Here is a 288,358-nt window from a genome sequence, read left to right on the forward strand (position 1 = left end):
GCCTGGATGGCTCAGTGGGTTAAGCCTCTGCCTTTGGCTCAGGTCATGGTCTCAGGGTCCTGGGATCGAGCCCCGCATCGGGCTCTCTGCTCAGCAGGGAGCCTGTTTCCCTTCCTCTCTCTCTCTCTGCCTGCTTCTCTGTGATCTCTATCTGTCAAATAAATAAATAAAATCTTTAAAAAAAATGCAATGTAAAAGGGCAAGACCTGAGCTACACTAAAGAACCATCCATCTGGGATGGAGAGAGGGGAGTATCAGTGTGACAGTGACTTTGGAGACTGTATCTCAAAATACTTTGTCGATCAGATCTTTGGCCAAGCAGAACTTTGGAATTTTAGCACACAGCATTTCAGGCAATAGCTATGTAACCAAACCCAAATTCATCTGTCTGATGTGCAGTAAAGCCAATCACTGAGACACAGAAGAGGATGCAAGGTAAAGGGTTCATGGTAGAGGCAGCCAAATGAGAAAACAGGAGACTAGCTTAAATCCAGCTCCCCAGCTGAGGTTAGAACCAGGTCTTAATAACCACAAGGGTTGGGATTACACACGTACTGATGAAAGGGCAGGGAAAGTTATGATCATTCATGAGGAAAGATGGAACATATGCATTGAACAAACACGTAGGTAACATATTGTGTGTTCAATGTGGGGTGGAGATTTAACACTAAAATTAGGCAGATTTGGCCACTGACATCAGAAGGTCTTCAGGACAAGGAGAGGAGTTGTGTGTGAGCTCAGAGAGCTGATATAAACCGGATCGGGTCTTGGGCTCCTTATCTCTGGTAAGGTGTGCAGGGCCTTGCATGTTCACAGGCTGGAATCATATCAGTGACCTTCAGTAGTGTCAGCTCAGACCTCTGTGGAGACAGTTAGTGCATTTGTTGGTGGGCCATTTTTATACATCCTCCTTCAGGAACCATGGCATGGGGTGTTAAAAGATAAACTTAGCCATATTAAATTTTTTTTAAGTTTATTGGAGCAAAACTTCGAGTTGGCCAGCATCCAGTCTTGCAGAGAGAAAGAAACTCTGAGGAGCCATACAAAATGAAAGACTTTTAATAGGTTGAAATGAGGGGGTTTAAGAAAATTATACTAGCATAAGAGTGGGTTGCTTTATGCAAAGTTACTTTCCTTTAGAGGATGGCAGGGGTGTATTATGCAGCTTAACTCACTAGTGCTGATCAGGTAATTGACTGGTTTAAGATTCCACTTCTGGGGGCACCTGGCTGGCTCAGTGGGTTAAAGCCTCTGCCTTTGGCTCAGGTCATGATCTCAGGGTACTAGGATGAGCTCCTTATCTGGCTCTCTGCTCCTCGGGGAGCCTGCTTCCCCCTCTCTCTCTGCCTGCCTCTCTGTCTACTTGTGATCTCTATCTGCCAAATAAATAAAATAAAAAAAAAAAAAGATTCCATTTCTGGGAGAGCTGAAAGTATAATTCTCAGTTTAGTGACATGAGGCTTCACTTACATGACTCCATTTTGGGCCTGTTGTCTTGTTTGATATCTTTTATTTTCAAAGAATAAGCAATTTTGCATTTTTCTTTCATTCCCTTGTCGATTTGGGGTTATTTCCAAGAGGATAAGGGGAAACTACAGCCTTTGCTCTACCATTTAAACAATGGAAATTCTCTTTATTCATTCATCCAATATTTGCAATTGTTCTTTTCTTTTGGCATTTAGATTGACTTACACATTCAGCAGATTCTTGGGAAAGACAATGAGAAACCTCTTTCTAAACAATTTCATTCACAAAAATGAGCATCTTTTTAGTGTTACCAGACAGGAGCACTTGGATATCCAAATTCACTGTTTACTGCCCTAAGTTTTATTTTGAGTGAATTCTTCATTTAAGGAGCTCAGATTCTAGAAGGGGAAAGGATAAAAGGCAGATTTCGAACATGTTTTCTGCCTTCAAAGGCTTACAATTTAATAGGGAAATTATAAGACATTCAGCTACAATGTTAGTTCATGATTCATCCACGTTAGAGGGAGAAAGCCTTTCAGACCGGAAGGATTTGAAAAGAACGGATTCAAGAGGGGGACACAGAATTCATAGACATAAGTCTCTGAATATGCAGAATGTCTGAAGTGAATGGGCAAAGTGGATCCCAGCTGGAACAGGGGTGGGAAGACAGTGGGAGGACAGCTGCAATGTGCATTTGAGGAGGCGGCTTCTTTTTCAGCTTATGGTGGTCTGGGGAGAGGATGGGTAGGAAAGTCCAATAAAATTGGAAAGGTATATTGAGCTTGAATTTAGAGGGTCATACACACCAGGTAAAGAAGTTTGAATTTTACTTGATCAGCAAAATACACAAGATATTTTTAATCAGGAGAAATGCTGAGGGTAATGCCTTTAAAGGAGAGTTTGAAGAATGGCTATGAATGGGGGTGGGTAAGGTGTGAACTAGACTAACCCAATCAGGAGGTGATGGTCATAGTTAAATGTGTAGTAATTGAGTTTCAATATGACTGCAAGTGAGAAAGGGCAGATGTGAGGGACAAGGGGGCTGGTGTTGAAAATGTCCCCCTTTCGGAGTTCATATGCTGAGAGGTCCTACACAGAACTAAGGGACTCACTAGATGTTATATTTTCTCTTTCATGGATTCTCTCTTCTTTAAGGACATTTGGTGAAATTATAGCATTATTAAATGGACATTTGTCACAAACACTCTCAATTTTGTTTTCTGAGAAAGTTCCCAAATGGGGTCTATACCTGACAAGGATGCAATGCTTACTGCGGAACACCAGAAAGCTTTGAGCTATTGTCTGGCATTTTCCAGTTAATAGAAACAAAAAAATAAAATGCTGGTCAATAAACTTTTATTGAAGAACATCTTCTGTGTGACTAGAGCCATACTAAGTGCTGGGGGGCACACATGAAAGACTAGAAGACAAACCTTACCCTTTGCAGGCTCATTGTTCTAGGAGGATGGGCAGACACACCTGGAGTGTAACTATAATAACTATCTTAACATCCTTTTCTGCTAGTTCCTTCACTTGTGAATATGTTTCTACTGATTAATTTTTCTCCTAGTTATGCACCACACTTTTCCTGGTAATTTTTAAAAAGATTTATTTATTTATTTGAGAGAGAGAGAGAGAGAGCATGAGCAGAGAGAGGGATAGAGAGAATCCTCAAGCCCACTCCCCACTGAGCACAGAGCCTGTTGCAGGGCTCTATCCCAGGCCCCTGAGATCATGAGCTGAGCTGAAATCAAGAGTTGGCCACTCAGCTGACTGAATCAGCCAGGTGCCCCTAGCTGGTAATTTTTGATTATATGCTGGGCATTGAAAATTTTATGTTGTTTGATGGATTTGCTGTAATTCTTTATGTATTTCAGAATGGGATGTCACTATGTCACTTGGAATTAATTTGATCATTTGAAGGATTATTTATAAGCTTTGTTAGAAAGAGAATACATTCCAAATCATTATTAGGACTCTACTGGGTTCTCCACACATTAAGATATCATCTTCCCACTCTGGGTGGTGAGATGTGAACAATTCCCAACCCTGTGCAACCCCCTGGCCTTGGTAGTTTTCTCACATGCATGCCCAGTTCAGAACTCAGACAAAGATTCATGGGAACCTCTCTGCAGAACTCCAGAGCTCCCTGTGCAGATTTCTTTTGGGCACTTTGTTCTACAAAGTAGCTATCTTGATACAATTTAGCTATCTTGGTCCCCCTGCATTTGGATCTCTTATTTGGATTCCTTTACTGTGCTATACCCTGGAAGCTGCATGCAAGCACTAAGCTCATGCAATCATAGGGCTTATCTTGTTGGCATCCCTTATCTCAAGAATCACAGTCCTGTGCTGCCTTCTGTCCATGTCTGGAAAACATTGTTTTAAATATTTCTGTATGGTCTGGTTTTCTAGCTGTTTAAGGCAAGAGGGTAAATCTGTTCTGTGTTTTAAATGTTACATATTACACCTTGGTTGGATCAAGTTCTCTCTCTAGATTTTAGGATTATGGAAACTGCTCTAATTTTCATCTTATTTAAATGCCTAAATTTAATGAATGGTAAATATGAGAAGCAGAGTAATATACGTACACTTTGTTATAGTAGGGATAATTAATAATGAGTGTTGGATTAATTTATAAGAAAGTTTCAGAAATTGGAAAAAATATATAAATATGAAAACCAGGTAAGAACCCTGAACTTTTTTAGCAAATTAAGTAATAACTTATAAGTTATATGATCAACAAAATCAATAAAACTTATCTATTGTACTATAATATAATTTCTTAGCTATGATTTTGATATTTCACATAGCAATGTATTTTTACCCAAAAAAAAAGATTCTTTATTATATTTAATTTTTTTCCTTGAAGGTATTAGAAGCAAGTGAGAGAACTATGTCCTAGATCAATATATTTATTGTGTTCTAATATCTTTCCACTAATACAAAAGCATTTGGCACATTTTCTATTACAGATTATTTTAATCTGTATTTCTTAAGATCATTATAGCATTTTCTTCCTTCCATCTAACTTTTCCTCCTGAATACAATCCAAATAAGCTAAAAATCTCCTTTGTTTTTACAACCAAATACATGAATTTCAATTTTGAGGTATTGCAGATGATAGGACCTGTTCTAACAGTTATGGCTTTAAATATTTTTATTATCCTTGTTTATATCTTAGTGTAAGTACTTTTTAATTTCTATGTGTAGGACAGTTCTTCTAAGCTGAAAGTGTGATAGATTGTGTACACATTTCTTTTAGGCTTAAGTTTCAGTACTAATACTTCAAAAAAATACCAGGTTGTCATTTAGAATATGGACTCCCTTTCCCCAGGCAGTGACGCCAAGGCAGGCAGAATAAGTAGAGCTCCCAGCAATAGCAGGGGCCACTCTGGGGAGTCTCTCTGTCTTTGCAATCCTGAGACACTCCTCTGGTGTCTAAAGACACCAGGGTAGTCAGGGACATAATCACAGCGGGGGATAGAGGGAAAGATCCAAGAACTTGAGAATTATAGAATTCCCAATCTGAACAACAGAGAGCAAATAGGCCAGATCATCACCATCATCATCACCATCAGAAATTCAGGACCTTGTGGGAAAGTAACAAATCATAAAACACATCTAACATTTATATTATTGGAGTCTGATAAGAAGAGGAAAAAGAAAGTTGGGATGAAATAATTTTTGAAGCAATAATGGTTACTCACTGCAAGGAAGATACCCCACAGGTCAAGGGCTCAATCTCACATGACTGTCTCCTACTAACCCCATTTGATGCCAGTTGCAGGATGTCACTTGTATTTCTGATTGGCTACAAATCAATTTTTCATAACTCCCTCTGCATGTTTGATATTTGCTAGAACTGCTCACAGAACTTTGGGAACACTTAGGTTTACCAATTGATTATAATATTATAAAGGATGCAATTCAAAGGAGCCAGGTGGAAGAGATGCATAGAGCCAGATATGAGGAAGGAGCATGGAGCTTCCGTATCTTCTCTGGACTTACCACCCTCCCAGCACCTCATCATATGTCCATCAACGTGGAAGCTCTCTGAACCTCTTCAGTTAGGGTTTTCATGGAAGCTTCATTATATGGGTACAATTGATTAAATCACTGGCCATTGGTAATTAACTTGACCTTTGGCCCCTCTCCTGTCCCCAGAGGTCAGAGTTGGGGAGGGAGGAGCAGATGCTGAAAGTTTCAACTCTCTAATCACATGGTTCAGTCCCCTGGAAACCAGTTCCTCCTCATCCTGAGGGGCTTTCCAAAAGTTACCTCATTAATATAAATTCAGACAAGCTTGAAAAAGGCTTGTTATGAATAACAAAAAATGCTCTTCTGCTCTCTTTCACTCTGGACATTCACAATATTTTAGGAGCTGTGTAGCAGGAACTGGGAATGAAGACCAAATATATATATTTCTCATTATATCACATAATATTACATACCTGCAAATTCTGTATCTGGAAAAAATATGTTTCAGGAAGAAAATTAGGATAGTAATGCTGTAAAAAATGAAGACAGGATCCAAGTACTCGACAAAATTCAACACCATTCATAATAAAAACTCTCAGCAAATTAGGAATAGAGAAAACTACTTCAACTTGATAAACAAGATATACGTAGCCCCACACATAACATCATACTTAATGGTGAAAGACTGAACTTTTTTTTTTTTATCTAAGTCTAGGAACAAAGTAAGGATTGAGCTCTTACCACTCTTACTCAACATAGTACCAGAAATTCTAGCTGCCACAATTAGATAACAGAAAGAAATAAAACTGTATTTGTAGATGACATGATTGCCTCTGTAGAAGATCCCAAGGAATTGGATTTTTAATTCCTAAAACAACTGCCTAGAATTAATCAGTGAGTTTACTATGGTCACAGAATCCAACATCAATACAAGAAACCTAATGGCATTTCCAGATGCTAAGACTGAACATACTGAAACCAAACTTAAAAATATAATAACATTCAAAATCACACAAAGGAAATTGCAACACTGAGGTATAAATATGCGTAGGATCTGTGTGAAAAAAAAATCACAAAATTCTGATTTAAAAAAGTGGAAGAAGACCAAAAGAAATAAAAACACATAGCATGTTCATGGATTTGAAGAGTCAACATTGTAAAGATGTCAAGTCTCCACAATTGGATCTGTAGGTCGATTGCAATTCCTATCCAAATTTTAGCATGGCTTTCTGTAGAAAGAGACAAGCTTATCCTACATTTTATATGGAAAGGCACCAGCCCTAGAATAGTTTTTAAAATCTTGGCAAAGAAGAATAAAGGTTTGTAGCTGTTAAAACCAAATTTATAAAACGGTATATTCAAAGAAGAAAAATATGCTTCTGTGTAACATGTATAAAGACCCAAAAGTCCATTGCTTCCAACCTAAGAATGAGAAAAGAGATGGATAATCTACTATATATATATATATATATACCTGTAATGAATGAGACAAGAGAAGAAAACTCATCATATTTTCTGAAAACTATAGTCCTAATTTCAACCTGATGCCACAGGCTTTCTTCACTCAAATGGGAGAGAAAAAGCAAGGAGACTTCTCTTCATTACAGGGACTTCAAACCCAGCACATTCCAAGATGGGTTCAGCAATGTTCTGTCTATTCAAACCTCTGTCACTTTCTGTGTTTCTCATCTCAATAAATGTCACCACCATCTACCCCAGTCACTTAGGCTGAAACAGTGTCATCCCAGACTCCTCTCTCTGTATCGCCTGCCTCATCCAATCACTTATCAAAAGCTACCAGTTTTACCTCCCCAAGTTTTCTTAAATCAACTCTGTCCTCTTGCTTAATATTAAACACCATGAGAACAATTCCAGCCCTTATCCTGGGATCACCAGGTCTATTGGGATGACTTGTCTGTCTCCCATTTAGCCTACACCTTACAGGCTCCTCATCTCCAGAAAATTATTAACTTAGTTTCTGCTTGAAATCTCTGGAAAGAGGCTGAACTAAAGCAGTTCATTGCCTTCACACCCCTCCCTGGCCTGCCTTTTCCTGATCTGATCTCTCCAGCCCCATCTCTTGCTAGTTTGTAACCAAAGAATTCCAAACTGTACTTCTTGTGTATCCTATGTGAATACTTTCAAACTGTTTCACTGATAGGAACAGCACTCCATTCTTTGCTCTGGTAATTCTCTTAATTTGCAGACTCGGTTTGGTTAAACTATACTCCTCCAGGGTAGCCTGTGTCCCTCATCTGCACCTCTGTTACGCCCTGTGAAACCTTTATTTTGGCATTTACCCATTTACCCATTCAAAACACTCCGTCCATTGGTTTGAACGCGCTGTCTGCAGCCAGAGGGGCACTCAGCACAGTTGCCGACCTGCGGAACACGCTTAGGCCAAGTTGCCTTTTTTCACTCCCACTTATCGCAGCTTTTCCCTCCCAGCTGGCTAGTGACACAACAGTATAGGAACACCAAGGTCATGACCAATAGCTCAAGACCCTCCCATATTACTCGCCCCAGTTGAAAGTCATCTGCGCACCCAGGCAGTTCCGACACGCTGGGTCCGGTGCGGTGCTCTGCCTTTCCTGCCCCCGCAGAGCCCGAGACCTCCTTGGCACTCACTATTTGGCAGGTTCCCCCACTCCGGTGTTCAGCGTCTGGGTCTGCGGAGAGGCGGCGGGAGCAGCGCGGGCGGCGCGTGATGGGCCCCCCTCCGCGCTTCAGGTGACCTTGCCCCCACAGCGCAGCCGGCAGCGAGCCTGCTGTTCAGGCTCCCCGCGACCCTCGCGCCTAGCGCGGCTGCTGGGTAACCTCCCGGCAGAGGGCCTGCTAGACCTCTCTCCCTGTTCTCTTAGCCACCCGGTCATCTACAGAAGTTTATTGGTTGGGCCCCGGGGCCATTACGTGGAGCAAGGGCCCCTTTGGACTGGGACTGCCCCTAGGTCCTCCTATCTGCGGGAGCCGCTCCTTATCTACTCGCCTTTCGAGCTTTCGCTCCTCCAGCTCTTCTGCCCACACCTTAGATGCACCCGAGCTCTGCGGAGAGTCTGTCCATTATCCCCAAGAGAAGAAGATCAGCGTGTAGACGCTGACAAAATGCTTCAGGGATCGGACACTGCAGCCTTTCTGAACCTGGAGGATGGAGTGCTCCCCCTCTCATTGAACCCCTTATCCCTTCCTCCACCTTGCCCCAGGACCCCCTTTCCCCAGCTCCCACGCCTGTCCTGTTCCGTTCCTGGCTGGGGGCTTCTAGGGCTGAGTCTATCCTCAGTTTTCTGTCGGGACTGAGGTGGGCTGTGCGGCTGCCACAGGGGACTGTGGTACAGGGGACCTCCGTGGATCCAGGTAAAGCCACAGGCTCTCAGCGCGTTAGGCTAGCCTGGAGGACCTACCTAGATGTCAGCCTCTTATAATGCTGAAGTCGCATTTTAATCCTTACAGCTTGACGAGTCTAGTGCCTTCCCCCCACTGCTCATTGCTTTTTCTTTCTCCTTTCAGCCGGTGTCTCTCCTGGAAAAGAATCCTGTGCATCTTTTTCCTGCCACTTATCTTAGCAAGTTTTGCTCCCCGAGTGAAAGATAAATATGCAAATGCACAGCTACACCCAGCCGGGTAGGTGTTTGCCTGAGTGGGGGAAGGGGAGGGTTCTCCTTTCTTGGAGAAGATAATAGCAGCGGGATGCTTAGAGCTTGTCCTGCCGCCAGAACTTCTTTTCCACTAAGTCTATGGCGGCCTGTCCTCTCTCTCTCTCTCAGCACGTTTAATTGGTCTCACCTGACCCCCCTCACGCTGAAGGACCGATCTGTGGGACTTGAGACTGTGAGCAGAGTCGGAAGGAAGCCATACTTCACCCTGGGCGGTCACAAGTTCCTGATTTTTGGGGGCTCCATCCACTATTTCCGGGTACCCAGGGAGTATTGGAGGGACCGCTTGCTGAAGCTGAAGGCCTGTGGCTTCAACACCCTTACCACGTGAGTGCTGGCTCTCTACTCCTCTGTGAACTTGCTACCTACAGGGACTCCTAACCCCTGCACCGAGGTGCAGGACCTCTGGATTTGGGATCCCTAATCTTTTCTAGCATGTGCCTGATAAACTTAAGGGTCACACCTCACACTTAGTTGGCTGTGGTCACAGCCTTGGAGAGGGGTTACAGAAGCCCTAAGGGATTGCTGTAGTAATCTCTCTAATGAGCGGGTCATTGGGTCCCTTAGGAGCTCTCAGTTTAAATACATAAGGCGAGTGTGTGCATGCGCCCGCACCCATGTGTTTTAAAGATTTTATTAATTTGACAGAGAGACACAGCAAGAGAGGGAACAGAAGCAGGGGGAGTGGGAGAGGGAGAAGCAGGCTTCCTGCCCAGCAGGGAGCGGGATGTGGGGCTAGATCCCAGGACACTGGGATCATGACCTGAGCCAAAGGGAGATGCTTAATGACGGAGCCCCCAGGCACCCCCATAAGGTGTGTGTGTGTGTGTGTGTGTGTGTGTGTGTGTGTTTAAGATTTTATTTATTTGACAGAGAGATCACAAGTAGGCAGAGAGGCAGGCAGAGAGAGAAGGGGAAGCAGGCTCCCTGCTGAGCAGAGAGCCTGAGGCGGGGCTTGATCCGGGACCCTGAGATCCTGACCTGAGTTGAAGGCAGAGACTTTAACCCACTGAGCCACCCAGGTGCCCATATAGGTGTGTTTTTTAAACGATTTTATTTATTTAAGAGAGAGAGAGAGAGAGAGAGCGCCAGCGCGCACAAGTGGGGGGGGGAGAGGGAGAAGCAGACTCCCTGCTGAGCAGGGAGCCTAACATGGGGCTCCATCTAATCCCAGGACACTGAATCATGACCTGAGCCAAAGGCAGACACTTAACTATGACACCCAGGCGCCCCAGTACATGGTGTTTTAAAAACAATTATTTGTGTATATGGAGGTGAGCTTGAAAAGGAATAGTAGTGTCAAAAAAATGAACACATCAAAGGAAATACCAGTATCACTGAAGTTAAATTTAATGGCATTAAGGGAATGAATACTGTAGCTTAATGATTAAGAACATAGGGTTGCAGACTCATACAGACCTGTCTTGGGTCCCAGCTCTGCCTCCAAACATCACATCCCAGGGCCCTGGTGTCCTCATCTATAAATGTGGCAAAATAAAAATTGCTTCATAAGTTTGTATTGATTAAATGAGATAAAACCTTTGCCTTGTTATGTGAAAAATGCCTATCCCAATGCATGGACGTATATGCACTCAATTATGATGGCAAAAAAAGAAATGCAAACCTATTATAGTAAATCGTAAGAACTTAAATATAAATGTAACATGATTAAATATGCATTTAACATGATAAATTTAGCATGATCTTTAACATGATTAGGTGTATCCTGACAAAGGTAATGTGTATTTAGGGTCTACTGATGGCTGGGCATCACAGAATCACTTAATCTTTACAACTAGCTGTCCTGTGAGATGGCTAGTGTAATTCTCACTATGCAGGGGGAAAGTAACAGAAGCATAGAGGGCTTCCCTCAAAATGTTGAAAATAGAACTGCCCTATGACCCAGCAATTGCACTACTGGGTATTTACCCTAAAGATACAAACGTAGTCATCCAAAGGGGCACGTGCACCCGAATGTTTATAGCAGCAATGTCCACAACAGCCAAACTATGGAAAGAACCTAGATGTCCGTCAACAGATGAATGGATAAAGAAGATGTGGTATATATACACAATGGAATACTATGCAGCCATCAAAAGAAATGAAATCTTGCCATTTGCGACAACATGGAAGGAACTAGAGCATATCATGCTTAGCGAAATAAGTCAAGCAGAGAAAGACAACTATCCTATGATCTCCCTGATATGAGGAAGTGGTGATGCAACATGGGGGCTTAAGTGGGTAGGAGAAGAATCAATGAAACAAGATGGGATTGGGAGGGAGACAAACCTTAAGTGACTCTTAATCTCACAAAACAAACTGAGGGTTGCTGTGGGGAGGGGGGTTGGGAGAAGGGGGGTGGAGTTATGGACATTGGGGAGGGTATGTGCTTTCGTGAGTGCTATGAAGTGTGTAAACCTGGCGATTCACAGACCTGTACCCCTGGGGATAAAAATATATGTTTATAAAAAAAAAAAAAGAAGCATAGAGGGCTTAACTAGCTTGCTCATTTCATCCACCATCTTCTCAGTGTATGACCATGAAGTTGTGAGTGAGGGTGCTGCCAAGGTCACGTACGTGCACAGATGACCAGCTGGAAGCAAAAATCACGTTTGAATTAGGAACAGTGGAGATTCCTTTGTAACAAATCAATTTCTAAAAAAGTCCTGAAACTAAAAAAAAATTGGGAGTCAATAAAAATGGGTTATAGGGTAAGCCTAAAGAAACTATTCCATGGAAGGCAGCACTGTAACAGGTGCACATGAAATGATGTGAGGTTAATTTCATGGGAATGTGTTTTTGGAGCTGGAGAAAAGGCAGGGGAGCCCACCCTTAGTATAACAATGCTGCCATTGACAGGACACGGAGATCCCAGTCTACATACATCTACACTGTAAGGTAAGACAACCAGTTTTAGTTATTCAGTTAACATGTCTCTAGTACTTACACTTAGCCAGGCATGTTCTAAACCTTGGAAAATATTAATTCACATTGTCACTATATCAATAGTATGTGGAGAGTAGTGTGATCACTGTCTTTTGTAGGTGAGAAAACTCAGGTGGGTCTATGTAGTATTAGCAGAGCTGTGCTTTAAATTCAGTCAGGCACCTGGTTTGAGCTGCTAAGCAGCTCAACTGCCTTTCATAATTGTGGACTTCACTTAGAGATTGAAGATGACATTCAGAGCATTTTGCAACCCCGTTTTTGAAGTCTTGTAAACTTAAGTCCTCTCTGCAGGGCATTTTATCATTTTATGAAGCAGAACTAATTTTTCTGTTTCTTGATGAGATGTTTGTCACCAGCAGTCAGAAGGGTATGTTGTCTTCATGGTCAAGCTGTGGGATTTTATTAATAACATCAGGAAAAAGTAAAGACAGCTCTGAGCAGCTTAAACTTACAATATAGAAGGGGAAGGAGCAGAAAAATGTTAGCAAAACTCTATGGGGCATTTAATGTAATGTTTAACATCTGTAACTATATTAATTATGTTAATTCAAAAAATAGTTGAGTTCCCTTGCCTTTCTGGGGTAATACTACATTGGTTGTTACGGATTATACTTACAATGCTTTCATTATTTAAAAAAACAAAGAACCACCAGATGTCCTCACCCACTTATACCACAGACCAGACCTAGCAGGACCCCAGAAATGCAAAACCTGCATTGGAATCCGAAGTGAAGCCCCTTTCCTCCTGCATGTCTCTCCACTACTCTCTTGTGGCAAGGCTAAGCACGGTACTCACTACAAAGGACAAAATGCTTCTAGGGCTGTCCCCATCCACTCCTGCAGAGCTGATATAAAGGATACATTTGAAGCTGGGAAGCCGTAAATTGATAATTGGCTCATTTAATATATAAAGAACTTAATAATAAATAACTGTTGAGTTTTACTGAGAGGCTTTTATACATCTATTGAAAAATTATATAGTTTTTCTTCACTCTATTAAAGTAGTAAATTATATGAACAATTTTTCTGATATTCAACCAATCCACAGCTCTGGATAAATTCTGTTTGATTATGAGACATGCACATGTGAATGCGCGCGCGCGTGCGCACACACACACATACACACACACACACACATTGCTAGACTTCATTTATTAGTGTTTTATTTCAGATATATATGTTTATGATTATAATTGAAATTGATTTAAAATTGTATTTCTCTTAGTATCTTGTTCAGTTTTGATATGAGTCGTAATAAACTCTTCAAGTGACTATATGTTTTTTCTCTTCTCTCAAACTATCTTGAAAAAGAATTCTCTTCATCCTGAATGTTTCTTAAATTTCACCTGTAAAACCTCTGTGACTAATATCTTTTGTGGTTGTGAGGGAAGATTCAACTTTACTGAAAGGCTACTGCTTTTTCTGCTAGAGTATACACTATTTTTATCCTGTAGATCTTTTTTCCTTTTCTTTCTTCTTTTGGATTCACTAGGACTTTTAAAAATTCTCCTTTCTTGGTAGTTGTACATCATATTGTGTATTTGGGACTTTTTTTTTTTTCTTGTCTATTCTTTTCAAAGAACTAGCTTGGCTTTATTAATATGCTCTGTATCTTTTTGTTGTCTAGTTTATAATTTCTGAGTTATGTATAATTTCCTTTCTTCTACCTTATTTGATTTAGTACTTTCCTCTTCTCTTCCCCTACTTTCTGCTCTACCTCCCCTTTGCCACTTCCCACTCCACTTGCTTCTTTACTCTTTGTCTTCTGAGTTGAATATTTAGCTCATTTTCTTTCCAGGATTTTGCATTTTCTAATATATTTATTCAGGGATATGGGTGTACCTCTAATTGTTACTTTGGTTACATATCCCATAAATTTTGCTGTGTAATACTTTGAATGTCATTTGGTTTCAAACATTTCAGCTATTTGGGAATATGCTTTCTGTTTTATTTATTTATTTTACTTTTTATGCTTTTAAAGCATAGTTTTCTAATGTAGTTGCCTTTGTCTTGGGATCATGGACTACGTGATGTAAGTTTTTGAGATTTGTTGAGATTTATCTTGTATTTTATGACTGCTGCATGTGTTTTTAAGAATGTATGTGCTCCACCTTTGGGTACTGAGTTCTCGGTGTAGTTCTTAGATCCCCAGCCTTTCATTTGTGTTCTAGTTTTTGCTGTTATTTTCCTTGTTTCTCGAGGAAGTATTTTAAATCTTTCCACTATGACTGTGGATTTATCCCTTTCTTCTCTGGTTTAGTAAATTCCTCCTTTACTTGAAACTATGGTTATAGAGAGCATGTGGTAATGATTACCATATTTTCTTGATGGATCATTTCCTTTCTTATAATTTGATGCCTTTCAACATCTATTTGTGAGGGATTTTTTTTTTGCCTTAAAATTCAGTTTGCTTGTTATTTAAGATTGTTAGAATAATTCTGCCTCATCTATATAATTTTCCATCTTTTTGTTTTCAACTTTTTCCAGCAGTATCCTTTAAAAAGTAAGTTATTTATAAGCATCATTTAGCAAATTTTTCCCCTTTTGTTCTCTTAGTGAACAGCTATCAACTTTATCATGCATATTTAAGTCTCTAGCAAACCAACTCTTCATTCCTCCTCACAAGGAAAGATATTAAATACAGTCAGTTTTACCACAATGCAACATATGGATTTTAAAAGTTTACATTGTACAAAATTGTGTAAGAAGAACTACAGAGCTGATGAGAAATATGAAGTTAGAGGCACAACGCTCAAGAACTTTGTTGGTGACACACACAAAAAAGACAGTCACCTATTAAAAATAGCACCTAATAAAAATTTTACACATATTCTTTTCCCTACAGTTTCAGCCCTAAGGGGGGAGGTACCTGGCAGCTTCCTTCTTGCTAAATCTAAAGCTGGCAATTTTCTTTACTACATCTCCTTTATCCTCATAGGAATTCCTCCTCCATTCCTATTTTGATTAATTCTTAGCAAACATTTCTTGGGCATTTGAGGGTTTTATCCTTTTCATTATATGTTTAATGGGTATTACATAGAATGGGGTGGTGAGTGGGATAATTTATATATAAATTCAAGGAATGTAGAATCATAGGATTATTGGTAGCTTGGGCCAAGTCTGGGTAATAAAGAAAGGAACTATTGACAATTATCATTGTTCATATAATACAGATTTAATTGCCATTGAAACTCTTACTTATTCCAAAATAGAACTATCCCAGGTGTTGGCATGGATTTGGGGATGACCTACAAATTTAGAGGAAAGAAATCAGAAGATGTTTATTGTACTTCCCCCTTCCCTATTACAGCTATGTACCATGGAACCTCCATGAGCCAGAAAGAGGCAAATTTGACTTCTCTGGAAACCTGGACCTGGAGTAAGTGCTGTTGCTGCTTCTATGGCATGGCCTGGGGTGAGGAGGCAGAGAGATGGCTCCTTGGGGTTGATTAGGAACCATGAGGCCATCTTAGTTGGGCACTATGTTCTCAGGACCCACATGCTGTCCATGAACCTGTTACTCCAAGGGGTCTGGGTCTGCTTCCTCTGAGCCCAGACCTCTTCACTGCAGCCCAGAGGTACCAAATCCCCAGTGTCTGCCCTGCTTTTCAGTGTGGTCCAGCCACCTGGACTGGGACAGGGTTTGCCCCTCTATGGTAGCAAGGCCATTGGTTCACTCTTAGGACTCCCCTATACCCTGTCTAATGCCTTTGATCCTCATGTCCCCAGTGGGGTTATGCAGAAGGTCCTGGGCTGGGAGCAGGTAAGAACCCAGCTCCCAGGGCCTCTGCAGGGTGGGAGAGGGGGGGACTGGATAGCTCCACCACCTTGGGATGCTGGTGGTGGAGCTATCCACCACACCCTCCTCTCTGTGTCTTGAGAGTTGCTGACACTGACCTCCCTAGGGCCTTTGTGATGATGGCTGCGGAGACTGGATTATGGGTGATTCTGCGTCCAGGACCCTATATCTGCAGTGAGATTGACCTTGGGGGTTTGCCCAGGTGAGCAGGGATATGAGTCCAGAGTTGGGGTTGTAGTAAAGTTGTTGGCTTTACTAAACATAAAACTTCAGTCTAATAATGAATGAGCACATCCTCTGTGTCTTGCACTGTTACTGTTGCTTTATATACATCGTCTCAGGTAATGGTTGCAGTAATATGGTGAGGTGTATGTGCCTTTGTCATCCCCATTTTATAGATGACACTTCGTCCTGGTGCCCTGGGTGTGTGACTAAGTGTGCAGAGGGAAAAGCATCAGGATGATCATAGCCTTCTTTCCCCACTGGAGGGAGCTATGCCCAGCTCTGTCCTGTGATGGGAAGAAGGGGAAGGGAAGCTTTAGACAGAGAAGAATGGGCTAGTTCTGACAATGACTGATTTTTCTCTTATTTTATCAATGGAAGACCAAATTCTCTGTACTAAGAGCCCTCGGATCCCCTGCCTTCCCTCTCATTTTTCTTTGCCTGTTCTCTCATCTGCGATGATTGCCGTCAATGCAAACAACTAAGGTTCAGGGTGAGAATTCAAGAATGCTCTTCTGTTACTGTCACAAGCTGACAGGACTGGCCGTTTAGTCCATGGCTCTGCTCCAGGTGAGCTTTTACTTCCCTTTGTCAGGTAAAAGCATTGTTTTCCTCCAAGATGAGCACCTTCTCCCATCCCAGCTCAGGAGCAGAAAATGCATGACCTTGAAGGAAGAGGGTACTTCAGAGAAGTAGCAATTCGTGGTTAGCTGGAACCCTGTCCAGTACTTTACAGATGATCTGGAGGTGTGCTTCCTGGTTTATGTGCTCCTGCTCTGTGCTGGATGTCTTAGCTCTTAGAGGAAATGCAACCCTCTGCCTAAGGTGTATACACTGTGCTCAAGAAAAATGTTTTTAATGAATGGAAGAAGAATAGAGGAGAGTATTCAATGAAAGGTTAAACTACCTCTTGTTAAGATGTGGGAGTACAAGTTTTGATAGTGGCTTGTAAAACTGCCAAAGCCCCACTCCACTTACCCTCACCTCTACCTTCCCACCTCAGACACTGAGCTTGTCTCCTTTTGCCCCCAGCTGGCTGCTGCAAGATCCCAATATGATATTGAGAACAACCTACAAGGGCTTTGTTGGAGCAGTTGATAAGTATTTTGACCACCTGATTTCCAGAGTTGTTCCTCTCCAGGTAAAGCAAATTTTCTGTTCCTTTCCTATCTTTGCTTTAGGAAAATTGTTTTTCTGGCATGTTCACAGAATAGACCATGTCCAGTCTCTATGAGAACTGAAGCCGACATTCTTGCAATTATCAATTCTAGACCCTCGTCTTAAGTACACCCTTTACTCCAAGGTTTCTAGAAAGTCACACATCATACAAGGGACTGACAAAGGGTGTTCATTTGTGGTTGTCATTGTTCTGAATGTAATTGATATTCATTAAGCTCACTGATCTTCATACTGCTTATTTTTACTCTTAAATTATCTTTGTTGTTTTAAATAGTTAATACAGGCCCTTGGCGATAAAACTCAAGAGTATAAAAGAGTTTTTGGTGAAATAATTCTTCCCTCTTACCTTGAGCCAAAGCCATTCAATTGTCTTTTCAGAAGATAATCAATTTTGCCAGATTTTTTTGTGTCTTTCCAGAGATTCTGTACACGTATAGAAGCAAATTATTTATACATACCCTTATACTTATATATGTGCATTTATGCATACTTTTGCATAAAAAAATACACAATTCCCACTGGACTTTTTTAATTAAAAATATATTTTTGAAACCCTTTCTTTTTAATATCTGCATAGTACCCCACAATTTGAATATATCATAATTTATTTAACTAGTACCTTATCATGGAAATTTGATTTTTCAAGTTTATGCTGTAATGCATAACTTGGTTCATATGTCCTTTTGTACCTGTATGAGTATTTTACTCTTGCTTACATTTCAGTTTGTTTTCGTTTCATAAATACACAGAGCACAGACACCATGCATTTTCCTTTCTTCATGGAGTCTCCAGATCTATGCAAGGTAACCATAGCATGCAGACCAGTCTGGGATTTAAAAAAAAAATTATATCCTGCAGTCTACAAGGCAACAATTATTGATTTTTAAAATACAACTCTCTTCCAAACAAGAGAAGACAATGGTTGTTATTTAAATAAAAATAAATTTTGTTTTGAGAGCATATATCTTGATAAAACTTGAGCAAGGATAAAAACCAGTTATTAGGTAGTAGACCAATAGCTTATTATCTTAGACTCTTTTTTGTTGGGGGGAAATATGATGCAGATCTAACTCTTTGTAACTAATTCTCAATTGTGAATTATGAATTACTCTTAGAATAATTTTAGAGAAAAGAAACTGCAGATTAGGAATGAAAATAAAGGGAAAGACAGATTAGGAAAAATGTCTCTGCCATACAGCTTTAGGAGAGATGAGCAGTGCTGTGGGGAAGAAGACATCATCATTAGGATTAAACTCTGAGTCTCTTAGGCGGAGTTGAAGTAAGTTTTTCACTAGAAGGGCTGAAAACCCTATGTTTCTGGCTGCATTTCTGCCATATAGGTGGTATAAGATGCAGGGGCAAAAATCTCTAAGCCTTAAAACTAGAAAGATTTTGAATGTTTGCCTGGAAGTTTAGGCACAAGTACAAATGCCACATACCATCAGTACAGATGCAGCAAGCAAAGCGAATTTACAGATTCCCCGCTGGAATCATGAGGTAGGAGATCCTAGGAAATTTTTAAGAAGCAAGAAATTTCAAGTGCAAATGAAATTTATAGGACTTATTATTACTAAATTGTTAGTATCTTAAGGTTTTCTATCTGGTTGTCTTCATTGTTTTAAGTATTATATTTAAATAATTTTTAGAGTATCTTTCCTATTTCACTCGGGACTTTTATTCTTCTAACACTGTTTTATAAGGTCATCTGTGAATTTATGATGCAGTTTTTAGGACTCTCACCCTTCAGGTTGGGGAGAAGGTATGGTTCAATAATACAAACAATTTTTCTTAATTCATCAGTGTGGAATACTTTTGTTCACTCAGCAAGGAATTATAAGCAGCTGCGATGTGCCAGGTGCTGTGTAGGAACTAAGCTTCCAGTGATGAGAAGGACAGACATGGTTCCTGCCCCATGGAAGCAAATGGTCACTTCCAATATGAGGAGAAATTGCTGCAGTAGGAGAAGTGCAGGGCACCCCTCATAGGGTAGAAACAGGAGAGGAAGGGAGGTTCAGGGATGACTTTCCAGAAAAAGTAACTTAAACAGTGACCTGAGGCATGGGCAGGCATTAGCAATGGTCAGGGGTCTCCAGCATGGGTAAAGACCAGAGAGCAAGGAATGGAATGAGGAGTTTGAAGACCTGGAAGAAGTTCAGCTGGTGTGGGGCATAGAAAGTGAGGTAGGAAAGTGGGAAAAGGTGAGGCTGTAGAGGAAATCCCACCACACACCCTCATTCTCTCCTGTCCCATTGCCCAAAAGGGAATACCTCACTCTGCAATTGGCGGTTACCCTGTAGGCAATAGGGCGGATGAGGGGTTGGGGATGAAGTGGTCAGGCTGTCAAGAGCTCCCCCTGCCTTCAGTATGGAGACACTTCTTTCTGCAGTTGAGTGTGGAAGGACGTTGAAAGATTAAGTTAAACATTAAAAACTTACAATTTCAGTATAATTTCAGCTAGGTTACTGTTGATGACAGGGGGCACAATAGCATGGGAAGAATTAACATGGTGGTTTGGGGGGCGGAGTCAAAGGGAGAAAGCAAAGCAACAAACCAAACCAAACAGAACAAAGCATGAATGCAGAGAAAAGTGAGTGTAGACTACTGGTAACTCTTTGAAGACACAGGGCTCTTAAGAAGGAGAGAGCAAGACTCTCTCTGCCTGCCTCTCTGCCTACTTGTGATCTCTGTCAAAGATATTAAAAAAAACGGAAAGAGCAAGAGAACTGTGGGTGGAGAAACGGTCCTGGGGTGCATGAGCTCTCCCTCTCTGCTATGAGGGTTCCAAATAAGTTTCCATGATACTGGAGGTCAGTTGGTTTGAAAGGAAAGGTTGAAGGTGGAAGGTAGAGGGAACAGGGCAGAGAGCAGGCAGTAGGAGGCAGGGGGACTCCGCTCACAAGTGGTGGCATTATCCTAAGGCAGGGGGACGAAGGGTGTTCCTTCTTTGATTTGTTGGGGAAAGTGAAAGGGTAGGCATGCGAGCAGAGGAGTTTGTAGGTTTGAGATTCATATTTAAGCAGATAATTAGTAGGAGAAATAGAGGGAAAACTGTGGGAGTTGCTTATCTCCAAAGACTAGGGAAGTCAGGCCTCTGTGCATAGATGAGTGCCTGGAGGTGACTGACTCCAGGACCCGGGGGTGGAGAGGGAGCACCAAAGGAACACGAGGTAACTACTGGGATCAAAGCTCACCCACGAGGTGTGTGATCTTAGCAGGAAACTCGGAGACTGCAGGCTTTTTCCACCAGTCACTTCACATTCCCCCTTGATCTCCTTGTCTCTCAGTACCATAAGGGAGGTCCCATCATTGCAGTGCAGGTGGAGAATGAATATGGTTCATTTGCCAAGGATAAAGATTACATGCTTTATGTTCGAAAGGTAAGAGACACTTGGTTTGTTCTCATATTTGCATCCTTCCTTCCTCACTCTGTCCCCTTTATAGGCATGCATTTTTGAGGCCCTGCTGCATAGGTGACCCTGTGGTAGGTGCTATGGATGATGAGAATATGTGAAATCAAGTTCAGAGTCTCCGTGAGTTGGCAATGTTGTCAGGATGTACTCAGATAACTTTCTTAGGAGATAAAACATGATGTGGAGAGATTATTCCTTTCTGTTCTTATCTCTGTGACCCATAATTCTCCTTAAATCTGGGGGCTGGTAAATTTACATCCATAACAAATAATGCTTCATGAATTTAATGACGACAGCTCTCATCCTGCAGCTTTCGGACCTGTAGGGTTAACATTCTTTCTTCTATTGTCTTTGTTCCTCCATGGGGGGAATGTCTCAGGCCGGGAAATGACTGGAGTCTTGCCTGGTTGCCTTTCTGATGGGTCAGACCCCTTCCTGTCCCTGATTTCCCACAGTGAAGAAGCTGATGAGTTTCGATTGTAACCTGGACCTCCTCCTTAGGTTGCTGAGCAGAATGTGGGGTTGCATGTTAGTTGTGTCCGCACAGAGACCCTTGGGTGGGCTGACCTGGAAAGCAGTGGGGAAGAGTGGGGAGGCGCTGCCAGCTGGGCAAGGAAGAGTGAGTAGGTGACAAAAGGGGAAGGAGGGCAGGGCCGGGCTCCCTGGACATCCTGGCTCCTGCCATACAGCTATGGCCTCTAGGGCTGGACAAGTTAGAAGGATTCCCCCTTCTAACTTTTCTCAGGGGCATCATGTTAGACCCCCATCAAATCAATCTCATTCTGTTAGCATTGTGTTTTCTTGATTTCCAGATTTACTACTTGACTTCCTTGTCAGGCCTAGACATGGCTCAGTGAACATGTAAAATGCACAGATAGGGTCCTTCTGCCCTCTGGCCATCTGTCTGCTCCTCAGCCCTTAGTAAATACAATTTGCAAATTAGATTCCCCCTATTCCCTGAAGCCATGACAGACTTCCTTGCTTCCTTTGAGTATCCAGTTAGGATGCAAGTTTTATAAAGTTTATCTGTGGTCCCCACAGCCTTGGCCTCTTCCCTTCATGCACAAAATGCTTCATTTCTCTCTCTCTCTTGGATTTAGAGCCTCCCTCAAGTGCTTCCTCATAAACGTTAACCTTGTGTTTGTTCTCTTGAGGCTATGTCCATGGCTGGCAGAGCCCGTAACTCAGCTACCTTTGTGGTCATCCTTGGGAACAACATAGGCTGGGACAGAGACCAAGGTTCCCATAATTTACTGAATTGCAGATGGTCAGACTCAAAATTCAAACCTTTCTCTCTAGCTCACACATTGCCCAAATGAGCCCAAGCTATATTTTTTTCCCTAACTTCCTTATGTTTCCTTCTTCTTATGGGAGTAAGGGAAGTAGGTTCATTTTGTCCAGTTTTCTCCACAGGCCCTGCTGAAAAGAGGGATTGTGGAACTGCTCATGACCTCGGATGAAGCAGAAAATCTGCTAAAAGGCCGCATAAAAGGAGGTACAAATTTAGACTTATTTTAAGGAAGAACTGAAGCTCTTCACCAGCCAGCTTGAATCTTGAACCAGGTATATCTTGGATGTCTCTTTTTCCCATGTACATTGAAGAGAACTCCAGAAACTTGATACCGAAGAGGACTCAAGGTCCAAGTGAAGAGCTCACAAAAACCGTATCTCTTTCCCTCATTCATGTTGTCTTTAAACAGAGCTGTAATCAAGATCTTATGGCCTCAGTACCCTTTTCATAATCTTTCCATGGGCCAAGAATCTGGATTGGTGCTGGGCATGGCTTAGAATCTAGGTCTTCTAAGAGAAAACTCTTCCAATGGAGAGCTACATGGAGAATCAGAAGATAACACATGTGTCAGGAAGCTGGCATAGGCCAAGTTCTAGTCCTGGGATCTTATAGCTGGAGGTCACTGTGGACTCTGAGTGGAGTTCATCCTAGAGAGTGAGGTAATAGAACAGTTCAGACCAGAATCATAAGGTAACAATAGTGAGGAAAACGACCAAGGTATTATCAGCAGTCATTTGAATCCAGGGGCATATCTGTTAGGCAGTCCTTATTTCAGACCTGTTACTTCCATATTTGGCTGTTTTCCCTTTCTCTTTGGTGGCTCTTCCCCCTCATTATGATGGTATGGTGAGAAGTATGCTGAATTTGGATCAGGAAACTTGTATTCTGTTCCTAGGTCTAATCAGGTTGTATGATCTTGGCCTATTCTACTTCTCTACACAAAATGTGATTAATTTTAACTGCCCTTCTTATCTTGCATTGTCCTTACAAGTGTCCAGTGATGTGAGGACATAGATGGCAGCAGTTTGTACTTTGCAAAATGGACTATGAGTAGAGTCCCATTATCCTTCCAACTTAGCACATCTTCCTTCTGTGTGCAGGGTGTGGGCCTGCAACCTTCCCCTGCTGGCACTGGCACCGTACCTCATGCAGCACCTGTCTCTTCTCTCTATAGTTCTGGCCACCATCAATATGGACAAATTTGAGAAGAGTGCTTTTGAGCAGCTTTCCCACCTGCAGGTAAGGATGTCTTAGAGATGAAGAGTCTTTCCTCCTTTGCCTGCCCAAACCTCCTTAGCCTGTGCAGCTGGTATTCAATAAGAACAGGCCTGGAAAGGAAACCCCTACTTCCCTGCAACCCCCAGAGCCTCAGCTGGGTTCAAAGCAATTTGGGGAATTCATGCCTTTTGTCACGGGGAATGAAGAGCAAGTTCTGCTTCTATCACCATTGTTAGTGAAGCAACTCATGGAGATGACTAGAGCGAAGGTGAGGGAATTATGTGGGGTAAATCAAAGGGAGATGATGTTCTTTTTCCCCTGCAAGGACAGAGTTCAGAAATGGGCTATATACATTGCTGAGAGAGGACTCATACCTAGTTTTCTTGGAGTCAGCCTATTTTAGCCAGACTGAAAACTATGGGAGTGAATAACGGATGTACGTGAATTCACTAACAGCCATGGATTGAGTAGCTCCTATTTCCTCTCAGTGGGTTGTCCCTTGTGATAGTTTCAAAGATGGAAAAATCATAGACTATGCCTTTGGGGATTATATCTTTTCTTCACAGAACAGCTGGATCAAGCTCTTAAAGACTAAATTGATTATGGTTTCCTCTGCTTAACACACTTTCCTGGGTCTCCTTTGTGCCCAGGTTAATATCCAAACCTGTTGCCAGGCTCAGCCCGCACTGTTCTTCTCCCTTAGGCAGGAAGGCCTTCTTCAGTACTGCAAAGTATGGGGCGAACTGCTCACTTGGCCAGAACATCCCAAGGTGCTTCCTCAAGTACCTTACACCCTTCTACACAAGTTGTAATTAAGGAAGAATTAATCTTATTTCCTCTTCTCACTGATTTCTACACATCTGACCTAATAAATGGAAGGGACTCTGCCAGGGCTGGATCCATGGCTATCTAGTTCTTAATGGCTGTAATAAGTCTCTTTTTTGTTGTTGTTGGTTCTTTTTCTCTTGTCACTATTGAAAAATTTTTACATTATTATTATCATTACTATTTTATGTAAATTCAGTTGGCCAACATACAGTACATCATTAGTTTTTGATGTAGTGTTCAATGATTCATTAGTTGCATGTAACACACAGTGCTCATCACGTGCCCTCCTTAATGCCCATCTCCTGGTTACCCCGTTCCCCCACCCACGTGACCTTTTGCAACCTGAGGAAGTTTGTTTTCTTGAGTCCAGAGTCTCTCATGGTTTGCTCCCTCTCTGTTTTCTTCCCATTCAGTTTTCCCTCCCTTCCCTCATGATTCTCTGCACTGTTTCTTACATTCCACATTTGAGTGAAACCATATGATAATTGTCTTTCTCTGATTGTCACTTTTTTTAAAGCAACTTTGTTGAAATATAATTTATACACCATTATATCTACCTATTGTAAGTATACAATCCAAGATGTAGAGTTTTACAACCACTACCACAATCTAAAGAGTTTCCTCACATTCATTTGTGCTAAATCCCCTGCTCCCATCTCCAGCCTAAGGCAAACGCTTATCTGCTTTCCATCTCTATAAATTTGTTTTTTTTTCTGGACATTTTATATAAATGGAATCCTACATGATCTAGTATTTTGTATCTGGTTTCTTTCATGCAGCTTGATGTTTTTGAAGTTCCTCTGTACTATAGCATAAATCAGTACTTCATTCCTTTTGATGGCCAAGAGGATCACGTTCTTGTATCCTGTGTCTAAGGTCATAAACAAAGTCCTTCTTCTTTCGTACACTAATACGGCTAAACATGGGTCTTGAAAATTGATCCAGTCTTGTATTCCTGGGACTAAACCTCCTCAATTGTGATGTATTATATTCCAATGAATTCAATTTGTGCATGTCTTACTGAGAAGTTTTGCTTCCACCTCCATAGGGGCATTGGTCTTTGGTTTTCTTTCCTTGTGATGTCTTTATTTTAGAATCAGGGCAATGCTGGCCTCATAAAGTGAGTTTGGAAATATTCCCTCCTTTTATATTTTCTGTAAGAGGTTGTATAGAATCCATAGCATTTCTTATTTAATATTTGGTAAAATTCACCAGTGAAACCATCTGAACCTGAAGTTTTCTTTTTAAAAAGACTTTTAACTAGAAATTTAATTTCTCTAATAGATGTAGCATAATTTAGATTATTTCTTCTTGAGCAAATTTGGTAATTTGTGTCTTTTAAGGATTTATTCTGTTCTGTTTCATCTAAGTTTATGACTTCATGGGCACAGAGTTGTTTGTAATATTTTGTTGATATCCTTCTAATCTTAGTTGTCAGTGGTGGTGGCTCTTCTTTCATTCCTGATATTGGTATGTTTGTGTCTCCTTTCCTTTTATCTTTTCTTTTTAAAGATTTTATTTATTTGACAGAGAGAGATCACAAGTAGGCAGAGAGGCAGGCAGAGAGAGAGTGAGAGGGAAGCAGGCTCCCTGAGGAGCAGAGAGCTCAATGCGGGGCTCTATCCCAGGATCCTGAGATCATGACCTGAGCCAAAGGCAGAGGCTCAACCCGCTGAGCCACCCAGGCATCCTGTCTCCTCTCTTTCTATCTCAGTCATTGTGACTAAAAGTTTATCAGTTTTATTGATCTTTTCAGAGAACTAGCTTTTGGCCTTATTTATTTATTTATTTATTTGCTTTATTTTCTTCCTGTTTTCTATTTCAGTGATTTCTTCTCTGCTCTTTGACCTTTTTCTATTTTGCTTCCTTTGGACTGAATCAGATCTACTTTTTCTAGATTGTTTTTTTGTTTGTTTGGTGGAAGCTGAGATTACTTACTTGAGAATTTTTTCTTTTCTAATATGAGCATTTATGGCTACAAATTTCCCTGAATGCACTGTTTGATATGTTGTATTTTCATTTTCAAAAATGCTCAAACATTTTAAAATTTCCCTTGAGACTTCATCCTTATTTATGTGTCAGTAGTATGTTGCTTAATTTTTGAATCCTTGGAGATTTTCCAGGTATTATATTCTGTTATTGATTTCTAGTTTAATACTGTTAAAATCCAAGAATATACTTTGTATGATTTCTATGCTTTTACATTTGTTAAGGTTTGTTTTATGACTCATAATATCGTCAGTTTAGTAAATGTTCCATGTACACTTGCAAAGTTGTGTATTTTGCATTTGTTTATATATTTCCATTAGCTTAAGTTGATTTATGGTACTGTTTAGGTAATCTCTATTCTTACTGGTTTTCTGTTTACTTACTGTATCAATTATTAAGAGAAGAGTTTTGATATCTTTATATATAACTGTGGATTTATTCATTTGTCCTTTCAGATCTATCCATTTTTGTCTTGTGTATTTTGAAGCTCTGTTTTTAGCTATATTTACATTTAGAATTGTTATATTTTCTTGGAAAATTCACCCCTTTCTCATTATGTAATGACCATCTTCCTTGTTTTGAAGTCTACTATAAATATACCTATTCCAGCTTTCTTTTGGTTAGTGGTTTGCATGATGTATTTTTCTTTATCCTTCTACTTTTTATCTTTTTTTGAAAGACTTCATTTATTTATTTGAGAGACAGAGCACAAGTGGGCCAAAGGGGCAGAGGAAGAGGGAGAAGCTGGCTTCTCACTGAGCAGGGAGCCTGACTTGGGGCTTAATCCCAGGACCCTGGGATCCTGACCTGAGCTGTTAACTGACTGAGCCACCAAGGTGCACTACTTTTTTACCTTTCTTTAAGTATTTGTATATAAAGTGGATTTTTATGTAGAGTGGATATATATGTAGACAACATATAATTATGTATTACTTTTAAAAATATTTAATTTGATAGTTTTTGCCTCTTAACTGATATAGTTACATAATTCACATCTAAAGTTATTATTGATTTAGTTGGATTAAAATCTAGCATCTTGCTAATTCTTTTTCTGTTTTGAAAAGCACTTGTTATGTTTCTTTTTTCCCCTTTCTTGAGTTAATTGAGCATTTTTTATGATTACATTTTGTCTCCTCTATGGACTAATTACTTTTCTCAGGTTTTAAAGTTTTAGCTGTTGCCCAAGGATTTAAAATACATGTTAAATTAATCTGAAAGTACTTTCAAATACTGAACTGCTTCATATGTATTATTAATATCTTATAATAATATATTCCTAAATCCTCATTTTAAAGTGCCGTTCTATTTTGTTGATTTTCATTTTGCTTTGTCTTGTTTTGGCTTTCATGGTTTCTGATAAGAAGTCTGTAGTAATTTTTATCTATGGCTTTTGTAGGTGATTTTTTTTTTGACTGCCATTAGAATTTTCTCATTCTCTTTGGTTTTCAGAAGCTTGAGTATAATATACTTAGGTGTGGTTTGTTTCTTAGAGTTTATCCTGCTTGATGTTCTCACAGATTGGATCTGTAGTTCGCTGTCTGTAATTAACTTTAGAAAATTCTCAGCTGGGACGCCTGAATGGCTTAGTGGGTTAAGCCTCTGCTTTTGGCTCAGGTCATGATTTCAGGGTCCTGGGATCGAGCCCCAAATCAGGCTCTCTGCTCAGCAGGGAGCCTGCTTCCCCCTCTCTCTCTCTACCTGCCTCTCTGCCTACTTGTGCTCTCTCTCTGTCAAATAAATTAAAACAAATCTTAAAATGACAAAAGAACATTTCAGCCATTACTTATTCACCTATTTCCTTTCTTCTCTCTCTCTTCTTCTGCAGGCCCAGTTACATGTACATAATATCATCTGATATTGTCTCACACTGCTTGGATGCTGGTTTTTTTTTTTCCTATTCTTTTTTCTCTTTATTTTTTAGTTCAGTTTTGGTTAACTTCTATTCTATTCATATCTTCTTTATCCATTCATCCATCAATGGACACTTGGTTTGTCTTTATACATTGGCTATTGTATAATGCTGTAATGAACATGGGAGTGTATAAATCTTTCTGGGTTAATGCTTTAATTTTTTTCAGATAAATACCCAGGTTTGGAGTTGCTGGATCATACTGTATTTCTGTTATTAATGTTTTGAGGAAACTGTGTACTGTTCTCCATAGTGATTCCACAAATTTACATTTACAGAATTTTATGAATTTTACACAAATTTACACAATTTACAACAGTGGGTTCCTTTTTCTTTAGATCCTCACTAACACTTGTTATTTCTTTTTTTTTTTCTGAGAAGTAATTTATTTTGTTAGAAAAGTATGAAATGAAACTATAGAAATGTAAAGAATCAAGGGGGAAAAGGACTAGAAATACTTGCTGGTTCATATACTGTAAAATAGAAAATAATGCTCCCAAAAAATTAAATGAATGTTTACTTTTTTTTTTCCAAATGAAGTTAAAATAAATATGAATTCATGATTTGGAGTTATTGCATATCTTAAGCATTATTGTTAAATGAGTTATATAAAATGTCAACTAGTAGAACACATTTTTCCCCTTGATTCTTTTTTTTTAATTTATTTTTTATTTTCAGCATCACAGTATTCATTATTTTTGCACCACACCCAGTGCTCCATGCAATCTGTGCCCTCTATAATACCCACCACCTGGTACCCCGACCTCCCACTCCCCGCCTCTTCAAAACCCTCAGATTGTTTTTCAGAGTCCATAGTCTCTCATGGTTCACCTCCCCTTCCAAATTCCCCGAACTCCCTTCTCCTCTCTAACTCCCCATGTCCTCCATGCTATTTGTTATGCTCCACAAATAAGGGAAACCATATGATAATTGACTCTCTCTGCTTGACTTATTTCACTCAGCATAATCTCTTCCAGTCCCGTCCATGTTGCTACAAAAGTTGGGTATTCGTCCTTTCTGATGGAGGCATAATACTCCATAGTGTATATGGACCACATCTTCCTTATCCATTCGTCTGTTGAAGGGCATCTTTGTTCTTTCCACAGTTTGGCGACCGTGGCCATTGCTGCTATAAACATTGGGGTACAGATGGCCCTTCTTTTCACTACATCTGTATCTTTGTGGTAAATACCCAGTAGTGCAATGGCAGGGTCATAGGGAAGTTCTATTTTTAATTTCTTGAGGAATCTCCACACTGTTCTCCAAAGAGGCTGCACCATCTTGCATTCCCACCAACAGTGTAAGAGGGTTCCCCTTTCTCCACATCCTCTCCAACACATGTTGTTTCCTGTCTTGCTAATTTTGGCCATTCTGAATGGTGTAAGGTGATATCTCAGTGTAGTTTTAATTTGAATCTCCCTGATGGCTAGTGATGATGAACATTTTTTCATGTGTCTGATAGCCATTTGTATGTCTTCATTGGAGAAGTGTCTGTCCATATCTTCTGCCCATTTTTTTGATATGATTGTCTGTTTTGTGTGTGTTGAGTTTGAGGAGTTCATTATAGATCCTGGATATCAACCTTTTGTCTGTACTGTCATTTGCAAATATCTTCTCCCATTCTGTGGTTTGCCTCTTTGTTTTCTTGACTGTTTCCTTTGCTGTGCAGAAGCTTTTGATTTTGATGAAGTCCCAAAAGTTCATCTTCACTTTTGTTTCCTTTGCCTTTGGAGACATATCTTGAAAGAAGTTGCTGTGGCTAATATCGAAGAGATTACTGCCTATGTTCTCCTCTAGGATTCTGATGGATCCCTGTCTCACATTGAGTTCCTTTATCCATTTTGAGTTTATCTTTGTGTACGGTGTAAGAGAATGGTCGAGTTTCATTCTTCTACATATAGCTGCCCAGTTTTCCCAGCACCGTTTATTGAAGAGACTGTCTTTTTTCCACTGTATATTTTTTCCTGTTTTGTCAAAGATTATTTGACCGTAGAGTTGAGGATCCATATCTGGGCTCTCTACTCTGTTCCACTGGTCTATGTGTCTGTTTTTATGCCAGTACCATGCTGTCTTGGTGATCACAGCTTTGTAGTAAAGCTTGAAATCAGGTAACGTGATGCCCCCAGTTTTATATTTGTTTTTCAACATTTCCTTAGCGATTCGGGGTCTCTTCTGATTCCATGCAATTTTTAGGATTATTTGCTCCAGCTCTTTGAAGAATACCAGTGGAATTTTGATCAGAATAGCATTAAAAGTATAGATTGCTCTAGGCAGTATAGACATTTTAACAATGCTTATTCTTCCCATCCAAGAGCATGGAATGGTCTTCCATCTTTTTGTGTCTTCTTCAATTTCTTTCATGAGTGTTCTGTAGTTCCTCGAGTACAGATCCTTTATCTCTTTGGTTAGGTTTATTCCCAGGTATCTTATGGTTCTTGGTGCTATAGTAAATAGAATCGATTCTCTAATTTCCTTTTCTGTATTTTCATTATTAGTGTATAAGAAAGCCACTGATTTCTGTACATTGACTTTGTATCCTGCCACGTTGCTGAATTGTTGAATGAATTCTAATAGTTTGGGGGTGGAGTCTTTTGGGTTTTCCATATAAAGAATCATGTCATCTGCCAAGAGAGAGAGTTTGACTTCTTCATTACCAATTTGGATACCTTTTATTTCTCTTTGTTGTCTGATTGCTGTTGATAGGACTTCTAATCCTATGTTGAACAAGAGTGGTGAGAGTGGGCATCCTTGTCGTGCTCCTGATCTCAACGGGAAGGATGCAAGCTTTTTCCCATTGAGGATGATATTTGCTGTGGGTCTTTCATAGATAGCTTTGATGAAGTTCAGGAATGTTCCCTCTATCCCTATACTTTGAAGCGTTTTAATCAGGAACAGATGCTGGATTTTGTCAAATGCTTTTTCTGCATCAATTGAGAGGACCATGTGGTTCTTCTCTTGTTCTATCACATTGATTGATTTGCGAATGTTGAACCATCCTTGTAGCCCAGGGATGAATCCCACCTGGTCATGGTGGATAATCTTTTTAATGTGCTGTTGGATCCTGTTTGCTAGGATCTTGTTGAGAATCTTAGCATCCATATTCATCAGTGATATTGGTCTGAAATTCTCCTTTTGGTAGGGTCTTTGCCTGGTTTGGGGATCAGGGTAATGCTGGCTTCATAGAAAGAGTCAGGAAGTTTTCCTTCTGCTTCAGTTTTTGAAATAGTTTCAGGAGAATAGGTGTTATGTCTTCTTGAAAGTTGGTAGAATTCCCCAGGGAATCCATCAGGTCCTAGGCTCTTGTTTTTTGGGAGGTTTTTGATCACCACTTCAATCTCATTACTAGATATTGGTCTAGTCAGGTAGTCAATTTCTTCCTGGTTCAATTTTGGGAGTTTATAGTTTTCCAGGAATGCATCCATTTCATCTAGGTTGCTTAGCTTATTGGCATATAACTGTTGATAATAACTTCTGATGATTGTTTCTACTTCCATGGTGTTCATTGTGATCTCTCCCTTTTCATTCATAATTTTATGTATTTGAGCTTTCTCTCTTTTCTTTTGGATTAGTGTCACCAATGGTTTATCGATCTTATTGATTCTTTCAAAAAACCAGCTTCTAGTTTCATTGATACGTTCTACTGTATCTCTGGTTTCTACCTCATCGATCTCAGCTCTAATCTTGATTATTTCCCTTCTTATGTGAGGAGTTGGTTTGATTTGTTGTTGATTCTCCAGTTCTTTAAGGTGTAGAGACAGCTGCTGTGTTCTGGATTTTTCAATTTTTTTGAGGGAGGCTTGGATAGCTATGTATTTCCCCCTTAGGACCGCCTTTGCTGTATCCCATAAGTTTTGGATCGAAGTGTCTTCATTCTCATTGGTTTCCATGAATTGTTTCAGTTCTTCTTTGATCTCCTGGTTGATCCAAGCATTCTTAAGCAAGGTGGTCTTTAGCTTCCAGGTGTTTGAGTTTCTTCTGAACTTTTCCTTGTGATTGAGCTCCAGTTTCAAAGCATTGTGATCTGAGAATATGTAGGGAATAATCTCAGTCTTTTGGTATCAGTTGATTCCTGATTTGTGACCCAGTATGTGGTCTATTCTTGAGAAGGTTCCATGTGCACTTGAGAAGAATGAGTATTCTGTTGTTTTAGGGTGGAATGTTCTGTATATATCTATGAGGTCCATCTGATCCGATATGTCATTCAATGCTCTTGTTTCTTTATTGATTTTCGGCTTCGATGATCTATTTCTGAGAGAGGTGTGTTAAGATCTCCAACGATTAGTGTATTCATATCAATATGACTCTTTATCTTGATTAACAGTTTTCTTATGTAATTGGCTGCTCCCATATTGGGGGCATAGATATTTACAATTGTTAGATCATCTTGGTGGATAGTCCCTTTAAGAATGATGTAGTGTCCTTCTGTATCTCTGATTACAGTCTTTAGTTTAAAATCTAATTTGTCTGATATGAGAATTGCTACTCCAGCCTTTTTTTGAGGCCCATTGGCATGAAAGATGCTTCTCCATCCCTTCACTTTCAGTCTGGGTGTATCTTTAGGTTCAAAATGGGTCTCTTGTAGACAACATATGGATGGGTCCTGTCGTTTTATCCAGTCTGCAACCCTGTGCCATTTTATGGGCGCATTTAAGCCATTCACATTGAGGGTGATTATTGATAGATACGTTTTTATTGACATCGTGTTACCCATGAAGTCTTTCTTTCTGTAGATTGTCTCTATATTTCTGTTTAATGCTAGTCTTGGGCTTTTTCCTCCTTTAAAGAAGCCCCCTTAATATTTCCTGCAGTATCGGCTTGGTGATTGCATAGTCTTTTAAGCCTTGCTGGTCTTGGAAACTCTTTATCTCTCCATCCATTTTGAATGTCAGTCTTGCTGGATAAAATATTCTTGGCTGCATGTTCTTTTCATTCAGTGCCCTGAATGTATCTTGCCAGCCCTTTCTAGCTTGCCAGGTCTCTGTGGACAGGTCTGACGTTATTCTGATGGGCTTTCCTCTGTACATAAGGATCTTCTTTGTCCTCGCTGCTTTCACGAGGTTCTGCCTACAATTATAATTCTTCATTCTTACTATTAGGTGTCTCGAGGACTTTCGAGAATCTGTAATCTTCGGGGGAAACCTTTCGGCCTCTAGTACATGAATGCTAGTTCCATTCACGAGATTTGGAAAATTTTCATGGAATACTTGTTCCACTATATCTTCTAGACTTCTTTCTTTCTCCTCCCTTTCCGGGATTCCAATAATTCTGATGTTGGAACGTTTCATGGCATCATTTATTTCCCTGATTCTGTTTTCGTGGCTTCTAAGCTGTTTGTTCCAGGCTTCCTCCTGATCCTTTCTCTCTATCTGTTTGTCCTCCAGATCACTAATTCTATCTTCTGTCTCAGTTACTCTAGCATTGAGAGAATTTAGATTAGATTGGAACTCATTGAGAGCATTGTGAAGCTCATCCCTGGTAGCTTTCAGCTCTTCCCTAATATTGAAAACATGATCTCTGGTCATTTTCAGTTCAGCCCTAATCAATTCCGTTTGGTCACCCATGCCTTTCTCCAACCTAGCTATTGCTTGGATAATTGTTAGCCTGAATTCTCTTTCCGACATATTGTCTATGTTGATAGCATTTAGCTCTGTTGCAGATGGTCCATCCTCTGTATTTTTCTTCTGTTGGGCATTCCTCCTCCTAGTCATTTTGGGGAGAGATGGCTGAATGGGTGTAGCTGGGTGTATCGACTGTGGTGCAGTCAAGGTGCACCCTGGAATGCTTCTGAGCAATCAGGGTTCCCCACCCAAATGAGAGGAAAAAGAAAAGGAAAAGAAAAAAAGAGAGAGGGAGAGAGACAGGAACGAAAGGTGAGATAAAAGAGAAGGTTTAGCCCAAATGGGCCCCAAGGTAAGATTTATGAAGTATACAAACAGACACAGACAAAAAGACTGATAAAAGTATATGACAAGAGAAAAATATATATATATATGTTATTTGCATATATATATATGCAAATAAAGGAAGAACCTTGTCAGAAAGAACCCTGAGTGTAAGATTTATATACTATCAGGACAAACACAAAAACACAGAAATACTGGTGGAAGAAAAAGATGGGAGAGTGGTTGTAAATTCTCAGTGTGGGTGAGGAAGGTTGTTTTGATTCTTCCTGGATGTGTCTTGTTATCTTTGTTAAAGGATTCAACTTTCCTAAGATTATGGGGCATTAGGAATTGGTTTACCTATAGGGGTGGCATTGATTGGGGAAAGGGGATTACCTTGAAGTTTAACTCTATATGAATATTAGAAAATAAAAATTAAAAAAAAGGAATAAACTAGACTAAACTAAACTAAAATTTAAAAAAATAGAAATTTAAAAAATAGAAATGCAAAAGGAAAACACTGGTGAATGTATCAAAAAGTTTAGGTTAGAAGGTTATTATGGAATTTGATGTACTGGACATCTCACTGTGACAGTAAATAGGTTAAAAATTTTCTATATAATAGTAAAAAATTAACTATATAAAAAAAGTGAGCCAGAATAGTGGGATAGGATTAATAATAAAAATTGTCCTATGAAGTAGTGGTGGTTGTTCTCTTGTCGTCTTTTTTTTTTTTTTTTTTTTTTTTTCCCTTTCCTGGTTGGTTTTCTGGGGGAGGGGCCTGCTACGTGGCTTTTCAGTCTATGATGTTCTCTCAGTGAAGTCTTCCCGCCCCCCTCAAGGGGGTGGGCTCTGAGGAAACTGGTTTTTTCAGGCTTTTGTTCTCTGGAGATTTTTATATTTTTTCACTTTTGTTTTTCTCTCTCTCCTTGACCGCTTTTGATGGTTTTTGTAGGTTTAGAGGAACGCAAACTGCACCCTGACCTCCCTCTCAGAGAGAAGCCTCAGTCTGGCTTCAGAGCCCAAATAAATCCCCCCTTGGCCGCTGGCGGAGCAGGTTCCCAGTCGCAGTCTCTGGATTTTTTGCTTGTACCCCAAACCAGGGCAGCGGCAGCTGTCTGGCAGCTCTAGACTGCCAGAGAAGTTCCAAGCAGCCATTGCACACTAAGATTTTCCCACTGGCCCAGGCTGGGAGTGCCTGGTCTTTCCAGTCCGAGAGCACCCAGTTGGCGTTTGTGTGCACCTCTCTCAGGAGAGGGTGCGGGGCATGACTCGGACTCTGATGGCATGTCAGGGCACTCTAGTGGGGACTGCAAAAAGGCTATGCTTCTGTTGGCTGGCGAGGCTCCCAGCCCCTCACGGGAGCCGGGCGCCACGCACTCTCAGGCGTGCTGGTGGTTCAGGGACCGAGACCTGGTTTCTCTGCCGCACTCTCTCTGGCTCTGCACCAGGGGTGGCTGTCCTGGGTCTGGGGACTTAAGCCCCGACCCTAAACACCCCGATTCCCGCAATTAACCCCCGGTGATCCTTTGTTCTTTTTGAGTGCTTTCTACCAGACTCCGGAGTTAATGCTGCTCCCCAGGCTCAGGGCACTCTCGTATTGGGGTATTACTTTCCAATGGGTCGCCTCTGGTGGCTCCCTACCCCTTTTGTTTATCTTCTAATATCAGTCAGACTTTCCCACTCTGCTTTACCTGCCCACTGGCGTCTTCTGCTCTGGTAGAGATCCAGACGTGTATAATTCTGATCTCAGGCTGATTTCGTGGGTGATCAGAGTTCTTTGGAAGGTAATCAGCTCACTTTAGGGTACAGGTTGAAAGGGCGCCTCCTCCTACTTCCCCACCATCTTGTCTCCAACACTTGTTATTTCTTTTCTTCTTTTTTTTTTTTTAAGCTGGAGAACTTTACTTTTTATTCTTGCAGTTTTATACTAGGAAGTCAACATTTAATTTAATAATCCATTGTTCACAACTGATTTATAAAAAAATTTAATCCTTAAATTGTACATCAATATCCTTTGACTCCAAATTTTATCACTCTCCTTAAATCTGAAGAAAATGATTAAGTTCCACAGACAGCACAGTCCCACTGACATGACATTGAGTCCAAAGTCCTACACTCATGAGAATTAAGAATAGCCAGTATCAAACTGGCCTGAAACCTGATTGTGTTCCTGGCTCAGGATACCTGTAGTAAATTTGTAAATCCACACTAAGACACAAAAATAAACTAGAGAAAAGAGATGGCGACTATTCTTAGTAAGATGCCGAAACCAAAACCTCCTCCAAACAGTGAAGGAGAGCAGGGTCCAAATGGAAGTCAGAACTCTAGCTATAGCCAATCTTAAAACATTCCAAAGAATTCCGAAGTGGACCAGTTGGAAATAAACCATTGGACAGATTTCAGTTCTGTCTTCAATGGAACACAAATGAAAATGAATAACTTGTTTCTGTCAAGCATATTGGGAAGTGATTTTATTTTTTCAAATAAGTTTTTCCTTAACTAATTTGATTCTAGCACATAATTGATTAAAATCTCTTGATTATAAAAGCATGAAAGGTTCTAAGGGGACCTACAGACAGACTTACGTAGACATTTCAAAATTAATAGCTTTTGATTAGTATAATTTTTCTTAATTTGGATAATAGAAATTGTAGCTTTTTATTAAGCCATGAAACATGAAGCATAATCTGTTTCAAATTCTCTTTGGCCATTGAAGGACCAAAAAAGGACATTAAAAAGTGAAATATTTGAGGGTTTTTTTCCCTCCTTAGGTTAAACTTTAAAACTGTATTTAAGGAATCAAATCTTACAAAATCCTGGAAGATTTTGGTAATGATGTTGATAATTTCAGGGAAATTAATCAAGTACCTATTGATTTAAAAGTGTATTTTATTCAATAGTTTTAGTATCTTGCCATGGAAGATACTAGCCCAGCCTAGCAGAAAAGTGCAATATGTATAGCATACTTCGACATTTTAAAAGTTATATTAATTCCGTAACCATTTTGAAATGCTGGGCAAACTTTTAAAAAAAGAATCCTACATGATGTTATTCGTATTTGATTCACAGTTAATCAGGCATTTTGAGAGCTAATTAGATAAGACATGATAATATGGTTGAAATTTGGTAACATTTTAATGTTAATTTTTACTCTACTGTGAAAAGTTTTTATATGGCATACACACCCAACACTTGTTATTTCTTATCTTTTTGACAAGAGTCATTGTTACAGGTGTGAGATGATATATCATTGTGTTTTTGATTCACATTTCTCTGAATTATTAGTGATGTTGAGCATCTTTTCATGTCCTTGTTGGGTATCTATATTTCTTCTTTGATAAATATCTATTCATATCTTCTGCTCATTTTTAAATCAGGTTATTTGGTTTTTTGCTATTGAGTTGTATGGGTTCTTTATGTATTTTGGATATTAACTGGTTATCAGATACATGGTTTGGAAATATTTTCTCACATTCAGTAGGTTGCCGTTTCATTTTGTTGATGGTTTCCCTTGCTGAACAAAAGCTTTTTAGTTTGATGTAGTCTCCATTGTATTTTTGCATTTGTTGCCTTTGCTTTTGATGTCAGATCCAAAAATCATTTCCAAGACTAACATCAAGGAGCTTACTGCCTATGTTTTCTTTTAGGGATTCTATGGTTTCAGGTCTTACATTCAAGTATTTAATTTATTTTGAGTTAATCCTTATGTAAGGTATAAGATAGGAGTTCAATTTCATTGTTTCATGTGGCTATTCCTATTTTCCTAACACCATTTATTGAAGAGACTAAACTTTCCCCATTTTGTATTCTTGGCTTCTTTGTCGTAAATTAATTGACCATATATGTGTGGGTTTATTTCTGGGCTCTCAGTTCTGTTCTTCATTGTTTGATTTGTGGATGTTAAACCATTCTTGCATTGCAGAGATAAATCCCACTTATTCATGGTGAATGATTTTTTTAATGTATTGTTGAACTTAGTTTGCTAATATTTTATTGAAGATTTTTGCATATATGTTCGTCAAGTATATTGGCTTGATATTTCTATTCTTTTCAGCATGCTGGTCTGGTTTTGGTATCAGGGTAATGCTGGCTTTGGAAAATGAGATTAGAAATACTTCCTCCTTCTATTTTTTGGAAGAGTTTGGGAAGGATTGGCATTAGTTCTACTTTAAATGTTTGACAGAATTGACCAGTTAATCCATCTGGTTTGGGACCTTTGTTTATTAGGATGTTTTTGATTCTCTGTAGTTTCATGATTAAGTATTGGTAGGTTGTATGTTTCTAGAAATTTATGTATTTCATCTTGGTTGTCCAATATTTTAGCATATTCATTGCATGTTCATTGCAGTCTCTTACCTTCCTTATATTCATTTGGTATCAATTATAACATGTCCTCTTTTATTTCTGATTTTATTTATGTGAATCCTCTGTCTTTTTCTTGGTAAGTTTAGCCAATAGTTTGTTTATTTTGTTATCTTTAAAAAAAAAAACAGCCCTTAGTTTTATTGACTTTTTTTTTTTTTTTTTAGATTTTATTATTTATTGACAGACAGAGATCACAAGCAGGCAGAGAGGCAGGCAGAGAGAGAGGGGGAAGCAGGTTCCCTGCTGAGCAGAGAACCCGATGTGGGGCTCAATCCCAGGACCCTGGGGTCATGACCTGAGCCGAAGGCAGAGGCTTAACTTACTGAGCCACCCAGGCGCCCCTTATTGATCTTTTCTATTGTGCTTTTATTCTCTCATTTATTTCTATTGTGTTCTTTATTATTTCTTTTCTTCTATTAGCTTTGGGCTTCATTTATTCTTTTTTTAGTTCCTTGAGGTGTCAAGTTAGGTTGTTTATTTGAGATCTTGCTTTTTAATGTAGGCATTTTTCATACAAATTTATCTTTTAGACAGCTTTTGCTGCATCCCTTAAGTTTTGATATGTAGTTCTGTTTTCATTTGTCTCAAGATTTCTTGATTTCTTTTTTGACCCATTGATTGTTCAGTAGCATGTTTAATCTTTATATACTTTTGAATTTTCCAGTTTTCTTCTTGTAATTTATTTCTAGTTTTATACTATTATTTTTGGAAAAGAGCTTGATAGGATCATCTTATATTTATTAACCTTATTAAGTAAATATTTACAAATGTTACATTCTCTTATTGGATTGACCTCTTTATATTGCTCCCCTATATAATGACTTTCTTTATCACTTATTACAGTGTTTGTCTTAAAGTTTATTTTGTGTGATATGAGTATAGCTATCCCAGTTTTCTTTTGGTTTCCATTTGTAGGGAATATCTTTTCCATCTCTTGCTTTCAAAATATGTATGTCCTTAAATGTTCAGTAAGTCTTCTGTAGGCAACATATAGATGGGTCTTATTTTTTTTTTTTTACCCATTCCACTATTCTATGTCTTTTGATTAGAAAATTTAGTCCATTTACTTTTATTTATTTTATTTATTTTTAATTTTTAAAGATTTTATTTATTTATTTTTCAGAGAGAGAGATAGGGAGAGAGAGAGAGAGAAAGAACAGCGCTGGGAGCAGCAGGCAGAGGGAGAGGCAGGCTCCCTGCTGAACAAGGAACCTGATGCAGGACTTGATTCCAGAACCCTGTGATCATGACCTGAGCCAAAGGCAGATGCTTAACTGACTGAGCCACCCAGGCATCCCTATTTTATTTTATTTTTTTTTAAAGATTTTATTTATTTATTTGAGAGAGAGAGAGAACAAGAACAGGGGAGAGGGACAGAAGGAGAGGGAGAAGCAGACTCCCCGATGAGCAGAGAGCCCAACACTGGACTTGGTCCCAGGACCCTGGGATCATGGCCTGAGCTAAAGGCAGATGCTTAACCAACCAAGCCACCCAGGTGCTACTCCATTTACATTTAAAGTAACTATTGACAGTTAATGTACTTATTGCCATTTTGTTCATTGTTTGATGGCTGTTTTGTAATTCCTTTGTTTCTTCTTTTCTTGCTCCCTTCTTTTGTGATTTGATGATTTTCTCTAAAGGTATGCTCAGATTCCTTTCTCTTTATCCTTCACATATCTACCACACATTTTGCTTTTTGATTACCATGAGGCTTGCATAGAACAACTTAAATTTATATCAGTCTATTTTAAGTTGGTAACAACTTAGTTCAAACACATTCTAAAATTACATTTTTATTACCCTCCCCCATGTTTTGTGTTCTTAATGTCAGAATTTATCCCTGATTATGCAATAATTATTTTCTTTCAAGCTTCTGATACCTTGTATTATGCAAAATGTACTCCTTTTACCAGCTTGTGAACCATCCCCAGGTAGTATAGATATTTTAACAATGTTTGTTCTTCCATTCCATGAGCATGGAATGTTTTTCCATTTCTTTGTTTTCTTTTCAATTTCTTTCATATGTGTTCTGTAGTTTTCAGAGTACAGAACTGTTACCTCTTTGGTTAGGTTTATTCCTAGGTATCTTATTGTTTTTGGTACAATTATAAATGGGATTGATTCTTTAATATTTATTTCTGCTGTTTCATGATTGGCAAATAAAAATGCCACAGATTTCTGTATGTTGATTTTATACCCTGTGACTTTGCTGAATTCATGTATTCTAACAAATTTTTGGTGGAGTCTTTTGGATTTCCTCCATAGAGTATTGTGTCATCTAAAAATAGTGAACCTTTGACTTCTTACTTGTTGATTTGGATGCCTTTTATTTCTTTTTGTTGTCTGATTGCTGAGGCTAAGAGTTCCAGTACTATATTAAATAGTATGATGAGAGTAAATATCCCTGTCTTATTCCTGACCATGGAGGAAAATCTCTCAGTTTTTCCCCATTGAGGATAATATTAGCTGTGGGCCTTTGGTATATGTGAGCCTCAGTATTTGTGTCAGGAATTGCAGTCAGGTCCTTGTTTATCCAAAGTCAATTTTTTTAAAACCAGCCTCACATATGACAAGGTTGGAATCATAGATGGTGCTATCCAGGTACAGCAGCAAGGCATATAAAGTTTAAGGAGTATGGAGAATGTTTAGGAGAGGTGGAGAAACCAAAGCTATGGATGATGGGAAAGGGGTGATGGGAAAGGAGGGAGAATGAAGTGCTGAACTTTGAAAAAGTGAAGAGCACGAGTTCCTTAAATTTTTGTCTGTTGTGCTTAGCTTTTCTGATTTTCTTTTTACATTTTCTCAGACTTGGTATTTGATTTGGTTTGTTTCTAGAGCAATAAGCCCATTATGATCATGGAATTCTGGGTTGGCTGGTTTGACACATGGGGAAGTGAACATTCAGTTGCTAATGCTGAGGGTAAGTGTTTTGCAGTGTTTGACCCCAAGTAGAGGTGGTTCTGAGTCATGGATCATTCATACATTTCTTTGCTAATGAATTAGCTCATTCAGCCCAAACTATTCATTTAACACTTATATGTACAAGATCTTGGCTATGCTTGAGGGTGAACTGATGAATAAAATGACCTGGTCCCTTCCCCCAGGGAGCATGTTATTTAGTAGCGTTGCCAGATAAAGAAGTAAATCAGGGGTTCCACATCTGACAAGAGCTTTGAAGCAAACAGGTGTAGTGATAGAAAAGAGAGGGACAAGCCTGCAGAGGTAAGGCAAGATGGTCATGGAAGGGGTCTTGGAAAGGCAACATCTCTGAAGAAGGGGATGCATTTGCTAAAAGTCTTAATAATCTCTGGTAAACCGCAGGCCATTGCTATGTTGATGTCAACTAAGTGGTAGTCATTGTCAGGAAATAACATGCAATGATGGTTGAAAGCATGGGTCCTGCAGCCAAAGAGATCAAGATTTCAGCCTCAGCACTGCTAGTCTGCGTGACTAGCTGCATGATCCAAGGCAGCTTTCCTTGTCTGCTAAACCTCAGTGTCCTCACTGAAAATGGGAATTATCATGTACCCTACCTCATAGGGTTGTTGTGGGGGTTAAGTGCAGTAAACAACTCGGAACAGTGCCTGGCTGATGTTGACTTAGAAAAAATATTTTGCTGCTAAAGATACTTTGCTGTCGATGTTATGAAAATAAGCTCATTTATACCAGAAGTAACGTAAACCAATGAAAAATGCCAGGTAACTGAGGAAAGCCTGCTTGGCCTGAAACAAAAGAAAACCCACCCCAACAAACAAGTTTTCTGAGTGCTTTCATGTCTGGCACTATGATGTGTTTCTTACCTGATTCTTTCATCAGTAGTATGAGATAGTAGAAATTAGGACTTTCATTTACCAGATAAAGAAACAGAGGCTCTGAGAGAAATATAAGTTGTCCAAGTTAATACAAGTAGTAAAGAGCACAGCCAGAATTGAATCCCATATCTGACTAACTTTTAACCAATTCCCTATGATGGCCAGTGGAAGGTTGATCATATCTCTTAAAGTCATGATGAAAAAATAAGAGTTTCTGTGGCTAAAGATTGGGAACAGCTACTTGTGGACTACTGCAGTGGTTTTATATTACTCTAGAAGGGAGTAATGAGATTATACTACTTATTTGTATAATTTCAGAAAATTTAATGAACATTAGATATTTAAGTGACATTAAGTTTTTTGGCTATTATTTAATAGATATAAGATTGAGCTAAATTATATCTATACTCTGAGGAAAACAATTTTTGAAAAGGCTCTTGGTATTGATAAGACTTGGTTTCCTGGAATAGTTTTGGCCAGTTCCACCTATTTTCTCCTTAGAATCTTAGTGGAGATTGAAACACAAAACAACTAAGTTGATTCTGGGGTGGGGTTAAGAATAAGTTTCACCAAAGACTTCTGTCTTAATTTTTAATTTTCCCTGTGTTCTTGTTTTCCTCCTCTACAGATGTTAAGGAAACTGTGTCCAAATTTATCACATCTGAGATCTCCTTCAATGTATATATGTTCCATGGTGGAACCAACTTTGGTTTCATGAATGGGGCCACATATGTTGGGATACACAAAGCTGTTGTCACTAGCTATGGCAAGTGCTTGCTGGTATGGTCACCTCCCAGCACAAGTGGTACTGGAGTTTTACAGAGAAGGTTCCAAAAGCATCTTCTGAGCATCATTGAATTCTTGACTTATAATCTATGTTGAGCATTCAGGATATTCCTGTTTATTTTCTTTTCTTCTGTGATGTTCATAATGCCCCCTGCAGGTTGTCATTGCAGTAGATGGGGTGCCTCAGACCTAGAGCCCTGCTTCACTCATCATATATATCATCCCTTGACTTGAACCTTCTAAGACACACAGAATACAAATGGTGATTGCTGGTACTGACAGACACACCTGGGCAATCCAGATTGAGGGAAGAAGAGGGTATCCATTAGAAAACAGAAGGATGAGTCCAATGTCTTTGCAGTCTCAGATCCCCAGGAAGGGTTGTGGGGAGTATTCCCAGAGTGACATAACACACCCTTGCCCCTGTACACACACACACATCCCAGCCTGGGATAGACTGGTCCGGGCCATGGGGAAGATGTATCTTCTCTCTCCCTTTGGTAGCCCTGGCCCATCTCATGCCAGCAGTGCTGAAAGAGGGTCTGTTGTGGAAGATTGCCTGGCCAGTGACTCTGGTGTCTTGCAGACTATGATGCTGTCCTGACAGAGGCCGGGGATTACACAGAAAAATATTTCAAGCTTCAAGGACTCCTTAGCTCTGTCTTAGGTACTCAGCAATCACTTTTAATTTGAGGGATGGCTTTCCTCATGAAGTGGAAGGGTGAGGGAAGGGAAAGTTCCCCCCATGGGCAAAAGTTTGGAGCCTTAAGGGCAAGGGCAACCTTAAGTTCAAATCCTGATTTTCACACTTAAAAGATGAGGGGCTTTTCATGAGTGTTTCAAGACCCTGATGCCTGTTTCCTCACTAAAATATGAAAAAGTGATATCCATCTCCTATAATGACTGTGAAGATTAAATAATTTACTATTTGTAGATCTCTTGGTATGATGGCATGGTACCCTTACATACGATAGCAAAAATAAATACAGTTAATAATCTGCTATGTCCTAGAAAGTGAGCACTGGCATTGCCAGAAGGTGCAAGGTAGATTTCTTGCTCCCTGAGAGCCCTCAGTCCCTATGACCAACATTACCTTATAGAGGTCTATAGCTATCAGTTACCATGCACATAAAACTCATTCCAATTTAGTTATTTCCAGTTTCTCATCACTCTTGGAGAAGTATACACACACATATGCTAGGATAGGACCCATTTCTCCTGTTGGCTCTGGGATATGAGAGTTCATGGGTAGGGATGGGGAAATTGGAGAATGCAGTAGTTATTTCAGGCCCTTCTTGCCCCATGGCTTATTTTCATTTCAGCAATGCCTCTGCCACCTTTGCCCAAGCTCACTCCCAAGGCTGAGTATCCTTCTGTGAAACCATCCCTTTACTTGCCACTGTGGGATGTTCTACAGTACTTACATGAGGTGAGTACTACCTGGCCGTGGAATGGGGGGTTGGCTACTGGGGACCTGTGGGAGAGAGCTTTAGACCACAGAGTAGAGATTCTTTCAAGGACTTTTTATGGGAAGGGTGAAAATATATCTTTTAGATTTTGTCCAAACTTAGAACTATGGGGTAAGAACCACAAAATTTTTCTCTGGGTAGACTGTAAAGGGGTTTGAACTTGAAGAATGAGTGGGGGGCAGGGGAAAGCAGGATATTAGAGGATCCTGTTTCCCAGCTCAGAGGAACCATCTGCTAGATATTCTTAGGTGGGACTGCATGATCCATATAGGAAACATTGAGAGCCAGGAAGCCGTAAAACTGAGTTTCTGACTCTTCTTCACCATCCAGTAGGCCAAATCACTGAACTTTTATGTGTCCATTCTCTCCCTTTAAAATTAGACTACCTGTCTTATTTTGAAGAAAAGGTGAAAATTGCTTGAAAAATATTAACTCTTGAATTCATATTAGTTTCACTTCTGCTATCGCTGTTTTAGATCTTATTGGCACATAATGTAGATGCTAACTAAATGTTTGCTTTAGTGCATAATTCTTATTCAACTTCAGTTATGTTAGACAGTTTATTCACTTCATTAATTCTCATGATTACAGCAATTGTTCCCTCTATGATGCTCCTACTATCCCCTGAGTTTCCTGGTCAGTGGAGATGATGAAAATCATCAAATAGCATGGGTTTAATATTTCTTACCCAAAGAACTGTTGGGGACCATTAGGATGTACAACAAAAAATGACAAGGGCCTAAGGAAGAAGGATCCCAACTTCTCATCACCCTGGCCCCTGTTTCTGCTATGTCTCTCTCTTAGCCAGTTATATCTCATACAACAGTCAACATGGAGAACCTCCCTATAAACAGTGGGAATGGCCAGTCCTATGGATTCGTGCTTTATGAAACTTCCATTTGCTCTGGAGGTTCTCTCCATGCTAATGTTCATGATACAGCACAGGTAGGTATCAACAGACTGTAAATGGAGGTAAGCAGAACCGGACTCTGTTATTGGGGTGGGTAGTCACTGGTCAGCTTTACTATTAGATGGTATTTTCAAGCATCTATTATTCATGAGGCATTGGGAATATAAAGTCAAGCCAAAGAGATTTGTTTTTGGCTTTGTCACAACTTAAGCCTGTGAAGTCCTCCTGTTCAGCTTCTAGCCATCTGTGATCACCAAGGCTAGTCTTTTCCTTCAAAATGACCTGCTTCCTAAACCAGAGCCTCTCTTCTTTCTTCAGGTGGGCCAGTAAGTCTGATGCTGGCTTTTCTTTTGCAGGTGTTTTTGAATGAGATAAGTATAGGACTTCTGGATGATCATACTAAGACGTTGATTATTCCTAAAATCAGGGTATGTGATTCAAGAGTCTTGGTGTTGCCCTACACATCTGACTCAAAAGCAAGCATAGCCTTGTCCTGAGATAGAATACCGCCTTTCTCTGCCACTGCTCTTTGGTATTGCTTCTCACTTAGGGTTCCATCAACAAGTGCTTAGGGCTATAAGCATAACTGCATCTCCCAGGTCCAGGTGTATCAGTGTTGTAACATACATGCAAGGGCTTAAATGGAACTTCCCCGTTAGGCCCTGAGTCAGTCATTAGCTGCTGGTTGGGTCTCTGATCAAAAGCACACAGCTGAGCCGCTCTGCCTTTCTAAAGACAGATCAACAGATGAAAGGGGAGATTGGGTTTGGAACAGGAACACAAAGGGTCCTCATGAGAGAGAAGGACTGCTGTGCTCTGGAGACCCCTTTTCTCCCATTTGCTTGTCTTTCTATTTGGGACTCAGAGAAAAGAATGCGTTGGAGAGTAAAAACTCTGCGAGGACATGTAGTCTCTGTAAAATGGTCTATCCCAAGCAGGAATGCCAACTTCCTTCTTATTTTTTCTTTTTCTTTTTAGGAATGTCAACTTCTAAGGATCCTGGTAGAAAATCGAGGACGAGTCAATTTTTCATGGAAAATTCAGGATCAGCGGAAAGGTGGGAAACAGGCTGTAATCTCTCTTTGTAGTTACTTGGATTCTCAGATTGGGACGATGTTGCTGTTGGGAGGAGAAAATGAGTCCCTTGATCAGTGGGATGACTAGGTCCCTGGACCAAAGGCTCCCTCTCCATTGTCCTGCCTTCTCCAGTTCTCCTGGGTGGAAAAGCAGAACGGTTGGATAGGGCCCTGGCCTATTATAGAGCCCAGACCCAGTCTGCCAGTGGGAAACTTTCTTTGTAATATGGAACCATGTAACAGGAAACTTTTGGTAATAGCAGGTTAGACAAGTCTTTGCCCTCCTGGCTGATTCTTTGTCATAGGCATATACAGTCTGAATTTCTTTATCCCAGACACTGGAGAAATGTCCAATCCCTATATTTTTTCTTACTCTCACCTGCAGGACTAACTGAATCAGTTACCATTGATAAATTTCCCCTGAATGGTTTTGCTATCTATTCTCTGGAAATGACAATGAGCTTCTTTGAAAGGTATGTTCCTCCTTATGCCTAAACCTTTGGAGGGATCAAGGGGCTTATAGATGTCAAACTCTTTGCAGATGAAGAGCTAAAATCCAGACAACTGATTTACCCAGGATTATAGAGTGCTTTAGGGTCAGGACTAGAACCCTAGAACAAGTCTCCCAACTCTTGATTTTAATGCTTCTAGTCTAATACATCTCCTCGTCCCTGGGTGGGGAAATCTAGGGTCAGTGTTTGCACTAGAGTGCGGAAGGGTCTTTTCTTCAAGGCTCTGCTCTTCCTCCAGACTCCGCTCTGCCACCTGGAGGCCTGTCCCAAGGAACTATTTGGGCCCTGCCTTCTACCTTGGTACCTTGAAGGTTGACTCTTCACCCAAGGACACCTTCCTGAGTCTACTGGTAGGTGAGCTGCCCTCATCTGTTCTGGTGTCCCAACCACCTCTTCTTGTCAAAAGAGTTTTAAAACAAAGCTGTAGTGTTCCTGGCGGGAATGCCTCCCCGTTTTCCTTGTTTTTCTGTTCTTCACTTCTAACAAGACTTCCAACATTTCTCAAACTTCCTGATTATCATTATTTAAAAAATAATAAATAAAAACACAACAGAAAACCTGAAATAATAAGATGGAGAGAGCAAAGGATGGAATTTCTCCTTTCAACCCACCTTCCATTCCAATTACTTTCTACTTTTCAGAACTAAACACTACCTGTGTCACTGGACCAAAGTGGGCTGCTCCTCAGTGAGTTATAGACAGACTACATCAAATGGAGTTGTATTACAAGTCATTTATTTATGCAAATAAGGAGATTGTGGGGAATAATTTCCAAAGTCCTGTCTCCCTGAAGATGGGAAAGCAGACTCTTATTAGGGCTTGGGATGAATATTCAGAAGGGGATTTTAATACCATGAGGCTGAGGTCACTTCTGGCACTTTCTGGTTCATCTGCACATGTGTGGCCCTCAAATGTTTCTTTTTCCATTCTAGCAGTCTGTTAGTTTCTTTCTAAAAGGTGAAATTGACAGCTCAGCAGAAGCCTCTAGGAATTAGTTCCTAAAAGATAACATTGACAGGCAGAAGCTTCTACTAGAAATTTCCTGAATTCAGGGGTTAGGCTGACAGTTTGTGGTTAGGCTAAAAGTTTGTAGGATTTCATATATAACTTTGCCTAAACATATACACAATTACTTTTTTTTTTTTTTAAAGATTTTATTTATTTATTTGAGAGAGAGACAGTGAGAGAGAGCATGAACGAGGACAAGGTCAGAGAGAGAAGCAGACTCCCCATGGAGCTGGGAGTCCGATGCGGGACTCGATCCCGGGACTCCAGGATCATGACCTGAGCCGAAGGCAGTCGTCCAACCAACTGAGCCACCCAGGCGTCCCTACACAATTACTTTTTACATTAATGGGTTCACTCCCTAAGTTATAGTCTGCAACTTGATTTTTAAAAATACTATACCTCCTATAGCCTTTTATGTATAAATGCACATAATAAATGCACAGTTAAATAAATTATCACAAAGTGAACACCATGTACTTCTTTTGAGATAAAAAAGTAAAATATTGTCAGCACCCTTCCCAATCACTATCTCTCCTTGTCCCTTAAAGTGAACCATTATCTAGGGGTGTCTGGGTGTCTCAGTTGTTAAGCGGCTGCCTTCATCTCAGATCATGATCCTAGTGTCCTGGGATTGAGCCCCGTGTTGGGCTTCCTGCTTGGAGGGGAGTTTACTTCTCCCTGTCCAGCTGCCCCCTATTTCTCCCTCTCCAGCCTCCCCACCCCTGCTTGTGTTTCCTTTCTCACTGTCTTTCTCTGTCAAATAAATAAATAAAATCTTTAAAAAAACACACTAGGGTCACTTGGGTGGCTCAGTGGGTTAAAGCCTCTGCCTTCAGCTTAGGTCATGATCCCAGGTTCCTGGGATTGAGTCCCACATCAGGCTCTCTGCTCTGTGGGGAGCCTGTTTCCCCGGCCTCTCTCTCTGCCTGCCTCTCTGCCTACTTGTGATCTCTCTGTCAAATAAGTAAATAAAATCTTAAAAAAAAAAACAGATTAAAAAAAGGTGAACCATTATCTTGATTTCTAACACTCCAATTCAGTGCTTTCCCTTGTACTTTGTGTAAATTGAATTGCAATTTATTTGTGTGCCTGGTTTTTTGCTAAAATTCAGCATTAAGTGATGTTGTGGTGATTTATTCATTTTCAGTATTGTATGGGGTTCCATTTCATAAAATACCATACTTCATTTAGCCATCCTACTGTTGATAGACATTTGTATTATTTCTAGTGTTTGGCTATTATAAATATTAAGACTTCTTTTGTGTTAATGTTTGCTATTGAGACATCTTTGTCATGTCTTGGTACCAAGTTTTAAGACCCCCATAAATGATTTGGGAAGTAGAGTCTCTGTAAGCCTGGTATTACTTCTTACATGTTTGGTAGATTTTACTAGTGGAACCAATTAGGGCCAACATTTTTTTTGCGGGGAAGTTTGTAAGCGTGGATTAAATTCCGTCAAGATTGAAGTACTAGTCAGATTTTGCTTCTTTAAAAGTGAGTTTTCATAAATTTTATTTTTCTGGGAATTTTTCCATTTCCTCTGAATTTTCAATGTATTATGTTTAAATTGTTCATTTTTAATATCTCGACCATCTGTAGTAATGTCTCTTTTTGTCTTGGTAAATTTCATCATAATATTACCAAATTATTAATCTTTCAAAGAATCAATGGTTGGCTGTGACTTGTACCATATTGTATAGTTCTTTTCTGTTTCATTTCTGCCATTTTCTTTATTATTATTATTATTTTGTTCTTTTGTGAAATCCTGCATTATCTTTGCAAATTTTTTATAGATCTGAAATTATTTTAAAATAAAAAATATATTAAACATTTTAGTATGTTTCTAATATGTATTATTTTAATTGTTCGACTTTTTAAAAAAAGATTTTATTTATTTATTTGAGAGAGAGATAAAGCACGAGTGGGGTGGAGGGGCAGAGGAGAAAAAGAAGCAGACTCTACTGATCTGGGAGCCCGACACAGGGCTCAAACCCAGGACCCCGAGATCATGACCTGAACCAAAGGCAGATGCTAACTGAATGAGCCACCCAGATGCCCCACAACTTTCAAATACCAATTATTTCCCTTATCACCTAGTTCTGTTATTTTGCATTTTAAAGTTTTTAATTCAAGTATAATTAATATCCAGTGTTACATTAGTTTCTGGTGTACAATATAGTGATTCAGCAGTTGTATTCATTTCTTGTTGCTGATCAAGATAAGACTACTCATAATCTCCTTTATCTATTTCATCCTTTCCTCCACCCATCTCCCCTCTGGCAGTCACTGGTTTGTTCTCTGTATGTAAGAGTCTGTTTATTCACTTGTCTCTTTTTTCATTTGTTTCTTAAATTCCATGTATGAGTGAAATCATATGGTATTTGTCTTTCTCTGTCTGACTTTTTTCACATAGCATTATACCCTCCAGGTCCATCCATATTGTTGCAAATGGCAAGATTTTGTTCTTTTTATTTGTGGCTGAGTAATATTCTATTGTCTACACACACACACACACACACACACACACACACACATATTTATCCATTCATCTTTCTATGGACACTTGGATTGCTTCCATATTTGCTAATGTAAATAATGCCATAATAAACATAGAGGTACATATATCTTTTTGAATTAATGTTTTTGTTTTCTTTAGTTAAATACTCCATACAGAATTATTGGATCATATGGTGATCCTATTTTAAATTTTTTGAGGAACCTCCATACTGTTTTCCACAGGGCTATGCCAGTTTGTGTTCCCACCAACAAGGCATAAGGGTTCCATTTTCTCCGCATTCTTGCTAACACTTGCTATATCTTATTTATTCATTTACTTATTTGATACTAGCCATTCTGAAGGTGTAAAGTGTTTTGTTCATTCTACTTTTTATCTTAGGAGTTATCTTCTTTCTTTTTATAATTTCTTGAAATGGGTGCTTAGATAACTGACTTTTAGTCTTTATTCTTCTAGGCAATTTTTCATTTAAGTATGAATTCAGTTGTATCCCATAAGCATAAAACATTTATTGAGGTGAAGTTTACATTAACATAAAATTAATCATTTTAAAGTGAACAATCCAGAGGCATTTGGTACATTTACAATGAATGCAACTCTTCTTCTATCTAGTTCCAAACAGTTTTATAACTCTAACAGGAAAGCTTGTACTCATTAAGCACTTTCTTCCCCTCCCCTTAACCCCTGACAAACAATAATTTTCTCCCTGTGTCTATGGAATTGCCTATTCTGGATATATACTCCATAAGTTTTTATATGTTTTATTTTCATCACCACTCAATTCAAATATATTTTAACTTTCCTCATGATTTTTGCTTTGGCCTCTGTGTTATTTAGAAGTGTACATGTTTCTTGGGCACCTGGGTGGCTCAGTGGGTTAAGGCTCTGTCGTCGGCTCAGGTCAGATCTCAGGGTCCTGGGATCAAGCCCTGATTCGGACTCTCTGCTCGGCAAGGAGCCTACTTCCCCCTCTTTCTCTGCCTGCCTCTCTGCCTACTTGTGATATCTCTCTTCATCAAATAAATAAATAAAATCTTTTAAAAAAGATGTGTACATGTTTCTTAATTTCCAAATATTTGGATACTTTATAGTAGATTTTTTTTATTATCAATTTCTTGTTTAACTGTACTGTGGTCTGAGAATTTTAAAATACAATACTTGTTTAGTCCAATATAGGGTCAAAGTTATAAAGATTATTGTGTATACTTGAAAGAATAGGTATATTCTGCATGTATTAGATCAATGCTCTATATATATCATTTAGTTCAACTTTGTTAATTACCTTATTTTAAATGTTTTATGTCTTTATTGATTCTTGTTTGCTTTATCTATTAACTATTGAAACATTGTTTGAAAATTTTCCATTATGGTTATGAATTTTATTTCACCTGTTATTTCATCAGTTTTGCTTAGATATTCTGAATCTATACTTTTAGCTTTTATATGTATCATTATCATTTAGATTAAAAATTTTATTATTGAGAGATGTTCCTTTATATCTCTAGTTGTGCTTCTTGCCTAAATGTCAAATTTTTCTGATACTAGGGGTGCCTGGGTGGTTCAGTCATTAAGCAGCTGTCTTCAGCTCAGGTCATGATCCCAGTGTCCTGGGATAGAGCCCTTCAGCAGGCTCCTTGCTCAGCAGGAGGCCTGCTTCTCCCTCTTCTACTCCCCTTGCTTGTGTTCCCTTTCTCGCTGTCTCGCTGTCAAATAAAAAAAATCTTTAAAATTTTTTTTCTGATATTAATGAAGCTATAGTAACTTCTTTTGCTTAAGGTTTATCTATTTTATCTTTTTCTGTTATTCATTTATTTTTATAATTCCTTTATATTTTAGATGGTTTTCTTATGAATATCATATAACTGTTTTATTTAATGTCTAGCAATCTTTGTTTTTACCTGGAGCATTTCAGAGCCCCCAATTTTATAGGTTAGAACCATTTTGTTATATCTCCTTTTGTCTCTTCCTGTCTTGTATGTTTCTTACTCTTCTTTCCTCTAAGCTTAATTTTGGAAACTTTCTTTCCTATTATTCAGTTTACTGAGTCTATATTTAGCTATATTCTCTATTTAGCTGTATCGAATCTGCTATTCGAAATATCTGTTAAATTCTTATTTCTAATTATTATATTTTTTAATTTTAGAATTTTCATTCTATAACTTTAGACTTTTTAAAATAGTTTCTACTTCTCTGTCAAAATTCTAGCTTTTATCTTTAATCCCTATGAGCAAACTAATTTAATAAGCATAATTCTTTTATTTATTTTTTTAAAAAAGATTTTATGTATTTATTTGACAGATAGAGATCACAAGTAGGCAGACAGGTAGGCAGAGAGAGAGGAGGAAGCAGGCTCCCTGCTGAGCAGAGAGCCCGATGTGGGGCTCGATCCCAGAACCCTAAGATCATGACCTGAGCCAAAGGCAGAAGCTTAACCCACTGAGCCACCCAGGTGCCTCAGCATAATTCTTTGAAAGCCTGGTACTTATAAATCCATTATCTGCATCACCTGTGCATTTGTTTTTATTGCCTATTGTTCCGTGTAGTATTTTTTATTATATTGTCTTTTCCAACCTCATCTGCTTGATATTTTTGAGTTCCAGAAATTACATATGAAAACTGCTAGAAATAACTTAAAGCCTAAGATGCTATCAGGAATTTACATCCACCTCTAGAGTTGATTAAGTGCATTAGTAATCACCTTAGTACAATTATGAGGACAGAAATGATTTGAATCAAGGCTTTCATACAATGGCCAGTCTATTTCTAGTTCACTCTTCTCCTTGGGTTTAGGCAGGTGCTCAGGATCACAACCCAGAGTGTAAATTATTTAATAAGGTTCCTTGGTATCCAGTTTTTGTTCCCTAAACTTGTGAGGCTAAAGAAGTTTCTGCTAAGCTTCTCAGCTACCTCTTCCTGAATAAGCAGATGCTGCTATTGGAAAAACTGTCTCAATGTCTTCTTATCTCTCAGTTTTCTTTGCCGAGATCTTGGTCCTGTCACTCATCATGGTATTGTGAGCAGGTTTTTAAAAATGTATAACTTTTATAACTTCTTAGCTTTAGTATTCATCTTTATTATCTAATACTTATCTCTGGAAGCAGAACAACTCCTTTTTAAAAAAAAAAAAAAAAACCATACCATTATATATCATGGGTCAGGAACAACAGTAGCATTAGCATTAAAGGTTTGATTCATGTTTTTCTCTGTCACCCCTAAATCAGCTACATCTTAGTAGAGTTTCTCGAACATACCATTCTAAACTCACTGCCACTTCCATCGCCTCAAAGCATTGAGTCTTGTTCTCACTCCCAAAGGTGCCTTAGGTTTTACCTTGCCAGTGTGAATCTGTTCCTATGTCTCAAAACTCCATTCCTTCCAGACCTGGAATTCTGGATTTGCATTCATCAATGGACGTAACCTTGGGCGATATTCAATTATTGGACCTCAGAAAACACTTTACCTTCCCGGTGTTTGGCTTCATCCAGAAGACAATGAGGTGAGTCACCCCTACCCCTGCTTTTATGTTTCATGAATGTTGAGATCTGCCTTCATCCCCAGAATACAGTTCATTGTCTTTCTCATTCTGTACTGAATAGGCTTACCCTTTCTTACTGTTAGCCTTTCTTTTCTCCCTAGATCATCCTGTTTGAGAAAAGGAGGAGTGGGTCATACATCCAAACTACAAATGAACCCATCCTGTAAGACTGTATTATAATACATTTCTAGGATTGTTAGAATTCACAGTAGGAAGATTTATGTCGAGAATATCAGTATTGCCTACAATAGCAAAAATGTAAAAATAAGCTAAAAAATAAAAAAGGAAATTGTTATGAATATTATAGTATATCCATGTGATGCCTATTTTTAGGCTTCAAAAAGTCTTCAAAATCTTTAATGACTGATTTACCTAGTTAAATGCCTAATCCTTGGCATATTCTTATTCTCTAATCAAATGTGCCTTTAGGAAGATATGTATAAAATAATACCAGATTTTATTTCTGACTCATTTGGAAGGAAGAAAAGAGTCTCTGGCTTAAGAGAGAGTAAGGATTAGTGTTCTCTCTATGCCAAAGAAAGTACTGTATATGCTGAATGGTAAATTCCTGATGTGTGTGTGTGAGAGAGAGAGTGTATATGTGTGTGTGTATGTGTGTTGTAGGAGGGGGGGAATACAAGATGCCATGAAAAACGTCTTCAGGCATTTTCCTACAGCCTGTGTGTCTCCAAGGTGACCTTGTGGGTCATATCCAGTCAGAGAAGGTATAGCAATTTGATTCTGACAGGTATGACAGCAAAGCCTGCCATGGAGCATTCTGTGTTGTCTTATTTCTCATCTATCTGGATATAGGCAAGTTTCTTACTGATAGTGGACAAATATTAGTCAAATGGATTTCCTCAAATGACACCTTTGGAAATGAATCACATTTTTATAATCAAATTATAGCACTTGACCTAAATTTGAACCATTGCACTACAACAAAATCTTATTACCTAGGCACCTAGATATGGTGCCTAGGAGCTTCAACAAATTTAGCAAATAATCTGGTGTCAAAAGGGAAGAAGGAACCTTCCCGGTTGGGATGAGAACTAAGGAGTCAGATGATCTTTTCTCCCACTAGTCTGAATGTCTGGCTCACTGAAAGAGAATTTTATCATGCACCCACAAAATTTCTACATAAAACTTTATTCTCCGAGGCTATAGACTCAAACCCATAAAATCTAAGGATAATCTATAGACCAAGGGAATAAACAAATAATAATCCTGAAAATCATATGTATGTATTATATTTCAGATAATATATATGTTATTTTTAATCTTAGCAACCATGCAGCTTTTCCACTTTGTAGATGGAGAAACCAAGGTTTAAGAGATGTTTGAATACAGGTATCTCTGATTTATACCTCTTCTTCTATTATTATACCTCAACTCCATACCTATGTCATTTTTTATGAATGCGGATATGAATGCAACAATACTATCCAGAAGATATAATGTTTTAGAGGAAAAGGGCTCACAGCTTAAAACTCTTTACCTAGCAACACGGTCCTTCAAGAAAAACAAAGCAAAAGAAAACAAAATACAGACCCTACAGACAAACAAGGGCCAAAAGATTTTATATCATCAAAAGATCCATGTTTTAAAAGGAACTCTGAGGCAGCCTTTCTTAACTGGGGTTCCATAAGATAACACCTTACAGGAAATATTTTCAGTGATTAGTTCCTTACTGTAATTTATAGAAGCATACCAGGAAAGCTAATTCATTACAGACCATGGATGCTTAGGGCATTGTACCTTAAGTCTCTCAGTAAACCTCAGTGGAGAAAAGATATCCTAAAGAACATATGTCAGCAGAAAGAAAATGACCCCAGTGGTAAGGTCTGAGATTCAAGAAAAAATGTGAAACAAAGGAAGGATGTTGACAAATATGCAAATACAGTCAAGAAACATTAATTCAATAAAAAATATATTAATGTCTAATTTGAGGGCAAAATCTGTATAAAATTCTAAGACTAGGAGAAAATATCTATGGTGGAAGAGCTGTGATAGCAAAAACAAGGGAGATCTAAGCTTTTCGTAATGCTAATATATTAACTTTGAATTTGTTGAATATGTATGTTAAATTTAGCTTAACTGTTTAATGTACTGAATACTTATAACTTTCAAAAAAAAACCAAAAAACCTGAAGGGGGCAAATAGAATGAGGAAAAAAAAGGCAACTAAAAAACTTAACCAATAAAAGGTAAAAAGGAGTAGACAATAATGTAAAAAATAAGTACAAGTAGAAAACACATATTAAGATAGTAGAAATAAATACAAATATATTAGCAACCATAGTAAATTTTGTAAATGTAGTAAACCCTCCAAAGGTAAAAGTTGTCAGACACACAAAAAAGAAATATATAAGTTTTACAAGAAATACACCTTTAACATAGTATACAACATGATAGAAAGTTAATATAAAAAATCATACCACACAAGATGCCAGGATGGCACAGTCGGTTAAGCATCTGCCTTTGGCTCAGGTCATGATCCCAGGATCTTGGGATCGAGTGTCCCATCAGGTTCTCTGCTCAGCAGGGAGTCTGCTTCTCCCTTTACCTGCCAGACCCTCTGCTTCTGCATGCTCTATCTTAACTTGCTCTTGCTCGCTCTCTGGCAAGTAAATAATAAAATCATTTTAAAAAATACCATGCATGAATTAGCAGAAAGAAAAATTAAAATTATCCCATTAACAACTCATCAAAAAGAATAAAATACCAAGAATAAATTTAACTAAGGAAGTTAAATACCTATACTTTGAAAATTCTGAGATATTGATGAAAGAAATGGAAGACAACACAAATAAATGGACAAATATACCATGCTCATGAATTGGAAGAACTCATATTATCAAATGTCCATACTATCCAAAGCAATATACAAATTCAATGTAATCCCTATCAAATACCAATAGCATTTTTCACAGAACTAGAACAAAGAATCCTAAAATTTGTATGGAACCACAAAAGACCCCAACTAGCTGAAAGCAGAACAAAGAGGTATTACAATTCAAGATTTCAAAGCTGTAGTAATCCAGTATGGAACTGTCACAAAAATATACACATAGATCAATAGAACAAAATAGCCCAGAAATAAACTCACACCTCTATGGTCAATTAGTTTACAACTAAGGTAACAAGAATAAAACAGTCTCTTTAATAAATGGTGTTGGAAAAATTGGACAACTACATGCAAAATATTGAAACTGGACCACTTTCTTATACGACATACCAAAGCAAACTTGAAATGGATTAACTACCTAAATATCAGACCTGAAATCATGAAACACCAAAAAGAAAACATAGATTGTAAACTCTTGAAAATCAGCCTTAGCATTATTTTTCTAGATGTCTCCCCAGGTAAGGGAAATCAAAGAAAACATAAACAACTGGGACTATACCAAATTAAAAACTTTTGCACAACAGAGGAAACCACCAAAAAATGAAAAGGCAACCTACTGAATGGGAAAAGGTATTTGCAAATGATACAGCCGATAAGGAGTTAATTTCCAAAATATAAAAAGGACTCATACAACTTAACACCAACAAACCAAATAATCTGATTTAAAATAAAACCATGAATAGACGTTTTTCCGAAGGAGACATACAGATGGCCAACAGACACATGAAAAGATGCTCAGTGTCGCTAATCATAAGGGAAATTCAAATCAAAACCACAATGAGATATCACTTTACATCAGTGAGATTGGCTAGTATTAAAAAAGTAAGATAACAAGTGTCAGTGAGGATGTGGAGAAAAATGAACTTTTATGCATTATTGGTGGGAAGGTAAATTTCTTGCAGCCACTATGGAAATCAGTATGGAAATTATTAAAAAATGTAAAATACAGGGGCTCCTGGGTGGCTCAGTGGGTTAAAGCCTCTGCCTTCAGCTCAGGTCATGATCCGAGGGTCCTGGGATCGAGCCCCGCATCAGGCTCTCTGCCCGCCAGGAGCCTGCTTCCCTTCCCCTCTCTCTGCCTGCCTCTCTGCCTACTTGTGATCTCTGTCTGTCAAATAAATAAATAAAATCTTTAAAAAAATGTAAAATAGAAATATCATATGATCCAGTAGTTTCACTACTTGGTACTTACATGAAGAATCAAAAATACTAATTCAAAAAAATGTGCACCTTTGTGCTTATTGCAGCATTACTTAAAATAGCCAAGATATAGAAGCAGTCCAAATATCCATGGATAGATGAATTGATAAAGAAGTTCTGGTATATAAATTTCATACATACACACGCACATTCATATACATACATAATATATATATATATATATATATATATATATATATATATATACATACGCATACACATACACACAAGGGAATATTACTCAGCCATGAAAAGATTGAAATCTTGCCATTCATGACAACATGGATAGGCCTAGAAGGTATTATGCTAAGTGAAATAAGTCAGACAGAAAGACAGACACCATATGCTTTCACTTATATGTGGAATCTAAAAAACAAATGCACAAACAGAAATAGACTCATAAATACAAAGAACAAACTGGTGGTTACTAGAGGGGAGGTGGAGTGAGGGTATGGGGTGAAATAGGTAAAGGGGATTAAGAGTTTTAAACTTCCAGTTACAAAATAAATCATAGAGATGAAAAACACAGCATAGGGAATATAGTCAATAATCTTGTAGTAACTTTGTATAGTGGCAGATGGTAACTACACTTCTTATAGTGAGCATTTTGTAATGTATATAATTGTTGAATTACTGTGTTTCTACCTGAAACTAATATAAAATGTGTCAACTATACCTCAATTAAAAATATAAATATACATATACCATGCAAATTCATATTAAAAAATCTGGAGTAACCATATTAATATCAGGCAAGTAGACTGAATAATAATAGTCATTACCAGATATAGAGAGTTACTGATAATGATAAAAGTTTGAACTCATGAAAAGATATAATTCTAGAGTTGTAAATTCTAGAGTTCCTAAACATTTAGCCTCAATATATAACGCAAATATTTCTAGTTCCATACATAGAAAAAGGACAAATAGAAGTACTTTATATTTGAGAAAAGTTTTTGAAATTGAGATATGGTTCATATATGAGAAAACCCATCCTTTTAAAATTTACAGTTCAGTAGTTTTTACTGTCATATATTCATAAGGTTGTTGTAACCATTGTCTAAATCCAGAACATTTTTATCACTCTGGAAAGAAATCCTGTACCCATTTACAGTCACTCCCCTCTGCCCCTCCCCAGCTCCTAACAACATTAATCTACTTTCCATCTCCATGTATTCACCTATTCTGAACATTCCATGTACATGGAATCATACAATATGTGGCCCTTTGTGACTGGCTTCTTTCACTTGGCATAATGTCTGTAAGATTCATTTATGTAGCATATATCAGTACTTCATTCCTTTTTAAGGATAAATTAAATTTTGTTATACGGATACAACATTTTGATTATCCATTCATCAATGAGTGGATATTTGAGTTCTTTCTGCTTTTTGGCTATTGTGAATTTTGGCTATTCTGCTATGAACATTCACACTCAAGTTTATGTGCGAACATATCTTTTCAGTTCTCCTGTGTAAATACCTAGGAGTGGGATTGCTGGGACGCATGTTTAATTTTTTGAGGAAACACCAGACTGTTTTCCTAAGTGGCTATACCACTTCACATTCCCACCAACAATGAACGAGGGTTGTAATTTCTCCACATCTCCTCACTACACTTGGTTTAATCTTTTTTTTTTTTAAACCAGTATAGCCATCCTAGTGGGTGTGAAATGCTGCCTCATTGTAGCATTGATTTGCATTCCCCCAAACATATATCCTTTTAAATACTGAATATAAAAATCTAACAATGGAGTCATGTAACTGTACTTCAAGATAACAAAAATAATCTCTGAAACTTCATCTGCATTTCAGCTTTCATTTTCACAGAGTACTAGTATTCCTCAGCAAGTGTCATGTTACGATAACTTTTCATTTCAAAGCATATCAATGTGCTGCTTTTTCAGCAGGTTCAAGAAAATAAATCATTTGTTGTTTGTATGGCCTTCTATGTTGCTATTATTTTCTGTAAAGTTAGACTTTGGCTTTGATTTGCTTTCTTTTGCTAAAGCTTAAGTTTTTTCTTTATTTCTTTTTATTTCTTTATTTTTTTTCTTAACTTTAATTTTCTTTGCTAAAGCTTAAATTTTTTTAAACATGTTTTAGCTGCTATTCAGTCTTTCTAAACATCTTGCATAAAGTAAAGGGACAAGAGAGTTTCAAAATATCTTGTATGTTATGAAATTTGTTTCTGGTTGAATAATGCTTACTTTATACCACGCTGAAATTACTTTCTAAATAAGGAGCTGAAGGTCATAAATGATACTTGTAATTCCTTTAACCATGTATGTCCTCTGCTAATGACAAATACATAGCATCTGTGTTTCCTAATTTTTCATTTTATAAATATTTCTTAGTTTGCTGTGCTAAACTAAGATATCATGGTAACAAAGTAAAGGAGAAGCATAGTTAAACTCATCACTAATTTATTATGATGTCAAACTTTAAGAAAATTTCTCTTTGTTTCTATATATCCAGATACCTGATAGATAAAATATGGATATTTCATATCACTAACTGGTGCATAGCAAAATATAATTTGGGGAAAATGTTTTCAGTGACATGTCGTATAGAAGGAAATTCACACCTGGGAATCATAAGTTGGGCAGATTTGTAAAAATCTTTTGGCGTTTAGAAATGATGGAAAATAGCAAGATAGAGCAATTATTTTGAGACTTTTTATTTAGCCTCTATAGACTCAAATAATAAGAAATTGTCTTCTTAAAATTTTATAAGTCTGTCCTTTTGAAGTTTGGTAGTGAGAGTAAAAGTGTATTTAATTTTTGGTTAATGTTTTCATCCTTTCTTCACATGTTCATTCTTTGTCCTATCTGGATTGAATGTGATTTATCATAGATGTAGCTGCATATCATGTTGCAGATTTTCCTCCTCATGACATTTCAAGAAGGCAAGAATTCCCAAAGAATACTTTTTTCCAAGACTCAAGGCTGCAATGAAATTATGTAATAATTAAATTCAGCTTATAAAAATTGTGTTATTTATTGTTATGAATGGTAGACATCAAATAGTTCTAAAGTTGTAAAATTGTGATATAACAATACCGATAGCTCTTAATTATTATTTATATTTTTACTTTGTATGCTATGTAAATAGATGTCTATCTTCTTATTTTCTTTAAGATGTATTTCTTTATTTTAGAGAGAGAGATGAAGAGAGAGTGCATGTAGGGTGAGGGAAAAGGAAGAGGAAGAGAGGGAATGTTAAGCAGACTCTCCACTGAATGTGGAGCCCAATGCAGGGCTTGATCTCATAACCCCGAGATCAGGGCCTGAGCTGAAACCAAGAGTCCTATGAGCCACCCACGTGCCCCATCTTCTTTATTTTCTAAAGACCATTTATTTACATACATTTGTTGGCTCAGAGAAGATAGGATATTCTTCTTTAGAACTTGTAACGCTAATGTACTCTCTTAATATTGTTACTGGCTATTAATGTACTTCTCTATGTGCTTAAGTATTTGAAAGTTCTTAGAATAATTCTGTACATTATGGTAATGTTTCCATAATAATCATTAATTATTACTTTATTTTGCTTAAACTTATCAATAAAATTTCAATGTTTTACTTCATGTCACATCTCAAATATATACCTACATTTGAAAGTTAATAATCAGATATTAACAACAAATTCAAGTGATGAGTCCATTTCTCATTTCTGACAATGTTGTACTGTCTGTATTTGAAATTAACCTAAGTGATCATTCTATCACAGAGAATGCAGTGAGACCTTGAGCGATCCTATGTATGCTGATGTATGCTGACTCGGTCACCAGCCGCTAGCCACTTCACCTACTCAAGGACATTGCTCCAGAGATTCTGTAAGGGCTTTGCTGCTTCACAGTTTTCATCTCTTTTGGTCACGATCACTATCAGCATACAAGTATGTGGTAGTTTCTATCCAAAATAGAAATGACGATAGAATACTACCCCTGACTCCAAGTTAAGAACCACCAGCTACTCTTCAAATTACTGATTCCCCTTTCACTCTTAGATTCTTCATCCTTTCTAAACCTACTCCAGGGACGCCTGGGTGGCTCAGTTGGTTAAGCAGCTACCTTCAGCTCAGGTCATGCTTCTGGGATTGAGTCCTACATCGGGCTCCCTGCTCAGCAGAGAGCCTCCTTCTCTTTCTCCCGCTGCCTGCTGCTCTGCTTACTTGTGCTATCTCTCTGCCAAATAAATAAATAAAATCTTAAAAAAAAATCAACCTACTCCAGTCAGCTTCCCTGCCCCTAACCCCCTCATCCACCTAAGCTGCCTGCACCCTAGTCACCAAAATCCATTGTACTGAATCCATTGATTCATTATCAGTCTTAACTTGACCTGTCAGCACCATGTAATGTAGGCCATTACTGCTTCCTCCTTGGTAACTTCTCTCTCTCGGCATTCAGGATGCCATCTTTTCTGAGTGTTCTTCCTACCTTACTGGCCGCTCCTTTTAGTTCAACTTCACTGGTTTCTCCTGAGTGTCAGGTGTCCCAGGGCTCATCCTTGTCCTCTCTTTCTTTGTCTGCACTTACTTCATTGGTGAGCTCACTCAAACTCTTGCCTTTAAATACCAACTCTATGTCAGTGTCTAAATTTATATCTCCGTGACAGACCTCTCTTGGGAACTTCAGGCTTGTGCATTCAATAGCTTATGTGATATCTCTTCTAGCACCTTCACAGGTATCTCAAAACTCAACCAGCCCAATTTGTACTTCTGATATGTTGGAGTCATTCTTGAATCCGCCTTATTTCTCTCACCTCACAAATGATCATAGAATCACAACAGTCCTCCAGTTTCTGCTTTCAAACTATTTCCAGAAATCCAACACTTCCCACCTTCTCTATTCCTACCACCCTTGTGTGAGCCAGCATCATTTTCCACTGGGATTGCTGCCTCAAAGCTGGTCTTCTTTCTTCTGCTCTTACCCACTCCTGGTGAGCCAGGGGAGTCTTTCAAAGCATAACTGATGTCCAAAGTCTACAATGGCTCCCATTTCATTTCAGAGTCCTCTGAAAGGCCTTCCATCGTTAGGCCCCTGTACTTTTCTGTCCTCACGGCCTGTAGTTTTCCCCCTCCCTTTCACTTCCCACACGGACCTTGCAGTTCCCAGAACACTCTGTTATGCTCCTGCCTGAGAGCCTTTGCACTGTGGGTTCTCTCTGCTTGCCTAGCCCTTCCTCCAGTTATTTGCATGCATGGTTAACTCTCACCTCTTTCAGATCTTTGCTCAGTTAACATGGTTTCAGTAAGGCCTCCTCTGTGCATTCCCTTCCCCCCGCCCCGCCACACACACTCACAATCTCCTTCCTTTATCTACTTTCCTTTTGCCATGCAATTTATTATCTCTGGACATACTCTAGAATTTACTTATTAATTTGTTAATTTTTGTTTTCTTTCTTCCTCAGCTAAAATATAAATTTCAAAGGGAAATTTATATTTTATCCTCATCTTTTTTTTCCCACTGATGTACTGCAAGCACCTAAACAGTGTTCAGCCCACAGTAGTCATTAAACATTTGCTGCTTACTTCTCAATGAATTAGGTCTTTGGCCTTTCTGCCTTTCAAAGGCTGAGGCTGAAAAGTGATATTTTTGGACTTCAAAGGCCAATGATGAAGTTCAGTGCATCCCTCCCCAGTGCATACATGTCCCTTCCAGTCCCACTGACATATCTCTTGGGGTGAGAGGACTTATTTATCTTAACTTGGATTTGCTTTCTTTTTCTTTTTCCAAGGCCTAAATCACCTTCTTGGGACTTTCTATTTTCTATCTACGGTTGAAATTGTCCTCATTCATTCCCAGAAATTCCTCCATGTTCTTAATTTATTTGCTCAAGAATCTTCGGCAACTTGGCATCATGACTAGTTTTGTCATGTAACCTGGAGCAAAAGAGCTGGAGTGAGTGGGTGGGGAGGGCTGGTGCAAGTGTCTATCTTTAAGGAGGAAGGTGAAAAAGAGCTGATTGTACCATGGTCCAGGGGCCCAAGGACCTGCTCTATCACAGAAGCCACATTTTGCATCTTGTTCTCATGACTTTAAGAAAGATTTCATCAAATGTTTTTCTAAAATTCAGATACATAACTCAGATACATAACTCTTAAAGCATTAGCACAGTGCACGAAAAAATAAGACACAATTGATCTATAAACCTGTTTGTTACCTATTAAAAAAGACAATAAGGTTAGTTTGGTATGATTATTTTTCTTGAGAGCCTCCACTGTAATGATTCTGAATGACTATAGCTTTTATTCCCCTCTGGAGTTCTTTGTATACTATGTGGGATAGGTGACTTCTCAAAGAAAGAGCTGAGCTCTCTGGGTCTGTTGGAGCTCTAACTTAAAGTCGTGGGCTGAGGATGATAACAGGACTTCATTTAAAAAAAAAAAAAAAAAAAGTTTTGTATGTTTTCTAAACCAATGACGCCAGAAAGGTAGCCTGTGAATAGTGATTCCTGAACATCAGGGATTTGTTTTCATCTCACACACTTTGCCAGAGCACAGTTTTTACATCTCTACCAGGCCTGCTCATTTAACTGTAGCTTCTGTTCCCAGGATTTGAGTATGTCATTGTCTACTTTGGGTTAAATTCATTACATATTTTGGAAAGGAGTATTTTGAAGGAGTATCTTGCTAATATTTTAAAAACCAAAAGTCTCAACTCCTCAGCAAAACATCTCTCAGACTAGTGCTATCTTTGTAACACTCTCTGTGGTATCATTAAAGCCAGATAAAGTGAAATTGTTCCTAAATTGTGGGTAGCTGTATCTATGGTTCTGAGCTTCCCAGAAAGTTAAGGGCTAATGACTTTTTTTTTTTTTTAAAGATTTTATTTATTTGATGGAGATCACAAGTAGACAGAGAGGCAGGTAGAGAGAGAGAGGAAGGGAAGCAGGCTCCCCGCTGAGCGGAGAGCCCAATGCGGGGCTCTATCCCAGGACCCTGAGATCATGACCTGAGCGGAAGGCAGAGGCTTTAATCCACTGAGCCACCCAGGCGCCCCTAATGACTTTTTTTTTAAAGATTTTATTTATTAATTTGATAGGCAGAGATCTCAAGTAGACAGACAGAGAGAGAGAGAGGAGGAAGCAGGCTCCCCGCTGAGCAGAGAGCCTGATGTGGGGCTCTATCCCAGGACCCTGAGATCATGACCTGAGCCAGAGGCAGAGGCTTCAACCCACTGAGCCACCCAGGCGCCCCCTAATGACTTTTTTTTTTAAAGACCTTAGTTATTTTTATTTTTTTTCATAAATAAAAATGAGGGGTACAGGGATGGCCCAAGAATTTCAGAGGTTTTATAGCTCATATTATCAGGTTTTTACTAATATCTGAAGAAAATATGGAGATGCTGATATTGATTATTTTTTTAATAAATGTTTTATTTTTTAATTAACATATAGTGTATTATTAGCCCCATGGTATTGATTATTAACTTCAGGATACCCTGATGTGTGATTGATTGTACTACTTCCCAGCAATATCACAAGGAGAGAAGGGTGAATGTTGGGTATGTGCCAGGTCTCCAAAGGTAAAAAGGGGGCTAACCTTTGACACTTTCTCCGTATCTCATGGGCTAGCGTTTCTCTCAGTTATAGCAGAATATTTTCACCATAGTCCTAATAACTATCATGTCTTTAAAAAAATGGAGAAAAGTACTGATTTTATAAAGTGTGAAAGGAGAGCTACTTCTCTAAGTGTCTCCAAGAATGTTTCTGGCCCTGCTATCTTTACCCCTACCCCTACCCTTGTTTGGTTGTTCTTTCCTCTCCTTGGTTTAACTTTCTCTCTAGTAAATATTTGCCTAATGCTTGTAAAAGGATCCTTCACACCAAACTCTGCAACTTGAACTTGTTCTGAGAAGTAAAATATCATTTTGTCCCTATCAGCTTTACAAGTTCAAAACTATGTACATGTGTAGGAAATGGTTTTGAAACATGGAACAGGGACACTTAGGTGGTCAGTCCGTTAGAGGGCTGCCTGGCTGCCTTCAGCTGGGGTTGTAATCCCAGGGTCCTGGGATCTAGTCCCGCATTGGGCTCCTTGCTCTGCAGGGAGCCTGCTTCTCCCTCTGCCTGCTGCTCCCCCTGCTTGTGCGTGCTTTCTCTCTGACAAATGAATTTAAAACAAATCTTTGAAACACACCACAGGGGATATTTTCTAGAACCTCGGGTTCTCTGAAATAACATTAGCCTTCCTAGAAAATGTTTCAGATTTTCTTTCAGTAAAATCTGAATTTTGTTCTTGGGATGAATTGGGTGTGTGATTGTTAGAAAGCATAAATTTGTCCAAATATTACACAATATCCTTTGTGACATAATTCTGTACCCACAGGAATTGTATTTGTCCTTTCATAAAATGTGAGGATTTTAGCTGGACTTTTTAAAGATGAAAAACCGAAATTACTGGGAGTCAGGACCAGAACAAGACTTGTGGAAACTAAAGGCAAAAAATATTTTGGTGTTCGTTCCTCTTCACCTCACCACACCCCACGGTGTTCAAACGTGAACCACACTGTCCTAAAACATGTCTAAAGGAAATTTCACAATGTTCTGACTTTTCATATGGTAGTTCACTACTTCAAAATGTTTTTCTTCCAAATCCGAACTGTTCTAAAACATTGTGTCGGCTTTGCAGGCACCGCCTTCAATACATGCTTGCTAATGTAGAGCGCTGGTGGGTGTGCTCTACGATCCGCAAGGACTGGGCAACAGGAGCCCAGTATCTTTGCACCTGTTTGCATACCACGTGAAGGAACATAGAAACAACCAGCGCCTCCCTGAGACTAGGGGGAGGTGACGGAGGAGACCCGGAAAGCCTCCCGGGAACCTTCTTGGAGCTGGAAACTGCTTGGGGAGGCAGTGCGCCCCGCCTCCGTCAGGCTCCGCCCCTGCCTACGCTTAACTTGAAGCGCGGGGGGCGGGGCCCAAGGGCTCAGCCAATGAGCGCCTGTGGGCCAGGGGCGGGGGGACGCGGTCCGGTCGCCCGGGCGACCAGAGTGCGGCCCCGCCCCCCCACCGGCCCCGAGCCTCCCGCGCGCGGCTGAGCTCTGGCTACAGTGCTAGCTGAGGTCTCTGCGCGCCGCGGGAACGCGCGATGGGCAAGTGGAGCATCGGGCGAAAGCCGGGCCGCGCACTCGGACTCCTGCTGCTGGTGATCGTGGGTTTCCTGGTGCTCCGCAGGTGAGAGAGCCCCGCCCGACACCTGCCGGACTCCGGACATCTCAGCCTTCCACACCCACAGTTTTCGCTTCCCTTCTCACCTGAGGGAGGCAGCCCCAGGTGTCCGCGTCCCGCGAATCGCGAGACCCCACTGGAAAGGCGTATTCGGCCTCTTTTTTGCTGGGTCTGGCGTTCCTCTCCATCACTAGGCACTCTGCTCTTACCTCGAGATCCAGGCTTCCCGGGTGACACCAGGCGTTGTGCTCTTAGTCCCCAGGCTTCTGTGCCCTAGAACTTCCCCCACTTTCTCGAAGCTTGTGATGCCCGGGCTCTGCTTTTCTCGTGGATACCCCCAGCTCTCTGGGAAGAGCAGCAGAGCTAGCCTTCAGGACTCTGTCAGATGTCCCCCGATCACTGCTCTTTCTCTAGTCCTCCTTGGGGAGCCCACTTCTGCTGTTCTCCCGGGTCCCCACATTTCCTGCCAAGCCTGCTGGGATTCTTCTCTATTCATCAGAAGCCCGAGCTCCAAGGCTCACAGATGTGGTTGATATCGCCTGCCCAGACAGTCATGAGATTGCTGTCCCACGGGTCCTTCAAGGTCCTCAATTCTGGGTTTATTAGCCCCACTTTAAGACTGATATGTCTTCTCTCTCCACTTTCCCACGTACGTCAGTCATCAGCTCACTCCTTCCCAAACCCCTTTTACAAACTGTTATTTGTGGCAAGTGGTTGTGTTAATGGCAAAAGGACTTACCCACAGCCAGTGGGTGCCGTGGCCCAGAACTTTCATAAACTGTATCTATTTATAGGATTCTACTGTCCTGACCATGTTTTTCAGGTCGATGGTTGGCACTTTTCATATTCAAAACCTCCAGTGTTTCTGGGAAGGCAGACCAGGAGTATCAAATGCTTTGGCACTGCAAGTTAACTTTGAAGCAGGTGATGGGGCAGACACACCACCCCTTCAGCTTTATCTTTTGTTTCTGCTAAACCCCTTTGTTAGTTTCTCTAAATTTCCTCTGGAAAATAGGGAAGTTTTTGATGGAGATGAATATCTGAATGTTTTTGCTGGCACAGAACACATTCAGTGACTCTACTTCCATCTTTTTCAGACTTACGTGTCTTTGTTTTACCTCTTCTTGGCTTTGGAATTGATGAGGGTGTCATAATATTGTTTGAGAGAAAGAAATGGTGCTCTTCTCACTCGGGGGTCCAGAAAACTGAAAGAGGCATTTTGTTTCCTGAGTTGTTCCCAAGACTTTTTTCCATCTTGTCAGTGATCTCTAATCCATTCCTCTTTGAAGACTGCTCCTGGCTCTTGTAGGATGTTCAGCATTTCTCCTGATGCAAGGCTGATGCAAAGCCCAGGAGGATTACTTAATACAGCAGGGTATCAAGAAGTCCACATCCCAGAGAGAAAGGCCAGAATTGCACACGTAGCATGTGGTTTGTCCATTGTTGGAGGTCAAGGATATGGCAGTCTATGCAGGGGCATTGAGGGGCAGCTCTGAAGGGCTTGAGTTGGGCCAGGTAGTACATCCTAATATTCCACAGGAAAAGGTATAAGAAGGAAGCTGGGTGTTTGCTGGTGTCTGGCAGGAAAGAAGATGAGGTGTCAGGGAACTGACTGGCTGTGAAGCCTGAGCTTCTCATAACTGAGTTAACCATGTCCCTGCCTGGGTTAGAGTGGCCGTAACAGGAGTCACTCCGGGTTTATGGAGGTGCCTGGGAACAGCTATAACTCAAGCCTGAGGAAATAGTTTGAGATACTTAGTAAATCGTTATTCCTGATATCTCTCATTTCTCAGCAGGTAAGATAGAGGCCAGAGAAGCTCTGACCCCTATTCAAGGCCATCTCTTAGGGTCCTTCAGAATATGTGTCTTTTGGGCATCTTTTAAATTTTATCACCTTCATGGTATTGGGCTTTTTGCCTAATTCCTCCTGTTTGCCATGGGCTGGAAACCAAGGATTATCTCTGGAGGGCAGAGAAGAACTCACTCTTTGTTGCTTCCTCTTCTTGCCTTGCTCTAGTTTTGACCATCATTAACTGAAAGGGAAGTGAGGACCCTTCCCAACCTTTGCTGGAAATGTGGATATGGCCAGGGGAATATAGGTCACATGGGAATTTGCTACTCAGCGGCAGGTTTGTGGAGCTGAGCTGCCAGGATCAGCCTTTTCCTGTACCTCAGAAGGCAGGTATTTGGTTGGGGGAGGGCCTTTTGGTTTTTTTTCCCATGAACTTTACCTTGGGCTGGTTCACGGTCAATCAAAGCTGTTTGATTATATCGTATCTGAGAAATAGGAAGACCAAGATGACTTTTGAGGATGATTTCAACCTTTGCTATTTTTTAGCTTGAACAGTGGTCTGAAATTACCTTTATTGCAGTATAATTGTCATGCAATAAGCTGTTCATGTTTAGCTTATACAGTTTGATAAGTTTTGGTGTATATATCCATTTGTGACAATACCACCATAATTAAGAGAGTGAAAATATCTATCAGCCCTAGAAATTTACTTTTGCCCCTATGCATCTCTCTCACCAGCCCTTCTCTGCTCCCCAACTCCTAAGCACACTGATCTGTTGCTTTCACCATATATTATAAGTTTGCATTTTCTAGAGTTTTATAGAAATGTAATCCTAAAGTATGTACTCTGTTTTGATTTGGCTTCTTTTACTCCGTATATTATTTGGAGATCTTTGATGCATATCAGTGGGAACCATGTCTAATCCGGTTGCCTTTCCTTGTCTTTCCTCCTCCCACTCCATGGACGCAAGAATGCCTGCTTGATATGATCAAGGCATGGTTGTGATTCTTTTACTTAATATAAATGCATCACTGAGCAATATTTCAATTAACTTTGCATCTCTTATACCTGATATTTTAGCTGGCAAAAGTCAGGAGAGGAAAGTGGCAAGGTAGGCACCCTGCATCATGCCTTCTCAAAGGTAAGTTCATCTGTTTGCCCAGCTCTACCTCACTCAGTGCTCCTATACTGGCATTATTTGAATTCGAGACCCCACACTCTTCCTGAAGGAAAAAAGAGGAGAGCCTATAAACATCTTCTCTCTAGAGAAGGTGGATAGCTTAGCAACATGACCTGGTCACCTTTGATCCAAATCATGGCCAGTCCTGCCTTCCAAGATGTGTGGGCAAATTGTGTCTCTCTTCCTGCGCTTCAGTGAGGTCACTGATTTTATGAGCTTTACCTGTTCTAGGACTCTACCCTGCTTGAGGCCTGAGTCATATTCCCTGGAATGTTCAAACCCTTTGAACACTGTTCCTTTCATCTTCTAGTAGTGAAGTTTTCAGCATCTGGGAAGTGTCTTTCAGCAGGTAGTCATTTTTCTGACAGAACTGGAGAAACATGGCTACCTGGGCAGTGGCTTAGTCAGAGAAAGAGAGAGGTAAGATGTCTGAGCCACCCTGTGCTGGGAAGATAGAGTTGGCATTGGGATTCTTTCCACTGCCATACTAGCCAACCGAAGGGGACCAGAGTGTCTTAGAGCAAGAGCATGGACATTATTGCTGTATTTCTGATTAAAGGGACTGGGATACCCAGGAGATTCAGGGCAAAAGCTACACAGCCTTGGCAGCAGAAGTATCAGAAGGTTGGCCAAAGAGTTATCTGTACCTTGGGTCAAGGAAGTAGCAAGGGAAATAAAAGCACTTAATCTTTGATGTAATGACTGAGTTCCATTGTATCACCTGGAATGCTCTTCTAATAAAGATTCAGGAGATGCTGGAGTTTAGAGAGGTCTTTTCAGAGCATTTTGCACCTGAAACAGACTCTGGAGGCCAGCCCCCCTCTTCCTCGTTCCTCCCTCATCATCCAGCACAGTTCTGCTGCTGCTTCCTCCCCACTAAGTTTTATTTCTTGCTTAAATCTATTGCTCTGGATATTAAAGGTCATGTTGAAAAAGAGTTCCTGTTGTGTGAGACTTCTCCTGGGAAAGAAGGGCAGGGGTATTTTTAGAGGCTAATGGTAATGAAACAAATAACTCTTCACTGGGGTCTACTAAGTAGAGACCCTTAGTTGATGGGATTCACTGCTTTCATACTCCCACAGATAGATAGTGGCATTTTTGCTTTCAAGAACATGCTGTGTTTTCCTGCAAAGTTTATTTTGTGAGTAGGTAATCTATGTAAAGGATTAAATATTCAAATAATATAAGGAGAAAAATAACCCCCCACTCCTGGCCCTTAGGCACCCTTCTCCACCCCACCAGAGGTGATTACTAATAATGGCTTCTCTCAGGGGTATTCTGTGCATATATAAGAAGGCAGCTATATTTATTACCCCATTGTCCATTAGGGATATAATTTATTCAAACAGTTCCTTATTGATGGGCATCGATTGTTCGCAATCTTTTAGCTACTGCAAAGTTGCAATGTATGTTAACTACACTGGAATTGAAACAAAATAACGTAAAGTAAAAACAACAAAAAAAACCCCCAAAGTTGCAATGAATATCTGTTGGGTATATTTCTGTTCCTAGAATTGCTGACCATATGAGATATTCACTTTAAATCCTGACAGACGTTTAAAATAAGTAAGTAAAAATAAGTTAAAATAAGTAAAGTAGCACATTCTATTTTTGTGGATCAATGTGAGGGAGATTCTCAGCTCTGTCATCTGAAGGGGAGATACTGTTTAATCTGCATGTATATGGGTTCTTTGTATCTTTAAGAACTAGTCCATCTCTTCTGTATCTATGTACATAAGTATCATGTGGTGGATTTAAAAAAAATATTGAACATATTTATGTTTCCCCTGTTTCATGAAATAATTTTATTCTGATACCACAAGCATCTCAAGAGCAGAGTCTTGCTATTAGTAGAGTCCTTTGGGTTATCTAGCAGAATTTTCACCCCTTTCTAGGTTGAGATACAATCCTTTTTTTATTGATGATGCCACAATGGAAATTTTTCCCCAAATGAAAAATTTCTGTCACATAACATCAGGATACTTTTTATTACTAAAATGTGGTTGATTACTATTATTAATACGTGGTTGGGCAGTTTTGTTGCTTCACCCATGCGTCTCAAGGTTTTGGTCTAATTAGTGTTTATTCACATATAAACTTCCTACAGTATTTAAATGGTCCAGAGCATGTCCCTGGATCATGTAGGCAGCCACTTGGCCTGACTTGCTGGAGCCTGGGTGCTATGCCATTTCCTGGCTTACCAAGAAGCCTTTTCAGAGGGAAGGACAGAGGTATGAAGGTTGCAGTAGTGCCATTGACCTGCAAAATGCTGCAAAATGACCTCACATCTCTGCAAAACGAGTATACTAGCTTTTGGTATGGAAGGTTCAAGCCCTTTGGAAATATTTCATGCTGTCCTAGCAAAGCAGGAGCCTAAAGCATTGGGCCCCAAGCCAAGGATCACAATTAGGAAGCTGGATCAGCTACAAGGACAGAGTTCTGTTTTGCTGGAGCTGAAGTTTTTGGGGTTCCAGGATTGATCCAAGAGCCATTATTCTGGATTAGAGGCATTAAGAGTACTGGCCTGGGCCAAAGAAGGGTCTGCTCCTTCCTTAGGCCCTCAAGTTCCCCACTGAGGGAGGAGTGTACAGCTTATAGACTATTAAGGCTGAAACATCCCCAAGGGGGCAGTTGAAGGGAATGGAATACCAAAGAAAATGGGACCTCATGGGAACCTGTAACCATATCAGAATCTTGGACTGATGACTAGAAAATTTATATTTTAGATCCAAGTGAGGAGATTTCTATGTATGATGATATCTTTTGGGCAATTTAACATAACTGCCATCTAAATAATAGTCTCTGGCATGACCACCTAGATGAATGAAAATGTTAGTGTTTTTTGATCAGTATCTTTAATATGATGCATTGGACTCAGATGAAGGTGAACCTCTGCATAGGGCGGCCCTAATAAGATCACAGTGCACCTGGAAATTGGATTTGTAAGTTATCTCTCAATTATACGCTATGTATAGTGACAAAAGAACCAATCTTTAGGATCAATGAAGACTTATGCTCTGTAAATTGAAGAACTATATCTGTAGATTCCTACCTCATGTACGAGCTTGTCCATATCCATGGCCAGTTTGAAATTGCATGGGCATTGCCTGGTCTCTGCTGGAGGCCAGTATGCCTCAGTTAATGATGGTGTCTCTACCACATCTGTTTGAGTGGATACTGGCTTGTCTGAATCTGGTCACATTGTGTGCATGATAGAAAGCTGAAGGAGATGGCTGTGACTCCAAGTGAAGCCTCCCAATCCTATGATGGCCCTTGTTACTAAGCAGTATTTGAAGGTACAGGTGACACAGAGATGCCTTCTGGCATGGCAAGGGCCATTTCAGACCCACCTTGATGAGCGCACTCTGTTCAAGGAGATCATTCAAGTAGGTGACTGATCTGGCTCTTCTCCCACCCCACCTGAAAGACTGTCTCTGAGAGCTGAGAATCAGTTCGGGGGCCCATTTCACATGAAAGAAGTTGTAAGCTTGTCACCAGCTTATCTGCCTTTTTCCATTCAAGCAGATTAACCCAGCACTTTTGATCATGTCAGGTGCCATCCGGCCTGTGTGGAGCCTGCAATGTGTCCTTTGTCATCATGACCCACGAAAGGGATAAAGCATAAGAAGGATTGGTCCCTCTACCCCCAACAACCTCCTAGTCACTGCCTAATGTCAATGCCTCACCATAGGGAACTCAGGCCCCAGGTCCTCTGCCTAGTTTCTGCTGTAACCTGTTAAGTTTATAGCTTGCACAACCTTTATCACCTGCCAAAAGGGATGGTAGCAATCAGAATGTGGAGGTCTTGTTACATGGTGTGAGGCCTTGTCAGAAATTGTGACACATGTGGCTTCTTCTAGGAAGAAGTTTATTCTCAGACTGAAAATTTACTTAGCCTACAATGAAGCAAAGATATAAAGGCAACAAAATTTCCAGGAAAAAGTAATATATGCTTCAGCTAGAAAGAAGGCAGATGCCCTGGTTTCATCAAAAAAAGTTTCAACAAGGAGCGCCTTGGCTGGCTCAGTTGGTGGATTATGTGACTCTTGATCTCTGGGTTTTGAGTTCGAGCCTCATATTGGGCAGAGATTACTTAAAAACAAAACAAAACAAAACAAAACAAAACAAAAACAAAACTTCCCATAATCTAAATAAATAAATAAAAGCTTTCTAATAAAAAGCTTTCTACAATCCAAAGAAAAAAAGTTTCAACATGAATTACTTGCTCACTGGGAAAAGCAACAGAAATAAGGGTTTCTTAAAGATTTGATTACCTCCTTGGTAACAGGCCTAATTTAGAAGGAAAGTCTCTCTGACCTGATGTAACTAAACAGTTTCCATTTTCTTTATTTTGTTATTACTGAGTTAGTAACTCGGGAAGCATGGGGGTTATTATTAATTTATGATCTCTAGTACTAATGACTGTTATCAGTATTAATAACTATTTGCATGGTGCTTTCTCGTTTATGAAGTTCTAATGTGTATTATCTCATTTCCTCACAGTGAATTCCTTGGAGAAACCCCACATTTATCATCCTCATTTTCTCAATGAATTTATCCTTTTCATTAATATATTAAAAACTCATTTAGTAACCTACCAGAAGATTTTCAGAAAGGAAACAGTTGAATTCTCCAGAATTTTGTATTTGATATGAGCTAGCTTTAGTTGTTTGCAGTGTTAGCTTCATGCCTCTTAAGAAGCACTGAGAGGAAATATTTTTTTAAAAAAATCTAGAAAATGATAGCACATAAAGACAGTAGCAAATAGAAGCTCTATCCAGGAAGGGATGATAAATACATATATCAAGGACAAGATAAGGATTAGTGCTTCTTAAACTTTACCTTGGGGTCTGGTTGAAATGGAGATTCTGATTCAGGTGTCAATTAAGGCCTGAGTTTCTGCATTTGTAGCAAATTCCAGATGAAGATACTCTGCAGGTGCAGACCACATCTGGAGACAACACCCCCCTGCCCAAAGGAGATTTCCTAATGATTAGCTAGGGGACAGATTAGGGAGAGTGTGTTACTAACAGAGATTATGTTGGAACAAGGGGTCACAGAGAGCACTTCCAGCCCTGTATATACCTCTGCACTGAGTGGGTAGGGAAAGGGAGGCTCTCACAGCATTTGGGAGACACCTTAAAATTAAGGTCAGTGATATGAGCTTGGTGAGTTGCAGACTGTTCCTTTGAAGCTCTGCCAGTGAATAAGGAGTGCTGCCCAGTGGAGCGATTGCTAAGTTGTATTTTCACAGTCTTTAAAGATAATGAAATTTTGTGTGTGCATGTGTGTATTTTCACCACTTGGACTGTCAGTATACTCCCCGAGTTTAAGAAGAGAATCTGTCCATCAGTTCTTCCTCATTCTAGCCTGGGGCCAGCCTGGAGGGTGAGGCGCCTGAGGGGATGCCTGGGGGTGTCAGGAGGGGAGAGTACATAAAGCCTAGTGAGTACATGAGGCAAGAAGGCAGAGTGTGTGCTTTGGAGCAGATGTGATGAAAACTAAGGGACACCAAACTCTTCTGTGCGTGTGGTATGAGAAACCTCAGACACAGCCAGAACACCAGGAGCTTGTGGCCAAAGGAAAGGGGGGTGGAGGGGTGGAGGGGTTGGGAAGAGCCAGAGCAAGGAGGTGGCTAGGAGGTCCAGACTGTGGTCATAGGGGACCTGAAGCCTCATTTAAGTATCCTAGGCCTCATCCTTTAGGGTAGGGTTGGCAAAGTTTCCTGTAAATGTGTTCAGCTTTGCAGACTGTACAATGTTTTTATCATAGCAACGTCACTGTGGCCCAAAGTAGCCAGTCAGTACTGGAAAGAGTGGGCATGGTGGGGTGTCAGTAAAACTATTTATGGACATTGTGGAATGTGAAGTTGATATAATTTTTTGTGTCCCCAAATCTTGTTTTTTTAGTTTCTTTCAAACCACTTAAAAATGTGAAAGACATTCGTAGCTTGCTGGCTGCACAAAGACAGGAGGCAGGGTGGCTTTGGCCCACACCTGGGGTTTGCTGACACTGGTCGGGGGGCTGGGTTGGTTTGACAGGGTCCTGGTGGATAAAACTTTTCGTTGTAACATTTTAGAAATTGTAATATGATGGGACAAAATCTTCCATATAAAATGTGATTAGACAATAAATTAAATGGTTAAGAATGGAAAGATTGGGATTATTCCACATTAAGGACATAAAAGAACCTCACTGAGGCTATTCTCTAATATGCAAAGCATGCAAAAATAAACTTACTTCAAATGGTGACAAACTCTGTTATAACACATTACAGAGTATTCCATTTATATCTGACCTTCACAGCAGTTAGGACAGGCATTCACCCCGTTTCACAGAGGAAGAAACTCATTCCCACACGGCTCGTGTCACTGACCTAAGGAGGCCATGCTACAAGGGTAGGGCCAGGATTCGTGTCCAGATCCTCCTCTTACAGATATTGTTCTTGTTTTTGTTTCCCCATATAGGTGGTCCCTTGGAAAAACTGTATTATTATTATTATTATTATTATTATTATTATTTAAGTAGGTGCCATGCCCAGTGTGGAGCCCAACATGGGGCTTGAGCTCATGACCTGAGATCTTGATCTCAGGGCCTAATGGACTGAACCACTCAGGTGCCCCTAGAACTGTTTCTGAAATATCCTTTCTAAGTCACTTGGAAAAGTGGAACTTTTCTCTTTAGAGAAAATAGTAACGAGGTCCCCAGGTTATACACAAATGACGTTTGAACTGGAGTATAACACAACTGCAGTCCTGTGGAGCAATAGGAGTTCTGGGTCCTGGGGGCTGTGGGAAGTAGAAAGGAGGGGGTGAAATTAATTTTCTTTGCCCATGAGTGGCTGTCGACAAAATTTCCAAGTAGTCAGTGAAATCTATAGCACTTCCTGTTCTCCCATCTCTGGCCACTGGGGCCCCTCATTTGCCCTAAGCCCTCCTGTAAAACCCTCCAGGGGCTCAGCCTCATAGGGTCTGTGGAGGAGCTTGTAAATACCACCAATCCCTGGGCTCCACGTCCACCATCATTAATTGGTCAGGGGTGGGGCCTGCACATTCCTTAGTTTTTTTTTCTTTTTTAAAGTTTCTTTTCAGCATAACAGAATTCATTGTTTATGCACCACACCCAGTGCTCCATGCAATATGTGCCCTCCATAATTCCCACCACCAGGCTCACCCCACCTCCCACCCTCCGCCCCTTCAAAACCCTCAGATTGTTTTTCAGAGTTCATAGTCTCTCGTGGTTCATCTCCCCTTCCAATTTCCCTCAACTCCCTTCTCCTCTCCATCTCCCTATGTCCTCCATGCTATTTGTTATGCTCCACAAATAAATGAAACCATATGATAATTGAGTCTCTCTCCTTGACTTATTTCACTCAGCATAATCTCTTCTAGTCCCATCCATGTTGCTGCAAAAGTTGGGTATTCATCCTTTCTGATGGAGGCATAATACTCCGTAGTGTATATGGACCACATCTTCCTTATCCATTTGTCTGATGAAGGGCATCTTGGTTCTTTCCACAGTTTGGTGACTGCAATTGCACTACTGGGTATTTACCCCAAAGATACAGATGTAATGAAAAGAAGGGCCATCTGTACCCCAATGTTTATAGCATTCCTTAGTTTTAAGCTTCCCAGGTGATTCAGATATGGGGCCAGCTGAGAAAACAGCTGTGGCTAAACCCGAACCTCCCTTCTTGTCCTACTGGCTGACCTCAGTCAAGTGCTAGGAAGGGTGCTGATGAAGCGATTTCACACCGTTTTGGTCTCACACGTCCTGCATCCATTTGGTTACTAAGCCTGTTAAACCCAATGGGTCAATATGTTTGTTCTCTCAGCTCTGATCACAACTGCCCAAAGACAGACTGTTGTTTCTGGTCTCAAGTAGTACTTCTCACTCTCTCTGTGCTGCAGCATCATTTTCCTTTTCTTCTTTAAAAGTCTTTTTCCCCCCAATGTTACTTTATCGAATACATTGAAAACAGGTACTAGAAAAAGGAAATGAAAAGATTCACAAAGTATGTGCCCCAGTCTTTTATGATGAGCTTCAACAGACACAAAATGACATTGCTCTAAAAGTATGTTTGTTTGTTTGTTTGTTTGTTTGCTTCTTTCTTTCTTTTAAAAGACTTTATTTATTTGAGAGAGAATGAGAGAGGGGGAAAGAGAGAGAGGACATGGAGAGGGGAGGGCCAGAGAGAGAAGCAGACTCCCCACTGAGAAGGTAGCTGGATGCATGAGGGACTCAATCCTGGGATTCCTGGATCATGACCTGAGCTGAAGGCAGTTGCTTAACCACCTGAGCCACCCAGGCGCCCCAGTATCTCAGTTTCTGTACCGGTCACAGACTAGTAGCTGGCGGTTGGGACTGGTGTGTGCTAGGCCAGGCCCGTGTTGCCGAGGGGCCCCAGGCTATCCACATGCTCACACAGCCTCCTCACCTGTCTGCTTGCTAGTCCTTGAGTAGATATGCTCTCACTTTTTAATGCTTTTGCCCCTAGTTCCTTCTGCTTTCTCATATTGTCTGCCTTCAAACTTGTGATAGTGTCATCTTGGACAAAGCTTTCTCTGGCTGTACCTGGATAATTTAGATAATTTCTGCTCTCTCATATTGTCTGCCTTCCAACCTGGGACAGTGTCATCTTCTTGGCAAAGCTTTCTCTGACTCTACCTGGATAATTTAGATAATTTCTTCATTTGACAATTACATATGTGTGTGTGTGTGTATATGTATATTTATTTCAGCTACTGTCCTCTGCCCTTGCTAAGCCAGACTACCTAATTTGTAGAGCCCGGTACACAATGAAAATGTAGGGCCTTTGTCTAAAAAACATTGAGAATTTCAGGATGGAGATAGTGTCTGAAACCATGTATACAGTGTGTGCTCTGATACATTTATATATTGTAATGTGATTGCCACTCTAACAATATTTATCACGTGTCATATTTATAGTATAATATGGTCTATATTCACTATACTGTACATTAGATCTCTATGGCTTATTTAACTACTTTTTGCAAGAGAGCCTTCTAAGCATGGGGACCTGGAGGATTCCATGGGTCATATGCCCCAGAGGCCAGCCTTGGGCTTATCTCTGTGCTTGCCTTACAACAGCACTCTTACACTGACTTGTAATTATCTGAGTGTGCACTGAGGTGTAGAAAGACTGTATGTGTCAGAATGCCGTATAGGACCATGAGGTCTGTGGCTTGGAGAAGCTTTGTTAGGATGGGGGCCAGCTTCCTGAGGAGCACGCACACCTGCACTGTATTTTCACTAAATGCCATTAACATTTTTTCCCCCCATCAATTGCAGGGCTCTGGCTGTTTTGCAGTGTAGCGTATGCAAGTTTATGTTCAGAGCTGAAGCACTTGGCATTGTAGGCAGAGGAGAAGCTGGCTGGCATGTAAGGAAAGGACGTAGGAAAAGGACAGAGCTGTGGCAGAGATGGAGAGTGGAAGGGATGGCTCATCCCATGATCACACTGGGAGAGTCATCTATGGATGTGCAACATGCATGTGCCCTGTGCCCCCATGACCTGCACTGCTGGTCCCCAGAGAGACCAGAGCTCTGTGAAGGAGCTGCCCCTTTGAAGGACACAGAAAATTGTTGAATCCAGAATCAAGATGGAAACTCTCAGCCTAATTTTTGTTCATGCATTTCTGTTTTTTCTAAGAGATGACAGTCTCCAGTCAGTGATTATCAATATTGATTGAGTGGAGCAATTTGGGCCTTAAACAGAGCATGTCTCTCAGTGGCACAGTTGTAGCCAGTGTTACAAAATGAATATAGAAAGACAGGTGGGCAGCAGTTTAGGGAGCTTTTTTAAAGCAGAAGAGCCCTGCGGGGGCAATACGCCCTCTAGTGTCAGGAATTGTATGAAAAGTGGGTGTAGAAAAGGCAGATGGGGAAATTTGCTTTCCTCTCAGATTCACGCTGCGCTTTCCTGTCCTCAAACTCCTCAATTTCTGGTCTCCCCCAGCATCTCTTGCTGGGTTTCTTCCATGGCCTTAAGAGACTGGGGATAAGAGAGGGAGGGAATTCTAATCATGAGAATTAGTTTGAGGGGACTCCCCTCGGTCAAGACCTGATTTTTTAGGGACTAACACTTTCCAACAGCCCTCCCAGATGGGGCTCTCTGTTGTGCTGGATTATCTCTTGAATTTAATCTTTAGATAATAATTAAGACTTGGAAAGTTGGTCAATGAACAGATGCTGTTTCTAACCTCCTTCTAGGTATTTACACCTCAAGCCGGGCAGCTGTGACCGTGGGGTGGCTCAGAGGTACCATTTGAAGTAGCTGCTGCTTTGATGTTAAGTCGAATGGCCTGGAAGAGCTGGCCATTGTAGGAACCTGCGTGCCACACTTGTCCTGGGTACCCTGTACTCCCCTGCGAATACCCTTTCAATGCTGTGTGCCCCCACCACGTCCTCTCTCCTGTTAGCACATAGTTTCCTCGTTGAACTTTGTGTTTGTCTTGTTCCTGACAATGGCCTCAGCTTGCTCTTCCCTTGCAGTGGGGTGCAGATGAGTGTACTAAAGAAAGACTCCTTCTAACGTTTGACTAAATCAGAGGGTAGGGAGCCTTTTCTGAAGGCCTCGGAAGCAGGACCTCTTAGAAAAAAGGAGGGCCTGTGGAGGAGGAGAAAAAGCCTCTCTCCTAAGACTCTGTACCCCTGCTCATTGTTGAGAAGGAGCCAAGTCTCAGCTGCCTTTTCTCTTTGCAGGTCGGATTGGTATAATCTGATCCCTGCATGGCTAAAACACCGGCAGTCAGGGCTTCAGGCCAATGGCCAATACTTCATGCTGGAAGACTCCACTTTCTGGATCTTTGGGGGCTCCATGCACTATTTCCGGGTGCCCAAGGAATACTGGAGGGACCGCTTGCTGAAGATGAAAGCCTGTGGCTTGAATACCCTCACCACGTGAGTGTTGCCCCACCCCACCACCAAGCATGGGCATCTGTGGCATCTGTGTCTTGGGCTTCTTTAAGGCAGCCCAGACTGTGGGTCTCCATCTGGCAGGATCAGCCCTGCCAGATCCTGAATGTGAGCTGTCCCTGAAGAGAATCTTTGGGCTGAATTTTGTGAGGAAAAATATAGGAGGAGCCCAGTCCTCTGCACAGGACTGCCAGGTATGACAACTGCCTTCCCTCACCTGCACTGCGCTCCCCGTTTGTGTGGATGAGAAGACAGGCTGGATGTATAAGCTTTAGAGGAATAGAAAGAGCAATGACATACAAAGGTATACAGTGAAGGAGGTGAGTGTAGGTGTAGGAGGTGATTAAATTATCGAATATATATACGTCTATATCTATATACATTGATATAGCTATATCTAGCTACCTAGATAGATAGATATAGATATATTTAGATATATTAGATATATTTAGATATAGATATTTAGCTACCTAGGTAGCTAGATAGATAGATATAGATATATTTAGATATATTAGATATATTTAGATATAGATATTTAGCTACCTAGGTAGCTAGATAGATAGATATAGATATATTTAAACAAGCACACCACCCCTCAGTTTATTCAGCAAATGAGTAAGATCTTTTTCAAAATAGCTTCCTTGGGAAAGCATGTTCAGGCAGAAATATGTGATTATAGATTTTCTTGAACAGTTTATGAGGTAGCTTTGTAGACAATTTCTAAAAAGAATTACAGGAATGTTCTGGGCCATCACAACATAGCTGAAACAAATGTATATAATTTTCTAGAAAGATTACTTAAAAGGATCCATTTATTTGCATATGTAAATTCTGGTCCTATGGGTACATTCACACATCACAGGACTCCTCAATCTTGTGGGAATATGGCAAGCTAAGCATTCTATGTTATTAAAGCTAGGTAATCTGTATTTTCTCAAACACAGAACTCCTGAGTCTGAATTGGAAGCAAGCAAACCTCCTCTCCCTATACCTGAGCACATTCTTTGCAGCTGAACAGGGTTCCATTGGAAGCTGGGGTGGGTGGGGGTCCAGGAGAGGACCAGCTGTTACTGGTTACTGATGTGTGTTACTGTCATACATCACCCCATATCTCTGCCTCTTGAGTTGGGCCCTTTAAAGAACTTATTTTATTGTCTTATCTTTTAAAGAGAATACAAGGAAAGAATTCTTTGGAATTTTGGTTGCATCAGTAAAAATAGGACTGACCACTGAGGTTTCCTCTTATTTTACTTTTAACTCTTTCTCTTAATAAATTACTTTTTTTTCCTCTGATGAAGGAAAAATGAGAGAGGTGCAGAGGGAGGAGGAAGTAGGGGAGTGGAGTGCGTGCTCACGCTGACCGGTGGTCCCATCTTAGGCTTTACCGAAATCTTACTGGCCTTCTCTCGCTTCTCCTAAGGAGATGACATATTAGCCCCCACACCCCATCCAGGGACTGGCCCTGGATTCTCTAAGGTCCCTAGATCTCGTCACTTAGTTCTTGGTTACAATCCTGACACCATTACAACAATGTACCTAATATATCCTCAGACATTTTAAGGATAAAGGAGGTAATCTAGACGACAAACTAGAATAAATGAAAAGCTCAATCCTGTAATTATTTTCTATTACAGCTATGTTCCATGGAACCTCCATGAACCAGAAAGAGGCAAATTTGACTTCTCTGGGAACCTGGACCTGGAGTAAGTGCTGTTGCTGCTTCTGTGGCCTGGCCTGGGGTTGGAAGGCAGAGAGGTGACCCCTTGGGGTTGATTAGGAACCATGGGACCATCTCGGTTCTGCTTTGAGAACCAGAGAAAGGCGGGTCAGGAGCCTTATTCTCAGGACCACATGCTGTCTCGCGGCGAACCTGTTACTCCTGGGGGTCTGGGTCTGCCTACTCTGAGTCCAAACCTCTTCACTATAGCCCATCAGTGCCTAAACCCCAGTGTCTGTCCTGCCTTGCAGTGTGGTCCAACCACCTGGGCTGGGACAGGGGTTGCCCCTCTCTGGTAGCAAGGCAGTTGGGGTTAGGTTCACTGTTAGGACCTCCTTTATGTTGGTATAATTGTTTTCTTAGTTCAAATCAAGGGATAATCCTGTGTTCTAGGCCATCATGATGATGTACTATTTAGCTCTTCTATGTAGCTGGAATACAGCAATTTGTTTCATTCCCAGGGCTTGGGAGAGACTCTCTTAGACTCCAATCCCTCCTGTACAGCCATGGTACGTTCTCCTCGGAACCTGCCATCCTGTCCTGTTACTTTGCACACCACAGGGATGCTCTCGTATTCCTCAAGCTTTAACCTGTACTTTTTTCTGGTGCGCCACACAATAAGCTGGGGAGGGAGAGAGCACTCAGCTGGCATCCTGATGATCCTGCCAACCTCGCCATAAATCTTCCCTTTGGAAGACATCACACAGCCCAGTGGACTAACTTCTTCCAAGAGGCATTCTATCTCATACATTTCATCTTCAGCTTCCTTTTCCAAATCACAGTCTTCTGAATCGTTGGGAAGTACGCGGCGGGGCAGGGGAGCTGTCGGTCTTCACAGGTCTGGGATCCTTGGGCGGCTCCCCTCCCTATCCTGAACGGAACCCCAGCCCCCCTGACTGCCGCGCTTACCCCTGCTTCTCTTGGGGGCGGCAGTGCGCCTCCGGTGGCCGAGAGCTAAGGGGGAGACTGAGCCCTAGCCCTCTGCAGAGGTTAGCTCCAATAAAGGGAACCCCTCAGGGCCCATAGACGATGTGAGGCTGCCAGCGTCCCCTCCGTACCCTGTCTAATACCCTTCATCCTTATGCCCACAGTGGGGCTGGGCAGAAGGTCCTAGTTTGGGAGCAGGTGAGAACCCAGCTCCCAGGGCCTCTGAAGGCAGGGAGGAGAGGAGCTGGGCAGCTCCACCACCTTGGGATGCTGGGCTTGTCTCCACCCTCCTCCTCTGTGTCTTGAGAGTTGCTGACGCTGACCTCCCTAGGGCCTTTGTGCTGATGGCTGCGGAGATCGGGTTGTGGGTGATTCTGCGTCCAGGCCCTTATATCTGCAGTGAGATTGACCTCGGGGGCTTGCCCAGGTGAGTGGGGGCTATGTGGGGCTCCAGCTGTGACTTGAACTGTCCTCTGTGCTTGTGCAAAATAGTGTTCACAAATGTAGGTTTAATTTTGCTACAAAAGTATATTTTTCATTTTGTACTGAAATTCTTTTTCAGAATAAGTGGTACCAAAGGAGGCCATTTTAAATGATGTCACTTTATTTGATAAAGTATAAGAGAAACAAATTAATATTTTTGTTTTATCTTCAAATTTCAGGCTTTAATGAATTTTGTTAGGATGCATAGTCTCCACTAAGGTCAGTAGAGTTGTTTGGGGTTGGAGTAGAAATCTGGACAGTAATCACCTGGTACCGCATTCATTCCTTGTCCTCATTATTACTGCCATTAACTTTCCACAAAAAAGACTTTCTTGTTAATAGATATAATCTTTCCTATCTTTAGGGTTTTCCAGATGGTTAGATCCACTTTCTCCCTACCCCATGCTGCCCCAAGAGGGAGGAAGACTGGTCCTGTTTGCCTTGTGGTCTCCTTTGGGAATGGCCTCTCCCCACTGCACAGCCACCAGCCCAGGCCTTGTTTTCTCTTTCGTCTCCAGCGCAACACAACCCTACCCTAGGGATCCAAGCAGCCTCTATCTCCATTTCCTTTGATCCCTAGGATCACCTCCCTGTCTCTGTGCCCTTGACAAGGCTGTGCACACAGCCAGAGTGCCCTCCCCCTGCACCTAGGGATTAGAAATCTCTGTGTCAGCGATGTCCTCAGGTTCAGCCGGAGCTGCCAGGAGGACAGAATTTAAGTGTTAGCTCAGAAGCAATGGGAGTTCCAGCACTTAGCCCTCCTCCTGGGCAGCACTGTCCATTCATATCCTGGCATATGGACACACCCTAGGGAGGCCCAAATAAGCAGAGACCCAGTGTTGATGAGAAGCTAGACCCTTCTAGGTCCGATGGAGGGTGGAGGTATCCATCTCGAGGAAGCTGCTCTTTCCTCAGGCATTTTTACCTACTTAAATTGATCATTTTCTGACCTGTTCAGGGCTTCTAATTTAGGAGAACCCTCAGAGCCTTTATAAGAAAATATAAATGTGTTCTCAGAAATTTCAAGTGAGAAGGAAAACTTTCTGACTCCAGCTCTGGAAGGAATAATATGATCTGGGGAATGCAATCACAATGGACAAGTTGTGGAAAACATTCCCCTTCTTCCTCACCCGCAACTCTCCTGAGCTGAGGTCTGAAGAGCTAAGGAGGCTGATGCTAATGTGCCCCCCTCCCCGCCAGCCAGGACAGCAGGGGGAGAAGTCGGATTAGCCTCTGATGGCCTCTGTGTCAGGACTGGTTTTCTGGGTGACACTGGAAGGTTGCATCTGGCCCCAGTGATTCCTTAACCCCTTTGGCTTCACTCATTTGTAATGAGATTTTAGAGTAAATGCTTCAACGCTGGGCCTTGCGTTCAGTGAAAAGCTTTTCTCACACTGCCTGGCAGCCAGACCTATCTATATAGCCATAAAGCTGGAAATAAAATCCCTAGCTGTGCTGGTTGTCTTTTTGTAGGGAAGCAGTGCAGAGTGCAGGGCTGGATCTGTTTGCACAATCTGCCTTCCTGGCTGAGTGGGGTGGGAATGGCCTCACTCCCCAGGACTCTGAAGCTGCTTTTCTCCCCCACCATCATCCTATCCAGAATAAACCCACAGACAGTGAAACTAATCCCCCCCCCTTTTATTCAAGCTGGTTACTCCAAGACTCTGGCATGAGGCTGAGAACAACTTACAAGGGCTTCACGGAAGCAGTGGACCTTTATTTTGATCACCTGATGTCCAGGGTGGTGCCACTCCAGGTAAAAGCAAGGAGCCTCCTCTTTGATCTTCAGCTGTCTCCTACTGGGAGTAAATCGTCCTAGGTGACCTCTCAGACTAGGGGCTCACAGTTCCTTTCAACACAGGAATGCTTTCTTTTCCACTGCCTGAGATCTGTAATTGGAGGGGTTTGTAATAGTTGTTTTCTAAAAGATATATTTCAGTGTTGTCTTAGGTGGCAAAGTGCTGAAGGGATAGACAGGCACAAGGACTGACATTCATCCTCCCAGTGTCAGAGCTGCCACATGTGATGTCTTGGTAACTGAAAAACCCACCAACTGGTGTCCCAGTACCAGTACCAGTGGCGTACTTACTGGCTCAGTCCTACATGGAGAGGAGCGTAAATGGATGAGCCCTTACCTGTAAGACAGCAGGACTTTTTGTGGTTATAAAATTACAGTTGATGACTTTTCAAGGTACATCTTTTGGCTACCTACCAGAAAAGTGCTGTGTGGTACACATTTTATTCAAAACATAGGTGATAAAAAATCAGTTTTGGGGAGAAAGTATCTTATCCTTGCATGTAATATTTGGAGGCAATAAAAAGGCAGGAATGGGAATAATTAATCCAATAGTATATAAAAATTAGAAGAATCATGCTGAGAAATTAGTATATTTATTAAAAAAATTAATACATCTACAAAAATTGCTGTTGAGTTGGGGCACCTGGGTGGCTCAGTGGGTTAAATGGCTGCCTTCGGCTCAGGGCATGATCCCAGGGTCCTACATCGGGCTCCTTGCTAAGCAGGGAGCCTGCTTCATCTACCTACTGCTCCCCTTGCTGTGCTCTCTCTCGCTCTCTGACAAATAAATAAAATCTTTAAAAAACCATGCTTTTGAGTCAATCGTTTGGAATGTTCAGAGCACACATAGACCAAAGGAATTCCTTGACCATTTATAGGGTAGGCAAATAAAACACAAGGTGCTCAGTTAAATTTGAATTTCAGCTAAACAAGGAGTATACTTTTTTTTTTAATTTTTTTTTTTATTATTATTTTTTTTAAATCTTTTTTTTTTTTTGAGATTTTTGTTTATTTGACAGACAGAGATCACAAGTAGACAGAGAGGCAGGCAGAGAGAGAGAGAGAAAGAGAGAGGGAAGCAGGCTCCCTGCTGAGCAGAGAGCCCGATGCGGGACTCGATCCCAGGACCCTGAGATCATGACCTGAGCCAAAGGCAGCGGCTTAACCCACTGAGCCATCCAGGCGCCCAGGAGTATACTTTTTAATATAAATATGTCCTTAATGTTGCATGGGATGTACCTACATTATAATATTCATAATTTACATAAAAATGTATTCATTGTAAATCAAGTTTAGCTGACTATCTTGTACTTTTTAACTTCTTAATTAAACCTAGAAACCCTAATCATGAAAGAAGTAAGAAGCCAGGAAATTATTAGCCTAGATTTTTGCAAGGAAGATGGGATTACTGAGATGATTCAGCAGGTTGTAGTAGATTGGGTGCTGGAGGTAGAGGCAGGGGTTGTAGGGAAGGTCATCCAGGAATATGGCTCAGAAGCATTCTTAAATACGGAAGTAGTATACCAGAAATTTAAAAAAAAAAATTCTGGCTATAACATAATTATTTTATTTTTTGTTGTGGCAAAATATACATAACAGAAAATTTACTACTCTTACCATTTTAAAGTGTAGAGTTCACATACATTTACATCGTTGTGCAAACAGTATTACCATCCATTTCCTGAACTTTTCCATCTTCTGAAATTGAAACTTTCCATTAAACATTAACGTCCCACCTCCCCTCTCCATAACCTCTGGCAACCACCATTCTACTTTCTGTTGCTATGAAGCTGACCACTCTAGGTACTTCTTATAAGTAAAATCATACAGTGTTTGTCCTGTTATGACTAGCTTCTTTTACTTAGCATGTCTTCAAGGTTCATTCTTGTTGTAGCACATGTAGCAGGTGTCAGAATTTCCTTCCTTTTTAAGACAGAATCATAATTTTTTTGTATGGCTGTATCACATTTTATCCATTCATGAATGAATGGACACCTAGGTTGCTTCTGCCTATTGTGAATAATGTTGCTATGCTAGTTAGTCTTACTAAAGTTTTATCAATTGTGTTAATCTTTCCAAAGAACTCTTGGTTTTGTTGTTGTTGTTTTTTTTTAAATTACCTGTTATTGTCACTATTCTAATCTTTATTATTTCCTTCCGTCTGCTACCTTTGAGTTTAGTTTGTTTCTTTTTTCTAGTTCCCTAAAGTGAAAAGTTAGATGTTGACCTAAGACCTTTCTTCCTTTTTAATGTGTTTACTGGTATAAATTTCCCTCTTAGCACCACTTTTGCTGCATCTTGTAAGGTTATGTTGAATTTTTATTTTCATTTGTCTCAAGATGTTTCCTAATTTCCTTGAATCATTGGTTGTTTTTAAGAGTGTGTTGTTTTATTCCCACATATTTCTGGGAATTTGAGGTGTGAATTTTTCATTGTTCTTTTTGCTGTTTTTTCTAGTTTCATTCTGTTCTGATTGGAAAAGATACATTATATGACTTCAGTCTTTTAAAATGATTAAAACTTGTGTTGTGGCCTAACATATGATCTGCCTTGGAGAATGTTCCATTTGTATATATTTGAGAAAAATGTGTATTTTGGATGGACTGTTCTCTATGTATTTGTTAGGTTCATTTGATCTATAGCATTGTTTGAGTCGAAATCTAGGTCTTTTCATTAGGGAATTTAATCCATTTACATTTAAAGGAATTATTGCTAAGGAAGAATTTACTTTGGTCATTTTTAATTTGTTTTCTCTATGTTTTATAGCTTTGCTCTCCCGTATTTCCTCCATTACTAATTTCCTTTGTATTTAGTTGATTTTTTAGAATTAGAAGTTTTAATTCCCTTTTCATTTCTTTTGTGTATGTTCTATAGTATTTTCATTGTGGTTACCATGGAGATTACAGATACTGTCCTAAAGTTATTACATTCTATTTTTATATCGGTGCCAACTAAACTTCAGTTACACACAAAAACTACTCCTTTACACCTCTACCTCCCTGTATGGTATTTGTCTTTCTCTGACTGACTTATTTTGTTCAGCATACCCTCTAGTTATATCCACATTGTTGCAAATGGCAAAGTTTCATTCTTTTTGACATTCACCTCTGTTGGAGAACTTTGTATTTTCCTGTGGCTTCAAGTCACTGTCTAGCATCTTTTCATTCAACTTGAGGGAGTCTGTGGAACATTTCTCATAAGTCGATTCTAGTGTTATCAAACTCCCCCAACTTTTGAGAACGTCTTAATTTCTCCCTCATTTTTTGAAGGACAGTTATGCTGGATGTAGAATTCTTGGTTGATAGGTTTTTTTTTTTTTTTTTCCCTTTCCCTTCAGCCCTTTGATTGTATTATCCTTCTGTCACTGCCCTGCAAGATTTCTGGTGAGATATTCACTGATAGTCTTATTGGGGATCATTCATACATGCTTTTCTCTTGCTCCTGTCAAGAATCTCTTTTTGTCTTTGGCTCTGACAGTTTGATTGTAATGTGTCTTGGTTTGGTCTTTTTGTTAATGCTACCTGGAGTTAACTGAAGATTCTCGGATTTGTATATCTATGTCTCCTTAAATTTGAGAGGTTTCCAGACATTAATTCTTCAAATAATCTCTCTGCCCTGTTTCTTTCTTCTTTTTGGGATTTCTGCAATGTGTATATTTATCTGCTTACTGATGTTGTGTATGTCCCTCAGGGTCTGTTCACTTTTCCTCATTCTGTCACTTTTTGCTCTACAGATGAAATAATTTAAAATGACTTGTCTTCAAGTTTTCCTATTCTTCCTGTTTGAATCCATTGTTGAACTTCTATGGTGAATTTTTCTATTCAGATACTGTATTTTCCAGCTCTAGAAATTTTATTTTTTTAATACATTCTCTTTATTGATATTTTCACCTTGCTGATATAGCTTCTTCCTGATGACTTTGTCTAGGTTTTCTTTAGCTCTTTGAAAAAAAAATATGTGTATATGTGTGTGTGTGTGTGTGTGTGTGTGTGTGTGTGTGTGTGTGTTTTAAAATCTTTGTCTAGTAAGTCCAGTGTGTGTTCTTTAAAGACAGTTTCTAGAGATATACTTTATCCTTTTGAATGAGCTATGTTATGCTGTTTCTTTGCCTGTGTTTGTTGTTGTTGTTGTTGTTGTTGAAAATTGGCGGGATCCTAAGCATTAAGATCACAGTGGGGTGATGGCTTTAGATCTTCTCAGATGTTTTCTGGGCATGTGTCTAGTCTTGCCTGTGTGTGTGCCATCTTTTTTTCCTCCTAATTTTCCTTGGCTGCTTTTACATGTCTTAATTTCCCAAAGAGTCTCACCTCAGTTTTTCTTTTCTTTTTTTTGTGGCCTTAGGTGTTCTATCATATTCCTCTATCTATAACCCCTTGCACCTGGCATACATGGGCCTTTACACCCCCCTGAAATTTTCACATGTTGTGATCTTCATTGCCTTGTATAGCTTCCAACCTGAGGTCCAAGCTATGCCATTTCCTGTATGAGCTCCAAGTCAGATGAGACAGAAACTAGTCTAATGGGAAGCCTATAGACAGTCCAGAATATTGCAAACAAATTTCATTTTTCTCCTTCTGTCTTCAGGGAGGGAACTAGGGATTGGGTTGCTTTTTTCTGACTATGCCATGCTATGCTGGCGAGGAGGTGGGGCAAGGGTGAAGAAAAACACCAGGAGATTTCTTATGCTTTTAAACATGCATTTTTCTTGATTTGCTTAAACATTTAACTGGTTTCCAGAGCTCTTAAAAAGTTATTTTAGTTGGCCTGTAATTGTTTATTTGATGTTCCCATAAGGGAATGAGGACCTGGAACTCCCTACCTACTCTGTGTCCTACTGACATCAGTCTCAATTATATTACCAAATCTTTTGAGACTTTTGTTTTCAAATGCAATATTTTGCTGGTAATTGGTGATAAGTGTGGTGAAATTAGTACAGTTTCCACTACAAACTCAGCTTTTGTTTATTTCTCTTTTCGCAGTATAAGCATGGAGGCCCCATCATTGCTGTGCAGGTGGAGAATGAATATGGTTCCTATAACAAAGACCCTGCCTATATGCCTTACATCAAGAAAGTAAGAGTCATTTTGGTTTATTTCTTCATATTCCTTCCTCTGAAATGTAATATGGGCTATGATGTGATGTTGGTCTAATTCTTTTCTCATATTAATACTACATTTCCTAGCACCATTTATTAATTTCCTAGCACCTTTCACCTAGCATATTTCACATATGGTGAATCCTTTCACCGTACTTTTATTTCAGTGGTGTCATCACTTTTATCACCATTTATCAATTGAGTCTAATTGTGGGTTGTAGCACATATATGGTATCGCAGTGGCTGAAAATAAAGGGATGGGTTTCATTGAGTGTGATGACAAGTGAAGTCTCTCTGCAGAGGCTGCTCTCATTCTAGCATCTAATGCAAGGGTTCCCAGCTTCATGTGAACATTAAACATCACTTTAAACATTTGAACATCACTTTAAAAATCCCTGTGCCCAGGCCATGTACTGTATCAATTAAATAAGAATCTCTGGGTTCTTATTCCAATGTGTGGGTTATTTTGAGAACCACTGATTTAATGTGTGGCAGATCAGGGTAGGGCAGGGTTAGATGACACTTAAAACAACAGGGATATACTCTGCTCTGGGTTCTATCCATTTGTAGCTAAGGCCTTGAGCAAATGCCTTAATTTTTCTAAACCTCCATTTTCTCTTCTTTGAAGTGGGACTAATGAGAGAATTTGCCTCTCTGAATTGTGCATGTGTGTGAGATCACTTGGCTCAGGACTATTCTAGCCGTATAGTAACTAGTCAGTAAATAAGACTTTGATAGATTATTGGCAGTGGTTTTATAGTACTTAGAAGGGCGGGCCATGGTGTGGGCTGAGGAAATGGTAAGTGGCCTTAGGGAATCCACCTAATTAAAGCTGCTTTAGCTTTGGCCCTTGATGTCAGCATCTCTTCTGCTGTCATAGGCAGATTCATTTTCCATTTGGAAATTACTTCAGTCCCTGCACACAGGCTCAAGTGCTCCAGATTATAGGCTCTCATGTAGTCTTGCCCCTTTCTTATCACCTGCAGAAAGCCTGTCTCTAGGGAGCAAGCCTGTCTCCAGGAAGAGGCATTCCCAAAGCTGGGAAGGGGAGCTCCAGAATTAGCTTCCATTCTGATAGTTAAGCCCAACTGCAGCCTGTTTAGATCACACTTCCAGCTTCCTCTTTGCCTTTGAATTAACTAGAGAGATCTCAGCCAGGCCTCAGGATAGGAGGGCTTCTCCCACTGTAACTCCTTTCCTTGGACTGTCTCTCAAATGCTGGGGTTTCTCCAGAAGGTGTTTACTGAGTCCTGAGCTGTAGAGAAGGAGAGCTCTGCTGATGGGTGGAGAGGAGAGTGCAATCCTTCAGGGGCTTCTCCAGTTCAACTTCCTTGGTGTCTGGGGAAGGTATCCACATGTGAGACAGGTGGACAAAGAGAAGCTGCAGCTTCTGTCATCCTCCGTCATCCTGAGCTCTTGGGAGGATCCCCTCCTAGAGCTGCCATGCAGCTTTTCCTGGATATTGCAGATATACAGACACCATCAGCATAGGATGACCTTGGGTCAAACAGCTGACCTTTTTGAGCCTTAGCTTCATCATGTGCTCAGTGGAGTCAAGAATGCCTTTCTCTAAGGCTGCTCTGGGAATGAAGTGAGATTACAGACACAAGACCCCTAACTCTGTTTGACAGTTCGCTGGTGCTCAGGAAATAGTAATTACCCCTTATGGTATGCAGTCAATAAATTAATGCCTGTGAAAAGTCAAGTGTAAATAGTACAGCTGTAAAAGAAGGTTACACCCTCCCAACCAACACGAGGCTGTATGTGTAAAGTAGGAACTGAGGCAAAGCCTGTTATATATCGGCAAATGACTGGGTTGGGAGTTGTGAGATGCTGAGTCCAGATTTTAATAAAAATCTCACCCTGCTTAACGAATTGAACTTCTGCAGCTTCTGTTGTTTCTGTCTGTACAGTTATTGCGAAGAGTGAATAGGACAGTCTATGTAAAGTATTTAGCAGAAGGCCTGCCATGATTGTAAGTGGTTCATAAATGTAGCAGTTACTCTGAGTAGTAAAATGGTTACTGCCTTTCAGCGCAGTGTGTGCTCCTTCTACTTCTTCATTTGATTGACAACTTTCGAGGAGATCTTCCTGTTCTCCTGGGCACATGCAGCATGTCTTGGGCATGTGACTGTGTTGAACAGAGCCCACCCTGGCCCGGTGTGGGGGAGGGATGGGCTGCTTCTTTCTGATGTGGGGTGGCTGGAGGGTCAGGAGGTCCTGACCTGCTCATGGACCCCCTGCAAGCTGGCCTCTGTGTAGGCCTGTCTAGGAACAGCACATTAGTCAGAACTGGCCCCTCACCAGATCTGTGGCAGCCAAGGGATGCCAGAGTCTGACAGCCTTGACCCTGCCTCAGCTGGACTTCAGCTGATAGGAGCTTTGTTGAACATGTTGAACATAAACAGGATAGGTTTCTGTCTACTTTCTGTGGTGAAGTAAATAATTTATTTTGAAACTTTCCTTCTTTCTTTTCTAACTGTCCCTTCCCAACTCTGAGGAACGACATGTTGACTTGTTTTCTTTTCCCCCACAGGCCTTGGAGGACCGAGGTATTGTGGAGTTGCTCTTGACTTCCGACAACAAGGATGGCCTGCAAAAGGGAGTCATGGATGGAGGTGCCTGCCTGGAAGCTGTGCGGTGGGAGGGTGGGAAGCAGTACCCTGGCCTCACTCTGTATTCTTCCCCAAATGGCCTGGGCCACCAGTGGAGTTTCACTGATGTCTGAGCTTCTCCCATTTGCATGGCATCGGGCTCGAAGCTCTGGGCCTCAGAGGGTTGGAGGATCTGTGGCAGACGGATCTCTGGTCTCCCACTTCTGCTGAGCACTCTCTCAGAACACTAATAGTGCTCTGCAAACTCCAAGATGGGAATGGTAAGTTGGTCATTCTAAAGGAAGGTCTTTTTGAAAGTCTGCAGAGAAGGCAGAGCAGATGAATCAGGATGGGGTGTCCTGTTAGGGTGGCTTAGTCAAACCCTGCCAAAATCATGGAGATGGCTGACCACTGTCCAGGGGGTATGTAGCCCCTATGGTTTTGGCAGCTGGCTGGGCAATAAGTATACAGTAGTACAGGGTATCTGTTCCCCTTACTCTTGAGTCTCTTCCTGTTACTGTAGAGGCACTGACCCAGCTTCACCCTTGTGCACTAAGCCCCTTGTCCCTGAGCTACTCAAGGACATTGCTCCAGCAACTCCTGCTTTTGCCCTAGGTCATCAGATTTTCTCTCTCTATTGGGTCATTCCCATCAGCATATAAACATGTTGTTATTTCTCTCTTCTAAAACAACTCTTGACTCATTTCCCTATCCAGAGGCTGCTGTGTTTCTCTGCTCTCCTTTCAAGAGATCTCTCCATGCCCATGCTCATTGGCTGCCCCAGTCTGTTTCCTTTCCACCTCTCTTAAACCGTGGGGGTCACGTAACCACCCTTGCCATTTCACTGCCGCTGTTCTTTTCAGGGTTGCCAGGGACTTCCATGTTTCAAATTTAAATACTTGTCCTTGTCGCCTCTGACCTCTCTGGTTTTGTCAGCAACCATCAGTCTCTTTCCCTTGAAGTGTTTTCCTTCCTTGGTGTCTGAGACCCAATTTCTTGGTTTTTCTCTGACCTCACAGGCTGTTCCCACCTGATATCTCCCACCGGTCACTTCTCTGTCCCTGAGTTCTGATATTTAAATTTTTTACCTCTCACTCGTTGGAATGAATGTTCCTCCTTTCCTTACTTTCACCACCCTGGTGATATGATCTAGGTGTCTTTAATCTGACATGTGTACTGTTGAGTGTAAGATGCATGTCACCATGAGTGACCTTCCTGAACTCCTGCCTCACGTGTACATCTGCCTATTGCATACAGCACCCCAGAAAGTCTGCTGGTATCGTGGAACCTGCCGGGAACTGAACTGTCTCCCTCCCAGGGCCTGCCCCACTTTCAGTCTTTTTCTCAGTAAATTGGAATTCCATTTCCCCCAGTTGCCCAGGCCCTAAACTTTGTAGGCACTCTCAAGCCTCTGCTTGTGTATGCGTGACACACAGCTAATCCTTTTTATCTTTAGTTTTATCTTCAAATTTATCCAGATCCAAGTAATTTTTACCACTTCTGCTATAACCATCATTTTCATGTGCATTGTTGCAACAGCACTGAACTGATCTTTCTTCACTGTTGACACCTGCATAACTTTTTCTCAACATGACAGCATTTGCAAATGTCATTTGGATCCCCTTAGGCCTCTCCTTAACTGAAGGTTTACCTTGCCTTCCTCAGACTGAAGCACAAGTTATGAGAAAGTCCTCAAAGGCCCTCCTTTGGCCTTTGACCTCTGTGACCTGTCTAGGTGTCTCCTGGTCCCCTTCCTATCTGTTTCTGGAACATACTGGACACCCCCAACCTTCCTGCAGAGCTATTTATGGCTGTTCCCTATCCTCCCACTTTTCTGCCTGGTCACCTCGTAGTGAGGCTTCCCCTGAGCACCCATTTGAAATACAGCTGCTTCTGGAGCTCACCCAGCCCCTCGGCCCTGCTTTCTTTTTGCCTTCTAATATTCTAGATAGTTTCTTTGTTTTATTTACCTGTTTACGGCCGTAAGTTCCGCCAGGGCCTGGATTCCCTCTTGTTTGGCTGTGCCCCTGTGCCTGGACATGATTCATGTTCGTAAGGACGGTGGTGGTGGAAGGGCCTCCTATCAGCTGCCTGAAGCTTCCTGAGGGCTCCCACCAGCTTACTCCATGGCCCAACGCCGCCGCGCTTCCGGTTCCTTCGGCGTCGCCCTCCCCTCTACTAGACTGAACAGATAGGGCCTTTCATTTCTGCAGCCCTAGGCCAGCGCCGGCCTGCCGGGGGCACTCAGGGTGTGACTTGGATGAACCCGCAAGAGAAGTCAGTCCCTTTCCCCAAACCCACTGGGTTTCTCAAGGACCAGCAGCGATTCCCGCCACTTCCACGCGATGGCACTGTCCCCTTCTGGCCGCTTCGAAAGCCTCCGCCGGCCCAGTCCTTTAGGGGGGCCTGGGAGGGGCTGCGGCCAGAGCCGGCAGGCAAGACTCTTCTGGAGGCTGCTGCACAGGTTTAGCGCGTCAGCATGGTCCTGAGCAAGGCCTCCGGGGCACGGAGGGAGTCAGCAAGGCCGGCCGCAGGACTCCAGGCCCTCCTCCAAGGCCCGCCCTCGCCGTGCCCTACTCCCCGCTCCCGCCCCCCACCCGCTTCCCCACTTCCCCACCCCTCTCGCCCCCCACGCCTCCCCGTCCCCCACCTCTCCGCCTCCGCACCCCTCCCTTCCCGCCCCCCACCCGTCTCCGTCTCCTCGCCCCCATCCATCTCCTCGCCCCCTACGGGTCTCCTCGCCTCCGCGCCTCCCCACTTCTGTCCTCTCGGTGCCGCCTCCCTCCACCCCTCCACGCCGCGCCTCCGCCCCTGCCTTGTCTGTCTCCCTGCCTCCGCCTCTCGGTGCCGCCTCCCTCCCCGACGCCCCGCCCCGCTTGCCCCTTCATCTCCTTACCCTCCTCTACCCCCGCGTCGGCGCCCCCCCATTGCCCTTCCCTCCCGGTGCCCTGCACCCCAGCCCTGACCTCCTGAGCTCTGCCTGCTGTCCGCAGAACTTTACTCAATTACTTAAAAACGTAATTAAAGTAAAGTGTAAAGATACCAGAAATGCTGCTGCCGCCGCCGCCGCCGCCTCCTCCTCCCTCTCCCCCTCCCCCTCCTCCTACTCCCCCTCCACCCCCCGCCGCGACCCTGGCTTGTGCCTTCTGGCTATTCTGACCCGGTACTGCGGTGCGGGCGGTGCGGTATGGGCGGTGCGAGTGGTGTTCGGGGCAGTATTTGTGAAGTGACTCGCTTTTGGTGGGGTTAGTTTTCACTTTCGGTGTTATTTATCCTGACACATGTTAACACAGCTGACACATGTTACATTAATTTTAGGTGTTCCCTACACCTTCTCTTTAAAACAAACCCTTTAAGGTGCCTGGGTGGTTCAGTGGATTAAGCCGCTGCCTTCAGCTCAGGTCATGATCTCTGGGTCCTGGGATCAAGTCCCACAACGGGCTCTCTGCTCAGCAGGAAGCCTGCTTCTCTCTCTCCTCTGCCTACTTGTGATCTCTCTCTAATAAATAAATCTTTTAAAAAAATAAAATAAACCCTTTACCAAAGATTTCCCAAACTCCTGTCACACGTGTTCCAAATACCTGTATATATCGGATTCTGTGTCAAGTCCGGTGGGTCTGAGACCCCACCACCCCCTGACCTGATGGAAGTCCACTACCTGGCTTCACCCGAGGGAGGCTGAGCTCTGGGTCTCCTGCCCCATCCCTTCTCTGCACTATGCCCAGATTTTCTAGCACCCGTAGTCACTGCTGAAGTACAAGGACATTCTGGTTCCTGATCCTTTTATATGTTGTTGTTGTTGTTGTTGGTGGTGGTGGTGGTGGTGGTGGTGGTGGTGGTATGTGTGTGTTTCCTTCCCATTCTAGAAAATAACAGGATTTTCTCTTTATCCTCGGTATCCTGGTATTTCACAATGATGTTCTTTGGTATGGGATTTTTTTTTTTTTTTCTTCTGTGGAACTTTTGTGCGTTATTTAATTGACACAGTTCTGGTACTTGTCAGTGGGATATTCAGTTAGTGCATTATTTTGGTATGCTTTCCTTTCTTTTTTCTATCTTTTGATCACTCCTGTTATTTGTAGATTGGACTGTCATATCTATTCTCTAAGTTGCTTATCTTTTTGATGTATCTCTGCCCTTTATTTCCACTTTTTGGGCGACTTCCTCAAGTTCTTTCATGTAATCCTTCTCTTATTTCCTGGGTCTTGTTTTCTTGAATATATTTATTTTCTCATGGCATACTTTTTAAATGGACACTATCTTTCTTACTTTGCTTAGAGGATATTTTAACTTATATATATATGTATTTTATATATATATATATATATATATATTTATTTATTTACTAGTTCTGCTCAGTCTTCCATGTGAGGGGATTTTCTCAATTGTTTGGCTCTTGACTGAGCAGTTTATTTATTTATTTATTTTTTAAAGGATTTTATTTATTTATTTCACAGACAGAGATCACAAGTAGGCAGAGAGGCAGGCAGAGAGAGAGAGAGAGGGAAGCAGGCTTCCTGCGGAGCAGAGAGCCCGATGCGGGGCTCGATCCCAGGACCCTGAGATCATGACCCGAGCCGAAGGCAGCAGCCCAAACCACTGAGCCACCCAGGCACCCCTTGACTGAGCAGTTTAAAGAGGAGGCACTAAATGGCCAGTTGGAAGCTGAGTGCCAGAAGGGGCTGGGGAAGGTGTGCTTCCCAGTGGGGTGATTGGGCTGGGGTGTGCTCTTTCCAGGAGGGAAGGCCAAATGTTGGGGGTTGGAGATACTGTCTTTAGCTCTATTAAGTGTTTGCAGAGACAAATCCTTTGGTCTGTTGCTATAGATATTCTGGGAGCCAGCAGAAGATATGGACAGGAATACTTTGGCTGATATGGCCCTTACTGATCTGTAGCACATCCCTTATTTCACACTTTGCTGTGCCAATCCCAACCTGGAGACACCTGGGCTCAGCTTTCCCAGAGAATGTGGTCCCCTGGGGTAGGGCTCCAGTGGGGAAGAGGTTTGAGGAGTGTGTGAAGCAGGGGAGGGAAGTGTGCTCCTGGCTGCACAGTGCCTGGGATGTGAGACAAGGACTGCAGCTGGCGGTGGGGAGCTGGTTGAAGCTTCTTCCACTCTCCTGGGCCATTCGCTGACCCACTGCTCTTTGCAGCCTCCTGAGATTTTCTTGAAACTTCCTCTCTGCTTTGTCTCCTCTCTAGATATTGTTCTTTATGGCCTTCCACCTTTGGATTCCTTTATTTTTATATTAGTGAGGATTCAGGAAGACTAGGAATAGATGCCAAGTCGTTAGCCATGCTAATCCTGTTCACTTCTGAGATTTCTGCTTGCTTATTTTCAGACAGGCCTCCTGTCTTTGAGGTTCCTCCTTTAGGTGAGGAGGGGTCTGGATATAGGGTCTTATCCAGTGGCTTGCTGGAGGATGGTGCTATCGCGGGACAATGGGTCAGTGTCCGATGGGCCTGGGTTGCAGCCCTACTCTGTTGCTTACCAGTTGTGTGATTTTGAGGCAAGTTATTTAACCTCCTGGAGCCTCAGGTATTGTTTGTTTTTAATCACTGGTATTCAGTAGCTTATGTCCAATAGGAGAGTATCAGGGTAGCCAGCTTGGCAGGCTTGCTCAGTCTCTTTCATGCATTCCCAGACCTGCTGGAGCTCAGGCCAAACCCAGTTCATGTGAGGCCTGCTGTCCAAGCAGACAACAGGCAGGCAAGGAGCCTCAGAAGCCAAGTTCTGCAGCTGGGGTAGGCCAAACGTAGCATATCCTTCTTGGGCATATCTTTCACTGATGCCATTTAAAATATAACTTTAAACTAAAAAGTGGACACATTGTGGGATGGAATAGAAAATTAGCCCTCATTTAAGAAATAAAAGGGGAGTATTCATTTAGGTCATGATGCACTAGATGCTTGAGGTGCAAAACAAAGATCAGACTCTAGGCTCCTATGAAAGAATAATTACCAGAAATGTACCCTCTGCCTGTAAAAATTACATTAGTCAAGAACAGATGCCTAGTGAATGATTGCCCTGTAAGCTCTGTGCTGAGTGGTGGAGTTTCTGAGAGAAACAAGATGAATCTCTTGACATCTGAGGAACTAAACTCTAATTGGAGGTGGGAAACAATGCCAAGGTTAATTTATTTTGCCGGTAAATTGGGAAAGGTCTGGATTAGTTCAGAAAGTCTCCTTGCCTTTAAGACCTGCTTTGTTTCTCTTTCTCCTTCCCATTCACAGTGCTGGCCACCATCAACTTGCAGTCACACCATGAGCTGCAGTTATTAACCAACTTTCTCTTAAGTGTGCAGGTAAGTCTGGCCCAGGGGCAGCTGTTTGCTCTGCTTGTCGTGTGTTTAGAAAGTCCTAGAGCTAAGTGGAGCCTCTGTCAGCACTGTACAGTGCTGTGAGGTACCTGCAACTATACCCAGGGCTCTGGGAGAGAAGGACTCTTAGCTCACTCAGACTTTCACCTCTCAGCCAACCTTCTGCACTGTGACGCTCAATCTTTGTGGCCCCTGTGTTGCCATGCCCTCAGGTAGGGAAGCGCTGTAGGAGTGTAAGTGTTCAAGGTGGTGGTGTATAGACTGATGCATGGATGTGGTTTCTTGCCTCTTGAGAAAGGGGCCCTTTTGGGAGGCCTAGGCTTGGTGTGTTCACAGAGGCTCTGGACTAGAATTCTATGGACTCCATTAACCCCAGATATGCTCATTTGGGGATTGAGGAGAGAAGCTTTCCTGACCTATATTGTGTGTGTCTGACCTTAACCCGTAAGACCCCCCTGGGCCTAGAAAGATCATTGTCATCAGCAAGATGGGAGACCTGGGCCTTTCCAGGTCACAGGAGAGAGGAGTTTCTGAGTATAAGGTTCACATCCTTCAGGTTGATGGGAATTTACAGTTAAATCCTATTCTGATTGATTTCTGTTCTCTTGAGTTCACATGTCTCCCCTTAGGAGGCCAATGGGATCTGGCCATGGTAGTGGCAGCCCATTCACAGAGCTGGGGCCCCATTTCTCACCGTGTCTTACTGAAGGGTGTGAATGCCCCAGACTGTCACCACCTATTATGTGTAGGCATTGATTCCCCGGGCCTACTGTGGAGCTGTTGGAACATGAGTATCCCCCATAAATGCAGAGATGCTGGGGCTGTTCTCCATTCTACCTGTTCATTTCTTGGAGCAGAAGTAGGCCCAAAGGCACATCCATATGAAATCACCAGGGGAGTGTGAAGCTGTGGAGCATGAGGGCCACCTGTGTGTGTGATGTGGCTACTACCTGAGTTTAGGAGGATAAGTGGAATGTGCAAGGACGGTGAACAGGAAGAGAAGAGACAGGTTGGGACCTGATGCCAGGCAGACTTTGTTAGGCCAGTGAAGGGAGAGACAGTTTCTCCCAGAGGGCCCAGGTCTAGCCACTTTGTCCTTTCTTTCCTTCCTCCAGTGTTGACTGAGTGCCAGCTCTGTGTGTGGAATGTGGCTAGGCCCTGTTACCTTGTGGTGACTAAGATGGCAGGTCTTTGCCCTTATGGGGTTTGTGACCTACCTGGGGAGATAAACAAAAAGAAACAATTGCCCAGCAACTAATTAGGATCGTACTTGAGTGCTGTCTAAGGACACTGTGAGCAGTCTCTGCCCACTGGATAGAAATTGTCACCTCTCTGTGCTTCTCTTTCCTCTTCTGTGAAGTGGAGATGATGATAGTACCTACTCACGGGGTTGTTTGAGGATCAAATGAAGTAATATTTGGAAAGCACCCAGGAAAGCAAGGTTTCATGTTGTTTCCTTTATGGTCATCCTTAGATAGGGGCCCCACACCTATGTACCCAGGCCGGGTCATCCTGCTGACAGACAGGCTCCATTAAACGGCCTTTCTGTCCGCAGTTCAGTGATGTCTGTTTTCGTCAAGGAAGGGGACTTCGATCAGAGTCTGCTTTGGATGATCAAACAGGACAGGCGCAGCTCTGCTAAACTTCAGGATGTCCAACAGCACCCCACTGCGCCCTCCTGTGCATGTCCGGTGATGGAGATAATTAACATGAGTGTTTCTTGAGTACTTTCCAAGTGCTAGGCACCATGTGCTAAAGGGGTTATGTGCATTATTTCATGTAATTCTCCCAGGAACCAGGTCAGCTGGTTGTGTAGTTAAGGAGACAAATTTGATAACAAAAAAGCACCCAGTAAGTGGCACATGAGGAGGCAGAGCACAGTCTGACTGAGGCAGAACTTCAGCTCTTAACCACAACATGCAAGGCAGTGACCTGGGCCACTGGTGGGCACCCCAGTACTTGATCCTGGCACCATCAAGTCAGGGAGCCCCCTCCTAGCTATGGAGACTATTGACATGTGGCACAGAGAATCTATTTCTCCCTTAGGGACTTAAACATTGTACAGTGTATCCCCTTCTTGGGAGGTAGACAGCCACCAACCTTGCTAAAAAAATTATTGTGACTACTTTGGCTTTTCCTCTGGCATGGTTGGTATCTCCTACTCAGCAGATAATAAATCTACCCCATGAGTCTGAACCAGATTTTGTTGCTCTGTATGTGTTGCCTTCTAAATGTCAGGCCATCACTAACGGAGAAAGTACTTGATGAATGAGGACAGCTCTCTGGTGCGGAACCTGAAACACCAGCATGTTAGTCCTTATATCTCCCCCCTGATGCTCCGGTGCTCCTGCAAACACAGCACAGTAACAGTACAGTAGAGCATGGTTCTGGAAATTGTTTCTGCATCCTTGGGGCAACCCCACACCAAAGGCAGTATTCTGAAGTAATATTAAGGACTTAATTGTTATCAAACATCCTAGCCAAGGTACGAAGCCAGATACTGAGGCTGCAGGGCCTGTACTTTGATTTACTGTGCTAAATAACTCCCTGATTATCCTGTCCAGTTTTGTAAACTTATGTTTAAGCTAGACCTCAGAGAGGGGCCCACTCTACAGCCCTCTGACTCTTCCAGCTAAAGGGAAACAGCAGCTGCGGGATCTGCATCTCTGGGGTGCCTATCAGAAATGGAATTATCCTGTTAGAACATTCTCTTTCCCCGAGAGAGGATAGGCAAAGTGTGGCTTGACCCAGAAAGCCATGTAGGAAAAGTCTCCCAGAGTACATGCTGCATTCTGATGCAGGCTTACATCCCTGTGTTCTCTTGCCAGCTCCGTATGTAACATTAAAATCACATTAAGGCCTCAGGGTCTCCTGTACCAGCTTGGGTAGTTCATTCCACTTTCTACCTGCAGTGTGGAGGCCACATGTGGAAGATAAGCTGGTGCAGTTGCCTTTGGTCCTCACCTGTGCACTGCTTTTGATGGCTCTTACAGCAAGGAGTGTGTGGTCAGGGAAGATTTGGGAGGGTAGAAGGGCTGGGATTTCCCTGAAGGAAGAACTCCCCATTTGCCTCTTTTGGCCAGCTAACTTCTCATTTTGTGGTGCTCAGAGGGTTCAGCCCAAGATGGTGATGGAGTACTGGACAGGGTGGTTTGACTCGTGGGGAGGCCCACACAACATCCTGGATTCTTCCGGTGAGTGCTTTGCGGTACCTAAATCCAGCATGTGTATTGACCTATGAAATAAAAATCAGTTCCAAATAACCTGCTAATTGATGTAAATGAGCTGTAGGGTACAAGGCTCCTGGATTATCTGCATGTCATAATCAGCTGTTGATATTCCAGAGTCATGTGTCCTGACATTTATCGTGAATGGTAGGACCCTTAATACTGCTTTATCATGTTTTTATAATTAGATAAGCAGTGCATGCCTATTGCAAACACCCAGCAAATACAGAAAAATAGGAAGAATAAATAAAAAGCCCAGAGCCCAGAGAAAACACATACAGTTGACTTTTGAACAATGTGGCAGGTAGCAGTGCTGACCCCCTGCACACTTGAAGTCTGGGTATAACTTTGACTCCTCCCAAACTTAACAACTAATAGCTTATTATTGACCAGAAACCTACTGATAGCATGTAATTGATTAACACATATTCTGTATGTTATCTGTGTCATATACTTATTATTATGATAAAGCCAGCTAGAGAAAAGACAGGGTTATGAAGAAGATCATAAGAAAGAAAAAATACAGCACTGTACTGTAAGAAATCATGCATAAGTGGAGCCGTGCAGCTCAAACCCATGTCGTCTGAGGGTCAGCTGTATACTGTGCAGGCAGTTCTGTGTGTCTGTCTGCAGCCCTATATGCACACACAGAGATATGGATACTTGCAGTCCTATCTGCTCTTTGTTACTTGCTTGTGCCCTGATGGACACAAATGAACAGCCTTCTATGAGAGATTCCATCACCGTTTTAAAGAACAGAAAGAACCCTATAGTATTGGTGATTAAACCACAATTTATTTAGCTATTTTCTTATTGATGAACATTTAGGTTGTTTCCAGTGGTTTTTGTTAATTAAATGCCATTGCAGCGACCATGCTTGAACATCCAGTTTTGCATATTAGTGCCCTAGGATAACCAATAGAATTCCCTAACCAGTGGAATGCTGCATTAATTCAATTTTGATATATATGTACTAATCTGCTCTTTTGGAAGATTATAGCAATTCTTACTATTATTAAATGAGAATACGTATTTCCCACAGATTTATCGACACTGGTTATTAAAATAATTTTTAATATTTGTCAATCTGATTGCTTGTGTGTGTGTGTGTGTGTATGTTAATACTGTATATTTCTCTTTTGATGTTATCTTTCACATCTTTGGTTAATTCTATAATAGAGGCGGGATTGGGGAGGTGGTCAGAAATTACAGCTGCAATTAGGAGTCCAGTCTTTTGCACCTTACCAAGTGTGAGTAATTGTTGAGAAGTGTGGAGGTAGAAGGCTGCTATTGTTCAGACCATAGTCATTGGAGACTTGGCCATGGTGGAACAAACAACTAGAAGGCTTCAGCTCGGGGGCTTTGGTGCTTGCTGGCCCTTTTCTCTTCATACCCTTCATCTTCTGTGATTGCAGCTCTAGTGGAAGCTGAAGGGCAGAGCTAGGGAGTTGAATTTGATGGGGTTGGGGGGAGATCAGGAAAGCTGAGACGTCAACAGGACTTGTGGCTCGTCCTAAACTTTGACTCACTCTGCACATGCCCTTTCTCCCCTCCTCCTGCAGAAGTTCTAAAAACAGTGTCTGCCATCCTCGATGCTGGCTCCTCCATCAACCTCTACATGTTCCATGGAGGTACCAACTTTGGCTTCATAAATGGAGCCATGCACTTTCATGAATATAAATCTGATGTCACCAGCTACGGCAAGTATTCCCCAACACTGGCCCTTCATGGAACACCCCACATTTGCATGTTTGGAGCTTTTTATGCAGAGTCCTTTAGGGGCCATGTCTGGTACCTTTAATGCATTTGGTTCTACAGTGCCTGAGGAAGGGATGGTTTTGCTCAGATTATCAGTTTTAAACTTCTAGAGCAGTAGGAGGTACTGAAGCCCACTGACATGCCTATAAGCCTTTGGAAGTCACTGGAGGAAGTGAGAGGTACAGCCAGGGTGAGGGAAGGTCCTTTGATGAAGGCAGCCTCTTCTCCCTACTCAGGCCCTTGAAATGTGTGACCTCTGAACCCTTTAGGTTGACAGTCCCCTGAAGTCAGGCAAGATGCAGGAAATTGTGGGTCATGCCATGGCCATGGCACTGTTGGTGATATTTCATAGTGTTTAGTACTTATTGTATTTGGACTGATGGCTCACTCCAAAAGTGTTGCTGCCAGATTTCTGGGGTGAGGACCCTGCTGCCATACCCAGCTTCTCCTTTCTCTTTTTGCTGCTGTGGACACTGCTCTGTGACACAGGTGACCAGTGACAGCATTCTGGTGTCTTGCAGACTATGATGCAGTGCTGACAGAGGCTGGAGATTACACAGCCAAGTACTTCAAGCTCCGAGGTTTCTTTGGCTCCCTCTCAGGTACCTGAAGACAGAAGACTCAAGCACCAACTTGGGCCCTTTTTGCTCTGCGACTCCCTAAAGAGTTACTTCTTCACTACCCTACCTCAACCCCAGTTGACTTGTATGCAAGAATGTCCCTAGACAAGGACAGGCAAATTTGAGAGACTGTCTTCTTTATCATGGTCTGTGTGTCACCACCTTCACCTTCCAATGGGTGTTAAGACTCCTGAGGATATGAGGAAGTCAAGTTCGTGGCACACCCCCTCCCCATGTTGCTTTCCTAAGTCTAATGCCAAGCAGTCTAAGAATGTTTCCCTCTTGGCTCTAGGATAAAGGAGCACATTGGACTGCAGAAAGGAGCCAGGGCCTGGGGAGGTTGGAGGTGGCAGTGATTTTGGGTCCTCTTGGGATGAACCTATTGTCTGTGTTGCAGGTGTCCCTCTTCCTCCCCAACCTGACCTTCTTCCCAAGACTGCATATGAGCCCTTGAGACCATATTTATACCTGTCGCTGTGGGACGCCCTGAAGTACATGGAGGAGGTGAGTGCCGTGGGGCAGGGAAGCTGGGACTGTCGCTAGGTGGGCTAGTGGGACTGTGGAGAGAGAAAACGAGTACTTAATAGCTTTAAGGTCCACTTTGACTTTAGAGCTCAGAGGAAAGAGAATAAACTTGTGTTAGAGTATGGAATGGAAAGGAACAAAAAGAACTTGAAGAAAAACGGGGTAATACAGTAGGTAGTAGTCTCTCTCCAGCCTTGGTGGACAGGGAGGAGGGTAAAGAGGCATGTGAATGGGCTGTACCTCTCCAGGCTGTATCCCTGGAGCTGACCCAATGGAGTGTAGTGATGCAGAAATGAAGGCAGGTTGAAAGGCTACAGGTCTGGTATATTTCCAGGCTTCATTCTATTGTTATCACACATCTGCCATCCCTTTGACCCTGGACAGCCATAGGGCTAATGAGATGAGAAGTCAAAAATCAGAACTGGATTGGCTCTCCATGTTTGTATAGTGAGAGGTCAAACTAGAAGAAAAGGTTAGAGGTCTTCTTCCCCGAAACCCCTAGTCCCAGATGGGGATCTGTCTGCTACCCTGCACTCCCCCAGAAGTCTCAAGGTGAGGTTGCTGCCTCTTTTCTCCTCTGCCTAGCCTTATCTCCCCATACTCTCCTCTATGCAGCCAGTCAATTCTGAAAAACCAGTCAATATGGAAAACCTGCCAGTAAATAATGGAAATGGACAGTCCTTTGGGTACACTCTGTATGAGACCACCATTGCTTCATCGGGCATCCTTAGTGGTCTTGTGCGTGACCGCGGACAGGTAGGGGTGATTTCTCTCTCTCTTTTTTTTTAAATTTGAAATTCAAATTAATTAATATACACTGCATTATTAGTTTCAGAGGTAAAATTTAGTGATTCATCAGTTGCATGTAACACCCAGTGCTCATATATTCACGTGCCCTCCTTAATGTCTACCACGCAGTTACCCTATCCTTCCGCCCACCTTCCCTCCATCAACCCTCTGTATGTTTCCCATAGTTCAGAGTGTCTTATGGCTTGTCTCCTTCTCTGTTTTCATTTTACTTTATTTTTCTTTCCTTTCCCTTATGTTCATCTGTTTTGTTTCTTAATTCCACATGAAGGAAATCATATGGTATTTGTCTTTCTCTGACTGACTTATGTTGCTTAGCATAGTACACTCTAGCTCCATCCACATCGATGCAAATGGCAAGATTTCATTCTTTTTGATGGTTGAGTCATATATATATATATATATATATACATACACATACCACATCTTCTTTATCCACTCATCTGTCAATGGACAACTGGGCTCTTTCCATAGTTTGGCTATTTTGGACATTGCTGCTATAAACATTGGAGTGCATGTGCCTCTTCAAATCATTATGTTTATATCGTTTGGATAAATACTTAGTAGTACAATTGCTGGGTCATAGGGTAGCTCTATTTTTAACTTGTTGAGGATCCTCCATACTGTTTTCCAGAGAGGCTGCAGTTTACATCCCCCCGTTCTCCGCATCCTCACCAACATCTGCTGTTTCCTGACTTGTTAATTTTAGCCATTCTGGCCACTGTAAGGTGGTGTCTCATTGTGGTTATATGTATTTCTCTGATGTTGAACATTTTTTCATGTGTCTGTTGGCCATTTGTGTGTCTTCTTTGGAGAAATGTCTGTTCATATCTTCTGCCCATTTCTTGACCAGATTTTTTTGTTTATTTGGGTGTTGAATTTTTTTAAATTTTTATTTATTTTTTAAATTGCTTTTCAGTGTTCCATAATTTATTGCTTATGCACCACACCCAGTGCTCCATGCAATACGTGCCCTCCATAATACTGACTACCAGGCTCACCCAACCTCCCATCCCCCGCCCCTCCACAACCCTCAGAGTTTTGTGCAGAGTCCACAGTCTCTCATGGTTCATCTCTCATGGTTCATCTCCAGTTTCCCCCAACTCCCTTCTCCTCTCCATCTCTTGGGTGTTGAATTTGATAACTTCTTTATAGATTTTGGATACTAGCCCTTTATCTGATAAGACATTTGCAAATATCTTCTCCCATTCCATAGTTACCTTTAGTTTGTTGACTGTTTGCTGTGCAAAAGCTTTTTATCTTGATGAAGTCTCAATAGTTCATTTTTGCTTTTGTTTCTCTTGCTTTTGGAGATGTGTCTAGAAAGAAGTTGCTGTGGCCAAGATCAAGAGATTGTTGCCTGTGTTTTTCTCTAGGATTTTGATGGATTCTTGTCTTATATTAGGTCTTTCATCCATTTTGAATTTATTTTTGTGTATGCTGTAAGAAAGTGGTCAGTTTCATTCCTCATCTGGCTGTTGAATTTTCCCAACCCCGCTTACTGAAGAGACTGTCTTTTTTCTGTTGGATATTCTTTCCAGCTTTGTCAAAGATTAGTTGACCATAGAGTTGAGGGTCCAATTCTGGGTTCTCTATTCTGTTCCATTGATCTATGTGTCTTTTTTTGTGCCAGTACCATACTGTCTTGATGATTATAGCTTTGTAATAAAGCTTGAAGTCTGGAATTGTGATGCCCCAGGTTTGATTTTCTTTTTCAACATTACTTTGGCTATTTGGGATTGTTTCTGATTCCATACAAATTTTAGGATTGTTTGTTCTAGCTCTGTGAAAAATGTTGATGGTGTTTTGATAGGGATTATATTGCTTTAAGTAGCATGTACATTTTAAGAATATTTATTCTTCCAAGCCATGAGCATTGAATGTTTTTCCATTTCTTTGTGTCTTCCTCCATTTCTTTCATAAGTGTTCTATAGTTTTCAGAGTATAGATCTTTTATCTTTTTGGTTAAGTTTATTCCTAGATATCTTCTTGTTTTTGGTGCTATTGTAAATGGGATCAATTCCTTAATTTCTCTTTCTTCTGCCTCACTGTTAGTGTACAGAAATGCAACTGAACTCTGTGTATTTATTTTATATCTTGCCACTTTGCTGAATTCCTTTATCAGTTCCAGCAATTTTGGGGTAGAGTCTTTTGGGTTCTCTACATAGAGTATCATGTCATCTGTGAAGAGTGAAAGTTTGACTTCTTTGCTGATTTGGATGCCTTTTATTTCTTTTTGTTCTTTGATTGCTGAGGCTAGAACTTCTAGTACTATGTTGAGCAACAGTAGTGAGAGTGGACATGCCTGTCATGTTCCTAACCTTAGGGGAAGAGCTCTCAGTTTTTCCCCATTGAGAATGATATTCACTATGGGTTTTTCATATATGGCTTTTATGCATGTATGTTCCCTCTATCCCTACAGTGTGGAGAGTTTTAATTAAGAAAGGATGCTGTATTTTATCAGATGCTTTTTCTGAATCAGTTGAGAGGATCATATGGTTGTTGTCCTTTCTTTCATTAATATGACGTTTCACATTGATTGATTTGTAGATGTTGAACCATCCTTGAAGCCCAGGAATAAATCCCACTGGGTTGTGGTGAATAATCCTTTGAATGTACTGTTGGATCCTATTAGCTAGTATCTTGGCGAGAATTTTTTTTATTCATGTTCATCATTGGTCTGTAATTCTCCTTTTCGGTGGGATCTTTTTTGGTTTTCAAGGTAAGGCTGACCTCATAGAATGAGTTCAGAAAGTTTCCTTCCATTTCTATTTTTGAAACAGTTTCAGAAGAATTTCAGAAGAATAGGTATTAATCGGTATTAATTCTTCTTTAAATATTTGGTAGAATTCCACTGGGAAGCCATCTGGCCGTGGACTCTTGTTTATTGGGAGATATTTGATTACTGATTCAATTTCTTTGCTGGTTATGGGTCTGTTTAGGTTTTTTACTTCTTCCTGGTTCACTTCCTAGGTCACTAGGAATGCATCCGTTTTGTCCAGATTGTCTAATTTGTTGGCATATAGTTGCTCATAATATGTTCTTAAATTTGTTTGTATTTCTTTGGTGTTGGTTGTGATCGCCCCTCTTTCATTCACAATTTTATTTATTTGGGTCCTTTCTCTTTTATTTTTGATAAATCTCACTAGGGGTTTATTGGTCTTACTGATTCTTTCAACAAACCAGCTCCTGGTTTCCTTGGTCTATTCTACTATTTTTTTTTTATTTCCATACCATTAAATTCTCCTCTAATCTTGGGGCATCTTCTCTTATTTCCTGTGACTTTGTAGTCATCAAGCCTTACCAAATGCATCTGACTTGCTCTCCTCAACGCTCACATATCTGCTTGTTACTAGTGTGTAGAAATGGCCCATCACCATCAGCTCTGCCGTCCTTTTCAGCTATAATCATGGGCATTCATTTTTCTTCTGTGCTTGGCTAACCCCTGTTTCCACTGCACACACATAGTGTTACCCCTTTCCTTGCTTATCAGAGATCCCTCAAATGCCTCCCTTCTGTTGACACATGAATGCTTACTGTCTGTTCATTTGCAGGTATTTGTGAACACAGTGTCTGTAGGATTCTTGGACTATGAAAGGAAGAAGATTGTTATTCCTTTGATCCAGGTTTGTTATCCTGGGGAGCTGGGTGATGGCTAGCACCAGCTGCTTCCTGAGCAGGTTTGGTGGGAGTCAAAGAGGAAGACTTGGAAGACAGGAGGCTCCTTAACCACAGAGCTGCTGATGGAAAGAGGGGCAAAACATTGCTTTCTGATCAGTGGGTAATCTTTTATCCCCAGAGTTCAGGGAAGAGCTGGGGTTCCACAAAGAAACTCTGAGGTGCAGCTGTGATCTTATGGTTGGGTAATCAGGTGGTCATTATCGACCACTATGTTCCTGGCAGGGTTACACCAGGCTGAGGATCTTGGTGGAGAATCGCGGGCGAGTCAACTACGGGAATAACATTGATGACCAGCGCAAAGGTGGGTCATAGCATGTACTGAGAAAAGAGCTTCTAGTCCTCAGCAATGCCTCAATATCTATTCTTCAAACCAGTGCACCAGCTAATGATGGATGCTGACTGTAGTGAGGTGGAGTCATGGTGACCCATTGGAGGGAACTGGGTTGTGGAAACCCATTGAAGGGAGGTGGGTCATGGAGACCCACTGGAGGAGATTTGTGGAGGCCCATTGGAGGGAGGCAGATAATGGAAACCCACTGGAGGGGGTGGGTTATGGAGACCCACTGGAGAGAGGTAGGTTGCAGAGGCCCATTGGAGGGAGCTAACTCATTGAAGCCCATCGGATGGAGTTAACTCATGGAAGCCCACTGGGGAGAGGTGGAAGTGGGCCTTCTTAAAAGACCCATGTGCGTTCTGACCTCTTCCTTATGCATCTTGTTCACATGTCCATGATGAACACACAGGGAACACTGAAAAAACCTTTCCAGACCTCCCTGGGTTGTAGTCTGTTTTAACAGAGGACTCTCTGCTGGGGCTGGGCTAGAGGTGGTGAAGCTTAAGCAAGGGGATTCCCAGGAAGCCAAAAATGGCATAGGACCCCTGCCTTCCTGGGTCTCCATACTGAGATTTTTTCCTTTTTTTTTTTTTTTTTGAGTTTTTATGTATTTATTTTAGAGGGAGAGAGAGAGAAAGAACATTCACACATGTGAGTGGGAGGAGGGGAAGAGAGTGAGGGAAAGGGAGAGAATCTCAAGCAGACTCTGTGCTGAACATGGAGCCTGACACGGGGCTTTATCTCACAACCCTGAGAATATGACATGAGCTGAAACCAACAGTTGGATGCTGACCTGACTGAGCCACTCAGGTGCCCCAGAATTTCTTTTCTTGACCCACTGTGGAAACCCACTGATGATCTCATTTGTGGAGGGGAGGAGGTGGTAGTACATAGAGTAAACAAAATGCTCTTGATGGAGTGCTCTTCTAGGAATATTCCAACTCATTTTATTTTTCCTGGCCTTCTAAATCTTCTCTGCTTAAGTTTGCCTCTTCCTTTTCATCTGTCAAAATGTAGGTGGTTTCATGTAAGTTATAACAAAGAATTCAGACAAATAAATACTACTATGGTAAGAGATGCTGGTGGCCTCCCAGCTCTCTCACGGGTGTTTGCCTTTGTAATGAGGAAACTTGTGCATCTCTTCCTTCCCTGCCTGGGAAGCACTGTGGCCCCAGCCACTGGGATTTTCTTGGGTCCTGGGGTTTGGCTCTCTCCAGATAGGTTTCATGGTAGCTTCTAACACTGTCCAGGCTTACCCTCCTTTTTCCCTAAACAATCCTCGAGTGTTCCTCTCTGGATCTTCGCTTCTGCTCCTAAGGAGCTCCGTCTTCAGGGCTATCTTCACTTCCTTCACTCTTCTGTCTGTGGGAAGGGATTGCCAGCCTCACCCTGCCCTAAGTCTTTGCCTCACCACGTTCCTGAATAAGATATGCTCTGGACTCTCACTGTGGAGTACTTATCCCTTGGAACAGTACAGTGTTTATAAGTTACACACCCCACATCATCCATACCTGTACCTGCAACTTTAGATTCTTCAGGCTCCATGAGACCTGTTTGCAATCCCCAGCCTATTCAAATTACCTCTCAAAAAACTCAACAGCTCCATGATTGTGAGTACCATGGGAGCAGCTCCAGGACTAAAATTGCTGGCCCCTTCCCCAGGCCACTAGCTAATCACTATGCAAGTGTGTGTGTGGATCCTTAGACTCAGATACCCAAGTCATGCTGCTATCTGTTCACAATATAAATATTTAATTTATCTTCAATCCCAGGTCATGTAGAAGATTTTTGGCTGAGTTATTAGGTCTGTTTAATCTAGGACCTACTGAATCTGACCTTGAAGCTAAGTTAGAACTGTTGTGACCTCTTGATTATCTGCCTTTTGGGCCTCATTTTATTGTGTTGGAATTCTTATCCCCAAAAGGGAGCTTCCCCTTCAGAGAGAGACTAGAGATTGTTCTCACCCAGCGATGGCCTCTGCTCTCACTACCCTCGGAATTATTCTTCTCTGCAAATCCTTGGAAGGTCCTGGCAAACACTGCTTTTTACTCATTCTTTTCTCCTTTGGGATTCCTAGAGAAAGTTTTATGCCATAAGAAGAGCTCTGTAGGGAGTATGTACTTCTGGAGGAATCCTAACTGGAACTTTTCAGAAATTCTCCATGTATGTGCAGGGCCTTAGCTGGGTCAGTTGTGCCCCTGCCTTTGACCTCATTCATGTTTCCTTGCCTCCTTCCACAGGTTTAATTGGAAATATCTATCTGAATGATTCTCCCCTGAAAAAATTCAGAATCTACAGCCTGGATATGAAAAAGAGCTTCTTTCAGAGGTGAGTCCCCACCCCATGAAGTGTGTGAAGCCATGGATAATGTGCAGTAAGAGCCAGGAAGGCCTGGAGAACTGCTCTGCCCTAGACCCTCCCACTCAAGTATAAACAGACCCAGAGCAACTTGCCCAAGGTAGGGGCAGTACCAGCGCTAGAGACTAGGAAATTTCTGTGATACCTTAATTAATTAATAGGTTGGGGGTGGGGTTTGGAATGCCTTTATAATTAGATTTGGGACAGAGTCCAAATTTGAGAAAGTGTCCTCTTTTCTTTCTTGTCTTCCATTCTATTCATAGGTTCAGCGTTGACAAGTGGAGCCCTATCCCTGAAGTACCTACATTCCCTGCTTTCTTTTTGGGTGCCTTGTCAATTTCCCTTTCCCCTTTTGACACCTTTATGAAGCTGGAGGTTTGTATCTCCTTCCTGACTGGGTTCTCCAGTCTTCCCTCAGAGAGCTCTGTACCCAAGCCCCTTACCTGTTCTTGCTGGAGCCCTCAGAAATTCTCTGCACCCAGAAATTCTCTGTCTTGGCCTCTCTGAAGGGCCTCTAGGGCCTTCCTTGGGTGGGGGAGTGGACTCAGAGCAGAAGAACCACCGGGTGGTACTTCTCAGGGTCCAGGTGTGCATTTGGGTACCTTGCTGAGGAGGCTCAGAGCTAGTGGATTCAGGAGATAGAATACCCATGTGTTAACCTCATGGATGTTGAAATATTCATTCACACTGATATCTTAGAAGCTGAGAGAAGCGCATGGCATGTGTCCTTCTGTCTTCTCATGTGACTTTATATTTGGTGGCTTTTGTGGTCAACTAATCCTTTCCCCATTCTGCTTAAAGGGCTGGGAGAAGGGGGTTGTATTCATCAATGGCCAAAACCTTGGACGCTACTGGAACATTGGACCCCAGGAGACCCTCTACCTCCCAGGTGCCTGGTTGGACCAAGGCAGCAACCAGGTGGGAGCACTTGCAACTTCTTCCATCGTCTCAGCCCTCCCCAGTACCACAGTGTTTTCTCAGGGAGGCCCAGATCACAGTCTATTTAGGCTTGTTAGGGTGGGAGAGGGGACAGAAGGTTTAGCCAGCCCCTTCTGCATCCCTCCTTGGTGCCAATGAGTTGTGGGTCCCTGTTCCTTCCAGCGTGGTTCTCAGTCCTTTCCCCTAAGGCACTGTCATCTGGCTCCAAGACAAACCTCTGCTGCTGTCATATATCAGCACTTCTCTCCCCTCCAGGTTATTGTTTTCGAGGAGAAGATGGCAGGCCCTGTGATACAGTTCACTGAAACACCCCACCTAGGCAGGAGCCAGTACCTTGAATGAGCAGCACTGCCCCGCGCCCCCTGGTGGTGGGAAGCGGGAGAGCACCACCATCCTCTCAGCTGACCAGAGCCTGGTGCTCTGTGGCCTCACAACCCACCCATGCAGGAGAGTTTCCTGAAGTAGTGTCCTCAGGCAGCCACATGTTCAGCAGGGTCCACTAGCTCAGTTCAAGACCTTAAACTTGGAAGAACTGAAGAAGAAAAGTGGGATAGGAAGGAGAGACCTACTTCTTACCTAAGTGGCTTCTTGACTGGGCTTTGTTGATGGGACGTTCCCTACTTCCCTTCTCTTCTGAGAGAGGACAGAGGGATGCCTTTCTAGGGAGGACTGTCTAATCAGATGTCCACTGATGACACCTGGGGCCCTCTGTTGGGCATGACTTCTAGACACAGATTTGCTCCTATGATGTTCTCACCTGTGCTTAGCCACACCCCTCCTGGCCCTTTTCATCTGAAAGAGATTTGTCACCATTTGCAGAGGATAGGGAAGCAGGTGGATGTCTCGCCTGAATCAACTTTGTTCTTCTCAACCCTCCAAGTCTTCTCTGGGATTCTGGAAGAAACTTCGTTTGAGAGGACACACACATTTTCTCCTTCTCATTTCTACTCTAATTGCATCTGACAGGATGACAAGCCAAACTTAGGAGAAACAGAAATACTCAGCTACTTACCTTCCTGAATTAGAAGGTCTTTCCAGTTTTACTCAGTGAGAAGCATCACCTGAGGAGGGAATGCAGAGCCTAGTAGGAACCACACCCTGATCTAAAGGCCCAGATCCAGGGGCATGGGCAGGTAGTCTCCCTGGAATGTTGCTATAGCCACGGGGCCTGCAGGCCTAACCCAGATCTTGCCTCCAGCTCAGTCTCGCTCCCTCTACTTCCTGTAACTTAAGCAGCAGGGAGGAGAGGCAGCCTTCCTTTGCAATTGTCTGTCCAAATTTGAGGCAACTTGTTTCTAGGGATTGATCCATTGGGTTAGCTCAGGTTCACTGTTCTGAATTGCAATAAAGCAGAATTCAATCAAACCCCTTTTGGTGATACTTTCTTGATCCTGTCTGTGCCCCTGTTCATCACTGGCAAAGGCCTTGTAGGGTCAGGCACCTATTTATCTCAACTGGCACTTAGAGTCTTGACACTGACTTACCCGGTTAGTGGATGATCCAGTCCCTGGTTCCCTTACCACCTCCCTTCTGACCTTCATTCTGCCTGAAGTGTCACTGTGGATTGGAAGTGCCATTGGGGAGGGGAAATCATTGGCCAGAAGCCATTCTGGTGCTGGGGGGCAGGTGGTAAGAATCTGCTGGACAGCCAAGAGCTCTCCATTAGTGGGTGAGTTAGCAGGTGAGTTTTCCTCACACATCACATCTGTATTGTACTGCCACTGGATTATCTTCAATAGTAATCAAAGTTAGAAAGCCAACACCTCCTTGGGATGGTGCCTGTGCCTGGAGCCCATAAAGACCTTTGGAGACTAGGAGGCCATGAGGTTCCCAGCAGCCCCATGGCTCGCATCTTGGGCTTGGCTAAGGAAGGGGGCATTTGTGGTGCATAGCCACTGGTAAAGTCCCCAGTCTTGTGCCACAAACTCATCTGCTATTCCTGAATTGCCTTGGAAAGGAAAGCAAAGCTAACACGTGGATAAGACCAGGGCTTGGGCACGGCCAACACTGGGGAGCAGTGTCATTGTGCCTTACCTTACACCCGAGCATGATTTTACAAAGGTGTATGTAAAAGTTGGCTTCTCTTGGAAAATGTTATAGGGAACTGGTATTTAAATGAACCTTACTGTGATCCTTTTGTAAAGTGAAGAATCCTCTTGAATTGCTTTTATCCAAATCTGTGCAGGGCTGCCTTGCTCCTCTTGCACCAACTTACTGTTCTTGATCTTCTTATCTGTCAGCTAGCCCTGCAACTTCTATCAGAGCCCCTTGGCAGAGCTCATCTTCCAGCATTTATTCATGGTCTGTCCAGGCCTTCCCTACTGGATGGCCTCATCATACGGTCTTTAGAAGACTCTTCATAACCCCTACCTCTAAATGCTGAAGGTCTCCAGGCCTGCTCCTTGGGTCTTTACTTCCTTCTGTCCACACTCACTGTGGGTGGCCTCACTGAATGGTGGTTTGTAAACAGCCTCAACATTCATGCTCTCTGATATTTACCTCCAGGCTCACTCAGTGTCCACTCACCTTCTTTCCTGCGTGTGACACCAAACTCCCATGACTCTTCTGGGATTCCTCCTGCACTCTGCCGGTAGCAGGAAATGGGCAGTTCTATACTCTGTCTCAGATTAGTTTTGGCTCCTCTCTTTCATATGGCACAGCCACACCATCAGCTGCTTCTCCTGGCTGTACCTCAAACAGGTCCAGAACCTGACTACTTCTCAGTGCCGCAAGGTTTGCTCTTCTGACTCACCATCACCTCCTGCCTGGGTCACAGCATTGGCTGCCTCCCCTAGCCTGCCCTGCCCACTGTGATTTCTTTACAGGTCAATTAGATCATGTTGGCCCTTTGCTCCAAACCTTCCAATGGCTCCAGTTACCTTTTCACTCGGGAGAGAAGCCAAAAGCTTTGCCCTGGTTTCCAGAGCCAACAGCTTCTGCACCCTCCATCAACTGCGTCCATCCCACCTCCCATCTACCCCTTCCCACCTTGCCAGTCAGTTGCAGGCATACTGGGCTTTTTGCTGATCTTCAAACATGCTAAGTACTCTCCCCATGGGAGCAAGTTCTATTTTCCAGAAAGCTCTGACCCAGGTAAGTGCCTGTCTGCACACTGCAGCTCTGCTCTGTCCCCTTATCAGGGAGGCTCTTCTGATGGCCCTGGAGAGGAGACCAGCTCCTCCTCAGCTACACTCTGACACCCCCATCTGGCCTCATACTTCTCCTTAGACCAGATCACATCTGAAATACTGTCAGTTTGCCTAGTGTCCATCTGTATTGTTTCCCAAGGAGGGAAGCACCATGAAGACAAGTGCTCTGGTTTTTCACTGCTCTGTACTAGATCCTAGAATAATGCCCGCCAAATAAATACTTGTTGGATAGTTAAGACAGTTTCTGAGAATAAAGTAAGGCAGGGCTGCAGAAGATTAGGGCTGTTAAAAACCATGTTTGACTTTTAATTTTGGAAACAAATTAAATACAGTTAAATTAAAACAGACCAGATGGTGCAGCTGCATGGGCTCTGCCCTCCCCCATAGGCTCTGTTCTCGGGGCTCTGAGCCCCCAGCCTCACTCCTTTGTGGTGGGGAGCAGGAACAGACTGGGTCTGGGAAACAAATTGTTGTAATGGACCCAGCTCTGATTTGGAAAAAACTCATTCCCAACAAAGATGAAAGCTGCAGTCCACCAGGATTATAATTATAAATAAATACACATGCAGCTAAGAGAGAGGCTATTAGGTGGAAACAACAGAAATAGCATCTGCCAAAAAAACAAAAACAAAAACCGAGAGAGGATATCCCATTTTGTTGTTCATTATCAATTTCCTGAAAAATGAGCCCTGGGTTTTTGGCTAAGAAGGTGGCCTAAGACCAGCCAGGCTGACCTGAGCATTCAGGGCTGGTTTTGGTGAGTGAGGCAGTGCCGTGCCTGGGCATAAATTCACCCGTTTGGTGGGTGCCCTGTGCACATCTCCTCCCTTCCCTCCCGCACCACCCCACTTGGCTCCGAGGGGTTGATTCCAGAGCCGCCATCGAAAGTGTAAGAGTCTGGGGGAACGTCTCACAAGGTGTCTCAGGGTTCTCACAGACAGGATCCCACTGGATGGTTTCACGAATGCTGTGGGAAGTTAAATCCATTTCAAAATCGGCAGCCAAGGCTATTTTTTGAATGTTAGGTTGCTGGACTGACTCCTACCCACCCACCCAGGAGTGGGTTCTCAGCAGTCCTCAGACTGGTCCTGTGAGTTTAAACGGGGGGGGGGGGGGCTGTTAGCGTTAAAAAATAAACACCTCTTCAGTAGGCTCAGGCCTTTCCCTTTCCTCCACTTGGGAGGAAAATTGTGCTTCCAACTTTCAGGAGCATGAGTGAGAGAATCAGAAGAGGCCTGTCCCTGTCAGGGGCCTCTCCTGGTACAGGGGGCAACACATGCACACTGTTCTTTCTCTTGGGGGTGGGTAACTGGGGAGAGAGGAGGACAAGCAGCAGGCTTATTCCTCATGCTCTCAACTTAGGGACAAGGGAGGTTTTCATTCCCATTATGTGTTTAAAATAGAATGATTTTCCAAAGTAGTGTGTGCTCAGGTTTCCTTTCCCCTCAGGGTCCAGATGATCTCTGCCCCTTTTCCACAAATCCTTCTGTTAACCCAAGGCCCTTACCCCTCCCTCCCACCCCTCCCAACCAGAGGAGCTGCCCCTACCTGCCCCTACCTCCCTCTTCTTTCCACCTTGTCCACCCCTGGCTCACGTTAGCCCCTGAGGTCTGTGGTTCTCAAGAGCTCCAGAAAGAGGGCTCCTAACCTCCCCAGTCCCAGCCCAGGCGAGGGGCCCTGGAGCCCAGTGGACAGTGGGGAGGCAGTGTCTAGACAGAAACCTGCATGGTCTTAGTCCAGGTCAGTCCATGACCTGTGCTGGCTCAAGGGCCCACCTCCTTCTCTGTACTGGAAGGAGCAGGCTTGGGGATGTGGGGCCAGAGTAAGGGGCTCCACTCCTACCACAGCCTGAGGTATGGGGGAGCCTGATGGCAGGCTCAGGTTCCCCTCATGCAGGGTGGTCATCAGTTGGGATCAAAGACAGACTTATGCTCTGGAAATGAGAACCAGAGGAAAGCCAGAGAGGTATGTCTACTTGAGAGCAGCTCTCTGAGGAGGGGAGGGGGTGTTCCTGATGCCTGGGCAGGGGGCTGCTCTCCAGTCTTCAGAATTCCCTGGCCGGATGGCCTGTGCGGTCATGCTGGGCCCCAGGAGCAGGGAGCCAGGGAAGGCCACACTGCACTTGACAGCCAGGGTCTTTTCACCTCTCTCCCAGCCTGGCCTCACTCCAGGGCTTCAGTGCCCATTGTGTCTGCTCCCGCAGGCCCTGTCAGTGCAGGAAGCTCTGGGGAGGCATGCTGGGGCACTGGTTCGCTGGCTGGCATGGCTTGGCTAGCAGCTGGGCCCCTGGTCATGCTAGATGGAAGAGAACAACAGGTCTGGGATTTCTGTGCTTTAGGTTCTCCGTCCTTTGTCCTGGCATCAAGCTGGGCTCTCTCTGAAGCTCCCAGAATAGAAAGTAGAATGATGGTGATTCCTTAGGAGTTTGCCTCGGAGGGACCATCAGTCATGGGGAGAAGATGGAAGGCCAGGCACAGGATCTGAGAAGGAGGCTCCTGTGAAGGGGAGAGGAGGAATATGGGTGAGGCTCGATGTGGGGAGGCAGGTGAGGGGCAGCCGTTCTGGCCAAACTTCCTAATCCTGAGCCCCCATCATAGTTCACCCAGGAGCTCTGCAAAGCCCAACCCTCAGAGTCCTTTGTGGATCCCTTATTGAAAGGCAGGTGGGTTCTTCTGGTGACCAGGTGAGGAGGCAGGGAACAGGGCTCTGGACTGATGCAATTTCAGCCACACTGGTCAAGCTGATTTTTTGGTTCAGGGCACAAAGCAGGCAGACTGACACCCTGTGATCTCCTGTGGGCAAGGCAGTTGTGAACATGATAGGAAAGCTGAAGCTTAACTCTGGGGCCAGAGGACAGAGGTGTATCCCACTGTCTGAGCTCTCACCTCTGTAATGACATAGAAAAGCCCACAGAAACTTCCTGACTTGGACAATCAGCTGGCACAGTTCACTTCATATAGCTTTTCTGAACACTGTTTCTTAACCTCTAAAATATAGATAGATCCTGTGATCTACTTCCATAGAAAGTTTTAAAGAATCAAATAAAAATAGCAATACCTATATGACTTCTTGGGTACCAAAGAGTGTTTCTGGTGCCCCCCAAAACCCATTTTACAGATCAAAAAACAGACTGAGAGAAAGTAAGTTAAGTCAAAGGGTGAAAAGTGGTAGGCCTGGAGGCTGAACTAGGCTCTAGGGTCCCTGCTTTCAGCTCAGCACGACACGGTTACTACTAGGAAACACATGGATGTGCTTGATGAGGTGGAGGCAGGGAGCGAGGGGTCCCTGTCACAGAAGCATGGCTGAAGACCACAGGGGAAGACAGAGCCTCGGAGAAAGAGTCTACATAGCACCACCCTGCAACGGGACTGGAGCTGTGGCCAAGATAATAGCAGTAATGACAGAAGGCTGTCATGAGGCCATGTCTAGAAGGTGAGGCCTTCCAAGGAGCTGGTGGCAGAAGGACCCAGCTGTGTGATGGAAGTTGGTTCTTGTGAACTTCCAGGTGGCACAACGGGACGAGGACTTCAGCTATGCCCCTTCCGCTCTTGCCCCCTTTTGCCCTGTCCTCCCACAATTAAAAACGAGAGGAAAAGCCTCTGCAGATTTATTCTGCATCCAAACTTGATGTGCATCGAGTGTGTGGTTTACCCTCGTCCCTGCCATACCTGTATCCTGGGGCTCAGATCTCCACAGCAGGGTCAGTGAAGCCTTTTTTCCCCTCATTCACCAGCACTGGCTTCTCTGTCCGTGTGTGCCAGACCAGGATCTGTGTGTCCAGAGACATGAAACAGCATGCGGCAGGCCCCCCTGACCTCAGCCCACCACCTCCCTGCTCTCTCCTACGCTTTGCGAGTACTTTTCCTGCCCCTCCTGTTCTGACCCCGTTCCATTAAGATTTTCTCTATTGTTATTCCCACCTACCTCCCCCACCCCCACATTCTTGCTGTTTATACATATGATGCATTCAAAATATCTGTTGGAAACAAAAGGTGTATAGCTACAGAAAATAGATCAGTTCCAAAACATCTTGCTTTTTGTCTTCCCCTGTATTTCTTCATAGGTCTCTCCAGAGAGGGAAGAATTTCTTCAGGAGGATTCGGATCAAACTAGTGATAGTTTAGGCCCTAGCTGGAGAATTCCAAACCAGAAGTGGTGTGTGCCTGTCCACGTGCATGCATGTGTTGTGTGCGCCCATGCATGTGTGTGCATGTACCCAGGCAGGCATGTGTTCGTACATATGTGCACACACTTCTGGCAGGGCGGTTGCGGAGCTTTGCTGTGTGGAGGTTTTGGGGGAAAGGTAACCCTTGGCCCTGCTCACTGACCCTCTCTATTTCCCTGCTTGACTTTAGTGTGACAGCCTTGGATGGGATAAACTACCTTCCTAGGAGGGTGTTCTAGGAAGGCATGGCTCTAGGCTGGTCCTTTGCGGGCCTGTTTTGAGGTCTTTATTTCCTTCCCTCTGATCTAAAGGAGGGTTTGGATGGGCTGGAAAAAGCTTGCATTATAGGTGTCAGTTCTGGGAGGGTTTACCTTGGTGCAGTTGGCTGCCTTGGGCTCCAGGTCATTGAGGGTAACAAGTTCTCGGAGGAGGCTGCTTTCCTGGTAGCCTCCTTTCACACCACGCAGCTTGAAGTAGGCCTGGCTACGCTGTAGAATGAGCCTCAGGTTGACGGCAAATCCAGCCATGTCTATTGCAAATGGTCGGTGTGGGTCGAACACTGTCTTCCAGCCGACCACCTTCCCTGCCCCGTTGACCCGTGGGGCCTCGTACCGAAGGCCACCAACGAAGGCAACGGGCCACACAGACACCCTCCTGGTGCTGCGCATCTACAAGAGGGGATCCAGAGTCAGGGCAGGTGGCACTGCTGATGGGGAATGGAACCTGTCCCCAGAGAAGGGGAACTCAATTAACTCTATGCAGACAGGCCATCTGAAGCCATACCAGGGGATCCAGCCCAGCCCTGTCTCCAGATGCATTCTCCACGGGGGGCACCTATAGGGAAACCTGCCTCACTATGAACAAGGCCTGAACTCTCACCCAGCTGACATGCTTCTTCTCTGCAAGACTTGCAGTCCAGCTTCCTCTCCTGCAAAACCTCTATCTTTCCAATTTAGAGTCTAGAATGACTCCTTCCCCTGCCCCAGACTCATGACTCACAAACACCAAGGACAAGCTGTTCCACATAGAATGACCCCACTCGAGGCCTTTACTGAGACAATGCTTCTAAGGCCAAGACTTTGGTCTAAGAACTTCACCACCACCAACTTTCTTCCCTTTAACTAGTGGTGACAAATGAGACTTGCGAGTTTTCTTCATCTCTTCCCTGGTTACCCGCAGTCTACACGGACCCCAATTGGCACTGGCACCGACATCGTCCCCCCGCCCCCATCCCCCCCCAACGTGGCCAAACCCCAAGTTTTCTCTATGTACCCATTCCAAAGGGCCCCTCAGGAAGAGTCCCTGGGCCCCACACCAGAGGCCCTGAGCCGGCATCCTCCCCCCAACTTCCCCGCCTTCTGCCCCGTCCCACACCTCCTCAAAGAGCTCCAGACTGTAGGTGTTGTCGTCGTCGGCGAAGTACACCACGCCCGGCTGGCTGGAGTTGCGCGGGAAAGTCTCACGCAGCCAGCGCAGGGCCAGGTTGCGCTGCATGGTACCCCGAGGGATGCGCGGGTCGCGGGCGTCGCCGCGCAGCTTATAGTTGCGGGGCGTCTCCACGTGCAGATGCGTGTAGTTGAGGCCGGTGTCGCGCAGCAGGCGTGCGGTTAGCGGGGTCCGGCGCGGCGCGTCCTCCACCACCAGCCAGTGCAGGTTGGGCACGTGCAGCAGCGTGTTGGCCATGCGCGTCAGCTCAGCCTTCTGCACCGGGCGGCTGTAGGTGGGCGTCACCACGTGGATGGTGGGCAGTGTGTCCGACCACGGCGGGGGCCGTGTATACACGTACTCCGTGCGCACTACCTCCACGATGTCACGGTCCGACATGCAGTATTCCCGGGGGTCAGCACCCGGGGGCGCGTCGCGCCGGGGGTCACTGCCGTCATCTGTGGGGTTGGGAGACACACGCTGTGGGGACGGACCGCGCAGGCCTGGCTCTGGCCTCAGGTACTGGGCAGGAGGCCATCCGTCCCGCTAAGACAAACCTCTCCTCCACTCCTGCAGGATTGTCATCCGAAACCTGCCTGGGGCTCTAGCTTTTAAGCTAAGAGAGAAAGCTGCATCCTTGGAATTCTCTCGGGCATTTTCCTAGTTCTGACTCCTGAAAGGGCACAGAAATAACCTCTTCCTCCTTCTCACATTTGACAGCTCTGTAGTTATTTGAGCGTGGCTGGCCAAATTCCAAGACTGCCTTCCCACTTCTGAAATGTTTTGGGTTTTATATGACACAGTGTCGGGATGCTGCCCACTCTAGTGCTTTGCCCTCCCCATCTGGCCAGAGCTGCCTGCGCTTGCCCCCTGCACTGGTGTAGCTGCCACACAGCCCCAGCCCAGCCTTAGGATTTTTCTAGCCACAGCACACTGTGGACTCGATGAGCCTGACTTTGGCTCAGCCCCATTTTCCACAAATTTCTACTTAAGTGGGGCCACCCCCTTCCTGGTCTTATGAAACCTGGTGTAGAATTTCATCCTTAAGTATCACATTTCCTTCCAGGGTTATGCCTATGGTTGTCAGGATAATTGTGAATCCTGAACTCGTTGTTTGTACTTTTAGATGTTCTTAAATTTTGGCCTACACCAAAAGACAGAGTGGAAACCTAGGTTTAGCTCTTCTGCTGCTTCCATGTCAATCTCCCGATCTGTACATTCTGGACTCATTCAACCGTCTGGGAGATTAGCTGTACCACTGACCCCAGCTGTGCTAACATCCTTCTAGTGTATAAGCCTTACTCCCCGAGTTACCACGAGGGACAGTGTGTGGAACCTTGCAGAGCCCTGGCCTCTGGTGGAACACTCACAGCCACGGGGAACCCATTCCTTCCTGAAGGCAACCTGTTCTGGCTGGGGCAGCTCTAAACCAACATTTTTCTAGATCCTGGACATTTTCCTCATTACTGATGCTAGTAGTTCTATCAAGAGGGGAAATCAGGGCCATTGGTATTCTTGCTTTTAATGAGCCCCTCCTCTACAAGTTAAGTCTTTTTGTTTGAACAACTGTGTGGCCCTCACTGCTCTCACAGCATCTCAGCAGGAGGTGGTAAAAGTCAAAGGACATACTTCGGAATCTGAATGCCTGGGCTCAGACCCTGTTCAGTTCTATCATTAACTACTGCCCTTGGGCAGATTCCTCAGCTTCTGATGCCTCAATGTTAGCAACTGTAGTATGGAGCTAATAATAGCATCGACTTTACTGAGTTACTCTAGGACTAAGTCAATATACGTAAAAGACTCAGAACACTGCTAGGCATGTTCTCTTTCCTCGTGTGTAGAGCGAGAACAGTTGCCAGCCCTGTGTCTGCATGGCTTCCCGCAGCCAGAGAAGGGATGAAAGAAGCATTCTCACCATGGGGTAGAGGTATGGTCCCAGAGAGGATGCTGGGAGTCAGCCATTGTCACCTCTCCTCCTTCCCATCACTGTCAGCAGATGGGGTGTGTATGGTGCTTGTATGAGGTGTGCCGCTGGGCTCTGGGAGGTGGTACCAGCTCTGGCTCTTAGGGAGTTCACACAGGTCAACAGTACAATAAGACATACAGTGATGGAACCTGCAACTGGGGCAGGAGACACCATGACCCCAAGGGTGTGAACGTACATGTCAGGAGACTGGCTCAGCCTCTGTTGATCAAAGTCGACATTTTGGAAGGGTTTTGGGGTCAAACTGGGAAAACAACAAAGTTGAGGTAAGAGAGATGGGTGTTGGGGATTCTGATCAAGATATATAAGGGTTTATTTATTCTGCAGTCAGTGAAACTGAGGCCTGGGAAGAAAGATTCAAAGCCATCTTCCCCACTTTTTCTTCCATTTAAGTCCTCCCAAACAGGTGGGTCTGGGCCCTGGGAAGGTTCTCTATGCCTTCTGACCTGGCCACAGTGTGATCTTAGCCCTTTGTGCTGTCTTCAGGGCTTCTGCAATTTCTGAGTCACAAAGGCCTCCCAGCCACCCTGACATGATTTCAGAGGCTTTTGTTCAGCCCCTCTTGGTATACTCAGGAGACAGAATGCCAGCTCCACAACCCTAGGCAGCAGCATCGGTGCTTAGCAAAACATTCGGACACCTCTGACCCTAGAGCTCTGCCAGGAATGGAATCCACATGATATTATGTCACTTTGCATATGGTAGCTTTCACCCTTCTGGAATGATGTGGTTGTGGGATAACAATTCCAAAATGAAGAGCACCAAAGATAGATGGTGGAGGATAAATGTCAGGAGAGGCTCTAAGTGCTCAGCATTGGGCAGTGAGAATTCCTTGATCTTCAGCCTGGAAAGTCTTCCTCATGGAAGCTTCAGGAACTTCTGGGGCTGAGCAGGACCCACTGCATACCTGTGAAGCAGCCTGGCTTCTGACTAGGATTTTTGACTACTGACGGCATCCAAATCGCTTGGGCTTATGAGCTCCATGTTAGATCTGCAGGCCCTACCCTGGATCCAACGGCTCTTTGGGATGGGCCTGGGTGCTTTTTTATTTTATCCTGTAATGTGATGTACGTTTCAATAGGATAATTGCTGCCTTAGAGGATTGAGGCTGTGTGTGCATGGAGTACACTGGAGGGTAGAAGAGTGTGAGATGAGAGACCAAGGAATGAGGGGGCAGGCTAGATGAAGGGCACATCGAAGGGGCCAGGCACAGAGAAGGAAAGGCAGCCTGGTGGAGGGGAAGTCTCTGGACTCAGAGCCAGGAGAACCTCGTTCCAGCCTGTTCATTCACAAGTGCTTTGTGGGACTTTTTCTCTATCCAGGCCTATTTTCACTAGGTAGGACTGAGTAGGTCAGGGTTGCCTAAGCAGGAAAAAGAACCAAACATTATGCTCTCCCTGAAGAGTTTTAAAACACAGGCCAGAAATCCTGTCCATTCATCCTTCGCTACCCACAGCGGAGAACAACCAATTCTTACACGTCCTGAGACTGGATGCAGAGTTGTGCGTGGGGTCTCTGCATGTGTGTCTCTGTACATGTCTCTGTGCATGTGTGTGTGTTTCTGGACATACATATGTGTGGGGATATTCTTCACATTCCCAAAGGGACCAAGACATCCCTAAAGGTAAGGTCATTGACCTCCCAGCTGCCTAATAAATGAAACCATGAGCTCCATCGTTGTTGTTTGTGGTCATTCTTAAAACAGAAGCCTGGCTGGGACTTGGGGCCAGAGGTTGGGGGGCTCACCCTTGTGCGTGGTGAGCAGAGGCGCGATGGTGCTCTGGTGCCACACGGTGACAAGTAGTGTCCAGGGCAGTACGATGAGGACAATCGCAAGGATGTCCCGTCTTTTCGGCATCTCCAAGGCTGGCTGGGCCCACAGCTCCTCGTTACCTGAGCGGTGGCAAGGTCAGGAGAAGGGTGGCCCCAGGGGCGACGGCAGCAGACAGTGGTGAGCACAGGGGAGAAAAGAATAGGAATGGGCCGGGCAGGCCAGGCACAGGGAGAGCAGAGAAGCCGAATGTTGGCTAGCAGGTCTTACCAGCACTCACAACCCACCCATTGCGGAAGCAGGTTTGCGGAGTCTGGCCAGACCAGAGACTGAGAAGGGGTGGCTGTCCAAGGGCACGATCAGGAACCCTGTGAAGTGGACACCTGCAAGAGAGAGCAGAACAGGATGGCCAGAGACCTGGGGCCTTGCTGTGGGGCTCACAGCATTGGGGTCTGCCCAGTCGAGTGTGGATTGCCATCTCCCTGAGGACTGCCCCAACTTGCCTGCCTGAATGAAATGAACTTCTGTCCCCCCAAGGCATGGGGACATGGTGGTGCCCAGTTACATGATTCAGCAGGGCACAGAAGTTACGGGCATGACCTTGAGACACACGTGCCTTGTTTTAAATCCCAACTCTGCCACCAATAAGCCATATGCTCTTTACCAAGTTATGGGTGCTCTCTGCGCCTCTCTGTTTTCTCATCTGTGAAACGGGATATGATCACTACCTATTTCACAAGGTTTTGAGAATTAAATCAGTTCATACCCACAAAGGCCACAGAATGGCGTCTGGTACCTTGAGTGAGTAACTCAAGACCTGTTAGCTACTCTGATGTCCACATGTGTCCAGATGGTTTCTTTCATAGCCTAGATAAAGGGGTCAACTTTGGGGTGAGGGCCAACAAAAGATGTTTTTGGGGAGAGGCCCCAGAAGGAAATGCAGCAAGTGCCTTCCCTTTGTCAACATCACGTTGGGAATTTTTGTGAATTTCACATGGCTTGGATATCAGCAAGGTGAAGAGGGTCCCTGTGGAGGCTGTCATATGCTGAGGAGACAACACTTACAATGCAAACAACGGGGTTCCAGGAGAGATTCCCTTTCTGTAAGTAGGATGAGCCCGGTAGCCTCAGTTCTGCAGAGTGAGTGTCTGTCAGCATCCTTCTCTGGGCCTTGTCTTGTGTGACAAGGACAGTAGGCAAGGAGCCCTCATGACCACTGTGGAGACTGTCACACCCTATTCTCTGCCTTCCTTTCTCCTTCTGTGCTGAGCCCTGTGCAAGATGCAGGATCCAGGCAGCCCTTGGCTGGTTCTGGCATGCCCACTGCCTCTAGCGCCCAGCCCTGGGCAGTGATATGCCTTGGAAATGGCAGCTGCCTAGTCCAGCCCCGGTAGCACATGTTCTCCCCCTCTGGCAGTGTCAAGAGCCAAGGTCAAGGAGAACCTCTGTCCGACTCCCACCCACCCAGCTTGGGAAACAGTGTGTTTTCCTCTCCTTGTCTGGTCCTCTCTCCAAATAGGTTTGTCACCTTGTGGAAGAAGTATGTCTTCCAGTGAAGAGCACCGCTGTTTCAGCCAGCGCGTCCCCGCCAGCCGCCTGCCTACGAGAGGCCCGCTCTCCCTCCACCATCTCCTTGGAGGCAGGTGGTAAACAGGCGGCCCCACCTTCCTCAGGGAAATGGAAAGTCCCCCAGGCTGAAACGTTACAGGCAGGGACAAACGATGTGGACACAGAGCAGGGAGAATAATTCTAAAACTCCTCTTTCATGGCCCCCATCAGGTGACAGAACCCAATGTCCTACCCCAGGAGGCTTATCTGGTTCTTGTGTGCTCAGTAGGACGAAGTGGAGTGACCTCTTGCCACCCCCAGCCTGCACCCCCGACTCCAAGGCCACGGACAAGGCTACAAAGAGCTGAGTCAAGGCCTCAGTTTGGCTGGGTGACCTCAGGCCACATTTGATGGAGGACAGGGGAGCTCCTAGGAGGCCTGGTTGGGAGAGTTCCTTCGGATTCTTAGTGATTAAAAAAGAAGCTTTTCCAAATGTCCTTCATCTTGGGGAGGGTTAAGTCCAGGGTGGAGAAAGCACCAGAGAGGCAAGCTCTGGGCCAATCTACTGCATGCAAATTCAGCCTGCTCAGTGCCTGCACTTGCCTGCTTTTACATTTTCCCCCTCTGGGCAGCCCCTTACCCCAAGCCTCCTACCTCTGGCACTTGCTCAACCTCCCCAAGCTTGTCTGCTTGGGCTGTCGTTCGTAATAACAAGCTGTTAGGCAGCACTTGGTGATGTTCAGAAATGACACTCAACACATCACACTCAATCCTCATGGCACCTCTGGCCACAGGTACCGTTGTAACCCCATTTCACAAGGAAGTCACTGAGGCCAGAGAAGGTCAGTGCTTGTCCAAGGCTGTAATGAGGTCATGGTAAAGCCAGACCTAAGTACTGATCCTTTGCCTCCATGCTGTCAGTGGGACTATAGGAAGAGAGGTTCCAGGTCCCAGAGCCTCAAAGCCGGCTCAGGTGCAGGGTGAGCACAGGTCTACACAAAGACCCTGGCCTAGAGCTGCTTCAGAATCAACATTCTTCGCAAAAGCTGCCTCCACCGTGGGGTCCAAGAATTTCCCTGGAGGTGGGAGCAGGAAGCGGGTTCTGGGGGAAGGATGTAGGCAAGGGTGTAAGGGGGCTCTGGAGATCATTTTGATCCCATCTAGTCTTTTTGGTCAAAACATTTATGAAAGGAAAGGGAGGAGGGAATGAGGGAGAAAAGCTCTAAAAATAAACTTAGCAATAAACCCAGTTGTGCATTAATTACTCTGGAAGCCATTACGGCTTGAAAACCCCATAACTTTAATGGAGGCTATTATAAGCATAGTAGCAAAATCGTGGAGCTAATTACCAGGCAGTTATTAAGCCACACAGAGCCCTCAGCCTTGGAGAAAGTTGGCTGGCCAGCAGGGGGCAGGTTTGTGGAAAGTGGGACCTGGGGCAGGGGAGGGTCCTGGGAGTTGCACCTACTCCTACCCCAGACCTGGGCTTGGGTGGGAGATGGGAGTGCAAGGATGACCACCTTGCCACAGACTGCTCTTCTGCTTGTGCCTTGGGGGGAGGGCAGTAGCTTGCCCGTGGTTGCAGGCTCAGACCTCAGAATTCCTCTGGGCCCTCACTGGCTAGGGCAGAAGAATCAACACAAAGATGGAACAGGTGCTTGGCCACACCCAGAGGCCAGCAGAGGGGAGGAGGCAAGGTCAGGAAGAGTGGGTTGCCTGAGGAAGCGTTGAGTGGAGGCTGTGAGGGGTGGCTGATGGGAAACTGCAGGGGCCTTGCTGGGGCCGTGACTCTCCATCTGACACTGGTCACCCCTGTCTGTGACCAGCTTCAACCTGAGGTTGAGACCGTTAGGCCTCTGTGACAAAGAAGAAATGCCTTATGTGGGAAAAGTGGGGCCAGGTGGGCATTCAAGGCAGGAAGCCAAACTAACAACTTTGTATGGAACATAGTCATGATTTAATAGCTATGGAGAGTGTCCATGTCTGGGAAGACCTATTTATAAGAAGTTGTCTCTGGGGTTAAGGGTGTCATGGTCTGTGTATGAGAACCAGGGGGCATCTGGGATCCTGAAGGAAGTGCCCAAGAATCAGACAGAGACAGTCAGGCGGAGCAGGAGATGCTGGGCCTGGGGAGGCAGAGCTGGAGGCCAGGTTGGCTTCAAGGCTGAATGATTCCAAGTGGATAGAAAGGCTTCCTCCTGAGCCTACAGGTGTTCAAACGAAAACCACATCAATGCCCCTAGTCCCTGAAGAGGAGCGTTATTTAATTACATTCAACAAATATTAACTCAGCATCTGTAGTGGGCAGGCACTGCGTCAGGTTCTATCGGCAAAGCAAAGCAGCAGCATGGGAGAGGGAGGTAGGGGCTTCCTTCCAGGATCTCCCAGCCCAGAGAGAGGGAGGTAGGGACTCTACACAGGTGTCTTTGAGGCTCCCTTAACAACACTCAGGGTGACATGTGGTGAGTACTCATGTTGCAGAGTGCATGTGTGCGCACGTGTGTGTGTGTGTGTGTGCGCGTGTCTGATGGAGTTTAGTTACAAACAAGCTCAGAAACAATCCAAGTCACTTGTCTCTGGAGGATGTTAAAGCCATGTCACCCAATAAGACTGGGAACGGTAATTGGCTAGTCAAAGGAATCCATTAAAGTGAAGAGTCCTTCAAAATACGCACATATGATATATGTTTCAACTTAAGTAACTTTTAAAGTGCCAAGAGCTCAATAGGTGATGTTTTCCCAGGACTGCCCTGTATGTGGTTACTTTCCCCAAATCCAAACCACTCAGCACTGGCTAGCTTGTTTTGACACAGGGCCTTAGCCTTTCCTAGAGCCAGGAGACAGCTGAGCTGAGTTCCATGTTGCCTTTCTGACATCTTCCTCACCATCACGCACTGCCTGCACCCTCCAGTGCTGATGTCTTTGAAGTGGTCCAGGACTTGAAGGATACCTGGTGAGCAATTCAAGTGCTGTACCCTCTAAGATTTTTTATGACACACATCTTCACCTAATTTGGAGAACTTTCCCCCTGGAGTCATCTTATGGAGTCTTTTGAGAGCATTCAACTTAGTTTTCACAGAGACAACACATTTATTTCTTTGCAATATGTGGTTCCTATAATATCCTATGATGGTGACAGCAAGCATGACCATTGTAAACAGGCTGGGAGCAATCATTATGGCCTCTCCGTAAGCATGCGGCTCAGCTGGTACAAGCTGCCAGAGGGGAGGTCCAGCATCATGCTTCCACAGGCAGCCATTCCTGTGCTTTACAGATGGGGTGGAGAACATCAGTTACGTGCGCAGTCAGTCGAGGAAAGGCTTGTTAAGAGAGCTTCTGCTGCATGTGTGAGGGGAAAAAGCTGTCCTCTGTCATCTGGGAGCCTGAGACACTGGGGCTGAGAGGCAGATGCTGAGGCCTCCCCACGCAGAAGCACAGCCAGCCTGACTGGTCTGGACCCAGAAGGAGGGGGTGGGTGGGTGGAGAGAGCTAGGGCAGCCAGAGTGACTAGAGAAGGCACCAGACCTTTGAGCATGGGAACAGGGATGTGGCTGCAGGAGGCAGAGAGAGGGGAAATTTTAAAAGAAGATAGTGGGAGGGATGCTGGTCAAGGCTCTATCTAGCATTACCCTTTAGCCCCAGACAGCGCGCCTCTCAAAGAGAGGCACAGACTTTGTCCCTGAGACCCGCAGGAGCCCCTAATGGGATCAAGGGATTAGTATTGATTCTGCTGCCACTGCTCAGGAAAAGCCCAATGCCAGAGCTAATCAGCGCCTGGGCCAGTCAATCCATACTTCATTAACCCAGCCCCAGTCTTCTGCCCCACGACCCGGTCCCGGCAACCCCCACTCTCCATCCCCCAACCTGGCCCTGGCTTCCAGCCACCAGCTCCTGCTGGGGAAGGGGCAGCACACAGGCATTGGACACTCGTAGGGGGAGTGTCCAAGGAGCTGCAGTGAGCCCGCTTCCTGCTCCTCTTCTTCCTCTCTTGTCCCCATGATCTCAGAAAACGTGAAGTGAGGTCCTGTGGGACACCTGGTTGGGACTGTAAGCCTTCCCTGTAACAGCCTAATGCTGGGCCAACAGGATTCATCTTCCTTTGATCTTCCCAACAGCCCTGTGAGGATGGCAGGAAAACTGTATCCCTATTTTATCTTCAAGGGAACGGAGGCTTAGATGGGCTATGTGAGTGGCCCAGGGCTGAGTCGGCTGCTGGCAGAGCTCCCGCTCAGGCCTTTGGACTCTGAATCAGCGTGCCCCTCCAGGTCCATGCAGCTCGCCTCACTTCAGACCTGGTGCTTGCCTCCTGCCTTCTCCACCCGGCACTTCGGCCCCAGGGACGGCTTCCTGAGCTTGCTGGGGCCCACCACTGGCCTGCCGTCCTGGTGGTCAGGCCCAGGGCCCCAGGGAGGAGCTCCCTCATCCTGCCTTCATGGTGTATCACTGAGGAGAGGAAGATCCAGGCCCTGGGGAGGTCTGTGTCCTGCCTTGGGGCCCAGCCACTGCTGGCTTTCGCTCCCGGGTACTTCTGAAAGGAAGGAAGGCATGGATTCCATATCTTCCCCCATCTTGTCCCTTTCTAGCTAAGAAAACCAATCCAAGCGCTTGGGCAGAAAGAAGAGTTCATTCATTTCAGGCTTGGCATAAAGCATACGCTTACGCTTTGTTTTCTTCCAGCCCAGCAGTGTCAGAAAATGCAACTTATGGTTTGTTTCTTTTAGGTAACTCCTTTGTTTTTCTTTTTGGTTTTTCTGAAATAGCCTTTGGATTCAGTAAGAAATAAAAATTGGGGTTTGGTTTCGCGTGGTACTTTGCAAGGCCAAGTCCATTCTAGTTCATTGCATAATAAGAGATGGTCCCCAACGGGTTTCACTGAAGTTCCTTGAATTGTGTAGCTTGTGGGCTTCAGGCAGGGAGGCGTCCACACATCCCAGAGCCTCCTCCAGGCAGGAGGCCCTTAGAGAAAAAAAAATGCTTTATTTTGTGGGGACATTGGTTGCTACTCTCAGTTGCGGCCTGCAGAGGCTGGGGCCCAAGCACACAGATGACCAGCTTGTTCCCTCAAGAGTGGAGACAGCAGGGAGTGCACAGTGGCCTGGGAGACAGCCTGTTGAAGGACACAGGCCTGATGGAGGGTTGTGGAGAGTTGGGCAGTGGCCCAAGGCCCATGGGGCACCCCCGTTCAGAGCTAGCCTACGGCAGGATGTGAGGGCTAAAAGCGGAGGGCTGGGTGGGCAAGACGGTCAGCAGGGATGTCCTGGTCACCCGCAGGACAGTGGAGAGTCCCAGTCTGGCAAACAGCAGCACATGGCCGCTCGGCCCTTGCCTGCAGGCTGGGGGAGAGCCGGGGGGTCATGCCTAGCTCTGGAGTTTATGGGACAGGGAAGCAGTCCCTGCAAAGTGCCGTGCAGCCCAGTTTCTGGCACAGCATTTAGCTGGGACCTTGGGGCCAGGAGAGGGCTCTGGGCCTGCAAAGTGCCAACGCCCTCACCTCCTTTGCCCTCCTTGCTTGTTCTCTTTCCATATTCATCCCAGGCCCATTCCGGCAGCCATGCCAACTTTTTGAAAGGAAGGTCACTGCTCCTGAGTGCCTTCATTTTCTTCCGCTATCTAACTAGTTATCATACACTCAGCCGCTTAAAGTGACCCTCATCTACTCTCTTCAGTTTCTGTGACTCAGGAGCCCAGGCACGCACAGCCCAGGGGCCCCCAAGCCTGCACTGTGCTGGCTGGGCTGCATTATTCTCTGGAGGGCTCACCTGGGAGGAACCTACTTCCAAGCACAGGCTGTTGGCAGAGTCCTCTACCTTTCAGGCATGGGAACGAGTGTCACTCTTCCTGCTCCTAGGGGATGCCCTCGGCTCCTAGAGACTGCTCCAAGTTTCTTGCCATACAGGTTTCTCCAATATAGCCACTTGCTCCATTGAGCCAGCAAGGGGAGGATCTAGAGCCACTGAACTAACAAGACAGAGTCCTACACACTTATGGGAGGGATAGCCCTCCACTGCTGCCATGTTCTCCTGCGAGAGGCTGGTCACAGGTGTCATACACAACAAAAGGGGAGGAGGTTATCCAAAGGCAAGAACAACAGGAGTCAGGAGTCATCGGGGGACACCTCAGAGTCTGTCTATCAAAACGAGGAGGTCAGATCCCCATCTGACCTTCAGCTCCTGTCTGGCCCCCATGGCTGCTGAGGGGACAGCAGGGTCTAACCACAGTCACAGTCTTCTGTTGCCTCCCTTCCCTCTTCCTTTGCTCTCCTCTGCCCAGCAAAGTGGCACACAGATGGATATTGAAGCAGTGGGAGCCTACGCCCGGAGCCCGAGAGCCCTGAGCACAATTCTAGAGTCCTTCCTCCTCCTGTGTGACTTAGACAAGGTGACCTCTCTGGGTCTTGGTTTTTCCAACTATAAAATAGGAATAAAAACAGTATTTCCCTCACTAGGGTTTTTAGGGTGATGAGGCAAAATCTGTATAAACTATCTGACACAGGGTTGGTGCCAATAAGAGAAGCAGTTACAACTGCCAACCTTGTAGCCCTGGAAAGGGCCCGAGATGGGTCTGCTTGGCCTTGCTTCCCTCCAACTCCCTCCAGCTGAACTTCTGGCAGCTGGAAGGCAGGGTGGAAACCACAGGCCCTGAAAGCCCTGTATCACCCCCAAAGGAGGAGACAGTGAGGACAGGTGGCTGGGCTAGGCAGAAGGGACATCTCCCTGTCTCAAGGGCTGACCTTGGCCTTCTACAGTATGGGGCCATTAAAAAGTACCTTTGATTTCTCCAGCCTCAGGCTCCTCATCTCCAGTGTAGAACTGTTGTCTCTTTTATTGTTTGGCATAGTCCACTGTGACCTCAAATACATGACTAAAATTCGAGTATCATCTTTCCTCCTAGAGTAGCTCCCCATCCCTTCCTTCTGTCATTCATCTTCAGCCAGTCCCAGGAATGCCCTAGATCCCTCCCCCTCTTTGCATCAGCTGGGGCTTAGCACCTTTGGCCTGGCCTGCCCCTAGGCCTTGGGGCACATCCCTCTGATGCAGGTCCAGATCATATCTTTGCTCCCCTAGCCACCTACTGTGATCTTTCTTCAGATTCCAGCTCACTGCCTGGGCCCTCCCCCCTTACTGACTTGCTCACACTCAAAACTTTTTGTCTTTCCTGCTAACTGCAACTTACTTAGCTTGGCATTCAAGGCTCTTTACCATGTGGCCCAGTCTAACTGAAACAAAAACAGAAACAGAAACTCTTCTGTTTCCTATCTATCTCCTACCCAGGGCAGTCTCTGACTTCTACCATCCAGAGCCTTCTCCTCTCCCTGCAGCAAACTTGGGAAAGCTCTGGAAGCAGGTAAAACTGCTTGGTTCATTTAGATGGTAACTGCTCTTTCCTAACTAGGACCAGCATCTGGGCCAGCCCCAGGGACAGAGATCTTGATTTAGAGTCAAGGTGTCCTGAGAGCAAGCCAGGCCTGGCCCTCACAAACTAGCATCCCCCTATTTCCTTCCGTCTGCAACCATGCTTCTTCACCTTGGCCTCTGACCCCTGCTGTCCCTTTTGCTAGAACCTCTGCCATCATCCCATATGGTAGGAGAGGGTCCGACACAGGTCCTTGCCTTGTGGAAGTCTGAGTACCAGTTCGGTGTTTGGGGCCCTCTTGCCTCTTACTCACCACCGTTTCTACGCTACATGACTGGGGAAGGTGACTGAGGCCTCCTGCTCCACATCCTCCTGGCTGTGGAAAATTTGTCATTTCACTAAGGAGAATAGCCAGGCTGAGTCTCCCATTTGAATAAGTCATCAAGGCTGTGCCAGCAAACTCGGAAGCCCCCTTCAGAGTGATTTCACAGGGCAACAGCTCACTTCACACACAGGTGCACACAGTTCGGCGCTCACAGCCAGCACCCCATCTTAATGAGTGCACGTGTGTTCATGGGCACACGCGAGCACACCCTCGGCTGGGTTTGGTTATTGCTTCTAAGCCCTGTTGGAGAATCCCATGATTGGGTCTCTGCTCAACTGAAGGAGTACCTCATGGGCCCTTGGTCTCCAATGGCCTCAGATCCCAGAACACAGATATAGACAGGCCAATTCCCTTTCTCTGTGGGGCTGTGGGTAGGGGCAGCCTCCCCTAGAAACTACTGGGAACACAACTCAGTACTGATTTGCAACTTCCCAAATTATTTCACATTGGTCATCTCATTTAATCAATAAATCCTTGTAATTCCAAATCTTTATTGATGCTTTGCAGATGAAGAAATTGAGGCACAGAGGAGTTGAATGTCCGGGCATCCTGGGTCCAGTCTGACAGCAGCCCAGCCTCACCCCTGCCTGAGACCTGCTCCCTGGGACGCAGTAGCCCTCTTCTCTGCTCTTCTCTCTCCTGGTCCAAGCTCCCTGCAGGCTGCCTCTGGGGGGCACTCTCCCACCTCTGTGCTGGGCTGGGTGGAAACTAGGGCTCATCCTCCTGGTCTTTGAGCCCATGCTGGGCATCTGTGCTTCAGTCCTGCCCCTTGGCCCTGTCCATCAGAATAGGTGGGGCCATATATTTTACTACCAAACCAGGACCTTCCAGACTGTGATGATGAGTCAGTGCATCAACAATAGGCACGCAAAAAAAAAAAAACCAAAAAAACAAAAACAAACAAACAAAAAAAACAAAAAAACAATAGGCACGCTCAGAGACTGGCCTGGGCACACTGGGTAACGGTCCCCTAACTGGAGCCCACTGTCACCCACTGTGTGGCACCCAGTCATGGGAATGAACCTTGTGTACAGAGTCCTTCTCCCCTCTGCCTACTCTCCAAATCGGTCTTTACCCCTGCAAAGGATCAACACACTTGGTTTGTGCCGAGCAAATCCAGAACGGCTCTTCCGCCCTCTACATTATAAGCTCTGGGAGCACTGGGGTTCTCACTGTTGCTGGGAACACCTCCCATATCCTCTGCCAGCCCTGGCCTCGCCTCACCCCCTTGGAGACAGGGGAGCAGAACTGGCAATGTGTGTTACCCTAGCACAGGTCAAGGCCACACGAGGATACAGTAGTCCTGCCTTGAATCCCACGTTTATAGCAAAATCCTCTTCAGCCTTTCAGCTCAGCTGCTGCAACACTTGCTCTGTGAAAGTTATGGGGCAGTTTGGGACACAAGGTGGGGTCTTGCCTCAATGTGGCACACACCCATGGGGTCAAACACCTGGTTGGCTGAGAGGGAGTGAGGGGAGTAGGAGTGGAGGACTGAGCAGATTCTGATGTAAGACGAACAGCAGGGGCCAGTGGGGGAGGACACGCAAACCGACAGTTGCTAGTGGAACAGTGGTATCAAGGGCCATGCAGGCTGCTTTATGACCCTCCTTTTCTTCCAGGCTGCCTGAGCAGTAGGGGGTGGCCTGCTACCTGCTGAGGCTGAGGTTAGGGTACATTCCAGAACCCAGAAAAACTGTAGTATCCTAGCCTCCTGGGGTCTGATTGCTGGGAGGACACAGCCCTCATCTCATCAGCACTTGACTACGGGGGAGGCCCAGGGAGGATGAGACAAGCCCAGTGCTGGGATAGGTAGGTGCCAAGCACTGGCTCCATTGAGGGCCCATAGGATGGAGCAGGGAACAGGTCATAATGACTGAATTGGCACCCACCAGACCCTTGCAGACTGGTGGGCAGGGCACGTGACCAGGGCCTGGGGGACTGGAATGAAGCAGGCCAGGTAACCCGGTGGGTCTGGCCCAGGGACTGAGGGTCCATGACAAGGGTGGGCAGGGATAGCCATACAGAGCCTCCTGGACTGTGGGTGAGGGTGGGATTCAGGCATCTTGTGGAGAAGGTGTGAGCAGCCAATGTTAATCTGTCCCCACAGTACTGTTCTTCCTGCCCTCATACTGTCCAGGCTGCTCTCTGCCTCAGTTTCCTTTGGTGCTGATGTTGTGCAGTTCTGGGTGAGGGTGCTGACTAGGTGAGGCCATTCTGAGCCCTATGCCCTCAGCCTGCCTTTCCTGCTTTGAAGCCTTTCCTGGCCATGCTCTTTCCCAGGCCTGAGCACTCCATGTCCATGAAAGCAAGGTCCAGCTCCGGAACCTTCTGTGTGCTTGTTGGTTTTCATGTTTGTCTCCAGCTCCTGGGCCATGGGTTCCTCTGGGGGCACCAGGCCTTACTTACCTCTGGATCCCTTCATAGGGTCCAGGCCCTGACACAAAGCAAAAATTGCACTGATACCCTTTGACTCAATTTCCTTATCTGTAACTCTTACTGACCTATTTTTGGGATCAAGTGAGGGAACCATGGAAAACATCCAGCGTGAGGCCTATAAACGATGAGTACTAAAAATGTTAGATAATGTAATGTAAAATAGTAATTACAACTTGTTTTAAGATTCAGCTAAATCCAAGTGCCTAAAAGAGAAGGGAAGAGAGAGGGGGCATCTCAGTTCCTTCCTCTCCGGTCAGCACAATCGGCCTCTGGGACAGTGTTTCTAGCAGATTCCTCCCTCTAAGGATGAGGCTGTGCTGAGAATGGCCCCCACAGAAAGCAGGCACACGGGCACACAGCAGGATGATAAAGAGAGGCGCCTGCCTGCTGTGGCCTGGAGAAGGCAGACTGGCCCTGGGGAGAGGCCATGCCTAGGAAACCCAGCACTCGGGCCTTGTTCTGACCCCTCTCGCAGGCTCTTCGTAGTTTACCAAGCTCTTTCATATACAGCTGCCCAGCATCGTCTCTCAGTACAGCTCCCTTGGGAAGGCAGTGCTTTCTTTGTTCCTTTTTTACAGATTCAGAAGCCGAGCACAGAACTGAAAGGCTGTGCCAGGAGTAGACAGCCGGGCCTGCCCTGGTGTTGGGACACTTCCCTGTGTTGCCCTCCTCCCCCCACGATGTCAGCCCAGGTCTCTGCCCGACTCTCGGAGACACACGCTCAGGGAAGGACTGGGGATTTCAGGTCAGATGCCCCTTCTTCTCTTCTGTCTCCAGAGATGTCAGGACATGGAGACTCTAGCAGCCTTGGGGCTGAGAGTTGACCGCCAGCAAGGGGCTGGTGCTATTGACCCCTGAGGCCTGTCATCCCTGCCCTTTCTCCCCTCCCCTGGAAGCAGGCCAGGTTCCTGGAAAGCTTCATCTCCCCCCTTGGAGGCTGCCCAATTTCCTCTGTTACTTCTGCCATATCCCTTCGATCCCTCCTGGCATTAGCTCACCCTATTGCCTGGGTGGAGACTAGTTAAGGGAAGGCATTGAAGGTGGAGGGGGGAGTGTGGTGAGCCCAGCCTCAGCAGGCCTGTGAGTCTCGAGTGGGCAGTGTGTGCCCTCCCCACCATGGGCAGGCTGGCATGAGTGTGATGAATGGAGGATCCCTAAATCTCAGTCCCCCAGACGGTAGATTATGCTGACACTATCTCTGTGTTTTACAGGCTGTATGTTATACAGCTAGCAGCAGGGGGGCTACAGATCACCAAGAAGGAGCCTGCACAATGCAAAGGCAGGTGGTAAGGCAGGCTTGCCACATACACAGGGGCTCTCTGGGATCACCAAGGGCTCCTGCCCCCAAGGAAGAGCTCTGGAGAGCACAGGACAGATTTCTTTCTCAGGGTCCTGAGAAGGTGGCAGGTAGGGAGGGGTCTGGGACAGGGTGTTGACCTTACCTCCCTGGAAGGTACCTCTGCCTGGAATGTTTTTCTCCATACTGTTCCTCAAGGAACAGTTCCCCACTTGACCTTCCAGGACTGGGCCAGGTACATTTCTCCTGGGGAATGCCTCACAGGGGCTGGGCACTGAGGAGGCTCCATCAGCACTGGGCAGTTAAGGGAGCAACCAGAGGTCCAAAAAATACACCCTTCTTTTCAAATAAAATGGGTCTCTCTCCTCTCTGTGCTCCTATTATGCTTGTCACGTAGGTTAACTCAGAGCACAGAGGTCTCTGCTGGGCCCTTATACTGAGACACCCACTGAATGGGAAGGTCAAGTGGGGAGAACTATCAAGCACTTCTTGCTCCATGGCCTGGCACCAAAGAACTGGCCAATTGTCTGACCAGATAAACAAAATGCAGTGTACATGTGCAATGTAGTACTCCGCCTGAGAAAGGAAGGGATCCTGAGCGACACTGCAATACGGATGAGCCTAGAGGACACTACGCTAAATGAAAGACGCCAATCACAGAAGAGCAGATACTGTACGACGCCATTTACCTGATTTATTGGAAGGAGTCAACTCAGAAACAGAAGGTAGAACAGTGCTTACCGGGGCTGAGGGAAGGAGAAGTGGAGAGCTGCTGTTTAACGAATATACTTTCCAATTTGCAAGATGAAAAAGTTATGGAGATAGACGGCTGCATGTCAATATGAATGTACTTAATACTGCTGAACACGGAGAAATGGCTCAGCTGGTAATTTTCACGTTATTTTCATGTGTTTCTTGTTTTACTGCTCACACCAAAAAGAACTGGTTGTCCAGAAGGTCTGGTTAGATCTGCCAACAATGACACATCCCTTAGGGCCTGCATACTAGGCAGGGAGAGGGGATGGTGGGTCAGAGGGCTTTCCTGGCAGCAGGGCTGGAATGGGCCCCTTCGTTTTAGTCCCAAGTGGGGCTGCTGGGTGCACCTGCCTGGTGGCTGTCACGGGGGAGTGCTGCCGTGAGGAAACATGCACAGAGAACCCTACAGAGGTTCCAAAGGTGCTGCTACGACCGAGTGAGGTGTGGTGGAGGAGTGTGTGCACACATGAATGCATACACACATGCACATGTGCACGCACTCACACATAGAGCAGCCTGCTGTGTTGCCCAGTCATGGGGCTTGGGGAGGGACAGAGAAGCTGGGGCATTTGTTTCCAGAGAGACAGAGAGAGATTTATGAGTGGGAGAAGAAGTTGGTATCGACAAATGATGGAGTTAGGCTAGTAACACTTCAGCTTAAGTTCAGAAGCTTTGATGGAAAAAGAAAATAACTTGCCCAGAGGCTTTACATTCACTTAAGCAGGCTGGGGCGGGGGGGGCGGGGGAGAAAGCTGCTGCCCTGGAGTAAGGATTCTGCAGCCCCTGGGGGAGTGCTGGCTGGCCATTGCCATTGCACCTAGGGTGGTCCTTCCTGGTCTGTGTTCTGTGCATGAAGCGGGTAGAGGAGAAGAGAGCACGAAGTAGTGAGTGGGAGAAATAAATATGTGCCCAGGATGGCCACAAAGAAGAGGCGTCTCCTTGAAAAGCTTCATGTGGTCTGCTCACCCTGGCTGTATAATCCTATTAACTACACCTTCCAGGGGACAGGGTGCTAACATCTCCAGAAGTCAGCACTTATCTATCTCTAAGGGCATCAGGATGCTGGTGATGGGGAGGTGGGCTGAGAAAGATGCCTGGATATCCTTAGGCTTCAGAACACATCCCACAGGACACCCCCAATCAGCCATTAGGGACCCAGAAGCTTCGGGTCTGGGTTGAGCTGGAGCCAGGTGGCCCCAGAACCTCAGTGTCAAGCCACGGAGGGCCCCTGATGGCTCTCTCAGACTGATGATTTCCAGGCTGAACTTATTATTTTGGTCAGAGTGTACATGGACATACAGTAGCAGGTTAATGATTCACTGATTTAATTAAAGTTTTCTATGTATTTTTAACACATTGCCGGTGGCCGGAAGGATCTGACCTTCCCTGGGGTCCTGTCAGAGATAGTTTAAGTTCGTCTTCTTGGGCCAGTTGTCAGAGAAGGGGAGAGAAGACTTGCCCCAGACTGGATGAAAGGAGCTGGGGTTCAAGTGTCAGCCTCTTACCCCACGCCCCAGGTGAGGCAACTCCTGATTCCCTGTTGTGCATCTCTGTCCTGCCAAAAGGACAGGCAGCCTAACAGAAAGGGAAAAGTAGGGAGGTGGGAGACTGAGGTCAGAGTCTAGGAAAAGGCACGACAGTGCTGTGTGACCTGAGATAGGCCTGGGAACCTCTCTGGGCATTGGTTTTCTTACCTATAAAAAGAAGGAATCAACAAGTGATGGAGTTAGATGCAGATGGAGTTAGTTACAGATGGACTCTGTAACCCAGAGTCACAGAATCTAAATTCTGTGTAAAGCCTTATAGCCCAGATAGTCTTCAGTGTTCATCCAATAGTTTGTGGCTACACATGGCAAATTCTTGCTTCTCAGACACATTTCCTTTACCAAGGTAAGTGGTATAATTCGGGGGGGCAATGTTCACATGGTTCACACTCCTCATATTTTAGATGAGGAAGATGAGGTTCTACAAGATTCTGTCACACAGTGAGCTGCTGACAGAGCTGTGGCGAGTCACTGGGTCGGCCAGCTGATTTTTAAATCCTGTCCAGCCAAGGGCCTTGCTCCCTCCTGGCCTCTTTCCACTGTTGAGCCCAGGGCAGCGGCCTCCTAGCTTTCCTTCCCTCCAGACCAGGGAGGGGGTGAGCCCAGGCAAGAGCCACCCCCCACCCCCACCGCCAGTTGGTTCTTTCCCCACTCAACAAGATGCATTTGCCCCTTTTATTTCGAACTTATGGAGGCTTAGGAAATGCTTTTTTTTTTTTTTTTTTTTTTTTTTGGTGAGAGTGGTTCCAATAAAAAGAGAACTTAAGTTGTATCCACTTCCAGAAATGTTAGCCCTGTTTATACAGAAGTATCATGGGCAAAGGAAGACATTACTCATCTCAGTGCATCTCATCGGGGCAGTGGTGAGGGGTTACTATCTGGCACATTCCCATCACAGGTGAGGAAACTGAGGTTCAGGGAGCAAGATCACAGGCTTATGACTGACAGCCCCAGCACCTGGCATCACGCTGGCATAAAGTGTGTTGTTCATTAAGTGTTTGTTAAGTGAATTGTTAAATAAATGAATAATAGAAATTGCTAGGCAAAGCACTTAATATTGCATTCTCCGAGTGATTATCATGATTAACCGTAATGACTCATTCTCTCCTCATAAACACCCTGGGATTATACCCATTTTAGAGATAAGAAATCCGAGGCACCAAGAGAATAAGTAATGTCCCAAGACTACACGGTTATTAAGTAGCAAAGCCATATTTGAGTTTAGCCAGTCAGGTTCCAGAACCCCATTCTCTTAGCCACCTTGCTAAAACCATCCATGTCGAGTCTAGAATGGCACTTTCAGTAGAACTTTTTGTGATGCTCAGAATGTTCTGTATCTGTGCTGTCCAATATGGTTGCCATTGGCTCTCAAAATATGGCTGGTGTGAATGGAAGACTGCTCACCATGGGAGGGAAAGCAGCTCACCCCACATCTAGCGTTGGGCTATAGAGGTTTTTGAATGATGGTCAGATGAATAGCCCAGGATCTTGAGCCTAAAGAGACTCATGGCCTCAGAGGCCCAATTGCCTAACTGCCTCATAAGGAAAAAAGCAAGATGGAGAGAAGCAGAAGGAGGGAGAAAGGATGAGCTCAGCCACACCTAGCCAGTCAGGGAGGACTGGCTGAACCAGGCTCCCAACCTCAGGTCCGGTCCTATATTTCCACTCCAAATAATCCAGACCATGCTGCTTTATCTCTGCTCCTTCCAGCCTTCTTCCCATCATAAAGAGATAAGAACAGCTTACAGTTCACACATACAAGAAGAAGCCCTGCCCATGCCTCTAATATTTTGTGAGATATGTAGCCCCGTGGGCAAGGTTTATCCCTAAATCCAGTCAACTCTTGGTGATCCAGACTGAAACTCTCCACTTTTGGGCTTATTGGTGGCAAAGCCCTAATCCCTGCCAGCCACTTGGCTGGGAGGCTGCCTGCCCTGCTGTCAGCTGGTGTGTGCAGGGAGCGCAGACTCATTTTAATATTGGCTGGAGCTGAACCTCATTAGAAAAGTAAATTTGCTGTAGCTGCAAAAAAAAAAAAAAAAAAAAAAAAAAAAAAAGCAACCCACATAACCCTTCCAAAAGCTAAATAAAAACTCCTGATTTTGGATTATTTGATGCCTTATGTTCCCAGCACTGGCCCAAGGCCTAGAACACAGTAGGTGCTCAGTCAACATCTATGGAAGTGAAAGGAATTTTGAGTGACATCTGTCCACCTTGTCATTTTTCACCATGGATAATAAGAGGTCACAGAGCTACAGTTCTTCTAAGTTGCATAAATTGTTTTATGAAATCACTAGCTGATGAATTGGAACAATTACACTGACCACTAATTAGACATGAAAACACTGCAGTTGCTGTTGTTCCAAGAAGACATGAGAGTGTCCAAGCAACAGAGGCACATCCCAGGTGGGCCTGGGGAAGGCCTAGAGTCTGGAGGAGTGGCAAAGCAGATGGGGTGGAGTGGCGTGGGAGATGGAGAGACTATAACCATCCCAGTGTAATTGGTTCCATGGTTGGCCCGAGAATTGCTACTCCAAATTCTGTAGCCATCCAAATCCTGGAAGAATGTGGGGGAGGGTATATAAAATAAGTACATAAATTAACATTTATCTGGCACTTCACCTAAAAACAGCCTGGTGGGATGAGGCTTCCTCAGGTTAGGTTTTTAGGAAACCAGGGCTTAGAGGGCTCAGTTTTTCCCAAAGTCCACTAAACTGGTCAAGGAGGGCCCCCCAGAACTGGCCGAGAGCCTGTGCCCTGCACTGCACTACTTCCATACCCCACCCCTCCAGCCCCCAATGCTCTTCTGCAGGGTCTCCAAATGTCTTGTCTGGGCCTGGGGCATCATGAAAGAGGCTTTTCTTTTCTTTCTTCCCAGAGCCAGTCTCTCCAGAGTCCACACCCTTCCCCACTCCATGCATCCCAGTATGAGGAGGGGTAGTGGGGCAGGGGCCAGGAGATGGGGGAAGCCCTCAGCACTGGGGGGTGAGCCTGGGCAAGAAAGTCTTCCTGAAGACACTGATCCAACAGCCAGCCCTCTTTTGCCTTTAAGCATCCCTCTGAACCTTCCCTTGCATTCATCCGAGGCCTGGAAAGGGCCTTCCTCAGGAGACTGTCCGACAGCTCCTCTAAGGACCCCTCCACTCTGCCCTGGTGGATGACTGCTGGTACTGTGGAGCTTGGGAGGGCCCTGGACTGGCCCCAACAGCACCACTGGGCAAGCCACAGCTCTGCCTCTGGGCCCCCCACCCCATCGTTCTGTGAGCACGCCTCTGTGTCTTTGTCTGTTGTCTCAGGCTGGCTCCACTGCCTGCCTCAGACTCTCAGATTCCTTCTCTTCCTGAGCCCTGCCTAGCTTCTCTTCCAGTGTCAGCAGACAGGAGCTCTCGGGCATCTCTAAGGCCTGCTCATTCCTCTTTTCTAGCCAAATTGAACCAACGATCTCCCCTATCTTTGAGCCCAACTCCCAATCAGCTCATCCTCTTGCACTCCTCACACTTGCAAAGCTCCTGTCCTACCTCCTCACCTTATGCTTCACAACAAGAAGTACAGCTGACTTGTTCCCCTCACCCCTCAAACTACTGTGGGTAAATCCAGGTCTATCCAGATGCCAGAGAAAAGGAACTGAGCTACCCCCTCCTCCCCCCATGCTCCTCTGGAGCCCCTGGTCTCTGCTGCAGGCTCCAATCCTGTCGTTGGAGCTGTCCCACCTCAGTGATTTACCTGCCCCACGCTTCAGGTGGACCAGTTAGTGCCTGCTCACCCGGAAACCTATATGCATATATTCAATCCAGCAGATATGAACTTCCAACATGCCTGAAAACAGAGTGATTTCCAAGCACCTAGGATCAGGTAGAGAAAAGGGCACAGCAAACCACATGGTTCCTGGGCTGAATGAGGCACAAATTCATTTACCCTCCCTATTCCATTAACCTTGGCAAGCTTTCTTGTTCCCACCAAAAGGGGCAGAGGGAAATGGCATGCAACTCCAGAACCTTTGGGTGTGCTGGACACAGACTTGGCAGAGTGGACAGTTTCTTTGAGGGTCTCATGGGAAGGGTCTTTATTCCATATAGACGGGGAACTTGTTGTTTGGTCCAGTAATAATGGTCACCAGTTAATCAAGTTCTGGGAGGAAATGTCTCAATCTCTGTGGTGGCTATTGGCAGAGGTAGAGTGACATGGGGCACAGAAGACAAATCTTAGAAAACACTAGAGCATCAGTCCTGTGAAGCCACACACCCCCATAACCCCCAACTTAAGAAGCTGTGTGCTTTCCATTTCCACAGAAACACATAATAACTTCACAGTGCTATTACGCACTAGGACATTCACACCCAATCCTTTTACAGTGCAAGCCACGGAATCCAACCGAGTCCCAATGCTTCCTCTATCCAGATAGAGCTGCCCCACCAGCATAGGGCTAGTAACTGTCAGCAGAGGTCCCCTTCAGAGTCCTGTGAATTGGAAATCCCTGGAATCCTTTAGCTCCAGCTTCTACAAGAATTCATCAGACTAGTTCATGGCTGATGGTAGGCCTGGCTGGGTGGAGGTAGGGGAAGGGGAGGCTAGTCAAGATTGCTTATGTATTCATATGTGTGTGGGGGAAGGGGTGTCTCTTGACCTAAGCTGCCTGGTACCAGGCTGTCACCTCCTTTCTCTGGCACTGTGAGATCTTATGGCTTTCTCCTTTCTTCTATTCTGCCTCACCTCTCAGCTTCCTTTTCTAAAGTTTAACGCTCTGACTTCAGAGCAATCAGGATGTCAGGTGCACCGGGGTGGGTGGTGAACTTGGTCATGCCTCCTTCCTGGCTACACCGATGGGCCCAAGAGCCCTTTGCCACACTTACCACCTTCTAGCCCCTCAGACTCCCCAGTAGAGTGGCAGAGGCTGGGTTCCCCGAAGAGAGTTAACTTGCCAATACCTGCGGCTATAGAGCGACTGGGAATGGCTGCTGGGGAGCAGGGGTGCGGCGGGTGTGCTACCCCTGACTCTTCCGCGAGACAAGGAACCACCTGCTGAGGTGGAAAGGGGCGCAAGAGCTCAGAGCCTGGGCCAGTTGTTGCAAGCTGCCGAGAACCAGCTCTCTTTCCCCTTAAGGCCGGCCGGAGGAGGGCAGGCACCAACGGGGTTTTGTTTCGCAGCCCCTCGGCGGCTGCGCCTCCCGGCCCCGGCCCGGTTCCCGGCCCCTTTCCAGCTGCCCCCGCTGCGCGCGCGCGCGCGCACACACACACACACACACACACACACACAGACACACACACACGCGCGCACGGGAGGACATGGCGTGGGTACTGATGGGGACGCATAATGGGACTCTTTGCGCTGTGGCAGCGCGCGGGGGGCGCGGGGGCACTGACCTGCGGTGGCGAGTCCGGATCGTCCCCGGCGCGGTCCATGGCGGGCGGCGGCCCCTATGCGCCGGCCCCGGCGCCCCTCGGCTGCTGCCCTGGGCCGCGCGCACCTCCCTCCCCGGGGGCTCTCGGGCTCCGGGCCCCTGGGGGCCACTTCATAGCCGCGGGGTCCGCGCGCCCGCCCGCCCGCCGCCCCGGCCCGGCTCCTGGGCTCAGAGAGGCTGCAGCCGGAGCCTGGGAGCGCGCGGGAGGGCGCAGGCTGGGAGACGGGGGGTGGGGGAGTAGGGGCGGGGGAGGCACAGGGGACGGGGTGGGGGAAGCAAGGGGGGCAGGCCCGGGGGGCGGCGAGGGGGGAGGCGCGGGGCGGCCGGAGCCGAGCCGACCCGGCGGGCGCGGAGTCCCCTCGGCGGCAGCGGATGCGCCGGTGCAGCCGCGGCTCTGACAGCGCCTGCCGCCCCGCCCCCACCCCTCGCTCCCCGCCCCCACTCTCCCCGCCCTCGCCCCCGAGCGCGCGCTAGCTGCCGGCGGGACCCGCGCCGCTAATGGGCGGTACCAACCTCGCCAGCCGAGGCGGGGGGCGCGAGGAGGAGGTGGCGCCCCCCCCCGTGATTGGTATCGCCCCCCCGCCCCCTACACATAAGCCCTTCTTAGACTGGGCGGCTCGGGTTTGAGGCGCTAGAGCAGGGGCTGCGAGGGCGGGGTTGGGGGGGGTGGCGAGCCACACCGGGCCTCGACTCTCTAGAGTTAAAGCTCTCCCGGCCCGTTGCCTGCACCCCCATCCCACCCCGCCTCCATCCTGGCTGTTCCTGGCGCCCAGCTTGGCAGCCTTTCTCAAAGGGTGATTGTTTCCGGGCTGGGCAGTTGGGGGGCGGTTCTCTGGGACCGGGAGGCAGAGCTGGGGAGTGGGGAGGGTGCGGCTCCCTGCTCGGCTTCAGGCACCCAGGAGTAGGAGATAGCTGGTGGGGGTGGGTGTTACCTGCCTGGATACAGGGCTATGTGTGGTAGAGATGGGAGTCCTCAGGTACCAGCCAACAGAATGGCCCCATCTGTCGGCATTGCTGCCTTGTCGAAGGGCATGTCCAGCTGCTGAGGGTTAGCCTCCTCTCCCCCTCCCACAGTGCCCTGGACATTCCAAACAGACAGCAGGGAGGCAATGCGTGGGGTAGAGAGGGAGCTGGGAAGGAAGGAGCAGAGATGGAGAGAAGGGGGCTAGTAGGCTATCCAGTAATTTCCCAGGGCTCCCTGGGCAAAGATGCCCCTGCATGTTTTCCTGCCTGTGTGGAAAGGCAGCCTGGGTGGGCTGGGGGTGTGTGTAACCAGGGAGTCCTTGCATAGGCACATGTGTGTGCATGTATGTATGGGGTACAGATATAGCCATGGCAGGTAGCTAGCTATGGAGATACTTCCAAGTGCTCTTGTGTCAAGTTGCCAGAGACTTAGAAGCTATCCTCATAAATGTTTTAAAGGTTTTGTACAGCCAGGCTTGTCGTCTTCCTGGACACCTGTAGTCAGGGCCACCCTGTTTTCTCTTCACAGCCCCAGCAGAGGCCAGTTCCTGTAGCTGGGGTTCTAGTCACAGCAGGGCCAGAGGACGTCAGTGTTTTTTAGGAACTCTAACTCTCCCACAAGGTCTGATGCCTTCTTCCTTCCACCATCCCTAGACCCACTGTCCGGCATTGCTGAGTCAAAGTAGTACCACCGGGCAGTTTTTCTATGTACGCTGGGCTGATTCTGAGAAGCTGTCCCACTCTTTTATTCCCTCCTATTCTTTCTTCCTTAACTGTCTAACAGCTCTCCTTGCTGTCAAGGAAGTTCTTCCACATCTAACCTGAGTACCTTCTGCTATAACACAGGATCATTTCTTCATTCTCTTAATGATGTACGAATTACAGCAACCCCTACTCTATTTTCTCTTTCCCCTATTTTAATAACCCTTGCACCTTAGACTCTGCTAAGAGAAACTTTTCAGAGATCAAGTTTTCCTTGTCCTCACATTCTACTTCCCCACCGCACCAACTGGAGCAGGAAAGGGAAGATCAAGAGAGTGCAGAGGAGGGACGTGGCCATGAGTTTGCATGGAGTACAAACTGCCCATCTCCCTAGTTAAAGCCGCTGGTCCTGGATATACAATCACCAAATAGTAGGGTAGAAATGCCCTTTTAGAGTTGCTGGTTCTAGCCCCATCATTTTATAAATAAGGAGACTGAAGCCCACAGAGGATATCAGGATCAGCAGTGTGTGGACTGTGTGAGGCTATGACAGGGGTGACATCCATTTTTGCCATCAATTCCCCCAGAACAGGGCACAGCTCAGGCAATGAAGAGCTTCAGGCTGACTGTGAAGACACTACCTGGGTGACTGGGTAGTCAGTCCTTCACAGCCATTCTTTTCAGTAATAAAACCAGGTGTTAGACTAAATGGTCATCGGTCCCGTCTGGTCCTGACGGGCTGTAGCCAGTTGGACACTGTCTGCAGGTGTTCTCAGCTGCTCTCCCTTTCGCTAAGGGGAGGCTAACCAGATGGAACAGGATGGGTGGCGAGCTTCACGAACCTCACTATTGTTATAAGAACAATAGTGATAATAAAACCCCTTTCTAGGGACCTGTCTTGCAATTTAGCCCCAGGCTCTGTTTACAGAATTTTTTAATATTAATTTTTAGAGCCAACTTAAAACAATAATGTGGGATTAAAATTAGCATGATAAGCCTCAGTGAAGAGAAAACAGCCTGCCATTAGTTTCAGTGGGAAGTTTTGGCAATACCCCAAGTGCGTGAACACATATAAATACACAAACAGCTATATAGATACAAAATGTTCACACAGAGGCAGATACACATGCAGACATGCACAACTCTTCTATTCCTGGAGTGCGTTTATGCATGTATGCAGATGTGCATACCTGAAAAGCCACACAGATAGACATATATGTGCACACACACACACACACTCCAGATTCCACAGGCTGGTTGGGGCTGTTATGATTGCCTTCTACTCTCTTCTCTGTTCTCCTGCTTGGCCTCTGCAGATCTGTGGAAACCCTTCCACATCTGGATTTAGTGCAACCCACGATTTAAGCCCTTGTTCCAAACATCTGGAGCAGCCCCTGAATCTCCCTGAACGATTGCTCTTCCTCTTCCCCCTCTTCCTTGCCAGGAGTAAGTGAGCCCCTCTTCTTAAAGGCCCCCAAAGCCTACCACCAAAATGTTTAGTATGCAGAGTCTGAGTCTGTCCTCTGGGACAAGCTGTTATGTGTTTATTGTGTAGTTAAACAGGATGGGAGCCCTGTCCCTGCTCTGTTCCTGGCCCAGCTCCTGTAATCTGACTCCCAGAAGGATTCCATAAAACCATCATCTGCAATGCAAAACCCCAAAAACATCTGGGAGGGTCTGTAGGCTTTCTCCAAATCACCTGTGCCCTAATTTAATATGAATAGCAATTAGTTTACTCTTATCAGTTAATTGTTCCCCTTGTGGGTTCCCTCTGCCTCTGCAGGCCTCTCTTTCAGCAGGAGTTTTGGCCTTCCCCTGGTTTATAATGGTACTTCCTTTTCTGACCACCCTTCCTCCTCAGCTCACCAACCACCCCAGAGAGGTAACAGAAAGCAGCTGAGCTGCTCTCTGCCTATCTGTGATCCAGGGCTGGGCTTCGTTGTCTAGTTGTTGAGGCCCCCTTTTGATGTGGAAGTCCTGGTCCAGGAAGACTCTCCCCACCTACCACACGCTGCATGTGCTCACCTGTTATTGCAGCCCGTCCCTCACCAGAGTGGGGGAGTTGAGAGCATAGAGCAGTTGGGGTGAATTCCCCAGGGCCCCCGAACCTCTGACAGGCACACATGACTTGTCCCTGCAATGGCTTTCACTGGATGTGTGTGCGTGTGTTGTTTTGGGTGGTTGAGCTCGTGGCCCAGAGAGAGAAAGGAGAGGAAACCTTTAAGCTCTTCTCCTTTATCAGGAGGCCTCTGGTCAGCTTTGGATTTTGAACATTCTCATTTCCCCATAACAAACTGTAAATGGTCCTTTGGTCTCCAGGACTCTCAGCCCTCCCCCTCCCCCTTCTCCCTCCCTTCCTTTCCAGCACAGACATCGTTCTTCTTGAGCTACAGTGAGAAGGCTGACCCTGGCCTTCTCAAAACCCTGCATCTATGGGGAAGATTCAGTTGTACAGCTTTAGACGCCGAAAGGGATCTGTTTTTTAAATTCCAGTATAGTTAGCATACAGTTTTGTATTAGTTTCAGGTGTACAATACAGTATTCACCAATTCTGTTCATTACTCAGTGCTCATCATGATAAGTGTACTCTTTTTTTCCCCCAAAGATTTTATCTATTCATTTGAGACAGAAAGAGAGAGAGAGAGAAAGAGAGAGAGGGACACAGAGAGAGAATGAGCAGGGGGGGAGAGGCAGACTCCCTGAAGAGCCAGGAGCCCATCCCAGGATGTGGGGCTCCATTCCAGGACTTGGTGATCATGATCTGAGCCAAAGGCAGACACTTAACCATCTGAGGTACCCAGGAGCCCCTGGATAAGTGTACATTTAGTCCCCTTCTCTTACTTCATCCATACCTGCTCCACCTCCCCTCTGGTAACCATGTTCTGTATAGTTAAGAGTCTGTTTCTTCGTTTATCTCTTTTTTCTTTGTTGGTTTTCTTAAATTCCACATATTAGTGAAATCATATGGTGTTTATCTCTTTCTGACTTTTTTTTTAAAGACTATTTTATTTATTTAATTGACAGACAGAGATCACAAGTAGGCAGAGAGGCAGGCAGAGAGAGAAGAGGAAGCAGGCTCCCTGCTGAGCAGAGAGCACGATGCCAGGCTCAATCCCAGGACCTTGGGATTATGACCTGAGCCGAAGGCAGAGGCTTTCACACACTGAGCCACCCAGGGGCCCCTAACTGACTTTTTTTTTTTTAACTTGTTATTTTACTCTCTAGATACATCCATGTTGTTGCAAATGGGAAGATTTCTTTCTTTCTTTTTTTTCTTTTCTTTTTTCTTTTCTTTTTTTTTTTTTTTTTTACAACCAAGGAATATTCCATTGAATATATATACCACATCCTTATCCACTCACCTATCAATGGACACTTGGGCTGCTTCCATAATTTGGCTATTGTAAATAATGCTGCAATAAATTAAGGATGCATATTTCCTTTAGAATTAGTGTTTTTATATTCTTTGGGTAAATATCTAATAGTACAATTACTGGGCGATAGGGTAGTTCTATTTTTAACTTTTGGAGGAAACTTCACACTATTTTCCACAGTGGCTGCATTAGTTTGCCTTCCCACCAACAGTGCACGAGGGTTCCTTTTTCTCTACATCTTCACCAACATAAAGTGATCTCTCCCACTATTCCCTAACTATTCCCCAGAATCCATTCCTCCCAAGTCCCTCTAGAACTCCTTATGACTGGGCCTGGGTCAGTCACAGTGAGACCTAAGGACTCCCTCAGTTCCTCCAAGAGTCTGCTCTGGTCCTGCTGTCCTCATCCTGCAGCTTCTCCTGCCTAAGCCTCCTAAGGAAGTAAGCTGCCTTTCTCTCAGTGCCATCACATCTTCTCTAGGCTTCTTGGAGGTTCTTATTCATGCATGCATGCTTTCATTTGTTCAGCAGATATTCTGAGTCTATTCTAAGCTCCTCTTATGCCACACTCTGTGCTAGGCACTAGGATAGAGATAATGGATGTTGCAGTAAATAACAGCAATGAGAAAAGTTAACTTTCACTGGGCTCCTTATTTGTATGAGGCAATATTTGAATTCTTCGTGTGCATTAACAAATTTCATGACATTTGTTTATGAGGCACTGTTAACGATAAGGTTCTATTATAAATTGCATTTTATAGGTCAGGAATCCAGGGCATAGTATTTAGGTAATTTAATCAAGGTCACATGTTCAGTGAGTGACAAAGTTGGCATTTGGTACAGGCAGTCTAATTCTAGAACTCATACTGTTCATCATCCCAGTATACCTCAGGGGCTTATATGATAAGGATATAATAGACAGGCAAATACGCTAAATAAACACAGATGTTGAATAAGATATAAGAAGGAAATCACACGACAAAGAGCTAGGGAGAATCTTGAGAGGGGCTTTTTACATTGGAGGATCAGGGAAAGCCTCTGTCAAAAGGTCAAATTTGAGCTATAACTTGCAGGGTGGTAGGGCCAGTAGCATGCAAGGCTGGAGACCTGAGGCTCAGTCCTAGAGAACAGCAACAGGCAAAGTCAGGAGGCAGGAAAGACTCAGTATGCTTGAGCAACGAAACCAAGGCAAGTGAAGCTGGAGTGTGGCGAGTAAGCAGAGAGCAATGTAAAGTGAGAAGAACATTCCCTTTCAGAGTTTGAGGATTTGTGTGCATGACTGACCTCCCTTACAAGTTTCTTTTAGAGAGGAGTTGTTCAATAAATATGATGGATGTAGTTGCTTAATTTCCTGCCTAGACTCCCCTCCACAGCCAGGTTGATGGGCTGACATCTTAGACCTTCAGTGTTAGCAGAGCTTTTGCAGAAGTGACTTCCTCCTCCTGAGCTGCTCTCACCTTCTTTTGAAATTTGAAAAACATAAAGAAGGACTTAGAGTCTATCCTTATGGATGTTTTGATTTCATTCATTCATTCATTCATTCATCTCAGTTTCTGGGAGGCTGCTCTGTCCCAGGACCTCTAGTAGGTGCTGAAAAATAGAGAAATAAAAGATTTGGCTCCTGTTTCAGTCTGGCAGTCCTCTCAAACCTGGGGTTTCTGTGTTTTGATTTTTCTGCTTTTTCCCCATGTGCCCTACCACAGGATTCTTCTGAAAGAAAAAAGAAGAATGGGTTGTCCGGAGGGCAGGCTGAGACCTGGGCAAGGCTGCTGACCAGGACAAAATGTAGGAGGGACAGAGAGGAGAAGCACTGGGCAATGACCTCCAAAATTTTTCTTATTGTCCATGATGCTTGGTATCATGACTTCTTTTGGATAAGAGAGGAAGAAAAGGAGTCTGTAACACTTGTAGGTGAAATTCAGACTTCAAGTAATGATTTTTGATCAGGCATAATCTGAAAGAAAAGTTTGGGATTAAAAGGTTTGAGAAATCCTTTTTTGTGCTCAGTGTATCAGACACACAACTCTCTCCTCCCTCTCCAGATTCCTTAGGCCTGTGAATTTCCTTTCTCTTCCCTTCCCTTCCTTTTCTTTCCCTTTCCTTTCTTTCCTCTCCTTTCTTTTTTCCCCTTTACTTTCTTCTTTTTAATTTCTCCAACCTCCTCTCTCTTCTTTTCTTTCCTGGAGCCATGTGAGGAGGGGATACTCAGAATCAGTGGGCACTGATGCTTGTTGCCCAATGTGGGCGTGTGGCCTGATCTATGTGTTATGGAAGATGGGAAAAGAAGGAACTAACACTAAACACTCTCTGACAACCTCGTTGATCATGGGAAGCTGAGGGACTGAGGAATACATCCCTTCTGGTTTTGTCAAAGAAGCAAAAATTCTGTCGGGATTTCTGGGCAGCAAAGAGAAGGTATGGACATATGAGTGGAAAGGGTGCTGAATGTTGAGTGTCAAGCTTTTCCTCAGACTTTGGTAAGAAATGGTGGAGCCAAGGCCGCTTGAAAGCCTGAACATTACTCAGCAGCAGGCTGTTCAGTAAGATCCCCAAGATGCCAGTCTTGAACCTCCTGCTCTGATGATTAGCCCTCAGGCCACTGTGGCTGCTCACCAGGTATCCCACCCACAGATGCCTGCTCCCAGGCGTGTAACTGGGAAAACTGCCTTTCACCTGATGACTGCTTCCTGGCTGCATGCATTCAGTGTCTCTGTAGGGGAACTGGTGATCTGTCTTCACATAGCCTATTGATGGATAGGGGCTAAGGAGTTAGGGAGAGTTCTAATAGGACCCTCTGGGTTAGAGCACACATCTGATAGTTCTAATTCTCCAGCTCTGATTTTCTGCAAATGGATGGTCATTTTGGGCTTTCTGGTCTCTAATCCCTCATTCAGCAAAGCAAACACCCTAAATCCTCAATAACGTAGGTTTTACTGTCTCATATACACAGATCTATGTTTCAGCACCGAGGCCAGCGCCACTCATGAGCGGCATATGTTCTCGCATCTGGACATAAGCAATATTAGGACTCTGGAAGCCCAACTTGTGCTTGGCAGGACGGCATCACATTGTGGGAGCCAGGCTGACATCCACATAAAACCCAGTTTCCAGGCCCTGTAGCTATGTTTCTTTGAAAAAGACAGATTCTTTTTTAAAATGACTGCTAGATAAGGCATAGAGTGGAAACAACATATTTGGGGACTGACTGGAAAAGGTTAAGAGGGCCCATGTTCCAAATGAGGGGGCTGACCTAGATCAGGGATGGCAAATCAATTTTATTTTGCATGTCAATTTCATTGAGTTTGGTTGTGGATGTGTGAAGTGTTATGTGAAGTGTTCTGAAACTATATCTGTGGTAAGCAGGACAGTGTGCTGTGACCCATTAGTGATTTTGCCTTGAGTGGGTGGTAGGACATAGAGAAGGCCATTTCTGCTAAGTAGGTGATATCTAAAATCCTTTTGACTTCTAGGATTATATGTCTTTAAAAGTCAGTTTCTATGTGTTCTTTTCTTTTAGTTCTTCCTTAAAAAAAATCCACTCCTTTGTTCACCCATTTAACTAACATTTACTGAGGGCCTGCTAGGTGCTTGTCTTGGGCAGTACATGTTACTTACCTTCAGTGAGCTTGCAGTCTAATAAGGAAAAAGGACAACTAAGGAGATACAACATAGTGGATAAAGACAAATTCTATGTAACTGATGCCACGTTTTTGGTGTAGTGAAGTTATAATAAAGTCCTGCACAAAGGGTGTCCAAAATCAAACTACACTCCTTTCAACACACTGTTGGCCCAACTGGCAGAATTTGAAAGCAGGCTTCCCATGACTTAACTCTGAGGTTGAGAAAAGAGGTCCCAAACTGTGGGTCATCAGTTTGTTGGTAAACCCACCATGTTAAGTGACACTAGCCTATTGATGTAGTGAGGGCAATTGCAGAGTCCTCTCCTAGGCCTAGACTAGCTATGGTCACCCACAGACCACCTAGTAGAACTCCACAGTTGCTATACAAGGAGGCTCAGCATATTTCCAATTTGAAACCACCTTTAAGACTCCTAAATTTGGGGAGGAAGGAGGACACTGGAGTGTCTTTATTAAGGATTAAAGGGAAGGATGAGAGTGTCTTCACAGTGAAAGAAATTAGGAAGACCACCAGAGATGCTGGAATAGGCCATTTCTAATGAATTTGTTCCTTGTTCTCTGGTAAACTACTATCATTTTTGTGAGTTTCAGTAGATTCATTTGTAATAAATCAGGCTTAAGAAAACTTAAACAATGGGAAAGTGTACATTATAGTTTTACAACTAGGCACACTGAGGCCATGCATGGCAGCAATCCTCCTGCATGCTCAGACTCTCAGCAGGCCTGCAGAACCAGGACGTTACAATGTCTCTCCTTACTTTCTCCTTACTTTTCTCCTCTCTCACTTTTAGTCTCTCCCCTGAGACTGAAAGCTAAATCCCAATCCAGTCATCTCAGTGGTGAATTGTGAATCTTTCTACCTCTCTTGAAGGTCCCACAATTAAACAGGCAAAGAAATGTATTTCATAAAATATGTATATTGTTTGCTTTGTATAAAAGCATTTTAATCTCTCGTAGCTCATAGCCAAGATGAGCAATGGAAGAAGCAATCTTTCACTGTACATTACAATCAGGCACTGGCTAACAGTATCTTCTGGGGTGAATACCTAATCATCATTGTCATCATCATTTTCATCACCAGCATCCCTACTATTTATTAGGTAACTGTATAATTTCACATGAGTTCCATGAAAGTTCAGACTGTGACTTATTCATTAAATCAGCTCTTTTAACTAGCAGTGTTTGGTACCTGCTGGATGTCTAATGAATATCAGATGTCATAAATCTTTATTAAAAACAAATGAATGAGTAAATGAGGTTTCATATAAATTATATTGTTTGTTCCTAAGTGTAATTCCATGAGGTGGGTAAAGTAGGTCTCATTACCCACCAATTAGGTATAAGGATACTGAGGCACAGATGGGTGCCTTGTCTTCTTTACCTGGCCCTGTCTTAGGATCTGACCTCATAGAGGTAATTGTCCTGTTGTGCTCGGGTTTTTTCCCTTGGGTAGAATCTGATCACTAACCTCCCTTCTTGGCCCTGGTTGGGAGCCTCTGTTAGGTGAACCCATTTGGCTCCTGTGTTCTGTCAGACTAAACTTACTCCCACGGATAATGGTTCACTGTCAGCCCTAGAGCCTGAGGATCAAATTCTTCATTATCGGATGGAGCTGTCATGCAAGAACAAGTGGACTAAATTGATTGTATTTTCCAAATCATCACCCAGCTTCTAATTCTATCTATGAGATGGGCTAATCTGAACAAAAATTAGGCTCTAAATTAGGAGCCCAGACCCTTGACCAGGAAGGGAGAAAAGGGTCTTATGTATTTTAGGCAATAAAAGGGTTTTTAGGCCCAGTAGCTTTCCAAGAAAGGGTCTCTGGGAGGGAAGGAAATAATGTACAATCAGGATGGGCCTCTGTAACTTTCCTTTGCCCCATTCTGCTGTCTTCTACCACTACATCTGTATTTAGTAATGGTATCTCAAAACCAGCTAAGTAGAGTAGTGAGCTTATATTCTGGCTCTACTCCTGGATAGAACAAAGGCAATGTGCAGAGGTTACACTTAAAAACCTTATACCTCAGAGTTAGAAGAAATCACAGGCCATCCATCTAAACTACCGTAGGATACTCCATTCCCCTGTACAACACCCCAGAGAGGTGTCTTTCCTGTTTCTGTGTTAACCCAATGCTAGAGGCCCCATTACCCTTTAAGACATTCCATTCCATCTTCAGTCTGTCTCCAAATTAGAAAGTTCTTCCTACTGGAACAGAAATCTGCCTTTTTAAAAGTTCTTTGGCCATGTCCTTTAGAGCAGTGATTCTCAGACTTTAAAGTATGTAGGAATTTCCTGATTCTGATTGGAATCTGATTAAAATACAGATTCTGATTCAGATACTGATACTTATGCCATGGGTCCACTAAGCTCACTTTGAGTGGTGAAGTCTCTGTCATGGGTCCAAGACAGGATAAAATTTTGAAGGCTGTGATAATATCCATATTTTTATTTCTTTTCACCAATATAAAAGTCCTACATTCCATTAAATTCATAGTAAACACATCTTATAAACTCATAGAATGTCAAGTTTAGAAGACACTCTCTCATCCAAAAGAGTTCTTGACTAATTTTTTTATTTTACAAATAAGGACACTGAGGTCCAGAAACTTGCATAAAATCATAATGCTGGCAGAGCCAGAAATAGCTACATTTAAGTTTTTTTTTTAATTTAATTTTATTTTTCCAGTGTTCCAAGATTCGTTGTTTATGCACCACACCCATTGCTCCATGCAATACCTGCCCTCCTTAATACCCACCACCAGGCTCATCCATCCCCTCACCCCACTCCCTTCCAAAACTCTCAGTGTGTTTCTCAGAGTCCACAGTCTCTCATGGTTCATGTTCCCTCTGATTTGTCCCAATTCACTTTTCCTTTCCTTCTCCTAATATCCTCCATGTTATTCCTTATGCTCCACAAGTAAGTGAAACTATATGATAATTAACTCTCTCTGCTTGACTTATTTCACTCTGCATAATCTCCTCCACACCCATCCATGTTGACACAAAAGTTGGGTATTCGTCCTTTATGATAGAGGTGTAATATTCCATTGTATTTATGAACCATATCTTCTTTATCCATTCATTTATCGAAGGGCATCTTGGCTCTTTCCATTGCTCTTGGCGATTGTGGCCATTGCTGCTATGCACATTGGGGTACAGATGGCCCTTCCTTTCACTACATCTGTATCTTTGGGGTAAATACTCAGTAGTGCAATTGCAGGGTCATAGGGAAGATCTATTTTTAATTTCTTAAGGAATCTCCACATTGTTTTCCAAAGTGGCTGCACCAACTTGCATTCCCACCAACAGTGTAAGAGGGTTCCTCTTTTTCCACATCCTTTCCAACACTTATTGTTTCTTGTCTTGTTAATTTTGGCCATTCTAACTGGTGTAAGGTGGTATCTCAATGTGGTTTTGATTTGAATCTCCCTGATGGCTAATGATGAGGAACATTTTTTCATGTGTCTATGAACCATTTGTATGTCTTCTTTGGAGAAGTGTCTGTTCATGTCTTCTGCCCATTTTTGAACATGATTATCTGTTTTGTGTGTGCTGAGTTTGAGGAGTTCTTTACAGATCTTGAATATCAGCCCTTTGTACTGTCATTTGCGAATATCTTCTCCCATTCTGTGGTTTGTCTCTTTGTTTTATTGATTGTTTCCTTTGCTGTGCAGAAGCTTTTGATCTTGATGGAGTCCCCAAAGTTAATTTTCGCTTTTGTTTCCTTTGCGTTTGGAGACATATCTTGAAAGAAGTTGCTGTGGCCAATGTCGAAGAGATTACTGCCAATGTTCTCCTCTAGGATTTTGATAGATTAATGCCTCATGTTGAGGTCTTTTATCCTTTTCAAGTTGTAGATTTAAGTTTTTCTGATCTTTTTCTCTTAAGCTGAGCTACCTTCAGATAGTAGAAATAGGAGTAGCAGATAAGAGAAGGTGATAAAATGTGTTCCCTGAGCTGCTGTGAAAGGCAAAAGCACAGAAGAGGTGGTCTTCTCAGTGATGCTCCATGAGGGTAAGGATAGTTGGTATCATTAGCTTTCACCAGGGAAAAGAGGCTGCAATAGAAGAGATATATGAGAGGAAGAAGTTAACAGTCAAAAGAGGTGGGGGAAATACATCATGGAGATTAGAGACAGAAAGAATGCAAGGCTCTTAGGGACTCCTATTGAATAGGAAGAAATGTTAAAGGTAAAGGGAAGAAATAAAGGATTGGACCCCTTAACATATATCAGAAAATGGGTATCCTTTCTTCTCATTCCCACAGCACTTGTCCTTTATCTCTATATAGAATTTAGCCCTCTGTACATATTTCCTGTTTACATGTACATTTTGCCCACCTATATACAAAAAGTATGTTGGAGGTAAGGACTATGATTGGTTTGCTATTCACTTTCCAAGCACCTAACCCAGGCCTGGCATATAGTTGGTGCTAGATATATATAAATATTTAACAACAACTATATGCCAGGCCTGGGAGATATATATATATATATATATATATATATATATATATATATATATATGCATATGCATGGGTACTGGAATAAAGAACTAGAAGCAGGAAGTAAAAATCTAGGACTGTACATCCTAAAAAGAAAATGTGACTACTGTAGACATATGAAACAATATCTTGATAGGATGATGTGGTAATTAGACCTAGAGTAACCAAGAAGACTTGATAGGTTTTGAAAATGCATGATGAGGGAAGTGGAGAGATTAAAGCTTGTGAATCAAAGAACAAGAGGGCAGGGAATTGGATTTCTTAGGAAAAACCCAGAGTTCTGTTTTGGTCATTAAGTTTGAGATGAATATTAGGTACTTCAGGGAAGACTTTGAGTAGTCAGTTAGATAGAGCTAGTCTGCTTGGATCCAGAGAAGCTGCTGGAAGTTCTAGGGATGCTCAGAGTCCCTCCCCACCCCTGAAGCTGCAAGTATTACTCCATCTGCCACAGGGATTGAAGGAGACAGCCTTCCTTCAGAACCTTGATGGAGGACTGACAGCTTTCCCCTGGGACTCACAGGAATCCTGGTTTGTCACTACCCAAGAAACCTCAGTGGCTTAGCAAAACCCACAAGGTAAATGTGGATTGCAATGGAAAACTGAAGCACACTGAAGGGGGCCCTTCAGCATGAGAGAGAACAATCAGAATGCCCAGAGCAGGTGGCTGTACTAGAGAACACAGGGGAAATCTAACCTTAATAACTACAAAACCAGGGTAGCAAGTGAGATTAAAACTAACGTAATGGAAACTTTCTGTGACTAAAACTCATGTTTTCCTAGTTGAAAAATTCAGTAGCTAAATTAAAGAAGAAGGCAGCAACTTCTGAGAGGTAGATTAGTGGTTTAGAAATCAAAGGGAAGAAAAGCCTGAAATATGAAGCAAAATATAAAGAGCTGGAAAATATGAGGAGAAAAGAAAGAAGAAAAAAATCTGAAGGACAAATTCTGGACACTTCACATGTAAATAGCAAGAGTGCCAGAAGAAGAAATCCAAACAGATGAAGAAGCAATAAATTAAGAAATAATACAGATAAATTGTCTTGGTTTGTCAAAAAACTTGAGTCTGAAGATTGAAACAGCTCAATGAGTTCAAGGTGAGACTGACAAAAATCTCCCATCTAGGCATCTACTGGAGAAAGGCAAAACGTATGTCTTCATTTTCACCACATCTCTCTCAGTTGTAGGGAGATGAGTATCTCTAAGCACACTGGCATCCTTAACATCCACCCTGAGAGGAGCTTTGGGAGGGATTCAGTGGGTCTCATCATTCCTCATTCCTGTGAAGGGATGAGGGGGAAATGGAGTGGCTTTAGGCTACATTCCTTCTGTGATATTCACGAATCCATGGACATGCATAAGGAGCCAAATCCTAGATGCAGGCTGAAGAAAGTGGTCTAAAAGCTAGTGTCTCCTCCTCTCCCTCCCCTTTCCCTGCCGCTCCCCCTCCCTCTCCCTCTCCATCTCCTTTCTCTTCCTCTTCCTCTTCTTCTTTACCTTTACCATGGCTGTGAGATGAGTTTCTGCCCCCTTGGCCTGGCCCTGGAACCCCCCACTTGCAGACCTATAACTCGAAGCTGAGTTGCCCCTGTTGACCTGCTCATCTGTGAGGACAAATGACTTGTTTTAAGCCACTGAGGCTTTGTGGGTCTCTTTTCACTATGTAGAATTATTATACCAATAGTTAGTTGATGCTCCTGGACAATATGTCACTCAGTACACCTTCAACCTTTGTGTACCAAAGAAACACTGAGGTTCCTGGGCAAACAGACTCATAGAACCCTAGGAGATTCTGATTTACTAATTTGGGAGGAGGCCCAGGAATCTGCCTTTTCACTTGGTGCTTCATGGTTCTGTGACAGGCTGTTTGCCTCATACACATTGAGTGGGAAGAGTTTGTCTCAGTTCACCAGGGGCGGGGGTGGGGGGTAGGAGTGTGGGAGTGCATTTCCAGGACCAGGACTGCTGGCTCTCAGACTCCAAATACCTCCTCTTCTAGCCCAGTCAGGGCAGGGAGAATGTGTGTGCGTGTGTGTGGTGGGGGCTTTATAGCAAGTACATTAGTATTGCAACCCAGGACCCTACTCTGTGTGCTATGAATGCTATAGTTCTAATCTAGCAAATTGTTCCAGGAACTTGGTTAATGCTGTGCTCTGAACTGCTCACAGCTGCAGCTTCTTGAAGAGAGCTGCCCCTCCCTACACATACACATACACACACGCCACGCGCGCGCGCAAGCACATGCAAGATGGCACTTTTCTTTCTGCAAAGATCAAATTGGCCTCCTTGTAGCAGGCTCAAAGCAGCTGTTTATTTGTTGTTTTCATGTTTTCAACTGTTGTGATGAGGTTTGCTTCCTTCTCCTTTAACTGAATTACGTGTCATTTAGCTTTTGAGTGCAAGCTGCAGACTGAGCAGGATCCTTCTGCATGTGGGGCTTCAAATTCCTTCTCTGTCTTACAATTCACTTAGACGGACACAGCCATCAGGCCCTGGGGGTCTGGGGCCCCTCACACACACACAAAAGACCAGAGGTATAAGCTATTCCTTTGGTCAAGTTTGATGTTCTTCCTCATCTTACCTCCCTGGGAGTGCAGCTCTAGATCAAGGACCAAGTGGAAAGTGGGGATCACCCAGAGGAGTGTATTCTCTCTCTCGTACTTGTCCTGATGCCCACAGTCCATGAGCGTTTAGGAATGCAGGAACCCAGATTTCATTAACCTTTGTTTATGGGTTCATTGGGTACATTTCTTTGGCCCATGTTAGCTGAGTTGAGTACAAGGGAAAGAGAATGGAAACAAATTGCTTGCAAGAGAGCCTGTGAGCACACTGAGATGACTGGAGGCACTGACATGGACCAAATATTTTCCAGAACCTTCCTTTTATCTCTTAGTACCCAAGTTCTATCAACACTGACCTTGAAGGTGCCAGAGAAGCACACCCTTAGCCAAATGTCATTTCCATTTTCCTGCTGTTGAGCCCTGGTCTCCACAACTGCCATTTAGTCCTGCTCCTGTCTCCAAGCAGGAGATACCTAACCCATCTCCATCACACTGCAGGGTCCAGAGGAATTGTTATTACCTTTATAAGTGATTGGCTTGCTGTGTGACTGCTAGCACTTATCCTTCCTTCAGTCATTTTTTTTTTTAAAGATTTTTTTTTTTTAATTTACTTGAGAGAGAGACAGTGAGAGAGAGCATGAACGAGGAGAAGGTCAGAGAGAGAAGCAGACTCCCCATGGAGCTGGGAGTCCGATGCGGGACTTGATCCCGGGACTCCAGGATCATGACCTGAGCCGAAGGCAGTCGTCCAACCAACTGAGCCACCCAGGCGTCCCTCCTTCAGTCTTTTTAACCCTGAAATGGGGTGGTTGGTCTAGATGAGCCAGGTCTAAGAATCTTCTTAATTCTAAATGTCTTTGATTGCATGTATGGCTATGTCTAAACTGATTACTTCTTAGTAATTCTGCAGCGAATTAGTCTGACATAGTCAGTTTAGCATCACAGTGATAAAGAACCTTGATCCTCAGGTAAATGAGGCATGATGATGGGCTTGACAATATTCAAAGGGAACTGGGCAGATTCTAGAGCCAAGGTCTCCAGGACCTGAGGCTTTTTCTTGGCAGCAAGTACATCTGGGGATGGTGAGGTCGAGAGATGGGGCAGTGCAGGGCAGCCAATAAGGCAGGTTTTTGCAGCAAAGAAACCAGCCAGGTGGTTCACAAAGGCTATGCAAAGCCGAGGTAGGCTAAAAGCCTGTCAGGTAGGGGAGCTTGGCACAGAGGAACCCAGGAGAAGGTCAGGCTATCAGACTCTGATACAGAAAGGTCTCGTGGCTGCAGAAAGACACCTTCTGTATGGACTGAAGTTTCTAGTCTGTCCAAGGGTTTGGGTAAATGGTAGGGGAACCAGCTCTAGAGGAACAGCTCTAGAGGAAAGCAATTGCTGAGCAGGGAACAGACAGGGATGCTTTTAGGAGGCTGAGGGTTGAATTGCTGTTGAGCATACAATACACAGGGTTTACAGGTACTAATACACCCCTATCCAAGCCTGCTTTTTGGGTGTTAACTATCTTTAGCTGAGGGACCTCACACACTCCAAGTGAGGGGAGAACCCAGCTCACCTTCCCCTTTGTGAATGTCTATCAGGGTGGGGTCATACTACTCCCTGCCCTCCCCTGCACCTGGCATATTAGTAGGGACAGTGGAGTGCCCAGCTAGAAGCCAGGAGCCTGGAGGGTTTATAAACCAATGATGGCTCTGTTCTGGAGGACTCACTGTTTCTCAGCCCCTCCCAAGTAAATTGCAGCTCTTCACAGCAGGATTAACTGATGCTTTTACTAATAATGCAAGAAGATTATATATTTTTTCTTCCCAATTAAGCCTCTATAAAGAAAAACACCAAAAACAGAGTTCTGAACAAAGGAATGCTATTTCTTAGAGGCAGCAAGCCAGTGTTTTTTCCTTCCAGTAGGAGAGGAAGGAGATCTGCCCCCAGGAAGGCTCTCCCATGTGCTTCCATGTATCAGACTGACCTTTCAGGGAAGCATTTTCTTGTTAGTTAACAGATGAGGAAACCAAATGTCAGGGAAGCTAAAGCCCTTGCTCAAGTGCACATAACTATAGCAGGAGGGTGATAGGCCCCAAGTCTTTCTGGCTGAAGCTATTTGGCTCTGTGGGGAAAGCGTTAACTCACATCCTGGTTCTTTCATTCCACCTCCTACTGCAAGGATGTCACCTCATGGGGCTGCCCAGGATACTGACTTTAGCCAGGCTCTGCTCTGTTCTCCAGGTCCACTGAGGATGCCAGAGGAACAAGAGCCAGAAATATTTTTAGAGATATTCCAGTCCAATGGTGTACATACTTGATTTTTCCAAACAAAATTGTATGAAATGCTCCAGTATTTAAAATGGGTAAAAAATACCCTTCAACAGACGAATGGATAAAGAAGATGTGGTCCATATATACAATGGAATATTACTCAGCCATCAGAAAGGATGAATACTCACCATTTCATTGACATGAATGGAACTGGGGGGGAGATTATGCTGAGTGAAATAAGTCAAGCAGAGAAACACAATTATCATATGTTTTCACTCACATGTGGAACATAAGGAAAAGGGTGGAGGACCACAGGGGAAGGGAGGGAAAACTGGGAACAAATCAGAGAGGGAGACAAACTATGAGACTCTGAACATGGGGCAACAAACTGAGGGTTACAGAAGAGAGGAGCCATGGTGGGGATGAGGTAACTAGGTGAAGGGTATTTAGGAGGGCACGTGTTGTGGATGAGCACTGGGTGTTACATGTAACTAATGAATTGTTGAACACTACAACAAAAACTTATGGGTACTATATGCTGGCTAACTGAACATAATAATAACAAAAAATAAAAAAATAAAAATAAAGAAAACAGTAATAAAAATAATAAAATAATACCTGAACATAATAATAATATGTATATCCCCCAAAACATTAGCTGTTAAAAATAATTTCCAAAAACCTTCTTTCTCATCATAAACCTTCTGTGATTTCTCAACCTTAGAGAATTAAAAGTTCAGATTGTTAAAAGAAAAAAAAAAAAAAGAATACCAGAATTGAAAAAAAAAAAAAGGTAAAAGAGTTGCTGTTTCTGCTTCAGGGAAGCCACGTGAGCTGGGGGTGAGATGGGGTGGGGTGGGTGCAGGGCTTGGAGAACCTCCACAGTGTTCCAAGTGCCTCAGGAGAGCTCCAGAAGGTGTTAGAAACCACTGACTGATCCCACCCACCCATTTTCTAGACTTGGAAACTGAGGCTTTAAGTGATTTGCCCAAGACAACAGACTGAGAGCTTCGAATAGTACCCAGGTTTCTTGGTCCTTCAGTTAGTCAAATTAATATGTCTGGCCACCTGAGATGGGATCTGAGGTTATTTCTTCTCTCTGCAGTTATATTTCTTCTCCTTGGGCATTAGGAAGGTGAATCTATAGTCCTTTATGACTTCTGCTTCAGGGTTGCCTGGGAGCCAAAATCAGTATTTTATTAGTTTTGCTTAGGATGGGTTTGTCACAGCCCAACCCAAAGCATAATGAAGTTAATTCATCCCTCCCCTAAGAGGATATTTCTGGTAGTTTTGGGTACTGGGTTTTGTAACTGTTGACTTCAATTGATTATATTCACTTCAGTAATTGGATTCCTTAAATGGGTCACCATATGCTACTTAATTTTTATCTTAATTTTTTAGATTTTGGTTTAGAAAATATGGTCATTATAGGTAGGACTCCAAATTTAGGGATCTCTTTGCAAAAGCAGGCTCTCTGCTCCCACTGTGGCATGGTATTTCTGGGTCATCATGAAAGCATCCAATTTCCTGGCAGTCCCTCTCCTCCTTAGTGTCCATAACTTCCCTCCTGCCCACTGCCCCTGCCCCCTGAAGTTAACTGTTAGGCAGCTCTAGGTCCTTGGTGCATAGACTTTTGGTGGAGTTCAGGTCTGTTTAAATTTGTCTTTTGCTGAATATCTATTATGAGCCATTCAGTGGAGACACAAACATGAATAAGGTGTAGTCTTCCCTGGAGAAGCTTACACTCCTAGGAACGAGAACAGATAAACAGTATGAGAATAGATAAACAGAATATATGTGGTAGGTTCTGGACCCTTCAAACTGAGACTTGAAGGGGAATGGGGAGTCCTAGGGGAGAGGGACTGGGAGAAGGCATTCCACACATGGGGAGTTGCAAATGCCCAGTGACCTGAGGGACATGCCATCTACATTAATTTTTCTCAGAGAGTCGGGGAGTGTATCTGAATCCTCTGATCCTATTTTCTTCGACAATAACGTTGCAGTGAAGGAAAACTACTGTAGGAGAGTCCTGTGGTTCCAGCCCAGAGGCAGCTGTCCAGCTGTGAGAGCAAAGCCAAGCCAGAAAATAGCTCATCTTCTGGCTGCCCGGCAAAGGAGAACACCCCTGGGGAAGGTTAACACGGCAACATTATCATTAGCTTCAGCAGGCAGAAGGCTCCTCTCAGAGACGCAGGCTGCCTGCTGGATCTGTCTAATGATGGGCATTGGGCACTAATTACCATGAAGTGACCCCACATGCAGCCATACATCAACTGCATGCCCCATGGGGTCATCAGAGAGGTGCCCTTCTCCATTCTTTAAAAACCAGAGTCTTCCCTTACCTTCTCAAGGCACTTTTTTGGTAAGGAACATTCACATCTCTCTACTGATCTCCCGTCTTCTGTGCGCATCATTGTTCTTATTTCACTGGTGAGGAAGGGAAGGTTGAGCAGAGGGTCCAATTTACATGGTTAAGATGTGGGGAGCTGGTATGTGAAATGTTTTTGACCACATTTCTTTCTAATTTATTCTTGCTTCTGGTTTAAGAGCAAAGGAAGAAAGTTATATTTATTGATTACTTCTCCTTTGTAGGCACTTTGCCAGTACCAACTCATTGAATGACTAAACCCACTTTATAGGTGAAGAGACAGAGGCTCAAATAAGTTAAACAATATACCCAATGCTGCACAGCTGCTGAGTGGTTAGCTGGGATTAAGCTTCACATCCAACTTCACCATATCATGCTTCTTCGAAAGGTGTCCCTAGATACTTCTGGCCCTGGAATAGGACTATGGTCCTTATCAATTGCCCTTTGGTTGATTCAGGCACTACGCATACTGTGGGTTCAGGCATTGGGAGCTCACTTAGGTCTATGCAATAAAGCTTTGTAGAGGAGTAGGCTATTTTATCTATTTACTTATTTTAGTCAGGTTTTTACTTGGAGGGCCTCTGCAAAGCCTTGGTTGTTTGTGTTGATGGATGTTTCAGAATTAGAACTCACCTCTGCAGCAGCAAGGACCTGGGGAATGGGTCCTTCCCCTAGAAGTCACTAGAAGTCACTGGGGATCTGACTGCAGCCTTTGTAGGTGTATGAAGACTTACCCTGAAGACCTTGAGCCCACTACAGTGTCCATGGCACTCAGTACTTTCTGCATACTACTGTCCTGTAGTAATAAGCTGTCCCCTGTGCCTGCTCCTCTCAGAACCTCCCAAGCTCTGTCACTTTGGCTGTGGCCCCCATGCTGGTCCCATTTCATTGGCCATGGAGGAAAGGAGATTGGCCAGATCACTGTTATCCAGTCATGATCCTCTGACTCGTGTCCCCATGCCTTGACTCAGCCTGGGGGCAAACATTCAAGGAATCCAGTCCAATGTCTTATAGGTGTCTTAGGTTTGACTGTAAAGATCAGAGATAATAATGCTGAAGTTAAACTGTGTTTTGTGTAACTGGAGTTAGGAACCAATTAATGAGATCTTCCAAATTTTTCTAACCAGTAAGAAATGTAGCCACAATAGTTTGCAAGTTGGCTGGTAGAAATTCAGAGAAGAAATCCCTAAAGTTTATTTTCATCAAAATCAAAAGCTTCTGCACAGCAAAGGAAACAGTCAAGAAAACAAAGAGGTAACCTATGGAATGGGAGAAGATATTTGCAAATGACAATACAGACAAAAGGCTCGTATCCAGGATCTATAAAGAACTCCTCAAACTCAACACACACAAAACAGACAATCATATCAAAAAATGGGCAGAAGATATGAACAGACACTTCTCCAATGAAGACATACAAATGGCTATCAGACACATGAAAAAATGTTCATTATCACTAGCCATCAGGGAGATTCAAATTAAAACCACATTGAGATACCACCTTACACCAGTTAGAATGGCCAAAATTAGCAAGACAGGAAACAACATGTGTTGGAGAGGATGTGGAGAAAGGGGAACCCTCTTACACTGTTGGTGGGAATGCAAGTTGGTGCAGCCACTTTGGAGAACAGTGTGGAGATTCCTCAAAAATAGAGCTTCCCTATGACCCTGCAATTGCACTCTGGGTATTTACCCCAAAGATGTAGTGAAAGGAAGGGCCATCTGTACCCCAATGTTTATAGCAGCAATGGCCACGGTCGCCAAACTATGGAAAGAACCAAGATGCCCTTCAATGGACAAATGGATGAGGAAGATGTGGTCCATATACACTATGGAGTATTATGCTTCCATCAGAAAGGATGAACACCCAACTTTTGTAGCAACATGGACGGGACTGGAAGAGATTATGCTGAGTGAAATAAGTCAAGCAGAGAGTGTCAATTATCATATGGTTTCACTTATTTGTGGAGCATAACAAATAACATGGAGGACAAGGAGAGTTAGAGAGGAGAAGGGAGTTGGGGAAAATTGGAAGGGGAGGTGAACCATGAGAGACTATGGACTCTGAAAAACAATCTGAGGGGTTTGAAGTGGTGGGGGGTGGGAGGTTGGGAGAACCAGGTGGTGGGTATTAGAGAGGGCACGGATTGCATGGAGCACTGGGTGTGGTGCAAAAACAAGGAATACTGTTACGCTGAAAAAAAAAAAAAAAGAAATCCAGAGAAGAAAAAGAATTTCAACATTATCTAATCCAACCTATTCACTTCACAGATGCAAAAACCAAGGCCCAGAGAGGGGAAGTGATGTCTCTGGTTATGCAGCTGGTAGGCAGAAGAGCTAAGAATAGGATTCATGTTTACGAGTGCTTTAAAAAAAAAATTTTTTTTTGTAATTATGCCATGATGTTGCTACTTTCTGCATCCTATTTCTCATCTTCATTTTGGTCCAAATTACCAAATTATTTCAGATCAAAATGTTCATTTGGGCTGTAAATTAGCTGAATAATTGGTATATGGAGCTCATACCGACACACCAGGATGGGCATAGCTCTGCCCTGTGCTCTCTGCCTCCAGGGGAGGGAATCCTGTCAAGAAGGCTGGGTGCTCCCTAGAGTCGTAGCACAACCCACTGCCTGCCCTCATGCCCTACCTAAATAGAGCAGAGCATATTCAGGAAGAACCTGAGTAAGAAAGGAAAATGGGAAGACTGGATATCATAAATATATCAATTCTTCTCATATTAACTCATAGGTTTAATTTTTCCTCAAACTCCAGTTTTTTTCATGAGGTAGAGAAGACTTGACAAAAATAAATTTTAAGTTCATTTGAAAAAATACACAGGTGCAAATAGCTAAGAATTATGACAGAGAAGTTGAATGAGGGATTTGTTTTACCATGCATTAGAACATATTGTAAATCATCACTGAGACTGTGTAATAGTTAAGGAAGAGGAGAGAGATTTATAGCACAGGATAACCCAGGTAAAGGCCTTTATATAATATAGGTGGTATGGCATCTCAGTATGGGAAGGGGTGAGTGATTGAACACTGTTGGAAAAAATGGTTTTTTCTTTGGGAAAACTAAGCAGCTAAGAATTTCACTTTATACTGTATATCAAAAGAGATCTATGTTAATAGGAAGAAAAATCAAACCATATTGAAATTAGAAGAAAATTTAAGTCCATGCTTGCCTTTAAATGAAAAAGGGTACTCTAGGCATAAAAGTGATGAGATAAATAACAATGGATTTGGTTACATTTTAAAAACTCCATGCATCAAAAATATTTGGCAATGAAAAGGCAAATATAATGGGAAAAGTTAAAGCTATCAAAAACAAAGAATAAATGATCTGAAGAACTCATGTCTATATTAGTAAGAAAAATACTAAGATCTCTGTAGGAAGATGGGCAAAAATCATACATGGGCGGGTCCCAATAACAATGCCTGAGAAACCTTTAAAAAATGTTAACTCTTTCTTGGAGTGAAATAAATGCAAACTGACATAAATGAGATACTGTTTCACCAACTACATTTACAGAGACTTAAAAGGTAGAGTTTGGATTTCCTGCATATAATCTCTTATGCTGCCTGCTGATAGGAGCATAGTGGGTGCTGCCTTTACCTAAAATAGTGTGGACACACATATTAAATGCCTTTATATATGTCCAAGCAATTTAAGTAAACACTTCTCCTTTGTGTTTGGGATTCATCCACAAGGATATTTATCTCACTGTTGTTTAGTACAATTGCAACCCAAATGTTCATTTCTTTTTAAAATAATTTATTCAATAAATTTCAAGACTGGTAATATTCTAAATCCTCTATTTGATGTTGAAGACATGTTGGTGAATAGAATGGACATAGTTCCTGTGCTTTGTGAACTTAACCATTTAGTGCGGGAGGCAAGAAGCAAAATGAGACATTTGAGACTGTTCATCATCACAAGGAAAAACATTGTAACATGTGAAGTGATGGATATTGACTAAACTTACTGTGGCAATCACTTCACAATATACCCATACACCAAATCACTAGGTGGTAATCTTAAAACTAGTACAATTTATATGTCAATTCTGTCTTAATAAAACCACAAGAAAAAAGAAAAAAGAAAAACAGAACTGTTTAACAAGTATGGTATAATTATAGTATATCCTCACAATAAAATATTATGTGACCATTAAATATAAAGAATGACATCCACCCATCCATCCAACAAATATTTATTAAATGCCTAATATGTATCAGGAACTATACAAGGCATGAACTATTAAAACAGTCCTATTTCTTGTCATCATGGCCCTCACATACCAAGGAAATTCTTATACTGTTGGTAAGGCCTCTGGCAAAAGAAGTCAGGACTGAGGTAGCCCACAAGAGAGATCATTACCTGAGGTGAGAGTGGTCGGAGAAGTCTTCCTGGAAGAAATGCCATTTAAGCTGGAATTCCAAGAATGAGCCAGTCAAGAGATCTGCAGACGATTGTGTTACAAAGAGACATTGGGAAGTGCTTAAGAAAATGAATATACAACTGTACGTATAACATAACATTGGCAGTATAAAATCTGTAAAAATATGCTAGGAGGAAATTTGTTAAACTGTTAGAGCTGTGGCTGGAAGGATTATATATGGTCTTCATTTCCTGCCTTATTCCTCTCTTTGGAAGTCAGGCTGCAGAGTTTTAAACTCTGCTTTCTCCTCCCATGTTCCCCCAGTAACTGCTGGTGAGTCTTCACGCTTGGCCACCGGGCAGCCAGCTGCCGTAGCACCAACAACAAGAGGCGGCTATCTGGGCTCCCAGGGCTTCAAGAGAAATGGTGTATCTTGTGAAGACAGTGCCCAGAGCAATAAGGGAAGAAGAAGGGAGTCCTTACTCATAGAGACAAAGTGGAAAATTGTATTTTCAAGATAAACTGTGTTCAAGAGACCTTGAGGTTTCCATTTTGCTTTTGATAGAGAAAAACCTCTTTCTGGATCAAGAGCAGCAAACGCTCCACATGGTATGAGTGATGTTGGAAGAAGGGTGCTTGCTTTCTCAGTGGCTGAGGGGCAAGGGGCACACCTCCAGGAGCTGGCTGAGCAGAACTTGGTGGTTGGCCTGCCTTCTCCATGCCTATCCGAAATTGCCAGGCATCCCAGCGCTGTATCTCTAGGATCTTCTACTTCTGAATGGGGAAAATGCTCCTCTCCTCAAGCCACTCCCTTGGATTTCACATTTCACCCCTGCTACATCCATGAGCAAACTCCTGCTTTGGTGGTCATGGGTTCCAGATGTCCTTATAACTGGCCCTCATTAACCATTAACCTTACCCTCTGTCGGGAATGTGCTCACTTTTCTCTAGCTGCTAGAGCAAAGCCTGCTTGTTTTGCAAGATCCTGTTAAATAAAAACTTCACTCCCTTTATTGTCTTTCCTTACCACCTCAATTCAAATGGGCATTTTTCTCTAACTCGTCTGGCATTTACTGTCAGAAACACTTATTTGACATTTATCACATTCTGCCCTTTATTGCCCGTTATTAGTTACTGTGTTTGCAACTCCCCTCTCCAATGTGTAATGTTATTCTCTTTACTTAGAAGATGACCATTCTCTTTCCCATCTGCAGAACTCCTACTAAATGGCTCCCAGACCCAGCTCAAAAGTCCTGGGCTTCCTCTCTGCTTTTTTTGTAAGTCAAAATTCCTTTTTATCCACCAGAGTGTATTCCTGGTAAATCTAGAAAGTGTATCTGACTTATCCTGGCATTTCTGGAGGTGCCCAGCTGTGTGCTGGGGCCTCATGGGTGATACAATTAAATGCTGAGTCAGTGAGTGAATGAATGAATGGAAATGAGTGAGTACTTTTTGAGGATGTTTCAGTGTGTTAAAGGTTATGGGTTCGCTGTGGTCTGCTCTTGTTTTTATGCACAGGAAGTACTGTGCATGTAACAGTGCTTAATGAATGTGAAATGTTTATTAATTCCAATATATGTATTAATACCTTTAGTAGTAACATCAATATTACCACCCCTGATAGAAGTCTGTCAGAATGAGGTAGATGCTTGATCCCTTTCCCTCTCATGAAGGAAGACTTCTTTCTGGAGCTGTTCTTGTTTATAGAGGAAGACCCTTGTGATCTGCAAAGAGGATAGCCAGATTTAAATCCAACCCTTGTCTGTATCTGGAGGAGGGTCTTCTGACAGTGTCCAGCTGCTGTCCCCAGGTGACCTGCTCTTACAGAGCTCCCCCACAGGAAATACGACTTCCACCCAGGTCCATCATGCCCTATGAGGGCCTCAGGTGGCAGGAGCAGATGTCTGGGTCTACTTCCCCTTTGCCTGCCTGCCTATATGACACATTCAGCTGTGGACAGGACTAGAATTGGGATCAAAATGCCTGAATAAACCTAGAGGGCTGGAAATCCCCACTTACTACTCTGACTTGCCCCTTAAGTCAGGGGTCCAAGCTCTGGGCCTGCTATCAGCCTAGGTGGCTAATTCAGACCCTTTTCAGAGACCTTAGGTCTTCCCTCCCTTTTCCTGAGGAACATCTTAGTGAGAGGAGGTGTCTGTGCTCCACAGTAGTCTCATAAAGCATTTTAGCAAAGAGAAAAGAAAAATAAAACAAAACCCCCCAAACTCTAGCTCAGCAGAGTCATGCTGTCTGACTGGCTGTATTTATCATGACAGTTTCTGTCTCTTGTCCACCCGTCCCCCCCACCTCGACTAGGCTTGTTCTTTTGGTCTTAGCAGCTCTCAGAAAGAAGCATGCACAGAGATAATTCCTTTTTAAAGTTGCTGAGGCATCATAGCCATTGGAGAGCCTGCCTCTGTGAGAAAGCAGATCCTGCAGGGAGAGAGTCTCTCAGACTTTCCCCTCCATCCTTGGTGTGAGGGGCCTTGGCTGGTTGCCAGGTCATAGGCACAGGTGCTTCTGGAGTGGTCCCAGCCCCCAGGCTACTGTTCAGACCCCAGCCAGCCCTGGCTCATAGGAAGAGCCCTGATGCCATGGGTTTGGGTCATGTTGTTCTGGCAGAAATCTTTGCTGGGTGACTGAGTTGTAGAAGGACCTGGAGGTAGATCCAGGCCACTCAGAGAAGGAGATAGGGCACAGGGATGAGGAGAGAGCCAGCAACAGTAGATGGATGGGAACATGCAGAAGAGAGACAGATGGCAGTGCTTCAGGCTCCTTAAGGAAGCAAAGCCAGGTGGGTTGGGAATAGAAATTTGGTTTCTCAACCCACGCAGTTCCTGCTCCTTTCAAATTTACCCCTGTGGAGAAAGAAATGGATGGCATAATGTCCATTTAGGGTCAGGTAAAATTCTGGGGAGTCCAGATGGAACACAGACCCCCATTCTTTTTTGGGTATGCCAGGCTGATTCCTGAGCCAGGTTTATTGGTAAGGGGGCTGACGCCGCCTCATCCCTTCCAGAGACCTGGCTAGAAAGACCACCCTAGGGTGGACAGAAGTCTTCAGGTTGTATCATACTTTTGAGGCAGTGCTAACTTTTCTGGATCCTATTGGCTGAGGGACCCCTCTCTTTATTCCTGGAGGCATCCCCTCCCCACAAGGTCACACAGATCTGAGTCAGAACATGTGCTTGCCCCTTATTTCCTGGGCCATTCATTTAAACCTCTCGGAGCTTGCTTCATTACCCATGAAATGAAAGTAGTTGGAGAGTCTAGTCAGGTAATTTGGATGAAACCCCTTGCAGTCTCTATCCCTTGTGGTCCTTCTTCCCAGAGTGGTGCAGAGTGTCCTCCTACAGCGCTGAGGTCACTGTCTGTCTCACCCCTGTTGTCCAGCTAGTGGGTCTTGTCACCCCACTGGTTCTGGGGAAGCCATTGTGGCATTTGGAGTGGCATGACATTTCTGTCTCCTACATTCTGAACTGGGCAGACACAGAATACAGAACTGTACCTTTGGTGACTGGGACTAGATGGGTTCTGGGCTGTGAGCCTGGATAAGGAGCAGTGTCTCCAAAGTCACAACTCAGGGTCAGGGGACTTCCCAGATGCTTTTGGGTTGGGAGGCCCAGATTCTTCGGTCCCAGAAATTTAAAGTTTTGACTATGTGAGAGCCGGTGCTCTGGGTAACACTAGCTTCTTAAACCACCCAGAGATAAGAAAGCCTTCATCTAATTTCCGCATTTTCCCTGAGGCTTTTGCTGCTCTTGGCTGAAGCACCAAAGCAGCATTAGTGAGAACCAGAGTTCCTTTACAATGGTCAGTGATTTGGAGGTCTGCTCTCTGCTGGAGCATCCTATTTTGGGGATTGTGGGTGGAAGGGGCATATTGGAAGCTTTAGGAAAAATTCCTGATGAGACTGTGTGCTTCTGGCCTCTACACTCTAATTATCAGATTAGACAACTCATATTCATGACCCAAGAACTAAAAGATGCACAGTTTCAGTTCCTAACGGTGGTGGCCTTTCTGTCCCCCAAGTCCTCATAAACCTGGGTGAACCTTAAGATCCAGCTTTTAGGCACATTGAGGAAATGTTTAGCCCCCACCATCCGGAAATGAGTGACCACCCACCAGCTTCACCTCCAGCTGGTTTTGGGCAGAGTGGCCCTTCCATGGCTCCCAGCACCCTTCCCAGCTCTGTGGTTTGCCACAGGGATTACTCTTGTTTCTCTTTCTAAGTGGGGAGGAGGGATGATGGTGGATTCGTTTACCCTAAAGATGAATTTAAGGAAAAAATGAGAAAGAAGCAAGTGAAAGAAATAGACCTTGTAGGCAGACCCCAGCACAATCCACAAAAAGGAAAGAAGACCTAGGGTCTGAGAACAGGTGACAGAGTTGCCCAGAGAGAGGACAAGCACCAGCCCTCTTCTGGTTTCTGGGTGGCCTATGGGCCCACCATTGATCTTCTCACTCTTGTGCAGAGAATGGACCATCATTAAAAGGATCATTTCTGTCAGTACATCCCCTGGAAGGGTCACCTCTGCAGAGCTGGTGATGGACCATCCCCCAGCAGTGGTAGACTGGGCTGGTTTTGTCCTTTTTGGGCAGCCTGTGCCAGCTGGAACTTGCAGCACACAGCGATTCTTGGTTCACTTGTTACTCCCCTAATAAGTCTCCCTTTGGCTCCCTACCTGCTGGGGTGGGGAGCCTGGAGGACTTCTCCTCATTACCCTTCTTTTTTCTGTGCATATTCCCACAGGGGTCATCCTTTTCCCTGCAATTTCAAAACCTCCTTTCCAGAGCACAAAGCCTCAGGCAGGCACAGAGTATGCCCATGGGAATGAGGCGTGAACTCCCCCTTCAAACTCTCCCTTCAAACTTAAGGGAGACACAGTCTCTTCCTTCTTTCCCAAGTTCCAGGCTGGCCTGTAGCTGCAGCTCATCACAATCAAAATAAAACCTCTTTCCTCGTCACTTCTCAAACCCAAGTCATCAGTGAACCCCACTGCCCCTCACCCTTGTCCATCCAGTATCTGTGACCTGTTGACTCTTCCTTCTTGCTTCCTGCCCACCTCCTTCCTGCAAAATCCACAGCCCTGACTCAGGCCCTCTGGCCACACCTCCCAGCCCTGGGCAATAATCTCTGCCTGGGCTCCCTGTAGACTGCAGGCAGATTAATCGTCCCAAGGCTCTCCTTTGATGATATCATTTTTATAGACACATAAAAAGAAGCATTTAGGCAGTCAGTCATGTTAAATCTTAACCATCTTTACAGATTTTTTTTAGTGCAGCCCATCAAAATTGTCACCAATCCCGAAGGTCCCACATTTACAGTGTCCACGATAGTCCCTCCTATGGCAGGAGAGAGCAGGCACCTGGAGATGTAGGGCACTGAGCTGCCACTGCGGAAGATGTTCTCTCCTGGGTCTGATCTCACATGGCTGCTGCTGGCTCTGACTTACATCTAGGCCCATTTCCTCCTGGGTACCACCTGGAGCCTGGTTATTGTACTCAAGAGGGATAAGTAATCACTCCCTCTGGACACCATCAGCACTTGTCTGCAAGAGGCAATATATCACAGCAGTTAAAAATATGTCAGGTATTAATCTTTCGGTTGCTGGAGGGGGGACGCCTAGAGGTCCTAAGGAGGTGCTAAGAGTGGGCAGAGGGGAAAGCCAGTATGAGAGCAAATATGTCACTCAGTGAAAGGGAAGAGAAGAAAACAAGAAACAGGACAGTTTTGACTTGTGGAGTTGGACAATGGATAATTGTTTTCTGTTAAAGTTGATACTGCTACAACATAGAGTAATGATTAAAAAGATGCTACTTCTGAATAAATAAAGGCACTGGGAATAAAAACAACTTGGTGGATTCTGGGGCCAGATTCAATATCTAGCTCCCACACTTACTGGCTGTATGACTTTGGCTCGGTTACTTGCCCTCTCTGGGCCTCAGGTTTCTTGTTTGTAAATGGATATGAAATGGTATCTAGTACATGAGGTTGGTTTGAATAAGTGCCTTAGGACCTGAAAAGTGCTTAGATAGTGCTTGGATACAGTGAATGTTCCAGACTGGTAGGTGGTTAGTGGCATGGTGGTATTGTGGGCATACCGATGTTGGAGATGGTTTGGGTTAGAATGCTAACCAACTGAACCTCTGGTTTACCTTGTAAACTTGCCTCCTGCACTTTGCTGGCATAAGTCTGCGGTCCTAGGCAGAGGGGTCTGTGGGTTGTCCTCCTGACATGGCACATTTGTGCCTTGCCTGTGCACATGGCATGACTCTCTTCCCCCCCCCCCCGGAGTGCCTTGACAAGTCCTGATTATAGAGCAAGCCCAACTTCATGTCCTCAGGAAGCCATTCTCTGACTGCTTCACCGTGGCCTCTGCATTTTTTGGGTCCCAAGGATTTACTCTTCCAACTGTCTACTTGCCACTTCCTATGTGCCTCCCAGAGTTGTATATGTATCCAAGTGAGCAGGACTTTTTATCCCAACTACTTTGACTGTGTAATCTTCAGTACACAGATTCTATTTAAAGTCTGCCTCAACCTAAGTGTGTGATCCTAAATGATCCTAAGTACTCCAGGAATTCTGTCTAACTAGGGCTAATTCACTTCCGAAGTCTTGTGCTTGCTACCTGGTGGCCATTGGGGACTATGGGACCAAGAACGCACTGGTCCATGTGGGGCATTGGTCACAAGCTTAATATTGGCTCTGCCTTTTTCTCTCACTAATGTCCTCCAAAGCAATCTTTCTTTTGGTAGGATCAGAAAGAGCAGAGTCCAGCAGGCTCTTATGCCCCTCACCTTCCTGGGATAAGAAAGAAGAAGGATCCCCAAGAAGTCCATTTAGTGGGAGAAATGTGAGCAGTTGATTCAGATGACAGGCTTCCTTGGCTGTACAGGGGAACGCTCCAGGTTTGGACTTAGCCTCTGGCCTTCCAAAGGCAATGGCAGCCCAATCAGGAGTGTCCTTACTTTGAGGGGTCATTGAGAGGCCCCCTCCCAATGGGGCCTCTCACATGTGTGCATCGCACCCTCTGTTGTGCACTGTACAACTTGCTTTCTATGCTATTAAATAATTAAGTTGGTACTACAAAAAAGCTTCAGTATTAGGAAAATGCCTCAATTAATTGCTTTCATTTTAGCTGTGTATTGTATCTCCAAGAGGAGATAAGAAAGAGAAATGTGGGTTTTGAAGCCAAAAGGAGAGGTGCCCTTATAAAAAATGACAAATGTCCTTCTCCTATATTTGGGTCTACTCAATTACACAAGCACAGGGGCTGGGAGCCACCACCAGTCCCAGGCTCTGGCTGTCTTCCATGGCTCCTGGTGAGCTGGGGCAGGAGGTGTGGGGATCCAGCTTCTCACTGATGGGTGGCCTTGTGACTGATGGCCTCTGATGGGCTGACCCAGTTCCGTGACAGGCGGCAGCAGCGATATTGGGTTGTTTTCTGGTACTCCTGTTGGAAAAACTTTCTGAGTCATCACATATCTTCTATCTGGGCCTTGTGAAGGAGGCCAGCTATTTACTGCAGGTGGCTGTTAAGGCTGAGGACATGCATGGTGTCTTGTGATGTTAGCACATACACAAGATGATGAAGTGAGGAATAATCTCATGATATTTTATACTTGCCTGAATTAGTGTCTGCCTCATTACGTTGCTGTTATTTGATTTTGTATCAACCTCCCCCACTAAATGTCCTATTCTGTGAGGGCAAAGGCCTTCCTTCATATCTGTTTCCTGCCTGGAACACAAAGCTCAGGGGCTTCTCCCACCAGATGGACTAGTCCATGGGTCATGATGTGGATGATGCCTCCTGGAGTTGTAGCATCCGGTGGCCCTGACAGTATGTGCTTAAGAGATTATTTTGAATGAATAATGAGACTCCACAGATGTTTATTGAGTGTCCACTGAGTTTTGGGGACAATTGGATGCCTCTAGGGTTATGGTTAGACCAAGAGAGACAAAAACTCCCTCATGGAGCTCATTAATGAGGGAAGATGGACTGTAAACAAGTGAGAAAGGGAAATATATAGCATCCTGGAAGGTGATAAGGGTGAAGAAGGACAATGCACAGGGAGATAGCAAGTGCCACGACATCACTGAGGAGGGAGGGAGTGACAATGTTAAAAAGAGTGGTGAGAGAAGTTGTCACTGAGGTGATACTGAGCCAAATACTTGAAGGAGAGGGTATTACCATGTGCATGTGTGAGAGAAGGGCTTTCCACACAGAGGTCCTGAGGTGAGCACAGACCTGGCATACTTAAGGAATTCTGGTGAGGCTCATGTGGTTGGAACCAAGTGAGCAAGGGAGAATAGTAGATATTGACATTAAAGAGGTAACTGGGAACTTGATTGTGCAGGTCTTGTCAGGGCATTAGTTTCTTTAAAATAGGAGGCCATTGAGTAATTTTGAGCCTCCAGAGCCACATAATGGTAGGCAACAGTGGCCCCCAATGATGTCCACATTCTAATTCCTTGGCCCTTAGGATGTGTGCAGTTGACCAAACTAAGGATCTTGAGATAGGGAGATAATCTCAGATTATCTGGATGGGCCCAGTGTGATCATAGGGATCCTTGTAAGAGAAGGCAGGACAGTCAGGGATAGAGGAGATACAATTACAGAAGTAGGGTCAGAGAGTCACAGAGAGATCTGAAGATGGAGGATTGAGCCATCAGTCAAGAAATGAGGGCAACTCTAAACACTGAAAACAGCTCCACTGACCTGCTTTGGACTCCTGACCTCCTGAATATTTATTATAAGGTAAGAAATATATGTGGCTTTAAGCAACTAATTTTATGATGATTTGGTCCCACAGCAACAGGGAGCAAATACAGCGGTCAGGAATGGCATTCCATAACTTGTAGGCAATCCTCTGAATGATTCAGGTGTGTGATGCCATCAGACAGAACAGAGTTGGAGGTTGGGAAGCCTGGGCTCCTCATGACTTAGAAGTGGGTTATAGAGAGGGTGAGGTTGCCAGGTGAACAGCAAAGGATAAAGGACATTGTGTTTTGGTGAGTGACCCAGGGTCAGGAGTCCAGCAGGAGAAGACAGGTAAGCAAAGCAGACATGATTGGAACATCTGGAGGGAATCACCTCTCCCCTCCATGAAAGTGGAAGTACCTGGGGAGTAGTGGGTGATGCCACTCCAAGAAGAACATCTTCATAAGGACCTTGTTTAGGCCAGTCATTTGAGGTCTTTGCATTTCCCAGACCAGCCCTGGTGACAATACAGAAGCCCCCAAGAGTTGGGCAGATATTCGCTGCTGTAGGCAAAACACAGGATGGGGGAACCTCTAACGGGGCATTCTGTGCTGACTTTAGAGGATGGAAGCGTTTTCCGCTAGGGAGGGTGGAAGGAGGCAGGCACCTTTTGGGCATTACCATTCTTATGAGGACTCAGAGGAGGGCCAAGGGCTAGAAAGTTGTGGCCACTGTTTAAATTCAGACTGGACTGTTCAACTTGAAGTACTGGTTCTCCTTATTGCCTCCTCCACCCATCAGTGAGGCCTGAACTTCAACTCAGCCTTTAATGACTTCTTCAAAGCAGGCCATATGTTCTTTTCCACTGTCCAGCAGAGTTTCATCCTCCTAACCGGGTTTTAAATCTTCCGTCCTTCTAGAAACCTTCTAAAATTGGTCTGGGAATTCTGATGGATATGTCTTCCTATAACCCCCCACTTTCGGTACATTTTTTCCCAATGTGGTTCTGATGTTAAATATGCCACTATCAAGTTACTTTAGTCCACAATGGACTGACTCCCTATGCCCTACTGATTTTTTTTTTTTCAAATGAATGAACTTTACAGTATCTTAACAGGACTCCGACATGAACATATCCCTAGAAAGCATATCCATCTATCCATCCATCCATCCACCCATCTACCCAGTACTTACTGTGTCCCTACTATATGCCCAGATTGATTCTCAGCACCAGAGATCTAGCTGGGAATAGTGCAGGAATATAGCTCCCGTCAAGGGGGTTGCATCATGGCATTTCTAACCTGGTGGTATGAATCAATATTTAAATCTTTTGGATATTGGTTACCACAGAAATGGACAATGTCAAGCCTGGAAAGGACCTTAAAGATCATATAGTAAAACATTTCACAAATGAGGAATATAAGGATGGGAAAGAAATGCAGGAGGCCAGAGGTCCCTAAGCTGATCAGTGGCCCAAACAGACCTGAACTCAAGTCTGTGTCCAGCATTTCCCGCTGCATGGTGCAGCAAAACCTCATGCTGTGATTTTCCAGGCTTAGACTTGGTGTCCGTGAGTGGATAATTTACAAGGTCTATGTGGCACATTGTAGTCACAGTTGGAACAGGGAATACAGTGACATTTCAGATGATTGAAATCCAGGGTGAGAAGAAACACTTTAAAAATGGAAAAGCTTCATGTCTGTGTGATGCTTGGTAATGTCTCAAGGAGGGATGCTTCCGGGACATCCCTAGAAAGACTTGTTCACCTGGATTGGATTTGAACCCCAAATACAGGCTCTCCAGTAGTGTGAACAACCCTGCAATGTTGCCCGCAATTGCTCTTTGAACCTCCTTCTGGGTCCTCCATGTGATTCCCTCCTGGGGGTTTGCTCTTCAGAAATTGGCTTTGCTGGGAAGATAGTTGAATTGTGGCTCGAGTGGCCCACTGCATATATATCATCTTTTATTCATTTCTCCTTGATTTTTTTCACAATGCTTCCTGACCTTGCTTCTTTTTCATGTCATGGTATACACAGAAAATAATATTTGAATGGTGCACTGGAGCAACAGAGGCATTTGGTGGTATCTATATATGTGGTGAAATAGTCATTACATTCCTTTTATATTAAAGTTGATGAGAAATTAAAAATGTAAAATTCTTTTTCAACAGAACTGTATATTTTTAATTTCTCTTCAACTTTAATATAAAAAGAATGCAATGAATATGTTGAAAAAGAAAAACAAAACTGGGTGGGGGGTGCATCACGTTGCCTGATTTCAAGCTTTACTCAAAGCTGTGATCACCAAGACAGCATGGTACTGGCACAAAAACAGACACATAGACCAGTGGAACAGAGTAGAGAGCCCAGATATGGACCCTCAACTTTATGGTCAAATAATCTTTGACAAAGCAGGAAAAAATATTCAGTGGAAAAAAGACAGTCTCTTCAATAAATGGTGCTGGGAAAATTGGACAGCTATGTGTAGAAGAATGAGATTTGACCATTCTCTTACACCATACACAAAGAGTAACTCAAAATTGATAAAAGACCTCAACGTGAGGCAGGAATCCATCAAAATCCTAGAAGATACACAGGCAGTACCTTCTTCAACATTGGCCACAGCAACTTCTTTCAAGATATGTCTCCAAAGACAAGGGAAAAAACAGTGAAAATGAACTTTGGGGACTTCATCAAGATGAAAAGCTTCTGCACGGCAAAGGAAACAGTCAACAAAATATTCACAAATGACAGTACAGACAAAGGGCTGATATCCAATATCTATAGAGAACGCCTCAAACTCAACACACACAAAACAGATAATCACGTCAAAAAATAGACAGAAGACATGAACAGACACTTCTCCAATGAAGACATACAAATGGCTATCAGACACATGAAAAAATGTTCATCATCCCTAGACATAAGGAAGATTCAAATCAAAACCACATTGAGATACCACCTTATACCAGTTAGAATGGCCAAAATTAACAAGACAGCAAACAACATGTTTTGAAGAGGATGTGGAGAAAGGGGAACCTTCTTACACTGTTGGTGGGAATGCAAGTTGGTGCAGCCACTTTGGGAAACAGTGTGGAGATTCCTTATGAAATTAAAAATAGAGCTTCTCTGTGACCTAGCAATTGTACTACTGGGTATTTACCCCAAAGATACAGATGTAGTGAAAAGAAGGGCCATCTGTACCCAATGTTCATAGCAGCGATAGCCACGATCGCTAAGAGCCATGGAAAGAGCCAAGATGCCCTTTAACAGATGAGTGGATAAAGACGATATGGTCCATATATACAATGGAGTATATGCCTCCATCAGAAAGGATGAATACACAACTTTTGTATCAACATGGATGGGACTGGAAGAGATTATGTTGAATGAAATAAGTCAGGCAGAGAGAGAGGCAAGTATCATATAATTTCACTTACTTGTGGAGCATAAGGAATAACATGGAGGACATTGGGAGATGGAGAGGAGAAGAGAGATGGGGGAAATCAGAGGGGGAGACAAAAAATGAGAGACTGTGGACTCTGAGAACAAAACTGAGGGTTTTGGAGGGGAGGGGGTTGGGGGATTGAGTGAGACTGGTGGTGGGTATTATGGAGGGCACATATTGCATGGAGCACTGGTGTGGTGCATAAACAATGAATTTTGGAACATAAGAAAAAATAAAATAAAATAAAATGGAAAAAAACATACAATTCTAAGAAATAAATTAAATAATAAATTTGTATAAGAATTCTAGATATCCATGAAAATTTTTTTTTTTAAAAGATTTTATTTATTTATTTGAGAGAGAGACAGTGAGAGAGAGCATGAGAGGCGAGAAGGTCAGAGAGAGAAGCAGACTCCCCATGGAGTTGGGAGCCTGATGCGGGACTCGATCCCGGGATTCCAGGACCGTGACCTGAGCCGAAGGTAGTGCTTAACCAACTGAGCCACCCAGGCGCCCCTCCATGAAAATTTTTAAATGAGAAAGTTGAACTGGTTTCCATGAACATAACTTTTTTAATGTATCTGTTTTGGTGCTTAAAATAGCTGCAATGCAATTGATGTCTCAGACTTGGCGATAATTTTTTCCAATTCTTGATAGGTACCATTGACTGGAAATTGTTCATACAAGTAGGCGATAAAAGTTTTAAAACCATTTTTTTATAACCACTCAAAAATTTACAACATTTGAAATTATATTTAAAGGATCAAACGGTTCTTCCTTTTTTTTCTCTGACAAAAGTAATGTTGGAATTTCTTGTAATATTTTAAATAGATTTCTTATCTTTTTCATATCAAGTATTCCAAAATAAAGAATGTGCGTGCACTGTTAGAACATCCAGTTCATCTACTGTTGAAGGGCGTATCAGCTGCAATGGTATGTGGACATATACATACAGACCCTTTGACTACATATGCACCTGCCACAGGCCCCTGCTGAGCCTCTCATGCCCCCACCACAACTGGCTGCACCTTGGCTGCAGTTGGAACCCTTGGGTGACAGGAGAACAGATACTTCTATGGGCCCTTTTGTTGACCAGTAGCACGAGTTGCTGGAGAAGATGTGCATGTGACCCAGCCCCTCCTCAGACGTACTCTGAGCATACCAATGTGTAGTGTGTGCCCCATGTCCTGTGATTATTGGAACCACTCTTCTGAGAATCTCCTCTGCACTACTTGGGGCTGCAAGGGCCAACCTGGCTCTCTGTCCTCAGGGCTGGTGCTCACAGACTTATGGCACATGGCCCTGCTTTGGTCCCCCCTGGCTAGGAAGCTCTGCTTAGCATATTGCTTCCAGAGGCTGTTCTACATCTCCACGTTACTTAACCCTCTAGCGCTTCTTCCATCTGTCTCATTTTGAGCAGATGACATTTTCCTCTGATTGTACTGAGAAAGTTGAGATATTCAGTGGAAATTTCCATTTCCCTTCTTTTGTATTTCAAATTCTCCATTCCTCATCTCTGTCTCTTTCTGGCCTCCTAATTTTTTGCAGATATTTGGTCATTGCCCAGCTTATGCTGGACACACTGTTAGGTGATGGGGGTGTATAGTGTGGGTGAAGAAGAAGACAGCTCTCTTCCACCTGGAGACTGCTGGACCTGGCAGGAGGTAAGCAGGGACTCAGCTGACCCTCTCCATGTAGGCCCTCTGTCCCCCAGATCTTCCACATTTCTCTCTCCTCCTGGCTTTGTCTCTTTAGCCCCTCTTCTCTATAAAACCTCTGCCATATACCCTTACACCTGGTTGTTATTCCCTCTCACTCACTGCCTGGTTTATCTGATTCTGGTGCTCCTTCTGGCCCTCCCATCCCTCTTGGTCTCCACCTTCACACCCTCTGGGCCCTGTTTTCTTAAAGGTCACCAAAGACTGAAAAGCTGGATCAGTGGCATTTCCTCAGCCCTCCCCTCCCTCAGCCTCCTGCGTGATCAGACAATGATAATCGCTTTTTATTCTGGCAACTCCTCTTCCTGTCTCGTGTGTCTATGACACCACATTCTTCTGCTCCCTTCTACCACCCGGGGGTTCCTTTTTATCACTGTTGGAGAAGCCTGTCTGGGGAATGAAAAGTAGTAGGAAAGTGGGATTGAGCCTGAGTGGAAAAGCCAGGGAACCAAGTCTTCTATGTATTTAGATTCAAGAGCTTCTATTTAGCTACCTTTAAATCTTTGGATTTTCCCCCTTTGGTTTTTATCTCTTTGCATTATGGGTAGGGAACTTCCTCAGTAGCAGAAACGTGCTTTGTGTTTTTTAAAGAAACAGTAGGGAACAGGTTAGTGAACAGACCCTGTTTTCTAGATCAGCTATTTGGATGAAATGCAAATATCCAGGAAAGCCAGACTGCCTGGGCTGTCCCTCAAGCCTCCTAGGCAGAGAAGCATCTCAAAGGCTGTCAAACATCCAAAAGCTCCAGCATCTCTCTTGGAAGGTCTATTCTCTACATTGTCAGGACCAGCCAGTCCTTTCCCTTTTTGCCCTATAAATAGGATTTCTCCTAAAAGTTTGTGTAGAGCCTGCATCTTCTGCTCCTTTTTCTCTGACAACTCACCTATTCCAATGACATGAGCCTTCTCTTCTCTGCAGTTGGAGTCCCAATTCATGACACTATAGTCCTTGTCTTGTCCAGGTTTTCCCTGAAATCAGGGCCTGAGAAAAGGTGTTGGATACAGACCATTTGTTTGGATAGTGATACCAAGGAACCAGGGTGAGATGCTGGTACAAATGAAACAGGAAAGGAGGAGAGCTTTTCCAAGGATGCCTTCCTGAGCTAGCCATCACTTCCATGCCAGGAGTTGGACCAGCATTGTTGTCGTGCTGGATTGTTCTAGATTTCGTGATGGAAAGTGGAGACTGGAGCTCTGTGATTCTGAGGTTCAACTTTTTCCAGCACATCTGAATTCTATGATGTTTAATCCCATCACAAAGAGTTTAGCTCCTGTATACCCTCAGGGTCAAACCCTTATCTCCCTCAAAGGTAGAAGCTCTCTGCTTGTGCTCTGCCTAGCTTTGTCCCAATTACATGGGAACCTAATAAATTCTGTTGAATGAGTCCTTAGGTCAAGAACCCAGAAGGCCTTATCTCAGCCATCAGATGTGACTTCCATAGGAAAAAAATGACAGTATTGATGTTACCATCATTCAATGACAATGGTGATAGTGGTGGTAATCCACGTCTACATAATGAGAATAACCCTGGTGATAGTAATTCATGTCTTTATAAACAATTGTTAATATAGATATTCTTGGGGTACCTGGGTGGCTCAGTTGGTTAAGCATCTTACTTGATTTCAGCTTAGGTCATGTTCTTAGGGTCATGAGATTGAGCCACGCATTGGGCTCTGCACTGAGTGTGGCGTCTGCTTAAGATTTTTTCTCTCCCTTTCCTTCTGCTCTTCCCCGCTGCTCATGCTCTCTCTTTAAAGCATGCCTGCACGTGTGCGCACGCATGCGTGGGCGCACACACACACGATGTTCTCCAAACCACCATGGGGATAAGGCAAAGGGCTAATCTAATTATTCTGACTTTACAAATGAGGGAGTTGAAGCTCTGAGAAACTAAAGAGCCCTGCCCAAGATCCCCTTTCCAGCCATCAAATCCAGGTCTTCTGTGTCTTATTTTGGATCATTTAGGAATAGGCAGGAGGGAGAGAGGTGTTGGTGATGTTGTTGGTGGGTGGGGTGGTCCTTGCTCAGGACCAGCAGAAACCCAGAAGGGTTAAGACCACAGGTGCAAATTTAGGGTGCCCAGTATGGAAAGACAAAAGCTGTGACATTTGCAGAGGAAAGGGAGGTGGGCCAAGCCCTTGACTGATATCAGCTGGTAAAGCTGTGGCACTTTATCAGCTGATATGGTCTGTGCATTGGTGAAGAAAGAAGAAAGGAGGGGCCATGCCAGCACAGCATTCCCAGAAGAGGTCCACACTGGATTAGACTCTCCTGCCAAACAAAGGACCATATGAGAGATTCTGATAAATATACGAAGTATTTTACATTGAGGGAGAGCTGGAGACGAAAACCATAGTGTTTCTTTATAGCTTCTGTATGTAACCCTATAGAATCAACTCTTACCTATTTCTCATTATACAGTGTGGGCTAGAGCATTCTCAGTAAATGCTTTTGCTGTCTTCCTTAGTCCTGAGTAAACAAGCCCTCTAGAAATTATTTTACATAGATATTAGGGCTGCAGACTTCACCCGATTTTGAGTAAATGGCCAGCGGCAAACCATACTCAGGATTTTAAAGTAAGACTTTGTCTTTGTGAGAACTGCATTCAAAGAAGGAGAAGGGACATGCTCACCAGCCTGATGCTGGGGACCATTACACACATATGGTCACTATAAGCTTTTGTTCATATAGACCTTTAATCTGAGACTCCGCTACGCATTCCCTTGGGGTCATTCATATCACGGAGAGATGATCTTGTGATATCCAGCAGGCGAGAGGAAGATAAACTCTGCATCATCAGAGAGCAAATTTCCATTTTTCGAAAGATACAATCTGTCCAGTTAACATATTTAACATCAATGAGGATTTCATAGTGTTTACCCAGGGAAATAAAACATTAATTATCCTTTGGTTATTTGAACGCTGATTTCCTTTCTCTACTACTGACCTGAAGTATTCTCTTGTTTGAGGTGGGGGCTAATCTCCTCGCCAAGGGCTCAGGGAGAATGAATCAGAGATGTAATCCCCAGAACTCTGTGACTGGGATGTTAACTTGTCCAGAGTGGAGCACGGTGTCACACAGCACTCTTTCCCTTGCATCTCACCTAGCCCTGTAACAACTCTGGGATGGGTAATAAAGTGCAGGCCTGGCCCAGATCCTATAGGCGGAAATACCAGTGTAGTGCTGGGGGTGTCCATGCCCTCAGATCCAGCCCTTCCCTTGTAAGGTTCTACTGTTCTTGAGCTCTGTTTCCCCCAGCAATTTAGTGGGATCATCCAAACTCCCTACACAGAAGAGCCCTCTAAGTGCTGGCAGACCACTACCATCTCCTCTGAGAGGCATGCTGAGAGCAAACACTGTTCTTGTCAGACAGACCTGGGCTACTGCCCACTTTCTTCACTGATGCATTATAAACGGGGGCAAGTTGATTAATTTCTCTGATCCTTGGTTATGTCACCTGTAAGATGGGGGGTGGCAGTGCCATCTTGACATTGTTGCTGTGTGGACCACATGGAGCAAGGTGTGGGCTCATGGGCCAGTGACAGCCACATCACAAGAGCCCTGCAATTACTTAATGTGAATGTGTCATTGATATGGAGGGCACATTTGCCCCCCGGATTTCAGCACCTCTGCTGTAGGAATGCATCGCAACTTCTCACGGTGTCTTCAGCTAGGTGACTTATGACACTGGGCTCGTTGCCTGCACATGTACAAAGGTCCAAAGCCTCAGTCTCCAAACTTACAGACTGGTGTCAGTGGCCTAGAAAACCACCCAGGGGACAGTATAGATGGACTTTTCTAATCTGCAGGGACCAAACTGTTGGGCGTGATGAATCAGGCCTGTGTTAGCAAACTTCCCAAAGCAAGAGTCAAAGTTGGTTAGTCTACATAGTTGCAAAACCCATAAGAGCTCTCAAATCTTTTTTTTAGTTCTCATATACTTTCCTTTAAAAATGTTGCACCAGCCAAGCTTGTGATGGCACAGATGGTATCATGGGGAAAAACCTGAACATCACCAGCTCTGAATCAAAAGTGATTCAAGAGAGTTAAATTCTGAATGGAAAGGAGGTTTAAGAATATTTTACTCAGTTTATCTGCTATTTTTCTTTCTACACATGTAAAAGAGTAACATATAACAAAAGAAATAGCTAAAATAAGCCTAACCAGCTCTTTGAACAAATCTGAAACAAAAATTATGTCATAAGAATGCATTGTATCCAGATTTAGTTGGCAGTCCCTTCTTTCTTAAGAAATAGTACATAAAATTAAAAGAATATACAATTGTTAATGTGTTACATTCAGTGAAATGTAGTATTTAGGTCAGCCATAAGCAAGTAATTCTCCTATGATATGGTCATGTAGTTCTGTTTCCTCTTCTTTGGATGAGCTATGTCGATTGACAATGTTTCTTTGTGATGGGTAATTATTTGGTGTCAACTTGGTTAGGCTATGGTGTCAAGTTGTTTAGTAAAATGTTAGTCTAGATGTTGCTGTGGAAATACTTTGTAGATTTACTTAACATTATAATCAGTTGACAGTAAGAGAGTGAAACAGTGAAACAGTGTCCTATTGATTTTGGACTGGCTGGCCCCTAAAATCACATGAACCAATTCCTTTAAAGAAATCCCTCTTTCTTCCCTATTGGTTCTCTTTCTCTGCAGACCCCAGAGTAATACGATCTTTTAACATGTATTGGATAGAGTTGAACAGTATGACTAATGTGAAACAGGAGGAGGAAGGTAGTCTTTTGGAGTTATATGTAGAGAGAACTTTTTTTTAATGCAGACTATTTTTGCACAGCTTGTTGAATGCCAGGTTGACTCTACTTAGTGATTCTCATTGTAAACCCCACACCTTCTCACTACCATGTACAGACCCCTATATCCATCCCAAATAATTTCCATTTCATTGACTGTGCCCTTTGCTGCTTCAGGCTCTGGGTGTCCTTTATAGTTCAGTGGGCCATCACGTGATGCTACCCTCATATCTGCAGGACCCGAAAGTCCTGGAAGCAGTGACTTCTGCCTGTTCAAGTGTGATGGTGCTGATGTCCTTCTCACTGTCAGGCATGGAGTGGCCATCTCTTTGTAGCTCAATGTCTCCCGAGTCAGTTGCTCTGGGCTCAGGCTGCACATGGACAGAAGTGAATGAGCTGTATTAATAGTTTCCCCAGCATAATCCATCATCCCCTCAACAATGTATTTCTGACAGTTAATTAGAATCCACACAGTGGAATAACGAACACCGTGTTTAGAATTACAATCTATTGCTAAACAACAGATCAGACAGCCTGTTGTCTCCTGTCACCCTGGATGTCTTAAGTGTTCAGCTTCCGATGCCTGTTTAGCACTCTTTAGCCAATAATTCTGCCAAATGGTTTCAGATGGCTCAATCACATTGAGGGGGTGGGAACTGTACCTGTCCATGGGCAGAGGTCCAAGGAGGGAGAGGAGAAAAGCTGCCAGTGCCTAAAGCAGCAATGGATTCTTCCCCTGGATCTTGTCTCCTGAGCCTGATGATAGGAGTACAGGAAGTAGGAGGAATCTGAGCAACAAAATGTGAGTTAGAAGGGAACTCAGGGATATTCAGTTCAATCCTTTCTACATCCAGAAGCTTCCCGGGGATGTACACATGGCCTCCTAATTCCTAGCATAGTGTGCTTTCTTCTGCTCCCCTACCCAGGTCAGGGCTATTGCTGCTTTTTGGGCTTAGATACTCACCAACTTCTCAGCTGGCTAAGGGAGGATGCTGGAGTCATCATTAGAGCAGCCAAAGTCTTCCAGTCTGGCTGCCCCCACAAGTCTCTGGCCCCACTGAAGAGGCAGCTACCCCTTGAGAAGTGCACCTGGCTCTACCTGGTGAAGTTTGACTCTCATCCTGTTGTCACCTTATGGGTGGCCTGTCCCACACCAGAGACCAAGAGGAGTGCACTTGTGGAGCCAGGACCATGAGGACCCAGCTCTGGGAGACTCATTGTTATTCAACAACTTGGTGTCAGTGGCCCACAAAACAGTGTTCTGCCATATTCTTGCTTGGGGGTATGGTGAGGCCCTTGCAGTGGTTCCCAGGGAGCTCCTGAGGTTAGAACCCATCACCACAGTGTTGGATGATCCTACATTTAGCTATGGAACTAGATCTGTTCTAGACCAGGGCTCTCTGAGATTCAGTTTCCTCATCTATACAATAGTAGGCACAAAACAAGTCTTTATTTATTAAATTCTTTTTAAAAAGAATATTGTAATCAGTTGAAGTCCTCAATAAATATGTGGTCTGTGTGTGAGAGAGAGAAAGAGAAAGAGAGAGAGAGAGAGAGTTCACTTTTGTGAGTTCCCCCAACATGGGCAGGAAGTTGCATCCTTGGGGAAGATGGCATCTTCTCTTCATGCCTTGGGTGGGTGGGTGGCCTTGTTTTTAGATCACATCTGACTTAACAGAGCACTTTGCTGGCCTAAGGACATGAAGGGTCAGAATCAGTTTAAGACTAGGTTAGAGACAACCAGAGTTCACTTTATTCCAGCCACTAAGACTTGGGAGTGTGGTACTGTGCTGATGAATGTTTATCACCTAGCTGGGGTCGGGGGAGCCTTGGTACGTTGTGTTGTATTTACTCAGTGGAGTAAATACTCTTGCCCTGGCTGATTTTGAGCTTCCAGTGTGGTCACTCATGTTGGAGTTGGAAGAGATGAGCATGACTGGCTCTCACAAGTAGGTCTGAGTGGGCTCTGGCACCACTGGGAGCTGTAGATAACTTCTAAGTGGGGTTTAAGCTCCCTGGTAGTTCAGTATCCCCTTAATAGCCACCTGTAATCCCACCCCAAGCTGTCAGGCTGTGCTGAAAGTGGGGATACTCCAGCTACTTCTGGAGTACCTTACTCCAGGGCTGGAGCCCGTGGTGGCACTGGTTGGTTCAGTGGCCCCATGCCCCAGCCCCTGGATCTCTGAGCTCCTGCATGGAATAGCTTTCCTGCTGTCCTCTGCTGGGTGGCATTTACCACCCTTGTAACTGCATTCCCCACACTCCCACCCTTTACTGGTCCATAGCCAGGCGTGCTGTAGGCGTTTTATGAATGTCTGTTCAATGACAGGCGTTTTCAATCACGAGTTACCCGTGGGCACAGGAGAGGAAAATTAAAGAACCTTGGAAGGTTTCCTTTACCCAAGCCCTGGAAAAGCCTGTAAAGGCCTTTGTCTTTCTTGTCAGCATTGTGCGCTCTCACTCAGGAGCTTACTTTTTCCTCTTCTGTATTTAGTGGTGACAGACCACTCAGTCTCTCTGTGCTCCTGGCAAGCTGGCTCTAAAGTGATTCTGCCCCACCCCACACTCCCCTGCTGGGGGCTGGATTCACAACTCCTTCCAAATCTTCTAGACTAGGGCCTGACCCAGAGAAGCCTGCTGAGTGGACAGGGCTCCGCTCCCCAGTTCCTGGCTCTGGAGGCAGGAGGAAGACACACTTGAAGGATTCACAGTTGCAACGCCTTGCTATGGCTTTATGAATAAATTGGGTGCCTTGCAGAAAGATCACTGTAACTCTGATGCAAATCCCCACAAGACAATAAATATAGATTCTTTTGTTGTAATCACAGCAGCATCTTGATCTGCCTGTGGTGATTAAAGTGTAACCAAACTGCCATTTAATTTCATTCCAGGCCATTTCCAAATTGTGTTGTGTAAAGACATCTTGATACAGAAGTACTCCCTGCAGCTCAGACCCTGTTGGGAGGAACAGTGTTCTGAAAAATCAGGCTTCTGCTGGGGAATGAGCTCCGATTTGGCCATGTAGGGTGCCTGTGCACACTGCCACCCGTGCCTCCCCGTCTTTGCCTCTCTCTGCAGAGACTGCTCCTGTTCTACACTCTGGAGGCCTCTTCGAACCTCCCATCTACAGATGAAGAAGCCCAAACTGCATCTTAGAGAGGAGGAGTCCTTTGCCATATCCCCTTAATGAAGGCCTGGAAAAGAACTGTTTTGGGAAAGTTCCACCCACCCATTCCCTTTAGGGGGCAATGCACTTTACCCTTGATAGCTGCTCCTGTGAAGACAGCTCCTACTGGAGGTGCAGCTGCCCTGTCTGCAGAGCTCTCCTAAGCACCACAGGTCTTACCTAAGCCAGAGGGAGAAAGGCAGGAGGACTCATGTCAGCAGAGGTGTTTGGGGGTCTGAACTAGGAGAGATGAAGAAGGCAAGGCATGGGAGGAGGCCAAAGGAGCAGCCAAGGGGGAACCAGGAATTTAGTCCAGCCAAATTGGCAGGGCTAGCCCCTGTGAGCATGCGGTAGCTGCTATGGCGGCCAAGCAGCATGAGTCATCTGCTTTCCCTGTAGCAGTTCATCCAAAGGCTTGAGAGCCCATCTGCAGAGTAGCTTTCAGGCCAGCACTGTGCCTGCAGTGGAATTGGGAAGGGTCCCTGTTAACAGGTTGTAAGGCTGATTCAACATAATCAGTGGAGAGCTCCCAAGAACACCTTTCCCTCCTTTTGGCCCTGGGAGGAGAAAGAACCATGGATATGGTCTATAGGTTGGAAGAATGCATTGGCCCCTGAGAGACAAAGGAAGTGGGGGCAGAGGTGGGGGCAGGGGTGGGGGTGGGCTTGTTATCAGCTCCTGTTGTCTCCCTATGGATGAGAGGTTGCTTTAGGTTACGTAAGGTCCTTACAGATCCGGGATCTTGAAGATTCCAATATAGGGAACAAGGAAAAAGGGTGCTGAGTAAACAGGAAACTTATCTGTTGAAGTAGCCATCAGTTTCAGAGGAGAAGCTGTGTACTCGCTGTGGTGTGTGTGTGTGTGTGCGTGTGTGTACATGGTATGAGCTCTTGAACTGTTGGGATGAACAGAGCAGGGGAAGAGAGTCTGGTTGCCTGGTACTAAGGAACCTGGAGGTCCCCATTCTAGAACTGTTACCTATATCCCAGACTGAAGGGAGGGTTTTGGGGAAATTTCTGAACATATTAATCACAAAGCTGCAGAAACCTCTTTTCTTTCGCACTGCCTAATCTCAGGACATACTAATAAGACACGGAAGCTCATAGAGCAAGCTAGCATGAAGGTCCAGGGAATGGCCTAGGGTAGTTGGGATACATAGCAGAGATGGACAGCTGAGGTCAGCTTGGAAGGTGAATGTCAAATCCCTGGGCTGTGTTTTCTGCAAGCCTGAGGACTCCAAGAGGGGCTGTATCTTCTCTTTATGTGACCAGCACAGGTCCCTGCTCACAGGTGCTGTTCAGTACACGCCGACTCAGGGCACAGAGGTCAAACCACAGGTCAGACAAATAGCAAGTTGGAACTCAAACTGTCCCCCCATACCTATTCGTTCAAACCTGTTCCTCCTTATCTTGGTGTACGGCCCTGCTTGATACCTGTTCCCCAAGGGCACATGTTACTGCTGTCCCTACTGTAACACATCAAGTTCCAGTTTGAGGGCAGATTTTTCTTCCCTCAAGCCTAAGCTCTTTTCTTCAGCCCTGATATCACCACTCTGGTTCTACCATCATTTCTTATCTGTCTGTAGCAGCAGACTCCTCACAGACCCCTGAGCTTTTGTTAAGTTTGTGATCTATGCCCATTATCGCTCTGTTCTAATCCTTCAAGGACTTCCCACTGCCTGCAGGATAAGGTCCCATGCAACCATCTGGGCCTTCACGATCCACTCACTGCTCCAATATCATTCCCCTCTACCTTGCTGCCCAGGCTTCCAGACAAATGAAACTTCCCCTAAAGCACTGCACTCTCTCTTCCTTGGATGTTTGCATCTCCGGTTCCCTTTTCCTGTAATCTTCTCATTCCCTTGTCTTGGCCAACTCCTTGAGTCTAAGCTTGGCTTAGACATGACCTTCCATGGATACAACAGAGGAGACCCAGCTGGGTGCTCCTGAAGGGCCCTCTAAGTATCTCCATTCCAGCCCCAGCTACACAGCTCTCAGATGACGTGCTAGTGCACCTGTCCCTTCATAGACCTGGCAGTCTCTTGAGGTTAAGAACCATGGCTGGTCCTGGTGCCTCACACAGTGCCTGGTCCAGAGTCAGTCCTCAAATACTATACTGTATTCTCTTGGTTCTAAGGAAATTCCAGAAGGTTAAAAACATGCCGTCTGCTTGCATTGCAGGAGAACATGGAAGTGCCACATTACTTGTCTGCCCAATTATTTTTTGACTAATGAAATGGTATGCAGTCATCTAAGCCACTGTATGTGTTCTTCAGGAAGGACTGGGATTAGTGCTTGTGTCTTCCTTCATTACATTTGGAAGGGAAATGTTCTTCACCACAGGAACTGTGTTGACGGTTCTGCAGAGCCTTGCGATGGCAGCTGTGTTCCTTGGGGCATGCTTGATGCAGACCCCGAGAACACTTTAAGACTGTCAATGTAACTTCAAGAATATTGAAAAATACCATTATTTCCTCTGCTTTTGCTATTTGATTGAACTCAGTTTTTCTTTTTCTTTCTCCCCACCCCCCATGTTATCTTATGTATTGCTGGAAATAAAACAGCCTGTCTCAGAAACGAGTCCAATACTTTTGACAGATGCTGTTCTGCTCCTGAGTGATAGTCCCTCAAGACATGTTCTGTGGTCCCATCTGATCCCAGCTTTGAGGGCACTGCAGTCTAGGCTCGAGGCTGGGGAGCTTCAGGTGCCTGTCATTACACCACAGGTAAATGAATGGCTATGTCCAGGATGCGTGATTACTTTTCCTTCCAATGTTCTGCCATGGGGTTATCTTTCGGAAGATATTATTGGTGAAAATTATGAATTCAGATAAAAGAGAAAACTCTACTTATGTGATACTAAAGACCAAAAGACATAGCCAATTGAAACTTCTGTTGGATGGCTACTTTGTATTCTTTTTTTCTTCTTACAAACACATGTAAAAACACCTTTGTTCAGACTTACTTCTCTCTCTACCTGCTCTCTTGCTCTCTGGATCTTAAGATGCGTAAGATAAATGTGTAAGACACATTTGATTTCATAAATGTTTATCAGTGTAACCTGAGAGAGAGGGGTGGGTCATGGTAAATGAAGCCAAAATAACCTTGCTTCCTTTTCCTCAAGCTTGGCGGTGTCTACTAGACCCCTGAATGGTTATTTAATTGTCTCTGTGAGTGTGATGTTTCCTCTCACGTCCACATCCCCGTATAGACAGGGGAATCCCCAGAGCTGGGGTGGCGACTTCCCCCTGTACTCTAGCTCCTATTCCGCTATGTTCCCAGAGGTTTCTGGGAAGAGCAGGTGTCCCCAGCCCAGAAGCAGAGGAGGAACATTTCCCACCTAAGGAAAGACTTCTGTTGTCTTTATGGTGAAGAGAGGCACTGCGAGGTCTGGTTTTCTTAGCCTGGTCTCCATCAGTTCCAGCCTCCAGCGTAACTGCTTCACCTCATGTCAGGAATTTTCTTTACAACTTTGATGAGTTCAAGCTCTACTTGTCTTGTCTTCTCCATTTACTCATACAGTCCCTCCTTTTTCAGTAGCCGTTTATATAAGCTAGAGGGGCTTTGAAAGACAATGCCAGCAGGTAGGAAGGCTGGGGATGGAAGGCCCTTCTGTGGGATTTGTGGGGGAAAAGCAGACTTTCCTGTGGGCTGTGACACCTGCATCATGTCCTATAAGCCTCTTCTCTCCCCAAGCAGAGTCATGGGTGGAGCCTATGCCTCACTGTGTCTCTTCTTCCGCTTTCTAGCCTATTTTCCAGGCATCCCTGTACATGGAGGAGGCCTCAGTGAGTGGTAAGATCCAGGAAGAGATGGTGTCCTCATGGAATAACAATTATTAAGGCTTGGAACACCAAAACCAAACCACTGCATCAGTGAGACGGAACACCTGGCTTTCCCATGACTTCTTTCCCCCTAAGGCCTCCGTAACTGTGCCTTCACACCATCCTTGCTGCCAGAGAACACAGAGAGGGAGGAACACTGTAAATGACACCTTCAGGAATCATCCACTTTGAATAATTATTTCCAAACTGCAAAGCACACTTATTCAGTATATCACGACTGCTTCTCACATTAACACTGTGACATTCATTGTAGTCCCCTTTTCACAGAAGTGGGCAAGGTAGGTTTATTCATTCATTTATGTATGTATTTATTCATCCACTCAAGAAACGTTTGCTGAATATATAATACGTACATATCTCTGAGCTGCATTGTGTAAGGAATGCCCTCGGAGAGCACATAATCCAATGGGCAAAATACAATATGGCAATATAAAAATATAAAATATGAAAAAGTAAAATGTAGGAATAACATCAGCCCTGAGGTAAAAATTGCTGTGGGATCCCACGTGAAAGGGGCAACTCAATCTGATGGGAATTTTGAGTATTATTCCCTGGGAATGGGAAGTGGTCTGCTGTGGTTGGTACATAGGGGACAGAGAGGGCTGGGTGGGCGAAGAGGCTAAAATTCCTTTTGGGAACTGAGAGAGGCTGAAGGTTTTGAAACACCAGCCTAGGAAAATTGTACTTGGAGAGCAGTGAGGATCCTTGGAAGACATTTGAGCAGGGAGTGGGGGTCGTGACCCTCTCTGGCTGGAATGGGAGAAACGAGGAATCCAAAGGAGGGGCTAATGTGCAAGGGGAGCATTGCCTGAAGCCCCGAAAGGGTTAGACGGTAGTGGGGTGAGTACTGAAACCCCCAATCCTTGGTTCTTTCATTGCCTTCTTCTTGAAAAGTGTCCCATATTATGAGTGGGGAGTGGAAGCAGGGAGAAGTTGGGGACTGCAAGCCAGTCACCCTGGGGTCAACACCAGGGAGGAGTGGCTGGCTGGCTAATGGGCCCATGACTTGTTCACTCTTTTGTTTTTAGTACCCAGACCAGTGCTGACAAGCAGCAAAGTGTGCAGCAGAGATGAGCACGGATTGTCCCAGGGCCTCCTTATTCAGGACGCTGTGCTGCTCTGGATGTGACAGCTCAGCCAAGTGTTCTCCCCATCTCCCCTTAGAGCACACATTCACAGAGGGCCTGGAGCATGGATGCTTAAACAAAAGACTTTCTCTTGCTCCAGGCCCTCACAGCCTGGTCCAGGACATGAAGCAGGCAAAGTCCAGCAGGTCTGACCCCTGCACAGGTGTGTGAGCAGGGAGGAAGGTGACATCAGTCTGCTGAGGGAAGGGACCCCTGCAAGAGCTTAGCTTTGGAGCACTCACCCGTGCAGAGAGCTGCTATTGTCATCTCTGTCAGATCTGAATTCTCAGAGGTGACAGCTTTGACTTCAGATCTGCTGCTTTAATTGAGTCTTTGTCACTCCATTGATGGTAATTTACACATCCAATAACTATAGCTAGTGTGGATTGAGGCATGGGTGATGGGACTGGAGCTGGGCTGCAGATGCCAAAACCTTGTGGGGGAGCCATCTCCCTACAGCTGGGGCCCTAAGCTGGGGTTTCTGGATGCCCTGCTGCCTGAGGCTTAGGGTGGGGATATAACAGTGCATAATAATGACCCTTGTCTTCTAAGAGTTTCTAGTCTGATGAGAGAAACAACTAGACTTTGAGATTGCGTGTGAGGTCCTCATAGAGTGCTTCTGTGCTTCGGAACCAGGGAGCCAAACAATCCCCTTTGATTCATCTGTATCCAATTTAATCCAGCCACCAGTGCCGAGCACCTGTTTCTGGGAAAAGCAGTGTGGAGCCATGGGCTGGATGTGGGGAAGCAGAGACTGCAAAGACTGTGGTGTTATGTGTCAACAGGGCTAGCTGCTCTTTCATCCTTTCTCCCTCTCTCCCTCTTCCTCTTTTTCTCTCTCTGTCCCACCCTCTCCCCTCCTTCCTCCTACCCCCTCGCTCACCCCTCCCCCGCTCCTGGCTCAGGCTGTCTCTCTCTCCCCCTCCCTCTCTTTCCCTTTCTCCTCTCATCCTTTTTCATTCAGTTGAGCAACAAATATTGGTTGTGCTCTGATTCTACTCAGACTCCCTGTTTCAGATCTGGGTAAGAATGGTGAGCTCAGATTCCATCTTGATCTCATGGAATTTACCCAAGTGTGTGGGAGACATAACCATTAATCAAATAAGCACCCAAGTGTGTAATTAGGAACTGTGCTGGGAAGGGTGCAGGGAGCTGTGACTCGTGGGCTGATCTCATTGATGGGCCCCAGGGTGGTGGGTACATGCTCCAGCAACTAGAGCACTCAAGACATTTTATTCTGTATTGTTGGTAAACTAATGTTATATTCTATATTCATAATGCCATATACACTTACATTTTATAATACTGTATATATTAAGTAATATACATTATATTATGTATACACATATATGTATATTTTAAATTGCGATCCATAGCGTATGATTTCTGGCAATAAGAATGAGTCTGTTTAGAAAGGTGAACATTGACAGAAAATGCAAATTCACTCTCAAAGATTTAACGTATTAAGAGACTCGGGAAATACTAGAAGAAAACACAAGTGAATGTATAATCTTTGGGCAGATAAGGTCTTTCAAAACATGAAGGGAACGATTCATAACTCTGGTCACCTGAAATTTTAGAGCTTTAGTAAACCACCAAGGAAGCTGAGTGACAAGTGAAAAACCAGCCGACTCCTGCCTCACAGGTGGCGGGCTGCTGCTGGAGCCCTGCTGACAGGGGCTGGGCAACTGAACAGCGCCATGCATGGTACTGCTGGTCTTCTGCACCAGCTGGTAAAGAACTGCTTCCCTGAACCTCTGACGGACATATGCCCCGTCTCTGGCTCCTTTCGGACCAGCCCCACTCCCAACATCCAGGAATTTGGAGATTAATGCTTCTAGGATCCTGCTCCAATGCAACAGCTGATTTTTGCCCTAATTTGTTGATGATGCCCATGCTACGCGATTGTCAAAATCTTTAGAATTTACCCTACTCTTCACATCACATTATGGAATGCTTATTACGTGCTAGGCACTGTCTGATCTATGTTAGACTCTCTAACTCATATAATCTTCACAATAGCTTTGGGAAGAGGATATTAATACTATGCCAGGTTGCAGATAAATGGAGATATGGAGAGGGCAACTACTCAAGTGCCAAGGTTAGATAGTTTGAGAAAGGTGGAGTGAGGTTGAACTGAGGAAGTCTGGCTTTGGACCTGATTTTTTTTTTTTGGAAAAGCCTGAATGAACTAAGACACTAAGTCAATAAGTCAAAAATATAGAACAGCTAAAATTACAGAAAAATTTGATAAATACAATGAAAAGACTAAAGCAGAGATATTGCCCCCAATCTTTTCTTTTTCTTTTTACATTTTTATTATTGACATATTATTGACATACAATGTTATATTAGTTTCAGGTACACAGCATAGTGATTTGACAGCTCTACACATTATGCAGTATAGAGCCGAACCTCTTAGCCATGGAGCATCACTGCCTTTTCCAAATCAGCAAGAACAAGAACAACCCAACAGAAGAATGAACGAAGGGTTTGAACTGGTAATTTGCATGCACAACAGACACAAAAGAGATACATAAGCAAATAAACCTATGCCAAGGTTTTCACCTCCACTAAAAATTAGATAAATGCAAATAGGAGCAATAATTAGATATTTTTCTTTTATCACACTAGAAAAAAATTTAGAGTTGGACAACACCCAGTGTTAGAGATGTTATGAGCATTTGGACAGTCTGGTTAGTAAGGTTTATTGTAATATTTTGGGGGTAATTTGGTGATATGCATCAAATTTATGTGTTTACCTTATGAAACAAATCAACTTTCAGATTTACTGTAAGTAGAAAATTACCACAGTGCAGAAGGATATGTACTCAAGGATATTCATAAAAGTATTATCTATTATCACAAAACATTGGAAATAACCAGAATGCCCACCAATACTGAGTTAGTAGAACAAATAATGGCAACTTATAACAAAACATTGTCACTCTCAGAAATCATGATCAAACTGAAAATGCCTGAATGACATTTTGCATGAAATAAGAGCACAGAACAATGTGTATAGTAGACCACTTGTAGAAAATTAGATGCATATGAGCGCATGTATATGCACGGAGATGATCTGGAGGGAATGTCACTGAAGAGTACGTGGTGGGAGTCTCCAGGTGTGGAAGATCTTTTTCTCTCCTGTTCTGGGGGCAAAATCCATATCATTTGGATTTTTAATTAAAACACTAAATACATTTAATTGAAAGAACTATCAGTAAGGTATTGGCTACAACTTCTGATCGAGACTTCTGGAAGGCATTGTTCTTCTTTTAGAAAAGGTTTTTCAAATTGCAGGTTAAAATCCATACTCATTCTAAAATCAACATGTAGGTTACAGACAACATTTAAAAGTGAAACAAAAACAAACACAAAGTTGAGTGTTATTTTTTGAAATAATAAAAATTTAATAAGTGTGTTGTGCTTTGTGAGTTAAAATGTTATCTCTAGAGTCAAACACACTGCTTTGGGGTATGCCAAAGATATGCCTCTGGTCAGCCAGAGTCCCGGGATTCAGACACTGAGGAGGATCTCCCCCACCCCTCACCTCCAACTCTTGAACAAAGAAAATAAAGGGCCCAAAGAGAATAGAAGAGGACTGGCTTTTTTTTCCTGGTCCATGGAACCCAAAGCTCTCATTCTCCTTCCTTTTACCCAAGACACTAAATGTACTATGGGTTTGTTGAAAGTATGTTTCTTACCAGCAGCATCAGGTAATTTGGAGATGTAGTTTTTCCAAAAAGAACCAATAGCTCACTGAGGGTAGGGATGCTTTCATAGCAGAACTGCATGCTTTTAACTCAGTCTTGGAACATGAGAACCCCGGGATTGGTGAGATGCAGAGCCGCCTTGTGAGGTTTGTGTAGAGAATACCTACAGGTTTCCCCTTGACCATGTAAAGCATTATGTTAGTAATGAGCCCAAAAGAAGCTTATAGGTAGAAAGACTGTGCACAGCAATAATAATGCCAATAATATTGCTTATAAAATATTTTGGGTGTCTGGGTGGCTCAGTGGGTTAAGCCTCTGCCTTCAGCTCAGGTCATGGTCTCAGGGTCCTGGGATTGAGGCCTGCCTTGGGCTCTCTGCTCAGAAGGGAGCCTGCTTCCCTGTTTTTCTCTGCCTGCCTCTCTCTACATGTGATTTCTCTGTCAAATAAATAAATAAGTAAATCTAAAAAAAATACTGAGTATACAGTATTTTATAATCCAAAAGCAAATATAACCTAATAACAGCAATTCATTGCTAAGGGTTATGTTAATCATGTTGTTGGTTGTTGTTTTTTTTTTTTCCCCCTGTATTTTGCTTTGACATTTTGGAGCCTTGTGACTAGTAAGGGGAGGGATGGCCCTAACTAATAACTAATTTCTAGAGATAGCAAACAACTTGCCTGAGTGCATGTCTTTGATAGTCAAACCAACAAATCCAGAGCCCATACTCCTAACTGCCTCCTATTTATTATCAGGCTCTTGCAGTCTGAGATACTATTCCCTGCCCTAAATCACCCCAGGGCCAGGTACTGGACTAGCAGTGACCACCTCTATAACCTAGAGCCTGCCCAAATCCTCAAACTATCCAATCCCCAGCCTGTTCAGCTTCACACCCTGCTTCACCCATGACTTCCCCCAACAACCACAATAAAGCTTTGTTCATGTTGTTTTCCTCTTGCCCCTTCTGACTCCTGACAGATTCTAGTGCTTCCCTGTGTGGCCTTGTGTGGTATGGCATATGCCTTTCTCTTAGGAACTGTAAATATCAACTGTCTTTTCAGTGGCAACAATTTTCCGATTTGGTAGCCTTACCATGCCCGATTATAACAAATCCTGGGTACACTTTCAGACAAGTGTCGATCATTGCAAAGTAATATAGGCACTCAAAATTCCAGATTATTCAGATTTATTAATAGTAGGCTCAAGCCATTTGAAGACTTACACCCTCACTTTGCTAATAGATTTAATACCACAGAAAACTTATTCTATGAGCAGGGGAGCCGTTTGAAAGGTAAATGGTGTTTAAACTCTATCAGAATGAAATCCAGAGACTGGTACACCCATGATCTTAATGATTCTTATAAGAGTTGGCTCAAGAGATCTAGATTGAGAAGATTTTCAGTGTGGAACATTAGCAAGAGCATTCATTGGTGGCCCCAACAGCAAGGTGGGAATCAACTCTGTCTGACAATGGGAAACAATACATTTCAAACCTTTTCTCAGAGATCTTTTCTGCAAGTGTTAAGCTGCCTTGCCCTTTGATATAACAGTGAGTTTATGCCTGGAGCAAGGTTGTGAATGAGTAGTAGCTCTCTCTCTTTCACAGAAAAGCTTCTCATCATCCTTGCAAAAGGATGGCGTTAAAAGCTTTCAGGCCAATTCACACCAGGGAGATTCTAGTTGGAAGCATTCATGCTGTTAGAGCAACTTGACAACAGGAAATTGTCAACTGATTTCTTAAGCTCCTGGGAGTTTACCAGTGGAGTCAGGGATCATTTCTTCTGGATTTGAAAACTGTACCAGTTTACTTATGAAAGAGAAATGTTCTAAGAGGACAAGAAGGAAAGCATCTAAACATCAAATTGAACAAGGCTGGTTCAAAGCTTTTTCACATGTCTGGGGTATAATTCTAGCAGCTCCTGATAGGGGTCAATGGTAAAGATCAGAAGTGCTCTGTGGGGGTTCTTCTGTTTCCCAACCTTGCTGTCAGTCCTGCTGGACATGCTTGGACAGAAGGGGAGGTTGGGATGGATGGTGAGAAAAGTTTAGTAGAAGACACTGTATATGCTTATGTCTAGAAATAACATTTTCATAGACCCTGATTTCCTGGATTTGGAGAGAAGGAGCCTTATCTCAATGATGTATTGGTGATGGGTGAAATAAGGAGCTTATAGTGGAAGAATTCATGCCCCGCAATAGTAGGACTTCATTCTCTGTGCACTGTCTTTGCTCACACGTGCTTGGGGCTTATCAGTATCAATTTTCTCACATTCATTTCCTCTTTAATCCTTTTAACAACTGTGTGATATTATTGTTACATCTATGGCTATGGAGCCTGAGACTCAAAGGGTTAAAGGCCTTGCCTGAAGTAACAGACAGTGAGGTCAGGCTATGGATTTAAGCCATGATTTTGCCATCATTAACCCAATCCACACTGCACCAGTGGGATCCGTACCAGGCCAAAATTCATCATGTGTCTGTTCCAGAAGATAAGAGGAGGGTCGGCCTTTCTTTTCTCTTTGTTTCTCTCTCTCTCTCTTTTAAAGATTTTATTTATGAGAAAGAGTGTGAGAGAATACATGAGCGAGGAGAGGGGCAGAGGAAGAAGGAGAAGCAGACTCCTTGCTGAGCAGGGAGCCCAACGGAGGGCTCCATCCCAGGACCCTGAGATCATGACCTAAGCCAAAGGCAGATGCTTAACCTACTGAGCCACCCAGGTGCCCGGAGGGTCAATTTTTCTGAAGTAATTTCTCTCCAGTCATGCTTTCCCTACCCAAAGGCAAACATTACTCACCACTCCACACACTTAAGAGGCTCCCTGGGGCGTTTTCAGGGAGTCAAGAAGTTGTCTTCTGAGTCTGTGTGACTGTGAAGAGCACAAAGCAGTTTCTTAACCAAATGCTTCAATCTAAAGTGCAGGCTGGGGAGGTGGTGGTTTTGGGGGTGGGGGTGGGAGCTGGGCTTGGCCACAGGTGGCCTGTGGCTTTGAGGCCCCTTGGGCTTGCTGATCCCTCAGAGGGATCATGTTACATTTGTGGAGAAGATTAGGAGCTCCTTCTATGAATCTGTACTTGATCCTTTTTGGGGAACACTTGCTTTTCCTTCATTCTACAGTCTGCACTAACTGCTGTGTCTTTGGTGTGCAGGGAACTCTTATTCCCAGGTAGTGCCCAGTTGCAGGAATGCTGTCCACAGAAGGATTTGGGGAGGGTGGGGCTGAGGGCCACAGAGACCCAGCATGGGGTAGACTGGAGTCAGGTGCTTTCCAACTTTCTTGCCTTCCTGGGACTCAGTTTCTTCTTTCCAATCTCAAAGGATTTTTGTAAAACTTAAATGAGATTAAACAGGTAAAGCCTTTAATGTGCTTCACACATGCTGGGCTCTCAATAAATGCTACTTATTACCACATTCCATCCCTCATCCCTCCCTGCCCCCCCCTTGTCTTCCTTATTCCTTCCCTCTTTCCTTCTTTCCTTCCTCCCTCCCTTCTATTTTCCATTTCTATTTTCCCTCCCCTTACTTCACTCTCTAAGGCTCAGCTTCCAGAATCAAATGTTGTCGGTGGGTTAGGGCAAGATGAGACAACGCTGACCCCCTTGGGCTGCACAGATGTGGCAGAAGCCTTGGGCACAGCTCGCTGATCACTGCCGGCAAGACCAAGGCACAAGTTCATCTGTGCTTTCTAATGGTGCATCCAGGGTGGAAGAATGGAGGTTGAGGGGCAAGACAGAAAGAGGGCTATTTGATTTTTCTCTCTTTCCTCCTCTAGAAAAAAGTGAGATTCCTGTACTGGAGAATAAAATACTCCCTCACAAAAAGAAGGCAGTTAAAATTTACTTCTGCTGCAATGTAATAAAGGGGAAAATAACCCTCAACATCAGGAAATGACTACATGCTTTCCCCCTTTATATTTGAAACTAGAGGTCTTTACTGCTGGCTTACTCATCCCAAGCATTAATTTTCTATTATGAATAAAATTAATGAGTTTAGCCAATTTCTGGTGCTCGTAAAGTTGTGCTTTTCATCACCAAGGTTAACAGCCTGCTGAAGACACCTCCTTTTGGCAGGGTTCCCACAGAGCTGGGACTGACTGATGCTTCCCTCTGGGGCTCAGGGAAGACCCACACCCCATCCCAGTCCTCAGACACCAGATGCCTGCTTTTTCTTCCTTAAACCCACAATCTCCCTCATTTACTAGTCCTCCAGCTTAAAATTTAGCTCCCCAGGACCCTTCCCTGATTGATCCCAAGCATTATGATCACCCTATGATGTCACATTATTTTTTTTTAAGATTTTATTTATTTATTAGACAGACAGAGATCACAAGTAGGCAGAGAGGCAGGCAGAGAGCAAGGAGGAAGCAGGCTCCCTGCTGAGCAGGGAGTCCAATGTGGGGCTCAATCCCAGGACCCTGGGATCATGACCTGAGCTGAATGCAGAGGCTTTTAACCCGCTGAGCCACCCAGGCACCCAATGTCATATTCTTTTAACCCTTACACAGAGTTTGTCACAGATATTAACTATGATGGGGGAGACAGCCAGTCTGATGGGTTCATGCTCGGGAATCACCAACCAAATCTCCTCACCCAGGGTAAGGTCAGGAAGGTTTGCAAAAAGATGTGCTGTTGAAGTGTGTAGCAGGACATATGGTTATGGAGATAGGGATTCCTCTGGGTCTGCTTTGTGTCTCTTATTATAGTGCAGCTCTGTAGACCAGAGGTTGGCCATTTACAGTCCGCTGGCCAAATCCAGACCATTTTTCGGAAATAAAATTTTATTGAAATACAGCCATGGTCATTCATTTACATGCTGCTTGTGCGCTCCTCACTATGACTGCCACACTGAGCAGCTGTGGCATAGATGGTGAGCCCACATGATATATTTGCTGTCTGGGTCTTTATAGAATAAGTTTGCACACTTAACTCCAAGCTCATTCTGCTGTTTGCAGTAAACCTTCCTGCTGCTTGATCTCAATCAAAATATTCCTGTCCTCTGTACTGGGGAATTAAGTCTCATTATAGCTAAAGTTAAAATGTTAAGAATTAATACAGTTATAAAATGTGAACCCAAGGGTTTGGTTGTCCAAACCTGTGTTTGGATCCTTGGTCAGGCTAATCACTAATGACTGTATAATAATGATAGTAAATGCAATAATGGTTTCTATTTGCTGAGCAACTATTATATGACAGGTTTTGGGTTGGGCTTTCAAAATACATTATTTCATTTAAGTTCTCTCTCTCTCTCACACACACACAGACACACACAATCTCAAATGTAGGTGTTTTTTATCTGCATTTTACAGATGCTGAAACTAAGGCTCAGAATTAGTGGCGAACTTGACTCAAAAATCATGTTCACCTTTTAGGAAAAGAAGAATATATACAAAACCATAGCTTAAACACAACTGAATGTTTCCCCCACCCTATTCCCACAGTAGAAATCTGGAGATGAGCAAACATGGTAGATGATGTGGAAACTTCACCGATGTTCTGCATTCTTATCACATCATTTTCCAGTTTTTAGTTCTCCTCATGGACTGAAACTCCTGTGGAGTGCCACTCATCATCTTTATATTCTAGTTAGGAATGATGAAGAAAAGAGAAGAAAGCAAAAAAGGCATTTCCCTACAAAGAAGACACAGAATCTTCTGTTTGCAGCTCATTGGTTAGACTTCAGTCACATGGCCATAACTACCTGCAGGGGACATGTAGGTTTTTGGCTGACACAGCGCTACCCTGAATAAAATAGGGAGATTGTCTAACTGAGGAGTAGAAGATTATTGGAAATGCTTGAAATACATGCTCCATTTGCCACTTTGGCTCCCCAACTTTGGTGGCATAGCTCTTCTCACACAGAGAATGCATGCCCCTATTCCTAAGTCATTCCCACCCCTAAATCTTGTCCAGTTACTGCGTCCAGTTTAAAGGTCCTGAGCCTTTCAATGTTGTGCTATGGGAAGTCCTCTCCATCAGTCCCAGATGTGGCTTCTTATAGACTGGTGATCATAAAAGAATGTCAGGCTATTTGTTCCTAGGCTATCTAATACATCATTGTGGAGAAACATAAAACAGCCACAATTAAAAGAAAACCAGCCTTCCATACAGGAAAGGGGGGAAGATTTGCAGAGATGACTGGTCCACAGGGATGGTTAAATTCTGCTGGACAGGTATGGTAGGGCTTGCTTTGGCCAGTGGACTGAATGGCTTCCTTGGCCGGCAGATGTGGCTGTTCTTCTCCAGCTTGTGGGAGTGGCTTGGGTAGTGTGGTGTGTGGCTCTGCTTCAGAGAGAGTCCTCCCTCTCCATCATCCTCCTACCTCCTTGGAATTGGGCGTGGGAGAGCTGGTCCTTCCTAAGGATGCATGGTTTTAACACCCTACGGTATGGGGTGCAGGATTAGGGAAGGGAACTGTTTTAGGGCTTTTGCAGTTTCAATTTGTTGTAGACTGGGCTTGAGGTTGCTTTAGAAATGTTCTCTCAGAACCCAGATTGGTTTCTGGTCTATTTGCTTTTGAGCATTGCAATGTGAAAATAGCTATAGCTACATTTCTTAGTGTCTAGATACCATTTTTTAAGCTGGAATAGTCATGTATTTTACTCCCTGGTCTTTGTAGGTCCATTTTCTAAGCTTGTAAATTAATGGTGACCATGATAACACACTTAATCTGGGTTTGTGGGGCATAGACCCCCATCTTCTGCAGAGAACTCTTACTAAAAGGGCTTGATAAAAGCTTGGGGTCATAGTTTTATCTTCCATTAGAATTCCTACTTCACAGTCCCCCTTAACCATTTCCCTTTGTGGTAGAGCAGAATTTCAGTATTTTTTAGCTTCATGAAAACTCTTACTCAACTTATACAGGGCATGGACACACAATGCAGCATTCCCTTTCCATTCTGCTCATACACCAGCTAGCTCTAGCAGAAGTCCAACTCTCTCTTGCAGGACTTTGTTGAAAGTGACAAGAGTGAGTCAAATCACACCAGCCTCCATTTTATTTTTCCCACTTGCCCTTGCTCTAACTTCAGAAGGCATGTGGTCTAAGTTTCTGTGGAGCAGCAGACAGCCTGGACCAGACATTTTCTCACTATTTATAAGGTTTTCAGGCTTACCAGGGAGTGTCTTCACCCTGTGTGCCCGACTCCCTTCACAGAGCTCATGGTACATTCTACTTTCAGGTTCTATTACAGGTAGCACTCCTTGTCTGATAGCAAACACTCTATCAGGGAGGAATTACATCTAGCTCTTAATAGAGCCCTAACTTTGTGGTTTAAAAACCTAAGGATTTAACTGGTGTAGTGCTGGTGTAGGCTTATCCCAAGATTAAGTAGTAGAGGCAGCATGGAAGACCAGGGCTCCCTGACTCCCAATATGGTGTGGCTCTGGACTGTGTTGCCAAAGCAAACTTGACTGAGCTTTAGCTCCTCTATCTGTAAAAGGGGCATGATCATTCTACTTCTTCATGGTGCTGTTTTGAGAATGAAGTGAGATATGGTATAAAGTGTTATAAATATTTGGCATTATCGTTAATGTGTTTTCCCTTCTGGGAAACAGATTTGTATTTTAAGCAGAACTTTCAATGTCCAATCTCAAAGGAATAATGATTAACATTATTAGGGAAAATTTCAGGCACCGCACTGGCCAGTATTAGAAATGTTGTAGAACATAAGCAGCAACTTTCAGCCCCTTTCCCATCATCTTTTATAATTTCCTCCTTATTATTTCCTTCCCTGCCAAAATCCTTTCTTCAGCCTCTGCCCTTTCTCCCCACTGTGATGCTGAGCAGGCAGCTAGCCTGTTATGTTAGGAGGTTCCTATGTAAAGCACCATTTTGATATGAGCCAGAAAGTCAGGAAGGAATCAACAGTCTCTCTGTCCCTGGGACTAGGAGGCTTCTCTTGTGGAAGCTGGCACAAGGAACATGGGCACTCCCTCCTCTCCCCCACTCCCCACAACAGAGAAGCACTATGGCTGACTAGAGCTGCCTCTGTAGTCTACAGAACAGACAGTGCATGGGTGTCTGAGCACAGACATCCTCTCTGCCTGAGCCCTAACTCACCTAAACATGCCGTACAGGGGATACTGTGAGGATGTCATTAGCAGGGTTGGAAGGTTGGAATTCTGGTTGTGGGAAGGATGGAAGGGGGGAGTCATGTAAGTTGTCGGTGGCAGCTAAGTGGGAGGAAAACCCCCATCTCCCTGGGCATCTCCTATCTATTTGGAATCTGTCCTCAGGTGGGATGGTGTAGGAGCCATTATTATAACAAGGAACCTCATGCCTAGACCTGGGAAAGCATTTCCTCTGTATGGGAATTAAAACCAACCTACAATATTTAGGGAGAACATTGTGCCATTTTCTATATAAATTAGTTCTTTTTCCTAGTGACTATAAAATAAAATACCAAAAGGTATAAATAAAATTCACTGAATCTTATTACTGAGAGATAATCACTGTTGCCATTGATGTCTGTGGCCTTTCTGACCTTTCTCCACAGATATGTATACAGAGAGAGAAGTAAATCAGTTCCATAGTCATGGAGTCATACTCCTTAGAGGGCAAACCTGCTTTCCTCCCTCCTTAGTTTTTTATTGGGGCTGTCTGTCTTTGTCAGCTAATACACCTATGTGGAGTTTTAGCTTTAGAATCTCCTATTTTTGTAAACAGAGTTAGTTTGCAGGGGGAGTAGATTTGTTAAGCTGTGTGAGAAAGCCTGAGTTCAGTCTCTACTAGGGCATCCTTTATCTAGCCGGGAGGCACCCTGAGGGCTCCTGGACCCACACCTGTGAGTGTCCTGTTTGCCAACCCAAGTGGCCTGCTGTGTAGGAGAGTGAGTATAGGCTCCCATTGGAAGGGTTGAGGGGGGTGGGGGCAGAGCTGATGCTGTTTATCCATTCAGGCACATCCCTGTTGATGGCTCAGAGGAAGTGTATGTGAAATAGCACTGTGGAAGCTCTGGGACAGCACCCCGAGTGAGTGAGCCCCTGTACCGGCTCTGTCTGGACAATCTTATTGGGTGAGAAGTTTGCTTCTCCCTCCTCTGGCATATGGTTACCCACAGTCACCCACATTTCATGGGGCCAAAGCCTATGGACATCGGGCTGGAAGCCAGAAGTCTGATTCTTTTTTTCCTTTGGCATTCACTGCCCCAGTGCATCCTGATGTCTTGGCCCACATACCCAATCAATCAACAATTCACCCTTCTATTGCCAAAATAATTAAGCTAAAATGCAGACTGAACTTGGTCACTTCTTTGCTTAAAAGCCTTCAATAGTCCCCCATCCCCTAACCATAGTTCTTATTCTGCAGGGAGGTTTGTGAGGCCCTTGTAGCCAGGCTCCATGGCCTCCTGCCACGCACGACCCCTAGGGAACCGTTGGCTGCCAAGAGGGACTTTCCCAATCCGGACTGCTTCTGACCTTCATGCCTTTCTTCTGCTTAGGATGTCTTCTCGGCCTCTTCTGGTCAACTCCTAGCCATCCTTGAAGACTAGGCTCTGGCATCCCACTCCAGGGAGCCTTTCCAGCCCATTTCTTCCCCCTCCACCCCAGACACAAAGCCCTGTGTGCAGGTCTCTACAGAAAGTCTGCATCCACCCTGACACTGCACGTGGCTGGGTGTGTCTGTCTCCTGTGAGGTCTGGGTCTCTTGACTTTGTGTCTCTGGACTTGGCATTGTGCTGTCTAAGAGTTGGTACCTAGTGCATTTCTGTTGGATCGGGGATCAATGGGATCATCATTTTTTCCAACCTTTGGCTTGGATATTGAATCAATGCGCTCATGGAGGGGAGCTAAGGGAACGGGAACAAGTCTAGTGACCAAGGGGTGCTGGGTCTGGCTGTACTTGTCTGACACTTTCCAGATGGTAGCTTCTTCCAGGTCAGTGGCTTTGGAGCCCTGGGAAGTCAAAACCACTGTTAAGCCTGGCTGCACTTGGTAGCAATTGGTGCACTGCCTAAAGATCTACCACACAGCCCAGATTCAAACTCTGGCTCTGGCTTCCCACGCAGCTGGTGTATGTGACCTTGGGTGAATCACTTTGCTTTTCTGGGGCTTGGGTTTCCCATATCTAAAATTAGCAGTGAAGTGATTGGACCTTGGTAATGGCACAAAAACTTCCTTGCTGTCTAAGGATCAGACCCAATGTTGATTACACCAGTTAGTTTGGGAGTTTTTGCTGCCCTCCGCCTCCAGGAAAATGCCTCAATTTGTTCAAGTGCTAGAACATGTCCTACACATTAAGAAAAAATCACGTTCCTTTGACATTTTCCCAGCTCTGATATTCTGTGGCTCTGAGCTCACTCTGCTTGGAGAATTGCCTAAAAAGCAGAAGCTTGGGGAAAGGAGAGAAGAACGAAGTAAGGAAGGTAGTTCCTCTGCTCCACTAAACTGCAGAGGAACCAGGACCTTTGAGTCACAAGCAATGGCCTCCCTCAAAGGCTCCTAAGGAAAGTCAAAGTGACAATTTCACAAGCCAAGGCAAGGTTCTTTTGCTTTCTCTGTAACAGGCCCTTACCTGGAGGGAACATAGTTAGGAAGTCAGGCTCCATACTTCAGAACCTTGTCCCCCCCATTTTCCCCTGCCTCCTCTACCCTCTACCCCACAGCTAAGCGTGCTGGGTTAAGGGATGAAGCCTCCTTGGTGGACCTTCACTTGGGATTTCTAGACCTTGTCAAGACATTTATAGCCATGAGAATTCTGGAATATCTTGTCAATATTTCACAAAGTCTAATAAAAATTGAACTTAGATCTGTGTTAAGGCTGCAAAGGTTAACTGAAATGCCAAAGACTTTAATTCTGGCCTGAATTGTAGCAACTTGGTGTGCTTATTCCATACCTAATGGCAACCCTAATGAGCACTTATAACATCCATTGAGTTGTTTAAAAAAAAAAAAAAAGGGAGACAAAGCAATAAAGATAATCCAGTAAACAATTCTTTACAATATCAGGCAGACATAATAAAAGATAAAAGGTTTGGAATAATTGGGAGGAAAGACCCGGAAGCCACAGGCTCATCCATCATCTGAGAAATGAGGAACCTGCACATAGAATGGGTCACCCCAGGCAAGATGGGGTAGGTGGGACCCTTGCCTTTGTGGTTTTTCCTTGACGGTATAGGGTGTGTTCTATTGCTTGAACACATTGAGGCATTTGCTTTTTTGGGTACAAAGACTCCATTGAGCAGTGCAATCAATGTTGGGTCTGATTCTTAGGCAGTAAGGACATTTTTATGCCATTACCAAGGTCTAATCACTTCCCAGGTAGATGAAAAAAGGCTCCAGTGTCTTTTTGTGGAGGGTGTTGATGAAAACATCATTTTGTGAGAGTGTTCCATTCTGCTAAATGCCCTAAGTTCTCTCTGCAAAGATTGTAGAGTGTGGTTTTCACAAGTTGGGTGTGAGGGCAGGACTGGTAGCCTGAACCCTGCTAAGAATGAAAAAAAAGAAAAAAAAACCTGCTAACAAATGTATGAATGTCCCAGGATGGCAATAGGAACTGACTGGAATAAAGTATATTCTATCTACTTACTAAACACCTGCTGTATGATGGGGTCTGTGCCAAGTGATGAGAGTATAGAGATGAACAAGAATGCCAGATGCCATTCGGCACTGCAAAGATATGTGCACGACTAAAACCATGACAGGCACAGAGGCGCCTGGGTGGCTCAGTTGGTTAAGCATCTGCCTTTGGTTCTGATGTTGATTTCAGGGTCCTCCTCGGGTTCCCTGCTTAGCATGGAGCCTGCTTCTCTCTCTATCCCCTCCCATTCCCTCTCTCGCTCTTTCCCTCTCTCAAATAAATAATTAAAATAAAAAAATAAAATCATAAGAGGCACAAAAATCATAAGAGGCACACAGTAAAGACTCAGAAAACATTTTTGGATGAGTCGAGAAGTAAAGACTAATGAGTGTTACACTTGCTGTGTAGACAGCAGTATTAGCATGTTCTGGAAGGTGCTGTCACTGCTCATTTGGGAATCAGAGAAGATCTAGGAAGTTGTGAATTAAAAATTTCAGTGGGTAGTGAACTTGAGAAGGCACTCCAGGCTGAGGGCACAGCCTGGGCAGAGAGATTAAGGGAGGGTGTGGGATGTGTGGTCTGTTTTATCAGGCTCAGAGTCTGTGTGTGTGTGTGAGGCAGGTGGGGGCAGATGTGGAGGAGGAGGATATGTTGAAGGCTGGGGCTGCTCTGTAGCAGGCCCTGAATGCCAGGGAAAGATATTCCATCCCTATTGTGAGGGACCTGGAGTCTCTAGAAAGGCCCACTCAGATCTCTGCCTAACTCTGTTTGGTGTTCAGTTTGAGGACATATGGGGCCGGATTGTCTAGGCCGCATGTTCTCTGGCTTTTGCATCCCTCCCCTGACTGCCCAAGTGTAATCTCAGGAGAATCAGGGAGAACTTGGGTCCTGGCTGGGAGCCCCCTCCTCAGCCTCAAAGAGGGAGGAATCTCTGGGTGTGAGGATATTGAAGTGCCAACAACCTACCCTCAGGTTGGTTCTGTTAGGTCAAGGAAGTCAATCAAAAGGTTCTTCTCAGGGGCCAATTTACCATGACCTGCAGAAGCGTGGAGCCTGTGCTTGCCACCTGGGAAATAGCCACAGGACAGAAGCATCCTCAGCTGAAAGGAAGGAGGAGACTAGTGCTTGTTGAATGCCTACTTGCAGCCAGGGGCTAAGCTGAGCCGGTTGAAGTAGGCTATATTATTTTAATGGTTATAACAAACTCTGCGTGGTTTGCTCTTGTTTTACAGATATGGCAACTGAGGCTCAGAGAGGTTAAGCATCTTGTCCTGAATCATGTTGTTAATAAGTAAAGGTATAGGGATTTGAGCATAGTTACATACCTGTAGGTTCAGTGTACTTCCTGTTCTGGTCCCCTCCCCTTCTTACTGAGTATAGTGGCCTGAGATGTGAATAGAGTCTCACTTTGAACCATGTATAACCTTGGGAGATTTGCCCAGAGCATGAGGAGTGCTCTGCTCCTTCTCTCCAGGCCCTATCTCCACAGCTGGATCCCTTTAAGAAGATGGCTACTTCTCAGGTCATCTACAAGTTGAGGTCACTGTTATTGTTCTTTTCTTTCCCCTTTCATCCACTACACCAACAGGGCAATACCCCTCTTCACCTGTATGAAGTTTGCTGATACTTTGCTCAGCCCTGATGAGTGGCTGTTGGTAAAATTTAAGTGCACAGAAGACTCCAGGACTCAAGAGGCAGAGAGGAAAGAAAATCACAAATCTGAGCTTGGGATCTGGGAGCTTCATTTTCTTTGTGGATTCAGCTTTGGAACTAGATCTTGCTGTTCTCTGGACTCCCTGATGAGATATTCCTCCTGCTGAGGTGGAATTCTTCCCACCAGTGCCCAAGTGGGGGTTTGCACAGACATTTCCAGGGAGCAGAACAGCAGCTGGAATGGTGCCCTGGAGTGATTATTCAAATGGTGACCCGAAGCTGGGTGAGGAGGCGAGGCTGTAGGTGCCTCCACCCTGCTGGCGGTTCCTTGCTGAGATAAGTACGGTCTGCAGCCCCTCAGCTGCCCATGGAAGGAGCTTAATGCATTCCCATGATTGCAGAGGGCTTCCTTGCCAAAGAGATGTTATTCCCCATGAGTTGAAGTCTCTCAGTGCCTTAGTGCTCAGGGAATTATGGGCAGCAATCTCCATCTCAGTTCATTGGAGAAGGAAGCAGTGGGCACTTCAGTACTATTAACTCTGTGCTGTGATTAAGTGGATCCCAATGAAATTCTTCCCTGCAGGACAGCTGCCAAGGGCTGGAATCACATACTGATTTATTCTTGTGGCTAAGTATCTGTCCTTATTAGAACTCAGCTTACTGAGAAGGAGCAGCTAGGAGCTGTTCACTCGCACTAATATACTTACTGAGGATGAAGATACCTTCTTTTTACTAGGTGACCATGAGCTAGGATGGAAGGGTGTGGAGGACAGAACAAAGCTGAGGCAAGGAAGCCCACTATAGCAGGATGCAGCAAGAGGGAGCATCCTGAGGGCAGAGACTGGTGTGTGCTGACATCAGTACCAACTAACCAACTTCTATGTCATCTTTTAGCTACTTTGGGCCTCAGCTTCCTCACCTATAAATAGTGGATTCTGAATATTTATAGATTTTATCAGTTCTAACATTATGGTTTCTGGTAGCCTTTAGAGAAAAGACAACTTCTCTTCATTATTTTATCATATTTGATCTTTGATTTTTTTTTTGGTTGGGAGAGACTATAGACAGTGAAGAACCAGTTCAGTGAAAAAGTTGAAAGCCTAGTGGAAAAGTAAGTTAAATTGATCCTCTGTGATTCCAGGGACCCAGGGAGACTTTTATTTCAGTGTTCTGATTGTATGTATCTCCTTTCAGAGTAAAGATGTACAATGACTGTGCATTTGTAAGGGATTCTGCCCAATGATGAAATTGGCAAGAGGGGTAGGGAACTGTCCAGCAGAGAAATCTGAAGTCATGAGGGACAATTCCATTTCAGATGATTCGGTTCTCACATTATGCTTCACAATGTGCCAGATGCCAAGGAGGGAGACCACAGGACACTGACCTTGTCCTTAAGGAGCTTACACACGAGGAAGGATATTACGCACACACACTGAAACATCTAACACTTTGCTACCACAAAAAGAAGATCAGTAGTGCCGGGTGGGGGGGGGGGCAGTTCAGAGGACAGGGAGGAAGTGAGCTGTAGGAACCTGAGAGAGATTTTCAGTGGGCTTTAATCACAATTGGATACAATTTAGTGGCATTTTGGAGGGATTTCAAGCAGAAGGGACAGCATGAACAAAAAGAGATTTATAATCTTTGCAAAGAGGTGGGGGAGAGAGTGGTGAGGGGGAAGGATGGGCAGGAGGAAAGATGGAGGAGAATATTGGAAAGGATAAGGGGGGAAGGGAGAAAAAGAAATCAGTATGGAAGGAGACTCTGAAGACAAGCCAGTGTGCAGGCCCATGTGTTTCTCAGGCACCACTCCAAGTTGTGGGCTTGGAATTTAAACTGTGAGGAGAGCTGAATATGGGGAAGAGAGGGATACAAAGAAGAGAAAAGAAGAAGGTGCTTCACACAGAAAAGGGGGGGGAAGTCCCTAATAAAGTAAATGCTCCCAAGAGGTCCCTGGCCCCTTCTGCACTCAGGAGAAATTACCCCCCCAAACGTCGATGAGTCCAAGATTTAGGAGCCTGAGCCATTAGGAGCCACTGAAAATGTGCTAAGCCTCCCTTTTCCTCTTCCCTGCTGAATCCATCCTCCCTAGGCTGCCTTCCTCATCTGCTGGATCACTTTTCACTTGGTGTAAACTTCATGGTCCATGACTTGAAAATTGAAAGTTGAACAAAGGGTGTGTTTGCCCTGCCATTGGGGTGTCAGCTGCCTCCAGGAGAATGTCTACTCTTCAGGGAGGCATAAGGGCACCTGCACTACTGTATTGCTTCTTCAGCATCCAGGGACATGGGGCTGGCCTCCTGCTCTCTCCTTCCCCTCTATGGGGAAGCTCCTTGGAGCCTACCTGTTCCAACCTTCTTATTGCCTAAGCTCCCATTCCAGCAGCATCTTTACTCAAAGCTTAACTATTTAATTTTTCACTTAATTGTTTAGACTTGGTTTGTTTTCTTTTTTCATTTTTCTTTAAATGGGCAGGCATCTATACCTGGACAGAGCTTTCTTTCACCCTTAAGCTGGTCTGAGAGGAGGGTTTTGTGCTAGAATGGGATTTTGTTTAATATCTCCAGCAGCAAAATTTCTGTGGTGGAGTTTCCCTTCCCCACAATGATCTCCTTATTCCCTCCCACCTAGAAATTGAGGGAAGCAATGGGGTGGGAGATAGAGCTTTTAGAAAGATACTCTTTAGATAAGACAAAGGCCTTTTATAGCAGGGGGTAGCTATTGGAATTGTTTCCTTTTGCTATTTATTGCTGGGGATTTCACATAGGAGTTCATCCCACACTGTCAAGTCTTTAGTAACAAGTAACAGTTGGGACCAACTCCTTCCTGCTGAAATGCAAGAATAATAATCTTTCATAGTGAGACAGATTTGGGTTGTATTCTGTGAGAAATTCCATGGTGTCAAGAATTGATTTCCACTGGTGCATTTTATTGGGGAGAGGGCTCCCCAAAGACTCCAGATAGAGAAGGAAGGTTCATCTACATAGAATACATTAAAATAAGTACAGGTTGAAAGTACTGGTGGCCTGGACCAAATGACCCCTAAATCTCTGATTTTATGACATTTCCATCTCTGGCTGAATACAAGTTATCACTCCTCCCTCCATGCTGCCCTGGAGAGCTGGACTATTTTCTCCTTTCTAAAAGAGAAGGGAAACACCCATTATGAAAACCAGTTGATATAATTTGAACCTGCATGCAATTAAAAACTAAATTAAGCAGGTTCATAAAATCTAACCTCCTGGTTTAACAAAACTTGATTCCAGAAACGGTTGCTCCAACTCTTGGTGGGGGTGGTGGTGGGGGACGGGGAGAGGCACAGGTGTCAGAAGAGGAAGTCCTGTCATTCTCTGCCACTTCTGTCCAAATGAGTTTTGTGGATATCTGACAGGGTTGCTGAGTTCCCTGCAGTGTGGTGTGAAGGGAGTCACTGCAGGTCACACAGGTCACTGTGGGCTCACCTGATAGATGCCCCATATCCGAAGTCTGTGCCTGATTGGGAGAGGTGCTGGGCCACACCTATAACAGACCTAATGGGGGTGTTCACAGCCAAGTCCTGGTGCTCCTGCCCCACTTTCCATCCTTCATCATTGCCCACTGTTGACTGGGTACCACACCAGGAAAGAATAGCACACACATTGCAATTATAGGCTGTGATCTTCTGCGTTTCATCTGTGTATCTGGGGGAAAAAAATTCAAAAGTGGAAAACCCTACCTTGACTCTAGAGGGAGTTGAGTGGAACTGAGGGACAGTAAACATCAGAATGTATATATTTTTGGTTACATATACTTACCTCATTTCAAAAAGATTTGATGAGGTTGGCAGAATGGAAATTAGAGAAGACAGCCCTCACCTGTGAGGAGAGTTGTCATTCCAGTGTTTATGACCAAGCAAATCCTAAGCCACGGAAGAAGAGATGGAGAAACTGGCAATCCTGCCTCTTTAATTAGGGTAAAAGGAAACCAGCCCCGAGGATGTTGATGAAAATCTGGCTGAGTTAGGAAACAGGCACTGCAGCATGGACAAGCCAAAGGAAATGTAGGCCAATAAAGATCCAAGACAAATTATAAAGGAGGGCTCTTGCATTCCTGTAAATAGACATTGGTTGATTTACCACAAGGGCAAAAGTTGAAAATTGGTATGATTTTTATCTAAATGTGCTTATATGTTTATGCTCTTTTAAATAATTCTTTAAACTATATGTCTGGTATTAGTGTAGCTTTCTTTAATTGTATTTAATTAAGTTAACTGTCTCAATTTAGTTTTGGAAATAAATAACATACATCTGAAATAGTATCCTTTCACATTTTTGCTTGGTTGTAAGGAAATGTGCTTTTATATGTTAACTGTATTCCATTAGAAGAGCATGCTGGCTGCTGGGGTGCTTGAACCAAGGCGTCTCAACCATTGGAGGCCTCGCAGCTCCTATTATGAAGTGACAACCCAGACATTAATGTTAAACAGATAACATTGAATGTGTCCTCATGAAATGCAGTGCCTCACCTGCTGCAGCCCATGGCTAGTTCTCTACTCAATCCCATTACCCATTCTTTCTGTTTTGGGACTACGTAGTCCTATGCTTCAGGGTAGCTGAGCTTACACATGGGGCAAGTCAGTCAGGGTCCCATTTGCCTAGTAAGTCTTTGGCTTACAAAAAGGTAAGAGCATGAGACACTATCTTGGCTAATGAGATAAAAGGGGAGATTGAGAAGCACCTGAGAAAGACTCCTTGAAAAGAGACACAAGGCAGAGCACGTCTCTTGTTCCTCTGGGTGCGTTCTGTTCCAGTTGTGATGGTAGGGCAGTGGCAGCTGTGACCACGGGTGGGGGGCCCTCGAATGAAGATGGAGCCAACACAATGAGGTACAAAGTGAAAAGTTGGAAAGAACTGAGGTTCTTGATGAGATTGCTGAGTCATTCACTTAAAAGCTGTGGAATTTTTCTCCGTGTAACTGTTTTGTGGGCTAATAAATTGCCTTACTTGGGGTGGGCTTGTTAGTTGGGGTATTTTGTACCCATAGGTACAAACAGATCATGCATCTATTTCTTAACTCAACAATCTTATAAAATAAGTATTACTATTATATTCATTTTGTCAGTGAGTAAACTGACTTGGTTCAGAGTGGCCAAGAGGCTTGCCCAGGGCCACACAGACAGAAAGTGCTAGAGGTGAGCTCAGGTCACTCCAGAGCTATTGCTCTTGGCCGTTACATTAACCAATAAACCTGTCTAGTCACTTGTCTAAGGAGGCCTTTCAAAGGCTAGCTGGAAAAACGGGAGCCTACTGGAGGTGGGTGTCCTCCTATGGTGGCCAGACATTGTCCTCTTGTCCTCTTCCTCTGGCCAGATAGTAACTGCGGCAGCAACAGCATTTCTTATTGCAAAGGCTGACAATTTATATCTTTTATTTCATCACACCCTCTATCAGTGGGCAGTCAGACTCTAAAAATCAATCCCACACTGACTTAGTCCCCCCAGAGATGCATTTGACAATGGGAACTATGTCCAAACCATAGCTTGAACAAGGGCAGTGACTTTGCAGAGAGCCTGTGGGTGTTTATTCAGTTATTTATTTTGAGAATCAGCCAAATTTCTTTCTGCCCCCTATCTGGCGAATCCCTGCCCTTTTGCCTTGGTTTGGGGGAGGTGTGAGCTGATGACATAGTCCTGATTTCTCCCATAGCCTCCAGGTGGCCTCGCGCCCCAAAGTGGACCACACGGTCACACTGGTTGTTCGAGCCCATCTGGATCCAGCACTGATCAGGACACAGCCGGTTTATGGGTCACTTTGTCAAAATGTTCCAACCTCTGGTGTCCCCTTCCCTGCAGCCAGAAGAACATTGCTATGGAAAGTGCCAGGGGCATCCAGCGGGCATTGGCAGCTTCCAGGATTTGGGAATAGAACCAAGGGGAGGAGTCACAGCAAAGATGGGAACAGAAGGCAGAGAGGACAGATGGAAGGGAACATTTGAGAAAGACAGTCAGGGAATGAAAAAGATAGCTCAATAATAATAATGACAATAGTTTTATATCCATATTTTCAGTATTTTTCGAGCACTAATTGGAACCTCACAAAACCCTATATGTGCTGAGTCAATACAGTAATGAACATGTGAGCGCAATGACAATAGCTCTATTTCTTTTAAACATTATTTTGTGCCTTCGCTTTGTTAATTACTTACATTATCACATTTGAACAACCTGTGAAGTGAAAATTCTTATGGTTCCCCTTTTACAGATGAGGAAATCGAGACCTAGAGGGGTTAAGTGAGTTTTGTGAGGTCATATAGCTAGTAGGCATTGAGAACATGGGATAGAACACATACTGGCTCCAAATTTAATGAGCTCCCAGCTAGCCCTGAGAGATTGCCCAGGACCTGATCCCTTGACTGGGTATCAAGATGAATTTGCCTCTCACACCCAGAAGCTGGTAGAAATGCCAGAGAATTGCACCTTTCATTAGGAGACAGAGAGGTGAGTCCTCTACTAGGAGGATTGGCTTGTGGAACTGTTTATTAACTTTCTGGGCATTTTGCTGACAGTGCAATTTGCAGAGCTGTTAATAGCAATGAAACACTGGTGAGTGTCAAGACACACAGGAAGATGAGAAGTGAGAGGAGGCTGCCAGCCATTCCAGTTGCCCTTTCCTAGGATTAATGAAGGCTGTGTGCTCTCCTGATGTTGACAGTCACCAAAAATGTCAGGTGCCACCTGGACTGTCTTGTGATGTTGTCAAACTCCCTTCTGCTCTCCTCCCTTTCTGTCAATACCAGTCACTGGGGGAGACACTGGCACAAACTTAAGCCTCCTCTTTCCTTCTACGCTTGAGTATGGGGCTCTGCTGGTCATTCAGACATATTTTATAATTCTGGAATCAGCTCTGAATTCAGTTCCTAGACTTTTAAATACTGTGCTTTCCTGGCCCCCGTTACTTTTTACAGTAAATGTAGAGAACAGCTCAACTCCATAATGAGGACAAATTTTATTCTAGTAACTGAATCTCAGTTAAAGCCACCACAAGCTATTTATTGATGTTTTTAAAAGAGAAACCTGAAAGAACATGCACCAACAGAGACAGCTTGAGCTGAACCACCAAGCCTCACGCATCCTGGCTCTTAGGAGTGTGGGTTTTGAAGACAGATTGAGCTGGGGGACCTCTCTTTCCTTGGCAGAGGGTGGTGAAGCCAGCGTCAGAGATGAGGAAAGGAAGCAGGAGCTGATGGAGACGTTGTCCATTCTTAGCTCCAAGAGGGCAGGTCTGGAGGGTCCATTCTGTTGTGTTTGAGCACTTTTCATGGCTCAGCTGCTCTTCTCAGTTTGGGGAAAGAAAGTGACGTTTGGGATACAGGACCTGATATCCAAGAGCTCCTTCTGGTGGCAGAGGCCGACACATAAATAAGTTCATTTCAGGAGGAAAGGGCTGTGATGGAGCCTTGGTGAGAAGGTTTTGCCAGGAAAGGGAGGAGTGTTTTGCTAAAGCCTTCCCGGAGGGTGCTGCTTGGGTGGACAGTCGTGGGAGTGGGATTCTCCTGTGGAGGGGCAGGGGAGGGGTAGCACGATGTACTGGGAAGCAGACAGTTTAAATCTTGTTCTGATAGTTTCTTATGATGAGACCTTGGACATACTAAATAATTGTCTAAGCCTTAATCTTCTCATCTGTGAAATAAGGATAATGATGCCCATTTTATATAACTGTGGTCAGGACATAATATGAATGAGGAATTAATCCTCATGAGGTTATTTCTGTGGATGTTGGTTTCTCCTTTAAATTCCTGAGGCTTGGAATTTTCAGAGAAGAGCAAGCCGTATTTGGAAAAGGCCACAGAATGTTTCTGTCTGGAAAGGGTGTGTACTGAGAACGGTCAAAGTCTTCGGGTCTGGGGGTAGTTATTTCCAGCCAGTTTCCCCAGATCAGACTGCTTCTCACCCATGCACTTGCTCAGGGTGTTATATTTTGTACTTGCCTGGTATATATATGGAGGACCTTAAAACTGAAGTTATAGAGGAAAAATTAAGATTCTGCAGATACGGCAAAGTGCAGAATCTAAAAATACTCCAGGAAGGCAAATGTTCGAAGTTTAACACATAACACAGTAGCAGGTTCCCGGGACCCTGGCTTTCTTGGCATAAAATGCTTTGTGAATCAGGCAGGAACCAGGCACCCGCTGACTCTTGGACCCCATTCCATGAGTAGGTAAAGAGGTCTGAGTAGGGCCCAGGAATCTGCATTCAAACAGGAGTGCCAGGCTGATTCTGTTGTATAGAATTTCTGTGCCCAGGTAAGTGCCACCTGGAATGCACCACCCATTTGTGATGCTGCCACCTCTCCCCAGTCAAGTCCCTACGCCAAAGCCTCAAAACAAAATTGAGAAATAAAGTGCTGGAAAAAGCTTGGTCCTGAGGCCATCTGGCCAACAGGACATATGCCAGTGCTCTGGCCTTGGGGACTCTGGGTTGTCTAGCTGGTGGAACATCTGTGGGACTGGTCTGGAGTCTGCTGCTTTGTGGGCAACCATCCACAGCAAATGTCTAAAGCATCCTTCCCCAAAGGGCCAGCTCTCAGGTAAGCAGTGGTGCCCATACAAGGCAGGATTCAGGGGACCCTGGGGGCTCTTATTCCCAGAAAGTCTCCCTCTCTGGCCTGAAGATCTTTCTAATGTACATGGGTAAAAGTCCTTAAAGTCCCTGCTAATATGCAGATGTGTTGTCCCAAGGGAGGCACCCACAGACCTGTTAGCACACAACAGGCATCCCTGAAGAGCAGTGAGTTGGTTGCTGAAACCACAGACCAGGACACTGAGAGAGTGACAAATTGATTCAGCCTGAGTTAAGAAGAAAATTGTCCAGATGGGCATGGGAGTTGAATCAAGTTGATGAATTCAACCCACTATGTATTCACATCTGAAATTGGTTCTGTTCCTACTCACAGCACCCAATTAATGATAAATAAGAGAATGAAATACAGAATAGAGACATTCTGAGGAGGATGGTTAAAGATGAGGATGAGACACCTGGATAAGATCTTGAAGGATGGGCAGGATTTCCACCAGCAGGGGTGAGGTTTGTTTAACCATGTGCGTGCGTGTGTGTGCGTGTGTGTGCGTGCATGTGTGTATGGCATATTTCTAGAAGAAGCAGTGCCCTAAGCACGTTCAATTTGACTGAAGGCTTCATACAGGAGGAGGCTATGGTCAGAGTCTTACCTGGGAGTCTGCAGTCCTGAGGGTCCACTGAGGGATTCCGAACAGGGGACTGGTGGGTGCTTTGAAAAGCTGGTCTGGTGGTGTAAGGTTGCAGCGGGCTGATGAAGGAGCACAGATAACTGTCATAGGGCCAGCCACAATGAAGTCTTGCACCCATAGGTGGCCTTAGGAATAGAAATACTCTTAGATAGCACTTGTTGAGTGCCCTCTGCATGGAGGAATTTTAGGTTAGTAATTAATTTTAGCAATTGGCAGGTAAGATGAAGGTGATTCTATCATTCATTCTTTCAGCGAATATGCATCAAGGGCTCCTACTTGTTATAGGAGAACACAATCTCTGTTTCTCAGAGAACTTACCTGCTAATATATTTTTTATTGCTTCTTTTTCAGAGGAGAAAGCTGAGATACAGAGAAACTTAGCAACTTGCCCCAAACCCACCAGCTAACAAATGGCAGAGTGTGGATTCAAACCCAAGTCCTGCTAACTACAAATGACATGGGAACATCTGCTGACATTTCCTGATCACTAAAGAGAGGCTTTATATGGGTTCTCATTTATACACGACATTGTTGATCTTTGCCAAGCCCCTTTGAGGGAGCTATTATTAACCCATTTTTTAGAAGAAGAAAATTAGATTGCAGAGAGACAAAGTGGTCCAAGTCACGTGGCAAGAGAAGAGCCAAAACTGGGTGTTTGTATCCAGGTAATCTGAGCTATAGGCCTTACTCTTAAGCATCACACCGTCCAAAGACTGATTTCTTGCTCTCTCTCTCCCTCTCTTTTCTCCTTCCGGTCCTATTTCCAAAAAGAATTCTATGTGGTTTTGGTCACTCTTTGCAGGGTGTGTTGGGTGGCTGGTGCAAATTTGCACTGAAGTGTCGAGGTGCTGTGTCAGCTGTGTATTCCCTGCCTCCACCCTCCCTGAATCTGTTGCAGCTCCTCGTCCTTGTGGCTCCCTCCACCCCTGTCCTCTCTGGCCTCCTGGCCAGGGCTGGAATCCACCTCATGCACTGAAGGTCCTGAGCCCGTTCTGTTCCTCTCAAAAGGTTCTTCCAAAACCGAGCTCCTGGTTTTTAGCTGCAGGTTTGCCCTTCCACAGTTTTCCCCCTGTAGGAAATGGTCACTCCATACTTCCAGTTGCGCTTGCCAAAACCACAGAAGCTAGCCTTGATTCCTTTCCCTCTCAAGCCACATCAAAGAATCCTGTTAGTGTCACCTTTAAAATACTTCCAGTACCCAAGTTTTACCCATCCGCTGCTGTAAGCGCAGTTTCAACCTCTGCAGCTTCTCCCCTAGATGTTTCCTAAACATTTCCTGGCTGCTACCTGTGTCCTTCACCATCTCTCCTGCAGTCAGAGGGATCTTTTCAAAATACATCAGATGCCATGTCTCTGCTCAAAATGCTCCAGTGGCTTCCCTGTCACTGGGAGTTAATATCCTGCAGTAGCCCTCAGAGCCCCCACAGCCTCAGAGCTTGTCTCTTGCCCTCTGCCCCTTACCCACTCCTTTCCAGCCATATGGCCTTTTTATTTTCCTTGAACATGCTTAGCATGCTTCTGCCCCAGGGCCTTTGCACTTGGCCCTTCTGCCTGGAAAACTCTTCTCCTGTTTCTGCATGAAGGATCCTTCACTTGCATTAGGTCTATACCAATCAGGATGGGCTGATATATGCTGCAGTACCAAACACCCCCATTTACTTAAAGGTAATGAGGTTATTTCTCCCTTATACAACGTGTCCCTTTCAGGCCAGCTAGAGTCTCTGCTCCATGAAATCTTGTCCTGGAAACCAGGCTGAGCAGGTCAGCCTCTGGGACATTGTAGCTGACTCTGACCTTTTCATTGGCCAGTGTATGTTACATAGCCACCCCTAATGGCACCTGGGTAGGAAAGCGCAATCCTGCCAAGATGGAGTGAGGACAGGGAGGTATGTGAGCTGTCCCTGTTACATGCCACCCATTGCTCCTTTGTCCGAAGAATTTTCTTTCTTCCTCTTTCCTCCAATGGTGTTCTCTGGAGCACTCACCACTTTCCAAAATTCAGTATTTAGTTGACTGCCTCTCCCTGATCAGAATGTGATTGCTGGGCAGGGGGGGTAAGATCTTTGTCTATTTTGTGTACTATATGTCTTGGTGCCTAGAACCATGAGCACCAGATAGCAGATGCTATATATAATAATATATAAATATTATTTATATATTTATAAATATAAATATTTATATTTATATAAATAAATATGTATTTATAAATATAAATAAATATTTACTGAGTATATGTTATAGAATGAATTGTGTTTCCTCAAAATCTGTATGTTGAAACCCTAACCCCCCATGTGACTACATTTGGAGAAAGGACTTTTAGGAAGGTAATTAAAGCCCAATGAGCTCATGAGGATGGGGCCCTGATCCAATAGGACTGGTGTCTCTTTATCCAAAGAAGAAAAGACAACAGCAATCTTTCATTCTCCACACACACAGTGAGGAAAGGTCATGTGAGAACATAACAGAAAGATGGCCAGCTGTGAACCAGGAGGAGAACCCTCACTAAGAAATGACCCTGACAGCACCTTGATTTTGGTCTTCCAGCCTCCAGAACTGTGGGAAATAATATTCGCTGTTTAAGTCACCCGGTTTGTTGTTATTTTGTTATGGTGGCTCAAGCTCTACTGACAGATGAAAGAATGAAAAATCGGCCTGTGCTTGGCTATCTCACAAAGGCATCCTGGGGAGGGTTTGGAGTGGGCCATGTAAGCTGAGCCCTACCTGCCAAGGAATGTTAGGGAAATTAATGTTAGGGAAAAAATGTTAGCCTGGGAATGTTAGGGAAAGGGCAGCTGGTGCAGAGGCCCTAGTGATGGTGAGCTTGGACAAGGAGCAGATGGGAGACCGTGCAGCCGTTGTGCGGTGTGGTGGGCAATGGGACAATCGTGAGCAGGTGCCAAACTTTTAGGGCCTTCCACCAGGAGAAGGAGTTTGGATTTTATTGGGAAGCTATGGGTTCCATACTTTCAGTTTTAAAAAGTTGCTTTGGGGGGTGCCTTGGTGGCTCAGTGGGTTAAAGCCTCTGCCTTCTGCTTGGTTGATGATCCCAGGGCCCTGGGGTTCAAGCCCCGCATCAGGCTTTCTGCTCAGCCGGGAGCCTGCTCCCCCAACCCCCGCCTGCCTCTCTGCCTACTTGTGATATCTGTCTGTCAAATAAATAAATAAAATCTTAAAAAAAAAAAGTTGCTTTGGTTCATGTGTGGAGAATAGGTTTCAGGGGACAAATCTGTAAGGTCCTTGAGTTCAGAGGCAGGATGACAGATGCATTGCAACTCCCAGACTTTTGCATGGGCCTGGCACCATGTGGGCGTGTGTGTGTGTGTGTGTGTGTGTGTGTGTGTGTGTGTGAATTAACTGAAATGACCTGGGGGCTGAGTGGTGTCTGCTGTAGCTCTCCATATTTCTGATGGCAGAGAGCTTATCCCTTCCAGTGCCCTACACTTTACCTCATTTTTGCTGTGTCTGGCAAATGTGGGCTTATTCCATCCTCTGCATTTAGCTGGGAGAGAGCTAGGTTATTTGGGGAGGGGGTCGTAGTCCTAGGGGAAATGAGGGCTGTCAGTGTCAGCTCCCAGGGAAGATACAATGGCCAGAGTTGCCTCAGCACTCACAGATCTGTGCCGCAGACCTGAACCACACCCCCTGTGCACCCAGATGAGAACTCTGATGAAGCTGTGTCCTGGCTGAAGCCAGTGCTGGACTGGCTGCTGTGCCAGGGCGCTGACTAAAGACCACTCATACTAGGTCTCTGGCCAAGCGGAAGCGTGGGCCCTTGGCTGGTGCTGCGTCCCAGCTCATCCTCCAGCAGCTGGGTGCCTGCCAGTGGTAGAGGAGGGGAAAAGCATCTGCGAGGCTTTGCCCTGTCTCTGCTTCCTGGGTTAGGCGCTGGGCCCTGGCTGTTTAAAGCCACCATGGACTCCAATCCAAGGGCAGTTGTGTTCAGGTCTCCCTCACTGGGAGGCTTGGGGGCCTCTGGAGATCTCCACAGCCCCTGGGGCCTGGCGCTGGCCAGCTGAGGCCAGGCCCACAGCCAGATCCGATTCTGTTATTGCTGTCTTTTGACTGCCATCTGGGACCCAGTTGTCACTCTTCAGCTAGCTTTCAGTGCCCCACAGATTATCTCCATAGCTCACCCGAGGCAGCAGATACGGAAAAATAGCAGGCCCATGGGGACCTGCTCTCTGAGTAACCTGGCTTCCCGGGGGGCTCCAGAGGTGCCTCACCTCATTCCCTGACCAGTGAACCCGGAGAGCATAGGAGAATCCGTGGCCACCTCTGCTGTGTTCCTTCCTGCGCAGTAAGGGTATTTGCGGGCATTTGACAGCGTGCATGACTGTGTGTGTGCCCATGTATCTGCTCGCACACATATCTATCTACTTACTCAGCAGGTGCTTATTGAAGACCTACTATGTACCAGGCACTGCTGGGGATAGATCACCAGGGGATAGATCAGATGCTTCTTTTGCTCCTATGGCCCTTTCAGTCCAGTAAGGGAGACAAATGTGAACCGAGCAACCCAAAATTCTGTGTAAAAGTATAAATGTCAGGCATGAGTTCTCATGTATTGTGAATGTGCACTTGTGAAGGGACGTCTGTATGCCTGGCAGAGAACTCACAATAGCTTGTGTACCTACCCCTGTGATGCCAGCACTGGCGGGCACCTTGTCTTCATGAGAGGGCTACAGAAAAGAAGTCAGACGCGCACACCTGAGGAAGTAGGACGAGAGTAGTGTCTGAGGATGTCCCAGAAATTATTGACAGGTCTCAAGGGACAGAGATATCCACTGGGCTCCCAGGTCACCCTAAAGAGCCAAAGATAAGGTGTGTGGCCTGGTGGGATAGCGTGGGGCCTGGGAGTCACCCTCAATTTGTCCCTGACCAGGTTATTACTATCCTCCTCTGGACATGGGTTTCTCATTTGTAAAATCAAGATCACAGACTAGATAGTGCCTGAAGTCCCATTCAGCCCTGGTGTTCCATGAGTCTAGATATGATCCCTGCTCTTAGGAAGCATACACGATGGATAGGGTTCAGGGAGATACCTAAATATACAGCTAGACACCCCCACCCCTCCACATGTACACACGTATGCACATGTGGATGGACATAGCCATGTTGAAGGTTGGGTCAGGAGACTCCCAGACCAATTAAAGCAGTCAGGAGGTCTCTGGGAGGACTTAAATGAAAAATTAAGAAAATTGGTTTTGGTGGGGAAGAGAGGGGAAGCAGCACAAGGAGAAGAAGTAGGGGCTGAGAGTGGGTGTGGTAGGGACCAGACCTCGAGCTGGGCAGGGGTCCTGCATGGGGCAGGAACTTCACTCTTCTGTTCTTATGGCAGACTAGAGGGGTGCTCATCAGTTCCAGGTGTTGGAGAAAAGTACCACAGCAAGGGGGCTTAACCCACAGAAATATATTCTCTCACTGTTCTAGAGGCTGGAAGTCTGAGATCAAGGTGTTGGCAGGGTTGGTTTCTCCTGAGACCTCTCTCCTTGGCCTATAGATCATCTTGATGATCTACTCTTATGGCCCTTCCTCTGTGTGTGTTATGTCCAATCCCCTCTATTTATGACATCAGTAATATGGGATTATAGCACTCCACCCTAATGACTTCATTTACCTTAATTAATTCTTGAAGACCTCATCTCCAAATATAGTCACATTCTGAGGCCCTGGGGATTGGGACTTCAACATATGCATTTCGGGGGATATAATTTAGCTCCTAACAGGAAGGATGGCAGAAGTTTCTCTCAACAAGACAAGACACAGTAGGAAGAGCCAGACAAGGACATTGTGTTTCTTCCTAAGTAGGGATGTAGAGTGCAGTGGAGGAAAGGCACAGGTGGCTCCAGTAGAAGACCCTGGTCAAGGACAAGACACTGAATCTTCTGGAGTCTCTGTAAAATGAGGATGATTTAGTAAAGTTTCGAGTGTTAGGTAAAAGATGAAGATAGCAACAGGAATAACAGGAGTGATTTACTGAGTGCCGAGCATATGCCAGGCTGCACTAAGGGTGTTGCCTGCGTCCCAGGATGGATTTGTGCTTTCCTCATTCTTCCATGGAGCTCGGGAACATGAGGCTACTGTAATGGGCGTGGGAATGCAATTCCAGGCCCAGAAGGAGCCCAGTATTCTTTTAACATACTAATATGTACCCATAAGCAAAGCGCGGGGAACCAAAGCTATTCACCCAGATTCACACAGCTAGTTCCTGCCTGTGCTGATGAGTTGTGTTTCTCTGGATTTCATGTGGGCTGTGCTGGCTTTTATGTCAGAGATATTTGTGAGATGCATTTATTCTCTAGTTGTTAGGTCATTTTGCTTTTCCAAGCAGATGGAAGACAGTGCAGAGAGGATCTTGTGTGCCAGCTGGGGGCTGGAAGAGAATGTAGCAATGGCAGTTTCCTTTGGTTCCGATGCATTTGTGCAGAAACATATCCTCAGTGGGATAGATGATGGGATAGACATTCTTTCAGATTGAGAGGACAATTTTCTGGGGCCCTGGAAATGTACCACCCATTGGCTCACCTTTCCACAAATGACAATGCATGCTGGACAGAACAATGTCCCTAACTTTAGCCTAACATTCCTGTTCTGCCCTGGAGCATGAGCCCACAGCCTACCTCGGAGAAGAAGCTGTGCATTGTGTGACTTCCAAGTGAATTGCTTACCTTTGTCTCTTATTCCCCCGCAGACCAGGAAGCCTTCAGCTAACCTCATCTAGCCAGTAGGGCTGTTGCCTTCCTGCCTATAAATATGAAAAGCTGATTTTTCCAGTAGAGTAAGGCTTTAATGTAGAGCTGTTTTAAGCTCCCTGCGCAGCGTGTCTTAACAGCTTGTTGCATGAAATCACTCACTTCAGCGGCTTTCAATCCAGGCCAATTCCTCTTCCCATGCCTCTCAGCCATCTGCCTTCCCACTCCCAAACCCAGTGTCTAATGGGAGTGGGCCAGGCTCTGGGGCAGACTTACTCCAGTAGGGGATGGAGGGAGGGAGCTGTGTGGGGTGGGGAGGGTGGCAGAGGCACCATAGAACAGACAGGGAGATCACTGCCTGATGAAAGCCAGACCCTAGAACAAAATCATAGATTTGAAGCTGGGCAGATTTTCAGCAGGTCATCTTTTCAGCATTGTGCGATGGTTAAGAGAGTATTTTAAACCCAAGCACACCTGCATTCCAAACTTGGCTATGTTGTTAATTAAGTGTATAACCCTATACAAATTGCTTTCCCTGTCTGTGGCCTCATTTTTTTCATATCTGTAAAATGGGGATAATATTAGTACCTACCTTAGAGGATTGTCATGAAGATTAAATGGACAACACATGCACAGGGCCCAAAGAATAGTGTCTGACACATAATAGATGCAGGGACCTGGTAGCTCTTGTTTTGTATCTGCTTGTTTGTGTGTGTGGCTGGAGGGCAGTGTCTGTGGAGCACAGTGGGGTTCATTCCAGGTAACCAGGTGTGAAAGGTAGGTTCAGTCCCTTGGTCCTTGCTTCCATCTAACTGGTAAGGTGTTCCTTTCCCCTTTTCCCCCAGTTCTGTTTTTTTTTTTTTTTTTTTTTTAAATCCCATGCTGGTTCTCTGTTTCTGCCAGTTGGACCACCCAACCACTCTGGCCCAACCCCATGGCCCATCTTGTCCTCTGGTTCTAGTTGGTGGTGGTGTGTTTGGGGCCCCCTTATGCCCTGCTCTGAATGCTGACCCTATGGTCTCCCTGAGTTCATCCTGAAACCCTACGACCAGCTCCAAGCATTCTTTTCAGACTGAAAAACAACCCCTCCCCTGCTGCGCCCCCCAAGACTCTCCTCAAAGGAAACAACTTTAGGGAAAAATGAAGCTGTTTTAAATATAAATGGCTGGGGCACAGTAGGACCTTATTAAAATACAGAGAGATTAACAAGGTCTCATTCCCTTCAATTATTAACAATGTACTTGTTCTTCAGAAAAGTACCCATGAAAATTTAAAACAGATGAAAATGGTTGTTCACTTAAAACTGCTCAGTTAATCTGTGAGTAATGTTTTATTCAGTGCATTAAATGAATGTGTGAGGTTGGACACCTGCTGGCCCCTCACCCCAGGGCACCAACACGCAGATGGATGGAGAGAGACACAGAAGGCAAGGGACAGCTGAGGGCCAAAGCGGGGAGGGATCTTCTTCTCAGTTTATTGTCCAGCCCCACATTAATGGGAGTCCAGGAAGTTGCATGCCAGTGTTCTGATGGCCAGCACAGTGTCAGGGAAGCAGCTGGGTGGGCAGCAGAGGGGCCCCAGTGTGGGGAAGAGATGGGAAGCCTGGCCCCGGCTGTTCATGTGACCGCTGGTATCCTCCTCACCCAACAGTACCACCTTCACTTTCACCATCGCTCACTCCTGACATCCCCGTTATTGTGTCAGAGAGTAAGGAGTGTTTATTCTGGCTCAAGCAGTGCAAAGGAAGTGGAAATGGTCAGCTGCTTTGGACCTTCTGGAGGGCAGAGGAAAAGGGCCCACCCTGCAGTGGGATTGTAGCCAGACATAAGTAGGGTCAGGCTTCATGGCCTGATGGCTATTGTGTCCTGGGACGAAACACTGGCTGGGGATGCATGGGGTGGCTATACCTTTTGGTGCTTGATGCTTGGTTATTCTCTTTCCCTCACTTGGCCTGAACCTGACTACCATAGGTAGTAAAGAAATATCCTCTGAATGAATTAATAAATGAATAAATAAATGAACAGTGAAGGTAGGGCATATGCACATGCCTTCCCAGTGACTCCCACAGAGGCCTTAGCCTCCCTGCCTTTGAGGGAATGAGCTGTGACTCTGGGACCTCGCAGTCTCAGAAAACTGAACAGTTACCTCTGTGGGCCCCACAGGCTTCCCTCCTTGGAGTGGGAGCAGCTCTGCCTGGATCCTGGGATCTGGCCCCCTGGACATCATGGAATCCAGCTCCCATCCATTGGCTTCAAACAGCATCTATTGGCCTCCCTCAGTGGAGGCAGCTTCGAACATAGAAGACAGCTTTGTTTTCTGTAAGGCAGCATTCTCATAAGCCTGTGTCATTTTTCTCCAAATATCCTTGGAAGCTGAGCTCAAGGATGAATCTGGAAGGCCAGGTTTGCGGAGCCTGGACTGAGCTTGGGGAGGTATTGGCACACTGAGCAGTCTGTGTCAGCTGGAGAACCTTGTCTCTGCAGCTCAGCATTGGACTGTGTGCACATGAGGGTGTTGCTGAGTGGTGTTGGGGTGGGAGGTGAGGATGTCATGATCAAGGGCTGGGGAAGGAGCCAGGGCATCTCTTTCAATGGTTAGGGAGACCATAACTGTGAGAGGAGGAAATGGGTAAGGGAGAGGAAGGACTCCTTGATGAGCTATCCTTAGGAAGGGTGGCAATAAAATCCTGTGGATTTTATTCAGAGCCACAGCACTCTACAGTTGGCAGAGACAGTAAAGCTTATTGAGGCCTACTCAGTCTTTCATGCATTCAGTAATACTTGCCATAGATGAGCTCACATATTGGTGGGGAAGAGACACAATGACAGGTGAGTCAAAGAATATAATCTTAGTAAGTGTTAAGATTTAGGTGGGAAAATTAAAGCAAAGTAGGAATCAAGAGTGGCTGCTGAGATAGCCTCTTGGAGATGACATTTGTGTTGAAAGCTAGATAAAGTGAACACGTAGTACATGGGCCACATATTTGCCCAGAAGGAAGAAAGAGGAGCAGGTGCATGGACCTAAGGAGGATCTGGTTGGGGTATTTGAGAGAAGTATGGAAGGCCCTGGCTTTGATGTTTGAGGTGAAGTCACAGAGGAAGGAAGGCCGGCTCAGAAAAGGCTGGGGGAGGACTTGGAATTTCTTCTGAATGTGTAAGAAATTCACTGGGTGATTTTGAGCACCTGATAAAAGTGACCTTACTTATTTTTTGAAAAAGACAAAATGAAACAAACCAGGACACTCTCTGAAGAAGGGACTGTAGGAGTCCAAAAGCAGACACAGATTCAGTGAAGACTTAATGGTACAGCCTCAAGCCCCGTTGTGAGAAATGGTCAGGTCAGGACATGGTGGAGCCACAGACTGCAGGTTAGTATAAGGCATGAGAAAACCAGTAGTCAAAGAAGTTCCCAAGATTTGTTTTTCCCCAAAGTAACTCCATGAGTAAAAGTACCATTTAATGAAATGACGAAGACTCTACATGTAGTTCTTTTGTTTTTTTCTAAGAGGAAACACATAAGTGTGGAGTTCAGGAGAGCAGATGGGCTGGATACATATGTTCAGGGTTATTAATGTGTACTTTATGTAGTAAAATTCACCGTTTTAGGTGTACAGGTATATGAATTTTGCCAGATGTAGCCAGTCATGTAACCACCACCATCAATCATGATAGAGAAGATTAACCAGTCAAGATATAGAATATTTCCATCAATCCAGCACGTTCTCTTATGTCCCTTTATACACATTTCCTCACACTAACCCCTGGAAATTAATGTCTGTGTCCCTATAGTTTTACCTTTTCCAGAAGTGGAGGTGGAATCAGATAGATGAAATCATGTGATATATTGTCTTCTGTGTGTAGCATTCAGCGCATGCATTTGATATCTAGCCATGTCATGCACATCAATAGCTCATTCCTTTTTATTGCTGAATAGTGTTTCACTGTAGGGATATACCTCAATTTGTTTTTCCATTCACCTATAGATGTACACTTGAAAATTTTCCCCCACATGTTTGGCCATTACAAATAAAAGCTGAAATAAATTGTCACATGCAATTCTTATGTGTACACATGTCTTCATTTCTGTTGAGTAGATAACCAGAGTGGGATTTCTGGGCCAGAAGGCAGGTGAGTGTTTCACTTTATGAGAAACTGAAAAGCTGCTTCCACAGTGGTCCCACCACTTTGCATTCTCAGCAGAGTGTATCAGAGTTCCAGCAGCTCTGCATCCTCTCCAGCACTTGGCAGAGCCAGCCTGAGCAATTTTAGCCATTCTAATAGGTATGCAGATCTACTGTTTGCATTGAGAGGCATCCCGCACTTATGCACAGTCATGGGACTACATATACTCTGTAAGGAGCCAGTATGCACAGCAAAGAGAAGAGGTCTAGGCAGAGGAGAACAGGAGGGGCAGCTGGCTAAGAGGGTGTGATATGCTGGCTGAGTGTTGTTGAACATCTGCAGAAGATGAACACTGAAAATTGATCATTGGATTTGGAAAGATGGCAGTTGTTGACCTTGATAAGAGCAGTTTTAATGTTGTGATGTGGTGAGACCCACATGAAGGTGAGTGGGGAGGTGATGGACTTGAACAAGAGGATAGGCTCTTCAAGTTCAAGGACAAGGTGGCAGAGTCTGTGGGCTGCTTCTCCAGTTTTCTCCTCTATTCTTATTGATAGGAATCTAATTTTACTTGGGATGGCAGTGTGTTTAAGCTGAAAAGATTACATTTCCCAGCTCTCTGGAAAAACTACACTGTATATGTGCTAGTGATGCTTGTTCGGTGGATGTCCAAGAAAACTCCTTCAAAGAGGAGGAGGCATAGTTTGTAAGTGCCCACTTCACCTTCGCCATCCTCCTTCCTGTCTGCAGCCCCAGCTGCCACCCTGCAGTCTCTCGTGAGGCTGACCTTGAGGGTGGAAGCCAGCATCAGGAAAGCTAGAGAAGGAAGACAGAAGGAATTTAGATTCAGGTAGCTCTATGGAGCTGTCAGATTAGCTCCATCTGCTGTCTCCAGATTGCTTCTCCTTGAACCTGGATGTGTAAGCCAATACCTTTAAGTCAGTTAGCAGCTGAATATATTTCCTAAATCATATAGATTGTAAGCCTCAAAATGAACATACATTTTCCCTAATTAATCTATAAATTTGGTGCCCAAATGAATAGCAAAATAATTTGTTTTAGAATTAGATAAGCTGATGTTAAAATTCACCTAGAAAAAGAAAAAAGCAAAAGTAGCTCAGAAAATTCCAAAGCAGATGTGCATCTGTGGAGACAAGTGCTATAGGTATATTTTAAAACTATAATAAATAAAACCATGTGGTACTGGTGCATGAATAATTCATCTGATCAATGAAACAGAAGGTAGAGTCCAAAAATAAAACCAGATACATAAGAAAATCTAGAGTAATATGAAGAGGCTTCCTCAGATATTTTTAAATTTGTGGGAAAAAAGGTGGGCCATTCAACAGTCTTGAACAGTAAAGTAGACCCTGGGAAAATTACTGTTGAGTCCAAAAGTGGGATATTAGTAGGCATCTTAAATTAGAGTATATTCCAAATGGGTCAAAAATGTAAAGGAGGAAAAAATGATCTGTATAGTAACTGGGAAAATGAAAATATGGGAGAATTATTTATAATCTCAGAGTGGGAAAGGCCTTTCTAACTATGACAGGAAAAACACACACACACACACCAAGAAATCCTGAAATAAAACTTTGGTAAGCTGGACTACATAAAAAATTAAAAAAAAAATTTATATGGCATAACCTACCATAAGTAAAGTCAAACAACAATAAACCGGAGGAAATGTTTGCAACTCTGACCTCAGACTAAGGCCAATTTCTCTTAACTATAAAGAGCTCCTACAAAATAAGACCAAAAACTCAAAAGAAAAATGGGTTGACCCTGTGAAGAAGCAATTCACAGGAAGGGAAATACAAATATCTCTTCAATGCGAATAGAATTTCATCTTTACTGAATTTAAGAGAAATGCAGACTAAGTCTTCCCTGCGATCCTACTTTCCACTAGTGGGTAGTTGAGGAGCAGAGGTCAGGAGACCCACTGCTGGCAAGGGTTTGTGCAGACAGGAGTCCTCATCTTCGCTTTGGAGAGCTGAGCTGGGTGGAACCACATGAACCCTTTTACCAGAAGCTCTCTTTCATGTCTGAGCATCACTCAGCGTTGTGCCCACCGCATTTGTACTGATTGATTATTTATTTGATCCCACATTTGTGCTGAGAGACAAGGGATTCCATCTTTATTTTCCAGATAAGGAAATAAAAGCCCAGAGAACTGGAGGCAGTTATCAGGTGACAAGCCAGAAATGAACTCAGGCCTTGCTACGCACAAGCAAGTGCTCCCTCCCCTCAGCCCATCTTCCTCTTTCCCTCCCTCTCTGCCTTCCTTCCCTCCTTCCCGCTTCCCTTCTGCAAATAGGGACTGAGCGCCTGATCTGTGTACAGTAAAGCATAACTTAGCTCCCGCCCTCAGGCTTATAAGCGATTTCACACCTATCTGAAAACCCGAGGGCCCAGGCCAGTGCAGAAGGTGGGTGCCTCTGACCAGGGGTGGGGAGAAGATTGCAGAGGTGTTTGCAACTGCTCTTTCCTTGGGAATCTGAGACCCAGGCTGTCCCTCCTCCCCCACCAAAGGGAAAAGTTGCTCAGAGAAACAGAGCCATGAACAGATGAGTCCAGAAGCCTCTAGAACCTGAGGAGTTCAGTCTGGGAAAAGCTTGATACTGAAACCATGGTCCTAGTCCCAGTCGGCTGTTACTGAGATGTTAGAGGCCCACTCTGGTGCCCTGTGTTCTGGGGGAAGTTCTCCTCCAAAGAAAAGTGAGGCTGAATAAATTGTTTGTGGGGAGACAGTAGAGCTTGACAACCAGCGAACAGAGAACCTCTCATTGGAAGGAGGTCCTGGAGGCTGAAGGGATAGGGAATGGGAAAAAATGAGACCTGCCAGGCTTACATAGGAGCAAAAAACAGACACATCTGTCACTCCAGGGTGAGAAGAAGCTGCCAGAGAGGTGAGAGATGGGAGAACTCACAGGCAAGATGTGTGTGTGTGTATGTGTGTGTTTGTGTGGAGTATGTGCATGGGGTGTGTTTGAGGGTATATCTGTGTGTTATGTGTATGGGATATGCGTGGTGCGTGTGTGGTGGGATGGTGTGTGTGGTATGTGGGTTGTATGTGTGTGGTGTGTGTGGTATGTGTATAATGTGTAGTGTGTATGTGGGGTTTGTGTGTGGTGTGTGTTGTTGGGAGTGAAGACCTATGAGGATAATTTTCATTCAGCCAGCACTTATCCATCACTCTGTAGGTGTTGAGTCCTGTATCAGACACTTTCTTATCTTCTACTGAGTAAAACCTCAGCTTCCTTCAGTTAGTTATCCTATTCTCAGAAATATATATGGTCTTAAATCCATGCTTTCCATAATTCAGATTTGGGGTCTCACTTCATCAAGCTGGGTCACTGGCCAGATTTCAAGGGCTTAGACCTCCTACTCTCTCACTTTGAAAAATAGTTTCTAAGGAAAGTATTGATTTATTGTTTACTTGTTAGTACATTAACACGTGTGAAGTTGTGTGTGTGCGCATGTGCCTATAAGTGGGTTTCGTCAGGGTGAGTGGGAGGGAATGGGTAAAAGATGGATTTGGCTCTTGAGGAACTCACAGTCTGGTTTGAGAGGTCAGAACTTTGCAAAGATAATTATCATCCAAGGCAGCAAACAGTAAGCCCCAAAGGCCTGTGAGGCTGGAAGGGGCACTGGAGGGCCCTTCCGTCATTGTCTTAACTGCCCATAATGGAGGCCACCCAAGCTATAGACCTCTCAAGGGTCAAGAATTACCCTTGACTGCAGATACTTCTGCATTTTACATCTGGGTTCTTATCTGGAGTCACCCCAAGCTGGAGGCTGGTGATGCGAGTGTCCCTCAGCCCACTAGCCTGTTACCTGTGCTGGCCTTTTCCTGCCCTCACCTCTGAGCACCTCACCACTCACCAGACCTGTTGCCCCTGGCTGGTATGAGGATGCCGCAGATGCCCCAGGATTGTCCCAGTGTTGCGTGGCTTATATCTTTTTTTTTTTTTTTTTTTAAGTGGCTTGTATGTTGCACAGCACACATGCTCAGATGTTTTGCTACCACCTGCTAATCATCTTTTTATGGTCTTGTCACCTCTCTCTGCTTTCTTATATACTCCCTGCTGGGATATCACTTGATGGTTCTCCATAAATGCTTCCTGGATGACCGGCCAGAAGTGAGGTAAGAAACCCCAAGACCCGGAGTGTGTGGAGCTCAGCTCAGAGTGAAAGGGACCCTCCTGGTGGTTCAGAGCAAGCTAGCCCTGATGCAGACATCCCTTCACACCTTCTGCCCCTGGGTCGTCATACCTAGTTGGTGCCTGAACACTTGAGTGACAGATTCCTCAGTTTCCAGGGGAAGCAGATTCTAATTTCAATTTGAGAATGTGCCTCTTTTCAGTGAGTCAATATCTGTCTTCCTGAATCTACCAGTAGTTGGATCTTGTTCTGTACTCTGGAGTCTCACAGAAAAACAAACAAAACCCCCCAAAATAAAAAAAAAACCCAAAACCAAAAAAACAAAAAACAAATAACAAAAAACCACTACCACCCCCGCCCCCACCAAAGCATCTAGTGGAGGAACTTCCAAAGCAAGAAACACTCAATCCTCAGGGCTGACTCCAATTTCCTCTCTCGACTGACAGCAGGACTCACACCCTGTCTATTCTGATCCCATCTCTGTCCAGGAGCTTTTCTAACCCCAACAGGTGGAGTCACACCAGCCCCACTCCCCAATCTGCTTCTTCCCTTGGGAGTAGCTGGCAGTGGGGACAGATGGCTGAGAAGACTTCGGTATTTTAGGGCCTACACAGGAAGATTTTTGGCTCACTTTGCCCTCTGACTGATGAACAGATATGAATCTCATTCTGCAGGTTCTCTGAGAAACGAGCATTCTCAGGAAAGCAGTTGTTGACAACGAGGCGAGCCAGAAGCTCGTGCCAAGCATATGGCACCTCCCCCATCCCTTCTGGCATCACAACCCTCTGGCGGCTGGAAAGAGACTGGCCCCCGGATCTGCTGTCTGCAACCTGCCTACTTCCATCTTCCAAGGAACCCAGTGCCCCACAGGCAGCGGGAGTGAGCAGGGACTCAAGGACATGAGGAAGGACAAAGAAAGCTCTTCTCTGCTCTTCCCTTTCAGCATGAGGTACAGGCTGCCTCTCTGCATGTGGGTGTTGGGAAGAAGGGGAGCATATTGGTCAAGTGCATGGAGATGCTCAGCAGGGAGGGAGATCCAAGATAGTAAGATGCTGCCAGAAATCCTCATCATCTTCCCACACAAGCCCCCTCTTCTCCTCTGAGCTGACAGCCAGGACCCTGTCTACCCTCTCCTCATTCCCACCTTCAATGCCCACCCCCTCTCTGTAGACCAGAAAAGATGTTGCAGGGCTGGATGAATATTCATATTGGAATGAATGCCATAGCAACCCAAAGACAATGGAAACATTTGCATGACTGAGGCTGTGGGAAGCACACCATCTTGAGAGTGCGTGAGCCTCAGGGACTCACTGGGCCCAGGGCAGGAACCTACAGGGCCCAGAGCAGGAACCTGGTGAGGCATGCTTGCTGTGGTGCTCCAACTAGTGTAAAACTAAAGGCGTTAGAACTAACAGTATTAGCAGGTTTTGAGACTTTCATTCCATTCTTGCTTCTGAACTGTTGTGTACTCTTAGAAATGTTCCCTGTTCTCTGAGGTGGAAGGCGAGGAGGGTAGTAGAATTTAGATGTAAGATGGACAGTGCTTTGCATCTCTAAGGGCAATGCTGGGAACCTTAGGTAGTGTCAACTCCAATGCTGGCTTTGGCATTTGAGGCAGGCATCCTGCTTGGTATTCACTAGTGAACAGAAACCTGGCTTAGGAGTCTAGAGACCCAGGCTTCTGACCTGACTTGCCTCTGAAGTCAGACAGCTTGGGTTTGCACCTGCTACTGTGACTTCCCATATGGCCTCTATTAATCTCTCTGGGCTATCAGTGATATGTAGGATAAGAGCTTCTGCCTTAGAAGGCTGGACAGGGCACAAGGGATAAGGATCCAATCAAGACCCCATCATTTACTACTGGAGTGACTTTGGGCAAATACCTTGTTCTCTGTGGTTTGGTTCCTGTTCTTAAACATAGGGGCAATAGCAGGACCTCACTGAGCAGTGTGAGGATAAATGAGATAATACAAATAAAGGGCTTAGGACAGCACCAGGTCTATTGGAGGCGTTTGATCAATGTTAGCCATGAAGAGTAACTTCAAGGGCTGTGTGAAGGTTCAGTGCACATAGGAAGCATTCAATGATTAATAGTTATTAGTAACAGTGTAGCTACAGAACAGTGTACCTATGGTAGCAGCGTAGCTACGAGTGTAGTATAGAACTTGGGAGAAGCTTCTTGGGCCTTCAATTCCCCATCTATAACATAGGAACTGTGTCTCCTATCCCTCCTTTTCTCTCAGGCACAAATTAAATGTATATCCATCCATAAATGTGCACATGCTTTTGGGAACATGATCCCAGAAATACAAGACATTTCCACAAATATGCATCTGCCCTCTACGCAAATTAACAGTGAGTCTCTCAAACCTATTTAAATACGAATTTTTATTCTGCTTCTACCAGAGGAATGCAAAAAAGAAGGGAGAGTGAGACAGTTCTCATCATGCTAAGAGCTCCTCACCATCTGGAAGGAATCAAGAGTTAATTAAGAACAAGGAAGGAACGGCTGAAGGGAGAGCGAGGGTCCAAGTGGAGAATACACACAAGGCTTCTGTGCTTTGGGAGTGCCCAGGCCATGAAGTCTTCTTCTCCCCAGAAATTCTCTGTCCACATGCCAGAGCGGTTCCTGGAGTGATGGGGTCTGTCAGTGTCCTGTGACCTCCCCAAAACTGTGCCTGGCAGCTTCACTGAGCAGCAGTATCAGCACCATCTGGGTGCCTGTGAGACATGCATATTCTCTTGCCCCTTTTCTAGATCTACTGAAGACAAAACTCTTGGGGGGGTGGGGCCCACAAGCCTTCCAGAACATTCTGGTGCACCACTGAAGTTTGAGGACTTTTTTTAGATTTTTTTTTTTTTATTTGACAGAGAGAGAGAAAGATCACAAGCAGGCAGAGAGGCAGGCAGAGAGAGAGGAGGAAGTAGGCTCCCTGCTGAGCAGAGAGCCCGATGTGGGGCTCAATCTCAGGACCCTGAGACCATGACCTGAGCCAAAGGCAGAAGCTTAACCCACTGAGCCACCAGGCACCCAAGTTTGAGAACTTTTGGCCTATACCACGAAATGCTCATGAAAGTGTTCAGAATTATAAAATGGGACAACACTACCATCTCATCTCCAATGTATGAAAGCTTGAGTTTTGGTGTTTTGGGTAAATAAGACCTATCCTGAGAGTCATTGTAAGGATTAGAAGTGACACATATGATGTGCTTGGCCAATGGTGGCTTCTTTTAAATAGAAAACAGATGATGAATCCCTACTCCATGCTTATCTTTTCACTCCATTTTGCCCCCAGAATTTGACTAACGCTGTGGACTGAACGTTTGTGTCCCCTACATTCACATACTGCAGTCCTAACCCCCAGGATGATGGTATTTGATGGGTTATAAGGGTGGGGCCCCAGGGTGGAATTAACACTGTGTAAAAGGAGACACAAGGGATGAACTCCATCTCTGCCATGTGAGGACACAGCAAGGAGAAGGCTGTCTGCAAACCTCACTGACCCTTGACAGGCAGCCTGATCTCAGACCTGCAGCCTCCAGAACAGTGAGAAATGAAGGTCTATTGTTTAAACCACCCAGTCAGTGGTCCTAAGCTAAGATAATTAATATATAAATAAAATTAATTGGAAACATTTTTAGCACTTGTCATCTGCAGCTCTTTCCAATGGGATGGTCCTTCCCCACTTTCTTCAGTAGACACTGAACACAGTGGTAAGTCAAGCGGGGTGTAGGGAACATACCATTAAAAAAATGAAAATTTAGGGGCGCCTGGGTGGCTCAGTGGGTTAAGCCGCTGCCTTCGGCTCAGGTCATGATCTCAGGGTCCTGGGATCGAGCCCCACATCGGGCTCTCTGCTCAGCGGGGAGCCTGCTTCCTTTCCTCTCTCTCTGCCTGCCTCTCTGCCTACTTGTGATCTGTCAAATAAATAAATAAAATCTTTAAAAAAAAATGAAAATTTAGAACAACTTTTAAGGCATTACAGCTTTCCTGCTCCATTTTGTTTCCATATCCTCATACAGATGTGTCCTGAAACATCTCACAGCTCTCTGAAATCCACCTTTAAGGTTTCTTCCAATTTGACAGCCAATCCCTACTCTGAAAAACCCAAAGCAAAGTAAACCCACAAACAAAAATGAGCTTCATACATCACACAGAAGGAAATGCCCATCCTTGCCAGGATCAGTGGCAGGTGTACACCACCTCCCAGCCCCTAGGCTTCAGGACAGTGGTCTGGCTTGGCTCCGTGAGACTGGAGTACAGTGCTCAGAGGGGCTGCTCCCACTTCTTCTAGAGAGAAGAAAGCCCTCTAGGTGGTTTGCTGCCCTGATGTGGGGGAGTGAGCTCTAGACCCCTGCCCTGCACAGGAGCCTGAGGACTGCAGGAAGAGCCGAGGGCATTTACATGCCTGCTTTTAGCTTCACATTGGGAGCAAAACACCAAGTGGACAAAAGACTATCAATATATGCCAAGCTGTGAGGAAAGGTGCAGCTCACTTAGCTGCCTCAACATCGATTTTCACCTGCTTTTGTTGATGAAGCTGCATTCGTAAGTAGTGATAAATCCATTAGACAAACATGACACTCCATTATTCACACTGTCTACAGTGGCCACGCATGGGCCCTGAATATGGGGCTGATGCGATAAGGCTTTGTCTGGTGCAGGTGAACCTCAATGAGCTGATGGGTAGACAAGTGGACAGGGCCTGCCCGAGACTGGCCGGTGAGGGGGGAAGAGAAGGACCTCCGGGCCCCTGGTGACACCACGTTGCACTTACCTGGGTGGGGGCAGGTAGGTCCTGATTTGTATCTCACTTCTACTTACCTTCAGGACCTTGGACAAGCTTTTTGAGCTTCTGTCCTCACCTGTCTTTGAGGTTTAAGGACTAGGGAATGCAGAGCAGATTGTCTTTTGCACTACCCTGTCCCCGCCACAGCCACCCTAGGATGTTGGTAGGATGGCAAACCATCCAATTTTTATAGACAGGGAATTCACATTTAGGTCTCACCAAAGCAGCAGAGCCAGGACCTGAGCACAAGGACACAGACTTTCTCCTTCCAGCTCCAGGGTTGAGCCCTCATAGCATGGTGCCTTTCTGCTCCTTGTATTGCGAAAATAATATTGCCATTTTGTCATTAGTTGAAATAGGGAGTTGGCTGACAAGCTTGAGCCACAGGGAATGCAAAAGAGAGTTTAGGGCTGGTCAGAGACACAGATGCAGTGCATAGAATTCCACATCCCTGGAGAAGGGTGCAGAGGCTAGGGGGCTCAATGACACAGTGACCACCAACTCAGCACAAATCTCCAGGGAGACGATGCTGGGTTTTCAGTGAGGAAAGTATGACAGGGTGACTGGCCACCTACATGTCTGGGAAGAGGGCCTGGGGACTGAGGGTTGGTTCTGGACCAGAATGAGAGAACAGCAGTGAGAAAGCTCCTACGTGTAGGTGCCAGGCACTGTGGGAACCTCTATCATCTCAGTGATACCCCACCTTTCTGTATGAGAACCTGAGTTCAGGTGTGTCAGGTATCTAGAGTCCACATAGCTGTCCAGGGGCTGGGGCTGGGGCTGGGGCTCAGCACTCTTCACTCCCTGCTTTAGGGCAAAGGGAACAAGGAACGAGTGGTCCCAACTTCCAGCACGGGGGGAATTCTATGCTGCTTCTGCTGGGTCCATGGAGGAAGGCTCCAGATTGCTGAGCAGGTTGGCACCCTGCTACCTTTAAGGCTCAGAAGTGAGGGCAGCAGCTGGGTAGGAGTGAGGGCTCATCACTGGACCAGTGAGTGAGGCTCCAGGAATGAAGGCTCAGATCCTGGGAAATCCTGGTTGCTCTGTGGGAGGACATGCCTCCAGGAAGCACTAGCTGGTTCCTATCCTGGCCCTGATTGCTCCATGTCCCTGAATCACATTGGGGCATATATTGCGTGACACAAACATATAAATTTTCTTTGCATTTTCTGCTCAGTTAGAGTTAGGTTAGCACTTGGGGACCGAGATTGCCTTATCTCTCCCCTGTCTCTGCCCAGCATGAGCCTCCTTAAATGCTGATGACTGACTTCCCCGTCTCAAAGTCATTTTAGCCCCAACTCTAATAGGAACTGCAAATAGGAACTTGATACAATGGGGAAAACAGTAGCAGGGAGAATATCACTGTCTAGTGACTTATGGACCATTCTCTCTAGACTTTTCACAAATTCTTAGTGACTATGATAGTCTAGCTATGATGAACATCTGGGATTCACCTATGTCTGGTTCCCTTTCCCTTCGTGAGCTGTAGGAGACCACCTTCCCAGCCTCCTTGCAGATGGACAGGATCTCATGGCTAGCTCTGACCAGTAGGAAGTCAGCGGAACTAAGACTTGTCTCTCTGGCCTGCTGCTCTACTCTGGTCTCTGTCTCTTCTGGCACCTGCGGAGCATATGTGACAAAGGCAGGACTGCTCTCATCTGATGGAGCATGGATTGCTGAGCCACTGAAAGAGGAGTATGGTCCTCTTTTCCTAGGTGGGGGGCAGCTGCCCTGGGAGCTGCTTAGACTCACAGTGGCTCTGATATGAGCAAGAAACATAAATTTGTTTTCAGTAAGCTTCTGATAATTTGGAGTCATTTGTAATGGCAGCATTACCTAGCCCATCCTGACTAATACAATGGATAGGCTGTTGATTTCAAAGCAAAGAAAATGGAGACTCGTTGAGCTTAAGGGACTTGTCCAAGTTCATAGAGCTCGCAGCCAGGCCATTTTCGATACAGAATAGCTGGGCTCCAAGATTGGTGAGTATCTGACAAGGCTCCCAGGGTCTCCCAGACCTTCAAGCTCATGTTGCAAGTCACAGAGTATGTGCCAGGTGGGAACTCCTTAGCCCACCCTGAACCCTGAGTCCACAAAGAGCCTTGCAGACAGAAGATGCCATAGAAGTGGTCCTACCTGTCCACCAGGTGAGGGCCTGGTAAGAGTGTGCCAATGCCCCTGCCTCCCATGTACCCAGAAATTAGGCCGAGGTTTACCTGGCCAGGTTTTAATTGGCACATAGTAATTATGCCCTGAGAAGCCCGTGTGCTAATTGCTTTTGCTATTTCTGGACTCTGCCCCCTCCTGATCTGTCCTCCTGCAAGAGACAGAAATAACCTGACACTTGGAGGGTAATTATCACGGAGCACTTCCAGCGTCAGCAGAGCTCTGCAGCAAGATTCAGGTCTCTGACTCAGCATGTGGGTTCCAGCCCAGGAACCATGGGGAAGTGCCTGACCACAGCTGGGGAGCCCCCTGTTTCCCCTTTTCTCCTATAGTGAATTTGACTCACTGAAGCCCACACTCTCTCTGTTCTATTGGTCTCACTTACATTTCATCCTCCTTTACCATGTCCCCAGCTTATGGGAAGTGGCCCACAAAGACCATTTCTAGGTCTAGGTTCCTCAAGCTACTGGCCCCCAACTGTGTCTCTCTTTTTTCTATGAGTCCCCACCACCTTTGCAGAGGCAATAGGAAAAGCCAAGATATTGTGGTTAATATCTGCACTTCTAAGGTTAGAACTGAATGAAGGATTATGATCATGACCAGGCAGTGAGAACTTGGTGTTCAGAGAAAGGTAAGAGCATCATGACTTTGTGTTCTTTGAACACAAATAGGAGCTCAGTTCAAAGACAAACAGCTAAAACAAAGCCGACGTCTGGGCCTGTCTGGGGACTGTCCCCGCCTTCAGGAAATCTAGTGGAGACCCAATTGTTATTCTGGTCTTTCCCCAAGTCTGCTCTGATGAATCCTGAGGCAAAAGTCAGAGGCCAGGTAAGAACAGAGAGCATGCAAGGTTACCTCCAGCATGTGTCCTCGAAAATAAATATCATCTGTCTGTCTCTTAGCTTCCATCTGAATAGGAGAGCTCACTGGAAAGACATTAGTGTATGGCCAGTCCCCTCACTGATTTAAAAGGCCAGATAAAGCCAGTCTATCATTTAAAACTGAGGGTCCTCTTTTCCTCTGGTGGGTCATTTTACCCTTTGGAAATGGCAGGTACTGCCTCCCGAAACTGCTTGAATCAGGCCCTCTGTGGGAACAGAGCTGGGAGAGGATTGGAAGTTTTTCTTCCTAGGAAGACAGTAATTGCGATTTTTGTCACCAGAGATGACATGTGGTAAGCAATTAATTCTGGGGGACTCCCTGCCTGTTACCATGCATGACTCCTACCCTGAACAGCCCCTCTTCTTAGAAAGCTCATGTCCTCCCTTTCAGAAGACAAGCTAATTTATTGTACACCTAGTTCCCTGGGGGCAGTGGAAGCTCTTGAAGGTGATGGGTAAGCATACCGAGGGTCCCAGTTTGGTGACATTGCTATGCATGCCTAGGAGAAGAGAGGCAGAGAGAATGTTAGCAGGGACAACACCTGTATACAGACAAGTGTGCTTCCAAATGTTGAGTAATTACAATACCCTACGGGGGAAGGAATTCTTCTTATTATTCCCATCATGGAGATGGGGAAACTGAAGAGAGATTAATCAAATGTCCCAAATGGCAGAGCAGGATTCAAATCCAGCCAGTCCTAACCAGGGCACTGTGTGGCCCTCCCCCAGGTACCACAAAGAGCATATTGGAATCAGGCAGCCCAGTTCAAAGCCAGCATCACCGCCACCATCTGTGCATGCAAGTTATTTTTCTTTTTCTTAAGCTTCAGTTTTCTTATCTGTGAAGCAAGGATGGTGGTACCCACTTCAAAGGACTGTTGTGAGAGTTAAATGACAGAACACCACACTATCTCCTGCCTCCTCAGGTTCTACTCTGTTCCCCAGGGCCCGTGTCTGCCCCTCACCTGTGAGTGGTGTGGTGCTGCATCTGGTTATTTTCCCAACACCCCACTGGGTAATTGCTGCGTGCTCATTTGTTGTCTAGAGCAGTGCTGACTTCTAAGCCTGAAGGACAATACTGAGAACTGAATACCCTGGAGATTTGGAACCCAAATTTGTTATTACATCCTTAGCTGCTGCCACAGTCTTCATGCTGGCAGCTTGGTCTCCTGCTCAAGGCCTTGAATTCTGAGTGTTCATAGTCTCCGTTGCCCTTCGACAGGGGTTCCCAGGGAAGTCTTGGCAGGGATGTGATGTGGCTGTCTCTAACAGCAACAGTCTGCACCCCATCAGAGAGAGCAAATAGTCCAGACAGAGGGAGAAAATGCTAATATGTGTTGGATTTGAAGAAGATTTACCTCCCTCATTATGAGGTTTTCAAACTCATATTAAAGTTAGTTATGAGCCTTTGAAAAAATAGCCCTGGGCTGAATGAGAAGCAGTGTGTGGCCGCATGAAGGGGCAGCTTGGGACCCTACGGTGCACCACTGCTCCTGTGAGTTAGTCACTTTACCCTTCCAGGCCTCAGTTTCTCCAGCTGCACAGCCAGAAACCTGACTCCTAGTGCTGGGCTTTAGGCTTCCCTTGGTTCTTCTCTTCCATGATTTTTGGGATCTATAATCTCAGCTAAGGTTTAAGGCACATAAACACCCCAGGGCCCCTTCTAAGAGGCTGGGAGAAATGGCTGGCCTTTCCAGGCATGGAGAACAGGTCCCACGGTTTCTTCTGACAGATGCTGCCCCAAGCAGAGTAGACTTTGCTGCTCCAAACCTGACTTCCTCCCATCCCTGCCTCTTGGGACTTCTTTAGGGTCCTGATTTCAGAGGAGGCAAGCTGAGAGAAAGCCCAAGGGCACTTCTCAAGAAGTCATTTGATGTCCGCATCCTGCTGCCTATCTCTCCAGCATCGCTTGTTGTTAGAATCTGTCACAGCCAACACAGCTAGTTCTGCTGAGGGCAGGAGGAAATTCTCTCCAGAGTCAGGATACAATTGGAGAGTGAAGGGAAAGTGGGATTTTGAAGAAGAGCCATTCTGGGAAAAGGCTGCCTTTGTGAGCCTTTTAGGACCTGTGACTTTGGCCTTACAGAACTTGGGGTTAAGATGGCACCAGGCTCTCTCACCTGTGGGGGCACCGGGCTTGGAGGTTTTGTCCAGCTCTAGGTTTAATTAGGAGGACTGAGATGAGAACAAGGGTGGCAGAATCAGGCCAGGGGGATGTGGTTGTGTTTCCGGGGGTCTGTAGAACTGTCCATCATTAGTCCTCATCCATTTCCACCCCAGGGGGAGGGGCATGGTAAGATGGTTAAGAACATGGGCTTTCATTCAGACAGACTCGGGGCCAGAGCCTATCTCTTTTCATAGGCTGTGTGATTTGGAGCAAGTCACTTCTCCTCTCTGTGCCTCAGTTTCCTCAGTTGGGGGATGGGATATGGAGAATAACCCCTCACAGACTCGTGAGGATAGATGGGATGAGGTTTGTAAACTGCTAGTATAGGGCCTGGCTCACACAGCTGTGAGAGCTCTCATTACCCACCCACCTGTGATTATCTGGGCCTGCTGTCTGCTGCCAAGTGACCACATCCGTGATTCATGCTCACCTAGTTATAAAAACCTATTCTTCATACTCATTTTCCTGCCTATTTTAAATTTTTCATTTATTTCCTATTTTTCCATTGATTTTTATAACTTTTTATCTAGTTAATTTTCCTCAGTTAATATACCTATTCTCCAAAATCTAGCTTTCAATGATCTATCTATCTATCTATCTATCTATTCTCTATCATCTAATTATCTATTTATCTCTATCAGTCTATCTACAACCATATTAAAATTTTTCTCACCTGTAGAAGGACATACTTATTTTAGAAAGAGCCATCTGTCCTGCCCACAAGCTGATGAAACCTTATTTTCCAAGCAGCATATTAATGGTACAAAGGCTAAGAAGCCAGCAATGGCCCACCCCTCTGGTCCTTGCTTTCATGCCAAGCATCCCTGTAGACCTCTCCCATCCTGCTTATTTTAGTTTTTCCATTTCCTTTACTGTGGAATTAATTTTCCCATGAGGGTACCTGTTTGGCTTCTTTCCCATCTGTTTAAGATGCTGACTTGGTCCTATTCTCATCAACACTATTGGGCACACATGTCCACTTCTACTTTGCTGTCACTGCAGGGCCCATGCTGAGGACAGGAACCAGGAGACAGTTCCCTCCCCTCCCCTGCGTGGGGAGAAGCAGGGGTAGGTCGACAGGGCTGTGAGAAACAGTGTTTGGCAGCGTGGAGTACAGGCAGCCCAGTACTCCCTGGATGTGGGACCTGGGCCAGCTTCCCCTTTCTGAGACTCAGTTTCCTTATCTGTGAGACAAAGAGATTAGACTAAGTCTTCTATACAATGTAGGATTCAGTTTTCAATCTCCGTAAGTAGGTGTTTAGGTTAATACCAGGAAGAAACACAAAGTGATGACATGAAACTGGTGTACATATATGCACACAGACACATTTGAATATGAGTGCATAATTCACAGGCATGCTCACACACTGACACACATGCATTAACACTCACACATATGCAGCTGCATGTGTACACACACATAATCACTCAGCGTATGCACTGCTACTCACATCAGATCAGAGCCAAGAGATTTATGCCCTTTTTTTTTTTTTGTGGACATATGACATTTACTGATATATAAAAAGAAAACTAGAGTGAGGGAAATAGGCATCACTCTAAGGAGCACAGACAGTGATGAAAGAATCTGGGTTGATGGGAAAGGGCATCGTAAGAGCTGTCACTATGTCAGGGTTTGTAAGTGAGGAGGAGAAATGGGAGGCTTCCTACTGGGGAGTCCATTGTGTGCACAACTTGATGCATACCTGCTGATGATCCTGGTTACAGGTGCTAGTGGAGTGGGTATTACATCTGTGTGTGCATGTATGGTGTGTGCCTCCAGCCCTGGTTCATCTTCCTACCCAGTAGCTAGAGCTTCTCTCCCCTGCCCCTCCACTGTGAGTCACCACAGTGCTCTGTTCTAGGGGTCTCTCACATACATACACGACTCACATGCACACCAGCTCTGGCTGCGGGAGATGGACGCCATAGGTCCCCCAGGGAGGAACATTCTCATGGCCAGGATGTCCATCCTGCCCAGCAGGGTTTCTACTACCTGGTAATCAGACTGACTGCAGTCTTGGAGCCTAGAGTTTTAGAAATCTAAACATAATGAACTCCCCCTGCCCCAAGGTAAGACTCAGGAGCTGTCTACCTGTTGGGAGCTTCCCTGAGTTCTTCATGTAGAATTAGCAGTGGGGTAACGGGTGTAGAGATTTTCACTGCCCCCAAACCCCCAATTCCTTGTCCTGCAACATACTCAGCCAAGTAGGACAGCCAACGTGCCTTTCTAGGACCATGGCATGAGTTGACCCTGTAATACCTCATTGCTCCCCATTCTTGCCCCATCTGCTCCCTGATGCTACTGGGGGCTGAGCCTGGTTGGAAATGCTTGCAACTGAAGTTGAGAAACAATTCTGTTTCTTCTTTCAGAGAAATCCTTCAGAGAAATCAAATCCCTGCACGTCAGCAGGCAAGGGCAGGATAGCTACTGTCCTTGCAAAAAGAGGAGAGATGTACTTGGTAATGGGTTGTAGAGAAGGTGTTGGGCAAGTTGGGGGGGCATTCCTACTTGGTACTGGGCAACAGAAGCTTTGTTCAGAAGGCCACTTAGGAAAGAGTTTGATCTCTGAAGACTTTGGAAGGGCCTTGTTGCTATTGTCTCTGTCCTTCCAGCCTGATTAGTGACCATAGCTTTATTTGATAGGAGCACATTGGAGGGAAATAGAAAAACCAGTGTTTGTTGGCAAATAGGGTTGGAGGGAGAGCCCTCTTTTCCCTCCCTCCCCCACCTCCCTAAAAGCAGGTGGGGATGGTGATGGATGAAGTTGGGGAAAAAAGGCAGATTGGTTTCTGGGCCTGACAGATAAAGACTCTTTGCTTCCTGAAGTTGTCAGACTGAAGAAATGCAACCATTGCCAGAATCTGTGGGATTTCTCCCAGGAGCCATTGCCCCTCTGGGAGGGCTAACAAGGGTTTCTCTTGTTTATTGTTCAAGGGAGAGAAGCAACCTGTCTGCAACTGTCTATTTTGGGATGTTCTGCCTCTGGGGTATAGGGACACTCCTTGCTTGATAGGGCCTTAGAAGAGGCCAGCTCAGCAGAAGGGAGACTTCTTGTGTTGCCTGACCAAGTGCCTCCTCAAGAACGTGCCCATAGTGATTCCTGATGACTCTATCTCCCCTCAGTCTGGCTCCTAAGTTCCCCCAAATGGGGATCACTCTCCCTTCTGGTCACTGTTCCCTATTCTTCTCCCAAGACACCTTCAGTCTACTTGTCTCCAGCCCAGGAAAGGCCAACTGTATAGTGGTTACTAGCATGGGCTTTGGAATTCAATGTGGGCTCCAACCTGAGCTTGCCCACTTACTAGCTGTGTGGCTGTTGGCAAGTCACATACTTCCTTAAACCTTAGCTTCTTCAATCTATACTTTCAATGCCATTCTGATCAAAATTCCACAGGCATTTTTCAAAAAAATCTGGATCAAACAATCCTAAAATTTGTATGGAATCAGAAGAGACCCTGAATTGCTAAGGAAATGTTGAAAAAGAAAAACAAAACTGGGGCATCATGTTGCCTGATTTCAAGCTTTACTACAAAGCTGTGATCACCAGGACAGCATGGTACTGGCACAAAACAGACACATAGACCAGTGGAACAGAATAGAAAGCCCAGATATGGACCCTCAACTCTATGGTCAACATCATTGACAAAGCAGGAAAAAATATACAGTGGGAAAAAGACAGTCTCTTCAATAAATGGTGCTGGAAAAATTGGACAGCTATGTGTAGAAGAATGAAAATCGACCATTCTCTTACAGCATACACAAAGATAAAATCGAAATGAATAAAAGACCTCAACATGAGGCAGGAATCCATCAGAATCCTAGAGGACAACACAGGCAGTAACTTCTTCGACACTGGCCACAGCAACTTCTTTCAAGATATGTCTCCAAAGGCAAACGACAAAAGCGAAAATGAACTTTGGGGACTTCATTGAGATCAAAAGCTTCTGCACAGCAAAGGAACAGTCAAAAAAAGAAAGAGGCAACACACAGAATGGGAGATGTTCGCAAATGACAATACAGACAAAGGGCTGATATCCAGGATCTATAAAGAAGTCCTCAAACGCAACACAAACAAAACAGATAATCATATCAAAAAATGGGCAGAAGACATGAACAGACACTTCTCCAATGAAGACATACAAATGGCTAACAGACACATGAAAAAAATGTTCATCATCACTAGCCATAAGGAAGATTCAAATCAAAACCACATTGAGATACCACCTTATACCAGTTAGAATGGCCAAAATTAGCAAGACAGTAAACAACATGTGTTGGAGTAGATGTGGAGAAAGGGGAACTGGTGGGAATGCAAGTTGGTGCAGCCACTTTGGAAAACTGTGTGGAGATTCCTTAAGAAATAAAAAATAGAGCTTCCTATGACCCTGCAATTGTACTACTGGGTATTTATCCCAAAGATACAGATGTAGCAAAAAGAAGGGCCATCTGTGCCCCAATGTTCATAGCAGCATTGGCCACAGTCACCAAATTGTGGAAAGAGACAAGATGCCCTTCAACAGATGAATGGATAAAGATGTAGTCCGTATATACTATGGATTATTATGCCTCCATCAGAAAGGATGAATACCCAACTTTCGTATCAATATGGACGGGACTGGAAGAGATTATGCTGAATGAAGTCAGTTAAGCAGAGAAAGCCAGTTATTACATGGTTTCTATTATCATGGAGCATAAGGAATAACATGGAGGACATGGGGAGATGTAGAGAAGGGAGTTGGGCAAAATTGGAGGGGGGATGAACCATGAGAGACTGTGGACTCTGAGGAACTAACTGAAGGTTATGAAAGGGAGGAGGGTTGAGGGTGGGTGAACCTGGTGGTGGGTATTGCAGAGGGCACGTATTTCATGGAGCACTGAGTCGTGCATAAACAATGAATTCTGGAACCTGAAAAGAAATAAAAAAAAAATAAAAAAAAACCCTTAGCTTCTTAACTATAAAATGGGTATTAATACCTATTTCTTAGGGCTCTATGGGGACTAAATGAGGTACAGCGTGAAGGACTTAACTCAATGTCCAATGCATAATAATTAGTGGCTAAAACTGTTCTCTCACATATCTAATGCTACTTTCCCATTTCTAAACCAGTTCCTTCTTATTTTTCCAGACCCAGCTCAGATCTCATTTCTGCATTGAAACCTATCCTGACTAAAGTAGCTCAGATTGGATTCCTTTGCTTTCCTTGAGAATCCTACAAAATTTGGATCTTGTTTATATATAATTAATCCTATTAATATGTAGTTCTTGAGCACCAAACATGTGCCATATTTTTTTCCTAAGAAGTTCTTCAGTTGCAGGTCTTTTCCACTGGGGCTGGGGGTCATACCTTTTATGCTGTTTGCACCAGAGCATCTAATACAGTGGTGGGCACCAAGTAGTAGCTCAATATGTACTTTTGATTGCTGGGAGGGTGGTTGGTAGGGATCAGTGACCTGCAAAAACTGAATGGCTCTGTATCAGTAGCTATAGAATGGGCCCCCAAAATAAGATCAATGGTTTTTAACTTCAGGTGTCTGAAAAATATGTGAGCTTACCAGGAGATGTGAGATAGCATAGAAGGTGCTCAGTAAATCATGTCCCAGATCTGTGTTTCCAAAGGGACTGAGAAGACTTCTATACCAAACTCCCTCCCTAAGCAAGAGCCCTTCATTAACATCCCTCTTAGAGGTTTACCATCCCTTTGGACTAATCTGGAGGCAGAGGACTCATTACATACAAAGAAGTTTGTTTGTTTCCACATACCTTAAACAGAAGGAGTTCTTACAAGTCCAACTCAGAAGTGCCAGTTGGTCCTTTGGAAAAATGTATGAATAATCAAATCTCTCTTTTTCATAGCAAGTCTTCACATGCTTCAAGGCCATTGGATTCCTCCCTCCTGGGAATCATACCAAGCTTAAATTTCCTTTCCCTAGCATCACAGTGAGGCAGCTGACAAAGGCAAGGGGTCTGGTTGTGTCTCACAAGCTCAGGGCATGGTGTGGTGTAGCTGTCACTCTACCTCAGACATTGTGTTCTAAAAATCCAATCGAGGGTTGGATTCATCTTTTCTTTTTTCTTTCTTTCTTTCTTTCTTTCTTTTTTTTTTTTTTTAAGTACTGACTTGGACATGTATAAAAAACATCATGAATGTATGGAAAGAGATACAATTTGCAAAAAAGAATACACAAATGAGGGCTTGTGTAGAAGAATTATGATTAACAGAGTAGGAAGGGTAATATGTAGCCAGCTTTTTGGAAGATGTAAAAATATTTGCATTGATATAGTTCAAAGGCATTCAAGTATAATGCGTCTTTTAAATTTCTCTTTATTATGGCAAAACACACATTACATAAAATTTATCACTGTTACCATTTTAAGTGTAAAAGTCAGTGCCATGGAGTACATTCACACTGTGTGAAAATATCACCACCAGAACTTTTTCATCATCTCAAACTGAAACCCTATACCCATCAAACTCTAACTCCCATTCCTTCATCCCTGTGGCCTCTGGTAACCACCTTTCTATATTTTGTGTCTATGAATCTGACTATTCTAGGTACCTCATATAAGTGGAATCATACATCTTTGTCCTTTTTTAACTGGCTTATTTCACTTAGCATTATGTTGTAGCATGCATCAGAATTTGCTTCCTTTTTTAAGGCTGAATCATATCCCATTGTATGCATATACCACATTTTGTTTATCCAGTCATCCAGTGAGTGACAATTTGGTTTGCGTTGATCTCTTGGCTATTGTGGACAATGCTGCTATGAACATGGGTGTACAGATTTCTGTTCAAGTCCCTACTTTCAACGGTTTTGAGTATCTACCTACAAGTGGAATTGCTGGATCAAATGGTATTCCACTGTTCAATTTTTGAGGAATCATGATATTATTTTCCATTTCAGTTGCATCATTTTGCACTTCCACTAGCAGTGCACGGGGATTCCAGTTTCTCCACATTCTCACCAACAAATATTAGGTCCTATTTTTCGATAACATTTATCTTAATGAATGGGAAGTGGTATCTCACTAAAGTTTTGGTTTGCATTTCCCTAGTGACTAGTGATATTCAGAATCTTTTCGTGTACTTGTTGGTCATTTGTTTTTTCTTCTTTGGAGAAATGTCTACTCAAGTCCTTTGCCCATTTTTGAGTTTGGGTGTTTTTTATTTGCTGAGTAAAATACTCATAGGTTCACAGTTGGAGAGGAATTTTGACTGGGATGAATCATACTTGAGTCTAACCTGTATCTGACTTAGATACTTAGATAAGACTTTGGACTTTGAACTTAATGCTGGAATGAGTTAAGACTTCAAAGGATGTTGGGATGAAATGTATGTTGTTGTTGCTTTTTTTTTTTTTTAAAGATTATTTATTTATTTATTTGACAGACAGAGATCAGAAGTAGGCAGAGAGAGAGAGAGAGAGAGGAGGAAGCAGGCTCCCCGTGGAGCAGAGAGCCCGACGCGGGGCTCGATCCCAGGACCCTGGGATCATGACCTGAGCCGAAGGCAGAGGCTTTAACCCACTGAGCCACCCAGGTGCCCCTGTTGTTGTTTTTTTAATGTGAGAAGAATATAAATATTAGGGTTGCAGGGATAGAATATTTTCCCTGCATAATATTGTTATCACTCCAAAATCACATGTTGAAGCCCCAACCCCACAATTTGGAGATGGCATAATTAGGTTTAGAGGAGTTCATGAGGGTGGGGTCCACCTGATGGGATTAGTGCCCTTATAAGAAAAGACCAGGGAGCTTGCTGACTTTCCGCCTGCCATGAAGACAGGCATACACTGTGAGGACACAGTGAGAAATAACAATTTGCAAACCAGAAAGAGGGCTCTAACTGGAATCTGACCATGCTGGGCACCCTGATCTCGGACTTCTAGGCTTCAAAACCATAGGAACTACATGTTTGCTCTTTAAGTCACCCAGTCTATAGTATTTTGTGATATCAGTCTGAGCTAAGACATATGGTGGCCATAAACTCTGGAAACGTGGATATCTGTTTGCTTTATTTGGCTATGTAAGTGACCAATTACTATCACTTCCTTCACTTGGCAAACTAAGGAGAGGTCTCCCCAGATGTTTCCAACAGGATGGAGTGCTGCTCATGACAGAGGTAAGGAGAGGTTGGGTGGTAACTTTCCAGACTAGATTGGATGAGTTATCTGGATGGAAAAGGGTGGATGCCCACCAGATCTAAAGCTCTTTGGTTATTTCTTTTGGGGTTCACTAAAGGCAGAGGTTTACTTTTGAAAATCAGAGGAAAAAATCCAAGGAAGTAATGCCTCAGACCTGCAAGTATTGGTGGAGACGTTGCATTAATGCACTGCTCCCACTGTAATTTTGAGCTGCACACTGCACTCTACATTGCTAATGAAAGATAATACAAAACACATGTAATGTCATTGACTTGATCATGTGTTGTCATGCAATATAAGAAAACCATTTCTTACCTGTAATCACCTATGCTTTCAGAATTTATGGCCACTCTGCTGCTTAAGTTTTTGTTCCTTGAAACTTGAGCTTCTAAATTTCAAGTCCTGAGTCCAGACCAGAAGTGCAGCTCCATGTATGAAACAAAATTTTGATAGCAACAATGCATCTAAAAGGAGTTTTGTCTTAATCTGCCTCTGGGGCTGCTCTAGCACCTCCTGATTTCCAGTCTTTGGGGAGTCAGTGTAGCCTATCTTTTATCTAGAAAAATAGTATTAGTTACTTATTTATCTTTGTCCTGATACTCTGTGGACACTGATTGCTTTAAAAATTTCAACCAGGAGGCAGAGCAAGGCAAGGGAAGACCCACAGGGCCTATAGCCTATTTTTCCAGACTAAGAGAGGGCAATCCTGGGCAAGAATGAGCCCTTCCCTGTGGCTGTCTTATGTTGGAGTTGTTCAGCCCTTGTTGTGTGGAGCCCCCACCCCTGCAGGCTCGTCTCTGCGTCTTTAAATGAAAACACATGGTCTCCTCAGTTTGAATGTCCTTAGAGCTCTAAGAAAAAGTATACCATGGCATGGTGTTCAGGGAAGTTTCCAAGAGGTGGGGTTGGAGGGTCTTTAGAGAAGTCAGGGATTCAGGTCTGCAGAAGAGTAGTCCAAGAGAATTGAGAACCAAGGCAGAAGGTGGATGAGAGGGAAAGCGATGCCTGGTGTGAGCAGTGGAGGCAGATGAATAGGGGACGTCTCAGGGAGGGTAGAAAGGAATAGACCCTGAGGCCCCCCATGGCTGGGAGAACCATGTGGGAGATGATTGAGTGTTTGGACAGGAGCACAACCAGGAAAGGGGGGCTCTCATGTGTGGCTGGTTTTGGAGTCCTGTGGCCCCTACCTCCCAGAGTGCTGTACCACTGAGGTGAGTCAGCAGGATCAGGCACCAGGGGAATGGGTATGAGTTTTAGGGTCATTTCTGAAAAACCTTGATTCCAACCCTAGACTCTTATTTACTGGTCTTCAAACCTCAGTGTCTTCATCTGTAAAAGAGCGACTAGTCGCACCTTCTATACCAGAGTTTGGTGAGGACAAATAAGAGAAGATATACCCTGATGTCAGTGTATGGCATGTAACAGGCACTTGGGAAATGCTGCCTGTCTGTCCCCCCACCCTCTCCCCTCCCTGCCTTCCTCTCCTCTTCTCCTTCCCTCTAGCTATGGTATCTTTTCTGACATACCGACCCTCCCCAGCCTCCCAGGTAAAGGTCAGACTTCACATCATATATCTGTATCTCTGCCTATTTTTCCTTTCTTTCTCATGGAAATCCTTCAAGGTTAGCTCCAGCAACAGTCCCAACTACTCCACTTGCTGGGGAGAAAATCTCCATAGCAACCAGTCTGGCCGCTCTGCCCTTCCTTCCTTCTTCCCCCAGGCTAGAAGCTCAGGCCTCTGGTATCCAGTCACCGGAGCTGTCCTTTGCTTCTAGGGAACAGGACAATTTCTCTGTTCACAGCTTCCATGAGACCTGTAGGATCACCTACCTCAGAGTGGTTCAGCCAAATAAACCAAGTAACTTAGATTTCTCCACAACATGCTATTATGAGTATACTATCTTTGTGAACCGAGGAGGTTAAAATAAGGATGAACAACTAGCTCCATTTAGTAGCTGGGCAGAGGGGAAGTGATACCTTTTGTGTGGGGCTGTGCATGAGACCTGATTCTCTGCTTGAAGTGTTGTGCCTCCTCTAAGGAGTAAGGGGAAGATGCCACAGGACAAAGGGATGATGACCAACAAGAGAGATATCTCTTTATTCTGGGCCAAATTTAAGCCAGTTTTAAATAATGCAATTGGCTTTGGAGGCACTGGAATCCCCAGGGGGAATTCATAATGGATGAGCCCTGCCTCCTGATCTCTCCTCCTTTCCCAGGGCTGCAGAAGAGCAGGCTCTGCAGAGAGGGAGAGAGAGAGAGAGAGAGAAAGAGAGTGAGCCTGTTTTGTCCTGTCCTCATCCTCACACATGGGGCTGGAGGGAGGTGGGCTTGGGGAAGCACTCAGAGTCAGTGTCTAGAGGGGAGCAGAAGAGTAACAGGCTCCTCCATCAGGTTTTCTGGTGAGGCTTGGGCTGCTGCGTAGAAGCTGGCCCTGGGATTCTCCTCGCCTCCATCCCCAAATAATGAACCAGAACCCATAGGCATCCTTGCCTCCTGCCTCTCTCTCACCCATGGCTGCGAAGCAACAAGTCTTACAGATTCTGCTGGTCTAACCTCAGGTTTACCCACTTGTTCCTGTCCCCACTGCCACTGCCTTGGTTTGGGTCTTCACTATTCCTCCCAGGACTGATCCCCCAGCTTCTAACAATCTCCTCTCCAAATCATCCCACCCCCCGACACTTCACCAGAATGACCAAGTGGAAACCCAGGCTGATCCTGCATGGTTCTGCTTGAAGTCTTTCTGTAGCCCCATCATTTGTTGGACCAGGTCTATCTTCCTTGGCTGGTGCTTACCACCTTCTCCTTGCCCTCTGGGGAACAGGCAGTGCCCATTCACATCTCCTTGGTGCTGTGGCTCCCTTCCTCCTGCCCCTCTGCTAGATCCTACTTACCTCCCAGAGCCTCCTCAAATTGTCCCCTCATAGATGCTTGGTGGCTGGCCTCTCCTGCCTCAGGGTCCCCTTGCAGATACTTATGATGGCTTTGTGTGAATCATCTGTTTGTATGCCCAACTTTCCCTCTGAACAGCAGCCCTTTACAGCTGGGGCTGTGACTTATCACTATTTCCCTAGAGCCAGTTCAGTGCTAACTCAGTGCCTGGCATTGAGAGGGCTTCATAGTCTGATAGAGAAATGAGTACACGAATGAACAAACCCTTAGTGGATGAACATATAGTTGAAGGAAAGAAGGAGTCAGGAGAAAGGCGGGCAGGCAGGAACAAATGACAGACCAGGATGATAGTGTGCACCTGGAAGAGAGTGTGTGCAGGGGTGAACCTGGGCTGCAGGACAGATGCAGCACAGTCAGCCCCAGGAAGTTCTGGGGATTACTCCAACCTGGATAATCAGACTTCTTTTCCCACCCCTCAACTCCTCCCAGCCTAATCCCTATAGGTCTGTGAACATAACCTCAGTTGGGTATAGGAAGGAGTCTATGCTGTCCTCATGCTTCTCAGGGCACCTACACCATTGGGCAGGGGCCGAAAGTCAGGGGCACCTGCTGGCATCTGTGTGGCAGGGCCGGGGAGACCATCCCCTGGGCATGGCTAGGCCACTGCTGGGGCTAACTGGTGACTAAAGAACAGGACAATGGGATGGTGATCTTCTGTGATGGTCTTTCTCTGGAACTCTGACCCAGCCTGCCCCTCATTGACACCTGGGGGTAGAGAAGGGGTTTGGTTCTTGATGCTCAGAGTTATAATGATAACTGTCATGGGGAGCACAGGGTTTTACATGTCATCTAGCTTTACATCTAATTACCAAGACTCTGTGCTGCTCTGCTCATGGTGAAGTGCTCTCAGTCTTGAAGCATTCCAGAGATGCACAGGGCCAGAGGGGGAGGGTTGGTGGCCACAAGGAAGGGGCTGTACATGTCTGGGACAGCCTGAGGGTGTTCTGGGAGCATCTATTATAAGACCACAATGTACCAAGGCAGAATCCCTGGCTCGGGAGAGCTTGTACCTCAATGTTCTGGGTTAGGGGCTGGGCTATGGCCACCATGTCCCTCTGTTTTGGCTATGAATCCTGGATCTGTGAGGCCTGATGCAAGGATCTGGGTCTTAGGTCACAGCTGGAGTGCTAGGGGGGTTGAGTCAGCTCCACTGACTGTCTCTAACCTCTTCTGGGCACAAGTTTTTTTTTTTTTTTTTCAGTGTCCATAAGATGGAAACAAGGACCTGAGGGACCACGATGAGCCAAAGCCTTGTTCAGTGATGCTCTCTGAAAGGGACACTGAACACATCACACCCACAGGACATAGAATGGCTTCTGATGCCAACATCATGGCAAGTGAGGACAAAAGCCAGCTTTTTCCCATATAGATCTGCAGAATTGTTGAATAGGTGATCATATGCACATATGGTTCAAAAATATAGATGAAGACACAAAAAGAATGGAAATCCCCAGCTGCCAGCAGCAAGGCATTCAAAACCAACACTACAGGAATGTGAGATAGCACTGCAGTGACCACACGTGTCCTTGTGCATACAGATGCATGTGCATATATGTACGTATGTTTGTGTGTACTTCCATGTGTATATGTATACATGCTCTCTTGCACATATGTGCACGTGTGTCTGTACCCCTGTACATGGTAGGTATATAATTGCATGTGAGTGCATGCATGTACCTGTGTGCACACATGTGGAAGGCTCTGGGCTCTAATCACACAGGGATAGGAAAACAAGACTTGAGCTTACACAAGGCAGGACATCCTCAAAGGGTAACAATGTCATTGAAGGCAGGAGTAGGAGGTCTTCTATAGGAGCAGAAGAGAACATATATGCCAGTGATTCAGATGGAAAAATGTCCTGTGTGTAATTGGTACCCCGAGTCTTTGTCATGTGTTGGTTTAGAGTTGGAATTGGCAGTCCCCATGTGGGCTGGGATTCCCAAGCTGAGCAATGAACATAAAATTGATCCCATGTCTGTGATGTCCCATGGTGCCGGGAAGAAGCTAACAAAAAACTTAGGTCATGTGGGATTTCCATTGAGAAAAAAGATTTTGCTGATTACAAATTCACAGTAAAAATGTTGAACATATTTCTATGCATTCTTTTATGAGCTATACACCTCAAGAAACAGGAAGCCTGGAACCCCAAGCACCAAAGGCAATGCAACACTAAATAAGAGTCTATACAAATTATTAGAGACTGAAGCCATAAAAACCATAAAATTGGAACAAGACATGATAGAAGAACAAGAAGGCTTGAAAAATGAACTTCTCAAAATTAATATAGATTGTGTTAAAATTACAATCTGCTAGGCAAACCGAAGATCTGACTGAAAGTAGTGGAGAAAATGATGAGTGGAGGGGAAAACACGTTAGAGAACATCAGCCTCAGTGCCACACCACAGATGAGAGGTGACAAATACCACAGAAAAGTTAAGAAACATGGAAGGTAGAATTAGAAAGTCTCATACTCACCTAATAGCAGACAGTGAAGGGAATGGAGAGAGGTAGTACTCAGGGAGACCATGGTTGAGAGATTAACAGAACTGATGAAAGATATGAATGTTCAGGTTCAGGAAATATAAACACAGCAATCAAAGAAATATTATACTATGGGCTGAGTCAACTTATTCATTTGGCAATTTTGAATTTCACCAAATGAATTTTGAATTCAGCACATCTCAGGTACTGAATATTCTGTGGGTGTGTGGACATGAAGCCTAGGTATAATGCTGAGAGAGGTTTTGTGACTTTCCAGGGGTCCCATGGCTCACCTCACAGTCAGGTTCATCTGCCCCACCCTCTGTTCTGTTCACTCTGCCATCCCTTCTTTCCCAAAGAATTGTGAAGGACAGAGCCAGTCTTGCGGTAAGCATGCACTGTGCTCTCTGGTAACTGCTCCCAAGAGAGACATTCCCTCCCTTTTTCTGAGGGCCTCCCTGTTTCTAGCAGATACCTAGCTCTGAGCTAGGGACACAACCAGCCCAGAGCTTTTGGGGCCCCTTCCCTATGCTTCATGGGGTTCTGCCTGTTCCCGTCTGTCAGGGACTCTTCTAGCCTTCAAGACCCAGAATCTGGGACTGGTTTCCATAGGTAGACTTTCCTGAAAATGCCTGCTTGTACCCCGAACACTGAGCAGAGAAGGCTTTGTGCATGCAAGCCTACCCCACAAAACACTACACATCCAGTTAAATGTATATTTCAGGTAACAACACACTTTTAAAATATCAGTACGTTCTTAGCACTACAAGGCATCCTGGAATTTTGTTTTTCTAATTTGCAGCCCTCTGTGCTTGGTCACAAAGGGCACAGTTAGGACAGAATCTGGCAGGGTGGGTGGTCCAGCTCCCAGTACTGGGTCTGTGGACAGAGGTCCTACCCAGTGTAGAAGGTTACATGTTGCCATTGAACCCTAATTGAGCAGGAACTTGGCACTGTGTTCCCTTTTTATTGGTCTCTTCTCATTCCTGGATGCTTCACTGTCCCCCTGCTGCCCCACAAACTGCTCACTTCTTACCCAGAAAACTCACAGCATGAGAAGATGTGGAGTGCCAACCTGGGCTCCTGACCTGAAGCTCTGAGACTTCGTGCCAGCCTCCTGTCTCTGAATGGCTCTTTTTTCTTTGTCTGTAGAAGCTTCTTTACAGTCCATGCTTCCTCACAGGGACGTAGGAGAAGCCCAAGGGACAGGCTCTCACTGCAAAATTTCTTCTTGCAAAGAGCAGAACTTCCATCTATCAATCCTGCTGACAGCTCTGAAGAGTGGTCATGGCTTCCACATCGGCCAGCTGCCCATTTTTCAAGAAGAGGAAGAGGGAACTTTGCCAGGGTAAGATAAGGGAATGTTTCCTTAAGTGGCCTTACTCGTCCATTACCTGTGTGGCAAGGACAGGAGAGCATCCATCGCTGGAAGCCAAGCACCTCTGGGCAGGGCAATGCTCTCTTCACGGAGCCCTAGGTAGCCCATGAAGTTCTCCGTAGCAGACAGGCTGATGTGGGGGAATGGGAGGAGCTAAAACATCAGATCCCAGAAGAGATGGGCAGAAAGAGAGAGAGGAGGTATCCAGTACGTGCCCCAGCATCTGGCCAGAGGTAGCAGTGGGACAGGGCCCTAGGGGCTCAGGTTAGGCAGGACACAGGCATGATTTGTATTTAATTGATTTTATGAACATTCACTGAGATTCACATAACAGACACTGTGGTGGCCACTATCATTTAATCCTCATAAAAACTCTAAAAGAGATTTATTGTTAGAATGACAACATAATTTATTGTCTAAAATGAGACTCTTTGGAAGTGACAGGAGGTGTGACTGATATGTTGGGATACCAGATGTCTACCACCGATGGTCCTATGCAAACTGAGTCATGAAGTCACCCATGGAAAACTGGGGCTCAGAGATCTAAGTACATTTTGCCTAAGAGTCAGCAGCAAATCCAGTGGTAAATTCCAGATCTCCAAAGGTGAGGTTTGAGGGGTTTTATTCCCTTTGACACCTGGTTCTACCGCCTCAGCAGATAGAATACAGAAACACCATGCTCCGCTCCCCCAGGGAGGGGCATAAGTAGGCAGCAACCTCCTAGCAGGCCAGCTCAGGTGCAGTGGTACCAGTTCCTAAGTGCCTGAGCCCTTTGCTCACCGGCAGGCTAGGCTTGCTTATGTTCTGGGTCAAACCTGACTCTGTGGCAGCATGCAGCCCCCTCCCTGCTATGGACTGCTGGGCCAGTCTTGTTGGATATTGAGGAAGTTCTGGACCAGACCAGTCTCTCTGCAATGTCTTTCTTTTTCCAGCACATGGTCTCTCTTTTCTGCAGAATGTGGCTTCCTGAGCAAAAAGATTGGTTACGTTTGTTGGGACTTCCCTACCCTCCGCAACACATACTACATATATGTGTGCACATGTGCACACACACACACACACACACACACACACACGCATTCTTGGGCTATTTTCTAACTGGTTTTATTATAGACAAAGTAATATTTTCCTAACTGGTTTTATTGCAACCAAATTAGAAGAGGATGACACATTTTATTGTGCTCATTCCTTCATTCAACATCTATTTATTGAAAACTTGGTATTTCCTAGACATTGTTATAGGTTTTAAGGATATGGTAGTTTAGACAGATTTTTTAAAGCCCATAACCCCAAATCTGACATTTTACTGGGGGACACAGGCAATGAGCATATAACAAATAAAATAAATTTTAAAGATTTATTTATTTATTCGACAGAGATCACAAATAGGCAGATAGGCAGGCAGAGAGAGAGAGGTGGAAGCAGGCTCCCTGCTGAGCAGAGAGCCTGACTTGGGGCTCAATCCCAGGACCCTGAGATCATGACCTGAGCCGAAGGCAGAGGCTTAACCCACTGAACCACCCAGGTGCCCCCCAAATAAGTTTAAAACTATCAGGAATTTATAGCTGCTCTGAAGACACCTAAATCAGGGTGAAGGAGGATGCGGGTTCACACTTGATCTTAGCCAAAAGGGCGAGAAGTGATAGGATGTGGGTTCGGAAGCATTATATCCCTGAAGAGGGCAGACTAGCAGATGAGAGACCTGGGGGCCAGGGCACACAGGACTAATGGCTCAAGGACATATTAATGTTCAGTGACATCCAGATCAACTGGTTTAGCACATGGATGTTCTGTTTGAGAATGGGTAATAGCACAAAAACACTTAAAGAAAAATGAATTTCATCAACAGTTGTGGGAGACTCCTGGGAGGAAAGGAGGAGCCCTGCATGGGGCTGTCAGAAAGGCCAGCGTCTCCGGGGAACTGATTTCTGGCATGAACCCCTCCACCTGGCCCACACAGTCCTGCATTCCCAGCATCCTTGCTCTGGCTGGCTTTCCCTTCATAGGCAGCCACACCACCTCCCCTCCCTTTACCTCCTGACTTTATAATCTATATTTGCCATCTTCACTCTTGAGTCACTTACTCCTCAGATCCTTGCAATCTGGGAGTAATAAGAATGTCCTCTGAAGCAAACAACCTTTCCCTCTCCATGCTTTGGTTCTGGAAAAGACCTTGTGTAACAATAGTCAGGCGGTACCCATCTGTGAACTCTCCAGAGATGGCACTTGCCCACCTTCTGCCCCTGTCCCACTGGACAGGAGCCTTCCTAAAGAAGGACAGTGCTTTGAGGATAGCCTCTCCCCACAATACCCAGTGAACCAGCATGCGGACTCACTTCACAGGTTGCCATGAAGGTTGAATGAGACAGCACAATGCCTGGCACACAGTAGATGTTGCTTAAATATTAGCTGCCATTGTTATTTGTTATTATTAAGTATTTTTGTGAATATTTTATAAAAGTTCATCTGATTTCATCCTCACAAATACCTGAAAGTGTGCATATTTTGTTTTGTTCCATTTTTATAGATAAAAAAGCTGAGGCTCAGAGAAGCTGAGTGAATGTCATAGGTCACACAGCAGTTATGAGGAGGAATTGAAATCCCATGCCAGGTGTGTGTTGCCTGGTGTGTGCTCCTTCCTTTCTGGGCATGGTAGCCAATAGGAGGAGTGGAGAATGGAGAGCTTTCCACCTTCTCCATGGATAGAGACCCTGGTGTCTCCTTTCTCTCTTCTGTTGGTTGTTGGTTTCTCTTCCAGGGAGCTGGGGAAGGGGTATTGCAGGAGGCAGCACTGTACCATGAGTTATGAAATTATGCCTTGCAGTTAGAGCATAGTTGGATGCAATGAAACAGAGTTTGTATTGGAATTTATTATGGTCCCAACATAAATTAATTATAACCCTTCTGCTTGAGGAAAGTTCATATATAATTAATGTTTGCTGGGTAGAAGGTGGAGGGAGCCAGGAAGTGTAAAGGAGCTGCCATCTTCAAGAGGGGCCCAGCAAAGGTGGGGTTAAAATGATTCTCTTTGTTGGGGTTCATATTGTCAGAGACCCTAACAGTCAGTCCTCATGTTATCTCTAGTAATGGTGCCACTGCCCAAACCTTCCCAGGTGCTAGGCGCATCATATACATCACCTAGTTCAATCTGTAAAATAGTCTCATAATGTCTCATTGGCCCCAGTTTACAGACAAGGAAACTGAGGTTCATAGACTTGCTTAAGGCAATGGAGCCAGTGAGGTCTCCGCTGCAAAGCCAGTGTAACTACTTCACCTCCCACTTCTCAGCCTTGGACACTGGACACGGTGGCCCATACTTTGACTCTTTTTGCTGAGTAATTCCGATTAAATCATTTAGTCAGTTTTCCAAGGCCCAGCTCTTCACTCTGGAAAGAAGATCTAAGAAGATCTGCCTACTCACAGTGAGCTGGAAGAACCCCAGCTGGGTATGCACTTTGCTCTCATTGCTCATTCACTGTGTGCCCATTGTGAAAAACCAGAGAGCCTGTCCCAGGAATGGGTTTCAGCTCTGGTGCTGGTGATGGGCTGTGCTGGCATTTAGGGAGTGCTGGCAGCTCAGAGTTGGGTGCATGTAGAGCTGGTTTCCCATTTTGACTGGGAAGGCCCCTCTGGTTGGGACCATCTGGGCCTGGGGAGCTGCCCAGAGCACTCCCTTAATGCTGAGTGACTGGGACATGTGATAATAACTGTGAGAACCAACACTTACCCAATGCCTTCCCTGTGCCAGACACTGCATCAGAGTTTTACAAGCACAAGTTCTGATTCTCATGAGTAAGCAATGGGTGGGCATCCTCACCTCTGAGCATAAAGATGTTAAGCAGTTTGTTCCAGCCACAAAGCAGGCACATAATATAGCTGGGACCTGGGTGCAAACAGTCCCAGCCCAAAGACTTACCGAAGTTATATTGAACTCTGACACCATGATCCCATGGTTCACCCATCACGATTATGGGTCATGAAAGGTACTGTCATGACCTTGTGACCTGTACAGTGGAGCAATCTTTTCCTTCATCCTGATGCTATCTGCTCTTGAAGAAACATGCCTTTTCCTAGTTGTTCTCTACTGCATTGATAGCCCTTATGAGTACAGTTTTTCCTTAAAAAGAAGCAGGGAACTCCTGCCCCACATTACTGTCTTACTCTCTGGCCTGAATCATTGAGCTACTCTGAAGATGTCATCATCTGAGAAATGGGGGCAATGACATCAACCTCAGAACTGCCAAGGCCATTGTACAAGAAGCAGGCAATAGATGGCAACTGCTGTCATGGAAGGCAGCATGCATATGGGCTGGGGGAGGTTTGAATGGTACCTGCGACAATGAGTAAAAGCTGCTTACAGAATGACAAGGAGAAGCCATCAGGTGTGCATGAGGATGTGGTGTGTGCACATGCATATGTGTGCATGTATATGTGAGTACATGTGTGAGGATGTGTGCACAGACTTGTGAGTGTGTCTATGTGTTTCTATGTGTACGCACACTTTTATGTATATACATGTATGGAAGGGAGCACTGCGGAGAGGCTGAAGTACTCAGGTGGGTAAGGAGGTGGATAAAGGACACCAAGTCCATTTTGTATCTAGGAGAATAGACTGGGAGAGAAGTCTGAAGCCTGATTACAAGGGCCTGGGTGCCAAAAGTCCTTTCTCTGCCTCCCTCTCTCTCCTAACTGTGCTGTGAGTTGAAGCAGAAGCCCACACACCTCATTTGGTCCCAGCTGGAGGGAGGTTGGATTTAATTACATGAGGTTCAGCCACTGGAAAGTGTATGGTACGTTCCTTTCCTTCCTCTCTCCCACCTCCCCTTGCCCACCCAGGGCCACTCTGATTTCCATGAGCACACCAGGGTCAGGCCTGCAGGCACAGAAGCAGCCGGCCACGGTGTGTGCAGCACCACATGCGAGGATGGGAGCTAAGCATATCCAGGTAACATCTGTTTGCCCTTTACTCTGGAAACTGCAGCTCTATTAAGTTTTAGGAGGCTGAACACTGAGCTCAGGAATCAGAAATCTGACCTACTTTTACCTCAAAGCCTCCTCGTATATGCTTCTGTCATCCCAGCTCCTGGGCCTTGTTTCATCTGCCTCATTGGCAGGTGACTTTGTCCTTGCTGACTGCAGGCTACATTTTCTTTCCAGCTGTGAGACCCTTCATTTCTCCCTCTTCCTAAACATGGCCTTTTCAGAGATGCAGAAACTCAGGCCTCAAAGATTTTTTGATAGTCTCCAAACACAATGTACAAATCTCTATGACTGCCCTGATTCTGTCCATCAACTTGTATTAAGTAAAGACACATAAGAGACATGGTGTCTTATCTTGAGTAAAGCAAAGTCTCATGAAAAAAAAAAAAAATCAGTGGAAGCAACACTGGATTAACCACTCTTCAGCTCCCAACCTTGGGCCTTGCATGTGCTTGTCTGTTGACCTGAGCACAGTTCTTTCTGCTTAGCTTGCCTACTGACATCCTTGGTATAGACTCTGGGACACAGAGAGGCTTTCCTGTCCCCTTTTATTTCTCCACTTTTCTGTCCTCTGCCTCACTGCTCTCATGACCACTGCAATCTGAGTTTATTTTGTGTTTGCTTATTTATTTAGTACCTGTCTTCCTACTAGACTATAAGCTTCCTGAGGACAAGGACCTGGTTGGCTCTGTACTTGATAGCCAGGGCTAATTATCAGGTGAGGCACACAGTGGACAGCAGATAAATGTTTATTGAATAAATGGATCAGTGAATGAATGAGAGTGATTGAAGGTATGTGGTCCACTGGTCTGCCTTCTCCTGTGTGGAAATGGGAAGGAAAGTACTCTCTGAGAATCTTCAGTTGGAACTGAGACATTGGCTTTTTCTTGCCTTCAGTCTCCAGCAGAAAAATCAGCTCTTCCTAATTCTTGAGCCTGCGGGTTTTCAGACTGCAATTACACCATCAGCTCTCTTCCTTCACAGGCTTTCAGACTTGAACTAGAACTATACCGATGGCTCTCCTGGGTCTCCAGCTTGTCGATTCTATTCTGTTAGCCTCCATAATCACATGAGCCAATTACTTATAATAAATGCCTGCAGAGATTAAATAGATAGATAAGTCTGTCTATCTATCTATCTATCTATCTATCTATCTACTTATCTCTCTATAATCTATCATTATCATCTATTTATCTATCATTTATCTATCTATCATTGTCTATCTATATCTATCTATCTATCCATCCTTGGGTTTCGCAATGACTCTTTTTTTTTTTTAAAGATTTTCTTTATTTATTTGACAGACAGAGGTCACAAGTAGGCAGAGAGGCAGCCAGAGAGAGAGGAAGGGAAGCAGACTCCCCGCTGATCAGAGAGCCAGATGTGGGGCTCGATCCCAGGACCCTGGGATCATGACCTGGGCCGAAGGCAGAGGCTTTAACCCACTGAGCCACCCAGGTGCCCCTCACAATGACTTTTTAAGATAGACTACTAAAAGCAAGGTCCATAGAAGAACAAATTTACAAGCTGGACTTTCAAAATTAAAAAACAAACAAACAAACAAAAAAAGCTTCTGCACTGTGAAAAGTACAGTTAAGAGAATACAAAGACAAGCTACATACTAGGAGAAAATCTTTGCAAAACACATATCTGATAAAGGACTGCTATCCAAAAATATAAATGACTCTAAAAATTCAACAATAAGAAAATAAACAGCCTAATTAAAAAATAAAGCTTAAGACTAGAACACATACCTCACCAATTATGATATGCAGATGGTAAATAAACATATGAAAAGATGGTCATTAGCATATGTCATTAAGGAATTACAAATTAAAACAATGAGATACCATTACACACCTATTGGCTAAAAGCCCACACATGACCATGCCAAATGCTGAAGAAGATGTGGTGGAGCCACGGGAACCCTCAGTCATTGCTGGTGAATAAAAAAATGGTATGGCCACTTTCAAGATAGTTGAGAGTTTCTTACAAAACCAAACACATTATAACCACATCATCAAGTTATCATGTTCCTCAATATTTACCCTCATGAGTTGAAAACTTATGTCCATACAAAAACCTGAACATGAATGTTTATAGAGCTTTATTCATAATTGCACAAACCTAGAAGCAACTCATTTGTCCTTCAATAGGAGAATGCAAAATAAGTTCTTGTGCATCCCTATAATGGCGTGTTATCCAGTGATTAAATAAAGGGGGGGCACCTGGGTGGCTCAGTGAGCTAAGCCTCTGTCTTCAGCTCACGTCATGATCTCAGGATCCTGGGATCAAGCCCCGAATCGGGCTCTCTGCTCAGCAGGGAGCCTGTTTCCCCTTCTTTCTGCCTGCTTCTCCGCCTACTTGTGATCTCAGTCTCTCTCTCTCTCTCTGTCTGTCAAATAAATAAATAAAATCTTTAGAAAAAAAAGAATTAGCCAGACATTTTTTTAAAGATGTGGAAGAAATGGAAATTCATATTACTAAGTGAAAGCAGACAATCTGAAAAAGCCTTTATATGTGATTCCAACTATATGACATTCTGGATAGGAGCAAACTGTGGAGACAATAAAAAGTTTATTGGTTGCGGAGGCTTGCGGGGAGGAAGGGAGGGATGAATGGGTGAGGCCCAGGGATTTTTGTAGCAGTGAAACTATTCTGTATGACACTGTTGATAGGTCCATGATCAAAGGAGCGAGTCTGATACAAAGTGAAGGTCAAGCAAAGCTTTATTTCACACCAAGCATCGAGAATCAAACTGACTGGTCGGGGCCACCTCTTACAGAGAGGGTGACCCCTTCCTGCCTTACAGACTAACTTTTAGAGGGCAAAGGCCATGTGGTTGAGCCTGGCCACACACAAGTGGCCAATGAGATTGTAACACACAGAGAAAGCTGCACAGTCATGCTAGGTCACACACAGGTGGCCGATTGAATTACAATTTACCCTATAGTAGATATTTGAACTAGCCTATTGCCTTGGTCAGAATTGGTGCCCAAAAGGCACCCAAAAGACAGGGCCCACACTCCTTGGTAGCTAGGGAGACAGTATGCGCACCTACCCTGATTGGATGTCTCCACCTGGCCTGACCCGCTCTTGTATCTGGGCTTTGTTACCTGGAACTGGTTGACCATATTTTATTAGTTTCCCAGACTTGCTTTTAAGTAAGGGTTAGTTTAAGGGCAGGGTCAGTTTAAGTTTTACTGCATAAACAATAAAATGGCTGTTCAACCGAGATGAAATTGCTCTGGCTAAATAGGCCCTTACACTGTAATTGTGGATGCATGTCGTTATACATTAATTAAAAACCCATAGCATGACAACACAGAGGGACCACTAATGTAAACTGTGGACTTTTAGTTCATAACAAGGTATCGATTCTGGTTCATCAATTGTGACAAATATACCACATCAAAGCACAATGACCCAAACTGGTGAGGAGGGGGACAGCATAGATGGGAACTTCCTGTATTTTCTGCTTAGTTTGTCTGTAAACCTAAAAGCTGCTCCAAAAAGTTTATTATTTAAAATAAATAAAGCAAACATCAAACAGGAAAACCTGCCCATATGACTCTCCCTGTTGCCATGGCAGAGACTCTCCTCCACTCTCCAAAGTGAATATTCATTCTCCCTCTAGGGCTAGGGAATGAGTGACAAGGAGGGTTTCATGGTCTCAGATAATGGCTCCAGTGACAGATATGCAGGGCTCATGCATCACTGTAATGTACTGAAATCCCTGGCAGTTTTGATGAAAGGCTGAATGGTGGAGTTTTTTTTTTTTTTTTTTTTTTGTTTGTTTGTTTTTGTTTTAGTTTTTGTATCTGACAACTGGCTTGAAGTTTGGGGTATTTGGTTAGGCAAACACATGGCTTTCCTGGGGAGGGAAGTTCTTCTGTGTTGACTTAAGCACTGAGATTCAGGATGTCTAGGCAGCATGGGATTGATTTGTAATCAGAGACAGAGGCTTTGTTTGGTGGTGGTGGGGAGGCGGCAGAAGGAAAGAAAAGAAAAGAAAAGAATGCCCCAGGGACCAGAGAAAAAGCCTCCACATCCACTTTGACTGCAGCTCAAGAGGAGATCCAGGCCTTAGACCCCATTGTTCATTTGGAATCTATTGTTTCTCTTCTTCCTCAACTCTTATTTATCTGCTACTTGAACGGCCTTTTTTTTTTTTTTTTTTTTTTTAAATCTAACATGTCCAATTTTGTAACACTGGATACTGGATTTGGACCTGTCCACCTGGCCCCAGACTGTGACTTCTTTGCTTCTGCAAACCTCTAATGTGTGGTACATGGAACCATGCCCTCCCCACTCAGACCACAAGGATGAACCCATTTTGGTTCTCCTTGGGCTCCCATTATCCAGGGACTGGGAGGGGTAACACAGTTTGGAGCAAAGCTCAACACACAGAGGCTTGACCCCTGAGGCTGACATAACAGAGTTTAACAAGCCTTTAGGTTATTGTGAGGGTGGAAGGTTGGGTCAGAAGGTTGCAATTATCTCTTTCTTTCTTTCTTCCTTCATTTCTTTCTTTCTTTCTTTCTTTCTTTCTTTCTTTCTTTCTTTCTTTCTTTCTTTCTTTCTTTCTTCTTTCTCTCAATAGCATAGGTCTGCAAAGAGGCTGGACCACAGAGACCGAGATTTGGGAGGAATAAATGTATAAGACTTTTTTAAAAGCTCATTTGCATGAAAATTTTAGGAACAAAGCAAGGTAATCAAATACTCAGGATAGTTTGGTGCAAATAAGAGGGTAGACTCCTAATTGACCCCTAACACGATCATTTCCAACTTGGTTCCTGGCACTCCTGTTACCAACCACAGATAATTCAAGCTAACAAGGCCTCTAAGACCATCTCCTTTCACCTTCTTTTACAGATGAAGAAATTAAAGGCTGGAGAATTGAAGGGACAAATCTCAAGGAAGCACAAGCAAGTGGAAAAACCAATGCTAGAATCTAGTGTCTTCTGGCTCCCACCAGTACTCCCCAGGCTACTGCCTGGCCTCTTGAGTCACATGGTCTCTGAGGAGGGGAAGGAACAGAGCTTAGCTCGGGGCAGGTGAGGCAGACCAGGATGTGGTCTGGTCAGAGGCCCCTAGCCCAGAAGTAGGGTTCTATAAAACAAGATGCTGTGATGGTCTCTATTGATGTAAGTGTCAACTAAGTGGGAATAGAGGGCGGAAACTTTGGCTTTACAGGTGGCGCAAACTATGGTCAAAGAACCTTGAGATTTACTGCACTGAAACGTATTTGATCTTGTTGAGGCCAGGAGCAAGGTTCAATACTAAATTACATAACACTGGGATGTGCTGACTCTTTTTGCATAATTTGTATGAAAGCTCTAAGAACTCGACGTACAAATCTAGATACAACTAATTCATTTTTTTTCAATCAAATATTGACACTTGAAATATTGTTGGTAGGAAATTAAGTCTACCATTTATTTTTTTAAATCTTTCTTTATGAATTGTCTGAAAATTCTCTAGGGCATTTGAAGCTTATAAAACTAAGTTCTCTTTCCACACAGCCCTTAGAATGAAGGCATGATCTCTGTGCCTCACTGCCACATGGTGTTGCTGTTGAACACTGGTTCTGTGTTGTTTTCAGCCTGAGGGTTGCTGCTGCGGTCATCCTTCTGGGAGCCAGTGTGGTCCAGATGTCTATACCTGATACAACCCTCTTCCCCAGGGAGAATGAGCTATCTTCTGGGCTGAGCCTAAGTTGGACTGTCTACCTGGCTCTGCAACTTCATGCCTGGAATCCCAGGGTACATGTGTCATCTGGGGTGCTAGCTGGTTCCAGAAGGTCAAGGGCAGAACTCATCCATGGACTCATGGATCTAGAACCACAGCCTCCTTCTCAGAGAGCCATCTTAGGGGTTAGGTAGTTTTCCTTTTAAATTATTAAGCACAAACAACAACAACAATGCTTAGATAGGGAGCCTAAATTGGAGATAATTGATCTGGAATAGGAACCAGGTATCAGCATGGAAAGATTTCCTTGTAATTTCAGGGAGCATTTCAGGTTTCAGATCATTGTTGTCAGAGAATAGAAAAAAATGGGTCACTCTACTTAGTCTAGAATGTACCCCCACATCTTACTCCTTATGCCTATCAAGAGGATTTAGGAATGGGGTAGATTTCCAGCTAGTTCTATTGCTTTAAAAGCCTGGGTTGGATGAAAGACTATGGACTCGGAGAAACAAACTGAGGGTTTTGAAGAAGAGGGTAGGAGAGAGTTGGGTGAGCCTGGTGGTGGATATTATGGAGGGCACGTATTGCATGGAGCACTGGGTGTGGTGCAAAAATAATGAATTCTGGAAAACTGAAAAGAAATAAAAAAAACCAAACAAATGAAAAAGAAAATGTGGTATAGATACACAATAGAATATTATGTAGTCATGAAAAATAATGAAATCTTGCCATTTGCAATGACCTGGATGGAGCTAAAGAGTATTATGCTAAATGAAATAAGTTAATCACAGAAAGACAAATGTCGTGATTTCACTCATATGTGGAATTTAAGAAACTAGACAGATAGACAAAGAAAAGAGAGAGAGAGAGAGAGGGATAAACCAAGAAACAGACTCTTAACTACAGAGAACAAACATGGTTACCAGAGGGGAGGTGATGAGGGGATGGGTGAAATAGTTGATGGGGATTAAGGAGTGCACTTGTCGTGATGAGCAGTAGGTGATGTATGGAAGGAAGTGTTAAATCACTATATTGTACACCTGAAACTAATATTACATTGTATGTAAACTATACGCAATTAAAATGAAAGAATCCTATAAATAAATAAATAAATAGATAATAGATAGATAAATAAATAAATAAATGCCTGGGTTGGTGGGGCTATGGTGGTCAGATAACCAACCAAGGGAGACACAGGCCTTGGGTGATGGATGAAATCATTATATACATAGAGGTGTTTCATCAGCTGCCTGACTAAGGAAGATCTTCTTAGTTTGCAAAGTATTTAAGTAGCTTTCTTATTAGCATACATATTGTTTTCTATTATCATTATTAAACTAACATGGATGTATTTTTTCCCCACAAAATGTGCTTGGGAACGAGCAGCTATGTATTAATTCAGAGGCTGGTGGAGAAGCTCCCGGACTTATCTCCAGACACTGCTCCCCTCTCCAGCAGGCAGTAGTGACAGGCCCAGTGGAGTTGTAGTGGGAATGGAGGAGGATAGAGGAAGGAAGGAGGTGTAGGGAGAGATGGGGTAGCTCAGGAAAGAAGAGAAATAGAGAAGGGGAAATGGCAAGATATAAAGAGAAATTGAGAAGAAAAAGATACACATACAAACTAGAAGAAATAATAATACCCAAGTTTGATACAGTATTTTGCAATCCTGCCAAGTTTATAATTATATTTGACACTGGCTGGGCCTCTAAGATAGAAAGGGCAAGAAAGGTGGTTCTCCTGTTATTCTTGTGAGGGAATTGGAACTGTGACAGGACATGCAATCCTTTTCCCTGAAGTTTGACTCAGAGGAGCAAGGGGAGGACATGATGGTCTTCTATGGCATTCAAGGGCTTTTCATTGAGAAGGCTCAGAGTTAGCATGGATCATCCTACTATATGCCAAGTGCTTTACAAACATGATTTCATTTTATCCACACTTTGAGATGATGAAGACTCTTCCTGTTGCACAGATGAGGACAGTGAGGCAGGACATGAATCAACCAGTTTTGGGAACACATGGCTGCTGGAGAGTGTGAGTCCAGCCCCTGACTCCTGTTCTTCTCAATGGGCAACATGACCTTCTCTGATAGGAGGGTGGAGGCCCGTTGCTACAAGCCACTGGAAGACCCATTTTCAGCCAAAGTGATGAGATAAATTTTATCTTTAGAGCTATTCATGTATGGAAGGAATGTCTTGGGGGAAACAGAGGGTTCATAGAAGGATTCAAGCACAGGCTGGCAAGCACTAGCCTGGAATGGGCAGTAAAATGTGTGAAATTCAGACAGGAGGATGACCAGATGACTTTACCTCCAAGGCTGGGACCTTTTGTCTTTGAGAAACATCAGGACGTACTTTCCTCCTGACTTCCATTAGCCATCTGAGCTGGGAGTAGAGGTGGGGTCACCTGACTTTCAACTTCATCTGGATGCTTTCATGAAAGTAGAGAAGAAAAACAAACAGTAAGGGGCCCAAATGAAGGAAAACACAGAAGTGAAAAATAAAGTGCCAAAAAAGAAATACAGGGGAGACATTTGCCTTATAGACCAAGCCATCCTCTCTGATGGGGATGTTTGTGTCCCTCCTTGATATCAAAATATTTTGAATATCCTCTTTGTAAAATTAGTTGTTATTCCATTAAAATTTATTCTAAAGTAAAAAATTCAACTGTTAGATATTCATTTTTTGGACTAGACAATTTTCTAGTCTAAATGTAGATACTTCTGAGAGAAATAATACACAATTATAATCTGGAGGAGTTGGTTTATCAGGTCCTCTCCTCAAAAGAGAGCAAAGTGGTCAGGAAGTGGAAGGTAGACTAGAGGTATGGGTTAGAGGAGACAGGGAGGGCAGGGAGACGGCTACCGGAGGTTTGTTGCCAATTTCTAAGCATCACTTCCAAGAAGTATTTCTGCGTCTCTGACTAAAGGTGACCTCCAGTCAGTCAGGGCTCTGCAGTTCTGACAAGACTCAGGGGGCATGAGCAGAGGGTCTCAGAGAAACCAAGGTGAGAAGGAAGGACAGAAGGCAGTCAAGATTGTTGTTCCCATGAAGAGAAGCCTGAGGAGATTATGAGTGTCTTTCTTTAAGTATGTGAAGGATTGTTCTGGAGAGGGGAAGGTGAAGAGATTTTATTTAAAACCATGGATCAAGGACTAAAGTCAGAAATAATGAAGGACTTCCCTAATCACAAGGGATGTGAATGCTGGCATGGCAGCTACTCACCCCTTCTGGGACATGGTGGATGCAGGGAAGTGTCTGAGCTCTGTTAAATGACCTGGCACATCCTTGCCCTGGGAGGGATGAAGGATGTGAACTAGACAGCCTCCAACTTTTGGGAGCCTGTGATCCATGACCCTTCCTAGACCCAGATGCTGCCCACTGCTATTCCAGGAGTGAGTTGCCTAGAAATAGGGACTGAACACAGACACAGACACAGACCTCTCTGTGGGGGTCTGCACAGGGATCAATGACAGGCTGGCTGAGTAGAGGGGAGGAAAGAGGATCAGAACAGACAGCATGAACTTTGTAGTCAGACCATGCTTTGCTCTGTGACTCTGAGAAAGTTACAGACCTCTGAGAGGGTTTTCCCCATGTGTCAGACAAGGACCAGGATAGCCCCTGCCTCCCAGGGCTGTGGTGAGGTCCCGCTTGTAGAATGAGGTCCCATTTGGAAGGTCTTCAGAGTTCCGTCACTGAAGCACCACTACTGTTGGACATGGCATTCCCACAGCATCCACAGCGCTTGGTCCTCTCTTGACTCTGGTCTGTGTTCAGTGTTCAAGCCCTTCCACCCTCCCCTGGCTCGACCTGTCCCTGTCATGAACCTCTGCTGGGATTATAGCCATCAGGGCACTCTTCTCTGTGCCCCTGAAACTAGGCTACAGGTCCGGGCACTCACGTTTAGCTGCCTCTCTGCCATCACATGCCTCACTATACTCCTTTACATTATGGGGAGGAGCCATGCTCCTGCCCTGCTCTGGGCCCCCTGCTGTCCCATTCCTGCTGGTGGCCTTGACATTTTGCAAGTGACTCTGATCTGAATTCTGCCTGCCACTGCTGAGCACACTGGGACCAGCCCCATGTCCTCCTCCTCCCCGGTGACTGGACAGGACTTACTTAGATCAGTGTGGCCACTGACAGCACAGTGGCTCAGGGAGAGATGACATTCAAGCAGTCCTCTTGACCTCTTCAAGCTGTCCTCTTGACTCTCTTCCCATACCCCAAACAAGCAGCCCTCAGGAGGCACTAGGTCTTCCTTTCTACCTCCTAAAGAAGAGGGCATAGGGAAGGAGGCAGACCCACCACCAGCACCACCCCTCCCCAGCTTCCCTTTCTTTTCCATTTGGGGGCATATAAAAATAAAAATAATAAATAAATAAATAAATAAAAGACTAACCTTCTGGCCAATCGCAGTTTAGCTACCCTGCAATTAAACAAATCCACAAACCCGCAACACATATTTACATCTCATTAGCAGAAGCCAAATGCAACAACGGCATTAAAATTAAGAAATTAGGCCCAATTATCCTGTCGGCAGCAGTTGGGGGAAGTTGTCAAGGGCTGGTTTATTCATTAGTTTGCACAGAAGTTCAACGGCTCCCTAATTGTGTGCTGCTATTTTTTACCCCCTCCTCCTCTTGCTTAAAAAAAAAAAAAAATCATTTGAGGTTTTCATTTCTCTGCAGTGCAGCAGCCTGCAAGTGTTGGCAAGGCCAAACCCAGGGCAGGCCTAGGAAGGGCTTGTGCCCTCTCTGGACTCTGTGTCATCAGGGCCCAGCCAGGCTGTGGTTGAGCCACAAGTGACTAGGAGGTTAGGAAGGCCAGGGTACATGCGCAGATGCTGTGTCCCCACAGATGCCCTCTGGGACCCTGGGGAGGGCTTTTGATGGGCCAGCACAATTCCCCCAGGCTTACTGCCTTCACTGCTAGCCCTATGGGGCTGGAGTCCACTGGGCCACTGTGTCCAGGAGTGCAACACCCTCCTCCCCTTGGGCAGGCAGCTGTCAATGACCTAAGCTCTCAGGTCAGTCTCTGCTTGATCAGAGGGGGCACCTCATGAATGTTTGATGAATTAATGGTAATCTTGACAAAGCTCTTTACCTCAGGGGAGAAGATTTATTTTGCTCTAGGCTGTGCCCAGGTAGGTAATCTTGGGATCCAAGGGTGGTTGCAGGGTCCTGGCCAGCTGCAGGGAAATGTTTTGATTGGTGTGCCCTCCCTTCTGGAAGCTTCTGCTCTCCTCTATTCACCTAGACCATTTTGGCTTGTCTGTTGGGGACTCTGTTGGCTTCTCCCTCCTCCTGGAGAGTTGAATGGTTTCCTCTGACCACCTTGGGCCTTGGGGAGCTATTGCTGTCCCCACCCCCACCCTAGGCCCCTCTGCCTCCTGTGCTGGTTATGGGGATATGGTCCCTGTGGTCCACTGCCTTCCGCGCTCTTCTGTGCCCTGGGCTGGGGCTCCTTTTTCAGCATCAGCCTGTTAGGTTTGGCCCAATTATCAGTGGAGTTACAAGAAGTAGAGCAAAAGAAAAAAAGTTTTGCTCAGATTTCTCTTTTCAGGTGGGCACTAACATACTTCATAGAATACTCCCAGCAACCTGACTGCTCCCTGAAGCTGGCTCTAGCTTGGGGGTAGCATGAAGGGCCCAGATTTAGAGTTCAGAGAGCTGGTTCTATTCTTGCAGCAGCTGGAATTTAAATCCTATGGAGCCTTTCTTTATTCCTTTTTCTTTCTTTTGTGTTATGTTAGTCACCATACAGTACATCATTAGTTTTTTAAAAATTTTTATTGTGTTATGTCAGTCACCAGAAAATACATCATTAGTTTTTGATGCAGTGCTCCATGATTTATTGTTTGTGTATAACATCCAGTGCTCCATGCAGTCTCTGCCCTCCTTCATACTCATCACTGGGCTCACTCATCCCCCAAACCCCTTCCCATCTAAAACCCTACATTTGTTTCCCAGAGTCCATAGTCTTTCATGGCTCGTGTCCCACTCCAAATTCTCCCCCCTTTGTTTTTCCCTTCTCCTAATATCCTCCATGTTTTTCCTTATGTACATGAAACCATATGTTAATTGACTTTCTCTGTTGACTTATTTCACTTAGCATAATCTCCTCCAGTCCCACCCATGTTGATGCAAAAGTTGGGTATTCATCCTTTCTGATGGCTGAGTAATATTCCATTGTGTATATGGACCATATCTTCTTTATTCATTCATCTGTTGAAGGGCATCTTGACTGTTTCCACAGTTTGGTTATTGTGGATATTGCTGCTATGAACATTGGAGGGCATATGGCCTTTCTTTTCACTACATCAGTATCTTTGGTGTGAATACCCAGTAGTGCAATTCCTGGATCATAGGGTAGTTCTATTTTTAATTTTTTTGAGAAACCTCCATACTGTTTTCCAAAGTGGCCACACCAACTTGCATTCCTGCCAACAGTGTAAGAGGGTTCCCCTTTCACCACATCCTCTCCAACATTTGTTGTTTTTTGCCTTATACATTTTTCCCATTCTTACTGGTGTAAGGTGATATCTCAGTGTGGTTTTGATATGAATTTCACTGATTGCTAATAATCATGAACACTTTTTCATGTGTCTGTTAGCCATTTGTATGTCTTCTTTGGAGAAGTGTCTGCTCATGTCTTCTGCCCACTTTTGGACTTGATATATTTGGCCAAATCATAGCCAAGAACTTCCTTAATCTGGGGAATGAAACAAGTAGTCTTGTCCTAGAGGTAGAGAGGACAACCCTCAAGGTCAATGAGGGAAGATCAACCGCCAGGCATGTAATAGTAAAACTCACAAATCTTAGAACCAAGGAAAACAGTTTCAAGGGCAGTAAGGGGGAAGAGATTCCTTACGTACAGAGGGAGGAACATCAGAATAATGTCAGACCTATCCACAGAGACCTGGCGAGCCATAAAGAGTTGGCAAGACATATTCAGGGTACTAAATGCGAAGAATATGCAGCCAAGAATTCTTTATCTGGCAAGACTGTCATTCAGAATAGATGGAGAAATAAGAAGCTTCCAGGACCAGCAAAGACTGAAAGACTACATGACTACTAAGCTGGTTCTGCAAGAAATATTAAGGGGGGTCCTATAAAAGGAGAAAGACCCCAAGAGTGATATAGAACAGAGGTATTCAGAGACAATACATAGAAGCAAGGACTTCACAGGCAACATGATGACAATAAAATCTTATCTATCAATAATCACTCTCAACCTACACAGCCTAAATGTTCCCATAAAATGGCATAGGGTTGCAGATTGGATAAAAGGACAGGTCCTGTCCATATGCTGTCTATGAGAGACTCATTCTGAACTAAAGATACATCCAGACTAAAAGTGAAGGGATGGAGAACTATCTTTCATGCCAATGGATGTCAAAAGAAAGCTGGGTAACAATATCAGACAAATTAGATTTTAAGCTAAGGACAGTAGTTAGAGATACTGAAGGACAGCATATCATTCTTAAAGGGTTTATCCAAAAGAAGATTTAACAATTGTAAATATCTATGCCCCCAACATGGGAGCAGCCAACTACATAAACCAACTGTTAACCAAAATAGAGACATATTGATAATAATATGCTAATTGTGGGAGACCTTAACACTCTACTCTCAGCAATAGACAGATCAACTAAGCAGAAAATCCACAGGGAGCCTCACTTTTCTTAGCTGGCAAATGGTACTAGTGTTCTACCTTCCTCAAGGTCATTGTGAGTGCTTCACAAATATTCTGGGCCTACACTGTTGTTGTCCAACTCTTGGCCCCCATGAAAGGTGTTAATGTGTTCTCAAGGTGAGACCCTCAACAGAGAAACCAGCATCAGTTTGTCAACAACTCATGATCTCTGGGTGGTCCACCTCTCCCTGTCCAAATGGAAATTTTTCACATGTTTCCAAGTCACTGAATCCATAGATTTTCCCACAGACTCCTCAAAATTCTAGTCCAAAGGGTCCAGATCAAGAATTTTATAAATATTCTACTACTTTATTTAATATTTGTTTTAGATCAGTGCTTGTAAACACATACATTTCACACACTACTGGAAATAAATTCAAGTATTAATCAATAAAACACTAAATTTAACATTTGTCTAGTGACTGTTACAGAAATTGCAAATATGCCCTCCCCCTCCCCACAGTGCCACTCCCCACACTTAGATATGTGCTGCAATTTTGAATGACTAATGATGAAAGAACTTTCACTACTAGCATTTTCTCCTCCTGGGGTTCTACTTTTTATCTGTCTAATTTTATCCTGAAAATTCACTCATTCATTCATTCATTCATTCATTCATTCATTCATTCATTCACCTATCTAATATTTATTGAACATCTACTATTTTTCTGTACCATGGTCAAAGCTAGAACTAGTCAAAGTCTACACAGTGCCTGCATTTGAGAACCTTACAGGCCAGAGGCAGACACAGAGAATGGCAGTAAAGTATGGGAAGTGTGGGATGGGGGTAAGTCCATGTGTTGCTACTGGGGAGAACAGAGGACAGACCTCTTTTTCCTTCTGCTGGGTCAAGGAGGGCATCTAGTAGGAAAAACAGTCTCAGCTGAAACCAGTCCTCTCTCTGTCCCACCAGGAATCTGCAGGACACACTGTTGTACTCAGCAGTATTCATCCTGTCTCTAGGTTTCAGTAGCCAGTTTCTGGTCTGTACTGGAGAGCAGGGATGGGGACTGAGGGTCACAGGGATTTCTGGAGTTTAATATAAGATGAAGGCAAAAACAGTGAAGAAGAAGTTGACCCTGTTCTGTGCATTAAATGTGTAACAATTGCACCATGAAAACACTCTTTATAATCACCTTCACTGTGGTGATACTACCCCATTGCACAGGACCCCTTATCAAGGACAGAAGTGCCAAATACTAGGATAGCACTTGATATATATCTAAGACTAAGCTTTCTAATTTACATATAACTGCTCTTAAATTCTCCAAAAACCCTATGAGCAAGATCCATATTATAATAACCATTGGAAAAGGTGAAGCAAAGTTCCCCCAAAGCCGCACAACTTCCCCAAGGTCACAGAATGGGGAAGCCATGGGTCTGGATAAATTTTTCTCTAGAGCATACACCCTCCACACCCTACTTGTCTCCCTGCTTCAGATTGTTACACATAGAATAGCAGTTACTATTGATTTGCCATATCCACAAAATCCCCTGGGTTTGTGCTCATGGATGCTGAGTCTTCTTCAGGGAAGAAAAGGCCATTTATGAAGGGGGAGAAGGACTAGTCACAAGGAGGGTGGTTTCTGATCCTTATAGTGGCTTTATTCCACTATACAATGAGATCTCCCTATTTGGTAAGCATGGGACATTGAGCACACTCTACCTACTCTCTAGCTAGATTGTTATGTCTATGAGTTTCTTAAGGATGAGAACACAATTGCTCATGTCTGTTGTCTCCAGCCCCATAATAAGGACTCAATACATTTTAATATTTTCAATGAATTATCTCAGGTGGAATTTTAAAAAGAAGACCAAGGACTCCTCATACACTGCTTAAATTTCCTGACGAGTCCTTTATAAATAGAGTGGGATTCCCACTGTCTTCATAATAAGGTTTGAGGTTCTCCTCTGTGAGATGCCACTCATCCCCATCTTTAAGAAGCTCACAGCCTATGGACAGAGACAGCATGGTGTTAAGAGAGCTACTCCCATTGACCTACAGTAAAATCTCAGTGTATCTGGGTTTGAGACTTTGGATACATTATTTAACTTGTGACTTATTTTATTCATCAGTAAGATGGGTTTGATTATGGTACTTGCCTCGCAGGGTTGCTGTGGGTATTAAATTATATGAACTCTTTAAGGTACTTAGCATAGAGTAAATGCTTAAAAGTTGGGAGATTGATAGAGAAAGAGAGAGAGAGAGAGAGAGAGAGAGAGAGAGATTCATAGCCTATGGAAGCATAGCAAAAGGAAGGACCCAGGAAAAGAAAGGTTTTTTAGAAGATGGAGCATCTAAGCCATGTCTTGAAGGAAGAGATGGACCAGCAGAAGCCAGGGAAAGGAGAGTGCCCAGGAAAGCTTTGGGGTACTAAATAGCATGGCTCCTTCAAGTGTTAGAGAGCAATTCTGTGTGGCAATGTGGGGGGAAGGGAAGCAGGAAGTAAGGCTGGTGACATAGGAGGGGACCCTGTCTGCCACACTAAGAAGCTTGATCTTACCCAGCTGACCATGTGTAACCTTCAGGAGTTTGGAATGGAGCAACATGATGAGATTTCCTGAAGCCAGTGTGACAGATAGGTGTGTGTGAGTGGGGAGGGTAAAGGTCAGTGTGATAGTCAATGATGAAGGACATGGGGAAGCAGAAAACACAGATTTAAGTAGATTTCATGAGATCAGCAGAAACAAGGGCCTTTGGCGGTGGTGGGGGATGACTGCAGGGCTTCTAGCTTGGGTGAATGGTGTGAATGAACCCTGAATGAGAAGTAGGATTTGGACATAGGTGATGAGTCTAATGCTGGATGTGTTGGCTCTGGGACATTCTTAGATCATCTAAGTGAAGGCTTAATCCTCCATCCCTTCACATTCTTCCCTCCTCCAAGTGTTCAAATTGACACCATGTTGCTAACAAGAATTATCTGGGGTAGGGAGAGAGGTGCTACAGGGGGAGAGAGTAGAAGAAGGTGTCAGAGAGGTTTGACTTTGACCACCTAGGAGCTGGCCTAGAAACCCCACACTTGTCCTATAGCTGCACTTTAATCCCTGGTTTGTTGTCATGAATGTTTTTGTCCCCAGGAATTGGACCAAGAGAGACACATAGCTCCTTTGAGCTAAATCTCTTCCCTGTGCTGAGGAAACTCCAGGTACCCCAGCTACTGGCACTAGAATTGAGTTGCTTTTTCTAGAATTTTCTAGAATTGAGTTGTTGTAAAGAATTTCTAATAGTTTCTAGCCAATGAGAAAGAACAGAGAAACCTCTTTTCTCTTTCCCTTTGCCCACATAGCTCCTACTTTGTGACCTCAGCTGGAGCATTCACTGGCCAAGGAGTTCAGTTCCCACAGCTGCACCAAATCATTTGGCATGTAGCCTTGTATAGAAGGTTGTCCCTCAGAGTACCAGTGCTGCTCAGGCATCCTACCAGACTTTGGAGGGTACAGGAGAGAAGAAAGGAGAAATTACAAGTTTATAAGACTCTTCTTTGGATCCATAATAATTAAGAACCTGTATTTCTTATCTAATTTATTTCAATTTTTGCTCTCAGATTGGAGCCCAGGTAAGCTGTCGTGGGACAGGACAGGGAGCATGTCCTATGGACACCCAGTGTGAGATGCCAAGAATGATAAGCCAGAAAGCAGAGATACTACCATCTTTGTATTTATTTATTTTCCATTGTTGGAAGAATTTTGATGACTGCTTCAATCTCCTTACTGGTTATGGGTCTGTTCAGTTTTTCTATTTCTTCTTGATTCGGTTTTGGCAGTTTATATATCTCTAGGAATGCATCAATTTCTTTCAAATTGTCAAATTTGCTGGTGTGAACTTGCTCATAATATGTTCTTATAATCGTTTGTATTTCTTTGGTGTTGGTTGTGATCTTTCTTCTTTTATTCATGATTGTATTAATTTGGGTCCTTTCTCTGTTCTTTTTGATAAATCTGGCCAGGGGTTTATCAATCTTATTAATTCTTTCAAAAAAACAGTTCCTAGTTTCATTGATTGGTTCTACTATTCTTTGGGTTTCTATTTCCTTTATTTCTGCTCTGCTCTTTATTATTTCTCTTCTCCTGCTATGTTTAGGCTTTCTTTGATGTTCTTTCTCCAGCTCCTTTAGGTGTAGGGTTAGGTTGTGTATTTGAGTCCTTTCTTGTTTTTTGAGAAAGGCTTGTATTGCTATATACTTTCCTCTCAGGACAGCCTTTGCTGTGTCCCAAAGATTTTGAACAGTTTTGTTTTCATTTTTATTTGTTTCCATGAATTTTTAAAATTTCCTGGTTGACCCATTCATTCTTTAGTAGGATGCTACTAAGACTCCATGCCTTTGGGTTCTTTCCAAATTTCCTCTTGTGATTGTGTTCTAGTTTCAAAGCATTGTGGTCTGAAAATATGTGGGGAATGATCCCAATATTTTGGTACCAGTTGAGACCTGACTTGTGGCCCAGGATGTGATCTGTTCTGGAGAATGTTCCATGTGCACTAGAGAAAAATGTGTGTTCTGTTGCTTTGGGATGGAATGTTCTGAATATATCTGTGATGTCCATCTGGTCCAGTGTGTCATTTAAGGCCTTTATTTGCTTGTTGATCTTTTGCTTAGATGATCTGTCCATTTCAGTGAGGGGAGTTTTAAAGTCCCCAACTATTATTATCTATATGTCTATATGTCTCTTTGATTTTGTTATTAATTGGTTTATATAAATGGCTGCTCCCCTGTTAGAAGCATAGATATTTAAAATTGTTAGATTTTCTTGTTAGACAGACCCTTTAAGTATGATATAGTGTCCTTCCTCATCTCTTATTATAGTCTTTGGCTTAAAATCTGATTTATCTGATATATGGATTGCCACCGTAGCTTTCTTTTGATGTCCATTTGCATAGTCACTGCCCCCGCCACTTTAAATCTGGAAGTGTCTTTGGGTCTAAAATGAGTTTCTTATAGACATCACATCAATGGGTTTTGTTTTTTAATCCATTCTGATACCCTGTGTCTTTGGGTGGGGACATTTAGCCCATTTACTTTTAGGGTAACTATTGAAAGATATGAATTTAGTGCCATTGTATTACCTGTAAGGTGAC

General features: G+C 44.3%; 3 protein-coding genes and 1 long non-coding RNA gene across 10 annotated transcripts; 2 read left to right on the forward strand and 2 right to left on the reverse strand.

Moving 5' to 3' along the window:
* Nucleotides 1-7,993: 7,993 nt before the first annotated feature.
* On the forward strand, nt 7,994-61,056 carry LOC116599261 (beta-galactosidase-1-like protein 3). Of its 4 annotated transcripts, XM_032359040.1 has the most exons (21): nt 7,994-8,178; nt 8,953-9,066; nt 9,210-9,425; nt 15,355-15,423; nt 15,950-16,045; nt 17,098-17,206; nt 20,529-20,621; nt 22,068-22,149; nt 23,120-23,184; nt 40,975-41,059; nt 42,580-42,717; nt 43,324-43,404; nt 44,060-44,166; nt 45,011-45,151; nt 45,473-45,544; nt 46,095-46,173; nt 46,578-46,665; nt 46,943-47,054; nt 53,607-53,723; nt 53,864-53,925; nt 60,725-61,056. In XM_032359040.1, exons 1-21 carry the CDS (start codon nt 8,156-8,158, stop codon nt 60,762-60,764), a joined length of 1,989 nt encoding a protein of 662 aa, XP_032214931.1. In that variant the 5' UTR covers nt 7,994-8,155; the 3' UTR covers nt 60,765-61,056. The 4 variants fall into 4 exon arrangements, with proteins under 4 accessions (XP_032214931.1, XP_032214934.1, XP_032214932.1 ...); XM_032359043.1 differs by lacking the exon at nt 53,864-53,925; XM_032359041.1 differs by lacking the exon at nt 60,725-61,056 and having other exon boundaries at nt 53,864-53,998.
* A 5,835-nt stretch (nt 61,057-66,891) lies between these two features.
* On the forward strand, nt 66,892-115,497 carry LOC116598881 (beta-galactosidase-1-like protein 2). 2 transcript variants are annotated; one of them, XM_032358281.1, is made up of 19 exons: nt 66,892-67,050; nt 80,743-80,940; nt 82,590-82,658; nt 83,931-84,026; nt 85,730-85,838; nt 90,860-90,952; nt 93,512-93,593; nt 99,804-99,874; nt 102,999-103,083; nt 104,679-104,816; nt 105,396-105,476; nt 105,892-105,998; nt 106,635-106,775; nt 110,381-110,452; nt 110,730-110,808; nt 113,082-113,169; nt 113,463-113,574; nt 114,001-114,117; nt 114,394-115,497. In XM_032358281.1, exons 1-19 carry the CDS (start codon nt 66,965-66,967, stop codon nt 114,478-114,480), a joined length of 1,911 nt encoding a protein of 636 aa, XP_032214172.1. In that variant the 5' UTR covers nt 66,892-66,964; the 3' UTR covers nt 114,481-115,497. The 2 variants fall into 2 exon arrangements, with proteins under 2 accessions (XP_032214172.1, XP_032214173.1); XM_032358282.1 differs by lacking the exons at nt 110,730-110,808; nt 113,463-113,574; nt 114,001-114,117; nt 114,394-115,497 and having other exon boundaries at nt 113,082-113,156.
* LOC116598884 lies at nt 90,133-96,153 on the reverse strand. Its single transcript, XR_004289183.1, has 2 exons — nt 95,540-96,153; nt 90,133-93,888 (listed from the first exon to the last, which is right to left on the reverse strand). It is a non-coding gene; the product is annotated as an uncharacterized LOC116598884 (long non-coding RNA).
* A 2,066-nt stretch (nt 115,498-117,563) lies between the features above and the next one.
* Nucleotides 117,564-147,458, reverse strand: B3GAT1 (beta-1,3-glucuronyltransferase 1). 3 transcript variants are annotated; one of them, XM_032358285.1, is made up of 7 exons: nt 147,312-147,458; nt 126,903-127,015; nt 126,608-126,754; nt 122,827-123,335; nt 121,824-122,120; nt 120,956-121,056; nt 117,564-119,782 (listed from the first exon to the last, which is right to left on the reverse strand). In XM_032358285.1, the coding sequence occupies exons 3-6, from the start codon at nt 126,717-126,719 to the stop codon at nt 120,970-120,972; spliced, it is 1,005 nt and encodes a 334-aa protein (XP_032214176.1). In that variant the 5' UTR covers nt 126,720-126,754; nt 126,903-127,015; nt 147,312-147,458; the 3' UTR covers nt 117,564-119,782; nt 120,956-120,969. The 3 variants fall into 3 exon arrangements, with proteins under 3 accessions (XP_032214176.1, XP_032214175.1, XP_032214174.1); XM_032358284.1 differs by having other exon boundaries at nt 126,920-127,015; nt 147,312-147,327; XM_032358283.1 differs by lacking the exon at nt 147,312-147,458 and having other exon boundaries at nt 126,903-130,469.
* Between the last annotated feature and the right edge of the window lie 140,900 nt (nt 147,459-288,358).

This window comes from Mustela erminea, chromosome 9, assembly GCF_009829155.1.
Source record: "Mustela erminea isolate mMusErm1 chromosome 9, mMusErm1.Pri, whole genome shotgun sequence".
Classification (NCBI taxonomy): domain Eukaryota; kingdom Metazoa; phylum Chordata; class Mammalia; order Carnivora; family Mustelidae; genus Mustela; species Mustela erminea.

Bases quoted from the DNA above. Each gene is read 5' to 3' on its own strand.
- LOC116599261 (XM_032359040.1), top strand. From the start codon at position 8,156: ATGGGCCCCCCTCCGCGCTTCAG. The intron at 22,150-23,119 runs GTACAAATTTAG...TTCTCTCTATAG, and splicing joins AAAAGGCCGCATAAAAGGAG to TTCTGGCCACCATCAATATG. The intron at 45,545-46,094 runs GTATGTGATTCA...TTTTCTTTTTAG, and splicing joins TGATTATTCCTAAAATCAGG to GAATGTCAACTTCTAAGGAT.
- LOC116598881 (XM_032358281.1), top strand. From the start codon at position 66,965: ATGGGCAAGTGGAGCATCGGGCGAAAGCCGGGCCGCGCACTCGGACTC. The intron at 113,575-114,000 runs GTTTGTATCTCC...TTCTGCTTAAAG, and splicing joins ACACCTTTATGAAGCTGGAG to GGCTGGGAGAAGGGGGTTGT. The intron at 114,118-114,393 runs GTGGGAGCACTT...TCTCCCCTCCAG, and splicing joins TGGACCAAGGCAGCAACCAG to GTTATTGTTTTCGAGGAGAA.
- B3GAT1 (XM_032358283.1), bottom strand. From the start codon at position 127,173: ATGCCTTGGGGGGACAGAAGTTCATTTCATTCAGGCAGGCAAGTTGGG. The intron at 123,336-126,607 runs GTGAGCCCCCCA...CCAACCCCACAG, and splicing joins TCTGCTCACCACGCACAAGG to ATGACGGCAGTGACCCCCGG. The intron at 121,057-121,823 runs GTAAACCCTCCC...CTGGACACACAG, and splicing joins AGGCAGCCAACTGCACCAAG to ATCCTGGTCTGGCACACACG.